The sequence below is a fragment of the Barbus barbus genome (genome assembly GCF_936440315.1).
Source record: "Barbus barbus genome assembly, chromosome: 39".
Taxonomy (NCBI): domain Eukaryota; kingdom Metazoa; phylum Chordata; class Actinopteri; order Cypriniformes; family Cyprinidae; genus Barbus; species Barbus barbus.
In genome coordinates this window covers 20,594,510-20,882,867 of record NC_136717.1, presented here as the reverse complement: position 1 = coordinate 20,882,867, position 288,358 = coordinate 20,594,510, and the positions used below count along the sequence as shown (strand labels likewise).

At 36.7% G+C, this 288,358-nt stretch overlaps 11 protein-coding genes and 2 pseudogenes across 33 annotated transcripts in view; 5 read left to right on the top strand and 8 right to left on the bottom strand.

The window, feature by feature from the left end:
• Positions 1-10,552, bottom strand: part of LOC306858829 (protein-methionine sulfoxide oxidase mical3b-like) — a 28,820-nt gene extending 18,268 nt beyond the window's left edge. Inside the window, exons 1-13 of the mRNA XM_079399583.1 lie at positions 10,347-10,552; positions 7,253-7,586; positions 6,955-7,162; positions 5,241-5,354; positions 5,059-5,160; positions 3,998-4,153; positions 3,707-3,807; positions 3,367-3,624; positions 2,618-2,733; positions 2,382-2,508; positions 2,226-2,310; positions 2,008-2,155; positions 1-148 (exon numbers count right to left, since the gene is read on the bottom strand). The exon at positions 1-148 is cut by the window's left edge and continues 49 nt beyond it. Of these exons, the coding sequence (XP_079255709.1) occupies positions 1-148; positions 2,008-2,155; positions 2,226-2,310; positions 2,382-2,508; positions 2,618-2,733; positions 3,367-3,624; positions 3,707-3,807; positions 3,998-4,153; positions 5,059-5,160; positions 5,241-5,354; positions 6,955-7,162; positions 7,253-7,513 (1,824 nt within the window). The 5' untranslated portion in view covers positions 7,514-7,586; positions 10,347-10,552. The remainder of the gene's footprint in view (positions 149-2,007; positions 2,156-2,225; positions 2,311-2,381; positions 2,509-2,617; positions 2,734-3,366; positions 3,625-3,706; positions 3,808-3,997; positions 4,154-5,058; positions 5,161-5,240; positions 5,355-6,954; positions 7,163-7,252; positions 7,587-10,346) is intronic.
• A 1,500-nt stretch (positions 10,553-12,052) lies between these two features.
• Positions 12,053-18,010, bottom strand: LOC306858393 (putative transporter SVOPL). Of its 2 annotated transcripts, none has more exons than XM_079398914.1 (16): positions 17,683-18,010; positions 16,771-16,873; positions 16,558-16,658; positions 16,370-16,468; positions 16,029-16,100; positions 15,819-15,943; positions 15,080-15,143; positions 14,874-14,999; positions 14,663-14,791; positions 14,071-14,144; positions 13,720-13,916; positions 13,508-13,619; positions 12,659-12,740; positions 12,475-12,564; positions 12,241-12,354; positions 12,053-12,152 (listed from the first exon to the last, which is right to left on the bottom strand). In XM_079398914.1, exons 3-16 carry the CDS (start codon positions 16,570-16,572, stop codon positions 12,141-12,143), a joined length of 1,311 nt encoding a protein of 436 aa, XP_079255040.1. In that variant the 5' UTR covers positions 16,573-16,658; positions 16,771-16,873; positions 17,683-18,010; the 3' UTR covers positions 12,053-12,140. The 2 variants fall into 2 exon arrangements, with proteins under 2 accessions (XP_079255040.1, XP_079255039.1); XM_079398913.1 differs by having other exon boundaries at positions 16,771-16,942; positions 17,683-17,997.
• A 4,618-nt stretch (positions 18,011-22,628) lies between these two features.
• On the bottom strand, positions 22,629-50,327 carry LOC306858781 (UPF0606 protein KIAA1549-like). Its single transcript, XM_079399503.1, has 21 exons — positions 50,116-50,327; positions 41,074-42,411; positions 40,250-40,338; positions 39,993-40,167; positions 39,684-39,814; positions 39,353-39,539; positions 39,200-39,259; positions 38,011-38,165; positions 37,753-37,930; positions 29,767-29,951; positions 29,403-29,608; positions 27,446-27,573; positions 27,197-27,211; positions 26,886-27,112; positions 25,583-25,812; positions 25,351-25,492; positions 24,928-25,281; positions 24,793-24,845; positions 24,434-24,561; positions 24,209-24,363; positions 22,629-23,358 (listed from the first exon to the last, which is right to left on the bottom strand). The coding sequence occupies exons 1-21, from the start codon at positions 50,237-50,239 to the stop codon at positions 23,128-23,130; spliced, it is 4,491 nt and encodes a 1,496-aa protein (XP_079255629.1). The 5' UTR covers positions 50,240-50,327; the 3' UTR covers positions 22,629-23,127.
• Positions 50,235-56,439, bottom strand: LOC306858782 (protein mono-ADP-ribosyltransferase PARP12-like; annotated as a pseudogene). Its single transcript has 6 exons — positions 56,112-56,439; positions 55,254-55,382; positions 53,527-53,781; positions 53,355-53,447; positions 53,128-53,254; positions 50,235-50,342 (listed from the first exon to the last, which is right to left on the bottom strand). The product of its transcript is annotated as a protein mono-ADP-ribosyltransferase PARP12-like (transcript).
• A 200-nt stretch (positions 56,440-56,639) lies between these two features.
• On the bottom strand, positions 56,640-64,095 carry LOC306859034 (putative tetratricopeptide repeat protein 41; annotated as a pseudogene). The gene is made up of 16 exons: positions 63,438-64,095; positions 63,220-63,317; positions 62,561-62,741; positions 62,252-62,469; positions 61,233-61,396; positions 61,064-61,151; positions 60,605-60,844; positions 60,078-60,238; positions 59,879-59,978; positions 59,410-59,529; positions 59,094-59,274; positions 58,828-58,978; positions 58,542-58,691; positions 58,326-58,447; positions 57,255-57,381; positions 56,640-57,173 (listed from the first exon to the last, which is right to left on the bottom strand). The product of its transcript is annotated as a putative tetratricopeptide repeat protein 41 (transcript).
• A 728-nt stretch (positions 64,096-64,823) lies between these two features.
• Positions 64,824-71,672, top strand: LOC306858566 (endoplasmin-like). The gene is made up of 18 exons (XM_079399153.1): positions 64,824-65,126; positions 66,007-66,109; positions 66,445-66,586; positions 66,671-66,787; positions 67,061-67,392; positions 67,484-67,595; positions 67,690-67,809; positions 67,900-68,016; positions 68,112-68,249; positions 68,338-68,415; positions 68,998-69,063; positions 69,201-69,470; positions 69,559-69,804; positions 69,913-70,049; positions 70,705-70,783; positions 70,875-71,030; positions 71,111-71,206; positions 71,380-71,672. Exons 1-18 carry the CDS (start codon positions 65,078-65,080, stop codon positions 71,404-71,406), a joined length of 2,385 nt encoding a protein of 794 aa, XP_079255279.1. The 5' UTR covers positions 64,824-65,077; the 3' UTR covers positions 71,407-71,672.
• Positions 71,673-71,681: 9 nt separating this feature from the next.
• On the bottom strand, positions 71,682-78,083 carry LOC306858567 (glycosyltransferase 8 domain-containing protein 2-like). Its single transcript, XM_079399154.1, has 10 exons — positions 77,852-78,083; positions 76,615-76,639; positions 75,071-75,160; positions 74,797-74,989; positions 73,767-73,884; positions 73,531-73,618; positions 73,220-73,332; positions 72,959-73,125; positions 72,765-72,877; positions 71,682-71,988 (listed from the first exon to the last, which is right to left on the bottom strand). The coding sequence occupies exons 1-10, from the start codon at positions 77,903-77,905 to the stop codon at positions 71,822-71,824; spliced, it is 1,128 nt and encodes a 375-aa protein (XP_079255280.1). The 5' UTR covers positions 77,906-78,083; the 3' UTR covers positions 71,682-71,821.
• A 257-nt stretch (positions 78,084-78,340) lies between these two features.
• LOC306858529 (F-box DNA helicase 1-like) lies at positions 78,341-87,395 on the bottom strand. Of its 3 annotated transcripts, none has more exons than XM_079399097.1 (21): positions 87,208-87,395; positions 86,908-87,069; positions 86,327-86,817; positions 86,055-86,185; positions 85,039-85,171; positions 84,686-84,876; positions 84,439-84,513; positions 83,887-83,969; positions 83,641-83,809; positions 83,293-83,512; positions 83,054-83,141; positions 82,809-82,895; positions 82,480-82,616; positions 82,249-82,345; positions 81,845-82,008; positions 81,610-81,685; positions 81,197-81,394; positions 80,960-81,085; positions 80,320-80,426; positions 80,085-80,219; positions 78,341-79,274 (listed from the first exon to the last, which is right to left on the bottom strand). In XM_079399097.1, exons 3-21 carry the CDS (start codon positions 86,633-86,635, stop codon positions 79,107-79,109), a joined length of 2,694 nt encoding a protein of 897 aa, XP_079255223.1. In that variant the 5' UTR covers positions 86,636-86,817; positions 86,908-87,069; positions 87,208-87,395; the 3' UTR covers positions 78,341-79,106. The 3 variants fall into 3 exon arrangements, with proteins under 3 accessions (XP_079255223.1, XP_079255221.1, XP_079255222.1); XM_079399095.1 differs by having other exon boundaries at positions 87,275-87,395; XM_079399096.1 differs by having other exon boundaries at positions 86,327-86,811; positions 87,275-87,388.
• Positions 87,396-94,621: 7,226 nt separating this feature from the next.
• LOC306858364 (protein ADM2-like) lies at positions 94,622-105,363 on the bottom strand. The gene is made up of 3 exons (XM_079398871.1): positions 105,242-105,363; positions 104,657-104,877; positions 94,622-97,996 (listed from the first exon to the last, which is right to left on the bottom strand). Exons 2-3 carry the CDS (start codon positions 104,734-104,736, stop codon positions 97,588-97,590), a joined length of 489 nt encoding a protein of 162 aa, XP_079254997.1. The 5' UTR covers positions 104,737-104,877; positions 105,242-105,363; the 3' UTR covers positions 94,622-97,587.
• Positions 105,364-112,532: 7,169 nt separating this feature from the next.
• LOC306858756 (myotubularin-related protein 5-like) lies at positions 112,533-165,257 on the top strand. Of its 11 annotated transcripts, none has more exons than XM_079399456.1 (44): positions 112,542-112,752; positions 129,915-130,000; positions 130,134-130,271; positions 130,473-130,598; positions 131,581-131,691; positions 132,942-132,995; positions 135,287-135,316; positions 137,509-137,614; positions 137,797-137,929; positions 138,920-139,028; positions 139,961-140,074; positions 143,386-143,463; positions 143,652-143,765; positions 143,855-143,983; positions 144,102-144,200; positions 145,278-145,482; positions 146,810-146,922; positions 147,061-147,210; positions 147,388-147,456; positions 147,808-147,969; positions 148,327-148,589; positions 148,727-148,899; positions 149,025-149,098; positions 151,389-151,581; positions 151,852-151,979; positions 153,910-154,085; positions 154,831-154,967; positions 155,069-155,276; positions 155,365-155,561; positions 156,252-156,389; positions 156,533-156,628; positions 156,851-156,925; positions 157,289-157,461; positions 157,669-157,851; positions 157,963-158,064; positions 158,151-158,336; positions 160,538-160,664; positions 160,894-161,024; positions 161,153-161,392; positions 161,479-161,586; positions 161,669-161,874; positions 162,804-162,891; positions 163,030-163,161; positions 163,241-165,257. In XM_079399456.1, exons 1-44 carry the CDS (start codon positions 112,698-112,700, stop codon positions 163,337-163,339), a joined length of 5,814 nt encoding a protein of 1,937 aa, XP_079255582.1. In that variant the 5' UTR covers positions 112,542-112,697; the 3' UTR covers positions 163,340-165,257. The 11 variants fall into 11 exon arrangements, with proteins under 11 accessions (XP_079255589.1, XP_079255588.1, XP_079255582.1 ...); XM_079399453.1 differs by having other exon boundaries at positions 155,365-155,588; XM_079399454.1 differs by lacking the exon at positions 132,942-132,995.
• An 816-nt stretch (positions 165,258-166,073) lies between these two features.
• LOC306858755 (uncharacterized protein) lies at positions 166,074-170,545 on the top strand. Of its 2 annotated transcripts, none has more exons than XM_079399451.1 (9): positions 166,074-166,458; positions 167,193-167,698; positions 167,886-168,057; positions 168,219-168,312; positions 168,688-168,770; positions 168,955-169,115; positions 169,241-169,292; positions 169,463-169,553; positions 169,678-170,545. In XM_079399451.1, exons 1-9 carry the CDS (start codon positions 166,420-166,422, stop codon positions 169,998-170,000), a joined length of 1,521 nt encoding a protein of 506 aa, XP_079255577.1. In that variant the 5' UTR covers positions 166,074-166,419; the 3' UTR covers positions 170,001-170,545. The 2 variants fall into 2 exon arrangements, with proteins under 2 accessions (XP_079255577.1, XP_079255578.1); XM_079399452.1 differs by having other exon boundaries at positions 166,379-166,520.
• Positions 170,546-171,747: 1,202 nt separating this feature from the next.
• Positions 171,748-207,068, top strand: LOC306858658 (uncharacterized protein). 3 transcript variants are annotated; one of them, XM_079399282.1, is made up of 10 exons: positions 171,748-171,878; positions 172,122-172,349; positions 188,547-188,879; positions 189,099-189,173; positions 191,620-191,931; positions 195,224-195,341; positions 196,520-196,793; positions 197,763-197,897; positions 201,272-201,386; positions 203,186-207,068. In XM_079399282.1, exons 2-9 carry the CDS (start codon positions 172,295-172,297, stop codon positions 201,374-201,376), a joined length of 1,407 nt encoding a protein of 468 aa, XP_079255408.1. In that variant the 5' UTR covers positions 171,748-171,878; positions 172,122-172,294; the 3' UTR covers positions 201,377-201,386; positions 203,186-207,068. The 3 variants fall into 3 exon arrangements, with proteins under 3 accessions (XP_079255408.1, XP_079255410.1, XP_079255409.1); XM_079399283.1 differs by having other exon boundaries at positions 171,819-172,032; XM_079399284.1 differs by lacking the exon at positions 201,272-201,386 and having other exon boundaries at positions 171,760-171,878; positions 203,186-204,484.
• Positions 207,069-209,203: 2,135 nt separating this feature from the next.
• On the top strand, positions 209,204-262,686 carry LOC306858413 (filamin-C-like). 5 transcript variants are annotated; one of them, XM_079398948.1, is made up of 49 exons: positions 209,204-210,020; positions 229,596-229,844; positions 232,560-232,657; positions 235,552-235,702; positions 235,816-235,934; positions 236,308-236,385; positions 236,559-236,721; positions 236,807-237,007; positions 237,555-237,677; positions 239,204-239,341; positions 239,426-239,552; positions 239,737-239,873; positions 240,176-240,369; positions 240,460-240,573; positions 240,654-240,797; positions 241,064-241,187; positions 241,296-241,456; positions 241,535-241,625; positions 241,713-241,882; positions 242,006-242,123; positions 242,212-242,474; positions 243,618-244,215; positions 244,298-244,471; positions 245,326-245,488; positions 245,858-246,018; positions 246,256-246,423; positions 247,481-247,604; positions 247,725-247,881; positions 248,943-249,132; positions 249,271-249,294; positions 249,483-249,730; positions 250,573-250,665; positions 251,059-251,158; positions 251,292-251,432; positions 251,552-251,680; positions 251,772-251,945; positions 253,182-253,343; positions 253,875-254,078; positions 254,487-254,639; positions 254,729-254,851; positions 255,410-255,655; positions 257,184-257,453; positions 258,188-258,325; positions 258,450-258,565; positions 258,880-259,012; positions 260,129-260,305; positions 260,391-260,609; positions 261,423-261,629; positions 261,719-262,679. In XM_079398948.1, the coding sequence occupies exons 1-49, from the start codon at positions 209,642-209,644 to the stop codon at positions 261,904-261,906; spliced, it is 8,322 nt and encodes a 2,773-aa protein (XP_079255074.1). In that variant the 5' UTR covers positions 209,204-209,641; the 3' UTR covers positions 261,907-262,679. The 5 variants fall into 5 exon arrangements, with proteins under 5 accessions (XP_079255074.1, XP_079255077.1, XP_079255075.1 ...); XM_079398951.1 differs by lacking the exon at positions 255,410-255,655 and having other exon boundaries at positions 261,719-262,686; XM_079398949.1 differs by lacking the exon at positions 237,555-237,677.
• The last annotated feature ends 25,672 nt before the right edge of the window (positions 262,687-288,358 follow it).

The following is a 288,358-nucleotide window of genomic DNA, read 5'->3' as shown; positions in this document are numbered from 1 at the left end:
CATGACCATGCAGAGAGAGTCACTCTCTTCCAGTGCACTCATCTCCTTGCCGGTCATTATAGGACAAATACCAAATTCCAGCTCCGCCATGTCCAAACCCAGCTGACCATTGAACTCTGCCTCACTCTCCTCCAGAGAAGCAAAATCACTGCAAGAAACAAAGACACTAGTGTCAGAGTCACACATTCAGAAAACCTCCATGCAATAATACAATCAGCCCACACTTATAGTTACTAAATTTCCTTTTGAAGGAATAAAAGCACTTAAAAACTTAAAAAGTTTTTTCAGGTTTAATCTTAAGCCCATCAATATAATAGTGCCTATAGAGGACTGGGAGTGCCATATTAATATATAAATATTTAATTGAAAGTGTTAATGAATATAAATAATTTAATACAACTTAAAATAATTTAAACATAAGTACAAAAATAAATACTTTATAAAATGTTAATAAACAATCATCAAAGTTTATTTATTGGCACATTTCACAATATAGATTTTATTTACTGGTATATTTATTTATTAACTAAATAGTGTCCATAAATAACTATATGTGTCATATATAAATGAATAAATCATTAAATGTTATTTTTATTACCACATTTTATTATTTATTTATATTTATTATAATATATATATATATATATATATATATATATATATATATATATATATATATATATATATATATATATATATATATATATATATATATATATATATATATATATATATATTATTTATCTATATATTATAATTTATTTATTGATGCTTTTAAAAAAATATTTATTAATATGACACTCCCAAAACCTCTAGTCTAATGGAAAATGTTATTTACACATTACTTTATTTTATTTTTAATTTACACATTTCATAATTTTATTTCATTATATTTTAGTGCTGTCAAACGATTAATCACGATTAATCCCATACAAAATAAAAGTGTGTAAATAAAATAATTGTTTGAATAATATATGTGTGTTCTGTGTATATTTATTATGTATATATAAATATGCATACCTACAGTATATATTTTGAAAATATTTACATGTCTATATTTATATTCATATAATTTATATTATAAATAAATATATTTAATATATAAACATACCATATTTTTTTAAAATATATACATGGATGTGTGTGTATTTATTTAAATAGGTAGCTGAATTTGTCCACACACTGCAAAATGTATTAAAAACAGACCAGAGCGCAGACGTTTCAGCCCATGCTTTCTTCAGTGCTCATGAGTAAATAATTGGATTTTTTGCTAGACCTTTTTTGGTCAGTTTTTTTTTTTTTTTTTTGCAGTGTGCGGACAAATTCAGCTACCCATTGGACTAAAAACTTTCTTCTTTTTGTTCTACGCACCTGAGAACCTTTATTTTGTTTGTTCTGAGCGCACACAATTCCTGCTTTATACATGTGTATTTATTTATACATAATAAATATACACAGTAAACACGCATATATTATGCAAAAAAAAACTTTTATTTTGGATGCGATTAATCGCGATTAATCATATGACAGCAATATTATATTTATATGCTGTCAATAAAGAAAGAAATAAACGTCAATGAATAAATAAATAAATAATAAAATATGTATTTACATTATGACATAATTAAATATATTAAATATTTTATTTATAATAATTTAATAATATTTAATATGCATTTATATGTATATTTATTTACACACACATTTTATGATATATTTAGCTACCGATGCTTGTAATGAAATATTTATTATTATGCCTCTCCAGAATCCTCCATAAATATTTTTTTTAGCAGATATACATATTTAAAACTGTCCCTTCTGGGAAGTAGACCAAAAATATTGGTGCCACAGTCAACGTCATAAATTTCAGTCCAATAAAATGGTAGCAATAGTAAGTAGCAACTCACAGCTTTGCCAACCTGTGATATAAACTAGGTTACCAGCCTAGATCGCTAACCACTATGCCACAGCCCTCATTCATACCCAAAGTAAAGAGTGTGGACTCACATGAGGTCAGGTCTGAATCTGTGAATGAGAGCGCACAATGCCAAGCCGCTCCTCCAGGAAGATGTGAAGTCTGTCACACATACGTTCATGTAACCATGTGTCTGCTCCTGACACCAGCTCAGAAGCTTACTGTAACGAGCCATTGACTCTACACACACAGACAGCATGTGAGATTGTGTGTGAATGTATAAGTGGTTTATATATGAAGTAACACAAACCTTGCCGTGTGAGTCTTGGGTGTGGAGAGCTGACTGCATCAAGGCTTAAAACCGGACCCTCACCTGTGTCTATGAGATGACACACCTGTACACACATGTTCAATATCATGATTATCATCAGTGATTATGGCTCGATTAGAACTGCAAGTTTCTAACCTGAGCAGCGCTGATGAGTTGCATGTTGATGTTGGGATAGCGGCTAGCAGGATCCACGCTGTACTGGGTGTAGTTTTTACTGATGTTTTCTGGTGTTGTCTGAGGAAGCAACCGATACACACTCTCTCTGAGCAGTGAAGAAACAGAGGGGGATATTAGAACAGAATCCTACTTTATTAAAATTGATTGTTCATAAATCTGCTTTGACTTCATTGGGATCCCATTTTAGCTCTGACCTCTCAGCCAGAACCTCTGAAGGGGTGTTGCCCTGACACCAACTGCGAACCATCCAGGCTGTGTCCATGGCTGCCAGGAAGCCCCGAGCAATTCCTGTTCCCATTGGCCAGAATGGCTATAAAAAAAGAGCTATGTAACTACACTAAGATGCTTAAAATCAGGAAAATCAAAACAAACAACTCATGAAAATATCACAGATGTTTTCAGAATGTTCTAAATAGAACATATCGCATCATATTGTTAAACAGTGTCAAAGACTATGGAATATTGATATTCTGAAGATAAAAATTAAATGTAATAAAATAAAAATCCAAATAACATTTTTAAATATAAATTATGCATTTAATATTAATTTATTTATTTAATATTCATTAACTTAAATAAATATATATATAAATATATATTACAGATATTTATTAAATATATACATGTATGTGTGTAGTATGTGTGTATATTTATATATACATATAAATATACACAGTATACACACATATATTATGTAAACACAAACTTTTATTTTGGATGCAATTAATCGATTTGACGGCACTAATAAACACACACACACACACACACACAGGTTACCAAAATATTGTGCATTCCTACCAAAGGCAAGCCTTAATATCTTAACCAATATTTCTATTCGGGTTCATTTATCTTTTTTTAAGGTAATTTGGATTTTTACTAGGAAATAAGGCAAAGAAATGTATTTATAGTATTTTTTTTTTTTAATTGTTCATTGTTCTCTCACCTCTAGTAAACTATCCCCCACCAGAGCGACCAGCAGAGGGTGTCCCCTGCGCTGACGCACCAGCGCTGCATTCTCAGAGGCATACATGCAGGTAAAGTCAAACATGGCCACATCTGGCTGCCCATAGTGGTTGATGGCAAAGTCCAGCATTGGGAGCTGATGATTGGTGGAGAAATCAGCTGCTTCACGAGCATACGTGAGCAGTGCATTCTGGTCCACGTTATCCCTGGACAGCAGCATCTCAGTGTCAGCATAATCCTGCAAAACAAACACAAAAGAACAGTCACTCACAAATCATTGTGTACTATATGCAGATGAATGCACATGACATCAAACTCACGCGCAGAATGACTCCTTTGTCCAGAAGACTTTGCTTTTTGGCGGTCATTACAAAGTAGTGAGTGTCGTCTTTGTAATATACTATATTCTCCAGATCAATTCCTGCACAGAAAAGATGATGACTGACCATCATTATTGTTTTCATCATCTTAAAAATGATAAACTTGTTCATATTTGAAGAAGCTTGACTGCTGTATGTAAACATTTATGTTAGTTGCTTAAAATACATTTGAGTGCAATACGTGATGTTCTGGCATCTAGTGTGGTAAGATATAATGAGATAACTCAGTACCGGTGGCCTGCCGGAGATCCTGGAAAAACTTCTGGTTAAAGATGAAGGCGACACCACTGATCTCCTCCACTTTAGCTTCGGCAGTGGTGTGGCGATTGATGAAGTTCGCTGTGATGGCAATGGCCAGTTTCCCCCGAAACTCCTTCCTGCGAAACCCTAACAGACCCAGGCGAATAAAACCATCATACGGAGGCTTTGAAACCCAGAAAATAAATTAGTGACGTCCAAAACAGGGTAAAATTAGAATAGGGGAACTGTCTGTTATAGATGACTGCAAAACTGGGAGCATGTGATAGGCTTCTTGCCACCGTTAGTCATTCAACCATTTGATGTTCCTCAGTTCATGATGAAGCAAGATGACTTTTTTTTTTACTTCAGTATTTCAGTAACTGTTTGTGTCAGCACAGTCATGATAAAAAGAGACATTAAATATAAAATAGCTTTTTACTCTAGTAGTACACTATATATTCCCTAATATAATTTCTGGATGCTGATATCTGGCTGATTATTCCCAAAATCCATATATTAGTGGATGCTGCACACTGGTGGTGGTTGAGGAGAGACCCCCCCACATGATTGTAAAGCGCTTTGGGTGTACAGCAATACACAATAAAGCGCTATATAAAATGCATCATTCATTCATTCATATTATCTCATTCAACAGTGTAGCTATGTTTTCAAGTTTGAACTTTTCTCTAGTCTTTTGTGCTAAATCTTTTACACTACTTTACACATCTTAAGTCTAAAGCAGTAGGATTTTTTTAGCTTGTGCCATTAATTAACCAAAATATGAGTGGCGTCATTTCCTCAATGGAAAACAAATTGTGCACAACACGTTTTTGGGTTTTGGCGAATGTGTGAGAGAAAAAAAAGGAAGGGCATTGTAAATTAGCAGGAAACTGGGGAACTAAAGTTACGAAATGGTGTGAAACCAGGAAGACACTGTTATCATGACCAATAAGGGTTCATATTAATCACCGACTGAATCATCTGTTTGTTGCATTTCTGATTGGATAATCTGTGATCACAACTGGCCTGAGACCATGTATTTTTGCAGATACCTGGTAAAGTGTTTCTTCTACCGTCTGCCCCAATAACCACATCAAACTCCAGCTGACTGACTGGATGAGAGTTGGGATGGACCTTTGCTCGCCAACCAACACCTGAACAGGACAAATGTGAAAATTGACAATTAATTTTGCAGTTAAAATTAGGGTGAAATAGTATTTGATTACATTCATACGTTTCTCCTGGTCCTCTGGAGGTTCCACTAGATGCTTGAACTCCACGTTCACATGAACCTCAACACCCAATAACAAGGCCACCTTCAAAAGCATCAGCTGCAGCTGACGAATACCTGCACATACATAGATGTTGATATAATCAAATTAACATGAAAATGGGATTTAAATGTCTTAATAAACATTAAATGCCATTCAAATCTATTTTACTCTCATAATGTAACATTTATGGGTAAAATATGATAAATAATGAGAAAAAGACTAGAAATCAACACAATCAGAGCCAACAAATGACAATGTCACTAATGTTTTCAGAAAGCACTACCAAAGAATTGTGTTGTTAAACTTTGTCTAAAATATATATATAATTTTTTTTGAAAAGACAATGATTAACAACACAATTCTTTGGTAGTGCTTACCCTTAACATCCTTAAAATATGATTAAACTAATAAAGCAAAACTGCATAGTAAGGTATTAACTAGCTTTCAAAGTATATTTTATATTTACAAACTTTTAATCATAAAACTCACTAAAATTATGAAATACATGAGTAAAAGTAATAATTAAAAGATGGAAAGTGCCAGGTCTTTAGCCTAAATGAAAAATAAATGATTTTAAATACTACAAAAATGTATGATAATGTACAGTATGAAAAATAGATATTCACTATAAAATTAGGGCGGTGCAATTAATCGAATTCCATTCATTCATCGATTCATTCATTCATTCATTCATCATGCGCATCTCTTCAGTAAAGCCAGTTTCGTGATTAGTAGTAAATCGCGGTATTTACTACACAGAGCAGTAGTTCACTGACAAGCTAGGCAATATCGCATTCATAATCGCATTATTAACGAGATATTGCCTAGCTTGTCAGCGATTATGAATGCGATATTGCCTAGCTTGTTAGTGAACTACGGCTCTGTGTAGTGAATGCTGCTCCATCTGAAAGCAGGAGATGGCGATTTACTACTAATCACTAAACCGGCTTTACTGACTAGATGCGCATGATAATTGAATTTGATTGATTGCACAGCCCTAATAAGAATTGATTCAGACTAAATTAACTTAATGCATAAAATTTTATCTATACATTATATAAATCAACTTTTTAATCTACATTTTGTATATTAAATGGTAAATGTTAATGTAAAAAAAAGAAAAGAGGAAATGCAAATTTCATATTGATGATACTGACAATACTGATAAAAAAAACTATAACAAGGCCACCTTTAAAAGCAAAAAAAAAAAAGGATAGAATAGGATAGATCAAAAAAAGGATGAATAATGAGAAAAAGTACACTGTAAAAAAAAAAAAAAGTTGAGCCAACTTAAAAGTTTAAGGCAACCAGCTTCAGCAGATTTGTGAGTTTTCTCAACTTATTTTTTAGGAAATTTCTCAACTTTTTGTTGTATAAACTTAAAACAAGAAAAATCTGCTGAAGCTGGTTGCCTTAAACTTTTAAGTTTGCCCAACTTTTTTTTTAACAGTGTAGGTTGGGACTTTTATTGATTCACTGGGAATTGATTGGATTGTGAAAAGTAGGAATTGACCAATAGCCTGCATGGCCTTAATGATGTCACCTGGAAAAGAAGTTGTTTTAGAGATGAAGCAGTTTTTTTCCTTTGGAATAATTTGCACCGATAAATTGCGTACAATAAAACCACAAATGCGCATTCAACTCAGTTTTGATCTCAAGCTCACATTTACTCACTAATATGGTCTATGGCTCCAGCACAGAACTTCCCATAGAACTTTTTGGCCCCCAAACCACGGAGGTCCTGGATTGTGAAGGGCCAAAGGTGAAGAACATTGTTCCGTGAGAAAGCATCTCGCTTTTCCACCAGAACCACCCTAGCGCCCAGAAATCGCAGCTCTATAGCCGTCCGCAATCCACACGGACCAGCACCTATGATCAGACACTGAACAAACAATAAAAACCTGCGTGTGAAACAGCTGTCAGTGCACTAGTAAAGACAACTCTCTCTTGCACTGCGGGGGACTCTTTGTACCGTGGTGCTGGTGCAAGCATGGCCTCTCATGTACTCTCGCTGGCTGGCTCTTTTATCCAGTTTGGCCCATAGTGCTTTGGCCTTCCAGTCGTGCAGTCTGCTCCTCAGGGTGTGGTAGAACTGCGGCTGACCGCTGGGATGCAGCTTAAGCTTCTTACACAGCTCCTGGAAGGCCCTGAGGGTCTCCCTGCATGTGGCGGCCTGCACGAAGGCATCGAACAGGGTGTGCGCCTGACACGTCTCAGACTGTCCGTCCCACATATTTGCTCCTCACACGACCCAGTGACCCGCACAGGAGTCAGCTCACCTCCAGAAGGCACCAGACACAGGACATCTGAGGAAGAGAAATTATTTCCTGTGATTGCAGGGTGATTTTGGACATATGGGGAAGCGATTAACACGGAATAGGGAACAGAGAATGGAGATAGATCGGCTGTGAGGCAGATGCGTCAGCAAAAAAGTTCTGCCACATTCTTATTTCTCGCTATCCAGCTGCACATCATTAGCTCCTCAACTCAATGACACTCTATGTGTCACTGCTTATACATATTTTTACATTTTATTGACACAATATATTTATATTGAAATTAAATGAATTGAATTGCCTTGGACTTTCCTACAAATTATTATATAAGTGCAATAAATAATTGGTGATATTTATTATAATAAATGATCAGTAATAAATATGTATTATTCTATATTATATATATATACATACACTATTATATTTACCATTAGTGAATATAATATAAATATAATATAAGCTTCAAGCTTTGGATTCCAAAAAATCCAAAGCTTGGTAAATTGATAATGCAAAATCTTTGTTTTCAAATGTTTTAGGAAATTTTGAGTAAATAAACAACTAAATAAATAACGATAATAATAAATGTCATCACCTATGATTATATTGTTTTATCTAAAATATATATATGTATATCTGTGTGGTATCGAGCATATCTATCTATCTATCTATCTATCTATCTATCTATCTATCTATCTATCTATCTATCTATATAGATAGATTTATCCAGATAGATGGGACAGATAAACAAACAGGTAATCAAAGTGTGTTTGGAGTGGTCTGTGGCTCCTGCACTGACTCCAATGATCATTCTGATTGGCTGTTGCGTAAAAGGGGTGGGGTTTACAGTGCTCCATAGAGTCAGCAATAAACACCAGACAGTAAACCACTTCATTACGCACATTACAAAAGATTACAGCAACTGCATTGACACAATTCACTCAGCACTATTACCCAGCCGTGCAGTTCAGCCTGGATGAAAGCACTCGCATGAGAATGACTCATTATATGAGCTTGCAGATGATGCCTGATTTGATATCTCATGATTATATGCAATGATAAGCCGTCTATTTAAATTTGATTTTGGTATCAAAATCCTTTTAATGGCTGATTTCTTCACCTTCTTGCACTAACTTGTCTTTAAAATTGAATATGATACAGCAAGTGTGCTTAGATTGTTCAAATGCATTAAAGCAGTAGTGTCTAAAGTTTAGGACCTTTAGGGGTCAGCCTGGTAATAACTCATGGGAAAGCAACCCACTGGGAGAAAGAGGGGGATTATGAGTGAGACAAGGTGACTATCAAACTAATCTTTCTCTTAACTTGATGAAATGAGAAGTCTGTCATCAAAATTGAATGGTGACCAGGGGCTGTCAAGTTCCAAGAATAACAAAAAAACACCATAAAAGGATCATAAATGTATTTTATTCTAAGTTTACAAATGCCACATAATAGCTATTTTCGCTTGGAACAGAGCAACATGTACGTTTGTTATTCATAATGTTCATGAAATAATCTTCCTCACACCTCATTTGTACCACATTTCAATATGCACACAAATATAATTGTACAAATTTGAGTTTTGAGATTTTAGAAGAAAATAACTTCAATTAAATTTCAGTCTTCCTCACACAAAGTTATTTTTGACTTTGGATGACAAGACATTTGGACTACTTTTATAGCACTATTTTTTAGGGGTGGGAATCTGTCGGAACCTCATGATCTGATTCATATCGATTCTTGGGGTCATGATTCTATTAAAAATCGCGGATCAATTTTTAATCACAATTTACGATTTTCATAAAAAATTTTGTGCACACTGGACAGCAAACGCACCAGTATTTTGATACAAAAATGCACCAGTCTATAGTATGGGTAGTCCTGACTCAAGAAATCAGTGTCCTATTAACTATTAACTTCCTAATAAACCAAAGCTATTTTACACTTCCCAATAGGGATGCGCCCCAAATACGAATAACATGTTCGGAAAGGAAACGGCATGTATACGGAACCCCTAATGGTAGCCTAATAAATATTAATACATTTTATGTACTGTAATGTAATGATTCATATGTGAATCGAACAGCATGAACATTCTGCTAAACTTCTCCTTTTGTGCTCTATGGAAGAAAGAAAGTGAAACAGGTTTTAGGGTAAGTAAATGATAAAAGTATTGTAATTTCTGCATGATCTGCTCCTTTAAGCAAAGAAAATGCTCAAGTAGTTCATGGAAACTGTGTGTAAGAAGAAGAACAAGTTACTCTCAAAACGAAAACTCCCCTGGTTTCATTGGAGGTCATTGACACATGATCCTCATGTAAATGGAGGGCAAAACCCTAAAGCATCACCATAAAAATAAATGACATGTATCAATATCCTTTTTCCCCTCTCTCTTCTCTCAAATGTCTCTCAAGTGATTGACTGCTGTGCAGTTTGAGAGCAGAAGATTACAGAACGCAAGGCAAGTGCTGCAGAAAGAGGATCGATCACAGTTTTTCGTCTAGTTAGCCATTCAGACATTGATTAAACTGTGAAACTACTGTATATGGGCATTTGCACATATTAATGAAACTATACAGTCATTCATTGAGTATATAGTCAAAGTGTTACCATGTAAGCATGCACCAAGAATGACCATCCACCAGCTGCAGTCATATGCTTTTTCACCTCTTTCCACATCCTATCGAGCATCTGAATATAGGTTCCTTAAGATCCTGTCACAAAGCATCAACACTGCTGCACCAGACTGACACATACACATACACAAATACATTCAATGCAAGCGAGATTTACCGTGCTGCTGCTCTGCGGTGTGTACATGCTGCAGACATGCTTTCCTTCCTCGTCTCTCACTCTGTTTTTCTCTGGCAAGTTCCCAAGTGGATCTAGAGCTGCTGGTGCCACATTAACTCTGGTATCATATACACAGCTGCAGTGCAGGAATTAGCTCCACCGCTTCACACACACACTCTGTACTCTTTCTCTCTCCATTTCTCTGTAGCCAAGGTCAGAGGAAGGAGCTACCAGGCACATGCTGACTCCTCCTCTACACACACGCTTTCAAACAGGCAACAAACACAAACATTGTGTTTGAGGACACACACATGCATCCCTATGTCACATACACCCTGTAGATGATTCCCATATTGCAGACAGAGCATGTTAATCGTGCAAATTCATTATTCAGTATTGCGGAGGATCTGCTGGTGGTTGCTGTTGGGAGTCTTATAGAAAGCAGCCCTAAATCTAATCTGATTTGCCCCGGGACGGAGACTTCTTAAAGAGATTACACAGCACAGGTGAGGGAGGGTAAGAGAAGAGAGGTGGAGGAAACAGATCAGGAGACATTACCTTAAACTGTCACACTTTTGACTGTCTTTATCTCTGCTGAACACAAAAAGAGCGTAATGTCTCCCTAAAGTGGCTGTTATTGTATTTTAGATTAAAGAGAAATTCATAATTTCAGTCATTCAGATTCAGAAATTCAGAAACTCATTCATCTGTTTAAGGGATAATTGAGGGCCATCCCTGAAGAAACGACAGGGAATGGTTTCCCGTCACACTGGGCTCCAAGAAAAGAGGGCCCTTCGATTTAAATTACACGGCGTTCATGCCGTAAACTGAGAAAATTGTGCACGAAAATAGTCGTTTACGAAACGAAACATGACGAGAATTACATTAATTAATAGGCCAATGCCTATTACGAAACGACAAAGGAAAACAGCATACGATATTAAAATACACAGGACTGCCCCGCCTGAGCTGAATCACTCTGCTAGCAGCTTAGTTAACTTACCCAAATGAAACCTAACCAGAAATATACACTGCATAAACATAATTTTACAACTTGTATGGCCAAATATATGGCACGAATGCACTTTAACGTACGTGCTTGCTCAGAATGCGTAATGTTAATATGCTCTTTCCGTAAACAATACACAAAGAATGAATAACTGAAGCAGGAATACTACACAGCATACTACGATGTTATTGCAGGAGTTTAGCTTTTTACATGGACAGTTTTGGTTTTGTTATATGCTGATAGGCTATGCTTCTAGCATATAAAATGTTTGAATATTTGGTTTAATCTAAAAACTAATAAAATATATTTTTTTATTAAATATAAATGATATTTTTGTCAAAAGACAAAATTATGACCTTTCTGCTAGTGTAGGCCAACTCCAAAATGTTATCAAAACTAAATTTAAGCAGATACCCTACACTTATGGTAAAATGGACTTAAGATATTGATGAATTTTGTCCAATAAAATGCTCAGTAACATAGTAACATACAAACAATTTCTTTCTCTTCTTAATTCTACCTGCCAAACTTCTTCTTCTTCACTTCACTTCTTCAAATGTCAAGTAGTAAGTTGTGTTTTTTTATGTGGCCCAATCCGACTTCCTGTTAAAATCCGAAATAGGCCTATGTCAACACAGGAAATAGGGTTTTAACAGATTTTGCATAATTATTCATGAAGAACACATCAGGCAACATTAAAGTTCATAGAAAATTGTTCCAGCTTTAATATGAGATCATGTTTTGTTACAAAAGTGCAATTGTTCTTCATTTCCATCAGGTGTATTTCAGGCATCTTGCTGAAATAGAGGTACAAAATAAAGTTGTTAAACTCTCAATTTGACCTCAGTTGAAATCTGTTTTCAGAGAAAATATGAAGATGCTTACTAGTAATGCACGTCCTCTGGTCTCAATGGGCAAAAACAGCACTCCCACCGCACAAATCACACACGCTATAGCGAACGGTGACAGGGCCAGAATCACAGACCTAGACATTAACACCTATGGCACACGCAAACACGGTGTTATCTTTGTGTAAATCAAATGTGTTAAACACACATTTGAACACGGATCTTTATGTACACACACACAAACATATGCAAAGTAAAACACACAGAGCACCTGTGCAATAAAAGGTGCGATCATTCCTCCAACTCGACTGAAGGATGTGCAAAAGCCCATTCCAATTGAGCGCACGGCCGTGGGATAAACCTGTACACAAACACCAATCATGACAATTTTAATTGTGTGGTGAACTCTTCCATTAAGAGTAAGTGGAGTGTTCATACTGTATGCCGGGTCTCACCTCTGCTGTGTAAATGTAGACCACATTAAAATTCATGGAAACCACAGAGCGGAGAAGGAAGAGGAGTATAGTGAAACCAAACCTGCCGAGGGAGAGAAACATTTTTTAGTTTTCTTCTTCAGTTGCACTTCTAAAACGTGGTCACAGGAGGGCCACAAAATGTTTGAACACCCCTATTGTGAGTAAATGACTGTGCATACTAGCATACTACTTTTATTATATCTTCAGTATAGTTTATGTACACTATAATATAATATGCATACAATATGTAAAACAATTTTTATTTTTTAAAGACACGTCATCTAGATGAACGCAACTCTTGAACACAATGAATGGTAAAACTAACAGTATCTATGCACATTATGGCACTATAATTACTACAGCAATAATAAAAGCAATATGTACTTACAAGCTGGTACAAAATATAATTCAACATCAAGTGCACACAGAATTACATAAATATGCAATAAAATAAATATTGTGGTGTAAAGTGGAACTAGTGAAGTACAGTGTCATTTTAGTATCATTAATATATCATTATAACTTTTAATAATATTTTGAACTAATTTATTTTTAAATATTTATATTTATATTTTCATTTTACTTGAAATGTTAGTCATTTTGTTGTGTTTTGTCATTTTTATTAGTTTTTGTTCTTTATATATCTGTATAGCTTTTATTAATTTTATTTCAGTTTTGGTTATTTTAATATTTTTGAAAAATTGATGCCTTGGCAACTCATTGGAAAAAGTCTAAATATTAAATATTATTAAATAAATGTATATATTAAATATGAAATTAAATATGCATTTGAAATAATTTTACAGAACAAGTCAACAATATACTCACATTGTTGTGCAAATATTAACAAGCATGAAGAAAAAGGCAGACAGCACCTGAAGTATGGCCAAACTGGGCTTCCGCCCAAATACATTTAACAAGCAAATATTGAGGGGTATGACTGCAGAGGAAACACATGGAAAAAACATATGTCAACTTTTAACGTTCGACTAAGCTGAGTGTGTGAAACCAGGTTGAGTGAGAGGTCAAAGGTCACTCACGTGCCACCTCGCCCAAACAGCTGATGAGGAGAGTCTGGTAGTCAGCCATGTTGAATGGGATACAGTAACACAGCGCCTCCTCCTGATTGTGCTTGATCTGGTGCTCTGGATCAGCGTCCGTCATACACAGAAGATTCTTCTCCAGTAACTCAGAACTGCTCAGAACCGAGCCATAATAGGAGAAGGAGGCCACAAACCTGTGGATGAACAATGCAATGCGTCACACATCTGGCACAGCAGCCAAGCAAGTGTATTTGCTGATTTCTCTCACACACACACACACACACACACACACACACACACACACACACACCAAACAAACAAACCAAAGGGAAGCGAGTTAGACATTACCATGAGTACCACAGCAAAAGTGATGTTCTTCTAAAAGCCGGGCTGATCAGAGTAACGGCATTTCCTCTTTCTGCCTGAATACAAACAGTCATGTTAGTTGCACTCAAGTGTGTTTACACTCTTAAAAATGCAAAGATGATCATGAGATGAGAGAGAGGAGTTCCTTTTTTTACTCCCAGATACTTCATAACCATTAAAAAATACATATCTACTGTCTCAAACTATTTATATATTTTGAAATCAGGCTTCATTATTACACATTACATAAAGAAGCACATATGTGTGTAAGTTTTGTGTCTGGCTATATATTTTTAATAATGTACAATATATCAGTATCATGTTGCTAATTGGCTGATATACATGTTTAATTTGTAATTTATTTACCATTTTTATATTGGTCATTTACAAGTTATCATAATTTGAAAATAATTAATTATTGGTTTATAGTTTGTGTCCTAAATTTTTACTATCAGAGCATCCTTATAATATAATCTATATATTACTGAATGATTTATTTATATTTGCTTGCTTAACTGAAACTGTTAGAGTCATAAAAGACACAGATAAAGAAAAAGGAACTTATCATACTCACCACTTCAGGTTCCCGTAGTTCTCCTTCTGGTAAAGTGGCACCATTCATCTTAGCGATCCAATTAAGTGTAGACATGGCTCCTTGTATGTTCCCTGCTGAGACCTGGAACCGTGCAGACTCGGGAATGAACTAAAAAAGAAAAAGATTGAGCAAGCGAGTCAAAAACAAACATCTACTTCTATTTCCCTCAGCATGTTTAGACAAAACTCACCATGAAGAGTCCAATGAGAATAATGCTGGGGATGATAGAAAAACGGATCATCCAGCGCCAACCCATTGTGGGCACCACCGTCATACCGAGAATAATAATAAGCATAGATCCCAGCATCCAGAAGATCTGTCAACCAATCACAGGTAAGGTCAGTATTGAAACTTTCCCAGTTGAAGGTCAAACATAACTTCTCATTTTGCACTCACTGAGGCAAGAGGCAGCAGATACGCTCTGTATTTGGCCGGGATGAATTCAGTCTTTAAAACAAACCTTTAGAGAGAAATTAGCAGAGGATTTGGAGAATAATTCAATGCAGTTGCAATGCAATGCTGATTTTATGCATAGTATCAAGGTTCCCGCAACTGACATTCCCAGTTGATTACTGGATCAAGGTTTAAAAAAATATTCTGATTCAGACAGATTCACTAATGAATCATTCAAATCTATTTGGGAACCAGTTTGTGAACCAATTTATTAAAAAGAAAAGAACACTCTTAAAAATAAAGGTACAAAGCCATAGAAGAACCATTTTTGGTTCCACAAAGAACCCTTCAGTCAAAGATTATTTAAAGAACCATCTCTTTCTTACATTTTTATAATCTGAAGAACCTTTTTTCACCACAAAGAACCTTTTGTGAAACAGAAAGGTTCTTCAGATGTTAAAGGTTCTTTATGGAACATTTAGACAAAAAAGGTTCTTCTATGGCATCGTGGAGCACCTTTATTTTTAAGAGTGAAAAATTTGCTCACACATAAATATTTCTATGCCTTACAAGTCTAACAAAAAGCCAAAACTGTATATACATGTATAAATGTATATGACTTGAAAGATTTTATTAAAGAGCTTCCATAACTGTTCAGGCTTGATTTTTTTTTAATCAAATTCCCTAAGATTTTTAGGTTTGTACATATGGAAATTATGTGAAAATATTTGCGTAATCTCACCCTTGAGATGTGGCTGCGACACCGCAGCCCACCATACAGCGCAGGAAGATGAACCAGCCATACGATGGAGAGAATGAAGTGAGCAGAGAAAAATATGATGCCCATATAAAGCCTCCAAACACCACCTGTGCACACAAACACATTTATTTCATCTAATTTACCCAAAAACCACACTCTAACACTTATGTGTAAAACGAAACATCGCCTAACCTTCCAACGTCCATATTTGTCAGCAACATAACCACAGAGGACCCCAAAAACCATGAAACCGAAGAACACCATCTAAAATCATACACATACACAAACAAAATAAGGCTGTAAATTATTATTTCTACATTTTATAGAAAAAAAGTGTAGCCTATAGAAAAAATGTATGCATGCATTTTACATAAATAAGTTTTACGACATGAAATAAACCTTACGTCACCTTCAAAAAGATACAAAAATATCAACCAAACTGGTCGGACGGTCACATGTACTACAACATTCCATTCCTGTCAAAGTTTAGAGCGAAAACAAAATAAAGGACTCTGATTGGACGAGTTCCTCACCGTGGAGACGAGGGCCACCTGCCAATCCTCTAGATGCCATTCACAGCGGATCTCAGGAGAAACCACAGCCAACAACATGATCTCCATTGCCTCCACTATCTACACACACAGCATATCAGCAATGAAATGTGTAAACAGTAAAAACATAGTATGCTGGTTTACGAATTACAGAGATGCAGTTTTCTTACATTGGCACTACCCATGATGACAAAAAGCAATATATGGAAGCATCCAAAGCCGATGCTCTCCACAGCCTCCTCCACGGTGTAGCATTTTGGTTCTGTTTGGGCTACAGAAGTCAAAAATCGCTTGAAATGATTGGATGCAACTTGACTGCTCACAAGTAGAGTACTATAAACACAAGTGCTGTGTGTTAGTTGTTTTGTTTGTATGTTCTTCACCTTTGGCCTCAGCAGCTTCGGCAGGTGTGTTATTACTGCTACTGGTGTTGATCTCCTCCTCCAGCTCCACTTCCTGAAGCTGAATGGCATCGACCAGCTGGGTCTTCATGGAAGACGAACGTTTTAATGCCATCCTGTTTGAAAAGTCTACTAATTTCCTGAATAGTAGGCACTGAAAAGTGTACATAACACTTTTATTTTAACAAAAAAGGTAAACCTAAAAGTAATAAATCAATATTTACATAAAAGTATAATGTTTTAATATAGGTGTTGGACATGGTGTCATGAATTTACCATGTTTTTCTGGTTATTTTTTGGACATGCACCATATTTCTGGACACATATAAAGGTAAAAACTATGTTTTGGACACAGTACCATGGTATTCGCCTATTTTTGGACATACACCAACATGTTTCTGGACATATACTATGATAATACTATATTTTTGTACATGAATAATGTAATATTTTCTTATAAAATCAAATCAAATAAACTATGGTTTTAACATAGGTTAGCTGTTAAAGATAGTACCATGATAATATGACATTAATTGGATATTTAACATTGACATGGTCTATTTTTGGACATACACCGTGGTTATACCACATATACCATGACAATACCATTTTTGGACAAGAACAATGGTTACGCCTTAATTTCTTGGACAAATACCATGGTAATCATTATAAAATTTGTTGACATTGCTAAGCAAATACCATGGTATATAGCTAAAATAAGCTAATCATTCAGAAGCATTATGACTACTTGATACCTTCACTGTAGGCCTACTGTATTTGTGATAATTATTTATGTTACAATGATATTTCTGAGGGACAGAAGTACATCACAAAGCATTTCATTAATTTATTATGAAATTTAAGTATGTGACAATAATAAAAATACATTCTTACTATAACATCGGATGATGAAATGAGGCCATCAAGCACGATTCTCGGTCATGTCGACGCTTTTCCCATCGCATCTCATCCAACTGGACACTTTTTAGCTATACTGTATCTCCCCTACAGGCACCTGTTCGAGAATTCCCGTATGTTCTGCCAAAACCTTTCAGTGATTTATGCAAATCAGTCTCGCAAAGCGCTTTCAAAACTATAAATCCAATAGGTATCTATTGCGAATGTACTATAATCCAACTTCTGTCTCTGTATAAATGTTAAAACTCCCTTTGAAAAGATGCATCATCAACCTCTCCCAAAGTAACACCCGAACACACCTGCCGACAGGTAAACAACGTCACGCACTTCAGCGTCTTAGCATTTAAAGGGCCATGTCCCTTTTTTTCTGAGAGAACACACCCAAGATCGGGTTTCTTCGCTGTATATAAAAGAAACCGAGGGCTATTTAGTAAAAGTGGACAAACAGGTAGTTTTGCTTTTCTCCTTCCTCTACTGACCTATATTTTGGCTGTGGACACTGTTTATAATATACATGAATTCACATCAAAAGGAAACAATGTAATTCTGCGGACCTGTTAGGCAGGAGACATGAGTGACTTGACAGGTTTTTAACGAACAAGGAGTGGCGAAAATATCCTGATTGGCAACATTTTATTCATTCGCTAAGTAGCGATGTCCGATTCGTGAATGAATAATTATTTTGAGTCGAATCTTTTAAATGAACACGTTCAACCTGAACGAGTCGAACTGAATCGGTCCGAGTCAGCAAATCACTACGTAAAATGTCCCAAACTTTACGTAGCTACTTAATGAATAGCCTAGGTATGTTAATATGAAAAAATTTAGCCTATATGACTACAAGAACAGTAAATAAATCTCTGCTTTGTTTTGTTTACTTGTTAGAAATTGGCCTATTTTATTTAATACAATTGTATTTTTTAGAAGCCTTATCATCAACCATATCTGAAAATTGATCTGTTGAGTAAAAGATAGATAGATAAAACCAATAGTTTAAAATAAATTTGTATTAGGCCTTTTAATCTCTTCTTTTTAAATTCATTCTGCATTGCAGATCGTATTAATGACCTCTACCCACTGACACAAAAGAGATATCATTGACAGCACATTGTTTATTATTTAATTTACACAACAATATAGAGACATTAAACATCAAATACGGGGATGCAGTTTGCAGAGACCAAGAGAGAAAGAAATAAGACAGAAGGAGAGAAATATACATATTCCTCAATGATAGGATCACAAAGATGGGGTAAGCATCGTCAACAAAAAGATTAGAATGTCGTTAGATTTCAGGTAGTTTACATGAAATGAAAAATGAACTTTCTGTAAGATTTCGTTACATTCCTATTACATCCTCTATGGCACCGACATAGAGACAAGGGGAGGTATACTATTGCGCATACACACACACACACACACACACACACCTTGCATTCAGTTAATCTCAGAACTTGTACATTGTAATTGCTATAAATGTGATTAAGCTCAGTTCAGTGCTGTAAGGTTTTGATGGCTTCAGACAGTCTCACACACACACACACACACACACGCACATCCCCACATACATGTTGAGTAGCACCATGTTAATCAAATTACTGAATATAACACTTATTTCTCAACCTAGTCTTTTTAGAACATATTTAGAACATCAAAAAGAAAGATAGAAAATAAATAAAAAATTCCCAGTTGGTCTGTGCACAGTGGGAAAGGGAGTCTACCAATGATGTTTGCCTCTTACTGGTCAACTGTGGACTACATACTAAATATTTAAATATGGTTTAAATCATATTAGTTATACATATTAGATACTGAAATCATATATCAGTTTACATATTAATACTCTTTTTGATATATTTTAGTCATAAATATTGATTTTCAAATACTTTCAAAAATATTATTCAGGTTTATAAATGACAAAATACTGAAAATTTCTTCTTTTTTTGATGATCAGGATGGTTTATCTGTGCTTTGGCCATTGGTTTTTAGTCTCATGAACCATTACATAGTAGTCTTTCAAAGTAGGCTAAATTCTATCAAGCTTGTTTGTATTTTTCAATATTTTTAGACTATTAGCATGCCCATCAAGACATTAGCACACAAAATAAACAAGGAAGAAATAAAACATAATCCATCACTTCACATGCGTCCCGATTTAAGGCCGATTGAGGAGTCTACATGATCGATAGAAAAAACAGAAAGAACGAAGGAAGGAAAATTATAGGTGCAAGAAAAGGGAAATATTAAGAAGAGAAAGAAAAAAAAAGAAACGAGGTTTTCCACAACACTTTCTTCCATGACTTTTCAAGTCATTTCTGATTATTGGATATGATTTTTAAAATCATTTTATTTCACTCACAAAGAGCTAATGAAATATTTTTTAGGACTCTAGAAAACATTATATTAATTACATCAGTTTTGATCTTTTAATGAGCTTGAAACAATTTTTCAATGATATTTCCAAATGTGGGAACCCAGTACGGAAAAAAAACAGGGAGAAATAAGAAAAAAGTCTAACCTAAAAAATAAAGAGATGAAAAAATAGGACAGAGCATTAAAACAGAATATTGATCAAGGCCTTTAACCTCAACACATTTCCTTATAGGAATCATTACAATACCTCTGTGCAAATCCACATGACCAAATACATGAAAATAAATGCCTACTGAATTACGAAGCTAAATGAACTATATGCCTCAACAGTGATTTGGTCTTTTTTTTAAAGTCCCATAGCAACACTTTTCCCACATCTTTAATACGTAATACTTTCATAACAATAAAAAATAAATACAATCTAATATGCTTAACATATAATCTAACATATAATCAGATTGTGCTCAATGAGTTGATACATCAATATGCAATATATATATTTGTATATGAACTCATATCTTTCTTTATATATTTATATAGTTACTGTATAGTTGTCTCTCTTTTCCACAATAAACTCTTTAACTGATTGACTTCCATCATCATAATGATATGAATGTGCAAAGATGAGAAAATGTGCAAAATTAATATCTGCAAACTGAGAAAAACTACCTCAGCCATACTTTAAAAAGAACTGATTGGACAGCCAACATTCAAAACCCACTTGCAAAAAGAGCTTAAAAGAATAAACAGGCATCATGAATGCTTGCTTTGATACCTTTCCTCAGATGCAGACGGGTTGGACAAAATAATATGATGTTATCGGCATGGGAACCATGCTGGTCAGCAGCTGAGGCCGCCTGTCCATCATCTCCACATGTGGGCTGACTCAAAAACTCACTTCACTGTTTACGATGCCAACAAAAACTCTTCTTCCCTCCCCTGCAGAGTCTGAAGTACCCAGAGCTCAAACATAAGGCAAGACCTGAAACCATGACAGATATTACCTCTGTTCCAAAACATAGTGAGCTACAGCACTGTCTACAAAGACAGTGTCATGGAACCTAATAAGTGGCTCATTTTGAACTCACTATATAGGCAGCAACACAAACTGACTCGATTTTGCTGTTGATTTCAATTGTTTTACATTTGCATGTTGCTAAGCTAATGGTGTGATACTCTAATTAGTATAGACATACTCAGAGATGTTGGGTACAAATTTAAGATTTTATGTTATTGAATGAATTATTACTTTTTAATCGCCGTTTCTCTCGCTCCGTCTAGAGTTTGACATTAGCATTTTGCTAGGCTAACGGTGTGACATTCTAATAAGTAAAATATACAGTACTCACAAATGTTGGGTACAATAACGCATTTGAAGTTTTTATGAACGTAATCGAATTAAATATAGCTTTTCAAATATAGTAAACATTTTTCTTGTCCCATCCAAATTTTGACATTACCATGTTTATAAGCTAATGAGATGCGATTCCAATAAGTATAAACTAGTACTGTGAAATGATTAATCGCGATTAATCGCATCCAAACTAAAAGGTTTTGTTTACATAGTATATGTGTGTGTAATGTGTATATTTATTGTATTTATAAATACACACCCATGCATGTATATATTTAAGAAAAATATGTTACATTTATATATAAATATATTTATATATAATATAAATTATATGAATAATATATACACATGTAAATATTTTCAAAATATATATTGTATGTGTGTGTATATATACATCATAAATATGCACAGTACACACAGATATATTATGTAAATAAAAACTTTTAGTTTGGATGCGATTAATCACGATTAATCATTTCACAGTACTAGTATAAACCTAAATAAATCTCACATGATGGGCAAAATAACGTATTTTTGAGATTTTATGAACATTATCAAATTAAATATAAATTTATAATCAACATTTTTCTTGCCCTGTGCAGGGTTTGACATTAGCATGTTGCTAAGCTAACAACCTGATACTCGAATAAGTATAAAAATAGATAGAACTCACAATTGTTTGGTAAAATAATATATTTAAAGATTTTATGAACATTATTGAATTAAATATTACTTTATAATCAACATTTTTCTTGTCCTGTCCACGGTTTGGCATTAGCATTGCTAAGCTAATGGTGTGATATGCAAAACAAACCTAAAAACTCGCAAATAATATATTTTTATATTTTACAGGGTTTGACATGTTAGCATGTTGCTAACGATGTGATACTCTAATAAGTATAAAAATACATAAAGCTCACCAATGTTGGGCAAAATAATATATAGATAATATATAGTTTTATGAATGTTATAAAATGATAAATAACTTCTTGGTTATAACTTATTAAAGTAGCCTATCTTGTAAGCGAACGTAATTAAGTTGACTAACCTTTGGAACAGGTTTCACATCGAGTAGCTCACTAGGTTTTGGAACAGAGCTCGTTTCCACCTGATAAGCCGTCTTGGATAAATGAGAGAACAGGAAAAGGAAAGGAAGCCACTTCAGAGTTTTTGGGCAGGGCTGAATTGTAGTATCGTGGCGGAGCCCAGCAATGATGTTTAGCACCAGAGGAAGTCCAGAGACATGAAGATGACCCATTTGGAGGAAGCACTTTGAAAGACATGTAACTGAAGGGGAGGGATTTTCACATTAGCAACAGTCAGTACGAAGTCTTGAAGGTACACAGCTCTCAGCATGCAAATTGAGAGACTGAATATGGGGAAACTTTGTCTATTTTTCTAAACAGTCTGGACATTAGTTTTTTTTCTTTGTGAATTATAGGAGAGAGTATTTAAGTTTATTTTCTGCATGTCAGCAGTAGAATTTAAATTGTGCATGTCTTGGCAATACCAGTATGGAAGATTGCGTGTAATTCTTCATATGTAACAGACCAGCCGTACTTGAATTTGAAGATTTTGGTTCGGATTTTGTGTAAAGCAGCTTCTCAACCATGGAGCTGTGTTGGGATTTGTAAGTTTGTTTATGTAGTACATCGGGAAGTTAACCAACGCTGGGGTATTTGGGATGGTCTTTCTCAACTCTGGTAGCTGACAACAGCAGCCTGTTTCTGAGAAAGTCTCTGGAGTTCTTCCCTGATAGCCTTGATGAGAGAGGCAGAGGACTGGGGGGGTGGAGAACGCTCCTCAGGGGCGATGTACCCTGCGCTCGAGGCTTCCAGGTGAACCAGGGGGGTTGTGGGATCCTGCAGGGATGTCCTGGGCATCTGGAATACTGGTGATGAAGAGTATTCTGGGAATGTCAGCATCTGTGAGAAATAAAGAGGGAGAGAGGAATTATGAATAAATACCAACAACTCAGGAAAAAAAACAAAAAACAAAGATTATGACTGAGCAAACATAAATTCTATATATATATATATATATATATATATATATATATATATATATATATATATATATATATATATATATATATATATATAAGATATAAATTTTACATATTATATTAAAATTAAATAAAAATAATTAATAAATAAAATAAATAACAAAATAAAATGTACACTAAATTTACATTTACATTTTAAATAAAATATTAAACAGTTAAATTAAATAAATTTCAATTCATTCATTTTAAATATATTCTGTTAGAATCAGAGAGGGAGATAAAAAAAGAATGAATAAAATTTCAACAATTCAGGAAAAAAATAAACATGCTTAAACCCAAACTAATATTTAATTAAACTAAATATACATTAAATATATATAGATTTAAAATATACATTTGAATTGTTCTTAATTATTAACAAATAATATACTATAAAAAATACATTTAACTTAATATAAATTAAGTAGTTTTAAATTACTTACATTAATATAAATAATTATTTAAAATGAGACAAAATTTAAATATTTTTTAATTAACTTAAATTAAAAATTAAATCAAATTAAAAAAATTTAAGGATGTAATTTCTATCATTACTTGTCCATTATCGCCATTATACTTTATATGGCTGATTTTTTTTCATTACTTTTATTGAATGCAGCTAAACTGCAAAGCTTTAGTAATCCAATAGCACAGTTTTGGGATTTTATAACATCCCATATTTTATGATATACTATTATATATACTATTATGAATGTGCATGTTTGATTTACAGCTTCTCGGTTGGATCCTGGTCTGGAAATCTCCTCATCTGAGCGGTACTGGGCCCAGCTTGATCCTGAAGGTCCAGATACACTACGGCCAACTCCAGGATACAGTCCAATTCGACTTGACAAGCCCACTTGTGTCAGCTGATGCAACTGTGCACCTACACACACAACACATAGGAATTATCATAGCAATGAAACTAAACGTTCAAATGCCAATAAGACCGTTACCTGTGCTGCCCCCTACTGGTCGTGGCCGAGAAGACGATGGCATCTCTTCTCCATATTGCCCCCTGCTGGAGTATCCAGGATCTGACTGCATCTCTGCTGACACCACATAACCAGAGCCATGTGCCTGCCTGTCAAGTTATACAAACAATCTGCTGAGTAAATATTATATCTGTACCTGATGAATATTTAAGAGTAGACAAAGTGGGATGAGGCAGCATATTTGCTTTTCTGTACTCAAACTTGTTATTTGTTTGCATAACAGGAACATTGTGCTTCATGTTCGTTTACATGCATTTTTCAACTTCGTCCTGACTTTTCTCACTAGTTTATTCCATAAAACCTCCCAGAATCCATCTCACCTCTGCAGTAAACCTTGAACCGATGTGGGAGACATTCCTAACTCTGCATACCTCTATAAAGCAGAGAGAAAATAAATAAAAATTTCACATTACTTGGATTCAAATTCCATCATTCAAATGTCTACAGTCACTCACCGCAGAAAAAGGACTGTGCACAGGGGCTGCTGGGTAAGAAGAGGAGCCCCATTGGCGTGAAGGATGTGAAGAAGGGCTGGAGGGTTGACCGGGGCTGATTCCTCCCTCGCCAGTGACCGCCGCAACACCAGTGAATGTTAGAGGAGCAGGGCTTCCTTGAGAAGAAGGTGAGACCAGAGCAAATGCATCATCCAATAAGGAATGCATCTGTTGTCGGGCTTCTTCTATGGTTGGCTGTGGAGGGACGTAGCTGGGCGGGGCAGGGGCGGGGCCTGACGGTGGCGAGCCAGGGTCTAAAAACACCTCATCAGTAGGAGAAGGGCTGCCCGCATCTGGGAGCTGATCTGCATCGGACTACAGGAAGAGGAGTAGTGAGTTTGTTTGTCTTAGTTGAGTGAAAGCATGTGCATGTGTGTGTCCTACCACATAGGCCACATTGTTGACCCCGGGGTACTTCCTGTACGTGGCATCTCCGTCAATAATCAGGCGATCCTTGTCTCTCAAACTTCCGCTTCCACTCAAATTCTGTCTTTGTCTGTGTCTGGGTGAGCGTCTTCCTTTGGAACTGCAATTCACAAACAAATTGCATTCACTTTCCCAGATAGCAAACTCTAGATGTGTTGCAGATGGTGCAAGTGAGATTTATTATCCTGACCTTTTGCGTGGCTCTCCGCTTGATGAAGGTGTGTGTTCTTCAGGATGCAGGATCTTATGTATCTGTTCCTGAGCTTGTTGATACACTCGCTGTTGTTCGGAGCTGTCGCTGAACGCTGCCATGATGTCCTCCATGGAGGGGAACTCGTAGTGGCCCTTTCTCTTGGCACGCAGGCGGATCTTATTGCGATGGTGTTCGATCTCGGATTTATGCCTCAAGGCCACTTGGATCTGTGTCAGAATGGATTATGAATGTTTTCTTATAAATGACATTTTTGCAGAATATTCTGTTTCTCTCTGAAACATGTTACTTTATGGAAGTTAACCCTCTGATACATGAATTATTAAATCACGAAGTACAAGGAAAAGGAAAGAAAATATGTGCTTAATGTTTAAAATAAATACAAGTATAACAGGACAGACATTTATTTAGATAAATAAGTCTATAAAATACACAAATAAGTAGAAAAAATATTATTTTATATAATAATATAATTTCATTTATAATTTATATTATTATGTAATAATCTAATTTCATTTCATATAAACATTAAGCTTTTCTCTTCAAAAAAAGAAAGACCAACAACTCAGAAAAAAACTTAAAATAACTTATCTTATAATTAACTTACAACTTATAATTAAATCATATATATATATATATATATATATATATATATATATATATAATTTAAAATATACATTGTAGTTATTAAAAATAGTCATTTAATAATAAAAAAAATAAGTGTAAGTAAATTACATTTATATACATTTTTGTAAAATTTAATAAAACAATTAAAATAAATTATCTGAATTAACTTTATTAAAGTTATTAAAGTAACTAAAGTTATAATTGTATGCTGGTAAACCGCAATGCTTTGGCAATTCAAAATAGTATATTTTAATCTTATAGGAAAAAATAGCTTGTTGTTTATTATAATATATAAATAAATGGATATAGAATATTTATTTTAGGTGTAAGTATGCATGTATATATGCTCATTCATTCATTCATTCATTTTTTAAAGCTATTTTTCTCCTATACTTCCCCAAAATAATGTATTTTGATAGAGCAACACTCTGTATTGCTACAGAAAATAGTAGCAAAGCAACAAAAACAAGAGGACAGTGATACAGAATTATGGGTAAGGATGTATCATCACAATCTGAAATGTTAAAAAAGCTTTTACACACCTTTCATAGTAGTGGACATCATGTTTCAAATGGTTAAACATCATGTCAATGCCACATCTGTGTGTCTAAGGTGTGAGCCTGTCATTTTTACAAGCGTGTTTGTGTTTGCTAACCTCACTGTTGACCTTTGCTCCGTCAGACATCCTGTCTGTCAGGTTGGGACTCAGGGCCTGGTTATGTGGATGTGAGGGAGGGCTTGGCATGGGCTGCATGGCGATGAGCTGTATCTTATTGGAGACTCTGCGCGTTCCATCTGATGAACCTCGAGAGAGGCGGTCCACATGCTCAAACATGGACGATGAGGATAACTGCTCATCCACACCACTTCCAGGTTGAGCACCTGAACATCAAGTCCAGATGTCAAAGGCCATGAATTTGTAACTAACAATATATGAATGCAGCATCAATGGGTAAAGACACTTACCAAGTTTGTTTTTTGCTGATGAACCAATGGAATAAGACGAGGAGAGAAAGAGATAAGTTTTTTAATAATAATAATTTATTACTATTTTAATAATAATAATAATAATAATTTTAATTTAGAATAATAATTATACTTTTTTTTCCACAATACAAATCACTATAAAGCAACTTTATATTATACTTTTAATTATTAATAGTTAATATATAGTATAAGATATACTACAATTAGTGTGTTTTTGTCGTATCATACAATGTTTGCTCTTGGGATGTTGGGGTCTGCTGTCACTTGGCGTCACAGCAGGTCTGGTGCTTTCCTCTGCTGATTCTCTACCGCTGGATGCTTCACTTCCTAATGAATCTCCATCAGATGGAGACAACCTAAAAAAAAAACGAAATTGTACTACATAGCAGTATTTTAAAAATGAAACAAAAATAAACATAAATGACAAAAAAAAAAAAAAACAACAACATGCAAATAAAAAAAAATTATATAAACCAGTGTTTTTATTGTTAACTAAAAATAAAGGCTGAAATAAATATGAAACTAACTGATATTAACTGAAATTAAGCTGAAGCCCTTATAATGGCTAAATCTGAATAAGAAACACAACTGAAATAAAAATAAACTAAATAGCAATAAATAGCAGAAATGAATAAAAATGACAATAAAATTAGCAAAAATTAAGCTACAGTTAAACTGAAAATATAAAAATAAACGCTACACAAACTATAATAGTATATACAGTGCCCTCCATAAGTATTGGAACAGTAAAGACAAAATTGCTCTGTTGCCTGTGGAGTCAAGACATTTGCAAATATGATTAAAAGATGAATATGAGACAAAACTACAGAATGTCACATTTTATTATTAGCCGTTTCAACACATACATGTTTTACCAAATAAAAAGAACAGCACTTCTAGAGTTCATCCCACTCATTGATGTGAGCATAAGTATTGGGACAGTTGAACATAAGGCAGATATAAAAGATTAAAAGCTATTATTTAGTTGCAGATCCCTTGAGCACAATCACAGCAGTGAGTCTGTGACCCATAGACATCACCAGACTCTTGGTCTCATCCTTTGAAATACTTTTCCCAGCCTTTAATGCAGCCAATTCCAATTGTTGCTTGTTTTGGGGAGTTTCTGCCTTTACTCTCCTCTCCAGCTGGTCAAATTCATGTTCAATCGGATTTAAATCTGGAGATTGACTTGGGCAATCTAAGACTTTCCATTTCTTTGCCCTTATAAATTCCTTGACTGAACTGGCAGGGTGTTTTGGGTCATTGTCCTGTTGTAATATGAAGCACTTCCCAATGAATCTGGTGGCATTTTCTTGAATATTGGTAGGCAAGATGGTTTTGTACCCTTCCAAATTCATTCTGTTACTGTCATCATACATTAAGTCATCAGTAAAGTTGAGAGGGCCTGTTCCAGAGGCAGCCATGCATGCCCATGCCATGACAACACCTCCACCATGCTTTACAGATGAGGCTGTATGCTTGAGATCATTTCCAGTTCCCTTTTTTCTCCACACTTTTGCTTTCCCATCACTTAGATAAAGGTTCATCTTTGTCTCATCGGTCCATAAACACAGTTCCAAAACTCTTCTTGCTCACCTTTGTGCTTTTTTCCAAACTCTAATCTTGCCTTTCTATTTTTGGTGCTGGTCAGAGGTTTGCATCTCGTTGTGTAGCATCTGTAATTCTGTATCAAAGTCTCCTGAGGACAGTAGATTGTCAGAGCATCACCCCAGCTTTCTGGAAGTTGTTGGTGATTTTACAGACACGTCTTTTAGGGTTCATTTTCACAGCTTTTATGATTTGTCTGTCATCAACTACTGTTGTTTTCTCAGCCGATCAGGTCGTTGTTGGTCGCTGGTCGCATGCCCTTTGTTTTTGCTAGCGCTCTAATTGACTTCCTCTTTTCTTTTAGCATCCAACTTGCTTGCTTTTCTCTCAAAGTCAGCTCCCTCACCTTCATCCTGGTTTGTGTGTGTCATCATCGAATGCAAGATTCAGAATACAGAAGTAATGGATATAAATGATACGACACATTCCCTGCTTTTAATATCTGAAGAATTAATGCAACAGGACACGGCTGATCACTTAGAAAGACCTGTGAGGCAACTGTTCCAATACTTATGCTCACATCAACAGAACCTGTTCACACACAATCCAAAGGACATGATCACAGACAGTTTCTTACCTGCCTCTTCTCCGTGCTGCACGTGATGCTTTTGTAGATGAGCTCTTTGATTTAGGAGTGTTCAATTCTCCGCCCTCTGAGGGCGTGGCCTCTTTAACAGGTGGCGGTAAAGGGGCGGGTTCTTGGATTACCATAATGTCGTCCTTACTATGCTGCCCCAGGTGTAGTTTAGCAAAATCAAAGCCTTTAACACTGGGAGGCTGCAACTAAAATGACAAACACATGAATGGACAGTAAGTATGATGCAACATGTTAAATTGACTGTTGCAGTACAGCCCATTTCATGAGCACTGTCACTTCACATGGAGTGTCTAAGAGTGGGCAACACTTACACTTATAAACACACACACTCAGTGACCCTGACCTTCTGTCTCTGCTGGATGGTGCTCATGGCGTCTGGCTGAAACTCCAGCTTTTCAGAGCGGCACAGTTTCCAGTAGAGGATGATAATGATGAGGATGACCACAAGAACTGGGACCACAACTCCTATGATCAGCCACACGTTACTGGGCTGAGTCTCAGAGGGCGGCAGGGGCAGCTTCTCCACCGCTGAAACAGAGTAGAGTGATATTTGGCACAAAAAAATCATAAAACAGTCTTAAAACACATTTTTTAAGGCCGTGACACATCAGTCAGTCAAAGTCATAGTTGTTGAATGTCTGTAAACCCAGTTTTTGGAGTGTGTTCTGCACCGTTGGCACTAGTCGGACACAGTCGGTGGCTTTTTGGTTAAGCATGTTGAATTGGCGTTGGGGAGAGATCAGAGAGATCTGATTAGCTTAGTGAACCAGTGCACGAGAAGAAAGGCTAAAGTTCTGAAGCAAGTAAATGACAAAGTCAAAAGGAAAGCTCTTCTACTTTTACATCTACATCTTACCTGAGCATTCCAATACGAGAATATTTTTATAAAGATGTCTGGAATGAAGATGCCAACATTGCTAACATTATCATTAAGTTCTGAAAACGTTATTTCTAAACGTCCAGAATGTCCAGTTCCCCTTCAATTCGGTCACTCAACATTGCTTTGGGAAATACATTTTCCTCGAATATTACTGAAGCCTTATTGAATCACGCCAGTGAAACTGGCCAATGGCGTTCAAGCGCGCGAAATATGAGGGGGCTCGTCACTATATAAAGCAGCGCTTGTACGTCATCCATTCAGAATTTTTTCCTTCAGCAAGAAGCCTATCAAAGAATCTACTACTCACCGTGATCTACACGCTGCAGCGGACACGCCTTCTTCCCCTGCTGTGTTCCGGTAAGTGAGCTTCGGACGAACAAAGATGACCTCTCGCGATTGCCTCTCCTGTGTAGAGCCAATCGAACCCTCTGATGGCCACGAATCGTGCGTCTTCTGCCTGGGTTGCGCCCACGCAGAGGCGGCGCTTGGGGGGTCGGACTGCCCCCACTGCGGAGATATGAGTCTCCGGACTCTCACAGGCTCCGTGTGGCCATCGTCCAAGGCGATGAACTCGCCCAACTAGCTCTGCCGCGCCCTTCCTCTGAGCCAAAGAGTAAAGTGCCGCGAGTTTCTGATGCGGATCTGTCCGGGTCGGGTGACAAGACCGCGCCGGCTCAGTGCCCACACGCTTCTCACCCCCCTGCTGCAGGTCCCCTTCCAGTGCGCTTCATGGCCGCTGATCTCCGCCCCTCCCCCAGCGCGCAAGATGTGGTGTCTTTCGGAGCCATGGAGGAGGATGAGGATGATGCCATCTCGGTGGCAGCGTCTGCGAGAGAGGAGTGGTCCAACAGCCCACTGGATTACACTGCGCCCAGCAGTGACGCTGGGGACCTCCATCACAGTGATGTTGAGCTCCTACGCGTCCTGACCAAGGCGGTTGATGAGCTCGGTCTGGAGTGGGCGCCTCCTACCGAGCCGGCCAGAAGCCGTCTGGACGAGTGGTTCCTCCAGTCGGACCGCGGCCGAAAGGACACCCCGCGGAGACCCGGCCCCTTTTTCCCGGAGGTGCACGACGAGATATCGAAGTTGTGGAACGCACCGCTCACCAGTCGGGTGCACAATCCAGGATCCTCCCTTCTGTCGTCAGTGGACGGCGCTGACCGAGCGGGGTATGTTAAACTTCCCCCCGTGGAGGAAGCCGTCGCTGCCCACCTCTGTCCGGCAGCCGCGGCAAACTGGAGGGTGAGAAACAACGCGTCTCCCCCCTCTAAGCGATCGGCCGCAATATGGGGAATCTTGTGGTGCTGGATCGTCACCTGTGGCTGACTTTGACCGAGTTGAAAGAGTCAGAGAAGACGGCTCTTCTGGACGCTCCCGTGAATCCCTCAGGTCTCTTTGGAGCGGCGGTAGAGACGTTCACGGAGCGCTTTGTTGAAGCGCAGAAGCAATCGAAGGCCATTAGCCACTTCTTACCAAAGCGCGCTGGCGCGATCCCTCCTGCGCGTTCCCGGTCATCCTCAGCGCAGCGCGCGGGAAGACCGTTCGCCCCTCCTACTGCGGTTCGGCGCGAGCATGAGCCGGCGGTGAGGCCGAGACAGCCTTGGCCGAAGCGCCGCCAGGGCTCGAATGGCCAGAGACCCCGCCCTGACAGAGACAGCAGGCCACCGGCTACGGAATTAAAGCCGCGTTCCTCAGTAACGTGCGGTGAAATCTTGTCATGGGTAGGCTGTGACCTATCAATGTGGCATATATGTTCATATATTCATTCAGTTAATGTAGCAACCCAAGTTCATATCAGGCATCATCACATCGCTGCCTGCATACAGCAAAGTCAGTCATATGTGAGGCTAATGCACAATCAAATCTAATAATCAAATTAATGGACACATCTATCTTATGATGACTTATACAACAAACAAATGTTTTGTGCGGGACACAGTAAGAGAGGGAAGCGGCGCGGTGTCAGCGAACCGACAAGCAGCCTAGTCACTCCTTCAAAATGCGCAAACGCGCACAGACAGCCACACACACGCTATTGGTCTGGTGACGGCGCACCAGGATTTGAATAGGCTACAGTCAGAAAACATTGTGTCAGCAGTACAGCTTTAAAGTACAAAAACAGCTTATTCGCTCCTACAAACTGCGCTAGGCGCACACACCGACACGCAATGAGCATCTGGCGACGGCGCACCAGGATTAAAAAAAGAGAACTAGAAAACAGCATTTTAACCCTTACGAAATGCACCATAATCGCACAGATAGACATACAGTACAAATGTGGCAGAGGTGATGGAAGAGAGAACATTTTGGTGTCAGCGCACAGCAGGCCTATAGCCCACCACCAGACAACACACACAAAGCCAATATACGGGTTTTAAAAAAAATAATAAATAAGTGCTTACTTTTATTTGTAGACGAAGTCCATACGTCTATTCCTCTGGACAAAGCTGTCAATTACTTTGTTGTAAAAGTCCTCTTTGCTGGGTGTATTACTCAATTTCATGAGTTGACAGCCAACGCTAGGCGCCGCTAGATGCTAGTATCGGGAAGCGCGGATTGAGTGAGAGCGAGTGGATCACGTGACATGAAGCAAGCTCGGTCTCTGCCTCAATGTTGATAATTCAAGACAGAATGAGAACTGATTGCGCATGCGCAAATCTACGTAAACTACGTTCTATGGACCAAAGAGGCACTGCTAACCTCTGCCTCAATGGCCATGGCCTTGAATTTCCTGCATGAAACAATGGTTTTTAGGAGCAAACAATGGCAAAATGAGTATATTATTGTGTATTCCTGAAAAACTTTGTTACAAAAAATAATATTTGGAATAAAATAAATGCAATTAATAATGTGGTTTGAGGTTAATTAATAAAGCTCTTGGAATTAATAAATGTAATGTCAACAACATTGGTGAGGCACTGCCTACCCTGACCGCACCTCCCTGGCGTTCCTGATGTTGTCTCTCGGAGGTGGAAAGCTACACTCAGCGCCGAAGACGAGCCACTGAGAAAGTCTGCTCGCTCGATTGTCATGTTTGTGTTTTGACTGTTCCACAGTGCAATAAAGTCAAAAAAAAAAAAAAAAATACAAAAATCACCTCCATATCAGGGCAATTTTCCTCCTCTCACTCCCCTCTCCCCCATCACTCACTCTCACACTCGTGTGGTATTAAACTCCCCGCCCCCCAACGGCGAGTTTTCCCTCACGGTGTGCAGTCCGCCTCGCCCGCTGTCACAGTTCACAGAAGCGTGGCAGGCACTGCCAGGGGTATCAGAGTGGGTTATGAAATCAATAAAGAACGGCTACACGCTTCAGTTGTTCCACAGACCGCCCCGTTTCAACGGTGTGTTAATGTCCACTGTACGGGAGCAGAATGTCTCAGTTCTGCGAGAGGAAATTCACAACCTTCTCGCAAAGCGCGCTGTAGAGGCAGTCCCCCTCACAGACCGCGAGAGCGGCTTCTACAGTCGTTATTTTCTGGTGCCAAAGAAAGACGGCGGGCTCCGCCCAATCTTGGACCTTGAGACCGCTGAATCGCGCGCTTTCAAAGCGCTCGTTCAAAATGATTACGCTGAGACAAATCCTCTCACATATCAGAACGGGAAATTGGTGTATCTCCGTGGATTTCAAGGATGCTTATTTTCACATTCAGGTAGCCCCCCGTCACAGGCGCTTCCTGAGATTTGCATTCGAAGGGATAGCGTACCAATTCACGGTCCTGCCCTTTGGCTTATGTCTGGCCCCTCGTACGTTTACGAAATGCATGAATGCTGCTCTCTCTCCTCTGAAGCAGAGCGGAATGCGCATCCTAAACTATCTCGACGACTGGCTAGTGTTAGCCCAGTCAGAGAGCGCGCTGCTCAGCGACAAACTCAGACTCCTCGCTCACGTTCAGAGCTTAGGACTGACTGTAAATATGCAAAAGAGCATGCTGGTACCGAGCCAGAACATCTCCTTTTTAGGAGTAGAGCTGAACTCAATCAAAATGCGAGCGCGTCTGTCGGAGGAGTGCTCACGAAAACTGATCAGTTCTCTCGCAGTCTTCAAACTAGGGCGTTCTCCCCCGCTGAAATGCTTTCAGAGGACGCTCGGCCAGATGGCTGCCGCCTCGACAGTGTGCAATCTAGGGCTCCTACATATACGTCCGCTTCAGCTCTGGCTAAAGAGCCGGGTGCCACAGAACGCATGGCGCACGGGCACCTTGAGCATCAAAGTGACGCGCGACTGTTTGCATACGCTGAACCCTTGGCGCGATATGACTCTATATCGCCGAGGTGTTCGTATTGGCCAAGTGATCAGGAGAAAGAATGTCACGACAGATGCATCGAGTACGGGTTGGGGAGCCGTATGCGATGGCAGACCATCCTTCGGGGCGTGGTCAGAAACGGAGAAGTCATGGCACATAAACTGTCTGGAGCTCCGTGCTGTGCACCTAGCGCTCGAGTGCTTTCTCCCAGACATTCTTCACAGTCACATTCTCATCAGGACGGACAGCACGACAGTGGTAGCGTTTATAAATCACCAAGGCGGTGTGAACTCACGACCACTGCTGCAACTGGCGAGAGACCTCCTTCTGTGGATCTCTTTGCATCAGCGGAGAACACTCACTGCCCGCTGTTTTATTCACTGACACACTCTCCTCTGGGAGTGGATGCACTAGCTCACAGCTGGCCGAAAGTACGCAAGTATGCCTTTCCTCCAGTGAAACTTCTGCCTCGCGTGCTTTGCAAAATCAGAGAGGAAAAGGAATCTGTTCTGCTAGTGGCACCGAAATGGCCCAATCAGCCGTGGTTCCCAGAACTGGTGGAGATGCTGGTAGCCCCCCCGTGGACTATCCCACTGAAGAGGGACCTTCTCTCTCAAGCACAAGGGACGATTTGGCACCCAAATCCGGAGTCATGGAGCCTTCTTGTCTGGCCGCTCGACGGAGCTTGCCAGTAACAGATGCGCTTCCTCAGCGCGTGCTGAACACTATATCTGAGGCTAGGGCTCCCTCCACAAGGCGTCTCTACGCACATAAATGGAGAGTTTTTTCAAGTTGGTGCGTATCGCGGGGCGAAGACCCAATCAGCTGCCCAATATCAATAATCCTTGTCTTCCTTCAAGAGCGATTTGATAGCGGTCGTATGCCATCCACATTGAAAGTGTATGTGGCCGCTATAACAGCCTTTCACGCGCACGTCGAAAATCGCCCGATCGGCAGAAATGACCTGATCATACGGTTTTTAAAAGGAGCAAGAAGGCTGAACCCTCCTCGACCTTCTACTCTACCCACTTGGGACTTGGCGCTAGTGCTTGACGCTCTCACGGGACCCCCGTTCGAGCCCATACAATCAGCGAGCTTGCGAGCGCTCTCTCTCAAGACAGCGCTCCTGCTCGCGCTGGCCTCTGTTAATTGTTAAGCGAGTTGGAGACCTACAAGCGCTTTCAATTGACGACTCGTGTATTGAATTCGGACCAGGTGATTGCAGACTCACCTTGAAGCCTAGAAAAGGTTATGTGCCTAAAGTGCTTTCGACTCCATTTAAAGCGCAGGTCATATCACTATCTGCTTTCCGCCCCGAAACACCAACCGGGACAGAGCCGCTTAATACACTGCTGTGCCCTGTACGAGCGGTGCGTACTTATATCGAGCGCTCTAGACCGTTCAGACTCTCGGAGCAGCTATTCGTATGTTTCGGTGGACGTACAAAAGGACTGCCTGTGTCCAAGCAAAGGCTGTCACACTGGATCGTCGACGCAATTGCTTTGGCTTACAGCTCTAAAGGTGTGGAATGTCCGATAGGGGTTCGTGCCCACTCAACCCGCGGCCTCGCATCATCCTGGGCCTGGTCAAATGGCATATCTATTCAGGACATTTGTACGGCGGCAGGCTGGTCGTCACCCAGCACTTTCGCGAGGTTTTATAACCTAGATGTGTCGTCGCTTGCCTCGCATGTGCTGTCAGTGCGAGCAGCGCACGCGCTTACTCAGCCATGATCTGAGATGTGTATCAATGGTTTCGACTAGGTCGTATACACCCTGTATAGACGCACCACCAATTCAATGCTGTCCCTATCAGTTTATCACAGTATTATGATATAGTTCACCACGTCTTTTAGGACTTGGTCACCATCATACCGGTACGGCTGTGCATTATAACATGATTTCATTGAAATTAAACAATTTCAACTAATCTATTTGTGAAAGCGCCGAAGCCGCCGCCATTTCACATTTCACCGGAGTTAACTCCGCCCCTGATGTGACGCGGCATCGTCTAGCTGCCGCGCCCCTGACTTTACATGGTTTCGACTAGGTCCTGTAGACCTGAGCTGTGTTTACTAAGAGCGCCAATATCATTGCCGTTCTCATTACGGCTCCAAATGTGAAACTTGACATACTTAGTCGAGCTTGGCTCCATCGCTGTGACACGGCGGGATTTTATACGTTCCCAAAGCAATGTTGAGTGACCGAATTGAAGGGGAACGCTCTCGGTTACTCACGTAACCTCGGTTCCCCGAAATGAGGGAACGAGACATTGCTCTTATTGCCGTGTCACCGAGCTCAGGATCTTACAATGCCTAGTTGCTTCAGTCAAAGATTCTGAATGGATGACGTACAAGCGCTGCTTTATATAGTGACGAGCCCCCTCATATTTCGCGCGCTTGAACGCCATTGGCCAGTTTCACTGGCGTGATTCAATAAGGCTTCAGTAATATTCGAGGAAAATGTATTTCCCAAAGCAATGTCTCGTTCCCTCATTTCGGGGAACCGAGGTTACGTGAGTAACCGAGAGCGATTTTTCTTGGTTATGTGTTAATGTTAAAAACAATAAAAACATTCAATTTCATCATTCTGCAAACATTATGTGAATGTTACGTTAAATGTTTTCTTAATGTTTTACTAATGTTCCAATTAAGTTCTTAATGATTTAAAAAAAAAAAATCTTGGTTTTGCGTTAATGTTAAGAAAACATTCAATTTGATCATTTTGCAAACATTAAGAAAATGTTAGTTATGAATGTTCTCTGAACATTGTGAAACAGTAGCTAATAGCTACATTTATTATTATTATTTTTTTTATATTAGCCGAATGTCAAATTCCATGATCGATATATAAATAACATTTTAGTGCAAACATTTAGAGAATTATTAAAGACTGAATAACTTTGAACGAACATTCCATTGATGTTACTGGAAATGTTTGTTGATTATTTTGCGAGAACCATGTCAGAACGCCAATGTTCTGAGAATGTTCCCTTTTAGCTGGGGTCATACAATGAATATAGACTTCCTTTCAAGCAGGCACAGAACGCACATTCTAAATGTCCATTGGCTGTAGTCTTTGTGGCATGTTCAAGCACAAATTGTTGGCAGATGAAGTTAGCACAAGGTGACAAAACAGTAGCTGCTAGTTCTTTGACTCCGATTTAGTTTGTCACAGCCATTAGTTGATACAACTTTGACTCACGTGTGGCTAGAATTCCATGTACTCTGTAGCCCAGTACGATGGCAGCTCTCTGCAGGTTCAGTCTGTTGAGCATGGCCGCAGTGGCCTGAGCTGGCAGCCTCTCTCCTGACCCCGCTTCCACAAAATACACCAGCTCCAGCGGGTAGTCTGGGCCATCCAGACGAGACGTTCGCACGATCTGAGGCACACCAGGGTCCGTGCTTATGTGATGTATGGAAAAGACAAACAAACTGTGTACACTAATGTGTTTTAATGTACCTGTACACTGTTGTTTCCGATACTAGTAGCTCTTCTCCATCGTCGACTGCTAACCCCGATCCCAAGTCCCTCTCCAACCAGCAGTGCTACTCGCCTCTCCATTTTGGCCTGGAAGGTCCTCTCGTTCACACGCTGGTCCAACACACCCAATAACACTAGAACAAATGCACAAATCCACCAAAAAGAAAGTAGCATCAGAAACATGCATGAAGTACTAAATTGTAATAATTATAAATTACAGACTAATATAAATCCACCTGCCATCTGTAAAATAAACATCTATAAGTGCCTGTACCATTAATAGATTCGTAGAAAGATTAGATCATAATATTGAATTTAATACAAGACGTGAATAAATCAAATACAAATTTATTTGAATTATACTAATTAATAATTTAAATTAAAATGAATTATAATCATATTTATCTCACATAAGAACTCACCTCAAAAATACTTAACTTTTTTCATATTTAAAACTTATGGTACGTATGGTACTAATTCTTTTAGCCAAGTGAGAGCTACTTTATAATTATTTGATTTTTATAATTATAGGTTAAATCTTTAAAAAACATCAAAATGCACCAAAAAGTGTTAATCTAGATATTTTATTATAAGTGAATATTCATAACATATTGTATTATGCATTTTTTACATTTTTCAACTATAGTTCAACAATATTCAATAACTATAGTTATTATGTCTGACCTCCACAGAATCACCAGCGACAGTGTTAGCATTATTTGTTGCAATGGCCAACAATACACTGTATGGGTCAAAATTATAAGATTTTTCTTTTATGCCAAAAATCATTAGGATATTAAGTAAAAATCATGTTCCTTGAAGATATTTTGTCATTTTTCAACCATAAATATATCAAAACTTAATTTCTGATTAGTAATATGCATTGCTAAGAACTTCATACTTTGGACATTTGGACAACTTTAAAGGCGATTTTCTCAGTATTTCGATTTTTTTGCACCCTCAGATTCCAGATATTCAAATAGTTCTATCTAAGGCCAAATATTGTCCTATCCTCTCAAACCGCACATCAATGGAAAGCTTATTTATTCAGGTTTCAGATTATGTACAAATCTCAATTTCAAAAAAATTGACCCTTATGACCATTTTGTGGTCCATGGTCACATATCTCAAAATCAGTTTATTTGGAATTTCTAACACAACCACATACCTGTTTTCACCCAGGATGTGCGTAACAGGTGGGACACATTAAGTTCAGGATAATGAAAAGCTGGAAGACAAGAATTGAGATAAAAAGAGTGATAAATGAATAAAGTTTACGAGAAATTGAGACAAAGAGCCTGTGTGTGTATTTGTGACTCACGTTCAGCGATCTGCAGGGTAGGAAAACCAAGGTAGAAGCTGAACTCTACTGCGCTGAGCTGCCTCATGTGGACACTCACATCTGATCCCGTTAGGAAGCCTTGAGAATCACGCACAGCAAAGGTGATGTCAACCGGTGCCTTCTGCTGCCGTTGACCCTTAGGAAGGCTACTAGTGATATTCACAATCTAGACAAGCAATCATACAGCATTATCAATACTATTTACTGTAACTGTCTGTAATTCACTGAATTATTGTTAACAAGCTTTTCATGGAAAAACAGTGACGTAAAGTGTGCAAAAATTGGACTTTATTTTAAATTATTTACGTACATGAACTGTGAAATTTCCATTTTCTTGTGAGCGTTTGCGTGCTTCCGCGTACGCCATGAGTAACCCCTTCTCTACACGCTCGCTGAAGCTACACAGACGCACATCCACATGACTCGGTACAAACTGCAGCACTGCAAGGCAGATTAACTACTGTCACAATCTTTCTTAAAATATAAATATAATATTTATTATATATGATGTTACATATTTAAATAAAACGTATATTATTTGTTTTATAATTATGGCTCAGATTTTAGAGTTTATTACACGGCAGCGTACAATTCACTGGTTATACTGTGTCTCTCTCACCTGTGTGGACCTGATGTTTGTAATCAGGCACTGCATATATAGTTGTGATGGACAGAATGGAAGAAGAGGAAGTGCTGTGCACTGATTGGCGGACAGCATTAATGACAGAGATAGCAGTGTACACCAGTGGACCGGAAACTGCCCGGAAGATGAAATTGGGCGGGGCTTTGAGAACCTGGATGGATAGAACAGATAGACATCAGTGATGCTACAAATAAATCGCTGATGTGTGACCTGTTGCGATCTGACACACTCACCTGGAGCTCCACTGAACGGTTGAACTCTCGTCGAAGGATCTCCCTCACATGAGCTTTGGCAAACGCAACCGATGACCCACTAGGCATGCCTGCAAGAGTCAGACAAGAAGTTTGTAAGAGATGATAATAAATGTATGTAATGTATGTAATTAGTTATATTTTTTCCTTTTTAAATATAAAAAGGAACTATACTCTCATTCCGGCATAATAATCAAGGAACTTTGCTGGCATACCATGGGTACAGCAGACGCAATGATACTATGCAGCACCTAAAAATAGTCCCCAGCTAGGTAACTAGTTATATACGCCAGAACGAGAGTATAGTTCCTAGCCATATCGGCCTAGAAAATCGCAACTTTTCATTTTCCGTCAGAACTTAGTACGTGATGTAACTACAGAAGAGTCAAGTTTTAAATAGGAAAAATATCGAAACTCTTTGGTCATTTTTGAGCGAGATGCTAACGGCCTAATCAGATTCAATGATTTATGCTAAGCTACGCTAAAAGTGCTACCGCCAGACCCAGAGATCGGCTGAATGGATTCGAAAACGGTAAAACTTAACTGTTTAACTCTTGGGGAGTTGGAAAATGAGCTATTTTCTAAAAAAAGTGGATGTGGTGCATGTTATTACTGGTTTAAAATTTTTTTACTATATGTAAAAATAAAGAAAATTAATATGCACAATAATAATAATATGATAAATTAACTAAATGTAAAAAAATAAATAATAATGTGCACAATAATAATAATAAATAATATGATAAAGTAAAAAATCTCTAATATCGGCTAATAACCAAAATGATACAGATAATTTGTCCACTTACCCACTCTGACTAGGTACATGTCCGGTTTGGTGATATTGCAGACGTATTGTCGGGGTGCGATGGACAGAGGAATTCTGGGGGTTGTAGGTGGTGGGCTTTTGGTGGAGAGGCTGGTGGTGCTCATGGTAGTTGTGGTTGTAGTTGTAGTTGTAGTTCTGGTGGTGGTTTTGATGGTGGTCATACGGGGTTTGGTAGCAGGGGGCTTCAGTGTGACGGCTTGTATTACTGGACCCTCTGAGGTACCGGGTGGAGGCAGGGAGGTTGGCACTGGTGGTCGGGTTTTGCCCACATGGGACGTGGGTATGTAAGGAACACCCTTATCTGGGCCTAGAGGAGGTCGTTGGGTCTCGGTGGTTGATGGAATGGGAGGCTTTGTAGGTTTTTGGGGTGGAGTTGGGGTTACTGATGGACTAGGTTGAGGAGTTGTCCGATCAATTTTGTCAGGGATTTTTCCCAAAGTTGCAGTGGGAGTGTGGGTGGGTCCCACAGTGTGCGTAGGGGTAATATGAGGGTGCGTCCTATTCCTCACAATACTAGCGTTCTCTTTGGCTTGCAACGTGTTGTAGTATTCCAAACTGTTCATATCAGGAAGCAGCATTTCAGTCGGCTCAATGGGAAAAAGCTCCGCCCAATCAAAATCCAAATCATCATCCATATCGCTCGCATGGGCGGAGTCAGGAGCAAATGGGAGGCGGGGATCGGTAGGATGGGCCGTCCTTAAGTTAGTCCCATATTTTACAGTCACGCTGGGCTGGAGGTCTCTGGACGACAGGGGCAGGACGGGGCGAGAGGGGAAAGCTGTGTTGTAGCTGACCGTGGCATCATCGTCCGTATCATACGGATCGTATCCATACGTAGGAAGGGCGGTGACGAGAGAAAACTCCTCCCCTTCCGATCCCATGAAAGTAAGAGTTTCAAGGTAGTCTCCGGATCCCCAGTCCACCTCCGCGGAATGGACGGGATACTGGTCCTCGGGTGGCACCAGGGTTGGGGGGGCTGGTGTTGGCGGTCTGTCGTCATGAAGAGGAGGCATCTGGCTGGGTGTTAGAAGGTCTGGGGGCCGTAACAGCAGGTGGATGCCCTGGGCCCCGTCGCCTAAGTTACCCGACCCTTCGGAACCAAGGGACGGGGTGGGATCCATGCTGGAGGCACTGTCATGGCGTCCAGGGAACGAGGGATGTTTGGCACCTGGAGGTGTATGAGCTGGACGCCTGGTTCTTTCAGATCGATAAGGAGATGATGATGATGATGATGACGATGAAGATAAGGCAGGAGGTGAACGTGTTCTTGTTGGAAGCTGATTGAGGCTCCTTCTGGACATGTTGGATGGGAGCTCCACTTAGGAATGGAAAAAAAGAAAAGCTTGAGTGTGCTGCAGGATGGCATGCAACCAAACCACAAGAAATTCAATATTTGCAAACAGCAGAAGGACAGATTGTAAATGCACCTCATCCAAATCTTTCATAACACACAGTACAGGAGAAAGTCCAGACTGTACCCAAGACACAGTCATTTTAACAACATCTCTATGGGTAACATAACTAGTTCTGTGGATGAGTATTAAACTTTTGATCTAAAACCGTTTATCTAAATCAATCCAAAATTGATCTAAATCAGTCAATCTCAATCTAAATTATATCAATAGGTTCCCTGAGCAAAAACATGATTTACAGCTCTATTTAGTATAATGCAAAAATATTTAAATATAAAAATATATATATATATATATATATATAAGAAAAAATATATATAATAAAATCTAAATATTTATTTTAATATGCTTAAACTATATTACTACTATATTAATAATAATTATTATTATAATAATATAAATATATGGATTAAAAAAACATATTTCATATTTAAGCAAATAATGTGATATTGGCCTCAAGAAGCTTACTTATTATATTATATAAATCCCAGACTTACTGTATAGGGTTAAATTAATATGAATTTTTAGATTGAAGGTTGATAACGTTGAATATATTATACAAATATACTATATGAACAAACTGAGTTATTCCTAACAAACAGTAACAACTGTTGTTATTGTAAACTAAAACTATTAAAAATCAGTTTTGATAACTGAATTAAAGCTGAAATGAATGCAATATAAATATTAGATGAAAAACTTCAACTGAAAAAAGATTATCTTGGCAAGCTTAAGTTAAAGTAAGTTAAAACTACAATAAAAAAATAATTAAAGATATATAAAAATACAAAAAAAAATATACAAAACACATCACTTAAATAAAAACTCAAATTAAAGAGAAAACTGAAAATATAAAAATAAAAAGCTAACTCAAAATATGAATAAATGTTGTAATAGTATATAGCAATACTATCTAACCCTGGTAACAATAAATATACAGTAACCACATATTTAGGATTGGAGGTGATGATTTAGGAATAAACAATTAAAAAAAAACATCATTTGAATATTAGCACACACACCTCCCTCTGGTGGTTAAAGTCTGTAGAGGTTGCAGATCTGATTCTTGAAAGTGCACAAAACAATAATTTCCATTTTCAGACACAAATGGCACTGTTTCTAAAAAATCATGATCCTATTATGGTTTTGCACGGACAGATATAACAGCTAAACTAAAACTCATATCATAAGTCTTACTATAACAGTAAATGTGACTGTTGACTCTTAAAATCACTGTTTTTTATTTCAATGAGCCATATGGTACTGAAGCTGTCTATGAGAGCTGCCCTTTTATTAATGTGACTGTGATTCATCAGCATTGTGGGCCACTGAGGGTAGAACAGAGGGTTTGTGGGTAATGAGGCTGATTGAACAGCACACTGTGGGGGAGCAGGGGAGTACAGCACAGCTGAGCGACATTAGTAGGCCAGTGTGTCATACTAGCTGAGGACACAGAGTGAAAGAGGAAGTCGACATCGCTGTACAGTAGCAAATATGTACTTTTACTTATAGACAGACATCCTCCATCACTATAGACTGAGGTTGAACAGCTTCAAACTTCATGATACCAGACAGCGCTAGACATAGACATGCCCTGTCATGTTTCCTCAGGCCAGATATCAAGTTGTTCATCTTGTTAAAAAACATTTTTCGAAAATAGCAATCCATCTGTTTAGTGAGTCACAATGACACTAACTGCTCGAATAAAATAAATATTTCTAGAGCTGTATGCCAGTCATTAGATATCAAATGTTGTTAGCTAATACAGTATGTTTCCTGTAAGAACACAATTGGGATGCTCGATGGCCCAATTTATTTCAATCTCAGACGTATTTATGACACATTTGTATGCTAATTGTTCATTCCAAAGATTGGTACCTAACATACATATGGAAATTGGCTGAAGTTTATAATCCCTGGACCAAAAAACAACAGGCTCCTTGTTACAATGCTATCTGCTTCATCAGGTATCTGGATAATAATTTATACCTGAACAATGACACTGACAAGACCCGAAAAGACACAGTAAAAATTAAAATCAGAAGAATTACTATTTTGACCAGAACTATTAGAAGTGTTGAGGAAAGTTACTTTTAAAAGTCATGCATTACAATATTGGGTTACTCAAATAAAAGTAACTAATTGAGTTATAGTTACATTTTATTGAAAGTAATGCATTACCTTTGTCACAAATCCTGTCCGTGGACTTCCATCCACTTGCCACCAGAGGTCGCCCTCCCATTATATTGACTCACATTACACAGACTGTTACATGTCACTCCGGACTACATTTCCCATGTTCCATTTCACTGATTATGTTTACACCTGCAGCCAATTGCACACACTATAAAAATCAGTCTAAAACAACCATTCAATGCCAAGTATTGTTTGCATTTGTGATTGGAGAAACAATAAACAACAAACACTACTCTACACTGCTCAAAACTCACGTTTGAATAGTCAGTAATAAGAAAACAAAGGCTGAAACAGCCTTTGTGCAAGCCAGCATTGTAGGCTACTCTTCCAGGTTCAGGAAATAGTCCTCTGTAAAATGCGCTGCACACACTCTAATATTTGGGTTGAACTGTTCTGGAACAGTGTTGTATACAACTTAACCACTGATTTCTAGTTGTGTCCTCTTTTGGAAGCCCAAACAAAGTACTTTGCTTTCACAACTAAACACAGCGTCTCCAGGACATGGCGCCGGCAGCAACAATATTACAGCGAGAATAACAGTTCTGCCTTCTTTCATTGCATATACATTTGGGCGGTGTTTTGCACATCTTCCCACACCATGAGGTAGACGTGGGGGCGTGTTTGAACGAGCCGTTTTAGGAGGGCATGGTCGAGTCTAAACTTTAATAAAGAATATCTCTTTGGTTTTGAGACTTTAGTCTTTGCAACTTCAGGGATCTTATCTATGCACAATCAGCTTGTAACACTCCAAAGAGAAAGGAAAACTTGAAATCGAATCATATGACCCCTTTAATACAAAATATGTATTCATAAGTACATGTTTATTGTCTGCAAATTCAGCTTTTTGAATGTGGTTCATCCAATCTAGAGATGGGTGATGATGATGAACTAATCGACTAGTTGTCCAACAACCCACTACTCTAACGACTAAAGCCGGTCGCACACTGGACGAGAAGTGCAGTGCCGTGTCGCGCCACAAATTTACATTGTTTTGAGTCGTTGCTAGGCACCACAGACAGACGCCGAATGGCACCGCCGGTGTGCGTACACTCATAGAAATTCGAATTGTTTGAATTTTAAAGACGTGGCACAACACGGCGCTGCGCTTCTTGTCATGTGTGCAAGCCTTAACAGTGAGGCTGACTAGTTTATGTAGATTTATCCTAAATATTTAAAGTGCCCCTATTATGCCTTTTCTAATATTACCTTTCATGCAGTGTGTCATGTAGCTGTATGTGAACATAAACTATCTGCAAAGTTGTGAAGCTGACAATGCACGATAACTAAAGTTATTGTCTATCAAAAAAAAGAGTCGGCTTGCAACCGCCTAAATGAGTCATCAGGAATTCGAATCTTATTCTGTTACGGCTGTACGTCACAAAGTAACACATTTGCATAATGTCCACCCACGTTCTACGACACAAACAACTTGCTATCTTATAATTAGAGAAATTAAGAGAAATGTCCAGCTCCAGTCGTGCTTGCGAATAAGTCTCTTGTCGATCAGCCACTTCAACCGTTTCATTATCAGACTCCGGCTCAAACTGGTAAGGTACAATCAATATCATCTTTTCTATGTATTGACAAGTCTCCAGGGCTGTCATTCCGTTCGTTTCCGGCACGCGCTGTACGTGATAGACCATTCACAAAGGACTGCACCATCAGACCAATCACAGCAGCGAGGGCTCACGGAGAGGAGGGGTTTAGAGAGACATTCTTCGAACTGCTTCGCACGATTCGTTTAGGAATCATTTAGAAATGAGGTAAAAATACATTTGTTTTAGGAAAACTAAAGTGTTTTTTGACATTGCATGCATGTAAACCTGTTTTAGGAGACTCATAAAACAATATTAGCAACCTTAAAAATGGCATAATAGGGGCACTTTAATATTTTTATATACGAGTGTAATTTTTTCTTTTTTGTTTAATGAAATGTTGTGTAATGACATGAAACTTCCCTGAAGCTAAAAAACTTGAACTTATTTTATTTCAGACAGTTTCTGGTTTACATTTATTTACTCATTTAATAATTTACGAAATTACTAAAACTAAAATAAATGGAAAAAAGGAAAACAAAAATGAATCCAAAATACTAATAAATCTGTGCAGAGCTGTGGCCCTCCAGGAACTGAGTTTGAGACCAGTTTCTTAATTTCACAATCATTTGTAAGCAAATATGCAAACATTTTGAACTTCACTACTGTAAAAATCTACACTTAGTTAAAAAAGAAAGAAAATATAAGAGTCACATTTAACATGATATTCTAACATGATATTTTGAACAAATCTGTCTATATTGACTTTCATCATATGGACAAAAAGACAAATATGTTCTTTCGTAGAAGAAAGAAAGTTTGGATAAACTGTTCCTTTTAAATCTGGTCATGTACATTATCCTATCTTTGAAGACTCTAATGTATGTGTGTTAAACCTCGAGACGAACCACTCTGGGGAACGACATACGAAATAACTTCAGTAATTAACTTCTGACTCAGTTAACTGTCAGAGCATCCCGACGGAGAATACAACTTCACACAGGGGGAAAGCGAAACCCTGTCACACACACACACTCACAAACACACACACTAGTCCTATGAATGGCTCAGTGGCGTGGTCAGGCGAGGTGTTTCCATGGTGATGCTGCGTGATGCGTGTGTGTTACAGGAGTATGTCACACGCCGACCGCTTCATCAGTATGCTACAGATGCAGCAGAGAGAGCACACAGGCATTTCTCACACCGACAGAATGAGCTCACGGGGCCACGTACACACGTACGCCGATTCCACTGACACAGATTCCCAGGCATAAAGGAGAAAACAGAGGAGAAACTGCATCTATGAATAGCAGCACATTATTACTTAGCTTAGCTTTGATGTTCCTAAATCCAATCATCAATTCCGACCATCAGATACCGCAGAGCCACAGAAAGAGAAAGATTGTGTGTGTGAGAGACTCCACTCCTCAACGCAAGATCAATGGCTTTAATGGGGGGCTTGTTGCACCATAGGACACATTTCCATCACAGCTGTGGGCTCGTCGGGGTGTGTGACTCCTAATGAACCCCATCCTTTCCGACTGAATGTGTGTGTGTGTGTGTGTGTATCTGATGAAGTGGGTGTGCGTTTGAAAGTTGCATCTTCCCTTTCAGAGAGCGTTGAGACACTCTCATCCATCTGTCTGGGATGCGCGCGTGTGTGTGTATGTGTGTATCTTACAGTGATGTGTAACCAGCGTAAACATGCTCATGGTAATCAGCCTGCTGTCTCCAGTTACTGAGAGACTATCTTAAAAATAAAGCTTCCAAAAGGGAGTTTTCTGTCTTAGAAGAACCATTTTGGATTCTTAAAAGAACCTTTCAGTGAACAGTTCTTAAAAGAAGCATTTTTCCTTTTAGTAAAGAAAATTTTAAAGCAGAGTTTCCAAAATGGGGGATTGTAAGTTGATAAAAAGCTAAATGTAACATTGGTTTTGCTTTGTTTCACAGAACTAATTGTTGCCTGGGTTGCGTACTTATGTGTGGGGTGGGTCTATCAAAATAGGGGCAAGACCCTTTTGGGGTAGGGGCATGTTTATTTTGGTGATTTCAAATATCAACATTGGCTACCAGAATTCACTTACCCCACTTTTAACGTGAGTCTAAAAATGGGGGGTTTAATGGCTTAGACACTGTCTCTAACAGGTCTGGTCATAATAAAAATTTAAATAAATATATTAAAATAAATTTAAATAAATAAATGGTGCTGTGTGATTATTAACTTATGGCAATATTCAAATCAAAGGCTGCAATTTAGTTTAATAACATTATAGTCCAATTAAATAATGCTATAATCCCATTGCATTATTATAATTATCAAGTATTCAGTTTTCATTTTACAGTACAATTGTAATTTACAACCGTAATATATTTCTGTCTTTATTTTTTTATAATTAGTTATCTATATATATATATATATATATGTATATATATATATATATGTATGTATGTATATGTATATGTATATGTGTATACCGTATATATATATATATATATATATATATATATTGCCGGTCAAAAGTTTGGGATCAGTAAGATTTTTGATGTTTTTTAAAGAAGTTTCTTCTGCTCATCAAGGCTGTATCTATTTTATCAAAAATACAGAAAATGTGTTGTGAAATATTATTGCAATTTAAAATAACAGTTTTCTATTCTAATATACTTTAAAATATAATTTATTTCTGTTATCAAAGCTGAATTTTCAGAAATCATTCTAATATGCTGATTTATAATCAATGTTGGAAACCATTGTGTTGCTTCATTTTCTTGGGGGGGGGGGGACCTGTGATATTGTTTTTAGGATTCTCTGATTATTTAAAAAGTTAAAAAGAACAGCATTTATTTAAAACAATACATTTTGTGCTACAATATACAATGCTGTTCAAAAGTTTGGAGTCAGTACATTTTTTCTTTTTCTTTTTTTAAAGAAATTAATATTTCTATTCAGGAGGGATGTGTTAAATTAATAAAAAGTCATAGTAAAGACTTATCTTGTTAGAAAAGATTTCTATTTTGAACAAATGCTGCTCTTTTTAACATATTCATTAAAGAATCAAAGAAAAAAGTATCACAGGTTCCAAAAAACAATATGAAGCAGCACAACAGTTTCAACACTGATAATAAATCAGCATATTAGAATAATTTCTGTAGGATCATGTGACACTGAAGACTAGAGTAATGATGCTGCAAAATCAGCGCTGCATCACATAAATAAATTCTATTTTAAAGTAAATTAAAATAGGAAACCAATATTACAAATTGCGATAAGATTTCACAATATTACAGTTTTTTCTGTATTTGTGATCGAATAAATACAGCCTTGATGAGCAGAAGAGACTCCCTTAAAAAACATCTTACTGATCCCAAACTTTTGAGTGGCAGTGGATATATCATTGTGGAAACGGTTGATTTAAAGAACCTTTTTTCTTTTTAAAGAACCTTTTATGCAATGGAATGGTTCTATGGATGTTAAAGGTCCTTCATAGGTGCCAAGCAAGAACGAAGCTGGCCATTTCTAATCTGTATAGTCAGCCTGTCACTTCAAGGTAATTTCATTTTAAGAATTCACTCTGTGGGTAGATATGTGCTTTCTTCAGTGCAGAATCTGTCTCACACACATCTCAATACAATTCACTGTGAATCCCATTCATTCTTCACCTCTAACTGCGAAACACGTCATTCACACAAAGAGAGAATCACTCAAACATTCGCCCACCGTTCCTCTGACGTTCAAATCATCCGTGATGAAAAAGACTCACATTTTATAATACTGACTCACATTAGGTCCATAGAAACGAAACGAAATGTGACGGAAAAGTGACAGAAAAGCAGAAGTACCAGCCTAAAGCCTAACTTTTAGTGCACTCTGTGATGAGATACCTGCAATGGTTGTGCCAGACATCGCCATGAAGCCCACCAACATCGCAGCGACGAGCAGAAGCGCGCAACATCCGAGCAGTCGCCGCGAGCTCCTCAGGACCATCCTTGAACTGGAGCTCTCCATTTTTGCAGGTTTCTTATTCAAGACAGGCCATCTGACCCTGATAAAATGTCCCCTGGATAGCCACAGGTCTTCCCGCTTGGTACCCTTCCTTTTCTATACGTAGCTGTGAGAAGAAGAAACACATAATCTGTTAGAGAGTAAAGCTGAATTTCACATTAGTTCAGAGCTTTATGAAGGATGAAATGAAAGCATCACCATCATCCTATATATATACTCTGTAGGTTTTTAGGTTCCATTATTGGCATATATCAGTCTGAAATATACCGTGTATATATTGTCTTGGGTAATAGGTATATACTGTTTATTTTATATGATTTTGAAGAATCAAGAGCAAATGGCTGAAGATGTTTCTCTAGACGTTAGAGTCAAACGTTTCAGAAAAGATCTCAGAAATGCCTCAAACGGTGTCCAGTTGGTCAAGATCCCAAAATCTGCAATCAAAGGTCTGTGATTTGAAAATGAACTTTTTTCACAATTATGCAAAAAAAATTTGTTTAAATTTGAATTGTAGCTTCTTTCTCTATCAAATTGCTATCTAAACTCAGATCAAAAATATCATTAAAAGCTACATTTTGTGAAATAAGACCGACTCGATCTATCTATCTATCTATCTCCTGAAAAAATGGTGGAAACTGCTAGTAAATTTGACCAAAACTAATAACAATTTTTACAGTCTGTCTGTCTAACTTTCTATTGATATATCTATTTATTCTTAAAAAATGGCAGTGAAACAATTTTTCATTCAAAAATTGCCTACATTTCACAAATAATTAATTAAACTGGAAAAATAATTTTACAGCCTATACAGTTCCTCTATCTATCTATCACATATGCATCATCCGTAGCATGTATATTTTCATGTATTTCAATGCCGTGAAACCTAACGCCATAAAGTCACTATCCACACTGAGAATGTAGGTTATAACGACAGATCATCGGTGCGCGCGGCCCATGCTCCTGTGAGGTTAATGTCGCGCGCATCTTGTCAGACAGGTACAGTTATAGATCTGAAGCAGATAAATAGCGGTACAGATGGAAAAGGGCGGGTGTAGGAACAGACTAAGCGCATGCATTGGGTCAAAGATCGAAAAACAGCATCTTCAGACGCGCATACCGGCAGGATCTCCCCAACCCCAGATCATATGACACATATTTATAGTATTTTTAAATGGGTATCGACATGCAAGGATACAGAAGGTGAATGGCAGCGTACATCGGAGTCATTTTCGTTACCTGTCATGTTGAGATGCACCTCGCGCGGATGCGGCTCACGCGCGCGCCCCCTTTACACACCCGATATCATGATGACAGAACGGCCATACATAGAGAATATCGATGCTATCAATGCAAGGGATCAAATCAGATGAAACATATCATATATTTACGCCGACAGCTCCTCGTATAGACGGTATCCAGTTCGTTGCTCGTGCGTGGTTCATTTCCCGGTATCCGGTGTAGATCTAATTGTAAAGAAGCGGTTCTTGCTGTTCCCATGCACGGCCCATTTCCCGAGATCCCATCCCCTGCGAACACGCTGGACAAATTGCACCGCTTAAATAAATACGTGAGCCGCTTCTAAAAGATACAGTTGGTAGCGCATGTCTTCGGCATAAAACACTCCACAGAGGAGAAATACGCTTCTTGATATCTGCTGCGCTCCGGAAAGACCCGCCCCTTGGCTTTATTCATAAGAAACGTACAGAATAAAGGAGGCACTGTCATTGGCTATCACACGCCTCTTACGCTCATCTTATGGTAACCTCCTAATAAGTTTTATGTAACTATTGCTGTTACTCAAACTGTTGTTTGAAAACGCATTTGACAAGGTTTATGTCATATTATGTACAGATTTATTTAATATAGTAATTATATTTTATGCATGATAAATTAACAATGGATTTATTATAGTAGTAACCATGTTTTTTGTATAACCACAGTTTAACTACAAATAGCATGGTAAAACTATGTGTTTTGGTTTTATTTGTAGTAAAACCATGGTTAATTGTCGTAAGGGATAATTATAACAGTTTTGCTATAGTATCAATTGGGTTATTCTTATTAGTAAAGTAATAATATAAAATAATTTTATATAGGGTACATACCTTTTTTGGTCCTCTTTAGGGAGATTTAAGCATTTGTCACTCACTAAAATGTTAGATGTTTTTACATCATTGTAGTGTTTGGTAGATAAGGAGGACTTTAGGGAAAATGCACAAAATTATATTGAATTATTATGATATATTAGGCACATCCCTCAACACTTACCATAGAAAATATTCTCTTTACCATACACCAGGATTAAAAGATTCCTGATTTATTCAAAGATTCATTAGAGGTCAAATGAACCTAAATGAAATCCTTGGTAACATATGACTGCGATGACTGTTTCAATGTGTGTTGAAGCCTATCAAATACTCCTTTACGGCTACTCCTGTCTTCGTGCACTTACCTCTACAACCAGGAATGATATATAAAAAATTTAAATAAATTATTTTAGCACGGCTATTGCAATGTACAATCAGTTAAATTTTATTTTCTGATATTTTTGTTATTCAATTTCAAGAGAAAGCCCTTCAAAAGCAATAAATAAATTATAAAATAATAAACATACAATCCCCATTAAGTTCCTCCCGTTAGAATAAAAACAAAATAGTAATAAAATAAAATAGCAAAAAAAAAGGACAGGGGGAAAAAAATAGTGCTGTCAAATGATTAATTGCATCCAAAATAAAAGTTTTTGTTTACATAATATAATATATAATATAATACATAATACATATATTATGTAAACAAACACTTTTATTTTGGATGCAATAATCACGATTATTTGTTTGACAGCACTAAAAAAAAAATGTTAAGCAAACACATGCATGTGCATTTCTACTGACCTGTGTTCATTCTTTGGGTCACAGTAAGCTCTCTCTATTTCCTCCATGTTTCTCAAATCCCTCCAGCCTTTCCCATCATTAACCTCCCATTTGTATGGAAGATTAAAGTGGACAAGAACGCACTGCTCTGAAGCAATAAAACAAAACCATTACAACTTAAATCTAATGTGAATGGCTTAAAGAAAACCAGATTAGCAGAGATAACTTGACACCAAATGGACACCAACCCTGAAACTTGCATTTCTGTTTTATGAAGTGGAGACAGATTTCATTCTTCTCCGTCTGAGCAGCCGGTTTGATGCCTTGATCAGATATCAGTTCTGAAATGTATATGAATATGTATGTATAATACGAATTACTGTATATTTAATATGTGTAAACTAATATAAGTGCCCTTACCATTGCTTATTATTTGTGAGTTAAGGCGATAAACGTTCTGGTAGATGTAGGGCAGGTCATGGATGATGTCCCCCCGAGACCACGTTCCTCCAGCATCCTGCGGCTGTGCTCGTCGATACTGTGCAGCCGTTTGCACTTGGGGCCGAACAGGCAGTCGTCTTGCACAAAGTGCTGACAAATGTGCACTTTAGTGCAGCGCTCCATAAAGGTACAGGCCCCGAAAAGCCCTGTGCCTTTATTATAGTGAGCACACACCTGTGTACATACAGCATGAGGTGAAGTCTCATTAAAAATTATGATTTTTTAAAATGTTTTTGAAAGAGGACTCTTATGCTCACCTAGTCTTTCAATTTATCTAAAATACTGCAAACATTAATACATTGTGAAATATTATTACAATATAAATAATATTTTCAGCATCATTACACCAGTCTTCAGTGTCGCATGATCCTTCAGAAATCATTCTAATATGGTGATTAGCCGCTCAAGAAACATTTTTTATTATTAGTGTTGATAATTCATATTCAACAATGTCCATTCAAAGAATCCTGAAAAAAAGTATCAGCTTCCATAAAAACAAAGCAGCAAAAACAGTTTTCAACATTGATAATAATAATATTAATAATTACACACCAATAATAATTTATAACCATTAAGCACCAAATCATCAAATTAGAATGATTTCTGAAGAATAAAGTGACACTTAAGACTGAAGCAATAATGCTGAAAATTCAGCTTTGCCATCACAGGAATAAATTACATTTTAAAATAAATTGAAACCGAAATATATTGAAACAGAAAATATTTGTTAAATCAAAACAATATTACTGTTTTTACTGTATTTTGGATTAAATAAATGCAGTCTTGGTGAGCACAAGGGACTTGTTTCAAAACATTAAAAAATCTTAATAATTCCAAATTTGATCGGTAGTGTATATGCAAATTACAATATTCAAAACCACACATGCATTTATTAATAATTAAAGTAAACAAATTAAATGCATTACAAATACAGTGAAACTTCCAGAATAAACCAGTGCATCACAGTGCAACATTCTACTTTACCTGTTTATAGGACATTCTCCTTTTTTTTTTTCTCCAAACCAAACTGGAGAAACACACTTAGGACACCTGAAGATCTTAGAACCATCTGCAACTCTTCACCCTTAACGTGGACCACAATTCTTCTCAATTCACCACTTGTTTTTTTTTCTTCCTCCCCTCAACATTAACATACTGACTGGAACGCTGAGGAAGTAGAACGTCACTTGGATAACTTACTGGTTGACTTTATCTTGCTGTCTTGCTTTTTTGTGACTTTTTTTTAAGATTACAGGGGTTTGACTGATGGTACTGATTAGATTGCACCTTATCCAGGATATAACGCAGAAAACAAGCTCCTTTTGCGTTCTGATGGACTAATTACATACTCAAATATTCAATTACTTCATTGTGTTTTTGAGGGTAACCAGTTGCTGATTCAAGCATGCCAGAACAAACGTCTGAGCTGGTTACATGAGCTCTGTTCTACTCTGAAAACTTCTCGTAACTGAGCGTGCAGCGAAAGACACGAAGGAGGGTGTTTCAAACGGCAGGAGAGGTACCTGGAATGCAGAAATATCCCAGTCATAGCATTATTTAGGCTTCGGGGAGGAATTCTCTCATGAGAATGGAGTCCAAAATACATTTAGGTGGCTATTTTAGCCTTCCTGTTTGCATTTCCTCACCTCTGGCAGTAGGGCAGGGTCGTTCTGGAGCAGAAGCAGGAAGAGATCATCCTCGTTCAGTTCATGAAGCATACATTCAGGGGATAGATATACTGTGACTGGATATCATGGGAGAATTTACACTCCTTCCTGACAAACACAAACACATAAGCATATAATGATTTTAGGGCTCTATATAATTTTCATTTGTGTAAGAGGTTGACTGATATTGCTTTTATATGACTGATACAGATTATTTTCATGTACAAATATGTAATAACCAAAATGCAGAAATGATTTTTAACTGTTTTATCATTGCTTTTTGAGACAATAATAACTAAATGATCATTATACTAAATATTACACTTAAAACATATGAATATTATACCACTGAATAGCATTGAGGGGTGTTATTATTCATATTAATGAAACGTAATTTATATGAATAGATACTATTATTAATATTAATGAATCTCTTCTACATAATAACATAGAAAATTGTAATTAAAATAAGTTAAAAATAAATAATATACTGGCGAATCTCTGTTTATTATCACAATCATTTCATAATTCACTGTACTATTATTCTAAAATGTGAAAAATAGCCATAAAAAATAAGTAGGTGTGTGAAAACTTTTAAAAAGTAGCGTAGGCTATGTTCAAAGCAGCAATATACACAAAATAAATGCAAAATATCAATGGGTCTTACAGAAATTACATGAGTTATGAATTAATTATTTTTCATGCCACTAAACTCATGAACTTACATGATGACAGCTAATAGCTGTTGTTATTTATAAGTATATCTATTTAGTCTTATATTATTTATTATAATGCGAATATTTTACACTAGATATCCAGATGTTCTACCAACCTTACCTTCCTTTTCCATATCTGCAGTTCCCGTAAACGTAATATTTGCACAAATGTAAATCCTGACACTCGTAACATTCATTCTTGGAATATTTCTTGCAGAGTCTCAGAGATGTTTTGGCGACGACGATGCAGTCAGGCTCTTCTCCATCCTCTGTTCTGGGTTTGCTCTGGACCACTGAGAAGCGGGTGCATTTCTTAAACGATATACCAGAAATCCTCTTCGGAGAAAGCGCTGGAGGACCTTGTGGTGCAGCTGAGATAGTTCCATAGAGCCTTTATTGCTGCATAATAAGCTGGTCGCATAATGTATGATCCGAGAGTAGCCCGACATGTCTGCGCAGATCTGAGACCACTGCTGGGCTGCTGTCTAGCTTTGTTAATAGTACAGTTTCTATTCTGTGTCTTATGTATGCATATTGTAATAATTCTGTAATAAACACATATTTATTTATGCAAACAAATTATAAATTGCTAAAACGGATATATGTTCACTCTAAATAAAAAATGTGTCTATTCTAATAGTTGTCATATTTATATAGTGCTTCCCAACCTATATGTTTCAAAAGCAGCTTTATAGACATTTTTATAGAAAGTCCAGTAAGCATCACAGAGGTAAAAACTACTAGAATAGAATAGAATACACATGGCTACTCTGACTATGTAACAAAGTGTCTTCTCATCTGGGTTCAATGGTTTCAGAGCTTCCTCCTGCATGATGCATCTGCCTGGGAAAGACCCCCGGTTGATCTGGTAAGGGACCGCCGCTGGTCAAACCAACCAGTGTTTCTTGTTTGCAGTAGAGTCTTAATATCACTCTGTGGCCCAAAAACGGAGACCTGGAAAGCCATCCATGGTCTTTCTAGGGTTTCATCCTGGTTGCAACACGATGCTGTTTGTGTAGAGAAGCTTCTAGGCAGTTTGGTAGAGGATGATTGTTGCAGCCGCCCACTGTGTGATTCCTTGAAAGCAATTGTAGACCTACATAGTGACAGTTTATTGTTTGAGGTGGACCCAATGACCTCTAGAACATGCTTCCCCTGTCCTGCAATATCAGAGTTTGAAACACTGCAGAAGAGATAAGATTAAAATTAATTTAGAGAGCATCTGTGTGATTACAATACAATATTGTAGTGAAACTGAGCTCACGGCTCCAGGTCTCGGGTCAGTGGGTGCTCAGGGCCCAGGAGGTGAATCCTTATGTCTGCAGCTCTCTGGAGCAGATCCAGCCCTTCTCTCCTGTCCACTCTACTGCAGCTACGCAACAACACTTTACCTGCCAGACAGCATAAAATACACAAAACATCTGTGACAGAACAGAGAATGACAAAATGACAACAGACACAGCAGTAGAATTTATATATCTCAATATTTGTTTGTCTACTATGGTATTTTAAACTTGCAGTGAATGACTTCAGTTGTTTCATTTAAAATAGGCCTAAGTCTCGTACGCTCACCAAAACTGCAATGATTTGATCAAAAATACAGTCATATTTTCAAATACTATTACAATTTAAAATAACTGTTTTCAATATGAATATTTATTAAAATGTAATTTATTTCTGTAATGGCAAACCTATTTTTTTTAGAAGCCATTACTCCAGTCTTCAGTGCTTCAGTAACTTTACAAGTGCATGTCAACTTATTCTGCTAACCCCTTACCAAACAGTCTAATAATACACTAATGAGAGTTAGTTAATATGTAGTTGCAAAGTTACTTATAATTAGTAGAATGTGTAAAGTGGACTATTGAAATAAAGTAAAACAAAATGATTTCTGAAGGATCATGTGACACTGAAGACTGGAGTAATAGCTACTGAAAATTCAGCTTTGCCATCACAGGAATGAATTACATTTTAAAATATATTCAAAAACTTTATATTTATAAATATTTTATAATATTACTATTTTACTGTATTGTTGCTCAAATAAGGCAGCCTTGTGAACATAAGAGAATTATTTCAAAAACTTAAAAAAAAAATCTGAATCATTCCTAACCTTGGGCTGGTAGTGTATAAATATATACACACAGCACTCTTCCTTTTGTCCAAAAAAAATCAAATACATTTTAGCTTAAAATCAGACTTTCTAAAGTTGTGAGTCATCTTGGAGCTGGTTGGTTTGGTTCAAAACTTTTCAAGAAAAATATGCCATTGAAACCAAGGCCACTTAAATAAATGACTCTGTTCAAGCAGTCACTAAGGCTAATTAGTCACTCACCAAGCTTCATAAGAATGACAGCAAGGTCCTACTGCATTGTGGGAAGTTGCAACATCTGAGCCTCAGTCTCTTTAGTGCATATAACATGCCGGTACAATTCAACCATCTTCCTCTGCATCCATCTAAAAGTGGAAATCAAGCCAGTGACCTTGAAATCACATTATGTGACTTTGAGGTTTGATGACAGATTGATGTAACTAAATGCGAGCATCTCACTCCATGTTGGTTTGATCTCTGGCCCAGAGGTCTGCAAGCTGCTCCTCCACTTCTGCTACCAGAGGATGATCATGGCCATACCAGCGCCTCCTGCTGGCCAAAGCAGCTTGGAAGCATTTCTCAGCAGTCTTGGGCTCACAAAGACTCAACCTTGACAAATTATGAAAATGCATTAAAATGCCTTCAAGTAATTTCTGTATATTTTACTGGCTAATAAAGCAGTTGTCACAGACTCATAGACTCCTAGAGTATACTGACACCTATTGATGTGGATGTAGCATCTTACTTGTGAATGGCCTTCAGTAGCATAGCTATGCCTTCAGCACAAGGATGGCTAGAGATGTATCTAGCAGAACTGATATCTTTGAAAATCCCTGGCACTTCATGCAGTCGTCTATCCTCCAGCAATGCCACACACAGACAACAAAGCAGCTGTCCTGTGAGAGCAGATTAGTGCCACATGCGTTCAAATTTACCCTTGCCAAGAAATAACTTGCATGTCTGTTTATAACAGTTATGTGAACGCAGGATGAAATATGAAAAACATCTTACCAACTATCAGTTTGACCTCTGAGCTGGCAAGGTGGGCTACTGCAAAAGACCGGGTTGTCTCAAGTCCCTTGTGGCAATACATCTCTGTGTCTTTTGGCAGATGCATTTGGGCTTAAAGCTCTGCCAGCATATGTTGCACTTTGAGCAGTAACCTCATACTGTCACTATCCAGCTCCACATCCTGTGGAGGAAACCATCAAAACAGATTATAAGAGAATGAAACCTTGCAAATTATCATTTTTTGAATGTATGCAATTTCTGTCAATGATTAGAGCTAATCTTATATCAAAATATTAGGGTACTTTATTATTTTTACCTTTTGGAAAATTTGATCTGCTTGCAGTAGCAGCTTCTCAGCTTGTCGTATCTCACCCAAACAGAGCAGAACTTTACAGCAGAACAATGACAGTCTCCACAAACTGCTGTGGGTCAACATCTAAGAAAGGTCAGGTGAATTTAGTTAACATACCAAGAAGTGATCATTGTGTCATAATTTCTGCATATGTCTGCAGTGTCTGCATATCAGAATTATTACTTCCATAGGATCTTTAGAAGGCAATATGAATACTTTACAGTTTATAAAACAGTCTAATACTCACACAATTTACATTACTATCGTCTATCACTTATAAAAAAAATACCATATATTTTTTAAAGTGTCTACATTACTGTATGTGTGTGTGTGTATGATTTATAAATGTTATTTGCTCATGATAATAAAAATACAACTTTTTACCATTAAAATGTTCCCAAGTCTGAGCCATCAGACTCTGGAATGAAGTCACAGGGTCAAGTCCTCTCTCCCTTAGTAGTGTCCAATAATGTATAAGATCAGTTGTCATCTGTGGGTATCGTTTCAGGCTGCTTGACAAAAACTCCATGGTACTATGAAAAATATGTTTGAATTATTTCATCATTGACTGAAAACTCAGTTGCTGAATTAGCAAAATAGTTGTATTCAAAGACAAACTAGAGTGAATGTACGCCGGATCACTGAGGAAATCATGCAACTCCTTAAATGAACCAGTTTGCTTGAGATGCCAAGGAATGTCTTCCATTTTTCTTGCCCAGCTACAAAGCTCTAAACTGGAATTCTGAAAAAAACTTAGCAAGGATCCGATGGTAGGAGATGTGACCCTCTGTACCTTAAAGTGAAAGAGACAAAAGCACAACAGTAAGAACACCCTGGAAATACCTGTTCTGTTTTAATGCTGGGAGACTATATTAATGCATGTCAAGAGTCGCAGTGTCAAAAGGCATTGCTACTGAAAAGTTTATTATTATTATTATTATTATATGCATATATTAAAAATATATATGTAATTCTAAATTTATTTTTAATAATTATTTTTTAAATAATTATGTTATTTATAAAATTTTAATTAAATTAAATTATTTATTTTTTTTTATTTAATTTAATCAAATGTTTGGCTACATGAAGCAACTATTTTGTGGCAAGGATTGAAATATAATAAAGGAGAATAAGACAAATAACATAAAACCATCCACACCGTGCAACAACAGGTTAATAGCCTGGCTGAGTGATTGATGCGTGATGGTCAGAAGACCATTGGTTTTCTCCTGAACCCAAGGCCAAAAAACAGAGCGCAGTCGGGCCCATTCCAAAACCTGGACTCTCAAATTACCACAGTAGCCTAGATCTTCCAGCAAAGTCAAAACCTGACGCTCAGTCAGCCCAGCACGAGACACATGAATAAGACAGAGCGTGTCCCACACCCAGCCTGAGAGATCTGTAGAGAAAATGCTTATTAGATTTAACTAATAAAGTCATGGCAAGCATGGTTTTATAAAACAAAATAAAAAGGACTTACCAGCCCTGAGTGATACGGTGCTTGTCTGAGACTCAGTGACTTTACAAGAAGAAGTAATGTCTTCTATTGGAGCAGTTCAACAGATCCATCTCTTCTGCTTTTTCCCTCAGCACTCCACATGTCCGTAGCTGGTCAGACTTTTGTAAGTGAGGTCAGTGAAGGTTGTTGTGATGATCATTTTACAATAGGGAGGCAGAGCATCTGGCAGCCATCGTAGTGCCTTTACCTGGAAAACAAAATACAGAAATAAGGTGTTTATTGTATTGAAATAAAAAAAGTTAAAGACAACAGAAGACTGAAAGATCACCTCTTGCTTTGAGAGTCCGAGTGTTTCTGTCAGAAGGTCAATTCCATCTACAAGAAGAACACAAGGCCCAAGATTGACTGCTGCAGTAAATGCCTGGACCGCCCGATGGAGGTGCATAAACTCAATCACGTCCTCCAAACTATCATCCCAATCTGGAAAATCACCTGCAGAAACAAATTAGATATAAAATACTAGAATATTTGGTCTTTATGGATTTATGGTATAAAATAATATATATTTTATGTTATTTAATACATTTAATAATAACAGTAATTGTTATTAAATTGTATCTCCATCTATCTATCTATCTATCTATCTATCTATCTATCTATCTATCTATCTATCTATCTGTGTGGGGGTAATATTTTATATTATTAAATATATTTAAAAATAATAATAATAATAATTGTTAAACATATTTGGTCTGTATTTATGATGCTTTAAAATATTATTTTAAAATATAGATCTTTAATATATTTATAATTGTTTATTATAAAAAAATGTTCATTCAGATTTGAATAAATTTACATTTAAATTATAATATTTACATGTTAAATAAAATGTATTATTTTAAAAGAATAATCATTACATTTATTATTTAACATTCATTTAAAAATATTTCAAAAATAATTGTTATTAGACATTTTTGGTCTTTATTTATGATGCTATAAAATATTTTTTTGAAATATATATACTTAATATTTTTATTTGTAAAAAAATATTATAAATGTTTTTTATTTTGTTTATATTTAATATTTTTATATCCATTATATTTCTTCTTGTCTGGTTGAGACAGTAGTAGTTCAGATTTCTTTGATTTTATTTTTCCTAAAATGTAAATTATAATATTTACATGAACAATACAATTTCTAATTTTAAGTGCATAATTTTTACATTTATGTCTTTATTTAGCATTTGCAATAATAGCTTGAAATGAAATTGTTCTGGTAATTATATAGACAATTATTCATTCTCCAAGAATCATACACATATTTCTGCTGAAAAATGAGGCAATTTACCATAATGTGCTCTCCGAAGTTGAGCAGTACACTGTCTAAGCAAAGACCTGACGTCAGTGCTGGATGTGCTGGTCCCACAGATGTGAGAGATGACTTGAACATCAGGATTCTGTCTGCAGAAGGACCGCAGCCACCATGCTACCAGAGTAGACTTCCCATAAACCCTTTCACCACATACCAGAAAGATAGATTTCTCTGAGTCGTTCCAGTCAAGATCACTGAAACCACACAGACATTTGACCCATAACATAATTTTAATATGTTAATCAAGCAAAGTTTGTCTTATTTATTTGGTTTTTATGTTTTTACCATGTGAAATGAGCTCCTGGATTCCTTAAGTGCATCTCAGATTTTGCATTATGGGTTAAAAGATCCATAAATTTGTTTAGTGCATTCAGTATCTCCGTGGTGGGTGCCGAAGGCACAAACCAGTCACACAATGCACGAGCATGCCTCTCATGGTAATGCAGATCGAATGAATCCTGCCATCCTACAACAAATCAAGTCAAAATCATAAATGTGTCTTACCTGAAACATACATAATATTGAAGTATCAGGTTGATAATTCATGACATTTCCCTGGGTTTTGAGAAAGAATTTGAAAGGGAAATAAAATAGGTTGAAAATTAAAATGGTTGAAAATTACAATTATTACTTATTCTCTGCGACTCTAAATATATACAAATATAATCATATATACATTTATAATTATGTTTTTTTTTCATATTTGGGGTCATTAATAAGTAATAATAGAAATGTTCTATTTTATTTTATATGTATTGTACATACATATTCTCTTAAATATAATCAATTGAATATGAATATATAAAGTACTAAAGAAAAAAGTAATACAAATAAAATAACATTAAAATCTAAAATTAATTTAGAATTTGATTAAACGTCCAAAATGTGGCCTTTTATAAGAAAAAACAAGATTTTTGAGAGCGGGTTCAGAAATGTAGTCTTACCTGAGATGGGATGTTTTGGATCCTCATGAAATGCACAAATGACTCCTTCCCAGTCCGCCTTTATCATCTCCTCAAGTTCATTAAGGTTTTTGAAGAATCTGTCAAACAGTGGAAAGAAAAAGGAGGATGCATTTAAAATAGCCAATACACAATACACAAGTGGGCTTTAGTATTTCAAATAAATCTGCATTTGTGTTTAAAGACTTGTATACTCAAACATGACAGGAAGACAATTTATGATCCTTCTTTTTAGATCTCTCAATCTCTGTCTCTCGCTTTGGCTTTGAGAGGACAGCATGTTCAAGAAATTGTGCATTTCATCACTGCTGCCGTCCTCTGTGTCCTGTGGGGTGCAGTCTTTAAAATAGAAGAAGCAGCTTCTGTTGTTGTCAGTGAAGGCTGCCTTGGTGATCTCCAGCTCTGTAAGGCTACATGTGCGATACTCATCCTCCATAACCCAGGGTAACCAGCCTCTGCAGCGACATACAAGTTCCTCGCCACCCCAGACAAAGAACATGGTCCGATATCAGACTGAGATCCACTTTCTGCTGGCAGACACGGTCCATAGATGTGTCCGAGAAGACAGATGAAAAAGGGCGAGCGATCAATGAGATCCAAACTGATTTTCAGCAGCTGGTCATAAAGATCAAGCCTATGATCATCTCTTCTTTCTTGTTTGCGTTGCTGCAAGTCCACAGGTGTGAAACAGGTTCCTTTTGCCTGGCAAAGAGTGTCTAGATGTGGAAACACTTTTGTTTTCAGGTAAATCAACTCTTCTTGAAGATCACCTGGAACATAACACAGATAAGGCCAGAAAGGAAACCCCAGGTCGGAAGTTTCTCCTATATTTTTTTCTTGGATATTTATTCCTTGCATTTTTAGCGCGTGACTAAATTTCTGAAATAGTTGCATTCAAGAAAAACTAAAATAAATGCAAAAAATATGAAAAGGTAGGCTAATTTTAATCAGGCCTATTCAAATTCTCCTGAAGCTTTAGTCAATATGAAGTATTGGGGAAGAAGTCGTGGCCTAATGGTTAGAGAGTCGGACTCGTAATCGAAAGGTTGCGAGTTCGAGCCCCCGGCCGGCAGGAATTGTAGGTGGGGGGAGGGAATGTCCAGCGCTCTCTCCACCCTCAATACCACGACTGAGGTGCCCTTGAGCAAGGCACGGAACCCCCAATTGCTCCCCGGGCGCTGCAGCATGGCTGCCCACTGCTCCGGGTGTGTGTTCACGGTGTGTGTGTGTGTGTGTGTGTGGATTTGTTCACTACTCACTGCTGTGTGTGTGCACTTGGATGGGTTAAACGCAGAGCACCAATTTCGAGTATGGGTCACCATACTTGACAATACGTCACGAAAAAAAAAAAAAAGTAAATCGGGACTTTCTTGTGGTCTTTCACCGTGTCAACAACTGGTTGTTAAGGAAACCGTAACTCTAAATTAAATCTGATTCTGAATCACCTAGTTCCGTTTCCCCTGAGCCGTTTAAAGCAGTCACACCGTTCTCAGATCAGCTGTCAGTCACAGCCTATGACGAAAACCCTTTAAAACGCTCGCTTGTTGAACTGGCATCCCGTCGAGCCAATCAACACGAGCCACGATTGGAACGTGTAGAATCGGACATGTAAGGCGGTGATTGGTAGACAGCAGCTGCGGATCGCGCTCTGATTGGTGCGGTGTTGTGCGTGGGGTGCTGTGATTGGCTCATACCGGCTGAGCACAGCCCTAGAGCGCAAGAGTTGATAAAGCCGTCTTCTCGCTCTATCTCCACGCACTGCAAGAGTTCGTCGAGGTGTGGAGTGCGCTGCTACTTCTGCTATTGCGTCTCATTAATAAACCGTTGTTCTTTCAAAACAATGAGGCGACTGTGGATTATCGGTCTCCTCTGTGCACTTTTGGCATTCGGTGAGTACGTTTTATCAAATAGCCTTGAAATGCAGCGCGTTATGCTATTGAGCTTGACAAAGCTTCTGAGTGTTTGCAGTAATGCTGCTATCTTTGTGTGCTTTCTCATTCTGCTGTGTAAGCTTGAGTATTATATTTAAATTTTTTAAAGAATGCTTCATGTGTAGACATACGTTAACGCTTCCTAAATGGATGAATGATTCAGAACAGGAAATAAAACATGGAGAGTGGATTTGATTCGCATGTGCTTCTGGAAGTTTCCTTAAGATTAAAATGGCCTTCATATAATTATATCCTTTATTTATATACAGTCATATCGCGCCTTAAAAGGATCAATTGCGTTGAAATCATAATATAATGCATTGTAATCGTACTAGTAATGCTTTTTATTGAAAATAATCATGAAAGAGTAATGCAAAATAAAATGATGCATAATAATTGCACATTAAGGCTAGAGAAGAATTTAACCAAGGGTCTTGGACCATGTTGGATTGTCACATGAAGGCCTTTAAATGTAGCTGAGGTGTTCTGGATCAAATAAAAAAGGTGCTTTTGCACACATCAAGAGCATTTGTACGTTTCAGATGTGGAGAGCCTCACCTGGGCAATTTTAATCATATTTGCCGTCACATGCAGTGCATTTTCATGTACAACAAACAAACAGCCTGGTGGGCACAATAGGGTCTTTGCTGAGCAAATATACTTAGGAATTAAGTTATAAAACACTTGTGATCCAAATAAAAGCTGTATTTTGGTGCTGTGTGTTAAGTTACTAAGTAACCCCATAGATACTGTCTGACTTTTAAGTGCTCTTTATCACGGTCCCATTCACATCATTTGTGGTGTTTCTTAATCTTTTTAACGTTTTGCATAATTGCAGCATCTGTGAAAGCTGATGATGAAGTTGACATTGACGGCACAGTAGAAGAGGACCTTGGAAAGAGCAGAGACGGATCCCGCACAGATGATGAGGTTGCTCAGAGGTCTGTATAGACTTGAACTTGCACAACTTCATTCATTTTAAAGCGATGTTCATTTGCCCTTCATTTAGACTCAGATCTCAAAGTGGGGTAAATAAAACCTTGAAACTAATCTTAGCTGCTTTTTTAATGCATTTGTTTATCTCCTAAGAGGTTACATTCACTTTTAGCTCCTCACAAAACCCACAAATGATACCCAGTGGGGTTTGGACATCTGGTTGATGCATTTGTGTCTTGTTCCACAATACCCAAGAGTAAATAGTAATAAGTCCCCAGAGGAATGAACATGTCACAAGCATCCTTTGCGCTCTTCCATGATAATATCTTTTCTCCAACAGGGAGGAAGAAGCCATTCAGCTAGATGGTTTGAACGCTTCACAAATAAAAGAAATTCGTGAAAAAGCAGAAAAGCATGCGTTCAAGGCAGAAGTGAACCGGATGATGAAACTGATCATCAATTCCTTGTATAAGAACAAGGAGGTGAGTAGGTCTTCATGCTGTTCGGGTTTTTGCAAATTGTACACCAGATCGACACTTGCTAATTCTTTACTTTTCATCCTAAAGATCTTCCTTCGAGAGCTGATCTCTAATGCTTCCGATGCCTTGGATAAGATCCGTCTGTTGTCCCTGACCAACGAAGATGCTCTTGCTGAAAATGAAGAGCTTACTATTAAAATCAAGGTGTGTTAAAAATGAGTCCTGAAACCCACCCTTACTGATAGACCCTGCTTACTGAAACTTTCCATAGGACACAGAAATATAACGTGGCTTTTACATTTGCATTGCAAAATAAATTCAAACATGCGTGAAGCAAATTGAGGAGCGTTTCCTTAATTTCCATATCTTAATTTTGATACTCAACACCTTGTTTAGCTATGCAAACACTTAAATTTTTAGTTATTAGTTTTGAGGTTGTGATATTTAGTCCTGTATTTTTTTGTCTGTCTTCACCAGTCCGACAAAGAAAAGAACATGCTTCATATTACTGACACTGGTATTGGCATGACCAAAGAAGAACTGGTGAAGAACCTCGGTACCATCGCCAAATCTGGAACCAGCGAGTTCCTCAGCAAGATGACTGAGATGCAAGATGAGGGTCAATCCACCTCTGAGCTGATTGGTCAGTTTGGTGTGGGCTTCTACTCTGCCTTCCTTGTGGCTGATAAGGTCATTGTCGCCTCCAAGCACAACAATGACACCCAGCACATCTGGGAATCCAATTCCAATGAGTTTTCCGTCATCAACGACCCTCGTGGAGACACTCTGGGCAGAGGCACCACCATTACGTAAGCAGTTGAACTTAAAAATTCACAAAAAAGTGTAGGTTGTGACGGTGTAACTAAAGTCGTTTTTTTTTTTTTTTTTTTTTAATATCAGGCTGGTGATGAAAGAGGAGGCTTCAGACTACCTTGAGCTGGAGACCATTAAGAACCTGGTGAAGAAGTACTCTCAGTTCATCAACTTCCCCATCTACGTATGGAGCAGCAAGGTCAGTGTGTCCACCAAAGACTCCAGACCTTCTAGTTAGAAGTTCACCAATAGCTGGAGGACATCATGAACTTATCGATTTGTGTCATTTTCAGACTGAGACCGTAGAGGAGCCCATTGAGGAGGAGGAGGGGGCAGAGAAGGAAGAGGCCGCTGAAGAAGAAGCTGAGGTTGAGGAAGAGGATGAGGACAAGGACAAACCAAAGACTAAGAAGGTATTTAGCTGTATATATGCAAATAAACATCAATAGAAACTATTTTATAGATGTTTCTCAATGATTTGAACGATTCCTCACTACTTTCAGGTGGAGAAGACCGTGTGGGACTGGGAGCTGATGAATGACATTAAACCAATCTGGCAGAGGCCTGCAAAGGAAGTGGAGGAGGACGAATACAAAGCCTTCTACAAGACCTTCTCCAGGGTGAGTCAACCTGTGCTTTACACTCAAAGAATCAACTCTTATGATCCTTTGTGGCTTCTTGAATCAGTTCAAGTGGAATCATTTTTAATTTTCAGGACTCTGATGAGCCCATGTCTCATATTCACTTCACCGCTGAAGGAGAGGTCACCTTCAAGTCCATCCTCTTTGTCCCTGCATCTGCACCCAGAGGCCTTTTCGATGAATATGGAACAAAGAAAAATGACTTCATCAAGGTAATTTTCATAATCATTAAGTGGGAAAAGAATGCATTCTCTTATGTTGTATTTGAGTTATTAATTGTACCCAATTTGGTTCTTTTAGCTATTTGTGCGTAGAGTCTTCATCACCGATGACTTCCACGACATGATGCCCAAGTACCTCAACTTCGTCAAAGGCGTTGTAAGTGCTTCTGTCTAAGTGTAGCCAGTAAGATATTTAGGATGCATTGACATTTCTGTGACTAAAAACATTAACAATCCTAATTCTGCACGCACAGCGTGTGGCATAATTCAGTTTCTTAGAAATGTAATGCATGTTTGCAGTGCATTTCCCTAAAAGTGATAGCCGTCCTGTGTATTGGGTCATTGGTAAAGAGCATTTCCATTTTTGAGCAGATTGCATGCATGCGCTAATGTAATACAGGGTACAGCTGTAATTTTATTTGCCAAAATGGGTGTTACATTTGTGTTTGCTGCTGAAGTGTTTGGAATAAACAAATTTTAAAGTCATTTAATACTTAAACCCAGGGAATAATTTTGAAACAAAGCACAAAATAGTTAAATATAAATAGAAAATATAGAAATAATTCAAAATAATAAATATTACAATTGTATACAAGTACTAAATTGTGAATATTTTTATGTATGCATGTTATTTAATGGCATATTAAATGGATAGTTTTTCAGTTTTGGCCAGTAATTTATTTCGCTGCATCACCTATAATGAATGTTTGTTGACTCAAAGTTTGTTCTCATTTTTCAGGTGGACTCTGATGATCTGCCTCTGAATGTGTCCAGAGAGACTCTGCAGCAACACAAACTGCTCAAGGTGAGCTCATCGTGTTACAGATCAAAGTAACATTGATTTGATGGTTTATGTACAATTATATGATGCAAATGCAACGTACTTGCTGTACAAGCAATTGAGCTACTTTCAAGATTCACATTGGTGCCTTCGTTCATCAGGTCATCCGCAAGAAGCTGGTGCGCAAGACCCTGGACATGATCAAGAAGATCGCCGAGGAGCAGTACAATGACAAGTTCTGGAAGGAGTTCGGCACCAACATTAAGCTGGGCGTGATTGAGGATCACTCCAACAGAACCCGCCTGGCCAAGCTGCTCCGCTTCCAGACCTCCCACCATGAAACCATACTGTCTAGTCTGGAGCAGTACGTGGAGAGGATGAAAGAGAAGCAAGACAAGATCTACTTCATGGCAGGAACCAGCAGGAAGGAGGTGTTTAAATGTTTTTACTCTGAACTGAACTGCTTGCTAAGAGACCCCATTTCTCTTTCCATATTAACATGTAATCTTTTTGGTTTAGGCTGAGTCTTCTCCATTCGTGGAGAGGCTGCTTAAGAAAGGACATGAGGTCATCTACCTGACTGAGCCAGTGGACGAGTACTGCATCCAGGCTCTGCCTGAGTTTGACGGCAAACGCTTCCAGAATGTGGCGAAGGAAGGCGTGAAATTCGATGAAAGCGACAAGGCCAAGGAGAAGAGGGAAGCTTTGGAGAAAGAGTTTGAACCCCTTACCACCTGGATGAAAGACAAGTCCCTGAAGGACAATGTATGATTATTTTCAGTGACTTTATTGTATTATATTGCATATTATAAACTGACTGTTTTAGAAGTGGCAGATAAATTGAAACAAGTTTGTCCCTGTGTCATGTTTCAGATCGAGAAGGCTGTTTTGTCTCAGAGGCTGACCAAGTCTCCCTGCGCTCTGGTTGCCAGTCAGTACGGATGGTCTGGCAACATGGAACGGATCATGAAAGCCCAGGCTTACCAGACAGGAAAAGACGTTTCCACAAGGTACGTCGTCTAAACAAATGTGTGTGCATTTGCAAATTCTAGTTGCAATCACCTTTTGCAACTGCATAGGAAAGACCTGACAACATCTAACAACACTTTGAGGGTTTGGTCACATTGGCGAATTTGTGAAATATTGCTAGCAAAAAAGGCCAATTGTCATTATACAGACTTGAACCCGTATCAAAATCTGCATGTGGAAATCTTTTGGTATTGCAGGAAATCCAAATGTGTGGATTCCCATTGAAATGATTGGATTTTCCTCGCAGACATTTACAAACTACAATAAATGTGGTCACACCAAATTCAAAATCGAACTTTAACACTTATTGATCTGAACTGAAGCAACACTGAACACTTGAGCCAAATAATGGCACTACTGTCTTTTTAAAGCTGCTTTACAGCAGAATCTGAATTGTCTCAGTAGTTGAGTTTCTATAATTGATTTGCTAGTTTCCTGTTCATCACTGTTCTGTTGCTTTGACACAATCTGCGTTGTATAAAGTGTTATAAATAGCTTGATTTGGCACCTTTAGAATTGTGGTGACAGTGCAGCCCACCACTTCCAGCTATGTGAAAAAGGGGAGAAAAAATGGCTAATATTCTGCAAACTATGGTCATAAAAACTAAGTTAAACTTTTTTTTTTTCTCATTCTAGTTATTACGCAAGTCAAAAGAAGACATTAGAAATCAACCACAAACATCCTCTCATCAAGGAGATGTTGAAGAGAGTTAAAGTAAGTCAAGCATAACTCTGATTAAGTTCATTTTAAAATGTCGTTGTTAAAAGAGTTCAGATTGTCTGATATATTGTGCTTCGTGTTGTAGGAAGATGCTGAGGATCAGACAGCTGCAGATTTAGCCGTGGTGCTCTTTGAAACTGCCACACTGCGATCTGGCTACCAACTCACAGACACCAAAGCATACGGAGACCGAATAGAGCGTATGCTGAGGCTCAGCATGAACCTAGATCTCGACGAACAGGTACACACAAAGTCGAGCACAGATAATAAGAAAGTTGTTCAAATGAAGTGTGGCTAAATATCTTTTTGCTGTGTCCACAGGTAGAGGAAGAGCCAGAAGAGGAACCAGAAGAACAGACAGAAGAAGCAGCAGATGAGGAGGAGGTCCAGGCAGATGAGGAGGCAGAAGAAGAATCGGTGAGTGTGGAAATGTTTACTTACCCTCATGTTGTTCCAAATCCATATTTAATTCATGAAATTCCGAATCTAAGAGGTCTGAAACAACATGATGGTGAGAGATGATGGGCGAACTGCTATTTTAACAGTTCATTATGCCTTAATGTATCTTAACACAAGGATTTCTGTTTCAGGATCGCACAGACAGAGACGAGTTGTAAAGTGTAAATCTGGGAGGGATGGGGTGTCGGACTGTGATGCAGAGTGAAGATTGCGATCTCAGCTGGTTCTTTTCTCTGTGTATGGGTTAGGGGGATAGGAGCTGTTTATTAAAGGCGACGCGTTTGTTTGAAATTTATTTTTTTTCTTTTTTTTACATTCCTCCATGATTGTAAATTTGTTAATATTTAACTGACCCAGTTGTGGAGTGCTGACTCCTGTCCACTGAACCATTAAATGTTTCCGGAAAAGGAAATTGTGTGTCTTACCATGCGTCTCTTTGTTTTACTCAATTTTACAAACTCTCTGCAAAAAAAAAACAGGATTCCAGTTTGGGTGTTTTTAATTTTTTATTTTAGTAGCCTCAGCATTTTTATTTGTATCAAGTCAAAGTGACAGTTTAATTTTGAATATTGGTTATGGTCGTATCAGGGTGAATTTTCCTGTGGGGTCTGGGATAAACCATTTCTCCCAGATGTCCAGATGGACGCAAGGGTAGTTCCAGGGCTTGAAATGGCCATTCCAGTGCAGTAAGTGTGCGTCTTTGAGAAAGGATCTGGGATAACGGGTATCAGGACTCCAGCCTTCATAGAACACCAGAAAGGAGCATTTAGTTTTTGTTGATTTGCTTTACTGCTAATTTCAAATTCACAAATCTTCATATTTACTTTTAATAGAGACACTGTGATGTTCACGAGGAGAGCTGACCTTTGACTCGTATAGTCTAAGGACTCATTCTTGTTAAAAACGAATCAAACATCTCAGGTTAGTTATGTAGAAGCTTATGAAAAATTAAATTGACATTTAGGGAATATGCTTTTGATACATGATACTCATATTTTATATTTATAATTTATTTCTGTGATGGCAATGCTAAATTTTCAGTGTCACATGATCCTTCAGAAATCATTCTAATATGCTCATTTGCTGCTCAGGAAACATTTCTTTTTATAAATGTAGAAAACAGTTGCGCTGCGTATTGTTTTTGTGAAAAGTTTTTCTTTTCAGGTTTCTATGAATCGGAAGTTTAGAAGAACAACATACTTAGACATACATACTTGTAATATCTTTACTGTCATTTTTATCAATTTAATGCTATTTTTGTTGAATAAAAATATCAATTCCCTTTTGAATGGTAGTGTATTTTATAATAAATACACCTAAATACTGGTATTCTATCTATATATATATATATAGGCAAAGTTTCAACTTGGTAGTTTTGAAGTACGGCTATTTTCAACATATGGCATAATACATATATTTTGAGACCAAGTACTTCCAATTGTAAAGACTGAAAAAAAAATCAAGTAATTATTTGGTGAGATTTGCCAGAAAAAAAAGGTAGAAAATAATGAATTACCCAGGTGTCTGACGTGCCACATTGGATCAATGGTTGTGTATTTATTATGAAAAACGATCAGCATTGGGGGGGTGGCCACACCGCCTGCCATGGCACTGCTGTACAGATTCTCCCTACATTGACATGGAAAAATAAATCCATTAAATCTGCACTAATTTGATCTCATAAAAACTCAATATTATCCAGTATATCACCTGACATTCACAGCCATCCATTTCTCCAGCTGTTTAGTTATTTTTTGCCTTTTCCATTCACCAATGTCTGCTACAAAAACACCTGGATTAAAGGAGCAGTCACTGGGGTTGATGCCCAACTCTCTGACTTCCTCTTTGCGGTAGTCCAGAAAGCCCATATAAGTTGTCTATGCGATGAAATGAAAATCAACCCATATAACAGTAACTAAAGAGATAAACTTAAACCATATTCAAAAAACTAAAACATCCATAAATACCCACCTGCATCCCCACACTGCGCACCATCTCATGTGTGGGGGGCAGATCACAGTCTGAGGCGAACGCAGCAGCGTGTCCTGCTTTCAGCTTTATGTTATACAGTTCCTGTATATCTCCTGTCAGTCAGATGTAACAAAAATCATTCATTATCACAGTGAATAGAGCAGTGAAGAGGTTTAATTTCATGCACTTGACATATGAGATCATGCTTGCATGATTAACTTGACGATGAAAGCTTTTGTATCAGTGCAACACGAGTACAAGTGTAAGGTTAGTATCAATTTCAGATGCTTACACGTAATAATGGATTTCACCTTGCACTATGACATCATCATCCAGGTAAACGATCCGCTCATGATTTTCAATGCCAAGAAGTGGCAAGTAGAACCTCACAAAGTTAAGCTGCAACACAAAAGAAACCAGGATTAAGAAACCATTAGTGTCTAAAAGCCTTCAACATTTAAAACAAAAGTCTAAGAAGGGGTGTTCACATATATTTGTTCACTTTTTAGAAATAATGTGGAGTTTAGAGTAACACAGCAGAACTCACAGGGTGCAGAAGCTCTGGTCTGGATGAATCCGGATTGACCTTCCCCTTCAATACCATCGGATTGAACTCCAGGATCTTGTATTTGATTTTTCTCAGCTCGGTCTTCTCTATGTATTCCCTGTATGAGTCCAGAAAATGGTTATTGAGGCATATGGATATTTATTGACTGAGCATGTTTCTCATTCATGTTTCAGACATGTAAATATTACGTACATATATCATGTACACATATGTACATTTTGTTCACTAAAGCTAAATTACTAAAAAAAAATTTTGTTAATTGAAATATAGCTGGAATAAAACAAATATAAATATTAGAAGAAAAACCTGAAATTTTGACAGTCTGAAAATTATGAAATGTTGCCTTGGCAATTAACTTAAGGTAGTTACTAACTGAAAATATAATTTATTTAATTACAAAAGTACACACATTTACTAAAAATTAAACAAATTAAATAAAAATAAAACCCAACAACACTAGGTTTCACAAGATGTGCATTATGTTAATTGGCACTAATAATATTTTATTGATATTTATTTTTATTTATATCTCATAAAAATAATTTTAAATGTAATTACATTTCATATTATTATATTACACTATATATATATAATATATGTAAAATGCTCACTACATTTTTATTGTTACTGTAGAACTGATCTATATAGTTTATTTAGTACTGTAACAAGAAAAAACGCAGTGAGCATTTTATATAACTGCAGTGGTTCTTGACAGCAAAAGGAAGTTAAATGCAAATAAATTTCAACTGCCCATAATAAATGCAAATAAATCTATTTATCTACTTTCAAAAGGGAAGAGAAAATGATTCCCATAGATTGTGTTATTGTTGTCAAAGGTTAAACGTCTAATTAAACACTCCAGACCAGTATTCTGACACATAACGGTTTATGGCAATACTACTTTCAGTGTTTGATTTGAAGAATATTTTTTAGTGACTTGTTGTACACAAAAACTACTTAATGTGTTGGGTGCAAACAAGTGCTAGTAGGTGTTACATTTGCGTTAGACCTTATCTTCTTGATGGCATCTCGCAGGGTAACTATGTAGAAGAAAATGCTTGCACGGCTGTTGCTGTAGATGCTGTTGATGGTTGCGATGGCAGCACCAATACGCTCCTCTGAAGCACAGATGACCACAGGGATGTCAGTGTCGGTCGCTTTCTCGTCCTCCACACCCGTTTTGGCCCCATCTTTCTTGAGTACTGCATAAACCACAATAAGATCAATATAATAAACTGAGTACATGCATAGCCTACTTGCATATCAGTACTCTGCATGTGTACCTGAATACTTGGGCAGTGTCTGTAGTCTGGTCTTTTTGTAAAGAAGAGCAAAAGCCACAAGGATGAGCAGAGTGAGGAGCCCACGGTTGACTGGCAGAGAGAGAGAGAGAGAGACTAATCACTACACTATACAAAATTCTACACTGTGTTGCATATAGCATATGAAATAAAAGGATGACCACTAGAGGTCACTGTATGCCTATGTATGAGGGATAAGATAAAAATACTATTTCAATCTCTCTACTTCAAAGTTTCAGGTTCAAATGAATGTGTTACTTGATGTTTCTTTGTAATTATTTGTGAAATTCACTAGCAATTTCTGGACGAAAATGGTTTTATCACCTTTTTTTTCCAGCTGCATTGTTATTGTTTACAAAAACTAAAGACAAAACTATTAAAAATCATTTTTGGTCATTTAAATAAAGCTGAAATTGAAACAAAAATTGTTAAAATTGAAAAAAAAAAAAAAAAAAAAAATTAGAAATGATTTTTCAAAGTTGAAAATAAAACAAAGTTTATTGGAGTACATTTTACACATGAACACTATGTCAGTCTTTCTACTTCAAAATGTCACGTTTAATTCAATGTGACACTTGCTGTTTCTTTGTAATTGAGTGTAAAATTAACGAGCGATTTTTTATTTTTTTTTCCTACCACAATTATTAAAACTAAAACTGAAATAAAAGTAAATTAAATCTATATGGAAATATTTTAAAAGAACAAAATGACAACAAAAACTTAAACTAAAATTAAAATAAACACTGAAAATATAACAATAAAAGCCAATCTAAAACATTAATAAATACTATTATAGTATTTATTCATATTTTAAATGAGCTTTTATTGTTAGGCTATATTTTCAGTGTTCATTTTAATTTTATAATAGTATATAAATAATCCTAATAGTATATCTATAATAGTATATAATACAATACTCAAATAATACAAAAAATCCAGACACAAAAATCTGAAATAACTTTCTTTGGTTGTGGTTAGTGCTACAATTGTCCAGGCTGAGGTCGGCTGAAGAAGATAAAGTAAACATTTTGTTGCTTTCCATTCCTTGACTAATGCAAAACATGCCTTTATACCTCTTGTCAAGGCCTTAATAAAATGAAAAAAAACCTTAAGTTAAGGCATAAGGCTTCAGTAAATGTGTTATGATAAGAAGAGTGGGATTTCTAGAGGCCCCGCTGCTATACATCACTTTTATGGGTTTAATCTGTCTGGTTACCTCATTTACTTTGGGACGACCAGTGGGACGGACCCCTCCTCCACCACAAACACACACACACAGGACACATTCCTGTTTTGCAGGACAGCAGAGCAAAACGAGGCTCTAAAACATCACTGTTTGCTCACCGACATCAGATATCCATGAGATTTCAGTTTGTATCAGGAGTCTGATTCAGAGTGACTCATACACTGGACATGATCACCGGCCTTGGGTGTTTTTCCATGTATTATGAAAGAGTGATGCAATAAACAAATGCATGGAGGGATTCATGGAAACACAGTCTGCAAAACATGGATTTGTTACTTACTTTTCCTCAACAAAGCCATCAGCATCTGTAAAAGGAGAGAAAGAATAAGATGGCTCACAGGGGTATTAAACTTAATATTTAGTTAGATTTTGCTTTGCTAAAGCTAGAAAATGAAAATAAGCACTTTAATATATTGTAGGACTTTAACTGTGAAACATCTAGATCAAAACAACTCACTTAAAAATGCTGAAATAAAATAATGTGATAAAATAACCTGAGGAAGTTTTAAAAACTGAACTTGTTGGTTTGGTGTTGATGAAGAGCACTTAGCCTATTTACTAATGAGCTTTTTAATGGTTAATTATTTTCAACCCAGTCTTTTGGTCACATCTAAGACACATTTCTAAAGGGATTTTGAGACTTTTGCACATGTGGGACTGTTTATCAGGAGTCTCCTGGCCTTTCCTTCCTGATGGCATGCTTCACTAAGCTCTCTTCTGTCCTCTCTTCATATCATATCTTCTTAGACCTCTCAGAAGGGAGTAAGCGTATTAGTTTTGCAGAAAGGAACCAGAAATCAAGTAAAACCAAACAGTGCCTTGCAGAAAGAGTTCAAATCTGGCATTATAGTTTGAAAACTAACTCTGATTCTTTTCATTTATTTAGGGTCTTAAAAACCTATTTAAAAAGCTCTCGCATATAACACACAATTTCTTGTCCTATTCCGGCGATAACAGAAGAAATACCAATTATTTTGGGTTTTAAAAGCAGAAGACTTAATGATAAATGATTGAAAATATATAAGAACATCAACTCAATTTTAGATGGGACTGTCTCCTTCAGACAGATCATGTTAACTTAGGCTACTACTATTAAAGGCAACATTTTATATTTTTATTAATCACGTTAACACACTATTACATCAGTAACATATGTATTTATCCTATATTTTGTGAGAGCTATACGTTCATATTAATGGACTAGGCCTTTTACAATAGAATATTACATTAGGCTACATTTATCCTTTATATAATGTCTTCCTTTCTTTTGTTAACAATAACATTATCCAAAATAACATTAACCTTGTAGAAACAAGAGATAGAGGAGTTTCTTAATTTCTTGAGATAAACTAAATAAGTAACAAAACTGATACACAACAATGATAACCGAATCACTGATAGTTATCATAAAAAAGAGGTGAGTTTGTATGTAAAACTTAGCGGTGCACAAATCGTAAAATAAGAGGAAAAAACGCTTGTCGCTGATTTACATTGGATTGTTTATATTGGCCACTTACCAGAGTTCCCAGTTTAATTCCCAGCACAGCAGTCAGTCGCGCGGTTACGTGCATTTAATCTGTACGGCGCGGTCGAGTGGGCGTGGCCAAACTGAAGAACGCACAGATGCTCAGTGCTGCGTTTCCCTCATTTATCCTCATGAGACCTAGCTATGCATTTTTTTTTGTCCAGATGTCTTTTTAAAATCTCTGAAATCCATACAAGCCACTGTGTCAAGCCCTACTGTGTTTTACATGGGACGTCCCGAACTTTTCTCATATACCAGAAGTGGGTGTGGCCAATAGGTTAATAAATTACATTATATATATACACACACACTATTCCTAGATATAATACGTGTGCATCTAATTAATACTTTATTCAATTTAACAAAAAAAAAAACTAATTGTCATAATTAGATGTTTTACACAACATTTTATAAATATAATGTACCATTAATGTATATTACAAAAGTTTGAAAAAAAAAAAAAAAAACAGTGAGCCTGCACCCGATCTGCACAAGATTTACTTAGTCTGTGCAAAATATACATAAATATATACATATGATTACAAATTCTCACACGTCACTTTTACAATGTCTGCAGAAACAAAAAATATTTTGAAAAATTACACCTTTTTTTCAAATGGTAAAAAATTAAAGGTTACATAAATTATGATCATGCTTGTTCAAAGTATTAAAAATCAAAAAAAACTTTGGAATTTACTATATACAGTGTAAAACTTAAGTTAGTCTAATTACACACTTTGTCTCTATGTAAATCTATATGTAGGAATGGTTATTCTTCCCACACGTCACTCATGTTACAACTGTGGACAAACACAATCTTATACATCAGTGTTCCTCAACTGTGTCGTTCACAACAGCTGTAATACTGTAGTTATCAAGGGCTTGAAAAGGACCTTCTAAAGCTGCCAGAAAAACCAGGAAAAAGACACACAGCTTATTCTCCACCGATAAACACTGACGTCAATGTTTAGTGTCTTCCAAATAGGGCAAGTCACAGTGTTGGAGAACCAATAAAATGAAGCAACAGGGGGAAAAAAACAGTTTGGCAACAAGGAGAAAATAAAAAAAATAAAAAAGTTTAGAACTACTAAAATAGTTATGGAACATACATAAAAATAAGTTTAACTAAAAATAAAACAAACAAACAAAAACAAAACATCCAATGCAGATTTGAGTAATCCACAATTGTGAACTTTGCGAAATCACTCAAAAAGACACAAAGGCAAAATGGCACTAAAATGTGGTGTTTAAAGTAAAGATAGCAGCATGGCGACATTGATGGGCAGATCTATTCTTTCATTGGTATAGGTCATGGATCTGACCCGTTCAGGTGGAGAGAGCAGGAAGGCTGCAGGTCCCACACGCTGCTCCACACAGGTCAAACACAGAACGCCGCCCTCGTCCACGCTCTCCATCTGAAACACACATGTAAATCAATACAGGAAGGTAGTTTTTGAACCCGCAAGAATCGTTCACCCCAAAAATCTAAGTTTGCTGACAATGTACTTCATCTCAGGCCATCAGAGATGTACAGAAGTTTGCTTTTTTATCAGAACAGATTTGGAGAAATTTAGCATAACATCACTTCCTCACAAATGAATCCTCTGCAGTGAATGGGTGCCGTCAGAATGAGAGTTCAAACAGCTGATAAAAACGTCACAAGTAATCCACATGACTCCAGTCAATCAATTAATGTCTTTCTGGATAAAATAGGAGTCCTCGATTTAAAATACTGCATTCTCCAAAGAAAAAGCCTGAATCAGGAGAGAAATGTGTGCAGTCTAAAGCAGTTCTAAACAAATATGTCGGTGGATTTCAAAGTGAGAGGACAACAGGAAAGGAAGCATTATTCTGGACTCGTATTTTAGCCAAAAGTGGCGGTTGTAAAGTTAAAATGACTTAATAATGGATTTGTTTCATACAAGCACGCAGCTTTTCACTTCAAAAGACACTAACTGATGGACTGGAGTCATTTGCAATAATTGTGGATTATTGGGACGTTTTCATCAGCTTTTTGGACTCTCATTCTAACGGCACCTATTCAATGAAGAGGATGCATTGGTAACTAAGTGATTTAATCCTAAATTTCTACATATCTGTTCTGATGAAGAAAACTATTCTATATCTTGGATGGTCTGAGCGGGAGTACATTTCAGCAAATTAAAATTTTTGGGTGAACTATCCCATTAAAAGACAAACAAATGAAGGTGGAAAAAGACACTAACGTATCTGATGGGGAGTTTGCTCATGCTGAGGACAGCATCTGCAGTGATGTGGTTCTCACAGCCTTTAATGGAGCAGACAAGAGATGGGTCCTTACTCAGCAGCGTGCTGGTCAGCCCTGACCTTAGGGAGTACTCCTGTGGAAGACGAAGAGGCAGGAATAATAAGAATGCTTCAAATGAATGATTTATGCATATTCTTTGGAATATAAAGACCAGAACCAATGCAATAACTCACCCCACTGAACGTGAGGATGTTGCTGATGGTCTTGGTGATGTAAAGTGCTCTTTTGGCTCGAGTGATCGCCACATATAACAGGTTCCACTCGTCATCTGGGACGTTTGCTGCAGCCAGAGAGAAAAGATTAGACATATGCATATCTGGATTTTCATATATTGATTCTAATTGGTCAGCTGCAACATCATGCAAATATTTCTGCAACTAAGAGACTTTCACTGGGCCTTTTTGAATATGATACTAATATGAACCATTTAAGTACTAATATGCATGCTTTAAGAATAAATAAGAAAAGTTTTTAAAAAAAGTACCTCCCCAGTGACTGCTTTTGTACCTTTTTTCCTGAGTGTGTACATGATTCTCTAGCAAACTACTCATATACATTAAGATCTCAGAATTCCTATCACAGATCATCACAAACATACACTCTTTATGGACACTTTGATCTACCAGATGTGTATCCAGATGTGTCACTTGGCTAAAGCCCAGACAGACTTTGAGGCTCAGATACATTATAATAATGGTAAGAGCTGGGATTTACTTCATTATGTACAATACATTTATTATTACATTTACACACACACTTTTATACAAAGTATAAAAAAACAACAACATACATTCCTAAAGAAATGCCACAAACCTGCATTGAAACCGCCAACTCTCTGCAGGTTGTGTCGAGCACATGGTACTTTCATGAAGTCATCAGTCACAACCACTGTGTCAAACTCCAGGCCTTTTGCTTTATGCACCGTACCAAGGATAAAATCTGTCACAATCAGAGACATAAAAGTATTCAGATTGTATATAGGGGTTGCAAGCCACTGAGTATTTCTCAGAAACGGTGCTTTAGTGCTTTTTAGTCTTTAGTCTCACTCACCTGCGCAAACTGGGCTTTTCTGGGCGCGATCATAGATCCGTTTAACCAGCTCTGGAATGCGTTTGTTGTATTTTTCCACCACGGCTAGCTTGGCCTCCAGCTCGCGGTCTTCCGAGGCCATGGCGTATCCCTTCAGACCTCTGAATCCACCCATTTTATCTTTGCAGAAACTTCGGATGAAATAATCCTTGATCCTCTCTAAAGTAGAGAAACAAATCCAAACAAAGCAAACTTTAGCAAAGCATAATTTAACAACCATCAGTTTCAAAGATCCAACAAGGTATTAATAATCTGAAATAGCTTTACAGACAGGAAACCTACAGCAAAGACTACAGAAACCATTTTGAGCAATTAGGATATTTTGTTAAATAGTGAGTCTAAGATTATAAAGCCTTCAAGAAGAAGTGACTCACCCTTCTTGCGTTTGTCCTCTGGTTGCATTAGGACCCAGAGATCCATAATTTTTTCCAGTCCAAAATTTTCAACACCCTGAAATCAGAGGTTGGCATTTTTTAAAAGAAACACTAATCATGTTTTGCACATCACGTAACTTTCTCTGACTGAAAAATGTTTCGAATATATCTTTAGGTTTAAAAGACACATTAAGATAATTCATTACCAGGTTGGACAAATGTTTAATGTACTCACTCCCACAATGTAGATCTTGCAGATGGGGTTGGCGTCTGTGAGTCGGACAGCCTCGCTGAAAACTGTGACATTACAGCGGCTCAGAATGGCCACGCTCCCTTCTGGCAGCCTCTGTCCCAGCTTCAGATGTTGCAGTGTTTGTGTGTCCTCCCCTCGAACATTCCCTGAAAAGAGACGCATAGCATTTTTATTATTGCCAGGTTCACACTTCAATTAAAAAAAAACTGAGAAGAAAACAAATAGTAACAACACAACAGCGTTACTTTTTCTTCAAGCAAAACTCAATATTCCATTTTTATTAAACAGTATTAAAACAATTTCATATTACTACTACCACTATTATTAATAATATTTGCAAAAATATAATAAATCATAATTGCCTAAATATAACTTCTTAAACTTACCATCCTGATGCCCACCAACCAATATCTGCTTCACTTTTTTACAGCAGTCCAATATTGCAGCACCAATGTATGCAATTTCAGATCCAAACCTAAAGCTCTGTGAAAAATATGAGTGGTCATATTAGAACGTATTTACCCACAAACACGTTTATTGTAGTGGTAGAATTATGTGTGGCCCACTTCCTCTACAAGTATTATCTGCATTTCATTTTCCTGTGTTTTTGTTTGTACCTGTGTGAGATAATAGATGTGTGTGTGAGGAACTGCATGCAAAGCATTGACTGCTCCTCTGAAAGTGTAAATCTGTTGATGAGGATCTCCAACCAGGATTTTCCCACAGTTCTGAGAGAGCATAATGCCCATTATGACTGGAAAAAATCAAAGACCACAAACAGAACACAAAATAAGTTCACATTACAGTCAACAACACATTACAGAATCTGAAATCACAAAATTCAGCTCTTTAATACAGCATAATAAAATCAAATAAAAACTAAATTTAATGCTACCTTAAATGACCTAAATCTGGATGAAATTACCAAACCAAGATTTATTTTAACCTGGCGTGCAGTCTTGAGCTTCGTCAATAAATATGGCATCGTATCGGTCCAGCAGTGGTTTACTCAGCTGCCAGAGTTTGAGATATCCTGTTAACAACAATCAAAGGGAAAACAACATAGATACAACATCTAAGAAAAATATGAAAGCAGATTTTGGGTTTATTGCTATTGTGACTGAGCATGAAAGGAAATTAGTTGCAGTTAATTCATTTAAATATCTGATAAATCCAAATTTTGGTGATTACCATCATGGGTCATGTTGTACACTCTCTCTTTTCTGGACTTCAGCTCTACCATTTGATCCCATAACTCCTGTGCGGCACCAGCAAATGCCTGGAGAGAAAGATATTTATTAATGCGCAAAAATCCAAACTAACTGATTGTAATGTTTGTTTAAAATTTAGTAACCCTTAAAACAACATTTCCAAAAGCATAAGCTGCATTCACCAATGTAAACTGATATACCCGCATGCCTTCACTTTACCATTTTTTGGTGATCGTCTGGGTATTCTGGCATTCCGTGTGTGTTCTTGTACTTATGTGGAACATGCTCCGGACCAACACACTGGTCTACAGATGCCCAGAAATTGTGGAGTGTTTGCGTCACCACTTTAGCATTGACGAATCCTCCGAGTCCTTTAGGCAAGACCCATGCCACATCAAACACCTGCAAATTATTGGACAGTTTCCTCATGTTTTTATACCTGCATAGCAGAAAAGAGACACAAATGATTCAGGTTACACCTTATTGAAAACATTATTCATTCTTTAAAATAAATTGTTTGGTAAATGTTTCTCTGTCAATAATCCCATAAATACCGTATAAACTGACCTCACTCCCACAGCTCTGAACGCCATTGAATGGATGGTACTGCATTCGACGTTGTAAGGAAATGAACGCTGAGCTTGCATCGCCACAGATTTGTTGAAGGCCAGGTAGAGGAAGCGCATATGTTGCCTTTGCTGAGCATACTTCACGAGTGTGGTCGTCTTTCCAGTGCCTGCAACAAATAAGAATGGCATTACATGCGACTCAAACACTTTCTGCTGTGAAATTATTTAAATGAATTATCCTCACCTGCAAAAGCCATAATTTTAACAACGTGGTTATTCTGGATGTCATGGTTGAGTATCTGCTGCTGCTCATGAGTGATAAGCTGTCTGAGAATGAAAATGATAATGATCATTACCATTATATCATATGCTATAAATTATTTCACAATTATATCATACATTTTTTGTAATAAATATATACACTTCTAATACTTTTGAAATGCACTTATGCTCACCAAGACTGCATTTATTTGAACAAAAATATAATAAAAACAGTGCGTGAAATATTAGTACTGTGAAATATTAGTACAATTCAAAATAACCATTTTCTATTTTAATAAGTAATATATTCCTTTGATAGAAAAGCTGAATTTTCAGCAGTTCAAAGGTCCAACAGACTTTTTTGGATTTTCATTCAAAATACAAATATTTTGTAACATTACAAATGCCTTTACTGTCACTTTTTATAATTTAACTGCTGAATTAAATTAATTTCTTAAAAACAAAAAATTGTACGGACTCAAAACTTTTGAACTGTAAATAATACACAAGTACTATATCCAAATTTGATTCCCACCTGTTGTCTTGCAAGCCCACAGGAGGAGGAGCGTTCTCCATTAAGTGCAGCACATAGAAGATATTGTAATGCCACCTATATGAGGGTATAAAAAGTGAAGAATCATTTAAATCAAATTGCAAAATACAGAAAACATCCTGTACTAAGTATTTGCATTTGTTTGGCTAGTCATGCGACCAAAAAAATCATGTTGTTGTGCAGATGTTGTGGCCATTTATAGAAAAATTACTTTAAACTTGTCCCTCACCTGTTGCTTATGTTAATATTGTTCTCTCTCATTGCCAGGAGCAAAGTCGCCATGGCCCACAGGTACTCAGAGATTCCTCCTGCTGTCAGCAGACACCCAGACTTCTGCAAGAGAGCTACCAGATCCAAGACATCTTTCACTCCGTCAGCCAAAATCAACATCAGGGCCATGGCAGACCAAGGGTTTGGACCCTGTAATACATGTCAATAATCGGTTAAATATCAAAACATTAAAATACAGTGGAAATGGACACACATTATAATGCAGATTTACAAGATATGCACACAGTTGCATCATAAACAAGGACACTAAATTAGTAGTTTCAGAAATTTTGAACTGTGAGATTTCATTACCTCATCATCCACCATGTCTGGGATTCTGTCTTTGATACAGGCTTCAGCCTGAGCGTAGAGCTGATGTCCTTTCACACACGCCAACACGTCCTTCACATTCACCCGTTTGCTGTGTTTGAACTGAGACATGTACCTGAAAAAACATGCACAAAATACGCACAATGACCACAAAACCAGTGGACCACAAAACCGGTCATAAGGGTAAATTTTTTGAAATTGGGATTTATATATCATCTGAAAGTTGAATAAATAAGCTTTCCATTGATGTATGATTTGTTAGGATAGGACAATATTTGGCAGAGATGCAACTATTTGAAAATCTGGAAACTGAAGCTGCAAAATAATCAATTTTGAGAAATTCGCCTTTAAAGTTGTCCAAATAAAAGTCCTTAGAAATGCATATTACTAATCAGAAATTATGTTTTGATATATTTACGGTAGGAAATTCACAAAATATCTTCTTGGAACATGATCTTTACTGAATATCCTAATTATTTTTGGCCTAAAAGAAAAATGTATTGTTGGCTATTAGTATAAATATACCCCAGTGTCTTATGACTGGTTTTGTGGTCCAGGGTCACATATAGATTTCATATTCTAAAGTTTGATTTTATTTTTGTATATACCTAATTATACATTTGAATCCAACCTTATTATATTATTTTAAAAATCTTTTAATTTTTTCATCATTTTATATCTCTATTCATCTATACCCATTATATTTTTCCTGTATAGCGTATATTGGCTCCATTAGTACTTTGCCAATATTTTAAACATTATCAGTCTTGCCAGTGATATGCTTTGTTGACTTTAAACTGACCAATCAGCTGATCATTAAGCTACAGTTGACCCCCGATGTACAATTGTCACCTAACAGGCTTGATCTCTATCAGCAGCTCTGATGTAGACTTCAAAATGAGCCATAGGTGTGAAAGTGGGGGTTGGGAAGCACTTTCTGTTGTGCTTCAAAGGCGCAAATAATAAGTCCTGTAGTTGCTTTACTGATGCATTCTTACCTCAACACATTGAGAAGACACAGGTCATCCTTTTTGTTAATTTGATTATCATCAAGGATAGACTTCACTTCCTTCAGCGCTTCATTTTGCCGCTTACGGTATCTGCAGTACAACTTCTTCCAAGGCAGAAACTAGGGAAGAAACCATGAGATGTCACAAAATAATGCCACCAACACATCTAAATAAACACTTTTTAAGTAGCACCTACACAAAGTTTCAATAAAATTGTATTATTAACTCACAGGAATGTTTGAAAGGCATCAACAACACACCTGGGGGTCCATGACGACGGTCCTCCAGTGATGGCACACCAGGCTGATGTTTCGATAGAGGTCATCTGCTGGGAGGTGTGCGAACACTTCCCTCAGGACCTCCTCAGGCAGATCCTGGACATGGCCCTTGGGCACCTCCTGGCCTCCCTGCACTCCTAGCAGCCCAAAGTGGGCATCAGGGAGGGCTTCCAACAGGTCATCCTCATCCTCTTCTTTTCTCACAGTAACTTCCAATGATTCTTCTTTTTTGACAGACGTGGTTCCTACCTCAAAGTCTTCATCGAACATGTCCTCAGTGATTCCTTCCATGTAATCCTCAATCTTTTCCTCTTCAACATTTTCTTCTTTTGGGATAAGATGCCCGAATGGTTCCTGTTCTTCCTCCTCGCATTTCACCGGAGTCTTGGTTCCTTTTTGGGGGCTGGTGCTGATGACTCCAGTGACGGAGAAGAAACTGGTGATGCCTTTCTGTTGTCCCGCACCACCTGAAGCTTAATAGCAAAATTAACATGTGTTAAAAAGCAAAGTGAGCACTGTTTTGTGCAGAAAGATGCAAAACGCACTGGCAAATAAAACAACACCTTGTCTGCTTCTTTTGATAGGGGTCCTGGGCTGAAGTCCTCGGTTTGGACCCGTGTTGCTGAGGTTAACATTAAAAGGCTGTGTGAGAGACTCGTTCCCTGTGTTGCTTTGCACCAGATCATCACATTCTGAGGGCCCCAAGTGCCTGCGTTTGGCCCTTCCTATATAAAAGACACATTAGACACAGAATAAGCAATTTGAACCCTAAAAACACAAATAAAACCCACAAAGTCCGAGTTAAACGCGAACTTTGACTGCACCACTGAGTGTCCATTTAAATACATATTATATCTACTCACAATCAACGTGACGTGCAACAAGGAAAAATTGCAAAACAAAGAATGTAACGTTAATTGTAAATATTACCTCTCATGGACGATTCCATGATTTACAAACGACGAGACGCTTCACCCCACCGATGTCACAGATTTAACTTCAGTCCACCCAAACAAACACAACAACCTCACAAGTGTTCCATTTCCGCTCTGCGTCACTACAAATTAAAAGTTCGGATCTTACTTCAAAGTAAAAGTCCCCACAGGATCCTCCATTCTGAGTGGACAGACGCAGCATTCGGTTTAAATATTTTTGGTGGTCTACATATTCTCCTAAATATGATGTTTCTTGTATCAGGTAATTGTCTCTTTATCTTGCTCCTCAGAATTGTTACAGAATGAACTAAAAATGACAACCAATAGGTGGCAGCAGAGAAACATTTGATGTGGGCAAGAATGAGCTGTGACATTCTATAAATAATGATAAAAAAAATTAAATTAAGGTTCACTAACCTTGTGTGTTTTTGTAAGTAAAGAGCTGGCTCGATGAGAGAGAGAGAGATCAGAGCTTTTATTTATTTTTTAATAAACTATTAAAACCCGTTTTTGTTCATTGAAATTAAGCAGATAAATAAAATATAGATATTATATGAAAATCCTTTTAAAAATGATTGTTATCTTGGCAGCTAAATACAATTAATAAATAAAAACCAAAATAAAAAATTAAGCTAAATAGATATTTCTTTAAAAAAGAGATACCTAATAAAATGACTAAAGTGAAAATCTAATTAAAGCTATTTTAAAACATATAATAGTGTTAATAGCCTAAGTGTCTGTGCACTTACAGTCTGTAAATATTCACTGGTGGTTCTGGCTCTTGAAGAATGGCACGTAATACTATCTGCGTCTCTGGGCTGCTCCAAACATCAATCAAAAGCACTCATTCGGCACTTGAACTTCATGCCGTCTTAAAGCCGTTCTAAAAATTGGACTCTAAGACTCTTATGTGTTCATGGAGATGCTTTAAGAGATGCTCTAATTCAGAGCTTTTAGAAGAAGTGTGATTCAAATTGCAAGCATGCAACTCTTTTCAAGAAAAGAGAGGCATGACGTATTAAGCTACTTCAAGTTAATACAAATACAGTCAACACAGGTTTGTACTGGGTTGTATTTTCAAAGTATTGTTTTAATAAGGCGGGTCTTCAGGAGGGATGCCGCTGTCCAGACATGTAGTGAAAGTTGGTTTCGTCATTTGAACACAAGGACAGTGAAGTGTTTGGCCTTGATGTGAGTGAAAGTGTGACTGTGAAAGATGCATTGTGGCACTCAGTCTTTTCTCTCTCTTGCCCATGCAGTTACAGTGAATGGTGACTGAAGCTTTTAAGATTGAAAAGCTCTTGCAATATAGAGTCTAAGCCATATAGTCTGCATTTATGGTACTGTTATGGTCCTCAAGAGCTTTTGTCCCCATTCGTTGTATTGTATGGAAAAAAGTGAATAAGAATGTCTTCTTTTGTGTTCCATGGAGGAAAGAAAGTCATTCAGCTTTGGAAAGACATGAGGGTGAGTAAATGATGACTTTATAGATGAACTAATCCGTTTAGTCTCCTGAAGCTATCATTAAAACAATGAGGGCAAAAGTCAAGACATCTAAATCTGAACTTATTTCTCATCAAATTTGTCCATGGTCAAATGATCTAAGTATCTGAGTTATAGAGATCTGAGTATTCACTCAGTATCTAAGTAAATTTTATAGCACCATTTAAGTGCACCAAGAGGTCTTAAGATGACTTAAAAGTTTTAAAATAAGACAAAACAACTAAAACACGAGGTATATCCATTCATCCTCTCAAGAACTTTTTTTCTTTGAAGAGCCACATATTTTTACTATTTAAAATAACTGTTTTCTATTCGAATATATTTTAAAATGTAATTTATTCCTGTGATTTCTTAGTTGAATTTTTAGCATCATTACTCCAGTCACATGATCCTTCAGAAATCATTCTAATATTCTGATTTGCTGCTCAAAAAAACATTTATTATTATTAGTATTATTATGTCGAAAACAACTGAGTAGAATTTTTTCAGGTTTCTTTGATGAATAGAAAGTTCAGAAGAACAGCATTTATCTGAAATAGAAATCTTTTGTAACATTATAAATGTCTATTTAAATGTTCATCCTTGCTAAATAAAAGTATTAATTTCTATAACCCCCCCCCCCCCCCCCCCCACAAAAAAAAAAAAAACAGAAAAAAATTTAATTAAATTAAAATATTTTCAAATAGAAAGCAGATATTTTAAATAGTAATATATTTAGTATTTTGTAAAATCTGCTGTATTTTGAATAAAATAAATACAGGCTTGGTGAGCAGAAGAGAATTGTTCAAAGAACATTAAAAATCTTTCTGTTCAAAAACTTTTTATATATATATAATCTTTATCCTAAAAGTTTCTAAATAATAATAATAAAAGAAGTCATGGCGGCCTTGAATATTTATATGGATACTGACTCTTGACTCATGTTTTTTTCTCTCTCTTTTTTTCAAAAATTTCGAATTTAATTGAATTTGTTACATTTTCATGATTTTTTTGTGAAAACAATTAAAAATCTTTTTTGTTAATTCAAATAAAGCTGAACTCAAATATGTATATTAAATGAAAAACGTATAAAAAAATTGATTTTTGTTTTTAGAAATAAATAGAAATGTTGTCTTTGCAACTAACTGAAATAAAATAAGTTTAAATTGAATTACTAAAGCTAAAACTGAATAGAAAAAAGTAAGATCTCTCTCTCTCTCTCTAATTTAAATAATATTAGAACACATTTTAAATTGACAAGAAATGTAAGTTCAAGGTTTAAAATGGTACTCAAATTTGTCACAATTTTTTTTATTAACCATAAAACAAGCCTGTCATTATTATTTCAGAGCATATGTAGAAGTGATTAAATCCAGGTGAAGTTTTGGCCTTTTTTGTTTAGTTATTATCAAACCATGCTAACTTATCCCAAGCCAACCAGATCTTTCCAGCCTCATTTTTGGTGGGGATTCAATCCAAAGAATAATATTAACAGCCGTCATGTGGCATTTGGTTCCCTTTTGTCGTTTTTTCCATATGCTGCTGATGACTGGGAATTCCTGCTCATGTGAAGCTGCACGTATGCAGAATGACTCCAACACTGGCTCTGCTCAAAATCCTGACGAGGGAATGTGTGTGTGTGTTTAGAGTCAGGCTCTGCTCAAACAGCGGAGCTCCTGCTTGCCCAGAGTCTGACATCATCTTAAAAATGAGTGCATCTTAGCATGCTCTCCTCATGACCCTCCAAATGTTAGTCCCTCTGCACACCTCTGTTCCTGTTAAACAATATACTTGCAATAACTTGCAAATCTGCTTCTGAGATGTTTTTCTTTTGAAATTACTCAACCTTTCAATCATTAGGTAATTCTTGACAAATTTACACAATATATTATAATTTTTTTGTCAAATAAGTTTTATTGAAAGACAAAGATTTTGAAGATGTATTTGCAGTCTTACTCAATATATTTTATATGATAAAAATAGTATGTGAAAAGTATTGCAGTGTAAAACAGCATAATTGTCACATAAACTCAACATAAATTGCATTAATTTATCACATTATAAAATGGTTCATTAGCATTTTTAATCACATTTTTTCATTAAAAAAATTATTTCTTTGCAGTATGATGAAATCCTGGACCACAAAACCAGTCAAAGGTGTCAATTTTTCAAAATTGAGAATTATATATCATCTGAAAGCTGAATAAATAAGCTTTCCATTGATCTATGATTTGATAGGACAATATTTGGCCGAGATACAACTATTTGAAAATCTGGAATCTGAGGGTGCAAAAAATCTAAATACTGAGAAAATTGCCTTTAAAGTTGTCCAAATTAAGTACTTAGCAATGCATATTACTAATCAAAAAGTTTTAATATATTTATGGTAGGAAATTTACAAAATATCTTTATAGAATATGATCTATACTTAATATCCTAATGATTTTTGGCATAAAAGAAAAATTGATAAGTTTGACCCATACAATGTATTTTTGGCTATTGCTACAAATATACCCCAGCGACTTAAGACTTTGTGCTCCAGGGTCACATATATCATCTTATGCATTGTGGGATAGGCCATCTTGTACAGTGCTTCACATTTTGACTAAAAAGTTACTACTTACTGTAGTTAAAAATGCAAACTCATATCCTTGTGGTATTTGTAGTCCTTATTTGGACACTAACATTTTTAAACAGCACAATGGTTTGAGAATGCACTGCAGAGCTCTGATTGTGATTTATGTTTTAGAACAGAACGTGAAAGTAATGTTAACCACATGCAGCCATTATTTCACTCATAAATTCGAAAAGCGCTATTCTTAACCTCCATTAGAATGTCTAGAGGAAAACCCATGGCTTGAACTTGTTCATTTTCTTAAGACTACAGCCTGAACATCTCTAGTTTTGCAGCAGCTGACATGAGTGTGACGTCCATTGTCTTTGCAAATACGTCAAGATATTAGTAAATTTACTCTTTACTGCTTAAAGGGCAGAGTTGAAACGAGATTTTGACATTTAAAACCGCAGCGAGTGTGTGTGTGTGTGTGACTGCTTGTTTGGGCAAGCTAATATTTTGCAATGAATGTATGCAAACTCGTAATTCCATTCTGTGCTCTCCCACACACTGTGCCTGAAGATGTTTGCCGTTTACCCTCCCATGTTCAGAGATAGATGTGTTTCTATTCACAGTGAAGCCTGGGAGATCCTTGCTGAGAAGAGCAGCAAGGATCAGAAAAGTCAGGGTGTTATAGTTATATGGGTTTTATTTCAGCAAAGTTATTACATTGCAAAATGTAAAAAAGGTCAGAATGACTGCCTTGGTAGTTCTAGTGTTAAGCGTTGGTTGCTGGTGTGCTTATTCTGATAATAAAACCAGCCTGAAACATCATGGAAATTCAGTCTGGTTGAGGCTGACGTTGTTAACAATGATGTTTTTTTTAAATATAAAGTTAAATGGCTATAATTACCCATTTTATCCTTAGAAATGACTAAAAACGGCATGTTACAAAATACAGCATGCTGCGTTTATGTTCTGATTACTTTAGTTAAATTAGACACGTCTATGTTTGACTCTGTTCTCTGACACTTAGCTGGTACCACCCTGATTTACTTAAATACATATTATAAAAAAACATTTGAACAATATTTGTTCATTTTTTAGCCAGGCCAGATGCGGTAAATTTCCTCAGCATATTTTTACCAAGTGGATCTGCTTCTGTATATTTTCCCTCCACACTGTAACAAGTGATAAGTTGACTTAACCTGTTGCCTTAAAATTATTAAGTAAATAATAATAAAAAAAAGTTAAATTAAAAAGTAAAATTAAATAAAATATTAGATGAAAATAACAACTGATAAAACTAAACTAAACAAAATAAAGCTGAAATAAAACTAGTGATATATATAAACATATATATGTATATATGTAAATGTGTGTATATATATATACATATATACATATATAAACAAACTAATCAAATTATAAAAGCACATAACAACATAAACTAAGTCAAAAAAGAAAATATAAAAATAAAAGCTAATTTAAAATATTAATAAATATATAGTATAATAATAAAACAACACCTAATGCCCCCGATTTATTACATTATAGCACAATAAAAATTGCCTTTTTCTTACTTTATTAAAATAGAACAAAATATTTTATAGACAATGTAAGACAATGTAATACTTATACTGGGAATATGCATTATGTTTCTCATAAGAGCGTTTTGAACACTCTTTACTATCTGTCTGGATCTATAGTGAGTCATTTAAAGGTTAAAGGAGGTCAGCTTTCTCTGTAACCTTGAACTTCAGTTTACTTTGAAGTGCCTCAGGAATTCACCGTTTAATTATATTGGACATCTTTTATAAGAACCTGTGACATGGAACAGAAATAGAATGTAAGTCACGTGTTAAAAATGATGCAATCCCAGCTTGAAATGACCATTGACATGTCCACTCTTCATGTACTGAGTCCATAGATATGAGAGGTGTCAGATGACATAAGAATTATGCAGTTTGCAGACTTGTATGTTGGCCCAATTGCATTTGAAGGACATGGTCATACAATGACATTGAATTTTAAAAAGTGTTAATGCGCTAAATAAAATAATGAAATGTTATTAAGATAGTACCTAAGATAATACCTAATACCTTTTACTGGTTTGGTTTGGACCCATAATCGAGTAATTACAGACTTTGGAAATGTTTATTCCTCTTATTACCTGTAATTATACGTCCTTCAGATTCATTTCGTCATTGTAAGTAATACTGCTTTTCATGAAGGCTGAAGTCACCCCATCACACGGTCAGCTGATTGGTTTACCCATCTCACAGTGACCTGCTTTTTTTCCACAGCTGTTAGTTGCGTAGCCCATGTGATAGTTTCCTGGTCATTTATTAATGGCTCTTTTGGAAGCCACCTTTTCCTGTCTAAGTGGAATTTTTTTGTCACAGAGTTGGTGACTTGCAAGCCCAGTGCCAGTAAGTGTAGAAAGGGTCCATTTTTTATTGCATTTTATTGGCTTTCTAACTTCAGTCTAATGTTTAACTTGTGTCGAATGCCAAGGGGCATCATTGGTTCATTAACACAGATTTGTGCACTGGGAGACGTTGTGTGATAAAGTTTGTGAATCTTTGTGTTGTAGTGTGTGAAAGGAATATGTTCAAGTGTTTTCAGTGCTCTTTAGATTCATAAAGATAGCGGATAAGCCTGACTTATTTGCTAATAGTATTCAGTGGTTGCAAGTTACATAACTGCAGTACAAGACTTGAGGACCTGAGTTGTATTTTAAGCAAATTTACGAAAAATGATTTAATATCTGCTAATATTTCTGTAGAATAAAAAAAAAAAAATTAGGATGAATAGAAAAAAATATTTTAATGACAAATTAAATTAATTCCTTATCAAATAATTAAATATAATAAATATTATGGTTCTTTAATTAAATGTGCACTTTTGTTTATATTTTGCTTATTGATACAACCAGATTTTATACCCACACTATTGGTTAGGATGCAGAATAATGGAAAAAAAGATGTTTTGAGTTGCCAAATATCCTGTTTAAAGGCTTAGTGCTGCCAAACGATTAATTGCGATTAATCGCATCCAAAATAAAAGTCTTAGTTTACATAATATGTGTGTGTACTGTGTATTTTATTTTGCATATATAAATACACACACATGCATGTGTATATATTTAAGAAAAATATGTTATATATTAAATATAATTACATGTGATATAAATTAAATGAATATAAATATATACATGCAAATATTTTTTAAATATATGCTGTATGTGTGTGTATTTATATATACATAATAAATAGGCCTATACACAACAGACACACATACATTGTGTGAACAAAAACTTTTATTTTGGATCGCGATTAATTGTTTGACAGCACAACTATTTGTCATTTATGATGCAAGTATTCTGCAGCTAAAATGTTTTGCGTATTATAGGTCCAATGACCAAGATAAAAATATATTTTTCTAGACCTCTGGTATGACTGGTATTTATGTTCACATTTAAAAGAGAACAACACATCAGAGTTCATCTCACTACTACGTAGTGCTTTATTTCACAGAGAAAAAAGAACATTGTTTGGGCGTGACAAATTAGTGTTATCATCTTCCCTAAATATACTCTTTTTTTTCGTACCCAGAGGACAACTCTGAGGTGTGAGAAAACACTGTATGTGATAAATAACGTCTTTGGTGACATAGATATACAAATGCAAACATAAATACTTTAACTTAAATATCAGACCTAATAATAGGATTCACAAAAGATCGAGTACATGATACTGAGTACGTCCTCATTCAGTGTGCTGACGCCCTTTAAAATACATTCATACAGATCCTACTCAAAATCAGTACACAAAACTCACAAATCTGAAGTTCAAGTGACAAAAATAAAAACATGCTCTTGCTTTAAAGTGCTTGGCATGGTAACAACACAACTGACCATTAATATCATTTAAGGTCAAAACATGTAAGGTTATGCTCATGGCCAGGAGGACGTTCATACACACACACACGCACACACACACACGCGCGCGTGCGTCTTTAGGACACAGATTCATAACTTTCTGTGTGTTCCTTCATCACAAACACGTCCACAGCAGCGTGAAAGCTAACGTTTGTGTTTTAAAGGGGGACAAAGGTCATGAAAATACGCAATACACAGGGGCAGCACACAAAAACACATACAAAGAACGATCAGGGCCAGATACTGACGCACTTGTTACGTTCCAACCCATGTCACCAAGACGTTCACAACAACTCATTCAAAAATAAATAAATAGATAGTTAAATAGTCAAAAAAAGGAATGTGATCAATATATAAGTCAACATGAGGCAGGTTAAGAGGCTCTCTCTGTGCAAAAAGTACAGATTAACCAGGCTCTCAGCAGTTTAAAAGCCTTTTAATTATGATTAGTCACGAGACATCAATCAGATCGATTACAGCAGAGAGAATGGTGTCGGATATATAGAGAGCCGTTGAGCAGATTAGCGCCAAAGCACCAGCGATTACTACTTCCTATGATCATTAGAATCAGCCATGACAAGGAAAAAGACTTTTACACTTACAAACACCAATTCCAGCCCGTTTAAAGATAAATGAACAGTATAATGTGAATGCACAGAAAGGTGTCAAGTAAATTCAGGTTTTTTGGTTGGTTCTCTGCCTTTCTGGAGCCGTTTAAAAGCAAGTTGTCCTATTACATACATCACATAGTGGCCTGTATACCTAGCTGGAATTGAGTTTTTGATGTTTAAGTAGGACTTTTGGGATTACTTCTGCTATTTTAATCCTCAGACATGTACTTTGATGTCTCACAGCATTCCCTGACATCCACAGACCCCCAAAAGGCATGGAACGTTTCTGGAATTTTTAAATCGGCTGGTTTTTACACCTACTTTTCCAGCGTCTGTCAAGTATTTTTGGTGTGTGTATCCACCCACGTATTTAGACATGATTATTATAACAAAAGGGAATTCTTAAAATACATGACATGGCTGGAAGAGTGCTTTTGGAAGGCCATTTTCCCGAAAGACTTTGGAACGCTTGCTCCTCAAATTTTGGTAGAACTAGAATCTTTAATTAGAGTTACAAGAATGAGTTTGAGAATTACTTAAGCGATGCCAGTCAGCGTGTGTTGAGAACATTTTTGAGGGCATTTATGATATTAAGAATTGGGTAATTTACTAAAAATACTGCTTGTGTCCCTACAATGCAAGTTAATGGGGTCCAAAACTAACTGCAGATCCCTTTGACTTGCATTGAATGGACATTTTTTTTAAATATCATCTTTTGTGTTCCGCAGAATTAAAAAGTCATACAAGTTTGGAACTTGGAGTAAATCATGACAAAATTATTTTATTTTTTTTCAGAATAATGAAACGTCTTTTTAAGAGTGTTTTGGCATCAAAATGGTTTTCAAATAGCCCTTAAGCTAGTTTTAGCCTCTATTATGGAGCTGTAACCTTGGTTATGGGTATTTATGGGTGAGTTATGATCATTTAAAAATGCTCTGAAAAGTCTTGCTTCTGTTTATAAAACTACAGCAAAATCCAGCAGGAGTTGGAAATGAGAACTTGCGGATTATAACTCATTCTTGTGACTTTATGAACCACGTGAAGTGTAATTTTCCAGACTGCAAAGTGCACGGAGAAGCAACAATGTGTTAATCCGGATTCAATGGGGATTGCTACTGTATTGTTATGTGGGTTCAACCAAGGGACCATTGTGTTTATAAATTCAGACAATTCGCCATTGTCTAAAACCCAACATTTAAACCCAAAATTGCAGTAGCTATTCAAGTGAGAAGGTATCAGATGGTGGTCTTGCACCTTAATAGCTTGCTTTCTTCTTAATAGTCTTTTGGAAACACAAGGTGAGAGGGTTCAGAGTTTTTTGAAACACATGAGCCTCACAGTGACAGAAATTCAATCCCACACCTTGTTGAAATCCACATTAAAGGCTCAGCCGGTTTGATCAGTGATGTAGAACTTAACAGCCTTAGATGAGTCGGGACATAATACAGAATAATCACTTATCTGAAGACTTAACGACAATATGAAGATAAAGAATCTGTTTGAGTACCAAAAAATGAGAGGCCGGAGTCAAAGAGTTTGAGAGGCACCAAATTCAAAATTCGCCATCAAGTAACAAGAGGTCCTTTCTGTCCAAAAAGGCACAGAGGAGGAAAGAGTACTACTGAAATATCCTATTGCAATAAAATAGACAAACACCAGGACAGATATGTGTAACGCTGTTTTCTTGGTCTTAGTTTTAGCCGGACGTCTCTCTAGACTCATCCGTAGCTGTGTGGACTGTGTGGGTTAATGGGTGAGTCTTCGCGTCCGCTTTGCCCGACCAGTTGGTAAAGGCGATGGCTGAGGTTTTGTACCTGGCAGGTACCGAGGATGCATCCGACGCGCATCAGCTTGGCGTGATGATGGTTGTGGTGGCCTTTTGAGTGCACGTTGCGACGACCTCTGTGTCTAGGGTTCTCTCCTGTTTCGGTGGACTCTCCTGTCATTGGCTGACTGATGTGGAATTGGTTTCTTGTTGGGTCTGAAGGAGGTGATTTGGAGAGAATGGCCCTCCATAGAATGGTGCGGTCGATGGAGATGCCATGGTCAGTGTTTGGGCGCTCAGTAACATCTGGAGAGATGGTGTTTTCCTCTCTTAGCTGATGGAGTCTTGTCATGAAGTCCAACCTGCAATGAGACAGAGATGGTACTTAAAAATATTGCACTTGCTCAAGTTTGAACAGGAAGTTAAATGTTGTATTATTGTACTCTTGAATAGTTGATTCTGATTAGTCAATCTGAATCATATTTTATCCATCCTGTAGTCAAATATTTTCATATTGTTTTCACTTATTGATTTTAATATTTATGAATGTAAGTTATTTTATAAATAATTGTATAATTAATATAATTTATTTGACTTATCAGTATGTCAATTCCTATTAGGGGCTAAAATTCTAGTTTTAAACAATATATAAATTTTATACATAATTTTATAAATAATGTCATTTATTTACTTTATTGTACATTAATTGACTTTATTATTTATTGTTTATTAATCATTAATAAATCGCAACTTACACTTTTTATTTATTGTGTTATGGAAGAATATCAGTTGTAAAAGTTTAAAGTATAAAACTATAAATATAATGGCACATTTCATGGTGAATTGGGTTTATGCAACTATTTATTGCACAGAATTGGCTTGATCCAACATGTAGTATAATTTACTGCAGATACTAAATGTGCAATTTGGTCAACCGTGCAAACATTTACTGCAACCACTGACTGCTCACTGTTCAAAAAGGGTATGACACAGTGTACGGCAAACACACTTGATTTACTCTGGTTTTGCTGTAATGGCCGAGGCCACCTGCTCTCTGTTTGATTATCACACACTGGACACTGAGATCCTTGCTTTTTGGACAGATCTTGCTCTTAGAATTAGCAAGCAAGCAGCAGCTCATGGCAGGTGCATGCTAAGACAGTGGCAATTTTGAGACTCGTGATGCATAACGTTCCCTGGATTTTTGCACTTTTATTACATGCATTTTTGTACTTTTATTTCCAAATGATCTTAAAAATCTGGGATAAGCATAACTATAAAAGAGCAAACTCTAAAGCTGAAATTTGAGAAATGACAGACCACACCATCTAATCTCACGGTGTCATGCTGAGTAGCGTTAACATCGCCAGTCATGTCTTTGAAATTTTTTGCATGCACACTCTTGAAAGCTTAAAAAACTCACCTTTCCAGAAATATCATAGTCTTGCCATTTTTGTCTAAATTTTGAATATTAGACCTTTTATTATTTATTTATATTATTTGTATGCACTTTTTTTTATTCTTAATATAATATTGTTATATTGTTATATTATTTACCTAGATTTTTTGTAGGAATTCTCTTCTCTTATTTTGTTAATATCTTCTTTCCTCAGAAATTTTACTTTCTCAGTGCACAAACTACATGCAGCCAGCTAGTTTCTTCCATTGCATTGTGGTCAACCACCTTTTTAAAATATAATGATTATCTGCCCAAAGTGACCTGGATGAATAGTAATTTTCTCTCTGTTTCAATGTACGCCATGCCACTGGTCTAATATGTTATGCAGTATTTCAATTTTTGCGTATTCAGCAGCAAGTCTCCACACCTCTGAAAACTCCATCTCAGCAGCTTCACATGATCAAAGCTAAGCTAGTCTCCCTTTGAGCTTGATCCAACTGACATTTATTAGATGCTTAAGCAGAGATAAGCTTCATCCCTTTATCCTTTCACCTCTTCTGAAACCCCATTATCACACCTCAATATTTCTCAAATCCTTTAAAATATCGGTGACCCTAGTGACCCTGTCTCGTGGCTCATCCTAAATGTGCTCACATTTCTATACTTGAAAAGATTTAGAACCTTGAAGAACTTAAAAAATCCATGGAACTTTCCATTGCACAAAAGGTTCTTTATAGTAGCAAAAGGTTCTTCAGATTATTCAAATTTTAGAACTGTTCCGTTAAAAGTTCTTTGAGGAAACCAAAATGGTTCTTCTATATGGAATCGCTGCTTTGTGATTTCTAGGGTTTTCTAGATCTAGAGATTTTGCTATACAGTAAACAGTGACCATTGTTTCTAGAAATGTCCTGTTTATCCATTCCATTGTGATCCATTTGTTAGCTGGTGAATAAACTTGAGCAGGGCTGCCACTTTACATATAGTTGAACAGACGTGCTAATTAAAAATCTCACCTGGCGACATTTACCTAACAGACCACAATGAAATGGGATCTGATTCTGGGGTATTTGTAGTCTGAGTCTAGTGTTCAGTCAGGAAAATTAGCACCTGGACCTCGAAATTCAACCCATCTTGGTATAAAGGTTGTAATCATGTTTTGCAGAAACTCTATTTGCAATACGCTGAATAGTCGAGGCACTCCCAGAAACCATGTCGAATCTCCATCAAATGAGCAAATATCAACCTGCAAATATCAACCTCCAAATCACCTTTGGAGGTGGACTTTGCATCGGAGTGATTTAATCTTTTGTAATGCAACATGTTCATTGCTGCCACTGGCTGCACACCTCTTGTCAGGCTGGATGCTGGCAGACTGCCACCAAAACCCTGTGATGCCTTGTGGGAACAATTTCTTTGTGGGAAAACAAGGAGATTTGATATTTGATTGCGGTTTATTCTGTGATCCTACACTGAGAGAGGCAGGTCAGATCAATCCAGTATTAGTGTTTGTTCTTGCCATAAGCCCGTGATTTTTGCACCTCTCTGAAACTGGTCATGGCTGTTTGTGAATTGGTCATTAGCGGGTTATATTTAGCCGCACAGAGAAAAAGTAATTAATGTACCTGTGCTCTTAAAGGGGTAGCGTGACCATAAGTCAAACCAAGTGACCTTCTCCAGTTACTACAAGATATATCCTGGAACATATGGCACATAATGCAAATTTTATGCTCTGGAAAAGTAAAAATGAATGCTTAGTATTGGAATAGCTGCAGTGGTGGTTGCACCCAAATATATATTATATAATTAAAAATAATAATAATTGATATATGGTTTATCTATTAATCCAATTAAAATCATGCTTATTTAATGTTATTTAAAATTATTTAAAAAATTTGTAATAAGTTGAAGTGCCATAGTAATAATATGTTACATATACTACTCTGATAATCTACATTCAGTAAATGGGTGGTGAGGGTGGAGATAGATACTGTAGAAATAAAATTGTGAACGGCTGCCTGTTGAGACAGCTAGTTATTTAAGTAATTAAATTGACCAATGTTAGTTCATGAAACCAAGGAAAATGACCCTTATCCCCTAAACCACCTTAAACATGTTCCATATAAAACGTGAAATACTTGACTGGAGAAACAGCACTTTAAGGGTTAAACTGTGAATAGCAATAGTGAAACTCAAAAAAGTGAAAGTAATTTGAGCCTGTCAATGGTTAGCATATAGCGGTAACTAGGCGCATTTTGAGTCCTTCATCCTATTGTGTATGTTTTTTATGATTTCAGCTCAGAGTGGAAACATGCCGCTTGAGGATGAGGAGAAAGGAATTCTGGTCTTAGTTACTAATCCACAATGGAATTCTGCTTGACGGATGAGTTTTCCCTCTCGCCGCTAGCAATAATGTCCAAGCAGCGTGTTGTAAAATGCTAATGTTTATGTTGTAAACGGAGGACCGAATAACTCAAGTCCAAACATGACCGGCCCGGATTCCCATTGAGTGTGAACCAGCGCAGCTTAGAAAAAGTGAACTTTGGGACTTGTTTCCTCCAATATGACAACCAAACTTAACTGAGAGTAGAAGAACATTGATTAATCTGTTGCTCTATAGTAGACAGTAACCTCAACTTCCTTTAAATCCTCTTTATTAATGATTATAGAGGATAAAAAGTCAGTAAATTATACCAAGAGCCTCATATATCCTCTCTAACACAGCGCTGAACCAAACAACAACCATTTCGGTCATGGAATGCATACGATACCGCAAATAAGCATCCAGTTTCCAGCTGTAGTTTTAAATGTACATTTGACTTGTCGCTTGGCTTCTCTCTGCATATTCTATCACATACTAAACCTCAAGATATTATGTAAGGCTATGTTTTGCATAGTTATTCTCAGAGACCTGTTTCCTTCAAAAAAATGTGTTTAAACCACCAGAATGGGCCATGTTCAATTCAGGGACTGTATGTCACAGCATGTCAAACAAAAAAAAATCCCTGGCTGGTATCGCAAAGGTTGCTGTATGTTCTGTGGATACTTATCGAACACTAAGTGAGTACATGTTAAGAACGCAAAGTCCTCCAAGAAGAATTAGGACACTACTGAGAGATATCAAAAGGTCAAAAACAAAAAAAGTAGACTAGAAAGGGACTATTTTATGATGCTTTTATAAGGCTTTTTGGAGATTTGATCCACTTTGTATGCAGAAGAGAAGCATCTCATGACATGTAAATGATGACAGAAGTTTAATTTTTTGGGCAGCTGTCTCTTTAAAGTCACCTGACATTATTACAGTAATCAGAAACTGCCTAACACAACATTATTATCAGTTGTTTATTGTCACTGTGTAACTGTAAATCAGACGTCTTTGACTCAATATCAGTCTAATGTCCTAACTAAATATCGCAAAGCCCAGCAGAAAAGCATGCGGCTTGCATGTGCCACAATTATACTGTTAATACTGTAGGTCAAGGGCATATACAGTCCATGCTTGACATTTTGGTTTGACACATGAGGCATTATGGGGTGGGGAAAAGTGCCAGAAGATTTTAAAGAGCTGCTATGAAGGCAAGATTAAGTTGTGAGAAAAATCTTTCTGGAATACAATTTTCTAGTGCAGCTTTTCAAAGCTTGAATGATCAGTTTTTGTTTTTCTGTTCCTCAGGTTAATATTGATGAAGAGAAATGCACAGCTCAGCAAAACACAAGTGAGCACAGCAGGTGTCAGCCAGAAGAGGGCACACACAGACACTCGTACTTAACAATTAATTCCTTTTCAGTGCCATCATCAGTCGTCAGCCATGCAGCAATAATGACTTGACAAAGAATACCATTGCTTTAATATATTTAAATTGCAGTTTTCAAGAATAACTACTAAACACATGCTATTTCAGAGATTTGCTGCCAATCGATGTGCATTTGGAAAAAAGTGGCTGAATTACTTAATAACACACTCCTACTGTTAATATATCATTTTGTCAGATTTGTTGGAGAATTATACTTTTGAAAATACCTTTTAACCTTGACCCAGAAGTGATGCAAGCACTTATCAAAAAAAAACAAAAACACATTGTACATTAATTTGTGTCTATTCAGAAGGCAAGGCGGTCATAATAAAGTATTCTGTTAATCACATGATATGCACCAATGTTTTTTTGGGAAGTGTCTAATTACTTGTTTTGTGAGGTTAGGAGCTAAAAATTGCATGATGCAATGATGATCACTACTTACCTTATGGGTACAAGTTAGTTTGTTTTTTTCAACTCATGCCGTTTTCAATAAAGTTTCAGTAAAATTACTGAAAGTGTGTTTTATAATCAGAGGGAAACTACCACAGTAAAACAAGTTCCTCAATAAGACCCATTAGAAACTTTGAAGCTTTTCTTATTATCAGAACATTTTTGGGGAAAAGGAATTGAAAATCAAATCCAATAATAAAGTCCTTTCATTTAATGTAATAGTAGGCTACTTTGAAATCATAATGTGTCTCAGTCAGTTCCTCATTCAGAATAAGGCTTTGGGCTTCCCTACTGATCATTAATTTCACTTTTTTATTAGCATAATTTAATAATATAATGGTAGGCCCTTTAAAAATTAGGCTATATTTATGTATATGTTTTCATAACACAATTTTTCAGAGGCGCAGACTGGTCTGGTCATGTGATTTTATTCAATGTGCAATCAATTAGGTACAAATATAATGCAATCTTTGTGTATGAATGTATATGAACGACTTATTTGATAAGCATTTTTATAATAGACCGTATGTTTATATATTCTAAATATTATCATAAAATGCCACTGAAAAAGCTTGCTTTTCTAAAAAAAAAAAAAAAAGCCTGTCAATGATGGGATGCGTGCGTTTATACAGTCACGTCTACCATCCTAACAGACCTTGTTCACTTCCTATCTCTCTCAAGACATAACAACCTTTCCTTGTGTAATAATCTCCTTTTAGAATACATCCGTAGTGCCAGCCTACTTCGAAATGTTGCTGAAAACTGCAGTTATGCTTGTCTTTCAACAGGTGTGTTTAACTTTTAGAAGCAGCAAAGATTCTATTTGCGCGTTTGACTCTTTTCAGCGAATCGGTTCTTTTGATCCGTTTTAAAGATTCTACAATATTTCAGTAAAGCCGGTTTGTTGCGGTTTATGAATAAAGGTGTTTATTTTTAATTTCATGTGCTCTTATTCGGTTCATAAAAACATTTTACATTTATAATACCAGGCTAATATAAAAAAAGAAGTTTTTTTTCCATTTTAATAATATGCTATTTATACATACAAACTCAGTTTGTCCGGTAATTTGTACCATTTCTGGAAAGTAACGTAGCATTTTCATACGATTTCAAAGTCAATGATTTAATGACTCGAGAACAGCTCAGTCCGATTCGTGACTAAATCTCTCAGACCGGTTTAATAAACTGGTTCAAAGATTCGACTCAAAAGAACGGTTCCTTTAATAGTCCAGCGCAGCCGTTCATTCATCCTTCAGCGCTTCTTAAAATTACTTCACAACAGAAGTCTGCATATATAGCCTACCTACATAGGCTGCTATACTAAACAAAAGTTAAAAGACCGACCATCTCATTTTAGGTATTTAAAAAGCAGTTCCTACCTGTTTCGCACCGGTAGAGCCAGCAGTTGTGAGGAGAGCAGGCTGATGCAATACACAAACACCGGGAAAAGGGCTCTCATCGTGGGCGAATTATGTTCTCACGCCCCCTTGGTCAGGAGGGGGCTTCAAATGCACCTGGACAATATTGAATTTCCAGCAACTGAAGCTTCCAAGTCAGACCAAAAGTCCAACTTCAGAGTACTGTGGTGTTTCAGCTGTTCCTGAAATGAAGGGCAGGGAAATATTAATTGATGCCTACTACATTTCTTTTCCCCACGCGCAAATTAAAACATATTAGACTACTGCAAGCATTTGCTGTGCATCAGATATCTAGTAATGCTAACTGCATTTAATAGTTATAAGATTTAATATTACACACAAAAGGGTTAAAGTCGTGCACTATGTAGGCTGTATTAGTGCATCAGCTCTAATTAGTTACCAACTAATTACAGCCTACTCCTTTTTCTTAGTTCCATTTTAAAACTCAATCTGAGTATATTTTAAGTGCATCATATATATATATATATATATATATATATATATATATATATATATATATATAGCCTATATATAAACGTTACTGACCTTTATCTCAAGTGAAGATCTAATGCCACGCGCAAAACTGTCTGGAGAATTTTCCCAAGGGTGCGCACGCGCTCGCCAAGATCAAGCTCTTGTGAAGTCTGAGGTTCAGCTGACATTGAGGCGTTTAAATATGGACTGGGCGGGACTACAGAGCGATTTTTCAAAGGTGTGTCGAATCCCTTGTTCACTCCGGATCATGAGTCACATATACGTGCAAACCTGATTGGTATCAAACAGTTATTGCCCTATTCCTTTTACGCGTAACTGCTTGATATTGCATTTTTAGGGCTGCTTGTAAAATGCAGGCTATTAAATGATGGTTTGAATATAACAGGGATTCTTATGATTATGTCTTTAGGAGATAAGCAATAGTTTTGCATTGTTAGACATTGTGATCAATAACAAAAGGCACGTTTTAATAGCATCATTTACAAGCATTTGTCACCTCGTTTTACCAACACACTAACATTCTCACGAAACCCCTTCTCTTGTGTTTATCTCTCAGCATTGGTGTGAGTGTGCAGAGGGGATAAGGATGCTAAGACAGCTTGACTTCCACAGAAATTCAGGAGGGGAGGACGCACCCAGTGCCGTATCTACCATTGAGGACACCGAGGTCATGTCCTCGGTATTTTTTCCCGAAATTTCAAATTAGTCAATCCAGCAGTGATGATCAATGCCAAACACAGAACCCGGTCCGTGTCCGAATCCATATATGTCGTCTGTATTTTCTGCCAATTAAATTCACATTCTCCGTCTAATCTCTCAGGTGAAATCTCCGCCTCTATCTGTCTTTGCAGGCAGCGGCACTTGACGTCACGTTACCTAGGCTACAGATTAAGAGAGGCGGGAAAGCCGTATGTTTTTTCACGTAAGATAGTACATCGATCGTAGTGTGGTCTTGAGCGAAATGCAGACATGAAGAGGAACTTGCATCAAACTAAATTAAGTTTTAAAAAGCCAACAACAGAAGGGCAGGGAAAGAGTAGGAGAGAAGGTGAGCCTGTGTGTGTCAGTGGCAGACTGTTCAGCACTGTCAAGCGCTAAGTTTCATTTGTCATTAGAATCCACTGATCTATAATAGAGAACTGGATAGCTCATGACGTCATAAAAGTGAAGCCACCGCACCGGTGTGTGTGTGTGTGTGTGTGTGTGTGGGGGGGGGGGGGGGGGGGGGGGGGGGGGTTAGAAAAAATGACCTCGGTATTTGAAAAATCCTGGCTATGGCCCTGGACGCACCCTCGCACGTCTCTAATCAATGTGCATTTTAGTGATAATTGATTGGATAGGCATTCTCTTCCAATTGTTGCAGAAAACAAGAACTTTTGCACTTTTGTTGCAAAACAGGTGGTGATATTATCTTCAAAGTCATATTATATTATTCAATAAGTCCTATTATATTATTCAATAAGTCCTATTATATAAAGAAGAGTGCACTTGTGTGGAGTTTGAATAGTGTTATTGTGTTATTTAATATGCATATTTTCACTGGAAACCCAAGAATAGTGAAACTTTAAATCGGCATGTCATTAACAATTTAATATTAATTTTTTTATCTCTCATTCACAGTCATGGTGCAGTTTTAATGCTAGTTGAGCATGTGACAAACAAACATTGAACTTGAAATATTTGTGGTGTCTCCTTTTTTCCTTGAAAAATCAAGGAAATGTCACAAGCTCAGTTCAGTTTTAGCCTCTAAATGATTATTTTTTTTTTTGCCCATGTTTAAACCACAATCGTGCCATCAATAACAAATATACAAAAGATCAAGGGGATTTCCTTTATATCAAAATGCTGGGTAAAATCTAAGATTAACTTCTATTCTTCACAATCTCTTTCTATTTTCTTTAGAAATGTCTCACAGCTCCGCAGTTGGACAATATATATCACTTATTCAGGTCAGTGTTAGACATTCATTTTCAGTCTTTGTTTTAAATTAGCAAATGTGTGTTACATGAATTGGTATGTTATTGGAAAATTCATCAAGTGAAGTGTATAATGAACCAAGGTGACTGATTAATGAAGTAATTCTTAGACCTCTGCAGGATGTACGTGTCTAGGAATTAACCAAGTTGGCAAGTGTTTTTCCATTTACATAATCATGAAAAATCATGTGACAACAGAACTGTGAACTGGAGCCAAATTTCAGACGAAAGAAATTGGTTTCCCCCTCTGATCTCTCATTCACTGAATACCAATCAGTTTACATGAGTAACTACACGCCACAGCCAATGAATCCAGTACAAACCGAAACACAAGCCGTCTGTTAAGATGTGGTGGTTTTCCGAAAACGTGATAATTTAAATGTTTTAAATCGGAATTAGTTAAAAAGCTTCCCACATAAATAATGAGTTTTAATAAATATGAGTATAGGAGGCCATATGATTGGATAAACCAATTTAATTAGGAATAATAGAGAATGGCTTGACGCAATGCCCAAACAATAGGCTTATTCTATGAAAAGAATGACATGTGTACAAAAGAAGAATAAGGTCACACATGAGCTTGGGCCTCCCAAATACAAAATCAACACACTACAACATAGCCTACTGTAAATAGGTATAAAAATTATGTCATTTAAGTGCATTAGTCTAATAATGATAGATAGATAGATAGATAGATAGATAGATAGATAGATAGATAGATAGATAGATAGATAGATAGATAGATAGATAGATAGATAGATAGATAGATAGATAGATAGATAGATAGATAGATAGATAGATAGTGCTGTATTAGTAAGCTGTTGTCTCTTGTTTGCTGCCCCCTAGTGAACATTACTATTACTACACTGAATAAAGATCAACGTAATCAGTTTTTTTGGGGGTCAAAAGAGAATTTTACAGCTGATTTGATCTCCTAGGGAAAAATTCTCATCACGTGCAAAGCGCACATAAACAACATCTTAAACATTTCAAACACAAAAACAAACCTCTCCAATGATGGCCCTTGCGCTGAAATATCAGTGACGTCTTTAACCCCCAGTAGGATGAAATGATAAATCCCTGTGTTAAATCCATATGAAAACATGCTTGTTCCCACTGAGTTTGTTTCCCTCACATGTTTACGATGGCCCATCATCAAGTTTGAGAACACAACTGGTTTGTTATGGCTCACAGTCAAGTTTATTTGCATCGCTGTGATGGACAGTTACGGTCATGTTTGTTTTACTGCGCTTCTGTTTCTGTTCTGTTACTATTACCCATGAGTCAGTGCGTCTGTGTGTCTGTATGCCTATATTTACTCTTAACTATGGATCTGTGTGTGGGAATGGCAGTCTGTTTGAGCCGTGGTATTAGGGTGTGACTGCAGGGGAACAATGGATGTATATTTCAAAAAATACTTTCTATGAATGAAGACAAAGACACAGGTCATGCTGGTTCATTTAACAGACACCGACCTTCGAAGATGTTTCATCTTGTCATTTCATCATCCTCACATGACTCATTGTTATATTCCCATCCTGCCATTGAACAGGATTAATCTGGCCAACACTGGTTAGCCATTATTTTTATTAGACTTTTATTTTCATTTAGTCCATTGGCAGCATAAGCCACATTTTTTATTATTTACAACTTTATTATTATGAGAATGATTGTTTTGGATAAAATATTGGCAATCTTCAATATAGTAACAGTCATAAAAATGTCAATATCAGCATGAAATAAAATAAGTATCAAATTTATTTTATACTTAAAATTATTATAAATCAATTTAACTATTTGATTTTTCTTATGATTTATTTACATTTTTTAGAAAGATGCATACAGAGGAAAAGAAAATGGACAAAAGAAAAAAAGAAAAAGCAACAGAACAATATTTTTATGCAAATTATTTAGGTATTGTCTGTTTCTTTCTGTGTTCAAATTTGGTCAAATGTCACTTCCTTTCCGTCTCACATGGATTGTTTAGGATGTTTCCTGTAAACAACATGTTTCATGTTTTATGTTTGGTGTTAAAACACAAATGTAAGGAACTCAAAAAGTTGAATTTACTGTACACACTATAATCTGTGTGAGAACAAAAAAAATGATAATAGCAACCAAATGTTTATTATATAATTTTTTTTTTTACAGAACAACAAATTATATACCCATGTATATTTATACTGTTCACTGAAATACTCTTATAATAAAATAATGTCAACTCAAATTAATAGTTAATAGTTGCAGTGCATAATACAGTGCAGTCCGCTGGTCTTTAGTACAAAATAAACATTTCAGTAATTCCCTATTGGGAATTATTATTAGTAATAATTATAAAAATACAGAATTATTATCTATAATATAATATTTTGATATGTGAAATGTATATTCATATTAATTTATATATTTAAATTGTTCAAAACCTATTTTAAAAAATACATTAATAATTTTAATGAAGTCTTTTAATAATTTTATTAATTATAAACATTTTATAATGTCAACTTAAATCAATATTTCTTGTCCATTTATTTATATGATGCAGTCACCTCGTCGTTAAGACAAAATAAGGTGATTAAATGAATATTATTTTAACACGTGCCTTTCTTAGAATGCATAATATTCTAATATAATGGGTATTTATGTAATTGCATATATTTTATATGAATTGTATATATTTTTGTTAAATATATATTCACATTAATTAATATATATATATATTATAAAAACTAATTATATACTTTGAAACACTGAAAAACACGACTTAATTTTTCACAAATGAAAAGCCTGAGCCTCCAAAACACCCCATTTAAAAAAAAAAAAAAAAAAAAAATCAAGATTAGCAGAGTTTTCCTCACAGGTCAGATACTGTGATATAGGATGCTCTGAGATGACGTATGATTTATGAGCCAAGAGACCTCTTCCTGTCTATTGGTTTGTTGACAGGATGTCACATGATTTGCAAATCCGGCGAACAGCTCCGCTTTATATTCTCTCAACAGGCTACATGTCATGCGATGGAGGCCCAGACACCTTTACACACACAGACAGAGCACTACCGTTAGAAACATGTGTCACACATTTGCCCTTCCTGTCACATGGCTCCGAACAAAGCAGCCCACGGCTCTTCCTGTCATCTTCTCACTTGTCACTTTTCTGTTTCATAAGGTTATTACTCTGCTTCTGTTATGAGAAAAGACACCTTTTTGTATTCACACAGAAATCTTCTGCAATATTGAGTTCAATTTCAAGCTTCTCGGGCTGGATAAATAATAACCTCAGATATCCCACAATGCACCTTTCTTGCAGACACACAGGTGCAGTGGTTGCCCTTATGGCTTGATGGTGTAATCGGCTCTCTTTTGGGAACTGGATATGGAGGTGCCCAGCTGCACGGAAGACTTCACAAATGTTGCTTTTCTCAAGGCATTGTGGGAAACTTGATCTCTGTGTCCACTCAGGGACTCCACTCCTCTGTCTTTCTTCCTTTCTCAGTCTTTCTACTTTTTCTTTTTTAATTAATTTGCTCATTTTGATTAAAATTTTGAAGGACTGAAGTGTCATGTGATCCACTTGACTCAAAGAAATTACAGGACTCGTTTGACTGGAAATCCTGACCTCAACAGATATTTGCTTATTTTGGACAAATAGTTTGTTATTCCTGTGAACGATCAGCTAAATTGAGAGTCGATGGCAGGCTGACAGTATAACACGGCTGTGAATGTTTTTAATTCTGGTGTGATAAGTACTCTGGGTCAAAGGACTTTACACAGGAAGTGTTGGAATTCATTTGGAGGCGTGTCGATGCTGACAGGCAAGGACGCAGGCCTCAGATTGTGGGATAGGGGGGTTATCCGGTAGGCCTTTTCAGCTTTTTCCTCTGTGATGAGACTCGTAACTGTAACATTTATGCAACAAGTGACTGTCCACACATGAACTCTTTATAGCAAAATCCATGTACTCATGGAATCAGTGCAATTTTTTTTTACTTAAGCAATGACAGCTGAGCTAATCGCCCATGTTTGAGGGGTGGAGATAAAAGGCAGGGGGCTGAGAGGTCAAGAACTACACATGGTTTGTACAGCGAAGAAAATTGTGCAGGATTTATTTATTTATAAATTTTTTTTTTGACAGTAATGAGGATCGAGATGACCTTCCATTTAGATAAAAACTTCTAAAAGCAGTGCTTGAGTGAAGTCCATAAAACCTTGCATTTGGTTTTATGCAAAAATAAAATAAAATAAACAAAATTCTTATTTTTTCCCCCCTGCTTAGTCTTGGGTGTTTTGGCAAACAAAAAAAGTGCTTTAGATCAATTCGAATACATCCAAGCATTTGTGTATTTTTTTTTTTTTTTTGCATGCCTCCCAATAATTTGCATGCAACAGAACAAGACAAATAATAATAACAAAAGTTTTTTATTCAAATTATTTATGCATCGCCTCTATATTCATGCAAATTTCTCAATGAATTTAGTCAAATATCAGGTTATATATTAGCACAAATGACCAGCTGACTGTATTGTATAAATAAATCATATATATATAATTTATATTTAGACCCATACATCATTTTACTTATTAATCTCTCTATTTATTACAGCTGTCTATATAGAACTGTTAATGTCACCGTTTCATGGCAATATGTTTCCTGTTTGCACAATTAATTTTTTTGAAAATATTGGAATACCCCTTTCACCATTATTGTAAGGCCATTAATACTTATAACTGATAAAAACTACTTATTTTCTGCAAAAGTATGTGACCCTGGACCACAAACCCAGTCATAATTAACATAGCAATAGCCAACAATACATTGTATGAGTCAAAATGATCAATTTTTATTTTATACCAAAAATAATTAGGATATTAAGTAAAGATCCTGTTCCTTGAAGATATTTTGTACATTTCCAACCGTAAATAGGCCTATATCAAAACTTAATTTTTGATTAGTAATATGCATTTCTAAGAACTACATTTGGACAACTTTATAGGCGATTTTCTCAATATTTAAATGTTTTAGCACCCTCAGATTCCAGATTTTCAAACAGTTGTATCTCAGCCAAATATCATACATCACCATACATCAATGGAAAGCTTATTTATTCAGTTTTCAGATGATGTGTAAATCTCAATTTTAAAAAATCGACCATAATTGTGACTGGTTTTGTGGTCAAGGGTCACATATTGTCTTGTTTAACATAATATGTATTTTAATACAGTCCATTAAAAAAGCTGTGGTAAGGTAACAAAATAATAAATTTTTATTGCAGGTTTTTTTTTTTACATGTTTAATTTTTTATAGTGTATGACCACGCAACATTCTGAGCGCGCGCCCCTCCCTGCAGCCGCGGATCTCAGTGCGCATGCGCAGAGCGCTGTCAGGGCACGGCACACTCACAGCGACAGTATGGCGGCGGGCTGCTGCTGGAGGGATGCTGCTGTCGCCGCTGCCTTCACAATGTGATCGGAATATTGTCTACCTGCGGAAAGACTACAGTCACCCCCGAGGCCTGTTGCCGTGATCTCGATAAGATGGCCAGGCTCGCCGATTACTTCGTGGTAGTCGGCTACGATCTCGATAAGAGAGGTAAGCGATTCTTCCCCCTCCTCCTCTCCCCCTCCTCCTCCTGATCTGTTAGATTGGAGTGTATTAGTCGCGGTTTATTCACGGTAAACACCGCAGAAGGCGGAGGGAGCCTCGACACAGCTGATTCAGTCTCTGGGTTGGCCAGCTACTATCAGCCGCGGATGTCCCAGGCCTCTGGATCTCAGTCCCGAACTCTAAAGCCGAACCCGAACGAAGTTTCACGAACCGCCTGCATATGCCCTTTTACACTTTTGCTTTAAGGCTGATAAGAAGTTTGCCAGCGGGTACTATTTTGTTGTTTTGTCAGGGTGTGACTGTTCTAATAGGGATTTATCAGTGTAACCTTTAATTCTCATGTAACAGCCTTTTATACTGTCCCATAATAGTATCTAAAGTTGAATAGAAAAGTAAAAGCTGATCTCTAAAACGTGTCAACAAACATCAATAACATGCAGCATGGCGCAGACGCTTTTGGTTGTGTCTAAACCTTACAAGTTGCCTACTTAGACAGGACCTGTGATGCACAAAATGCTGTCTTGGTAGGCAACACACTAGGTTTTGAGAAACCGCTTTTGTGGTTGTTTATTAGGCGTAGCAGTGCTTCAACCTGCAGTTTGCTGCGTTATTGAAGAGAAAGTTTCCCATGAAGTGGAAATTCGGTCAGGGTTTTGTCGTTCTGAACTTGAATGAACTTAATTGTTTAGCAAAAGACAAAAAGAGACAATGTCGTGGTTGGACTATGCAGTGGGAATGAATAATGATTGAAAATGTCAAGCTAAACTTACAATAAAAGCATCACAAAATAGTCCTACGTGGCGTGTGGGCTATATTGCAAGTTTTGGTGAAAAAAAGATCCAAGTATAAGCTATTTTACCTCATTTGATGCAACATCTTCTGTCACAATCCATCATCATTGTTTAAAGAGCTACTAGATCGTTTTGCACAATTTCCCCTTTTATAGTCCACAGAAGAAAGAACTTTAAATGATTTTGAAACAACATTTTGTTGTAAATAATAACAGAATTTTTATTTTTTCTCAAAATATCTTTTGGGTTTTACAGAAATTTAAATAAAGACATACAGGCTTGGAATGACATGAGGATGAATTTAAAACTATTTTTTTTGAAGTACAACATAGTAAATTGTGAGGAAAAAAGAGGGGTGTACTATCACTTTAAAGTATATATATATATTTTTTTTATTTGAGTGAATTTAGTGAGCTTAGAGTATCTGTACAATCCTGCTCTTAGTGTGTTTTGTTATCAGGAGGGTTGAGTGTTTTGGTGAGTGGCCTAGATTCGTGCCATATAATGGTCCCGGTGAGCATGCATAATTTACCAACCCTCATCTGAAAGAAAGCAAGTTGCTGGAAACTCGCATTAAACATTTGAAACCTTTATTTAGAGAGCTGCCTCCATGCATGTCTTATTCCTTATTTATAAGGCACATAAAAAAACATGGTGAGTCCCTTTTTACAGTATTGGGGACTCATGAGATGGATATGCATGTTAAATTACATGTTTTGTGCAGTGGTCTGCTTCAAGAGTTTGGTGTGCAGAAAGGTCTTTGCTTTTTGCTGCCCGTGAGTCGCAGCATTCGTATGTGGCCGTAAGTGTAGTCTGGCAGGATGTTGAAAGGCTGCACGCTCTGCAGAATGTCTTCCTTTCCTGTTTCTAGCCTGCTGCTGCATTTCAGCATCTGGTAAGCAGACCTTCAAGTACAGTAAAGGTGTGTGAGAGGGGGAAAAAAGCTCTCCTGAAGACTATTGAATTCAAGAATAACATTAAAATACAACAGCAACCATTCATGTTGTAGCATGCAATGCAACATAGCGATCTAAATCAATCTGAATAGACTTCTTTGAGCTGTTTCATGGGCAGGCCTGTGACTTCATAATCTTGTGATGTTGTGGAAGTGGTTGACATCACATTCATAAATCGTCAGATCTCTGAAGACTTGGCAAATGTTGCTACACATTGCTCCCTCGACACTTGACATCTGTGCTACATCTCAAAAGTTATTTTATGTAAACCAGTGTCTAGCAGTTAGCGGACATGCTCTGACGTTGAGCCTTGGTGCTTATAAGGGAAATTTGAGTTTGAATCTGGCTTGCAGCATCTTATGCTATTTCTTATTTTCCTCACAATTTCTTGTCTGTTATTTGTTGCACCCACATAAAAAGTGGCAAAATGTAAGCTTAAATATAGCTGATATATCGCCTTCGATAATGAACGCAATATTGCGTAGCTTGTCAGTGCATTACGGCTCCGTGTATTAAATGCCGCTCCATTTGAAAACAGCTGATGGAGATTTAGCGCTAATCAAGGAACCGGCTTTTCTGACGAGATGTGCATGCATATTACATGCAATATATCGCCCAACCCTACTTTATACTGTGTGTAAAGACTATAAGTCTTGCTTTCATCCACGTTAAATTTAATACGGCATCGAAAAAAAGGCGACGAGGACCTACTTCAGCCGACGGTGCGGAACTTAGTCGGCCGACGAATAAAAACTGCCCGACGGCCGACTGTCGGCTTGGTGTGTACCGAGTGATAACCTCACTCATTGGTTTTGTTTACCAATGCAGAACATGTCCAACTGACCAGGGGCCATGCCCCCATCTCAGGCCCTTTGTCTTAGTCTCCATCATTGATATAGCCCACAGTGTAAGGTTTCTTCCTTCCCTAAATCGCCATTCTTGAACCCGAATGGCTGCATCACTGGAGGGCAGTAAGCTGTCAGGGTGGAGTCGCCCAGCGTCTGTTGTGAAACTGCGCAATGCCACTTGTCTGCTCGATTTTCAAGCCCTTCGAGGAGAACGGCGTTGAATAGGATTCTCTGGCCGAGGGGCTTTCTGTTTAAAAACAGGAAATGGGAGTTGAGGCTCTAGGGAGAAGACATGATTGAGTGAGAATCCAGATTGTCCTCCGCATTGCAGAGTGAGAAAATGTAGGTCCAGAATTTGGGGTGGGTCCCGCTACAAGTGGACATCCATGGAAATGTCTTTTGGGGTTCGCTGTATAGCTTGCCCCCCCCCGGTTTCTCTCCCTCTCGTGCGTCTCTTTCTCCCGCTCTCTCTTGACGCTTTTTCTTGGGAGGAGCCCGGTTGAAAACAGAGAGGCCCTAAACAAAAGAGGAGAGCGTTTGTTCTGTTGCACACTCTTTGTGAGAGTTGTCTGTGCCAGTCTGTTTTCTTGGTTAACCCCTGTGTGCAGTTGAGAATATATGTTGAAATGTTTGTTTGCAGTTTGTCTGATTGTCTGCACGGGAACTAAATGATGTTCAGTAATCCATTTATTTTAATTTTAATTTTTTTAGTGAATCTGAATTATACATTGCAACCAGTGTCGACTCTAGTGAGAGATATATATATATATATATATATATATATATATATATTTTTTTTTTTTTTTTTTAACTAACACATGCAGCTTACATCTAACTCTGAGACTTACTGTTTTTTTTAAAGAGGTTTCTTATGCTCTTCAAGGCTGCATTTATTTGATCAAAAATACAGAAAAAAACAGCAATATTTTGAAATATTATTGCAATAAAAATATATTTTCTATTTTAATATACTTTAAAAGATAATTTATTCCTGTGATGAATACTGAATTTTCAGCAGCAATTACTCCAGTCTTCAGTGTCACATGATCTTTCAGAGATCATGATTTTTATTATTGATGTTGTGCTGCTTAATATTTTTTTTGGAACGTGTGTTACTTTCTTCACGATTCTTTGAATAAATGTTAAAAAGAACAACATTTATTTAACATAGAAATCTATTGTAACTATACACTATTGTTCAAAAGTTTGGGTTCAGTACATTTTTTTATTTATTTTTTTGAAAGAATTTAGTACTTTCGTTCAGGAAGGTTGTGTTTTTAAAATTGAGATTTATACATCATCTGAATAAATACGCTTTCCATTGATGTATGTTTTGTTAGGAAAGGACAATATTTGGCCGAGATACAACTATTTGAAAATCTGGAATCTGAGCGTGCAAAAAAATCGCCTTTAAAGTTGTCTAAATGAAGTTCCTTGCAACACACAAATTAAGTTTTAATATATTTAAGGTAGGAAATTTACACCATATCTTCATGGAACATGATCTTTTCTTAATATCCTAATGATTTTTGGCATAAAAGAACATTTTGACCCATACAATGTATTATTTGCTATTGCTACAAATATACCTGTGCTACTTAAGACTGGTTTTGTGGTTCAGGGTCACATATTGTTATAAAAGATTTCTATTTTGTATAAAATCTGCTCTTTTTAACTTTTTATTCACCAAAGAATCCTGAAAAAGTATCACAGGCTCCAAGAAAATATTAAGCAGCACAACATTGTTAATTTATCAGCTTATTAGAATGATTTCTGATGGATTGATTTCTTCAGAGTACCAAAAGAATCATTAATGGAAACTGAATCATTAAGAGGAATCAAATCATGACCAGAATCGTTACATTCTTGGATTTCCATCCAAAATCATTAGTCACAAAAGCACCAATAGTGCAGGAGTAGTAACATTTTTATATAAAAAAAAGGGGTGACTTGCCTACAGCGGCCCGCCTTTAACAGATCAGCTCTCTGTCTGCCTTAGATAAATGCACTGACTCAGCCGGACGTCTAGAAATATTCACCAGTCGAGTACAGATTCTTATTCATTAGGAAGAATAAGACTGAAGGGGGCCATGGCGTGATACGCCGGCCGCTCTATGTTACCATGACTCCCCATTTCTGGTCATCGGGCTGGACTATAAACGGCTCTGTGCCGAGGAAAGGGTGGCTGGGGCCGTGGATACAGAAGCCCGGTCCCCATGCCTGCAGCGTATGGCCGCAAAGCTCTGACGGCCAGCTGGTGGATGAATACTTCTCATTCATGTGGCAGCCAAGGGGCTAGAGGGCAATGGAGATTGCCCTCATTCTGGGAGACACGGGGGCTCAGTACACACACACACACACATACAATTTCCGTCTTCTGTCTTAGATAGAGTTTGCATGCACTTGATTATATGCATATGCACAGTCACACATTTTATAGACAAAACAAGTATATACATCTGAAACTCCTTGCCGTTAAGTTTCAATATGATTGTGGTGAACTCACGTGACGCTGTCGAGCTGTTGTCCCAGGGCCGGTGTGAGAGAGTTTCGGGTCAGTTGATGAAAGTGTCATGTGCTTCATTGGGCTAGTACTGCATTGTTAATCTTCTACATGTGCTTGCAAACCCAAATATTTGGTTTGGTGTGATTTATACTGAATGTAGTTGCAAATTAAAGCTGACACCAAAGTTATGTATGTTATGTGGCTTATGTAGATTTATCGGTTTGACTTATGATCACCTTGGAAGTATGATTACAAATTGGTTGAAAGTGTGTTTTTAATTAATGTGCATCTTGTGGATTGGTTTCCCAGCAGAATGTGTTTGCATTTTATTTATAGTTACATTTATGCATCTATATTCAGGGCTCTAGACTCATTCTTCCCACTGGTCACGACTAACTTTCTCAATTGGTTGCACGAGTACATAATATGATTGGTCGCAATTGTTGCTACAACATTTGATTAATCAATGCATGCCGATGAACTTATTATAGTTTATAGTTATATGGTAACGAAAGTGTTCAACATTCAACCCAGTCTTTTTCATCGGTATTATTTGTGATTTAAATTTAAAGAAGCGGTCTTTTTTTTTTGGTCCAATTTCTTTGCCTGGAAACAAAGATGCCCTGATTCCGTCATGGAAGAAGTAAGACAGTTGTGGGGACATTTCCAGACCCCTAAACATGACGTGGCACAAAAGGAAAAGTGATTGGTTGGTTTACCTGTCAAATGGCCTCTTGGACGGGCCTCGGCCTTTTGCAATCAGTCTGAAGGTCTGGCTACGTGAGACTATATAGTATTTAGTAATAATGAATATCCAAGATGAAACGGAAAAGAAAAAAAAAACTTGAAACATAGTAGTTCAGTAAATATTTTCTTATTTCCTGTTACTGCAAATTTGAAAACTGTATTTTTGGTTTCTGATTTCCACAAAAATATTAAACAACTGTTTTCAACAATTTCTTGAACACTAAATCAACATATTAGAATGACTTCTGAAGGATCACACTGAAGCACGGATGCTGAAATTTCAACTTTATTTGAAAGTTATTTTAAAATATAATAATATCTACAACATTACAATTGTAACTATTTCTGATCAAATAAATGCAAACTTGGTGACCTTTTTTACAAATTCATTCAAAACTTTTACAGACCCCCCCCCCAACTTTTGAATGGTAAACTACAATACATATGTATTTATATTAAAAGTATAAATACATTGCTAAAAATTCTATGTATTATTTGTCGTGGCAGGGCAAGTGAAACTGAACTACGAACCCGACGTTAGGAAAATCCCTTACTTTTCAGCTCTGCCTTTTACTTCTCTCACATGCGCGCACACAAAATACTTAGCTCTGGTTATGAAATGTGGTAAGCAGTGACTGGTTAATAGCTGTTTGGGTGCTTCATATCCAGAGGTCTTGTGGGTCAATGAACAGTCTCTTGTGGAGGGACGCAGAGGTCAGGGCAGGAAGGGGGAGCGAGCTCTCCATGGCCGCAAAGCTTTCATGGTCTTCCCTGATATTTTGGAATGCAGCCCTCTCCCCCTCCCAAACCCCTCGGATGGAGACTGAAGATCTTGTTCTCCACATGCCTATGGGCTTTGCAGGAAGTAATTCTTCTAAATCCTCTATTTTTTCCATTGCTGACCCACCGGATTATATCTGGGGGTCTTTGGCATTGTGGCTGTTGGGATTCAGACACAAATTATAGTCTGGTGTCCCACTCTTTCTGTCTTAATCTCGGTTTCAGCTGCAGCCCACCATGACCTGATTGGTAGAAAGTGCAGTGAAGCCGATTGGTCCACAGGTGGGAAAAAAAAAAAACATTTGCAGAAAAACTGATCTGATTGGATGGCTTGGTGAACATTATTGCTCTCATGTGGTTAGTAGCATTTTCAGGGTCTCTTTAAGGGGGTTTCCCTTCGACAGGTTATTTTGGTAATTTACAGGCTTTTTTATTTATACACACACACACACACACATTTTATTTGTTTGGTTATTTAATAATAAAAAATACAATTAATATTAGTAGTAATAATAATAATTATAATAACATGATTTAATAATAATAATAATAATAATAAAATTAATAGTATTATTACTAATTATTTTTATATGATTAAATATATAAACATACAAATTAATAATAATAAAAAAATTATTTTAGTTTTGTTTAATTTAATATTTTTTCATTTCCTGTATGTTTTTATTGTATTTTTTTATATTTTTTAATTTGTATTTTAATTGATTACTTGCATCAGTGAAGGTTATGTCATTTTTGCAATTCTTTAGAATTTTTTTGGCCTGTCAAAGTCAGTTACTCTAAAGCTGTCATTTGTCTTTGCGAGTGTTAATCTTGTACTCAGATTTTGAGTCAGTTGCTGTTATTTTGTCATCTAACATAGACGTGATGAATCATTTATACAGCAGGAGAAGCAGTAAAAGTGTTGGGTTAAAAGCATGAGAAGCTTTAAGCCTCACATATAGAGGCAATCACAAAATAACCTTGCGAATCCAATGTCAAGCAAAATATAAAAAGGTTCGGTAGACTTGTGTTTTATCAATATCATCTGTGACCTGCTGTCAAATACCATAGAAAATAATTTGTTTAGTTTGTGAAAACATATTAGGCACTTACAGTGGAATCTATGGGCCAAGACATTTCAAGCTATGTGGTCAGAACTGTGGAAAAAAAGTAAAAAAATAAAAGTTTAAATTTGCATATGTAGTCTCAAGTTATCTATAATGTTTTGTGGCTGTACTGTGTGTATTATGCTATACCTTGACCTATAGACTTCTAAGTGCACTTTTTCTGATTGACTGGCAAGTTAAAGTGATTTCCTGTGCTAATGGACAGCATGCCACAGATGCTTTCTCACAGAACGTTTGCTGTGGGAGGATAGTGAGCTAATGATTTTTTTGTGTGATTGTCAGACAGACGTCAAACATCTACGCCACACTGTTGATGTTTTATGTCCTAGTTCGTCTTCTGTGTGTATTTTCCCTGAATTCCCAGTGCTCATAATCAGTTTACTCGATCTAAACACCAGTCACAGCCTCACGTCTGTTGGCTGCCTCTCTCCTGGCCGTGGTGGAGGGGAACTGACTAACCCTGATGTTAATTTCACTACTACTTTAAATTTGATTTCCAAACCTTGTCGGAAGGCTAGGAATTTCTGCTGAGGTGGAATGCCTAACCAATGATGCCAACATTATGTAAGCAAAAGGAATCCAAGTGCGCTCTTTTAGTTTGCTTTTCGCATTTCATGCAGGATATCTGTCACAGGCTGAGCTTTAGTTCTTTGCAATGTTTAATTATTGATATAACTAGGTGTACAAGGAACCTAAAGCGTACCTGCTTATCTCTTAGTAGATGTTCGCTAGAGGTTAGTTAAATATATTAAGTGTGTGAGAGAGAAGGGTTGTCTGTGTTTATTTAGTGTCATGAAGAGATTAGTTGAGAAAACGTGTGTGTATCCTTGTTAGGGCTTGGCTAAACACTTGTGCAATATTTGTTACCATTTTGACTATTTAAAATATATTTTTTTCTATTTATATTTAGTTTATTTAATTATCTGTTCTTTTGACCAATCAGCCATTGTTGCAAAATGAATTTAGAACATTTAATGCAATGCAATAAAATAAAAGTGAAAACCTTGATAAAATGATTGCAGATTTATTTTCACTCACTATTTTTCACTAGTAAACACAAAGGTAATGCTTAATAATAATAATAATGGCATTATTATTATTATTATTATTTTGACCAATCATCCATTGTCGCAAATTAAATTTAGAAAATCTAATGCAGTACAACACAGTATAACAACAGTAAAAACCTTGTTAAAAACAAAGATTTCTTTTCCCATATTATTTTCACTAATAAACATAAGAAAGAATATTTAATAAAATAATATAATATAGTAGTAAAACATCTGTCTATCCTTGTATGAACTTAGCATTTTGACAATATTTAAAATATATTTTAATTTTAAATATTTCAGTTAATTTATCCATCATTTTGACCATTGTTGCGAATAAAAGTTTGAATATTTATGCAGTTAAATAATATAAAACACTTTAAAACTTTTCATGAATAAACACAAGAATATTTAAAATAATATTATTGTTAATAATAATAATACATTTAATTTATATTAAATTTATACCTAAACCCAAATCGACAATATTTACCTACATTTACAAAAACAGCTTAATGCATAAAAAATGGCACACTTATGTTGACAAGTAACTCAAAGAAAAGGATGTTATAAACTGATTCAGACTTAACACTGTGCTGATTGTCTGTCACATGACCGTGAGGGTGTCAGGGTGGAAGCTAGTCTACTGATGTGGCCTTTAGAAAACTTAATGGCCAAATAAAAAGCTCATTAAAATCTTTGCAATGTTTCTCACCCAGGCCTAATCCTTGTTAACGCATATGTTAATGGCTCTATGTCAGTGTGTGTGAGAGTGTTTATCTGTAATCTAAATAAAACTCGATTTATGTCTCCTGCTGTGACATTAGTTTGTCTTAGAAGCATATAAGCTCTTTAAGAGTTTTTGGAAAGACCGGTACTTGTGCACTGAAAACCAAAGTGTCCGACTTAAAATATCAAAACCACAGGTCTTTGCATAGAACGTAGACATGAGAGCAGCACAGTTTCACACATCGCTGACGTCATTGTGGCTCAGAAAACAAATAGAAAATGTTAGGGTTTGTAAAACTCATTTTTATTTCATTTAGAACAACACCAAAAGCCACATTGTATTTCAAGAAGTAATAAGGTGTTGTTTTGTTGTTAAAAACTAGCGCTCTCTCTAAAAAAAGTGAATAAATTGTCTTGAGCCTCGAGTATTTCCTCTATTGAAAAAGCAGTCAGGGCTGAATGTGGTTGTGGGACGGGTGGTTGCTGGCATGCAGGAAGGATGTGAGTTTGTTGAAGAGCTTTTCTACACAGAAAGAAAAGAAAACGGCACTCTCTGTATCCCTGAGCAACAGCAGATTTTGGCAATTCTTTCAGTGAAAGTCCACCCAGAATGACCAACGCCAAGAGTTTGGGTCTGAATTAGTTCAAGGTGCATTGAGCCATTTGCTCACTAGCTGTTAATCTTACATTAGAATTAGAATACAAAAATATTATAAATCTGGCTATCAACAAGCTGAAAATTTGAATGTGTATGTGTGATAACTAGAATTAAAATGATGTACTATTTTGTCGAAATCAAACACTAAAATTAAAGTATAATTTATTTAATTTTTTTTAAATAAATTTTACCTTTCCAATCATCTGATGTTCACCTAAACTAAATATAAAATCCACAAGCATGCTCAATAAAATATCCAATATCGGCCAATAACCGTACCGATATTTTATGTGTATTTATGTGTACATTCATGTTTTAGAGATGTTTTAAAGAGACTTGTTCTGATATTCACACTATTATTATCTGATTTGCTGTTCGTAAGTTTTGAGTCAGTAACTTTTTTTTTTTTTTTTTTTGAAAGAAATCAAAGGGATAGTTCACCCAAAAATGACAATTCTGTGATTAATTACTCACCCTCATGTCGTTCCAAACCTGTAAGACCTTCATTCATCTTCGGAACAAATTAAGATATTTTGGATGAAATCTGAGAGCTTTCTGATCCCAAAAACGTTGTAAGAACATTGTAAGATAGTTCTGGTGACATCAGTGGTCATTTTATGAAGTTATGAGAATACTTTTTGTGTGCAAAGAAAACAAAAATAATGACTTTTCAACAATTTCTTTGATTCCGTGTCAGTCTTTGACGCATGTTCACGAAAGTACCACGACGTATGCATGATGCAGGAAATAAAGTTGAATAAAGTCATTTATTTTTGTCTCATAGCTTCATAAAATTATGGTTGAACCAGTGATGTCACATGGACTATTTTAACAATGTCCTTACTAACTTTCTGGGCTGTAAAACGTTTAGTTGCTTTGCTGTCTATGCAGGGTCAGAAAGCTCTCGGATTTCATCAAAAATATCTTAATTTGTGTTCCGAAGATGAACGAAGGTCTTACGGGTTTGGAGCGACATAAGGGTGAGTAATTGATGACAGAATTTTCATTTTTGGGTGTACTATCCATTTAATATTTTTATTCAGCAAATAAGCAATGATTTGATCATTAATTTGATTAATTTGATAAGAAATTTCTTAGTATAATAATATAGCTTTGCATCTCAGGAATAAATTACATTTGAAAATCTTTTAGAGCTGTTTTGATACGACCTTGTAACAGTATGTATTTAGACACAACACATACTTGAGACTCTTAATTTGTTTTTATTAATCAGTATTTTGAATTATATGTTCAGTTTCCTTTTATAATTTACATGTACCTTTCTCCATTTTTGAACAGACTCATGAATAATTTTTGGGTCACGACCCAACAGTTGAGAACCACTGCTATAGATGGTGGTTGACAACTTCCTGTATCTGCCCACCTAGCCTGTGCTGTACTCCCTGACACACTTAAGTGTGGCCTCTTAGGTCCTGGCAGCCATAGCTACAAACTGTTTTGACAACGTGGGGCGCGGGCCATAGGAGCAGGCTGCGGTTTTCTGGTTTTGACACGCCGCCAAGCATTTCTCTAGAATCTACAATGAGCTCCTGAAGAGAGACAGGTTTTAAGACTAGACTGTAGTGAATTTGTGAAAAATTGGCAGGTTACGCCAACACATTCTTTGCACGATTGAGAACTTGTATAATGCGACCCAGTCTTTTCTCTTCGCAAGCCAACATACTTGTTTTTTGCCACCCCACCCACATGCGCTAACACAGTCATCCATGTCTGTCTCTTACACAAGTGTGATAGTGAATTCCTGCTGTGCACATGCGCAGTTGCATCATAATGCGTTTTCTGCATATTAACGAAGTCGGTATTACTCATGGCCTGACCACGCACTAGTTTAGTCATCATCTCTGTGAGTGATACATGAATGCCACATTGTTGGCATGCATTAGTTTCCTCATTGATTTTTTTTGATAGAATCTTGTGATTGCTGTAGTTGGTCACCTGCCTTCGGTTTCACTTCACCTGCTTCAGGCCGACTAGCAGGGCAGTGTGACTGTCTCGTGGCCTCTCTCTCAGATCCTGTGTGAAGGAGAGGGTGAAATTTCCCTATTAATAACCAGATGCACTAGTGAGTCACAGTAGAGCCGGGTAAAAGCGGAAGTGCCTTGAAATGAGATCGGTCAGGTTGTAGGGAGGCTGTGTCAAACCTACTCCAAAAAAAGATGACACCTTTATGCCGTTTAATAGAACTTATGGGTAATGACTGACAATTAAGCTGCGGTTGAGTCTGTGGGTTGTATTAAATGAATGCTAGTCCAAAAATAAAAATCCTGTCATTATTTGTCATATCAAATTCGTATGATTTTCATTCCTCCCCAGACCACAGAATATGGCTTTTCACACAGCAATTAATTCTGGGTTATCATCGTATACACACACATGTGATCAATAATGGAAATGATTAAAAATTGACATCCCTAATATATATATTTTATATAATATATATATTACACACACACACACATAAATTTTTTAAATGGATATAAATATTTAATTTTTAATTACATTTTAATTTCTATTTTATTCTTTTTGTTAGTTAGTTTAGTTTTCCAGTTTCAGTTTATTTTTGTTTTAGTCATCAAAATGTAATTTAGTTTCAGCGTTCTTCCGTTTTTATTTCCGTTATTTCCGTTTAGTTGGTTTTCTGTTTTTCTTAATGACAGCATTGATTCAAATATGGCAAGGCACGTCAGGTGTGACGGTAATTATGGCATTTGACAAATAACGTGTCTCGTAATCGATGTCGACTTGCAAAATTTGAATTGTGTACATATTCAAAATTAAATTCTTCAATAATTCAGAGTCGACTCTTTCTTTTGAGAGACAATAACTTTATACACGGTACACTTTCAGATTTAAAACTTAACTGCAGGATATTTTCATTCACTTAAAGCTAAAAATCCATAATGAGGCACTTTAAACAGCGCCAAAACGGCATTTATTGTTTAATTACTGCAATACAGTGGACAGAATTTGAAATCAGAGACTTTGTTTCATATTAAAAGTACCAAAGCACAATGCTTATTGCGATTTATTGGATGGGAAGTGCCCTTCAACGTTCTGTCCATTAACTGAAAACAGGCTAGACTAATCGTTTCTTGGGATTTAAGAATCAGTATCGTTCCGTAAAAATGAGAATTAGATTAATATTGAGATATTACCCAGCCCTAATGATTATCCAAGCACATTCCCCATGTCCATGTACCATATGACCCCATTCAAGAGCCAAAATCTCAGGTGCAAGGTTTTTTTGGTAGTCTGGCCCAATAAACAAGGTGGATTGGTTGATCATTGAGAAACCTTCACGGCTTATGTGGCCTCCATAAAATCCTACTGACCCCATTTTTCTTCGTCGGATTTCAGAAGGTTCTCAGACTCACATTGACTCCAACTGGCTGTGGGTTTGTCCTCAACTTGCTTATTTTGATTCCAAGCTTTTTGTTTTGTCCCTAGAGCCCAAAATTGAGGTCAGAATTCTCCTCTGATTTGTCCAAAGCCTTGCACGCAGCATTCCTACTTGTGCATTTTGGGTTTAAATGTGCTAAATGTGTCTGTATGTGTTGATCTTCGGTTTAGGCCTTTCACAACGTTCCCCTCGGGGACCTCACATAAGTTCTTGCTTCGTTTGCCGACTCAGCTGTTATCTGGGAGCACCAGAGTTCTGGAATCGGAATGGCACGAAATGCTGGAATCGGCATGAGTGAATTAGTGTTTGGAGAACAGTGCCTGTTTGTGCTTGGATGTCTCTTTTTCTCCTTCACTCATCTAGTCGCTTTCACTATCCTTCTAAGATAGTGAAAAAGTAGGAGGGGTGGGAATGAAAGTGAGTTTTAGATTTCCCAACACGTTGGAGGCCTCAAAAATCAGTTTGGTTTTGGCATGCTGATTCTGGCTCAGATTCGTTTCTTGGCCGCTTGTCTTGATTTTTTTTTTTTGCAAGAGAAAATGAAACTAATCCTGACTCTACACTCTTACACTGCGGCGATAACATGTCAGTTCTACTAAATGGGGGTCGACTGTAGAGTGACCGCCTGGGGGCCCTGGCAGTGGGCCAGAACTGTATATGAATATCACCTGAAGTTGGTGCATTTCCTCTCCACCGGCCGGCTTAATCTTCCAGGCCAGTGCTATACAAAGATCATTTTCACAACAGGCTAATTTTGGCAGCGTACAGTGTTGTGAATAGGCTCTATTGTGGTGCCTGTATTTTGGACACGCTCCAGATTGCCTTCAGGTATTATTTTGCCTGTTATCCGGTAGAATTGCATCTGGGGTCTTTTCTTTTTTAAACTGTACCAAAAAGGGGTTTTACCACCCAGTTGGTCTAGATTGCGAGGAAATAAGTGAAAGTTCTGGGAAAACCTGAATTTGTCAGGTAAGTTTTATTTTATTTTATTTTATATTTTTTTATTTCTTAATTATTTTATTTAACTAGTATTGTTTTATAAAGTATTTTATCAGTATTTATTTATTATTTATTATAAAGTTAATTGAAATTAATACAACGTAATGGAAATTCAAATAAACATTTCTGTATTGAGCGTACTTTAGTATTTCTTTACTTAGAAATGGCCTTTTTATGTCTGTAAAATATTTCATTGAAAAATGCAAGGAATTCATTGGTCAGAATGTGTAGGAATTCTTTGAATAATGTTACTAAAATTACTACTACTCACTGAATTCATCTGCACCAGTGTTTGAGTTTGTTGATATTTGTTGTCTAACTTTCAGTGGCTAGAAGCTTGGCTGCTTTGTTTAGGGAGAGGTTAAAGTCTTATTCAAACTCTAGACTTGTTTGATGACACTCAGGCTGCACGTACCAACCTTTACTTGAATTCCCACAGTGCATCATTGTGTATGGCTCACCTGGATCGCTCGAGTAAACATGACACTCTTCATGAGCCCAAGCTGATGCAAGGAGGAAGGTGTTGGCATTCACACCCCCGTTTAATTGAACCCCATTCAGCCATGTGCACCACATCACTCACTCACGTATAGTGAGTCTCACCTTTTTATCCGTGCAAACTTGCACACACGTGAATCCAATCTCTGAAAATGTCCCTGGTTGGGTGTATGTGAGCTTTAAAATTCAGCTATTTTATTTAATTTTTTTATTTAATTTTATTTATTTGTGTGCTCCAGTTGCTGAAGCAACCTAGAGAGTGATGCATTCAGTTCTTATAAAATGAAATACAACGCAATAAAATATTAGTTTCATAAGTGTTATTACAATATTATTATTATTATAAAACTGTTAATAATAATAATAATAATAATAATGTTTTATGTAATTTTATTCGTTTTTTTATTTAAGTATTTTATAATTATATTTTCTGCACTTTCATGAAAAAGTAATGGAAATACAATTTTAATAGGATTTTTAAAAGTAACAAACACTTTAAATTTGGTTTAAAGAATGGGAAATTCAATGCTTACTTCAAGTTTTTGAGAATATTGTTCTAGGCTCAAATAATGTGTGCATTCTTAACCTTTAACCTTTGTCCTTTACTCAAAAGGAGGGCTTTTCTTGGATAAGGCTTCAGTTTGACACTTAAAGTCTTGTCCTGCTGGTCATCGTGCCGTCAGCACAGGGATTGAGTCACTAACTCATTTATTCTGGGTGAAGAGGGACAGCTGTCTGAATGAACTCAAATCCCATGATTCCTCTGTGCAATAAGAGCATGCTGTAACTGACACAAACCATCCCTGTGTTAAATTTCACAACGCTTGCTGTTCAACAGACCTTCTGTAGCTCTGTAGTGTGTGTGTGTGTGTGTGTATGTGGCTGTGCTCAAATCTGATAAGATGTTCAAAGAGGCAGATGAATTCCTGATTGATGTAGTTTTGGAGTGCTGTCAGTGCTGTACATTGGATCATCCAGCCCTGCAAAATGATTTAATTTGTGTGTGCTTTCTGATTTTGTGCCGAGTCTTGGGAGACGTCCCAGTCATTGTTTGTTTTATGGTGGGTCGTGTATGGTTTAGTTTAGCTGATGAAAGCCCAGGCAGGTGCTGTTACTCCTCTCCTCTTCTGTTGTGACATTTTGAACTCTGTTACACTGCCTGCTTCATACTTCGAAACGCTGAAATGTTTTGATTCGTTTTTGTTATTTTGTCATATTTGTAGATTTTTTTTTTTCAGTTCTTGTCTGTTAATTAATAATTTATTTTTATTTTTCTTATTTATTTTACGTGTCAAGTTTTATTTTCAGCCTGCTTCACACTGATATGTTATTGTTTGTTTGCTTCATTATATTTGTAGATTTATTTTATTTTATATAATTATGTCCTTTTACAATTCTTACTTCATACAGCTTCATACAGTTTTATTTTCAGTTTTATTTGTTTTTCATTTGTTTTTATTTTTAGTTTTTTTTTTTGCTTTATCATATTTGTATATTTATTTTATGTGCTTTGTCTTATTTTTTATTTTTTTCAGTGTTTCATACAGCTTCATACAGTTTTACTTAGTTTTTTTTCAGTTTTGTTTGTTTCATTTTTGTTTGTTAGTTTCTTTTTAGTTTTGTTTTTAATTATAGTATTTGTATATTTATGTTATCATATTTTATGCTTTTTGTTTTATTTTTTGATACAAGAATTTTTTTCCTCCAGAATAATGTGCAGAAATGAATCATGCACAAGAGACATTAAGGAATTAAATATGATTTCATGTTAGTTTGCAATGACTAATTAACAATGACTAAAATACAAACATAAACAAAGTTTGCTCTACTTGTTTATAAGTCAGGAAGTACTCATTATCAACGTGTTATGCCTTTTTATTATGTTTTTTCCAGAGGGAAAAAATGGGTTTATGGGGTTATCATGTTGTGCACTAAACTAAAGGCATTTTCTGTCATGTCAAATTTGCAAAGCTTTACATGAGCTGCTTTCAGTCCTTATGCATCCATTTATCCTTTCTATCTCTTTGTTTTTGTGTAGGAGGTAGTGAGGGTCAAGGCCGGATTCTCCAGCGTTTTCCAGAGAAGGACTGGGAAGATAACCCCTTTCCTCAGGGCCTTGAGCTGGTAAGCCCATCACAAACAAATACAGAGGATATCCTAGAATTCATAGATTTATCCAACAAAATTAAATAACTCTGGCAGTGTTTTTATAGGATCTGATGAAGCCATCTTTTTAATTTTGTGGCGTCTCTTTCAGTTCTGTCAGCCCAGTGGATGGCAGCTGGTTCCGGAGAGAAAGCCTCCATCTTTCTTTGTGTCGGTTCTCACAGACATCAACTCCGAGCGGCATTACTGTGCATGCTTCACCTTCTGGGAGTCCGTGGAGAACCCGCAGGTTTGTGCCGAGCACGTGCAGAAATTATATAACAGGATGCAACGGTGCTGATGGGTGGGGTGATTTACTGCTGTTAAAATGGATTATGGTGGTTGAGATATTGCTTCTTTTGTAGATTGGCCATATAATGTTTAAGTGATTTGAAGTCTAGTGATTCTAGGTGCAGCTTGAAGGTGTTTTATTCATTTTTTGTATGTTCAGCTGCAGAAAGGAGAGCCCAGTGAGGCCGATGAAGATGACAGTCCAGATGTGCTCCAGCCCGCTCAACTATACGCTCCTAAAAGCCTGGTCCTCGTGTCCCGTTTGGACCACACAGAGGTTTTTAGGGTAAGAAAGACACGCACAAAGTTGCACGTGACAGAATCTAAAACACTAAGTCAGGGCTCAACAGTAAGGTTTTTAATATTTTAGTTTATATTATATTATTTTATTTATTTATTTTTATTCTGCTGTTTTTTTTCTGACCTTCACAATATTGTAACATATTTAATGTGTCAGAAAAAAATCTTTATTTTTTTAGATATCTAAATAAAAATATATTTTATTTTATTTAGTTATTATTATTATTAGTAGTAGTAGTATTGTCTTCTTGTTCGTTACAAAAAATAATAAAACAATTATATTATCTTCCTGACTTTGATCACAAAAAGCAACGTATTTTGTTTATGCAAAAAACTGTGCTATATAAGAAATAATACAAGTTTTCAAAGTGTTGCATTAAATAATAAATAAACATAATAAAATACAAATATACTAAATCTTAATGAACTAAAAAAAAAAAATAATAATAATAATTACTATTAAAAAAAATAAGAAAAGCAATAGCTGGATATTGTGCATTTATATTGTAACATAGCAGCTAATTTAAACATACTTTTGTAGTTTCCCAGTGGTGAAACTATAAGTTTTATTTATTTATTTATTTATTTATTTAATTTTTTTCCCAACACCCACCCATTCAACTGAGTAATTCATATAATTTTGTCAAAATCTCACCTGTTTTAGCCAGTTACCTTGGTGACATTAAAATCCACAGATTTTGTGATGTTAAACCGAAAACAAATTTTGCACGAGTTTGCATAAATGCAATTCACTATTTTGTGTTACACAAATTCCAGTCATGTTGAGCCAGGAAATGCAGGTTCAAATCCAGCATGTGGTTTGTCCTGATACCATTTCCCTCTTATAATCATTTCCCGTCCTGTGTCAATCTATAAAAAGTAAAAAATAAATAAAAATCGCAATAAAGCTATGATGTTATTAGATTTCCCTTTATTTAAACTCAATCTTGCGTCTCTTTACTCTGCAGAACTGCTTGAGTCTCATCTACACCGTTCATGTGGATGGACTCACCGTTCCTATGGAAACGGTGATCGGAAACCTTCTCACTTGCATCATTCCTATAGCTGGAGGCTCTCAGGTGAGAATTTTGCCATGTTTTAATAATAAAAAAAAGTCTGTATATATTGTTTTTTTTGACTTCTTTTCAACACAGACCTTCATTATCTATGGATAAATGAGTGTTTATCTCTGAAGATATCAGAGATTAAAGACACGTTTATAAATGGTGTTTTAATCCTGTGCATCATGGGTAGTGTGCAAGATCTGCTCTATTATGGAAGACACGGATGCTTCATCTCTCTCAGAATGATGGACACTTGATGACCCTGAATACTATGTACCATGTACTAAACTTAACATATATAAAGATAATCCTAGTGTATAATATTTCACCAATTAATTTCATTAATGAGCTATGGAATTATTAAAGTCGCCATCGTCTTCTTTTTTTCTCTAAAACACAAAAAGATGATTTGAAGAATATCCAGGCTACTCATTTTCCTTATAATGAAGATGAATGGGGCTTTGAGATGTTCATTGGGATAATATTGTAGTTTTTATTAATATTTTTTATCAATCTTAAAGTAATTTAGTAACACTGTTGTATGCTTTTGTCATTTGTGTAAATTTTTTTTTGTGTAGTATTTAATTTTTTTTTATAAATATACTGTTATTATTCATTATTACTTCAATTTTAATTATGAAGTTAAACAAAATGAAAATCAGAACTGTTGCTTTAGTAACTTACTGGTTATTTTTTTTAACTTCTAAACACAATTTCTTGTCTCAATTATACGATGCGTGCTGCAGTTTGTTTAATTTCAAGAAAAATTTAAAAAAATTGTTGTAACAAATGGTTTAATTAACTATAATAACCCTGGTGTTAAGTTCCAAAATAACACAAAAAAACACTATAAAAGTATCATAAAAGTGGTGTATATGAGACATGCACTATATTCTGAGTTCTATGAAGTTATATGATCACTTTATGCAAGGATAGAGCTAAATTTAGTAAGTGTTAATAAGTATTTATAAATTTAAGTTACTCTGAAAATCATTTGTTTTTGGAGCTTGACAGTAAAATCTCCATTCACTTTCATTATATAAAAGGAGTGGCCAGTTTCTCTTTTTGTTTTCCATGAAATCAAGTCATGTGTGTGAATAAAATGAAATAAAAGTTTCATTTTTGAGTGAACCATTGCTTTAAGGATGATTGGTTTCTGTATAACATGCTCACGTTCTTACATTCTCAAGCTGACGTGCGGTTTTTGTGTCACAACCAAATGATTCCCTCCCCTGAAGTGTAAACCTGACTCCCTTGTGTTCCAGATAAATGACCCCCCTCTTTGTAGTATAACTGACTGGCTTCTGGGTTGTTTCCAGGTAACATTTACCTTCGAGCAGCTTCAACCAATCAACCCATATGTGATTCTGCCTGACAATCAATCAGTCAATCAATCAATCAATCAATCAATCTACGCTTTGCATTTCTCAGTCATTTGAAATCACTGCTGCTCATGAGAATCAACATTGTGCCTTATTCCTTCCTGGTTCTTTGGCTGCAATCAGTTGCACCTGAAATGCATCAATCATTATTTATTTTATTTTTTTTGGTGGCAGTTTCTTTCATCTGCTTATTGATTATTTTATGGGACAGTGCACAGATAAACACTTAATCGCCTGCACACACACACGTGCTTACACACAGAGGCTTATGGGGCCGGTGTTTGTGTCCTGGGCCTGGTTGGCGTGGACTGAACATATGGGCTGGGACGGTGGCAGATGGCGTTTAAGCACACTGCAGCGCGTATGAATGACAGCCTTAGAAACACGCAAAACAACATACTACAGCTTCAGTGCCGCGTCTTGATTGTTTTGCTTATCTTGTGTGCATTGGAAAGGGAGTTTTTTGTGTTTAACATATCAGGTTAAAACTTTTTGAAAATTAGGTTGATTGTGACCTTTCGGATTACGATGGATTGTTCTGAATCAGTTTCTGATTTAATTAACCATGTCTTAGGCTGTAATGAAAAGCAGATAAGTGCAGATGTTAATTTCTTAAATGGCCAGTAGTTGAGCATATTACAGAGCAGAAGACTTTTTTGGTCTTTAAAAATAAATGGAGCTATATAGAACTATATATGTGTTTCTTTATATTTCAAGGTCGTTAAAGTCATTTTCTCTTAACTGAAAGATTATTCACATATAAAAAAAAAATTAATATTAAATTTGGATTACAAAATATGTAATGTTTCTGATAGTAATAAATAGCAATACATAAGTTTTTTTCAAATATTATAAAAAATCTTCCTATTTTATAGGAAGTATTTTTGCTGTATTTTAGTTATTGACCTAAAGATTTATCTCACAATCTACTTGCAATAATTTAGGCCATATTATGGTTAGGCAGAAAAACATCCCCTTTTTAGCCATATAATAATATCAAACGGGGGGGGGGGGGGGTGACTTTTTTTATTTATAATATTTATATTTCATTTTTATTAGTCCTGATCACCATCTGGATATTAAAAAACGTCATGTTTCTAATAATCATGAATATTAATATATAATTTTTTTTTTAATTCGAAATATTCCTATTTTATATTTTTTCTTTTATTTGTACATTTTAAAGATAAAAAAAAAATATATATATATATATATATATATATATATATATATATATATATATATATATAAACATTTTGAATATATATAAAAAATTTATTTATATGTATAAAAATAATTGAATATATATAAAAAATGTTTTTGCTGTAATTTAGTTATTGATTTTAAAGATTTAATAATTTAGGCCATATTATGGATTAGTAGAAAAGCATGACCTTTTTAGCCGTATGGTAATTTTTATCAGCCCTAATCACAGTTCATTACTCACAATTAAAAATGGTTTTAAAATACTTATGTAATTATTTATTATATTAATGTTATTAGTATTTTGCTTAGCAGGTCTTAAATATAAATTTGAAGTTTTTAACTTTTAAATGTACATTTCTTTCTTTCTTTGCCTTAAATATGCAGATTCCCTGACAGTGCCAAACACAATCTGTAAAATATCAAACATGCCTGGATTTAATAAAAGTCTCAGCCAGTTAAATAAAAGCATTGTGATAGAAACAAGGCGTTTATTGGCACACATCTGTATGTTGGGAAGCCAGTGGAATGGGGGAGTCAGGTGTGACTTGGTCAGAAGTCTGCGTGTGCATAAGGGGAATTTATTTTCTGCAGCAGTGCTGAGAATCAATAGAGCTTTCATTATTTTGGACTTCCTGAAGGACATGTTTTACTGCCCCTGACCCTTGACTGCAATGCCAAGTAAAACGTCTGTTTTATTTTCCCAGTTGCAAGATAATCCATATCAATACGGCCATACCAGAAGTCATCAATGTACTATGTAATCTGTTATGCAAGTCAGAGTTTCCCAGGCCTTAATTTCTGTTTCAGGAAGGGTTTTACCTGTTAATACGCCAGCCGTATTTTCATAATTCTCTGACCCTTGCCCTCACAGCTATGTTTTATCATCACAACCTTGTGTTTTGCATCTTGCCATGTATTTACTTGTTTGCTTTTTGCTATTTCTCTTTTATTTTATATTTTAATGTCTGTAAATTTTGGTGTCTAATGGTTTGTGTTTTGTGTTGCTGTGTGTGCTAATCTAGCCTGGCCAGGACGATAGAGAGGAGAGCTCGGTACGCACTGTTTGATTTTGTTCAGCTCTTTCTCTCACTGTCAATCCTGCTATCCCTTTTGCTTTGCTCCACACACCGGCTCAACATCAGGGAATCAATTAGATCACAGAAATTGATCAAAATTAATCCAGTATGTGACTAATTTGTTGTTTAATCACCGATTGGGTCAAAACTTAGTATGAAAATGTTTTCTAGCCTCACTCCTCTCCTGCTGCTGTGGTTGTTGAAGGAATGCACTAGTAGTTTCCTGCAGTAACTTAAGATACAGGGCCTGTAAACATTGTACTAGCATGCACAGTTATTAGTAAAGCATCAGGGCTGTGTTTCCCAGAAGCATTGTAAGCTTAAGTTGATTGTAAATACTATCAATGCCAATGGATCTTAAGCTTCTACAGTTCATTTAGACTTACAATGCTTTTGGGAAATGCAGCCTAGGATGGTCAACTAATGAGGCTGATTAATGGATTTGGTGTCCCCTTTAGATTTAGTTTTGTTTTGTTTTAACAGCTGTACATTAAGGTAAACGAGTCCTTTGATTGAACTAAGTAAATACTTAAAATACAATTTTATTAATATTTATTTTTAGTTTTAAAAATGTTAAGATACAAGTATAATGTAAAATAGGAAAAATACTTTGTAATGATTTAATTGTATTTATTATTTGTACATTTTATACATTTTAAAGATAAATGTAAATATTATAATATATAAAATACATTATTTATGAAATAAATATTACTTAATATATAAAAAATATTATTTTATTGTGTTTTAGTTAAAGTTGATCCAATTTATTTTTTATTTTTAAATGTTTTGCTTTAAACATATTAATGTTTAACAGTTAAAAATCTAATGTGTGTGTGTGTGTGTGTGTGTGTGTGTGTGTATGTATGTATGTATGTATATATGTATGTATATATATATATATATATATATATATATATATATATATATATATATATATATATATATATATATATATATATATATGCACACACACATTTACCATATTTTATAGATTTTAACTTTTATTTTAAACATTTAAATGTTTAAAAAAATATATATAAAATTCAGAAAATGTAAATATTTATATAATTATATTATATATATATATTACAAAAAATAATTAGTTTAGTTAGCAGTTTAGTTTAATTTGTTTTTCAATTCTGTTCTTTGTTCTGACACGCCATAAAGAGGGATAAAAATGTACATTTCAATATTCACTTAAAATTGCCGTAGTTGGAAGGGAATTTCAAGTGCACAATGATTGTAGTAATCTTAATCATCTTGAATGCATGATTGCAAATGACGCTTCTGTGCTGTTGCATACGTTATCGCTTTGAATTGGGCCTGTCATGAGGTTTCATTACAGCAAGCGTTTTATGAGATTGTGTAACATGCACGCGCTCGAATACAAGACTGTTAAACGCTTGTGTGCTGTCTGTGGCTGTTTGAAGTGATGAGATCACAGCCAGCTGTCATTTTACAGCCACCTCTTGACTTCCTGTCTGGACTTTTACTCTAAAAGGACTGGTTTCTTGAAACTTACTGACCTCACCTCCACCTGAATGAACTGTCCTAAAATGGGCATAAACAACAGAGTGGATGATTTTGAACAAATTATAACATGAATGATTTTTCTTTGCTGATTGCTTACCATCTTAAAATTGCTAGCTAATGTTTGAAGATGTTTGTCATGGTATTTGCACTAATTATAAAATTTTAGTATGACTGTACCTTATATTTATAATGTAAAACATTGTATGATTCACCTTATACTCCTGGAAGTGAATATTTTGTGATTCTGAGATTCTTAACGGCAAATGTTAATCCTCAACCTGATTATTTTAAACTTTTTCATCTGTAACTATCACAAAAAAAAGCACTGAATGTAAAGGTGACTTGTTTATAATAGGAAATGGATGTGAAAATGGCAAAAAAAAACTCTGTTGGTTTCTCTTGGGTGCTTTTTATAAATGGCGAATGGCTTCGATTTCCTTTTTTTTTTCTATTAAATAACCTCCGGTCTTTAGCTCACCCCACGACCAGCCTGCCGCACACACATTAATCTTTCCCATAATACTGTGGTGGTGGTGTTAAAACTCATTTTCATTTCTCTTATCATCTCCCAATCTCTTCTCCACCTCTTTATCTGTATCTTTCTTTTCTCGCTCTTCTTTTCATCTCTGTAGAGGACCATAACGCTCGGCGCGGGCGACAGGCAGGTTGTCCAGACGCCCATAAACGACTCTCTGCCTGTGAGCGGCTGCAGTGTGGCCCAGCTTTTCAGACAGCTTGGTAAGCCAATCAGCAGCATGCTTAGGTGCTAAATAGCAAATCAGCTTCATTAAAACAGCAACAGTTGGTGTCAAGTGTCAGATGTGGTCGGTGTAATCTCCACCTTGTGTTGTTAAATAAATAACAGGAAGTGGGGCTGATATTTTTAGGCTCAGCTGACCTCTCTCTCTGTCTCTTTGCAGGAATCGTGAATGTTCTCTGTCTGTTATGCGCTGCTCTGACGGAGCACAAGATCCTGTTCCTCTCCAGCAGTTACCAGCGTCTGACGGACGCCTGCAGAGCTCTGCTGGCCATCATGTTCCCACTCAAGTACAGGTGAAGAGGGATCATATGTTGGCGCCAAATTTGTTTGCTTCATACTGATTACTAGTTTTGAAAAAGATTTGAATAAACTGAATTTAAATAAAGGTGAAATGAACATTTCTGGTTGATTTTAGAATAATTAATCATTGACAACTTAAAAAAAATAATAACAGCAACCTAATATTGTTTGAGAGTTAATATTTTGTTGTTGTTTCTTATAAAAATAACAATCAGAATTATTGCTATCATTAACAATAACAACATCAATAAGAGATTATTATCATTTTGTTATTGTTTTCATTATTAGTATTAACATTATAATTATTAGCAGTGTCATGTATTATTGTAAAATTTGTTTATTATTATTATTATTACTACGAATGATAACAATAATAATTATTATTCATGAGATTGATTATTTTGTTATTTTATTGTTTCTAATACTACTACTGCTAATAACTAATTTAATAATATTTCATTTTTAATTTGTCATTTTTACTATAATAATGATGATAATAATAATAATAACAATAAAATACTAAGAACAATGTAATATTGTTATTATGAAAATAATTGTTTATTACTATTATTAATAACAACAATGAAAAATGATTATTATCGTCATTTTATTGTTATTTTTCATGGTTATTAATATTATTAACTTATGTTTTATTATTTTTTGTTGTTTTTGCTGCTACTACTAATAACAATTATAATATATTAATATTTATTATTATAAAAATAATAGTTATTTTATTTGCCACCGTTACTGGAATAACAACAACAACAATAACAATGTTGTTGTTGTGTATTGTTGTCTACTTAAAAAAAACAAAAAACAAAACCTCGACAAAACTTACTACATCCCATTTATTATTTCTTGTTAAAAAACATGTTTTTGGAGAGATCATCCAGTTCTGTTTTTCAATTTATTGTTCCCAATTTTCCTCATTTTAATCACCATCTCAACCGCCTCCATGTCTTTATTTCCCCTCCCTCCAGTTTTACATATATTCCCATCTTACCGGGAAAGCTGCTGGAGGTGCTCAGCACTCCGACACCCTTCATCATAGGAGTCAACTCGCACTTCCGCTCGGAGACCCAGGAGCTGGTGAGATGTCTCTTTTTTTTATATATCATGCCGTGAGCTGGAGAACATGATGCAAAACACTTCGGGACATTTAGACTTTTTAGATAAGGTTTGATCAGATATCTGGCATATGGTGCAAGATGAAACAAGTGTAACAAAATACAGCATTCCATGCAATGCGTAACAAGGGATCAGATGCAAGAACACATGTGCCCTCATACACCTACCTGATCTTGGTGCATGTCAACTTGTTTTTGTCCCTTTTAAAAGTGTATAAGTCTATTAATTTAGCTTTTCTGCCTAATTATATGTTTGTCTGCACTTTATTGCCTGGATTTAGCATCAGACCTCCAACCTGTTTTTTTATTTTTATCATAGATTTGTATCAAAGGTCATGTGATAGGGTTGCATTTGACCAGATTTTCTTTCAGTTTCTGCCTTATAGTAATACTCTTTTCAATGGGAAATTCCTGACCCATTTTTTTGATGTTTATCTTGTTGAACAAATATCACCCGCTGTTTTTTTCTCCTGCCGAATGCTGTAATAATACTCTAATGTACTCTAAAAATTGCACCTACTAGACTGTATTATCTTGGTTTTCTTAGTTTAAAAGGAAAAGTTGAATATCCTTGAACATTTACATGCAATGACTTGAGTTCAGATGATGTGATACTTGATACCAGGGAATGATACTTGACCTGAGGTCACTTTGTTTGGGCCTGAATGCTACTTTAGTCAGAATTTTAAACAATAGACAGTTCTCTAACCATTTTTTGTCAGAAAAGGCTGAATCGGCTCTGATGTGCATCAGAGTTAACCAGTTTGGTCTTGTCTAAGTCGCTCAGTTTTCTGCTTTTGAAATATGAGTTGATGTTATGCATATTTCTGCATCTGCCCATATAGAACAATAAGGGTCCATATTTACATCTATGTTCTTGTGTTTTTTTCACAGCTCGATGTAATCATTGCAGACCTGGACGGAGGGACGGTCACCATTCCCGAGTGTGTCCACATATCCCTGCTGCCCGAGCCACTTCTTCATCACACACAGACCGCCATCTCAATGGTAATCAACCCGTTTTACCCGTTTGGTGGATGTTTGCCAGTCGCGGGTTGAGTAATCACTTGCAGAATTAAAAATGTCATAGTTGACATTAAGTTAATTTGACAAACCGCAGCACAGGCAGAGGAAGTATTGTAGGTTTAATGGATGGATTGGGGCTATAAAAACTCATGAAATATTTATCATAATGAGGTTTTGTGCCAGCGGTAGTTAAATGATTCTCGGCACACATTACTCAACCACACATACTTCCTTGTTTAAGTTAAACCCGCTGTACTGTGAGTAAGATTATAGTGCTGATAGTGATTTTAAAGACAGCTTTATAGTGGTTTTAAGTAGTTGCAATCATAGGGCAATATTCTATAAAAAAAACAGAAGTTCTTGTTGAGAATCCATAAAACATTTGACTACTAATTTCTCAATCTCAATATTTAAAGGCATTTTATCCTTGGCATCTAAATTAAATTTACACATTGTCCTAATTTGGCATAACATGATAAAGTTTTTGCATAGAGATGCAAACTGGTTATCTACTGATGGCAGTGAATATTTTATTTATTTTATTTATTTTTAAAATGTTTTTTTTTATTTTTTTTTTTATAAATATCCTGATACCAAAATTTCCCCCCCTCAAATTCTCTAAAAAAAAATATCAGTACAACAACAACAAAAAACTTATATGATGATATTTTGTGCATCCCTAATTAGTACTAGATGTTTGTTTATTGTTTATTAAATCATACATTTTTATTTATTTAGTAATTTACTGATTCTGCTAAATTAAAAAAACTACTTATTATTAGACTAATAACTGATATAGTCTAGCTATATTGTGCTTCCTTAATTTGTTCAAGACTGATTATTTGCCATTAACAGCCATTATGTTTTATTCATTTGTTATTAAATTATGTATTTGTTTATTTATTTATTTATTAAAATCTTTTAATTTCAACTGATAATTGGTGTAGTACTAATTTGTGTATGCCAAATTGGTACCATTTTCTTTTTTTATTCAATATATGAGCTGATATACAGTTAAATTGTTCCAATTTTCTCTTCACACTTTTTATTCAGGCTCAGACAAATAAACATTTCCAAGCTGCATTATCACATTTAATTCCAGTTTACTGTTAACAATTAGAAAACGTCCTTTTAAATTTTACAGTATGATGTATGAGTCACATTCATGCCTAGATCTTTTCTGAAAGGATGTTGTTTTTCTTTTCAGGAAAATTACAGCGAATAGGGTTTTCTGTTCTGTGCTCATACCTAAAAGTGCCCGGTTGTCTGTTTGTTTAGATTAGATCTAAATTGGCACAGAAAAGTCCATGTGTGTGGCATTCACATTTTGCCCCCCTGGAAACAAGCCCAGAGTCCCACAGTCACTACTGTCTCTCTGAAATGAACGTCTGTGGCGCCACGGCAGACTGACCATCCCGGCAGAAGTGGCAGAGGCTGAGGTTGCGTATGCATGTTTGAGCGAGCAGGGCTCACATAACCACATCCCCTCAGGGAGAGAGATGATAATCAAGGCTGGGAAAAAAAGAGGGCCATGACTCAGTAATAAACCCATTTCATCTGTTTAATTGCCTGGAAAATGCAGGGTTTCTCCGTTTTCTCTTTCCTGATCTTAAGTGCTCTTTATCATAAGGTTAAAGATGCTTCCGATAGTTGTGTAGGCAACTGCTGTCTTTAGTTTATGTCCTGTGCCTAATCCTCTACCTTTTCAATTAGCTAAGTGAGTTTTGTTATTAGCTCCAGCTCCGGACAGCAGCTTTCTGTAATTACAGAAGTGCCCGTGTGCACAGATGAGCCAGATTCGGATACAGTCGCGTTATAAAACATATGTATCTTTTACAAGTATTTTTCTGTCGTCACTGAAAGTGATTTACTGCACAAAGGAACAAGCGCAGTCGGTCAGAACGTGTTTGATGTTTAAATACAGTTCTGTGGAGTAGGATTTTGTGCCAGTTAGATTTGACTTTGGGATACAAGTGTAGCGAAACCAAACCACCGGCAAAATAAAAATGGTTTTGTGGCTTGACAAACTCAGAATAACGAGGAAGTTATGAGATTTATTGTCTTGTCACAGACACAATGAACATTGTGTTTTAAACTGTTGCGGCTCACGTGAAACTGATTTATGACTTGAGGCTTTAAATGGTGGTATTGTTAGTTGGGCTGTAAAAATGTGTGATGCACCAATGAAAATTCTGTACATTCATTACAGAATTAAATAATGGACTATAAAAATGATTTTAAATGGTAATAATAATATAAAAATGAATTGCGGTCATATTGTATTCACAGTATGAAATCTACCACATCTAGACAGTGTTGTTGTTCTTAAAGGAAGTAAAACTATAACTTATGATAAAATGTTTGTTTTTGTTAATTTAAATAAAGCTGTAATGTAATAAAATATAAATATTACATAACAAAATAGACATGTTTTCTTGCTAAAGTTGCTAAAACTGAAATAAAAAATAATATAACAATTAGTGCTGTCAAACGATTAATCCAAATAAACCAAAATAAAAGTTTTTTTCCATAATATATGTTTGTATACTGTGTATATTTATTATTTATTATGTATATATAAATGCATGTATATTTTCAAGAAAAATATCATGTTTACAGTATATATTACATTTATATATAATATAAAATATAAAAATGAGTATCTAAATGTAAATATTTTCTAAATATATACTGTATGTGTGTGTATTTATATATACACATAATAAATATACACAGTACACATACATATATGTAATGTAAACAAAAACTTTTATTTTGGATGCGATTAATTGTTTGACAGCAATAATAAAAATACAAAAATTAAAAAGCAATAAAAATATTTTAACAATTAATAAACATGTCAAAGCACATAACAAAATTGCTAAAAAAATTAAAGTTAAAATGAAAACATTAAATAGATAACTTAAAATATTAATAAACTCTATACTACTACTTATACTTATAATACTACTTCATAAATAATACTAAAATAGCACTGTATCCTGATCACTAATCTACTTAAAACTCAAATATAACATTTAGCTTTGTACCTTCAGCGTGTTTTTGAACAAAATAATCATATCGGAAGCAAATCATGACCAAAGTTCATTTCATGTGTTGAATCATCTAGCAAAGAATTATTATTTGTATTGTTTACTTGGGTTATTTTCTTAGAAAAGAAAATTTGTCGGCGTCAGTGTTACTTCTTATCAGTGACTAGATGTATATAGCGGGCAATCAAGTTGTGCACTGTACTGTAATCCTGATGTATGTGTATGCTTTGTGTCATAAAGGTTCTCGATCCAGAGCTGGAAGTGGCTGATCATGCTTTTCCTCCATCTTCCATTCAATCATCCACACTTAAAATTCAGGTAAAATTCTTTGTAAATCGCTTTTTAATATATATATGCTTTTCTTCCTTTCTTGAGTAAACGTCAGCATCTGACAGCACATCTAGAAATGCAAAAGTTTTTTTAATTGACGCTGAAACTGTTCAGGTGGACGTGACATTACAGGAAGTGATTGTTTTACAAGAGTGTCATTTTTATGTGTGCTGCAGGATAAGGAGATCCGCGGTGTCTTCCTGTGGCTGTTCGCACAGCTCTTTCAGGGCTATCGATGGTGTCTGCATATAATTCGCATCCACCCTGAACCCGTTATACGCTTCCATAAGGTACTAAAGAGCTCTAAAATTTAATTTCACACACAACCGCTAAAGCAAAGTCATAGACAGGCCTTTAAAGCTTGTTGTTTTCTCTCCAGGCTGCATTTTTGGGGCAGAGAACACTATCTGAGGATGACTTCCTGATGAAGGTGCTGGACGGCATGGCCTTCGCTGGGCTCGTGTCTGAGCGGGGTCCTCCGTACCGAGCCACAGACCTGTTTGACGATGTAAGTCATAGGTGTTGGATGGATATAGCTGACAGCCTATAGGAAATTGAGAAGGATGACTTCTTTTTGAGTTTATCAAGCTTTCTGATCTTTTCTCTCTTATTTCCTTTCATCGTAGCTCATAGCAAATCAGGTGGAGCGCATTCGACAGGAGACAGGAGATCCTCACAAAGTGATGAAGCATGTTAAGGAGCTGGCTGAGCATCTTTTCAAAAATGTATGTTTAATTCATGTGTCTTATCAGTTGTGTCACATGATTAGTTGACACAACCTTTCCACATCAAAATTGGGTATTTAAAATACAAGTGAAGATCCTGGAACTTCTACTGTTATTTTTTCCCCCAAACTTTTATTTTTAACTAAAATAAAGAGTATTTGAGTTTATCAAATACTCAGTTATAAACCGATCTTAATTTTTTGTTCTGTTGTCTAACTCTCACTTAAAGGGATAGTTCACCCAAAAATGAAAATCTATCATCTTTTACTCATGTTGTTCCAAATCTGTATGGCTTGCTTTCTTCTGTGGAATAAAAAAAGATTTTTGGTAACTAAACAGCTTCTGTTCCCATTGACTTCTATGTTATTGACAAAAAATACAGTAGAAGTCCGTTGGAACTGAAACCAACCATTTAGCATTCTTAAAAATATCTACTTGAATCGACTTTTGTCATACGGGTATGGTATGACATGAGGAAGAGTAAATAATCACCTAGTTTTTGTTTTTGTGTGGGCTGTTGCTTTAATGTTAATCTTTGAAAACATTAAGGTCACATTTTATTTTAAGGTCCAATTCTTGCTATTAACAAATCATTAACTACGACTTTTGCCTCAATAAACTCCTAATTTGCTGCTTATAAATAGTAAGCTAGTTGTTAAGGTCAGGTATTGGGTAGGATTAGGGATGTAAAATATGGTCATGCAGAGTTTGTGCTTTGTAAGTATTAACAAACAGCTCATATGTTAATAATTGGTCCCTATACTAAAGTGGTACCAGCATTAATTTAGCAGTTTAATGTAATTTTTTTTAGCAAATCTCAAAATAAAAATACATTTTCCATAGGTAGATCACAATGTTGTGATGTCTAAATGAATTAGCAAATTTAAAATTAAACTTTAAACTTCTATTGAGTGCTATTCTTTTTAAAATGTAAATGCATTTATTAAATTATATTATAGCATTGTAATAAAAAGAAAATATATGATAATATTTGTTCATCCCGATTTTCCATAATTTTGTTTGTAATTTTGTGTCTAAACACAAATTGTCTCTCCATTTTTTTTTTTTTTTTCAAAGGAAAACCCATACCCAGCAGTAACCATGCATGGAGTTCAGAGAACAGCTGAAAGCGCACAACACCGGCTCCCACAGACCTCTTTCCCACAGCTGGACGAGGTCACCGTGCAGCTCTTTATAGACCACGCAGCGGCAAAGCTCAAATCTGCCCCACCTGTGGTTAAGGCCGAACTGAAGGGCCTGGTCCCGACAGGACCTCCACTGGGTGAGATTGTAATTCTGATGTACAGGGCCCTATGATTTCCGTGATGTGAAAAAAAATATGGATGGAATCGCGGAATCCAGTCATAAAAATGGAATTTACTGTAAAACGTGGAATGTCATGGAATGTGCCAAATTTTAGATGGATAAATTAAAAGTAGTATGACCAAGTATGGTCACCCATACCCAGATTTTGTGCTCTGCATTTAACCCATCCAAGTACACACGCGCACCGTGAACACACACCCAGAGCAGTGGGCAGCCATATTGCTGCGGGGTTCGGTGCCTTGCTCAAGGGTCTCACCTGTCGTGGTATTGAGGGTGGAAGAGGGCACTGGTTATTCATTCTCCCCACCGACAATCCCTGCCGGACCGGAGACTCGAACCCTCGACCTTCGGGTTACAAGTTCGACACTCTATCCATTAGGCCACAACTGCCCCTAATGAATGGCGCAGACGCACGGTTTCGTTTACTACACACATAGCGAAGCGCGCATGACGCTCTTAGCGTTTTTAGCCTCTGCCGCCTCAATATATAAAAACATGAACATGATCTCTAGAACTGCTCTGGGAGTCACTTAATGAGGATTTTACCCTTTCTTTTGAGAAAAAACCATCGTCATGTCATATAAACAGAGAAACTTAAGTTAAGGTCTTCACAACAAGCCATCATAATAAAGGTTTGGTTTAACTTGAAGAAACTGTGACAGAAATATATTACTTAATGTAATGACAGTACTACTACTACTATTACAATTATTAAACCGTTATTTTGAAAATTATTTACCAGAATTGATTTCCCAGAAAAATTTAAACACACTCAGGATTTGTGGAGAAAAGAATAAATACGTTTTTTATTAAATCAATTATTTAGAGATGCTTTTGATTATAAAAAATTAATGAAACCATTAAAATGGAATCCAGAAATGTAATGGAAAACACAAAATTTGTTAAAAATGAAACTGAATTTGAGAAGAAAAAAAACATTTCATAGAGCCTTAAATGTAATTTTTATTAAACTTATAAATTGCTGTTAAATTGTGTAATTTTCATGATTTGAATTAATTAGACATGCTTTTTGATTAATACAATTCTAGACAGAGTCAAGAAAAGTAAAATGGAGGGGAAAAAAACAGAATCCAGAAAAATTATATTTTTGGAAAAAATGTAATTTGGGAAAAATTAAAACTTTTTTTCCTATGGCCCAAGATGTAGCCTCCTGTGCTCAAATATAACATTCATATAAACTTGTCATACTCTAACTGATGTGTACACAACTTTCTGCTGATCTTCATAATCTTCATGTTTTTATCTCTCTGGCTTGTTTCTAGGTGACATAGTGGACAGGAATGGGAATGTTCTGGCCAACAGCGCCAGGAGGTTAGAGGTAGTCAGGAACTGCATCACATACATTTTCGACAACAAGATGCTGGAAGCCAAGAAGGTACTCACCTCTTATTTATGCTTTTCTGTTAAACATAACCCAGATTCATGGGGGCTGTTTCTGCTAAAGCATTTATGATCTCAAATGAGTGTATTTTTGTGTGTATGGGAGTGTTTTAACTTGTTTGTGTGTCTGCAGTTAATGCCGGCAGTGTTACGGGCTCTGAAAGGGCGGGCGGCACGCGTCTGTCTGACCCAGGAGCTCAACCTGCACGTGCTGCAGAACAGGGCCGTTCTAGATGACCAACAGTTTGACTACATCGTCCGCATGTTGAACTGCACCCTGCAGGTAAAACACAGGACTGTCTTCTTTCAAGCAATCAGAGTGTTTATGAGAATGTTGTGCTGCAATAAGGAAGTGGAAAATATGATGTTTTGGTTTAGTTTATGATTGCTGTTGATTTATGTTATCATCAGATACCTCCATTTTTTTTATGCTATAAAAATATGCAATTTTTATTTTCAGGATTGCTCACATATGGATGAACATGGTATTGCTGCTGCCCTGCTGCCATTGGTCACCGCCTTCTGTCGGGTGAGTGAAGATGTGAATGAGTATTTGTGGGTGTACTATATTTTTTTCTAGAAGCACAATGTGTGTGTGTGTATGTATATATGTATATGTATATGTATATGTAATTATTTTGCAGTATTGGGGTTGGTGCTTCGCTTTAATCTAAGTGGAGTTTAAATAAGTTCAATTCAAATAAATATTTCATGTATGGCTTATTTTGTGGTAATGAATGGCTATGTGGACGTATTTTGCTGATTTGAGAAGTTCAATAATGATTATTGATTGCATATCTCTTGTAATAAAGTACTGGATAAAGGGTGGATTTTCTCTGAGTTCAGCGTGTGAAATTTCCAGCATCTGTTTTTGTTACAGAAACTGGGTGGAGGCATCACCCAATTCGCCTACAGCTGCGTTCAAGAGCACATGGTGTGGACGAACATGCAGTTCTGGGAGGCCATGTTTTACAGCGATGTTCAGAAACACATCCGGGCCCTATACCTGGAGAACGGCGAGGAGGGAGACACATCCGGCCCTGTAAATTATTTAATTTTATTTCGCTTTATTTTATTTTAAGCGTATTAGAAAGATTTCTGAAGTATCATGTGACTCTGAAGACTGGAGTAATGATGCTGAAAATTCAGCTTTGATCACAGGAATAAATTACATTCTAAAGTATATTAAAATAGAAAAGTTATTTTAAGTGAAGTAATATTTTACTATATGACCATTTTTGCTGTATTATTTCAAAAACATCTTACCAGCACCAAACTTTTGAACTTAAGTTTATGTTCTTTGTTTTAAAAAACAAAAAACGGATGTATAAAAGATTTTTTTTTTTTTTTTTTTTACTGCTACACTTTGCATTTGACCTTTGACCTCTGCCTCTTTCAGGATGGGGATGGCGTTGGGGGTCAGAAGCAGCTGATTGCACTGGAGTTGGCATCTGAGCAGAGTCGCTTGTGGCCCATGCTAAGCAAAGAGCAGCAGCAGGAGCGCGTTCAGAAGGAAGAGAGTACGGTTTTCAGTCAGGCCATCCACTATGCCAACCGCATGAGCTACCTGCTGCTGCCACTCGACACCAGCAAGAACCGCCTGCTCCGTAACACCGGCCTGGGAGATGTGGAGAGCGTCAGCAACAGCTACGTCACCAACAGGTGTGTGCTGCTGTGTGTGGGCACAAAAACACATGGTTTGATAAAAGGCAATGCAATGCAATGCTATAAAAAGTTAAATTAAATAAAATAAAGTAAAAGAAATAATTGACCACTAATTTAGATTTTTGTTCGTTCAGTATTGCGGGCAGCATGGCAGAAAGCTACGACACAGAGAGCGGCTTTGAGGATGCTGAGAGCTCGGATGTTGCGAACTCTGTCGTTCGGTTCATCAACCGCTTTGTTGATAAAGTGTGCAATGAGAGCGGCGTGACCAACGAACACCTAAAGTCCCTTCACACAATGATACCCGGTAAAATTCTAGAGATTTAACCTGACATAGAAGCCATCAGAGTGTGTATGCATAGTGCAGAATTTGTCTAATTCGAAGTATTCTAATGTTTTAAATGTTAGTATGCTATGTCGTTTGTCTTTTAGACATCGTTCAGATGCACATCGAGACTTTGGATGCGGTTCACAGGGAGAGCAAACGACTACCGCCCATCCAAAAGGTAACCAACTCATTGTTTTATGCTCTGATGGGCAGGAAATGCAGTGTAGAAAACCAGGCAGATCCACTCACATCCCACTTCAGCCCCTCCACCCATGAGTCAGAGTGCATCGGCAGGTACGTTTGCGTGACCGCACTGCCTCACTGACCGTGGCCTGAGTGATGCATGCTGGTCTTATTGGCCTGCTGTTTTGAGCACACTTTAGTCTGACATTCTGCTGTGCTTTCCTTTAACACAAAGGTTTGATTTTATCAAGGATCTTGGTATATTATCATAACGCCCTAGCAAAGCCTTCATGGTTTATTTCATGTTTTGACATGAGTTTATCGTAGACATTTCCATTGTATTGCACAATCCGCTTGTTCCTATATATAATCTCAGGACAGTCTTAAAGGGATAGTTCACCCTAAAATTAAAATGATCTTCATTTACTTCACACTTATGTCATTCCAAACATTGAATTAAATTGAATTTTGTTTATTTTATTTTATTTTTGCGTTTACTCTCCCTCATGTCGTTTTAGATATGTTTGGCTCTCTTTTAATTCATTATTTAAAAAAAAAAAAAAAATTTATTCACCTTAATTAAATAAAAAATCATCTTCACCCTAAAATTATTAGTTCACCCTAAAATGAAAGTTATATTTATTTATTCGTGCTCATTTCCTTTCAAACATTTTATAATTTTTTTTATAAATTATCTTCATTTACGCTTCCTTGTGTCATTCCAGATATATTTGACTTCATTTCTTTTAAGTAATTATTTTAGTATTTAAAAAATATATATATTCACCTAAAATTAAATGAAAATTATCTTCACCCTAAAATGAAAGTTATATTTATTTATTCGTGCTCATGTCCTTCCAAACATATTTTATTTTATTTTATTTTATCATGGTATATAAATTATTTTGATTTACACACCCTCATGTCATTCCACATCTGGTTGACTTCATTTTATTTAATTATTTGCTTCTTTATTTATATTTTATTTATTTACTGTCATTGTATAGAAAAGAACACCTGCTAAATAAACTACTACTATTGTTTTCCATGGAAGAAAGGAAGTCAAATGGGTTTGGTACAACATGAGCAAATTTACTCATCTTGAACTACTCATTTAAGCATAATGGCAGAACAGTGCAGTGAAGTGTGATAAAGACCTTGCCGTGTTTTTGACTCTATTTTCACTCTACTGAGTTCTAAAGAAAAGTACTCTGTGCTGGAGAAGCAGTCATGCATCTTTCATCACTCAATGCCTAGCAACCAGTGCTGTCACGGGACGCCAGCATTGAACACTTTCCCAAGAAATCAAACAAGAGAGTGTGAATGGAGCCCACCTGCTGTACAGCGATCACTTCCCATCACAAGAACACATTTCTCTGGAAGACAGTAGATGCTCGTGAGCACTGAATGTGATGAAACGTGCTCTTGCATAAGCGTCTAGAGTGTTTGGGTATAGATGGAGAAATTGGCTTCGCTTCATGGTTTTTTTTGACTCGTAATGCATTTGTTTATTTGGGGAAAAAAGCTCAGTGGCATAAACATAGGCTATTTTTCCCAGATGAAAATGTTGCTTCTGGCATTTCTGGACATATGAAATTAAATTTCGAAGAACTGTGAGAGAGAATACACTTCTCCAAGTATCCCAGTCAACATGAAATTTAAGGTATTTCATTTTTTACAAAATTGTAATTAGATTAAAAAATGGTAATTTACATTTTAAAAAAATTAATTCAGGCAATTTATTAAAGTTAATTTAATAAAAAAAAAAATTGGACATTTGATTAAAGTAATTTAAGTTAAAGTAATTTGGCAGTTTTTATTAATACATTTTGCAATAATAGAAAATAATAATAATAATTTGATAACGAAGCATTGCGTTTGTGATCTCTTATGTAACATTCACATTTCATGATCTAATCAGTTCCCAGTGGATAAAATCAGCCACACTTGATTGAATATTCTGTTTTACTCTGAAATAAATCACATTACAAATTCAGTTTCATGTTGGCCTAAAGCTTTCTGAATTTGGTTCATTACACTAAAAGTGTGTTTACATGCTCAAGAAATGTCAAATTGACAGAGGAAATACACCTTTGCTGTGTGTTTTTGTGATGTGATTGATCAATTTCCTCCAGTTCTTGATCTCTTGAAGCATTCTGCATGTTTGCAATGAAGTGTGGTATGAATTTCATATTTGAGCAACGCATTCATTATATATACTGACTTTGCTTTCCCTGTCTCTCTGTTTCCTCTTTATTTTTCTCTTTCTGTCTCTCTGACTCCAGCCCAAGCTTTTGAGACCAACGCTGCTCCCCGGTGAGGAGTTTGTGATGGACGGCATGCGGGTGCACCTTATAGCAGACGGCCGAGAGGAAGCCACGGGCGCCATGGGTGGTCCGCCCCTGCTGCCCGCCGAGGGAGCCATCTTCCTTTCTAACTACCGCCTCATATTCAAGGGAACGCCTACCGACCCTCTCGGTATGCTCCTATTGGTCAAAAGTCATGCTTCTCACTGGGCTTGATTTGTGTAGTTGGTTAAAAGCAGATCACTTTGGTGGAGTCTCTGCAGTCGTGCCGTTTGGGATGCTGGTGGTCATGAATTATAGAAATTTCCTGCTTGTCTGAAGCAGTTTTCTCTCTAACTTGTGCTCACGCTGTGAAATTGAAAATGAAAATCAATGTGCCTGTTACACAAAAAGCCTTTTTGTAGGTGCATTAAATTTTGCCGTACGTGTTTTTATTGTGCAGTTGGAGAGCAAGTGGTCACCCGCTCCTTCCCCATCGCCTCCCTCACGAAAGAGAAGCGAATCACTGTTAATCTTCCCATGGATCAGTTAGTCCAGGAGGGTCTCCAGCTGCGTTCCTGCACCTTTCAGGTATTGGGTATCACTTGACCTTTCTCTGTTTCCTGTTTCTCCATAACTCACAATTAGGGATGGGTATCGTTAAGGTTTTAACGGTATTACTACTCTTACCGATACTGCTTATCGATCCGGTACTTTAACGGTATTCTTATCGGTACTTTTTGTTTTACTTTGTTTCTTTGTTCATATTCTTACAGTATCTTATCTTATGTATATAAAACACTAAAAATGCCTGCTCTTCATCAATTTGTAAATGCACCAGTGTGCAGGTATTTTTAGTGTTTTATATACATAAGATAAGATACAGTAACAACATGAACAAAGAAACAAAGTAAAACAAACTGACAAATACAATAAAACAAACACACAAACGAAATCAAATAAACAGTGCTTTCATTTTTCCATGAAGGTCTACTAATATTAATGTTCAGGTAAGTAATAGTTACAAAAGTAATCAAATGTAAATGAGCACTGCATAGTTTTCACTGTATGTACTGATAGATTTATGTTTATTAAAGCTATACCATTGTTCAGATTAAGAGCTGTGGGTGATTTTCTCTTTGCATTTTGTTCTTTGATTAACATTGATGGCTCAAGCTCCAGTCTGACACTTTAAGACAATATACTGACACGCATCGGATTTTCTCCCAACTGGTTTCGACCACTTAAAACATAAAAGTGAAGACTCTCATAACCGGCCATTTTGACACATTGTGTGTGTATTTTTTGGCATATTTTTGTGTGTTATTTCGACGCGCCCGAAGCTCAGTGTACTTTGCTTGTCCGTTTTGGAGCACGCTGCCGCGCAGGCACACGCGCGCACACACATTTCAGCCTGGGGAACAGCATGAACAGCTGAACACCTCTGGTGTGACTTTAAATGCATACCTTGAGCCAAAAACTCACAAAAAATGGGTACAGTCATTTTAGACACGTCCAAAACTGTTGCAACAGAGATGGAAATACAATTTTTAAATACATGAATTATGCTTCTATCTTTGTTGCCACAGTTTTATTAGTGCCTTTTTCTGTTCTAAGGAAGGGGGTGTCCTTATAGTGTCTGTACAAGTCATTGGTGTTTGGTGATGAGGTCTGCATTTAAAGTCACACCAGAGGTGTTCAGCTGGGATCAGGACTTGGCTTTCTGCAGACCAGCCAAGTTCTTCCACACTGACTGAATCAATCATGTCTTTTTGAACCGTGCCTTATACACAGAGGCACTGTCATGTTAGAATAGAAAAGGGTCCTGTCCAAACTGTTGCTATAAAATTAGAAGCACACAATTCCGTAGAATATCATTATTTGCTTAAACATTAAGATTTGTACTCATAGAAATGACTAAAGTAGTCAAACATGTTCATTAGAAGGGGGTGACCCAATACTAATATATATGTATATATGTGTGTGTATATATAGATGTATATGTGTGTGTGTATATATGTGAAGCTTGTTTTTAAAATGGATTTTTGGATTGGAATTGGATTGTTTGGATGTCAACATTTCGAGACAAAAAAAGACCAAAACAAAAAACCTGTATCTGACTTGTGTGATGGGTTTTGGTGGAAAATAATTGCTTGTGAATATTTTACTTGGCTATATTTGTGATATAGTAACATGAGAATTGATCAAAACCCCTTCCTGTTCAGTTAATACAGACTAGTATTATATTATATATTAATTAAATCTTTTTTATTTTTTTTATTTTTTTTTATATTTATTTATTTCTTGTTTTTAAGGTGGATATTGAGTATTGTTTAGAAGCCCCCCAAAAAAAACATTTAGAGAGTGACCAAAAAAAAAAAAACCTGTATCTGACTTGATGGGTTTTGGTTAAAAAAATGAATGCAAATATTTTATTTTGAATATTTGTTGTTTAGAAGCATTGAAAATGTATGAAGCCTTTACTCTTTACCAATTATTAAAAAAAATTCTCTCTTGGTAGCTGATGAAGATCGGCTTTGATGAGGAGGTGGCGTCAGATCTCGCGGAGGTGTTCAGGAAGCACATGCATAAGCTCAGATACCCACAGCACGTCCAGGGCACGTTTGCCTTCACCGTGGGTCAGTCTGCAAAGCTGGCGGTGGAGCACAAGACCAAGGGCAAGAACCAGTCTCTAAGGTAAGAACTCAATGGATGCTGACCTTCCTCTTTAAATGTGTTTGTCAAGAGATTGTGTAACACGGCTCCCAGTAGACCATTTCAGTTTTTCCACCCTTTTTCTGTCTCACACACACATGCAGTTTCTTTCCCGATCCAGCCTCTTCCTGTTTGGGTCATGTGTCTCAGTAGCACTGGTTAAAAACCAAGAGAGAGGGGAAAGAAATAGCGTGTGGTGGCGCTGACAAGCAGTAAATTATTCAGCAGTGGAAATTGCAAAGGCTCCTACGTTAAGATCCTGCATTAGCAGCAAATGGGTGTCATGGCAAACTCAGATGCGGTTCTGTTTTACGCCGCTCTTGAGGGCAGGACCAATCCTCTTCAATCGCTTTTGAGAGCAGCTTTTAACGTTTTTGAAAAATACACCATGACAACAGCTCAGACACTCGCTCATTTAAATGGCGAGTCTTCCCTCTAGACTTGGAAAGTGCTTGATACTTGCACACAAACATGATTCATGTGAATTTTCATATTATAAAACATTTTATATTTGGTTCATTATTTTTATATTTAGCCTGAATATTAAGTAATAAGATATCTTGAGCTCATTATTCATACATATTTAAAATTAAGTACATGTGTATGAACAGTAAAAAGTGTGTGTGTGTGTGTGTAAATGTATATTATCTCGCGAAATATGCATATAAGTCTTAAAACATAACATAAATCTGATTTTTCAAGTGATTAAAATATTTGATTCTTCTAGAACGCTGTCTAAAAACCTTGTTAAAACCGCAAAGAGGACCATTGGGCGTCAGAATGTAACCCGGAAGAAGTATTCTCCACCAACCTGGGAAAACCGCAGCAGTTTACAGTCAGAGATGGATGAGGATGAGATCTCTGGTAAGAAAAGCACAAAAACACACATTTCCAACTGATAGACTGATGTTTGCAATGGCTGATATGTAATTATGTAATATAATGCAACTTCTCTGACTGAGCAGTGTCTGAAGAGCCGGACCAGAGTTCGCTCACGCTCTCCTCCACCATCCGCTCGTCAGACCGGCAGACCATGAGTAACGTGGTCGAGCGGGCCTGCTGTCGGGACTACCAACGGCTGGGACTGGGAACGCTCAGCAACAGCCTGACCCGCTCCAAAAACGAGCCCTTCCGGATCTCCACCGTCAACCGGATGTACACGGTCTGCCGAAGGTGAGTTCCAGAACTCGCAGAAACAAAAATTCAGTCACTGCTAAACCATACCGTTAACATAGCAAGTGGCTGTCTGTTTGTGTTTCAGTTATCCAGGGTTACTGATCGTGCCTCAGAGCATCCCCGATTCCACCATCCAGCGCATCTGCCGCTGCTACCGGCAGAACCGCTTCCCTGTGGTGTGCTGGAGGAACTCGCGGACCAAAGCTGTGCTGCTGCGCTCGGCCGGCCTGCATGCTAAAGGCGTTGTGGGCTTCTTCAAATCACCCAATGCGCCCACTGCAGGTCAGAGCCAGAGGGAATTAAAAAAAAGTGATTGAAGCAGCTATTCTCTTTATAATTATATATAGTTATGTATTTAAAATTATTATATACATTTCCAATATCTTTTTATATTTTTCAATAAATATTTAAATGTAGAAATAAGTGTTATTTTAATGTGTGTGTGTGTATATATACACAATTATAGTACTTATTAATACTATGAATTGAACAAATTTTATTTTTATTATAATATATGAACTTTTATAATAGATTTTATTGTAATTATAAATGATTTATAATATTTTTCAGTTTTTATTTTAATTTTAGTTTACATTTTAGTAATTGTGTTAATATGCTTTTGTCATTAAAAAAATATATTAAGCTTTATTTTTATTTTGCTTTGCTTTTTTTTTAATTTTAGTAGTTCAACTTAAAGTTGTTCACCTAATATTTTATTTTATATTTTAGGATTCTTTTAATTAGCAAGAACTATTTTTATAATTTTAGTTAACTATAACAAAACTGGTAAATATATCTATTTATTATATCCAGCCATGCTTTTTGCAGACACTTTTATACGTTTTATTAGTTGATTAAGCCCAGTTCTCTAACCACTAGGCCACATAAAGCAGATCAGAACAGAACAGAAGAGATCAACCAGAGCATATTTATGGTATAAAACAAAAAGTAAATGTGTGTGTTTGGTTTCAGGCCCGTCACAGGCTGACTCCACCAGCCTGGAGCAAGAGAAGTATCTGCAGGCCATCATCAGCTCCATGCCCTCATACAGCGAGGCCAGCGGGAGGAACACGCTTAGTGGCTTCACCTCCTCACACATGAGCAACTCAGGTTAGGGTTAACCTTTAACCCTGACCTTACTTAACCCTAACCATACTAATCCTCCCAGACAATGTCAATTAGGTATACCTTAACAATTCACTTGTGATATTCACCCCCTAATGTGTTGTGTGTGTGTCATTTTTGGGCCTCAGACTCATCGGACAAGCTGAGGCAGCCTAAAATAGGAGCTTTAATGAAACAAGTCATGGGGACTAAAGAGGACGTGCCAGGAACCTTCAGTCGAGGAGGTGAGAGTATGTTTTTAAGATCCTCACAAGTTAACCCGCCATCCATTCCTCTGTTCCCAACCATTTATTAAGTTCTTTATTCAACTATAATTTTTGACATCCAATCCCATATGGCAGAGGAAATCATTGTGTGAATTTTAATTTTTTTGGCATTGGCTTATTATTGGCTGCCCAATTTTGTTTGCTGATAGTAATGGGCATTTTTATGTCATCTGACCTTAGCGCTGGGTCAGAGGGCGAGGGTCATCTCCCTCTCTCAGCCTAGAGTTTCTGTCAAGGCCCGCAACTCGCCTAGAGGTACAGTAGGCCCGCCCCTGCTCTCAAATCTAACCAATCAAATCTCTCGACAACGACGCCAGCGAGTTTGAGCACTAAGTGTCGATGTAATGTTGTCATCCTCTTTACCTGTACTAATTAATCATTGACCACCATGTCTTTTTGATTTATTTGTATTGTGTGTGAGGATGTGATACGCATCTCATTGCATGTGATCCACCAAATTGTCATTGTCTTATTTGTCTGGTGTTTGTAGAAATCACAAATTCTCTATGCCAGTCCCCAAATAAACATGCAAATTCACACACAAATCATTCCACAAAGCAGAATTAATTGCTCGTTCTACATCAGTGAATGATTCTCATTGTTCTTTGTGTTTCCCAGGAAAATGGGGCAGTATTCGTGGTAGTGGGCGGCTCAGCACGTATAACCCTGATGTGGGGAACAGACTGGCTGGGAAAGAGTCCCCCCAGCCTAATGGAGGCCCATCCGAGACCTATTTCCTTCGCCAACAGAGAGCGTACCTCTACATCATTGGAGACAAGTCCCAGCTCAAGGTTATTAGCTTAAATACTTAAACTTTCGTACGAATATGGCAACTTGTGACAACTTGAATTGCAATATTAGTTGATTTTCAAGACCTGTTACCAGAACTATCACGTGATTGATTTCTATCATTTTAAGGTCTAATGAGATAATGGTGACGATTATCATTTTATTTAAATCAATCAAAGCTAAGCCCTTAGTCTTCTTGTTGTGGTCAGGGTGGAAAGCAGGACTCCTTCCAGCAGTGGGAGGTGGTGCCTATCGAGGTCTTTGATGTACGGCAGGTGAAGAACAGTTTCAAGAAGCTGATGAAAGCCTGTGTGCCTTCCGCACCCAACACTGAACCAAACACAAACATGACCTTTCACCGCTGCCTGGAGGAATCGGAGTGGATGAATCTGGTACTTTACCCCTTTTCCCCTTTTATTTGGGTTAATTTAACACTTAAAAATACAGTGTATTGGTCAGTTGGTTCTACAATTTTTGATGTTCTTGATGTTTGTGTCCCATAGCTTCACAAGGTTCTACAGGTGTCCGTTCTTGTTGTGGAACTCCTGGACACCGGTTCCTCCGTCATGATTAGTTTGGAAGACGGCTGGGATGTCACAACACAGGTAGGATAAACACCTAAACATGCATGAGCTGTGTCTGCCATCAATTTTGTTTGTCCATGTCTGCATTAATGCTGTGTTGGATGTAGGTGGTGACCCTTGTGCAACTTCTGTCGGATCCGTACTACCGAACGATTGATGGTTTCAGGCTGCTTGTGGAGAAAGAGTGGTTGTCGTTCGGTCATCGATTCAGCCACCGCGGAGCCCAGACACTTGCCAGCCAGAGCAGTGGATTCACGCCTGTCTTCCTACAGTTCCTCGACTGTGTGCACCAGGTATGTGTACTGGTGGCTGTCCGATATAGGTTTTCCAGTGGGTGGCACCAATAATCAGAGAGCAGAGTTGCTGATAATGTTCTCAACCTGCCCCATATTTGCTGGTTGGGAAATCACTGTAACTTTCAGTAAATGTACATGCACATGCATTTGTGATGTATCTACGTATTTTAAGTTTTTTTTTTTTTTTATAACTCTTTCATGTTTCACCATTTTCTTTATGCACTCAAATGCATGATGGATGATCTATTTCTGGAAAATTCTTATCTTGTTCATCGTAAAACTTAGATCTGCTGTTTTGTTGGGTGTTGATAAGGAGCGATCACCACTTTCTCGGAAGGTCTTGTCCAAAGAAAAGAATAAACCTTATATGATTGGTGATCGTATGAGCAGGTACAGAAAGGCAGCTTGTGAATTAGGGCTGCACGATATATCACAATGTGCACATCCGTGATAGTCTCATCGCAGGATGTGCGTTTTTTGGTATACTGATCGTTATATTTTTATTGATTATTTGTGCGACAGCTGTTGCGTTGCTCCTCCCCACGCCGCTCTGTCTACTCTGGACGCGACAAAGCGACTGTTGCAAATCCTTTGAACTTTGTGTCAGTGTAGACGACATCACTGATTATAATGGGTCCTATAGTATTTTGCCGTGCCACTCGTGTCCAGTGTAGACACATTGAGCCACGTAGATGCAGGTGAACACTGAATTCCGTTCACTTCCATGTCCATTTGTGCCTGAAATGACACATACGTGCACGTCTCTGCAAGTATCCTTGTAAACACAGTTGCTTAGGTGAAGGTAAACAATTGATAAAGAAAATTGATAGTATAGGTTCACAGCAGTTGAATGTTAATCAAACAACAAAACACATAGAGAAAAATCACTTTTGTAGCTTTAACAGATTTTTTTTAGACATAATTTATATAGTGAAGACTATGCAGTGTTATTTTACGTTTTAATAATTCAACCAATATACCTGAATACTGTTAGACTTACCGGAAAAGCACTGTTTATTTATTTTATATCTTTGTTCTGTTATATTTATCTATGTTTGTAATTTATTTTACTATGCTGATTTACTCACCTACAAAATCACCCCAATCATTGATTTTTTTTCCCCCAAATAGAGCTTTTCAAGTCATCTGGTGTTTTTTTTTTTTTTCCCCATATCGCAATATATATAGCAGAAATACAAAATATCGCAAATAGTTTTTTTCCAATATTGTGTAGCCCTGTTGTGAATACATACACATATTTGTCCCAACTTCCTGCTTTTTCACTCTAAACGGACCACATCTTCAAAGATGAGATACCTTGCTATAACTCAGCTGGATTGCGCAAGCCTTATCTAGCTAATTTACCCTGAAGATAAGGACAGACTTTCTTTCTGCACAGTTTAAAGAATGAGATTGCTTAATAGTGGCATTTCGGAACAGTGAATCTGGATTTGACCAGAAATCAAAGATAATTGTTATCTCTTACACAATGAACTCAATTATGCTTCTAGAAATCCAGGAGAGCGTGTTTCTTATACGATGTCTTTCTCACTGATAAGGCAATTTGGAAGAAGAAAACTTGCCCTCTCTGTTCCTTTGAATTGGCATTTTTCCTAAACACTAGGGCTCCGCTTTACTATATAGGTGTCCCACAAGGTTCAGTCTCAGGCCCAGTTCTTTGTTTTTCATATAGTGTATTGAAGTATTCCGTTTTCTGCAGGCATTTTTCTAATTTTGTTTCAAAGTGCTTAGTTTATAATTGTAATTTTTATTTTTGTTATGCAACAACATGACTGGTAATTAATAACCTACCCCCCTTCGTTTTCTAGTAGAAGGCAATATGGAAAAAGATAACTTGCCCACTATTAAAATTGCTTTTATTTCACCACTTTGACTCTACTGTTTTTAAAAAACCTTCATAAAAACTGTTCTGATTTATCAAAATTCATAGAAATGATTTTCAGATTAACTGCTTAGTTGTCCCACAAGGTTCAGTCTTGGGCCCGTTTTTTGTCTCATATACTCTTTTATTAGCTCTGTCTTGTGGTGTTGGACCTATAAATCTAGTTATTAAAATCCCAATTTGTTTTCAGTAATCTCATTGGTTTTCGTCTAAATCTATGTTTAATGCTAGCAGATTTAATTAATTGTTCTAAGATCTGATAGATGATTCTTCCCTCTGCTCATTTTCCCAACAGATCCATCTGCAGTTCCCCATGGAGTTTGAGTTCAGTCAGTACTATCTGAAGTTCCTAGCCTACCACTACGTCTCCAACCGCTTCCGCACCTTCTTGCTGGACTCAGACTATGAGCGCATAGAGCTTGGTGAGTCTAAATTGCCTACCAAAAAATTAACCAACAACTGCATAACCTCAACTGTCAACATGACTCTCATAATGAGATTGTGATCGAATCTTCTTTGTTGTTATTGTACTCTCATTGTGTAATAATGTCAAAAGTCAAGCGATATATTACGGGAAGTTTCATGGTGCTTATTTATAGTATTCAATCACTGAACCCTGTTTGGCCCTATCCCAATGTATTGTCTGTGCAGGTGTCTTGTATGAGGAAAAAGGAGAGAGGAAGAACCCTCAGGTGTGCAAGTCTGTCTGGGATTACATTGACCGGCTCAACAAGAAGACTCCCATATTCTACAACTACATGTTTTCACCTGAGGAGGAGGAGGTAACTGTAATTTTGTTCTGACGTTCTTAGTTTAGTTTGAGAACATAGTTCGAAACAAAATGTGACTAAATGACTCTAGTGACCTCTGTTGGTTAGTGTGTGTAACTTTTCTTTCTTTTGTCTTGCAGGTCTTGAAGCCCTACAGTTTTATCTCCAACTTGAAGGTTTGGGACTTTTACACAGAGGAAACGCTTTCTGAGGGTCCGTCCTTTGACTGGGAATTAGTGCGTGGTCGGCCAGAGAAGCCACAGGAGGAAGCCAGTGATAGACAGGAGACGTCGGCCCCCAAGTCCCAGCGGAGGATCGTCTGGCCATGCTATGACAGCCTCAGTAAAATACTACCTGATGCCATCACCAAACTCTTGCAGGTGAGAAATAAAGCAGAAGTCGTAATTAAAATTAAATTGTCTTCATACATGAATGCTGATGACCTTCTTAATATATATTTATTCAGGATGTGCAGAACTTGGAAACTGACCTGGGACAACCTACGGAAAAATGGAAAGACACATGGGACAAGATTAAGACGGCCCAACGTGTTGAGTCCAGACTAGAGAGCAGGGTAAGAGACAAATTAACATCTTACCTTTATCTACAAATTACTAAAGGGATGGTGTAGTAATATTTAGTTCCTCTTTCTCCAGCACTCCTTCTCCAGCTCTCTGCTCATGTCATCTAATCTGAGTCACCAGCGGCGCTCTCAGGGTGTGTATCTGCAGGAGAGTGGGGTCGGCTCCTCCATCAACCTGGCACTGGACTGTGAGGTCAGCGCCACATCCACACCTGCAGCTGGTCGACCCAGTACCAGCACACTCTACAGCCAGTTCCAGAGCACTGAGAGCGAGAACAGGTCTGTGAACACAAAACAAATAGTTTTTTGGGCAATGACATTTTCAACTTTAGTTATGTTATTTTTTTTTTCTTTCTTTAAATTAAATTTCAGGTTAAAAGGTTAACATTTTATGAATGTATAATGGAAAGTGTAAAGTATATTATAAGCTATAAGTATATAGCTTTCCCCCCCAATTTTTAAAGGGGTCATATGATGCGATTTCAAGTTTTCCTTTCTCTTTGGAGTGTTGCAAGCTCTTTGTGCATAGATAAGATCCCTGAAGTTGCAAAGACTAAAGTATCAAAACCAAAGAGATATTCTTTATGAACATTAAGACTCGACCATGCCCTCCTAAAATGGCTCATTTAAACACGCCCACATGTCTACGTCACTATGTGGGAAGATTTGCAAAACACCGGCCAAACGTATACGCAATGAAAGAAGGCGAACCTATGATTCTCGCTGTAGTATTGTTGCAGCCGCCGGCGCTGTGTTTCCTTGTGAAAGCGAAAGTACTTTGTTTGGGCTTCCAAAAGAGGACACAACTAGAAATCAGTGGTTAAGTTGTATTTACAACACTGTTCCAGAACAGTTCAATGCAAATGTTAGAGTGTGTGCAGCGCATTTTGTGGAGGACTATTTTAAAATTATTTAGGATTATTTTTAAAATAGAAATATTTTAAAAAGCACACAACAAAATGACTAAAATTAAGTAAAATGAAAATTGAGTGCATAAATAATACTAAAATATTTTTTTAGTTTTACAAATGCGCACATTTTCTAAATATATTTTAGCATATATACAGTAATTATCATTTTTATATGAACTCAAAAACTATCTATCTTTAAAGAATTGCAGAATGCTCTTTACTATAGCTTTGATTGCTTGACGGTTAGAACATCTTTTGAATTAAAATGTAATAATTTTTCTTTCTTTTTGGATGTAGGAGCTTTGAGGGTATTTTATACAAAAGAGGCGCATTGCTGAAACCTTGGAAACCGCGCTGGTTTGTACTGGATAAGACAAAACACCAGGTACTTGCTGCACTGAAAACTTTGCTTTTGGAACTGTAATTGATTCGGTATACAAAGCTTGCATGTTATATGTTAAAATTAATTATTTTGCAATGTTTTTTCCTTGCAATATGTTTATTCCTTTTCTCTTTTTCCTAGTTGCGATACTATGAAACAAGGCAAGATAAAGAGTGTAAGGGAGTGATTGATCTAGCCGAAGTGGAATCTGTCACTCCAGGGACACCCACCATGGGAGCACCTAAAAACATAGACGACAAAGCCTTCTTTGATGTAAGACCTCTATAATCCCATCAGCGCATGTTGCATTATTTGTCCATGATTCATGATTAATGTTTTTCCCCTCTTTCAGCTCAAGACGACCAAAAGAGTGTACAACTTCTGTGCCCAGGACACCACGAATGCACAGTTATGGATGGACAGTATTCAGAGTTGCCTATCTGATGCGTAGGGGAAGGAGCTTTGCAGAGGACAGAACTGTGACACTTTGTGGGGGGCGGAGCCAGTGACAGACAGTGCTCATAGCCAATGGGCAGCGCTTCCCCGTCGTTTACAGAGGGAAGTTGGAACGAGCTTCCGAATTGGTGGTATTGAACTTTACGATGTCGCACCTCACCACATTTCAGCGTTTTTGTTTTAAAAAAACATGTCGAAAAACGAAGAAATCCCTTAAAGACTGATATCTGTGGACTCACCCATGCTCGGCTTGTTTTAAACAGACCCATACGCCCTGGATGTTGTCCTACGCTTGTTCGAAAAGGCATGACCTGCGAGTCTTCATTCCATATTGCTCAAATACTGCCAATGGCACTTTTCAGCTATGCAGGGCCCCAAAAAATGCCCAATAACTAGCCACAGCTCGCAAAAGAGTGACCTTTAACCCCTTCTGATCTCCTTACTGTCACTATGCCACTGCTTGCAGTCGTCCACAAAGTCTGGACTCGCACATCACAAATACTGCCTTCTCATTGGATGGTCAGGTTCTCTCGCTCCCTTCTGATTGGTTGGCTTCGTCTGTGCAAGGGTTCATGAAGGATTTTGTGTTTTCTTTTACATTATTTACATCAGAATAATATAAAAACGTTCATTCTAGGCACATTTGACCAAGTCCAAACAGTTATCAAGATGTCATCTGGAGATTCAGATTCGACAGTTGACAAACTAAATTCTTGGGTTCTTCCTATGAAAATTAAAACCACTATTGCTATTGAGAGTTTAAGGGATGTTGAAGGAAAAGGAGGGATGTGTTTTGTCATAATTTATGCACAGAAATACAATTCTTTGATTTTTAGAAGACGAAAAACGCAGACTAAAAGGGGGAAAACGGTGTGTGGATGGGTTTTATAACCTCTTCGTTTCATCAAGTGTCTGTTTACACCAATCAGAGGCCAGAGACTGGAGCTGCTCGCCATGACACCTGGATTCGGCATCATTTCCTGTAACACAAATATGCAAACTGTAAATATGCATTCAATTGGGAATGTATTATTGGATCTGAATGAGATATCATACCTGCCATATCTTATTTAGTGAGCTTTTTTTCACTGAAAAACTGAATCAGCCTTTCCCAAAATCAAATTCTGCGTGTCATGCGCTTCTGTTCTCCAGCCTCTGTGCCCTGGATCTGTCAGAATCGGTGTTTTAGTTAGTCTGTTACCTGTTCTGTTGAATCCTGTACATAGAGGAGTTTGTTTATATTATTCCTTTAGAGAAAGAGTCTATTTTGCTGGACTTGGTGAGGATGCATAAAAGCATCACCTGTTTATCACAGGACTGCACTGTTGCAGGGTTTTTTTGTTTTTTTTAATTCCAAATACAAGAACTAACACACATACACAAACACATGGTGTAAAATAGGGTAATACTTCAGAATTGTTGACAACGAAATTCGAATTGTAGATTTTTGTTCCAATAACTCCCTTGTATATAATACTCAAATATGTATGTTAATGGTAGTAATTTATTTAACTTTGTCTCCTGAATATGACAGTCCTCAGAGCACCACTTAACTTTTAAATTAGAAATCCAATGTGCCATTGTTTATCTCTGTGTTAACGTGACTAATGATATATATTTTTTTGGAAACCTTCAGATGTGACTCGTAAATAAACCCTAAATTTCTTTTTCTTTTTTTTTTTCTCTTTAAAATGATACTTGCTCAGTACAAGTTCGCGTAATTTGAGTCCTAGGATGTCGCAGGTTTCATAACATTTGAGCAAAATTATATCAAAAACTGCATAACATTTTTAATTATTTATTTTTCATACTTTTTTTAATTCGATTTATTTAATCTGATCCAGGTTGTGTTGTCATCATGCCATATATTTTTTAGGATTAAACCACTGTGGGGTTCATGGCCTCCTGACGTTTCTGGGTGTGCTGCTTTTTTGTCTGTTTGCTAGTGTCACGGCAAAGTTTTATATTAATTTAAAAATTAGAACACATAAATATCTTAATCCTTCATTAAAACATCAGAATGTGGGAATACGACTCTGTGTCAGTCAAACTGGGTGGGGGGGGGTGAATAATTTAACTTTTTAGTGAAATTATATGCATAAATCACGATCTATGATTCAATAGTATTCCAAAGAAATAATAATGTATCATTTACTCAATCTCATCTTGTTCTAAACCTGTATGATTTTACATTACAGTAAAATACTACATTAAATAGACGTTATAGGCCAAAATGATGGCCTCTTTCATCACTTTCATTGTAAAACGCTGTGGTTAAATCTTTTTTTGTGTTCCAATGAAACTGTAACATGTATTTGTGTAACATGAGGATGTGCAAATAAGTTTAACTGTAAAACTTCAAAAACATTTTTGTGTGAACCATCTGCATTTTCTAAACGTACATGTGCAAGGATTTATGTAGAGACCAATAGCTCCATCTGCTGGTCATTTATTAACATGACATGTTTTGCAAGCTCAACTCAGATCTGATATTCACACTTAACATGAATATTAATAGTGACGTGGATCAAGCATTTCATTCTCAATAATTTTATCTTTAACTGACAGAGAATGATACTCGCTGTACAGTTTTTCCAACCTCTCCTTAACGAATAAATATAAAAATCTGAAGCGATTGCTGTGAAAAGGCCACACTGTGATTGGTTGACCCGCTAAGCCAATCACAGGTGGATTCTCAGGCTTACCAGGCCTTCGATAGCTCAGTTGGTAGAGCGGAGGACTGTAGAGGTTCAACACTGACATCCTTAGGTCGCTGGTTCGAATCCGGCTCGAAGGAGTTGATTTTTTTCTGTTGTATTACAACACTAAATAATTTAATTGCGAGTTTATACTGATGCTTCAGTTCTTCATATGAATACAAAACATTCCAGTATTTTAAATATAGTCGATAAACACATATTTACTTTATTTTTAAGCTTTTTATTATTATTTTGAGAGTCACGATTGGGACTTTTATTTTGGAAGGGACTTTACAGTTCCTGTTGTTTTGACGCCAATGACGTAAATCATATTTGAAGCGCTTTCTTCACGCTGTTCTCACATGGAAACATAAACATGGAGAATTCAAGCACAAAGAACGTAATTGATGACCAGGTAAAGAATGTTGTATAACCTTACCTATGTTTTGATCGTTCATATTAGTTTTGACAGACTTGGTACGTACTGAATTCCTACTAACTGTTAGAAAATTGTACACTTGAATTATAAATTAGCATGTTTTTGAACCCTGAATAGTACAGTTACAATTATGAGCTGGTGGTGGATAATATAGCTCACACTGAAAGAATGAAATATCAAATGCAAGTCACAGCTACTTTAATCTTGCATTCTGATTACTTAAAGGGGCCCTCGGTATTTTTCCAAATTAAAATAAGTATCACTCATAAAGCACGCTTATGAGACATATCATTAAAATGATGTACACTTACGTTAGACGAAGAACTGACATAAGTCATCTATCAAGAAAAAGACTGTTTTATTTTACATGTAACTTAGCGGGTCGCCCCAGTGTGTTGATATCACGTGACCATATCATGTAGTTTACCGCGTTATAACAAAGACAACGATAATAATATATTTGCGTAATTATTTTTTAAATAGCAGGTCAGTGCTCAAGCCATTTTTTAAAGCATAAACGTATATAACAACAGAAGGCATGGTCAAAAACGCGGCAGACATTTGAATCAATTTAAATGTCAGAAATATAGATTTGACACGTGCAACCCACAATCTACGTTTGTTCTTCTCATGTACTTTTGCATTATTATCTTAGATCACAATACCATTTGTATTGTGTTTTAACTGTTACAATCTTGTTGCTTTTACAGAATCAAGATCAAGAATCTGAAAAAGAGAAAATGGAATTGGATATTAATAATACACAGTTTCAGACTAAAACCACATGTGATCAGAAATTTGGTTCTCAACTTGGACCAACAGATGAGCCATGCACCAGTGGTCTGTCTGAACAACTTGGAGATCAGTGCAGCAGAGGTCAGCTTGGGCCAATAGAAGGCCCGTGTTCAGCTGATCAGTCTGTACACACAAGAGATCAGAGCTCCAGTGGTCAACTTGAACCACCATTGGAAACTTTTACCAGTGATCAGTCTGGACCGACAGCAGATCAGAACTCCAGTGGTCAACTTGGGCCAACAGGAGAACCTTTAACCAGCAATCAGTCTGGACTGGCAGGAGATCAGATCTCCAGCATTCAGACTGGACCTGAAGAGATCCAGAGTGGAATTGTGGTTAGCCCACACTCTGGGACTGGATCGTTGGGTCTGCTGAGCATGCAGTACAGAGGAAACAGCTCAGATGACAACTGTTCAGACAGGTAAAATAATAGGACATTAAAATCTGTGCTTTGATATCTTCAGCTAAGAACCTCTTTCTGCCCTTGCAGCATCATATAAAGCTCATTGATGATCATTTTATCATATTTATATATATATCACATAAAAAAGCTAATCTGAATGTTTATTGATTATTTAATGATTAATTCTTATTTTTATATGATTCAGTGACTCAGACTCTTCATCCTCCACATCCTCCTCTTCCTCATCCTCAACGTCTTCCTCCTCAGAGCCTTTAAATTTAGTCATGAACAATGTGGAAGATGACGATGAAGGTGTTGCCATGGGCAATGAGAAAAAGCCTGTACCATTGAAAACCCAGGATGAGCTGCTTATCGAGGTGAGGGGGAGAGGCTAAGTGGCAATCTATAAACCAAATTGATGTTTCTATTAGCAAAATTTCTCAGTTTCCTGAGCTGTCCACTTGTAATCGAATTAACTAAGAGCAATCTTAATATCAGACATAAGAGAATGATTTTTAAGTTATCTTCTCTTGTGTAGGACCTTCCTGCAGTGGAGAACCTCCACATCAGCCTTCCAGAAGATACAGAGATGGAGCCCATTGGGACAATATCAAGCGTTGTGGAGCAATTAGGTATACAGGCATCTACCAACCTCAAAGCATACATTTCCTACCGTTCAAGATTTTGAGGTTAATGTATTTTAAAGATGCATTTATTTGATTAAAAATACAATACAAATTAATAATGTGAAATATTATTAATGTGCTATGTTAATATATTTTAAAATGTAATTTATTCCTGTGATGCAAAGTTGAATTCTCAGCATCGTTACTCCAGTCTTCATTGTCACGTGATCCTTTTTTTATTATAAAAAATATATATTTATCAGCTACAATTTAGCATTAAACTTTTTTTCCTATATTTTTACATCTTCACTGAGAGGCACCATGCAGGTTTTGTCTTGGCTGAATTTAGAGGACATTTCATGCTAAATTGATTTATTTTAGTGATTGTGGAGTCGTACAAGAACACACCACCACTGAATGAAGACAGTGTGTTATTCACCAAAAACAGAACCTCTATCGGCAAGGTCAGTAACCATTATACTTCTGAGGCCAATTTTATTTCCCAAACTTTTGTAACAATCCATCAAATGATCTGCTGTCTTATAAGGTGGTGATATATAGTACACTATAACATCTTGTCAAAGACTTCTCATATTGTGCAGTAATCAATAGTTTTGTGGGACTAAAATATAGTTTGTTTCTCCTTAGATCTTTGAAGTGTTTGGTCCAGTTTGTCAGCCCTACTATGTTTTGAGGTTCAACTCCCATGACGATATCGACCAGAAAGATCTTAAAATTCAAGATACAGTTTACTTCGCCCCCAAAATTAAAGATTTCTCACACTACATCTTTACACAGCTACTCCAAGAGTGAGTACCTCACCATTTGAGAAAACTTGGGTGTGCCTCCGTTTTACTGAAATTCTGTATCTTTAATGCTGTTCTGCTGGGGTATTTTTCCAAAAAACATTTACAAATTGTTCCTCTCAAACAAGGACCAAGGGCTCAGATGCATCATGGAAAAATGACCAAGAACCACCCCTCGAGGTAAATGTTAATCTATTTTATAACAATTATTTAGGAAATCAGGTCAACAAAGACTTCAACTCTATGGAATAGAGTGATATTCTGCCCTAATAGTGTTTAATCAGTATTATCTGTTAATGAGTGATGGTTTAACCTCTCCACTGATTGGTTTTTATTCTGTGTGCATGTAGGCACTTGATTTTAGTGATGATGAGAAAGAGAGGCTGGCCAAACAGAAGCTTAAAGAGCATAAGAGACGGCCACAAAACGATTCTGACTCAGGTGAGTCAAATTTATCTATTTGTTACCAATGCGAGTTGAATTCAAACCTGGATGAGCACCACGAATAATGTTTATATGCGAATAATGGTTAACTGCTCTGTTAATCGCTGTTTTCACTTTCCAGAGGATGAATTGGACGCCCATAAAGGTCCGCCCCCTCATAAAGCCAGTCATCGGAAGCCCCGACAGAACCGCCATGTTCCCCGTGGGCAGTACCACAATCGTGGCGGCGCTTTTCATAGCAACTCTCATGCTCGCCCCCCCTTCCCACCTGACTACATGTTCCCCCCTCCAGATCCACACATGTTTCCTTTCCAGGGCCCAATGCCACCCTTTCCCAGACCGCCACTCTTTCACATGGGAATGGCCCAATGGCCCCCAGGGCCCAATCAGGGCTTTATGTTCCAGCCCCCACCTCCACCCCCTCCACCACCACATAATCAGTAAAGTGGTGACTGAATCCTCTTTAAACCTGCGCCCTAAAAGGGATCACAATCTTTCCATACTAATACAACTGTATTCTGGTGTATAGTATGAGTCAAGCATAACTGTATATTATTAGAGTGCAATTTTTCATTTTGTATTAAAAATTATTCATTTTCATTTTCATTGTGTCTCTTTCACTGTTCTCTGTTTTTGAAGCTGCTGTATTCCATTTATTACAAGCATACACTTACAAAAATTAGATAACTGTTCCTGATTTTCATAGCACATTTTTTATTGTTTCTCCATTAAATATTATATGAATTAATACTGATTTGATGCAGCTGACATTTGAGTTGGAGTTTTAAGGCCTACTTTTGTTTTCATGTTAATCTATTTCAGGTGATTTATTACAGCAAAAGTTTTCCAGCCAAGAACAGTTTGTTATTACTGACAGTATTTAATTACCAATTTTTTAAAGGCATTTTGTGAATGAAATGAGTAATTCCTATGCTCTACCTTTGGGTTAATAAAGCAACATGAAGTTGATTCTGGGCTTCGTTAACTCCAGAAAAGCGTTTATTTATTGCACAAGGTGATATTTAGTCCAGTGCTTCTCAACCTTTTTGACTCCAAGGCCCATCTTTTTTCAAGACAATATTCAAAGGCCCTCCTATCTAAGATATTAAAAATAAATAAACTCAGAAATAGCATTTCGGTTTAATGTTGTACGTCTTTCTTTACTTAAGCCTAAGACTTATTTTGGCCCCTCTTGAAGTTTGACGAGGCCCCCTGTTTGAAAACCACTGATTTAGTCCAATCTGTTCTACAATCAAAAATCATGCCCCTGGTCTATTATGTTCAAAATAGCATTGTTTTCATGCCCTATCCCATGATCCCATATCCCTTTTCCTACTGATATTATGAATGTCCCGGGATGCACTTGTCTTTCTGTTGTTTAGAAACTGTAATTCTGACCTCAGGAACCCAAGCGTTGTGACTCAAGGTCGCAGTGTGTTTCCAGCAGATTGGCAGTGCCCAGGGCAAATCTGGGAACTGGCAGTTTCATTCGCTTCCGTGCAATATGGGGGACCTGGATGGAAAGCATGGGCTGCGATTGCTATCTCAACCATGTTTGAAGCTCTGAAACAGTGTTATTACACAGTGACGTGCCTCATTTTATAATGGGGTGCATTTAAAATCCTAAATCTACCTTAAAGAATTTTATGAGATGTTATGCAGAACAACAGCCTGTGTGGATATTAAATATACTGTGTAAATATATGAGAAGCAGCATTCTAATTATTTAAAATGTAAAAAAAAAAAAAAAAATACTTTGCAAGTAACAGTTGACCAGAAATTATTTTTATTATTATTTATTTTTTAATGATTTTTTCCCAGAGCTGCATAAAATAATAATCCTTGATAATATTTAATAAAACTAATTAAGTAATAATTAGCGAAAATAATTAATAACAATAAAATGCGTAATAAAATAAAATAATAATGAGTCAAATCGAATGAAATATAAATATCTTACAACAAAATGTCTTATACCAAATTTACTTCTGGCTTTTAATGTGTTACTTTGCAGTCATCATGGACCCAAAATGTATAACAGTGCAAAAAAGCATCAAGATGTTCTCAAAAGCCAGTTGAATTGAATCTGTGAGACAATGGACCACACAAAAGCAATCGAGCAGTTAACAGATAAGAGAAGAGCAAACTGAGCTAAAAGATAAAGGGGGAGCAAGAGAGCCTGAGTGAGTGAGAGAGAGAGCGAGAGAGAGAGAGAGAGCGAGGGGGAAGGAAGGAGAGAGAGGAGGACACGCAGTAAACGACACACATGTAACGGGAACGCAAGCTGTCAGTTTCCTGAGCTGCACACAGATCTCATTAAAGGTAAGCAGAGCAATGCTTTCTGTGTGTTGCTGAAATACCATTGATGCTGTGCAGGGTTTCAGTCTTTGTTTTGTTCGGAGGAGACAATAAGAAACAGAGCAGAGGAGAGAGGGAGAGAACTGCACAGTTGTTCAGGAAGAGCAATAAATCATCTGTAAGCAGTTTAGATGATGATTTCTGCAGTTGTTTAGAGGGATATTGAACTGATCTGTGTGTATTTGTGTGTGTGTGTGTGTGTTTCAGGATGCATCGACCGTCGCAGCACAGTGTGTGTGGAGCCTGACATTCCTCGCAGGGCTGTGTGTGATCGTCCCTCCTGTTTTCTGAATATTATCACTGCGCCTGCTTCATTGGCGAGCGTGTGTTTGGACATCTAACCCCCCTCCAACCCCCCACCCCCCATCGCCACGACAACCATGGACTGCGGATTGCGTCTGCCGCCCGTCATTGAGGAGGTCTTGGATCCTGCAGGTGTGTGTGTGTGATGCATCTACAGGTGTTCATTTGTGCAATGGTGCATGGAAATAATTATGGTTTTCTCTCCCCCTTCCTGCATCTGCATTGTTATCTGGTCTGTCATGAGGCAGAAGGTTGTTTGGAAGGATGAGACGGTCTTGCTGTCTTTGTCTGATGTTAAATAAAGACAGAGAGCTGTATCAGTGTCAGTCAAAGGAAAGGTTATGCGTGTATCTTGATGAAGACAGATATGTGTACGTAAACAACAAACCCCAAAACCTTAGCAACTGATATTATGATGTGATGGTGGTTTTCTGTTTACAAGTTGTCTAGTGCGACTGCTAGTAAAATGTGTTAGATAATAAGATTTATTTTCAGATAATATGTTTTGAGTTCAATTTATTTTTCTTAAGTCATTGGCAATTTTGTTTGTTTTTGAAATATAATTTTTTATTTTTTATGCTTACTTCACTATTATTAAATAATAATAATAATATTAATTTGCCAATGGGGTAAAAAAATAAACACAGAGAAACAGAATTCTTAGCATGTTTTAATGATCTTTTTTGTCAATTTTTTAGGTGTTTTATTTATTTTTGTTTTACTGGAAAAACATGGATTAGGATTGTTTTTAAAAAACATAAATTATAGCAACAACAATAAATAATAATAATAATATATAATAATAATTTGTAATGCCTTAATGCCTTCATTATTATTTTTTATTGTTGTTATTATTAATCTATGTGGATTATTATTATTATTAATACTACTACTAATAATCTATCCATGTGGATTATTCTTATTCTTATTAACTTAAAAATGGAATTGCAAAAAATAAAATAATAATAATAATAATTTGTAATCTATCTATGAGTATTATTATTATTTTTATTATTCATCTATCCATATGTATCATTCTTATTTTTATTAACTTAAGAATTGCAATAATAATAAGAAGAATAAGAATGTGATAAGTAGTATATGTAATCTTTATGAGAATATGTAATCTATCTATGCATATTATTATTCTTATTCTTATTAATTTAAAAGATGGAATTGCAAAAAAATAAAAACAAAACAAAAATAATATTTTTAAATACTTTGGGGGAATAAACTTTCAGATAAATTAGTTGCCTCTCTGTTACATGGGCATATTAAGAGATAGGGAAAGGGGGAAAAAAACAGTTATTTACCAATTACCCACCATCATAGCTCTCAGTTAACATTTGTACCTAAACATATTCAAACTTTCCAAACTTTGACACCATTGATTCTCATGCTTCTCATAACTAATCTAGTCAACCAACCAAGTTTGATGTACTGTGGTCTGCTTGTAAATGAAGCCTGTTTTGTTTTCACATTCTGTATATTTACAAGTAAATGGAGTAGCTTTGAAAGGCTTTGAAGATGTGCAGCAGGGTATGATGGGAAACCAAATACTGACTTTCAGATATGTTGCATGCTCACTGGGGTGTTGTTATGAAACTATTATATTTTGAGTGTTTGGGCGCATACATTTATAGGCACACTGTAATGCTGCAGATTTCTCCTTAGAAGGGCTTTTATGTCTTAAAGAGCTGTTGTCTGAGGACTAGAGGGATTGTTTTAAATTGTGCGCCTGATCAAAAGCAGTGCCGTATGTCATCTTCAAAGCTTCTGTCCCACCTTCTCTATCTCCGTTTGCTCCTTTCCCAGAGAACCTTGCCTCCTGTGACAAGATGCACAAGGGTTGTTTTACTTGATCTTATATGGTATTACCGCAGTAAATTGGGACATATGCTTCTGTAGGTGGACCTGAGATGGAGAGATAGATTGAAGGAGGTTTAAAAGCTCCTGCGGTGTTTGGGGAGTAAGAGAGGATCATTTTAACACATCACTTCCATGTCACACTCCTTATATGCAGTACTTCCATGACAATTCCTTCTAAATGCCCTGCTGATTTAGCCAGCAGTGCTGGTGCTGCCTACCTCTCTTCCATCCACCAGACGCCCACATGTTCCACATTATTCGAGTGCCACTTGCATTCCCTGTCCGCCCCCGGATGATGAAAACACACGTTCTTTCTCTCACCACCCACATTCTTGGTACCATAGCATTTACAAAGTTTAGGTCCAGTCAAACCCCAAAACTTTTTGTTACCACAGTTCATTTACATATAGAGGCCCTTTCTCATTTCATGCCTGTTTGAGTCTTTGTTTATGTGAGCTGTCTTAGGAATTTCTATGCAGTCTGTTTTTTTTCCTTTTCACTCTGATAGAGAAGTCAGTTTTCAAATCGTCTCTCAGTTTGTGAAATCTGCACTTACAGTAGAAGTCAATGGTGCATTGCAACAGGAAAATGTTAAAATGCAATACACACCATTGTGAAAGTATAACAAGACGTACATTATACTTATATAAGTATGCTTATTAACCTTGTCTGTGCAAAGTTTATTTCAATTTTCAACTCTTGTCATGACCATAGAGTTATTTAAAGGAATAGATTTTGCTGAAATTTTTCTCACCTTCAGCCCATCCAAGATGTATATGAGGCTGTTTCTTCATCAGAACAGATTTGGAGAAGTTACATCACTTACTCACCAAAGGATCCTCTGCACTGAATGGGTGCCGTCAGAATGAGAGTCCACGCAGCTGATAAAAACATCACAATAATCCACACGACTCCAGTCCATCAGTTAATGCCTTGTGAAACGAAAATCTGCATGTTTGTAAGAAACAAATCCATCATTACTTCAAACTGTTGGCTAAAGTCTTCTGCTTTCTCCAGTAAAAAAAGACATCTTGTCAGAATCAGGAGAGAAATATGGACAGATTAAGCACTGCCTAAAAAATATTTCTCAGCTGTTTGGACTCTCATTCTGACGGCCCCATTCACTGCAGAGGATCCACTGATGAGCAAGTCATGTAATGCTAAATTTCTGATGAAGAAACATCCTGCATGGCTTGAGAACAAGTCCATTTTCAGCAAATTAATTTTTTTAGCTGAACTAATCCTTTAACCTGTTACTTTCACATAAAATGCAGAAAAATAACAGAAATGGACTGTTTACATAATCATCTACATAGAATAGTCATTTGAAATGAGATTTTGGACAACTTTGCAGCACAAAAGCATTTTAAAAATGCCTCACGTCAAAGACTTTTCCTCAGGTGCGCTTTTACTATACACTTTTTGTTTGTTTCTACAATCTGAAGGATCTACTGAAGTTATTTTCCTTTATAAGTGGCAGCATGCCTCAAATACTTATTTTGAACCCAGAACATTCCTTCGTTCTTGTTTATATGTTGTGGAGGTGACGTCTGAACTCAGAATGACACAAACAAGGCATACTGCAGTTTTCCTTCCTCCAAATCTTCCTCTCCTCCTTCCTGTGGGTTTCCTCCCTCCGTCGCTCGCTGACCCCATCTCGGATGTGAGGAGTGGCTCTTTAGAACGTTCCAGAAGAGCTGACAGCAGGAATCTCAAGGGCAGTTCAAGTGAGATCACGCTCGGTTAGCAAGAAAAGTTACATGCAGAGAGAGATAGTGTGTATGCACCGCGCGGGTGAGGGCCCACACACACACAGAAAAAACTTTCTCATGAGCGAGAGCTCAAGGAGTCCACCGAGAGCTCCAACTCTGAGAGTTTGAGAGATCCAACTCACTTTTCTTTCCTCCTATTTTTCTGCTTTGTGCATGTGAGTTTTGTGTTTTTTCTCTCAAAACAACATGACCCATTTTACTTCTCTAATTCATCATTGTTCTAAAGGAAAAAAGGCAGCTCTTCATAATCTTTCATCAAAAAGTTTCTCCACATCTGAAATTACTTTTCTGATGATGTAACCCAGATTGCATAGATGGGGGAAAATATTATTACCCCACTAGATTTTGACAAAAACTCACTGGCATTATGCAGGGGTGTTGTGGGAAGTTGTTATGTGGTTGTTAAGGTGATCTGAGTGATTTATAATGTTGCTGTGTGGCTACTAGGCTGTTTTAAGTGGCTTCTGATTGTTCAGTGTCAAAGATACAACTCAAGCATCACTTTTGCATTTATGTGCTTAAAGGTGCAGTATGTAACATTGACAGCTAGGGGTTGAAATGGTACTGCAGTCTAAATTCAAAATATTGGAGAGAATTGTTTCTCCTGTCCCTCCTCCTCAGACTTGACGCTCACACGGGTTGCCAGATTGAAGACACTTAACAAGAAGGAGCACAATTAAGAATGGAAGGTGATGAGTCTTAGGCCCCAATCAGACAGAACGTGTTTTTTGCAGTGAGCGGTGCCTTCAATTCTTTTTTATTGGCAGTGAGTGTTTTGCGTGCTGTTTAAGCGCCCCGGGCTCCTTGCGTTTTAGCTGCCTGCTGCGCCTCGTGTTTTAGTAGAAGCCTCTGAGTGCCTGAAGTAAAAAAAAACAAAACAACAACAACTCTGAGCAGAAAAGCACCTGACCTCATTCACGTCTTTTCCATTGTCCAATCGAATGAATGGAGAGGCGGGCCATCTGTTGTGGTGACAAAAGTTTACTGTTGCTTGGAAAGTCCGCAGACTGCAATGATAGAGGAGAAACTTGTGGTGTCTGTAGCGAGTTACCCGGAGCTGTATTTTGTAAGGTTTCTGTTAATATGACAGTTTACTTAATAGCAAAACCAAATATTTTAGCGCGCTCGTGCTAATCCTTGATTAGACTGATAGGACAGCTGATTTGGTGGTTGCCTAGCAACATTAAACAAACTGCATCGCACTGCTCTTTTCTAAATTCAACCAAAAAAAGGCAGTGCAATGTGCCTCGTGTTTTCAAACATGACAAACGTGTTCTGTCTGATTGGGGCCTTACTCTGTAAGGATTTTTTGGTTGGGTAGAATCTGCAATCTTTGATCCAGTTTGTTTACTGGCTTGAAATGGCTGCAATAAGCTGTATTTTTCACCAACTGGCAACCTGAGGTGTCAAAATACTATTGGTTACTGGTAGTGGGTGGAATCACACAGACCAAATCAAAAACAGACATTCCGACATGGAACACACATCTCAAAGTAAAATAACTGGTTATTTGCAAACATATCATGGCATTTTTATGCTTTAGTACAGTCAAAAAAGCACATACAGCACCTTTAATTGCATAACAATTAAAAAGGTATTTTTAATTGTTCACCCTTGTTCTTAATGTATATCGTTTATAATGTTCTTTGAAAGATTGGTTTGACTTTTTTTTTTTACATTATACAACTCCGATGACGAGGTTGTGTATGTAGCCTGTTCAGTGCAAAAAGATACCAGTAGGAAATATTGGGGCTTGGGCAGGGGGCTGTAACCATGGCAACAAGGCAAGAGTGTGTGAACTCCTGCAAACTTAAACGTCATGCAGCTCCTCCTTTTGCATCTATGAGAATGAGAAACCAACAGTCTTGTTTTCCAGTGGCGTTTTCTCCTCTCCGTCTCTCCTTTTTCTTGCTTCCTACTTCTTCCCCTCTTCCCTTTCGCTCTTTCTCTTTCTCTTTCTCCTTCTCTCATTCTACCTTTCCTCCTTCCAAGCCAGGATAGAGTCAACGTGAATAATTCATGCCTCTCCTCACTGCACCAGAAATGTGACACACACACTTACACACACACACACACACACACACACACACACACACACACATACATTTAAAGCACTCTAATGCTTCTGGGACCTGGTGATATCTCACTTAAACACAACTCTCAATGTTTTATGCCACATTTATGCAGTGTCGTGTTCAAATCTTTTATTCCAGCTTCATGGTGTTATGACACTGGTTTATTCTCTTGTTCTTAAGAAAAAGCGTTTGATTTTAATGTTTCTCTCTTGTGTTTGTAGAGAAATGAATCCGAAGGACAGAGTCAGTATGACTTCTTTATACGCGAGGCTTGTCTTACAGTTGTCTGCATGTGTGTGTAATGGTCAGTGATGTGTGTCTAAGGGTTTTGGACTGGACGGCTCTACCACATAGCGGGTGAAAAGCTCAGATATCGTACTAACAGGACCAACAGAGATAAAGGATATATGTGGTTTGTTCTAAATCTTTTATGGGCTTTTTTTCAGGACTAGGGAGCCTCTGGCTATTAAAATGAAACATTTAGGAACACACATCCAAATAAAATACAGAATCGTTTGTTAAATATGGTTGTTCATAGGTTTTTTATTTATTTGAGTTCACAGTTTCTTACTAGAGCACTGAACAGGTTTTTTCATGTTTCTATCGATTTAATTGCAGTAAAACTATTTTGTGAATATGTATTTTTAATACGCATTGACATAAGTACAAACCTATACATGACAGTAACCATTTTGAATCATTTCAAATGACTCACAGTGTTGTTATTGTTAGCTAAAACTATTCAAAATCATTTTCAGTAATGGAAATAAAAATGAAATAAAATAAAAAGTAAATATTAAATGAAAAACTTGCATAAAAAGGATGGCAAAAATTGATTTTGAAATACTAAAAATACTAAAGCTCAAATAAAAATGAATTAAAGCTACATAAAAATACAAAAGAAAAAAGCACAGAAAAAATTGCGGTCTCTTAACTAGTTGCTTATTAGCATGCATATTACTAGAATATTAGCGATTTATTAGTAGTAATTAAGCACATATTAATGCCTTATTCTACATCCCTAATCCTACCCAATACCTAATCTTAACAACTACCTTACTAACTATTAATAAGCAGCAAATTAGGAATTTATTGAGGGAAAATTTACGTTCGCGCATGAAGCGTTGGTATTGATTCCTAAACATTTAGGGGACGTTACCGATTTTTGATGATATGTGATATTTCCTTCAAAAATGAAATTTAACCACAGTGTCCTCGGCTCAGATGAGGGGAGATTATGGCGACTCCTATGTTCATTAGTGCATCTCAAAACACAACACTTGTAAAGCCTCTTTGGTGCTGACATTGTATATATCTCCAGTAATGGCGGATCGTAGCTTCTCACTCAGGGCTTTGTTTATGCTAAAAGTGCAGAGAGCGTCACAGATGGGCGGGACTTTTTCCCCTCGGTGACGTGAACAGAGAGAGAATCTGAAACCGCTCGTTTGGAGAGACTGTTTATGATTTATTGATTTTATTAAAAAAATCAAGTGGGTGGATTTTTAACATTATAGGCTGGTTGTTTTCACACACTGCGTCCACACAACTGTGTTCAAACACCTTATAAAAGAGATTTTTGCATAATAGGTCCCCTTTAAAGTATAATACATATTAATAAATAATATAAATTAATAATATATAATAGTATTCTGAATGATTTACAGACAGTAAATCTTTTTCTCACATTTACTGAGTGAATTTGATTCAAACCACTAAGACTATTTTGTGAATCTTTTTGAAGGATTCATTTAAAAGAACTGATTTATCAGTGTCATTTTTCCATGAATCAAAAGTTACAAGCCACATTGTCATAACCCCTCATTTGTGCATGCTGTAAACACTGGATCGTGCTCTTTAACCAAGATCATATCGGATAAAATTGAGTTTGGACAGGCATAAAGCTGTCCACGCTAGATTTTAAATAACTATCAACCATTATAATCACAGATGGAGCACACTACTTACTCGTTACGCTTATATCAAAGTCTGATGTGATGCTTTCTGCTGCTGTGGTGATGTCTAGGTTGTCATCACTTAATGAGAGCTAATTAACAGTTGCACAATAGAGGAGAAGAGAGCAGGCATGGATAATTGGGGTGTGTTGATAATGCATAATCCTCCCCCACCTGTTAGGCCACATTAATATTCCTGTTCTTACGAGCAGATGTGTTAGTGTGCGTTTACGTATAGGGCTATTAGGGCTAAACAAGCATTGTTTAATGCATGTTTTTGGATGGATCGCAATGTAAAAAATGTTACTCAACACCCTCCTCTGCTCTGTGCTTGCAATATTAAACCAAAATTTACCCCATTTTCGTGCTTAATAAATGTCCTTATCGTGCGTAATTCATAAGTGCACATTATCGTAATGGAAAAAATCCTTTTATGATATTTAATCAAAATTTTCTACGTTGCAGAAATGATTCATTTTCCTGTCACTACAAGGTTATATGAAAGATTATGTTGATTATTCCAGTTAGTGCTGTTTCTTACAAGAATGTTTTACAGAAATGGGGAACTTTGTCAATTATTTAAGAACTTTCATGCCTTTCCAATCTCATATTACTTCATTTTCAATGTGAAACAGAAAAGGAGGTGTTTCAAAGCATGTCATGTAGATATGGGGAGCTCCAAAATTGACAAAAATGTCACCATAAAAGTATTACATGTGACTTTACTGTATTTTCCCCCTCTACACTTAAACTCAAATTTTATTTCACCTTTTTGCGTAGATTCAAAATGGCACTTCATGCCAGGTTTGATGTCATCGATGCTAAATTGCTGGTGGTTATCATGTTTAAATATGCAGAAGTGTTTATTATCAGGTATTTTTCTCATGTTTGCCCTTTTTCTCACTCAAAGCTACCTTTATGGCTTAGAAGGGTTTTGTTGACTACATTTATGGTGCTATTTTTATATTTTATGGTTCAGTCAAGTACATTTTTTATAGCGCTTTTCACAATGCACATTGTGTCAAAGCCATTTTACAGAAAATCATGATGTTTGTTTTTATACTATCTTCATGCATTGCAGTTGCATTTAACAAATTAGAGTTGGGAAATAATATTGTTTACATTTTTCGACTATATGAACAATCAAGCAGTTGAAATTTGCTGTATAGTAAAGGCCTATCACTGTACATGCATATACTGTACGTATGTATTCAGATAAAGTTGGATATATGGAGAAAAAAAACATGTCACCTTTTACATTTATTGAAAGGAATAGTGCAGCATGAACATTCTGCAAAACGTATTATTTTGTGTTCCACAGAAGAAAGTAAGTCATAGAGGTTTGGAACAACATAAATGTAAGAAAATCATGAAAGAAATTTCATTTTTGGGGGAAACCTAAAAAAGCTTTAAAAGCATTTAGAGCCACAGTACCTATTATTAGGATTTTTTTTTGTGTACATTGTGTAAGGTCCCTGTTGGTGACTGTTTCAGACCCCTTTCCCATGCATCTGTTTTTCACCAGAGCTGTCAGTTTATTAACTGGCAGGCACCATTTAGCCAGCGCAGTCTGGGTCCTCTTCACAAAGACTTTGCAGTCTATACTTATCCTGTGGTTTACTGCAGGCTTATACAACACAAAACACTGACCACATCACTTCCCTCAAACTTTGAGCAGCTGTTTAACATTGACAAGTGTGACTTTTGACCCATTACTGAAGATGCATTTCGATGCACTTTAACCTCTGCACAACACTGCAGCTTTAGTGCTTGTTTCTGGCAGGAGTTTACTATGGAAAAACAGCTCGCTGCATTGCAGTCATGCTTTAATAATGAGGAGGAATGCAACTTTAGTAGAAATGCCTTAAGTGTGTGTGCAAGAGTCTGGTTTTGTAGGTTAGTCTTTGTGTTTTGTGAATGTACGTGTGCTGAAGGTGTTTGCTCCTTGATTTCCCAGGAGGCTATTGTGACTGTGTCCATCATCTGTCTTCTTCCCAGCGCTGTGCTCAGTTTATTAATGATGTTTAGATTCTGATTTTCAGTGCAGCTCATATGGTGGCGACAGGCTGCATTAAATTAAGTGGATATTATTTTGGGATTTGATGAATAGCTTGAGACTTTGAGGCTGAAAGGCGTGTTAAAGGATGTATGTGTGTGTTAAGGTTAAGGTTAAGGTCAGTGTAATGTTACCCTCGGCTAGCATTGGGAGTGAGAACAGTACTATAAACAGGAAACTGATGTCACAGTCTGGATTTTAGCCAGACACGGGCTAATCATTGACAGAAAGTGCATATGCTCGTAAATATAATAGGGCTCTTTTAGGCCAAGAACTAGAAGGGAGTGTTGCATTTTAAATGAAATTCCTATAATAACATGCATATGATACTATAATGTTGTATTTACATATTACTTGTATGATGTTTACATTAAAAATGCATTTAAATAATAATTGCTGATGTGTAGAGTCATTAACTTTTATGATAAATTTGAAATGTATTGAATATTTTAATTGCATTTAATATTTTAATTATTTATAAATTGTTTTTTTTATTTTTTATTTTTTGCCCAGCAGTACTGCAATGGACCCCATAGGGGTCACAGACCCCCTGTTGAAGAACCCTGAAATAGTTTTTCCTTATGTATTTAAAACAAAACTCCCTCATTGAGATCATGTTACTCTGATTGACTGCTGACAGTATTGACATTATGACTGACAGGTCAGGACACAGGCGATAACAAAACTAGAAAGGGTGCTACACATCTGAATATATCAGTGTTTGATTGATGTTGTTTTTGTTATGTTGAGAAATTACAGTGGATTTCCGCCAGCGCCGCTGGCCGATCCCAAAGCCACGCTTGTGACCAGAATGATATTCATTTTCTGAGCTCATGGGAACTCTGAGAACCAGACAAGGTCTATATTTGTCTGTGTTTGTGATGGGACTCTTTGCACGTCAACATTTAATGTTACTCGTGATATTAGGATTAAATATGAGCCTCTGGACATGGTTTGAAATTGTTTCATTTGATTATTATCTCCAAAGTGCTCATTTGCAAATTAATTGTGTCAGTTGTTTTGTAAATGAATGTTCTGATTTCAGAGTTGGGTTTATAGTCCACATAATACATTTCTCATTCATTTTTATGCAGCTGCAGATTCCATCATGGAATCAGGCAAAATTGCACAAATTAAGGAACAGACTCTCGCATTGTGCTGAACTATGTCTGTTGAACAAAGATGCCTATTCTTGGGCTGTTTTTATGAGGAATCGTCCTACATGAGAAAATCACAAGAATCTCAGTTCAGCAGGAAGTGAGGCCTCTGTCATGTCAGCCATTGCACATGTCATGAATCTGGTCTATGAACTTCCGTTAACTCACCACCAGAGGTCACTCGCTCACCACATGGACTCTTGCACCACACTAACTGTTGCACGCCACCTCAGACTACAATTCCCATCATCCATTGCACTGACGACACACACAGCTGATTGCACTCATCATGCACCCTACATAAACCATGGACTTCCTCTTCCTCTCTGCCGAGTATTGTATTGCGTTTATCACTCCCCTAGTGTTAGCTGCCTTACCGAGCCATTCTGTGTTTTTCTGTTTAGTTCCGGTATTGTTCTGCATTTATAACTCTCCTAGTTTTAGCTGCGAACCCTCTTTGTTGTCTTAGTCTTGCCTTGCCTTGTGTGTTTTCTAGTGTTTAGATTCTTGCCCGTGTTTCCTGGATTAACCCCTTGCCTTGCCATTTGGACTCTGTTTGCACCTCTCTTGGACCACTGCTCGTATACCTGGATTATCTCTCTGCCTTGCCCTGTTGGATATTGTTCGCCGATCGTCGACTCTCGCTAGCCCTAGGATTGCTCTGTGTCTTGCTCGTAACATACCTGTTTGCCGTTGTTTGACCCTGCCTGTTTATTGACTGTTTATAAATAAAAGCTTGCACTTGGATCCGCACGTCTTACGTCTTGTTCGCCCCGTTACAGCACATATGGTGCATGATGTTATTACAAGAGAGAAAAAAAATCAGTTCACACGTGTTTTGTGTTGTGCTTTAGTATTTAGAGTTGCATATTTCCAACATCAATGAGGTGAGATTGTCCTTCAAAATGTACTTACTAGGGTTGCAAAAAGTTTTCAGTAAATTTCTTAAACTTTCCGGGATTTTTTGTAATCTTCCTGGGATTTTTGGAAAGTTTACGGAAAGTTTACCCGGAAATTTTCCACCCCTTTGCAACCCTAGTATTTACCCTCAAGCCATCCAAGATGTAGATGAGTTTATTTCTCCATCAGAACAGATTTGGAGAAATTTAACATTACATCACTTGCTCACCAGTGGATCCTCTGCAGTGAATGGGTGCCGTCAGAAGCAATGGTTTAAAGTTAAAATGCATTTATGATTTGTTTCTTGCAAACTCAACTTTTCACTTCAAAAAACATTTATTGATTAACTAGAATTGTGTGGATTGGGATGTTTTTATCAGCTGTTTGGACTCTCATTTTGGCGGCACCCATTCTCTGCAGAGGACCCATTGGTGAGCAAGTGATGTTATGCTAAATTTCTCCAAATCTGTTTAGATGAAGAAAACTGCATCTACATCTTGGATGGCCTGAGAGTGAGTAAATTTTAAGCAAATTTTCATTTTTGAGTGAACTATTCCTTTAAATATTTTAAAACATTATATATAAAAGTGTGCAGAACTATAAGTTTTGTATCAAAGATCATAGACTGACAGCACTACTTTGTACTAATTCAGAAAACCTCAGAGGCTGCTGTTGTGTAACTGCTTTGCCTTATTCGTCCTGAGGGATGCTGCATGATTGCGATGTGCGTTGCGTATCCAGTGAATGATCCAGATGTCTGTCTGCATGTAAAAATAATTCTCTGCCCAACAGAATAATTCATAGCTCAGATACGCTGGATAAAGCTGATTGGGTGCTATCAAAGCTGCCTATAATCCTTTAAAGCTCAAGACCCTGCCTGTGCTGCTGCTTCTGCCTGTATATGTGTGTTTCCCCACTGGTTCATTACTGTTTAATCGATGTTTGAAAGACTTTAATCTGCAAAGCATGATCAATAATACAGCACAGGGCTCATTACAGGGGAATATATATCTTTCAGGAAGAGAGAGGGAAGTGAGAGAAAACAAACAAGGGGAAAAGAGAAAGTTTCGTTACGTTTATATAGCGCTTTTCTGGGTACTCAAGAGGGAGTGAATGGGAGAATGAATGATGTAGGAATGGAGGGGGAGGAGTCGCTGGCAAGACGATTCATTTTCCGCACCGACAGATTCCATTAATCCCACGCAGGCATCTGATCTAAGAGGATCAGAGAGGTGAATCGTCTAGTCAGGTCTGGCATGGCCGACTGTCTCTGTGTCCTGTGTGTGGACCTCACGTCGTTCTCAAGCATTATCCAATTTAAATTTGCCTTGTGATATTATAGACATATATCACTGATTCAGCTAATACTTTAAGATGCCGCTGTAATTATGTATCTATTCATATATATATATATATATATATATATATATATATATACACACACACATAAAATAATTTATTAATAATAATAGTAGTAAAATAGTAGTAGTAATAATTTATATTTATATAATTATACTCTCACACTCAATCCTTCTATCATTAAAGGGATTGTTTACTCAAAAATGAAAATTACCATCCTAGGTGTATATGACTTTCTTCGGAGTTATATTAAAAAATGTCCTGGCTCTTCCAAGCTCTTTATAATGGGAGTGAATGGGTGTTGAAGTCCAATAAAGTGCATCCATCCACCATTAAAAGTGCTCCACATGGCTCCATACTTGTGTACGACCGTTAGTGGAGATTGTTGTTTATAACGTTTTTAATATGAATTTTTTTTTTTTTACACAAATGCTTTGATTAGCTTCAGAAGTCCTTTATTAACCCCCCGGAGCTGTATGGAGCTCCTTTTTATGATGGAAGGATGCATTTTAGTGGACTTCAAAAAAATCAACAGCCATTCAATTTCATTATCAAGCTTGGAAGACACAGGAATTTTTTTTTAAACATAACTCCGATTGTATTCGCCTGAAAGAAGAAAGTCATATACACCTAGAATAGTTTGAGGGTGATTAAATCATGGAGTAATTTTCATTTTTGGATGAACTATTCCTTTAAAGAGATCTAGAGAGTGAGATTGTAGGAGAGATTAAGTGTGTAATTGGCTGACCAACTGAATGGCCTGATTCTCTGAGTTCAGAGGTCAGAGGGCAAGTGAGAGAAACTACAGTGGGCAGCACCTGTTAATGCTAGAGTTATGGATCAGACTGGAGGGAAGATGAGGAGGGAGAGGGTGTTAAGAATATGGTGGTAAATTTTAAGAAGAAAGAAACTGTTGGAAAGAGGAATGGACCCGGGGAAAGAACAGGTGGATCATTTGGAAAACAAGAATGAAAAAGAGGTGATGTGAATAGTGCAAGGCTGGAAATAGAATAGAAGAGAAGGAGTGTGTTGAAATGGGCTATTTTTAACCATTTGGCTCCTTACTTTGGTGGGTGATTAGCACAGACCGGAGAGGAGAACGACAGCAGGAGGAGATCAGCTGCTCACTTTACATGTTCTTTCATTCAGTTTGTTTGCCTCTTTTCATTCAGCATATGTAAAAATGGCAAATGAGATCTATTTAATGTCTTGTATCTTATTTTAATTTTTAAAAAATATTTTATGTTATAATTTAAATATATATGCTTGTTTAAAATTATTATTTTTATTATTAATGTTACAATAATTAATAATTTAACTACTTTTATGTTTCTTTATTTATAGAGAAAGAGAGACAATATATTTAGACAACACACACACATATATATACATACAGTTTTATATGTCTATAGCCACTCTTGCCACTAGAGGACTCTATGGGTTTCTTACTGGCTGTGATTTCTTGTCTGGACTGTGTGTGTGTGTGTGTGTGTGTGTGTTGTGTTTGTGAACAGACAACAGGTGAATGTAGAGGGGCGATTCATGGCCTAAATCCTTAAAATAGCACACATTCCTGTAGCGCTGGGGCACTGGTGGCCCTGGGTGGGTGTTTTGATTGCTTGATGGGGTCTGGACGTCTGTTGGTGGCAGAGAGAGATGAGAGCCAGGGGCCAGCAGGTGATGAAGAGGTTCCTCAGATGAAGGTGTTGGACTGGATGGATTTATTAGTTTCTCACTAGAGACAACAGGTGGAGTTTGGGGGTGGGGGTGTGGGACATGCATAACAGCACATCTCCTTTCCAAACAGAGAATGTGGGAATGACAGCAAGACAACTTTTAAATGTCATTTTGCGGCATGAGATAATATTTATTAGAGCAGATAGGATCCAGCTCAAGGAGTATTGTTGGTTCAGTACAAGTTAAGCTCAATTCACAGTATTTCTGGCAAAAAAAAAAAAAAATATATATATATATATAAATATATAAATATATATACAGTGGTGTGAAAAAGTGTTGGCCCCCTTCCTGATTTTTTATTTTTTTGCATGTTTGTCACACTTTAATGTTTCAGATCACCAAACAAATGTAAATATTAATCAAATGAAGGGGGTTTTTTTTACGAAGGGAAAACTAAATCCAAACCCACATGGCCCTGTGTGAAAAAGTGCTTGCATGAATTCAGCTGTCTACCAAAAAATCCTGAAGGACAATGTCCGGCCATCTGTTCGTGACCTCAAGCTGAAGCGAACTTGGGTTGTGCAGCAGGACAATGATCCAAAACACACCAGCAAATCCACCTCTGAATGGCTGAAGAAAAACAAAATGAAGACTTTGGAGTGGCCTAGTCAAAGTCCTGACCTGAATCCTATTGAGATGCTGTGGCATGACCTTAAAAAGGCGGTTCATGCTCGAAAACCCTCCAATGTGGCTGAATTACAACAATTCTGCCAAGATGAGTGGACCAAAATTCCTCCACAGCGCTGTAACAGACTCATTGCAAGTTATCGCAAACGCTTGATTGCAGTTGTTGCTGCTAAGGGTGGCCCAACCAGTTATTAGGTTTAGGGGGCAAGCACTTTTTCACACAGGGCCATGTGGGTTTGGATTTTGTTTTCCCTTCATAATAAAAAAAAAACTGCATGTTGTGTTTACTTGTGTTATCTTTGATTAATATTTAAATTTGTTTGATAATCTGAAACATTAAAGTGTGACAAACATGCAAAAAAAAAAAAACAGGAAGGGGGCCAACACTTTTTCACACCACTGTATATATATATATATATAAAAATATATATCGTAGTGTGTATGTAGTAGTAAAGTCTCTGACACAGTTTTAGTTGTATCTTATTTTACAACATGACAATTTAACTCTATAATAGACCATAAAACCCTTAACGGCTATTAATAATTAAGATCCAAATGGCTTTACAACTCAAATATACAAGTTTTAAGAAAATAATTATTGTACGTGCTTTTATAAAATTAGAAGATTCTATTATCTTCTGTTATTTTTATTTTTGTGTTATTTTTATTTGCATTTATCTGTGAAATATTAACATGAGTTAACATAATTTTAATGAGTGCGAAGAAACAAATTTAATGCATATCTGGCAGCTGAAAAATGTAGAATCAAGTATTACGCATAACTGACTGATTAATTTATCTTTGATCTCTTTTTTTCTGTCTCAGATGATGTGTGTGACTTGAAAGCAGAGCGGCCTGGTATAGGCAGTCAAATGACAGCCAAAGAGCGAGGCTCACTGGAGGACAAAGAGGAGAGAGACCAGGAGGAGGTGGAGGCTGGAAACGGAGAGAAGGGGCAGGAGGATGAGCGGGAGAAGAAGGAGGTGAAGAAGGAGACGGCGGAGGAGGAGAAGAAGGGGGACAGAGAGGAGCAAAGGGGAGTGGATGATGAAGATGAGCTGGAGGTGCTGAGGTCACAGGTGGTGCAGCTGCTCCTGGAGCTGGAGGAGACCAGAGAGGTGTCGCAACGACATGAGGAGAGCTACAACGAGCTTCAGGGTGCGTATGCTAATGGGGTCTGTTTTTAGGGTGTGACATCATCGCCGAGGAGTTCCCTCTGAGCATGCTCAGCTGTCACTGACCACCTGTTCCTCCAGTCATGCCCTCTCACAAACATTCCTGGCTTGTTAATATAGTTGGATGCCAGTGATAAGTTACTAATTACTCATTTCTAATGTCCCTGCAGCCACTGTTTAATGTCATTGCTTTGCTTTGTAGGTCTTTTGGAGGAAGAGCGGCTGGCAAGCGCCCACCAGGCCGAGAGCTTTACGAGACAGATCCAGAGACTTCAAGGTGATCAGAAACATAGTTAGAAACAGAAGCAGATGTGAATGCATCACAACTCTATGCAGTCAATGATAAAATATATCAAATTAACTTTAGACTTTAAATATGGCAGATATAAATGGTTTTGTATTTTTTATAAATGGTTTTGAATAAACATTCTTCATATATCAAGCTGTTTTATGATTTCAACACAGACCACAGATGATTTGAAGAGGCTATTTGCATATTCATATCTTTGTGCAGTATTAAAAATAGAAAACATTTGCTATGGTTGGAAATATTATACTACCCATAGTGTTACTCAATATACTATTATATTATATACTACCCAGATAACATTTGCCACAATGTGCAATAGACATTATAGTACAATGCACTGGGTTCTTTCTCCCACAATGCAATGTGCTTGATTTCACCTTCCTTTTCTGGAAACATTTTGGTCTAAAATCATTTTACAGAATGTTGGATTACTTAAAAAAACTTTAATTACGTTAATTAAAAATATATTTATTTAATTTTATTTTATTTTGGTACTTCTGTTTAAAATGTTAATATTTCATACGGCTTACTGTTCCACATACTACTTTCAGTATGCATTATATATTATGCATAACGCAGTGAGCTCACATTGTATTTTTAAACATCGCCGATGTACTTTTGTTCCAATGCAGCTTCATTATCTTTATGACTGTATTAAAATTGATAATATCAACTAATTGCATTACTCTCTGCACGTCATGTTCAAACACTCCTGCAAGGTCTTCTTGTATTCAAACTCAATGTTATCTGTGAATGTATTGTGATGGAGATTATCTCAATCAGTCCGGTAACTACCACAGTCTTTCAGCCCTGAACATCTCGTTTCCATTAGTTTGGTCGAGTGCTACTTGGGTGCAAGAGGGAGTAGAGAGAGGGCCTGTGTGAGAAATGGGAAAAGCAGAGTTGATGGAATTGTTGTTCACTTCCCTAGTGACTCACTTTCACTCTCTCAGCGGCTGTGCTGTAATTAAATTAAATGAACTGTAAGGAACCAAAGTCAACCAGCGTTTGCAGAAGTGCACGGGCTGTGCCGAGGTACCATCATGAGTAATGGAAGCACAGATCTGAATAACACAACAAACCACTGCCAGAATCAGATTCACACGCTGAAGAAATGGCTCTTCGGTTTAATCACAGCCTGTGCCGAAGGTTTTTTTTACATCCGTTTTCCTGTCTTGCAAGAAGGAGACTGATTATAGTTTTCCAGAAGCCCCTGCAGACTAAAATTCACACTTTGTGTGGTTAGTTTGAGAGGTTTTGACATTTTTTTTGCTACTTGACAGCTGGACGTGCTGAGTGAATGCTGTAATAAGACGTGAACCGAAGGCCTGTATTTTTCACTTCAAATGTCCTTGGTTTTCAGTGAAGTGACTGATTATAGACCTCAAATGGTCTTGATGTCCTCAAACTGCACTTATATAAATGCTACATGAAAATCTTATTAGTTAGTTGTCAGCTCATAAGGTTTTAGAATTGTACGCACCTACTTGCATACATATTCTGAAATAGCACACTTCTCTTGCCATTTCTGCAGTATATACTGTGTATGCTATGCATAGTATCCACTTTTTCTGTGTACACTAAATATCCAGATGATCCGCATATGTGAGGTATTTGAATTAGCTTTTATTTTATATTGTCAGTTTTAATTTTAATTTTAGTAATTTGATATGTTGCTTTGTCATTATTAATTTTTTAAAATATATTTTCAATTTTATTTAATTTGTATTTCAGTTTTTCAAACTTATTGAAATTAATAGTCAGCTGTCAAGACAACATTTCTATTTTTTATTTGAATTCAAGTTTATATTTTTTCATCCTATTTTTATTTTTTATTTTATTTCAACTTTGTTTCATGTACCAAAAACATTTTTATATAGTTTTAGTTTTAGTTAACAGAGACATTTTTACACAAACGTCAATTAGAAATATATATATATATATATATATATATTTTTTTTTATTTTTTTTTTCTTTCTTTTTTTTTTTAATTGCTATTTAATTATATTTATTTCCAAAATAAAAACTGGACATCACAAACTGAAATAAATGTGTATCATCCCACTGTTTAAAATGTCAATTTTTGAAGCTATTTAGAAAAACTAGGCAGTATAAAACATCATTAGATGAAAACAGAAGTTGTTTTTTTAGATATTCATTCATACACAAAGAATTAAGCCTGTGCTGCCCAAATCAATTTATCAATTATCCTTTATTATTTTGTCTTATTTTAAATTTGAATACCATGGTATTACCTAAGAGTACCATATGAATGCCATGCTATATGAATATGGTTTTATTTTATGCTTTGGTACAAATCAGAGTACCATTGTATTACCATATTATGCCATCACTGTACTGCAGTACTTTTTATTACTTGATTTTTAGTTGAACATGTTGTTCTGACCCACAGCTCAGCTGCGTTCGGTGCAGGAGGAGCTGGACAGTCTTGAGGACGAGAAGGCCAGCGAGCTGTGGGAAGCGCAGGAGGAGCTGCGTGTGGCGCAGGAGGAGGTGCAGGAGCTGCAGCAAGCGGCTGAGGAGGCCGCAGCCGAGCGGGAGAATGACATCGCCCTGCTGCAGGAGGAACTGTGCCGTCTGCGCGCTGAACTGGAGCGTCTGCGCGGTACCACGCAGGAGTACGAGCTGGAGCTCACCACACTGCGGGCCGAAATCAGCATGAAGAACCAGCCCAGGGAAGAGCAGGAGAAAGCAGGAGGAGAAGGTCTGATTCCCACTACACTGCAGGCTCCCAATAGAGACATCCCAGAAAAAAAAGACTAGTTTATATCAGCTTGAAGTGTAGGTTATGCCGGCTAGTGCTGGTCTGGCTGGTGGATCAGCAGAGCCATGCTGTTTGCTAGACATTAGTGAAGCTTTGTTGTCCAGCTTGATCTTTCTAATGAGAATGTCAAGGATGTCCTCCTGTTAGTAAGGGACACCAGCATAATGTGCTCCAAAACACAATGCATGTGACTATTTAACCCTGTTCACTCATGAAACTCAACACATGCTTAAAAACTTGGTCATATGGGAGTAAATGACCTCTAATGAGCGTTGAGATGGTGCAACGAGGAAATAATACACCGCACACTCACACCTCTCCAAAACAACTCTCTGCTGTTGGCAGGACAGGCCCATTTTCCATGTGGGTGTGTGTGTGTGAGATCTGTTGGCTGTGTGTGATTTGGCACAATCTTGTCCCATATGTTTGTTTGGATATGCTCAAATGCAGAAGCTAAGAAGAGTGAAATAGTGTGAATTCAAATGTCTGTTTCAGGCTTCTATATTCAAGAATCACATAAACAAGTCATTAATTAACAGAGAGACAGATGTTACACGTATGTGTGTGTATGTGTGTGTGTGTGTGTGTGTGTTTGTGTGTTGTTTTTGCCTATTGTGGGCTACAATTGTCTTAAATTATAGGAAAACCTGAAATCACAAATTTGACAACATTCACCATTAAGGAAAAAGTGCTTAATCAGAGTTATTATTGTTAACTAAAATGAAAACTATTAAAACTGGTTTGCAATAAGGCTGAAATAAAGTATATAAATCTGAAATGAATGTATAAATATTAGAGGAAAAACCTCAACTTAAATAAAGATTAGATAATTAGATTATCTAATCTTTATTATTAGATAGATAAATAAATAAAATTAGATAGATAAATAAAAATTAGAAATGTTGCTGAAAATAAGAAGCTAAATAATAGTTAAATAGTAAGTAAAATAAGTTAGTTAAAATACTAAAATAAAAAATAAATAAAAATAAATCAGAGCTAAATAAAAATATTTATGCAACAGAAACAAAAAAAAAGATAAAAACACAAAACTTAAATTAAATAGAATACTGAAAATATAAAAATGAAAGCTAATTACAAATATTAAATCTATAATATACAAATACATATAAAATACTTAAAAACATACTAAATAATGCCTTAATGAAAATGCTAATATCATTACAACATATTATAAAAAAAAAAGTTATTATACTTATACCATGATCGCAAATCAAATGTATGCATTTTGTTGGGTCTGCTTAGCTATAATTTTACAAAGTTGCATGCTCAGTGGAGTCAGTTTTTCCAGACCTCGTTTGTGTTTCTGTACGTTAGCCAGCTGAGATTTCTCCAGCAATACTTTTCTTTATATCACATAACCTCATTCCAACTGTACTGACAGATGCTGATAGCAAATAAACCCTGTAGAGCGATACAGATGTTTTATCAACTTTTCTTCCCCATTGCCTGATACGACACAGTACTCTGATATTACCCAGAACGTGAGTGTATTACAGGTTCTTTCAGTGTCTGAGTGTCTGTTTGACATTCTGACAGAGTGCAGGACCTCCACAGAGCCCCATTTGTCTGGTGTTGATGTCTTTCTCTGCCTCTAAGGGCACTGGGGCTGCTTTCTGCTCCCTTGATGCTGGTAGAACTTTACTATATTAAGATCTGCAATAAAAACAACATACCAGCGATTACTGCTGGTGGGGTCGTGTGGTCAGATGCGCTGATCGCAAAGCAGAGTTGAACACAAACACATCAGAGCCTCTGATTGATGCATGCATGTTACCTCTGATCTGGGGTCAGATGCGACTGATGGTTGTTTACACCACGTACACATTCAGACCTGACAGAGACAGAGTGCAGAGTTGTTTGCAAGTGAGATTCCTTCGAGATTAGAGCCTATGTTATCGGGGGTTGAACGTTGCACCATGGGGGACGTGCAAGGCAAACATGACTCCTGATTGACAGGTCAGACTGCTGCAGCGGGAGGAGAGCAGAATGGGTTGTTTCCATGGAGACTAGTTGCAGGGTTTGGTGTGTATTTTCAGCTCCCTGGTCATATGTTCAATATTTTCTTACCATAGATGTGTAGCCTTTGTATTGTTTTTTTTTTTGGAAGTCTGAAACAAATCTGTTTTGATGCAATTTGGCCTTTAGGACAAGTGGGTATGTTTCAAGTGGAATACTACTATAATATTCATACTAGGATGTTTTATGTTGTATGTAGCATACTGGGTCACAGTTTGATCGTACTGCTAAAAATGTAGACATATTTACACAAAATGTTATTAAAAATACATAATTGGGTGATGTATTAAGTAGATATGCAGTGTAGTCACAACAATGTCTGTTTGAAGCGGTTGTTTTTGAATGATTTTCAGAAAAAAAAAACGTTTCAACAATTTTCAGTTAAAAAAAAAATTAAAAATTACATATTCAGGAGGGATGCATTAAATTGATCAAATATGACAGAAAAGACATTTATAATGTGCAGAAGACTTCTATTTCAAACAAATGCCGTTCTTTTTAACTTTCTATTCATCAGTCTTGTGGAAAAAAGTACTTTTTCACATAAATATTAAGCAGCAAAACTGTTTTCATCACTGATGCAAATTATAAATGTTTCTTGAGCACCAAATCAGCATATTAGAAGGATTTCTGAAGATTCGTGTGACACTGCAGACTGGAGTAATGCATGCTAACATTTCAGCTTTGCGTCACAGAAATAAATTACATTTTAAAATATATTAAAATAAAAATTGTATTTCAAAGTGTAAAAATATTTCACAGTATTTCTATTTTTATTGCATTTTTTATCAAATAAATGCAGTCTTAGTGAGCATAAGAGATTCATCAAACATTAAAAAACACCTGACTTTTGATTGATAGTGGACTTTATTATTATTCAAGTGCAATTTATTAAATATTGTAGGCAGAAGATACTGTGCAGTATGCTGTACTTAGTATGCTAGTATTTCTTCAGAACATAGCATGCAATTCAGAATAGCATACTATCATACTACTTTTTTATAGTATATTTTGTGAATATAATTTCTTGCACAAAAATGCATAATGTACACAGTACACAAAAAGTAGTATGGTAGTATTCCATTTGGAATGTTCACCAATTTAAAATAGCAGACATGTTAAAAGTAGTATGCTAAAATGCTATCCCCCCACTTCTGCTTTGGCTGACATCTGTTCTTGTGTTGTGATCGGACAGGTGACATGGACCAGCTGATGGAGGAGTGTCGCTCCTTGAAGGACGAGTGTCAGACTCTAAAGAATGACAACAAACAGCTCTCTGAGAAACTGGAGATGCTGGAGCAGCAGCGATCCAGGTGATTGGCCACATGGCCTGTCAATCACACACAAACAAGACAACTCAGCCACTGAGCACTGCAAACTCAGTCTCTGTTAATAAGGCCGGCGTGACCGCTGAGGCATTCAGCCATAATCTGTCTCAATGGACACTCTCGCTAAAACTATTTAGCAGCTATGAAAGTGTTTCACAGCAACATGAAACATTAATGACTGTGCATTTCATCTTATCCAAATATTTTGGTAGATGAGCCACAGCTGCCTTGCAACTATTTTAAGACATCATGTTTTTTTTTTACTTTATGAATCTAATTCAATCTCGATTTAAAATGAATGCTTCTGTAATATACCATTATGTTTTTTTAAACAAGTGCTAAATGTTTCAGCTCAAAAGAAGAACTGTTCTCGGAAGTGAGAACAAATGATTAAAAACAGTTTAAAATTTTTAAAATGTGCTCAAGTTGATAAATATGTCATTTTTCATATGCACAGCTTGATATTATAATGCATCTCTCAATAAATTGTCTGATTTGAGTTGTAAATCTCCCCAAACACACACATTTCTGATGGCAAAACAGGACTGAAAAACAATCACTAGCATTATTCTCTTATCTAATTAATGGGGTTTGTTATGTGCATTTATTTTTTATTTGAAAATATAAATTTTTAAAACTAAAGTTTTTTATTCTATGTAGTTTATTTTTCTATGGCATTTATGTGTTTACTGTAAAGGCTTTTTAAGCACTGTGAGAAACTAAGAGAGTGAATGAGTGAGAGAAACCAAAGAGATTGTGAATAAATGATTATGAGAATGAATCAGTGATGAGTACTGTCTCACACACACACACACACACACACACTATCAAAGTCACAATATGAAGCTAATCTACAAAGAGTTCACAAGTTCAAGTACATTAGTAATACACTAAAAATGCACCACAACACTTTTATTTGTATGAAGGAAAACAGGTAATATTTTGAAACAATTTAACGAAGGTTGAGTATAAATTATAGTTAAAACATACTAGGTAACTGTACAAGAATTTCTGTGGTTGCATTGAGCAATGTATGTAACTTGAAATATGCTACAAGATTGTACTCAAATGAATGTTCACAACAACACCAACAAAAAAGCACCACAACATGTACATCTATCTATAATAAATGTACTGTACATTTCCTGCTTCTATCCTGACAGCTCAGCTGAGTCATTCCTGGCACTGAAAGTAGAGCAGAATGATGGAGAAAATGACACAGAAAAAGATGTAGAGAAGGAGGTGACGGCCGAGGCTTTTGTCAGCACTTTGGAAGTAGGAGGTGGGAAATGGGTGGACGCTTATACCCAAAAGAACATCTCGTTTGAGGGCAAACCTGTCACCCCTACGGGCATGGGTGGAGGGTTTTCAGAGGTGTTCTCCCTCAAAGACCAGCTGAAACAGGCTGAGGAGAAAGCATCACAGGTCCAGAGAGAGGTACATTATGTCCGAAATGTACACTAGTGATAGAATTAGTTGCCCATTTGGCCAAATAAGAGGTGTTTGAACTTTAGAGTGCATTGCCAATTTGAAAAGTTCATTTTTGGTACAAAATAGACACCTGAAAATTTTTAAATTCCTATAAATTCCAATCAACTTCAATCGATTACTTGGTTCAAATGGATTAAATCAAGAATTGTGGTTCATGTTAAATTGACTTTCTCATAGATCAGCATTATATAAGAGATTTGTCCAGCAACAGACATAATGTGTAAATTTGTGTATATTTAATTAAATGTATGACGTGTTTATTTAAATGCATTTAAATTTAATGTTATATATTATATTTAAAAATAATTCAAAATCTGTATATATACATTGTGCGAAAATTAAAAAAAATTAAATTAAAGAAAGCTTTATTTATATATATATATATATATATATATTATATATATATATATATATATATATATATATATATATATATATATAATTTATTTATATATACACTGTGTGTGTGATGATAATGTATGATAATTAAAACATTTTTTTTTTTTTTTACATTTATTTAATAACACAAATACTAATGAAAAATATTCTCCATTTCTCCACTCTCGGTATGGGGTAAATTGGGTAAAAAAACGAGTCACAACAGGTGTTAAACAAAACCATCTGTCACAGTATTGACATAAAATGTGAGCCAAATACTTGATGCTAGCAGAATATCTAGTTATTTTGCCATCAGTTGTTCAACAACTTGACCTTGAGGGAAATATCGCTGAAAAACCCTGACATGTGTGACAACAAAGAAAATCTAATTCCTCTATTGAATAATGGAATGATTAAACAAAGAGTTTTAGTCAGCTAGTTTCTGCCACACAAGCTAAAACTCTCTCTGTGACTCAGTGAATCTAATCACTTGTCCTCTATCATTTGTTATGTCTCTGTATCTCTCCTTTCTTTTAGTGTGAGGGACTAAAAGGAGAGCTTGTGGAACTGCAGGGGCTGTATGAGAGCAGCCAGAGGGAGAGGGCGGACCTAGAGGCGGAGCTTCAGCGCTGTAGGGCGGAGCTTGATCGGCTGGCTGGGAGGAAGGCTCAGGTGAGGGGTCGTAAAGGGGGACAGATATCAGTCATGATGCACTGCTCTCTTCCAAATCCCCAAGAGCCATCACTCTAGAACTTTAGACAGTGAACGTGTGAACTTCCTTGGGGTGAAAATGCGACCTCCAATAAATCATTGTACTGTACACATGCTGAAAACAAACAGACATTACTCACACAGCAAGTAGTGCGAAATATTATCAACAGAATGACACCATGACTCCATCGACCTCCATGTTTGTCAGCGTTTGAAAATGCTCTGTACATGATTAACGCTTTGCATGTGGGGTCAACCACCGCAGAAGCGACCATCTGTCCAACAGCAGTACCTGTCTTTCAAAGCGCATCCTGTCTAACTAAACCACTCCGCCATTTTCGGTCGCGTGTGTATGTTTCACTTTGGGTTGCTTTTTGCCCTGTCACACACATTGATTCTGGGCTGTGTGTGTGTTTTCACATCTTGTGTTTGTCAAACCTTTAGCAGCTTATGTGTCTAGCTAGTTTTCTTGATCCACTGTAGCATATCCAGCTTTTGTGTGTGTACAATGTGCACTGACATAGAGGTCTTTCTAACCCCTGTACTGTCTTACAACAAGCTCTTAGAATGAGTTTTTCCAAGCCTCAGAAATAATAATTTTTTTCCTATCAAAGAGTCTGTCCAGTCTGAGTACCGTGTCCCATGTCAATCATCCATCCTTCATAGTTGCACTTTAATTGTGTGGTTAACCCCTCACTCACACTGTTCTGCCGCCTACAATTCCCATGATTCCTTAAAGGAATGCTCTGGGTTAAATACAAACGGAGCTTTATCGACAGAATCTGTAATATGCTAGAGAATATCACAGAAAACACTAGGGGACAACAGTCAGGTTCCAGAAGTAATAAAAAAAAAATGTTTAGTTAAAAGTCACTTTGTTTAAATATATATACACTCACCTAAAGGATTATTAGGAACACCATACTAATACTGTGTTTGACCCCCTTTCGCCTTCAGATCTGCCTTAATTCTACGTGGCATTGATTCAACAAGGTGCTGAAAGCATTCTTTAGAAATGTTGGCCCATATTGATAGGATAGCATCTTGGCATCATGGTATTGAGGGTGGAGAGAGCGCTGGACATTCCCTCCCCCCATTCCCTCCTACAATTCCTGCCGGCCAGGGGCTCGAACTCGCAACCTTTCGATTACGAGTCCGACTCTCTAACCATTAGGCCACGACTTCCCCGTCGAGAGAGAGCGCTGGACATTCCCTCCCCCCACCTACAATTCCTGCCGGCCGGGGGCTCGAACTCGCAACCTTTCGATTACGAGTCCGATTCTCTAACCATTAGGCCACGACTTTTTCCCAAAGGGGAAGGGGGAAAGGGACGTTCTCTGCATTTAACCCATCCAGGTACACCTGGAGCAGCGGGCAGCCATCAATGCGGCGCCCGGGGAGCAGTTGAGGGGTTCGGTGCCTTGCTCAAGGGTCTCACCTCAGTCGTGGTTGCCGGACCTGAGACTCGAACCCACGACCTTCGGGTTACAAGTCCAACCCTCTATCCATTAGGCCACGACTGCCAACAAGGCATGATGGATCCATGTTCTCATTCTGTTTACGCCAAATTCTGACTCTACCATCTGAATGTCTCAACAGAAATCGAGACTCATCAGACCAGGCAACATTTTTCCAGTCTTCAACCGTCCAATTTTGGTGAGCTCGTGCAAATTGTAGCCTCTTTTTCCTATTTGTAGTGGAGATGAGTGGTACCCGGTGGGGTCTTCTGCTGTTGTAGCCCATCCGCCTCAAGGTTGTGCGTGTTGTGGCTTCACAAATGCTTTGCTGCATACCTCGGTTGTAACGAGTGGTTATTTCAGTCAAAGTTGCTCTTCTATCAGCTTGAATCAGCCGGCCCGTTCTCCTCTGACCTCTAGCATCAACAAGGCATTTTCGCCCACAGGACTGCCGCATACTGGATGTTTTTCCCTTTTCACACCATTCTTTGTAAACCCTAGAAATGGTTGTTTGTGAAAATCCCAGTAACTGAGCAGATTGTGAAATACTCAGACCGGCCCGTCTGGCACCAACAACCATGCCACGCTCAAAATTGCTTAAATCACCTTTCTTTCCCATTCTGACATTCAGTTTGTAGTTCAGGAGATTGTCTTGACCAGGACCACACCCCTAAATGCATTGAAGCAACTGCCATGTGATTGGTTGATTAGATAATTGCATTAATAAGAAATTGAACAGGTGTTCCTAATAATCCTTTAGGTGAGTGTACGTTTCATTAACTGCAACGTTATCATTTAAAATATTTTACTACCTATAAAAGAAAAACAAAGATATAACAGTGTTATATATTCAAATGATTTCATGATCATTCATGATGATTTATGGGAAGGGTAGTTCATTACTTCTAAATGATTTCAAGTACATATTCCTGCACATTTGTTTTTGTTTTCCAATTTTCATATACCATGGTTGTGCTCTTTTTTTGACTTGTCCTTCACTTTGTAAAAACACTTAGATAGTTGATAAACGGGCTTAAAGTGCAAGCATATGAGGGAAAGACACAGTGCTCTCTCTCAACATGTTTGGTTTGTTTGTTTATACAAACTGAAGGATGAATCCGAATTATTTTCTGTGGTATTCAACAACATGTCCCAGATACTGTCGACAGATTTACATTGGTACATTGGTTTAATACAGTAGGCTGGCTGTGCAGTGTGGGCAAGGATCTTTAAATGCCAAGATGGTGACCTTGGCTCTGTGTTTATCAGCCGGAGGGTCAAAACGAGCAAAAGGTTTCCATTTTGTGTTTAACCATCTTTGCTGTGTATCTAATCTCGGTGTATTTTCCTGTCTCCCTGCTCCCCCGTGGTCTTTCATCGCTTCGTTCTGTTGCTTTCTAACCACCGAACACCTACATAAACATACCATAAACACCCATACGCTCTCAACGCACACTGAACTATATCAAATTCCAAACAAATTTGATGATTCCTGATAAACTGCTGGCATATCTATCTATCTATCTATCTATCTATCTATCTATCTATCTATCTATCTATCTATCTATCTATCTATCTATCTATCTATCTATCTATCTATCTATCTATCTATCTATCTATTGTTCTATCTATCGTTCTATCGTTCTATCTGGTTGTGTTCTCTCCCTTTCATCCTCACACTCTTCATTCTTTCTCTCTATAACTTTTTTAAAATTATTTTCCATGTTTTATTTACCTGTATTTCCACATGTGCACAAACCTCCCATGTGTAATCATGACCTTATTTTGATTGTCTGTCATTTTTTTTCTTTTGTTTCTCTCACCACCTCTTCCTCCTCTTCCTCTCTCCATCCCTGCACCCCCTGTGTTTTTCCTCAGAGCTCCACTCCTTCGTCTGAGTGCCCTATTCTCTCCATACCCTTCATAGGAATGGTTGTAATAATGGGCCTGATATGGTGCTGCTGGAAGGAGCTCTTGTCCTAAAGGGGGAAAGGTATGGCTTTGCCTTTTTTTTTCTCTAAGAGTCCAGAGACAAGCCTTTTTGTCCCTCCTGTATTGTGAAACTCATCTTTATCCTGGTCAAAATGCCACTTTTTATAAGCCATAATGAATGGTCACAACTGTCATGCTAAACAAGCCTGTTTGCCCATTGGACACAGTGCCTGATTCCTTATGAGGGCCTTTTATGGATGTGCACATTGTTTCACAAACATAGTTTTCCAGTTAACTACTCTGAAAAAACATATTGTTGCATTTATTCATGTCTTTTCAGTGGTTTAACACCTCCCTAAACAACAGAAACCCTCATTCAGGATAAAATGTTAAAAATTGGTCAACTCTTTGAGTAAACGTAATCCTGTATAACGAAAAATGATAAAAAAACATCCCGTTCCCAAAGGGGGTTGACTTGTTTTTAGAACATTGCCAAATTAGATTGTGCTTTTGTAGTTTGGACAGCAGAATTTGTGCATCATAGACATTTCTTATGTTCTTCAGTCAGGAAGTTTGGCACCATCAAAAATCAAGTCATATTCAGACATCCTCTGAGATATCCGAACGTTGTTATCCCAGCCAAATGTATGACACAACTCTGATTTCAACAGTTCTGCTGCCCAGCTGGGCCGAACGAAGCCACACGCACACACACTTACACAGTTCTTTGATTCTGCTGGACAGTCATGTGGTTTCCACTGCCAATCTCACAACACCAGATGGAGAGAGAGTAATAGAGAATGTAAAAGAGAACGTGTGTGACAGTGATTGGAGTATTTACTGGGTCATTGCTCTTGGCTTTATATCTCTCCACATTTCTGGATGGGTATATTTAGCTCTCAAGTCCAGCACTATTACAGATGATGACTGGAAATAAACAACAAATCCTCAGAAGGTTCATTAAAACCACATCAGCTCTATAGCCTCATTCACTGTCTTCTAGCCAAAAATTTGGAAAGTCTGGTTTGTGTTTCAGTTTCATTGAAACATCAAAGCCTCTTTTTTTAGAAAAAGAAAAAAAAAACATGGATTTTAAAGTTAATGAAAGCTGGAAGAGAACGTCTTTAATTGTAATTTAAATTTAAACGAGTAAATTACAAAATCAGCAATACACAAAATATTATCAGCCTAAAATTGAAAAATTCTATATGTATATAATACTAAATATTTCATTAAAATATCATTAATAATTTTATGTATTTAATTTTGGATTTTCTATCTATCTATCTATCTATCTATCTATCTATCTATCTATCTATCTATCTATCTATCTATCTAATTCAAAATTATTCATTAAAAAAGCTCAATACAGAGATACAATCAAAATTATATATCATTAAAATATCAAAATTAAAAAATATGACTAGTATCAGTAATATTATCAATTATAAATGAGAATAATACTAAGACTTCTCTTGACCTTATATACAGTATGTCTCAGAGGTAAAAATCTGAATTATAAATCAATAACATTTCAAAATATGAAAAGTTAAATATGTATGGCTAGTATAATTGATCAATATAGGGCTAATATAATTAATATTAATGTAAGCAGTTTTGGATTTATATATAGTCTATATATATAAAGTTTGATGTTTTATATATATATATATATATATATATATCATTAAAATATCAAAAAGTAAATGTATATGCCAATAACTGTTAAACAGCTAATAAGTTCTATTCTATAATTATAATATTAACAAAGAATACATAAGAGTAAAAATATAAAATTGTAAATATTGCTTCTCTTGACCTTTGCCCTCTGATGTCTTCTCTTCCTCTCATTGACCTCAGGAGAGTGAGGGAGACTGGAACCTGGTGATGGTTGTTGCGGTGGCAGCAGCAGCAGTTCTTCTCATCCCCTGTTTCACCAGAGCTCTGGCCTGAGCGCTGGACAGGAAGTGACCTCATCATCCCCCTCTGCCCATGGTACACCCTGACCACACTTAACCACCAATGGCAACTGAAAACCATCACTCGCCTGGGACATACGGGAACACAATAACACATGACTTCCAAACATGGGACTTTTTGGTGTGTGCTGTGATGCTGGTTGTTTGCCATTTCAACTGCTTTGCTCTGCTTTTGTAGACAATCATATCCATTTCGACCAGCAGTGCTACAAACACTGATGCCATGCTGTGGGTATTTAAACGGTCAGAATGGAGAACGACTCCGAGAGCTTCTGATTGGTCTGACTCCCCGCTTTCCATTTCATTAGTTGTTTATTTTCTTTCCCAAAACTATTTGCCTTATCACTTTGCGATAGAACATTTGCACATTTTACCTCTATAAACAGATTCCCGATCTCTTGGGGACTGAAGAGGACACCATTCTTCATCAACAATGCTTTGGATGCAGCATATTGCTTTGTGCTTCATTGCTTTTCGATTAGGTAGGAGCATGCAGTACTTATTTAATCTTCCTGGATCTTCCCATTTTGAATGCTTACTACCGAATTCTCAATACTCAAGAATAGTTTGTATTTAGGTTCAATAACAGAGAACTTCTTTCACTTTCAACCATAGCATGTTCTCTTTGGTTTCTAACTCAAAAACTCTGTAGTTAACTGTACAGTACTTCTCTATATGCTAGCAAAGGAGAATACTCACGTGATGCATACTATTTGTCATTTTTACATTAATTTTGGTGAGATGGAAGATTCCAGGTAGGTTAAGGTTATTCCAGCAGGTAACCGTGTTTATTTTAAACTTACAGATATTTTTGTATCTGAATTGTTTATTCCAAGACATGAAATTTGTAGATTGATTTTGTGTGTGTAGATTGATAAATGATGCTAAAGAGTGATAGATATTTTTATACAAGGGTTGAATAATGTATAAGCTAAAAGAACACTAAAAGAACTGTAATGAACAAGCACAGATCTACTGTAATTCCACAATGCATTGATGATTATTTGCTGTTTTTTTTTTGCATGTTTGCAATGACAAAACAGATGACTCTATACAATCTCTTCTCTGCAAGGAAGTTGACAGAGTTGGAGCATTTTTACAGAAAGAACAAAATGTCATGAACTGGTGGTTCTCAACTGGTGCCGGGACCCAAAAATAAATTGCAGATCATTTATTTCAGAAAAAAAAAATCCTAAAATAAAGCTAAAATATTGTAGCAAAAATGAAAAGGCTTATAAAAATGCACAATAAGACCTTAAATGCTTTTTATATCTTTTGTAGTCAGTAAATCTTCCCAAATCATATCATGCATATCATTGGACCTATGCAGTTCACGCTAATATTAATGTTTGACATTTTTTTAATACCAAAAAATATTTTAGTGTATTTGGTTGCCATTTGATGTCAGTGTAAAAACCAGTTGAGAACTACTGTCATAAACCCTTACGGAAAACCATAACAAAGATGTTTCTTGCAATGCAATTCAAACCTGTAGCATAAATAAATAGCATGAATTGATTATCTAGCTAATAATAATGCTAGAACCTACTGCCTTTCAACAAAAAAGTTATAATGATAAGAAACTTGTTTTAAATTATGTACTTGTCTTAAATGTCTTTCACTAAAGACATTTAGAAATATATACTTATGTGTAGCTTTTAACATCAGAGATCACAATTTTGAGGTCTTTGTGTGGATTGGGACTATTACAGACGTACCTTCCTGTATGAAGATTAATAATAGTGTCACTGAACTCATATCCATCATGTAATAATTCTAGTAAATGAATGTGTTAAGCCTATTGTGAACAGAATCTATGACTTTATTCTTACAGTATCTATTGCTATATAATCGTTTCTGGTATACACACAAGTTGTCTTCACCTGATGTCTTTTGGTTGTAATTTTCAACAAAGTAGACTTCTTATCAAAGTGACTAAATCATAGTAGACTTATGTGCTTGTAGACAGCTGACTAGCGCTGTGGCAGTGATCTTTGTAGTGTGGTTTTAAGACCTGGCATTAGTTGTTGCTGAGTGTTTGGGAATATCCGCAGTATCCCAAGGTCGTTCTAGTGCCGTTTTCTGCTATGCCGTTGATAGACTCAGAACTCAGTGGTAGCACAACAGAATGTTCAATGTTTCAATGGTCAGCTGACTTTCTATGAGACAGTGCATGCTACACAGTGATTTGTCTTTGAAATAAACATGCTATTTGTCCTGCACTGCATTGGAAGGTTTGTTACTTTGATGAAAACTTTCACATCGGAAGGAGCGAATTTATTTTACTCTTCCACTCAGCACTTGTAAATGATGTAATATGTACAGATTGTGTATTTGCATGTCTGTGGAAGTAGATTCTGCATGCTGAGTGATAGAAACCAGTGGTAGATTTTAGCTCCCGTGACAATTTTTGTACGACTAGAGTTTGCATGATTTGTCCAAATCCAAATTGACCAAGTTTTTTAACTTTTTGCATTTGTTTTGTGTTGAAGATGAAGACCAATGTAATTTGTGTTCTCTTAATTTATTTGATCTGTTCACTCCGTTGCTTTGGCTGTGGGTGACACCATTATGATTTGATAATGTCCAGAATATTTGCAAATATGCAATCAGAGTAAATGTAAATTTTTGGAAAGCCCAGGCTTTCTCCTTGTTATGAACTATTACATAAAAGGATTCACTTCATCGATAAATTTTCAATGTCATGTTGTCTTTAATTTAAAGGAATAGTTTATTCACCACCAAGGCTCAAGCCATCCAAAATGTAGAGTTTGTTTCTTCAGATTTGGAGAAATCTAACATTACATCACTTGCTGGGGAAGACGTGGCCTAATGGTTAGAGAGTCGGACTCGTAATCCAAAGGTTGCGGGTTCGAGTCTTGGGCCGGCAGGAATTGTAGGTGGGGGAAGTGAATGTCCAGCGCTCTCTCCACCCTCAATACCACGACTGAGGTGCCCTTGAGCAAGGCACCGAACCCCCAACTGCTCCCCGGGCGCCGCAGCATAAATGGCTGCCCACTGCTCCGGGTGTGTGTTCACGGTGTGTGTGTGTTCACTGCTGTGTGTGTGCACGTTGGATGGGTTAAATGCAGAGCACAAATTCCGAGTATGGGTCACCATACTTGGCAGTATGTCACTTCACTTCACTTGCTCACCAATCAGTAATATGAGTCCAAACGGCTGATAAAAACATGAGCGTAATCCAAAAGTGCGACTGTAGTCGATCAATTATGGTCTTGTGAAGTGTGTTCATCAGCTGTTTGGACTCCATCCATTCACTGCAGAGGATCCAATGGTGAGCAAGTAACGTAGTGCAAAATTTCTCCAAATCTTTTCCAATGAAAAAACAAACTCATCCACATCATTTTTAGGTGAACTATTCCTTTAAGTCCATTCTGTAAGTTTCCCCTCCAGTCCAGTTTTCTCTTCTGTTTATCTTGTAATTAAAGTCTTGGTTTTTGAGAGAATTGCAAATTGTACAGACTAACAAATTGATTAGAAATGCATCTGTAAATGGCGCTTTACTGGATGCCGGAGGTATGGAGATGTCGGTATGTGGCGTTGTGGCGATGCTGCTGTGTGTCTGTATGTGGTTGTGTAATTGTAACTGTTCTGTACAGTGTCTTTGATATGTTTACATGTCGTCTTGCCTTAACAGGCATTTATTTAAAAAAATAATAATAATGAAATTTGAAGTATTTTGGTAACTATGTATATTTTGTAAATGAACAGCAACTAATAAAGTAGTTTATCCAGAGCATCATGATTCAATATGTGTGCTCGTTTATTTCTGTCGGATCAGTGAACTGCTTTTAGCTTGTTTTTGCTTCAGGCGGTTGTTGAATCATAAGGTGAGTTGATATCCATGGCTTTCACTAAATGATGAACAGATGTCCCACTTCATTTATCTAATCTTTCTTCTGACATTCACATTTGTTTTATTTGTCAGTTCACATCGAAGCATGCTGAGGTTCTGAGTCATGCCTGTGACTTCATTGTAAGTATATGAACCTCTTTTATTTCTGGGTTTTGCATGTCAGAGGTTTCTTTTCTTTGGAATTTATGTTTTTTGTGTATGACACATAAAACAGGGTGTCTGTGGGGGTCTTACTTTTCCAGTAATACTGAACCATATGCCTGTATAAGGTTTAGTCACAGTTCACCACAGTGTATTACAAGAACTCATTCTGTCTTACTGTTACACATTTACTGTATATACATGTCTGTACAGACGCGTAATATCTCACAGTGTGTTATTGTATTGAGTTCATTCGTATGACTATTCTATAGCATAACTTTGTGTTAGATTAGTAATATTTAATAGCAATATAGTAATAGTAATATTTTCAAAAAAAAAGTTTAAACCACACACAGAGAGAGTGTATAACATGTCAAATTATATACAAGCTTCCAGGTTGTGACATTTGACAGCACTGTGACCTGAGGTCAGAAACTGATTTGTAGGGTTGAAATAATGACATTATTGTTTACGTGATATGGCCATATCTCTGTAACAATAAGGTTTTGAGTCTAAAGTCTTATGGCACAAACACTAAACTAGACCCAGTCTGCCTTATGTATTATAATCAAATAATACATAGCCTCAAGGTAGAATATGCATAATCATTAATCATATTTTAGTGGCAAATTAATCAAAGCTGAATTAAAATCCTCGTCATGCATGAAATGTAAAATAGTTCTACATGGTGCTTGCTTTTTAACATTCTGACCTCTGTTGTCATTGAAGGTTGTTCTTACACTTTTGTAACTCCATGCAGCATCTAACTGCATAATAATACATATTTAATGTGTTTCATCTACTGTACATTTGAACTGATTTATAAGCCAACAGAATACATTTTGAAACCCTGCACACACTCAAAAAAAAAAAGGCAGGGTTGTTGTAACCCATGTTTAGGCCGTTGGGTTTAAAAACTGAATTGAAAACTTTAACCCAGTGGTTGGGTTTGTCCATGTTTGACCCAAACAAGGGTTAAACAACTCAGCATTTTTTTTAAAGTGCAGGTTAGATAACTATGACTGTAAAAATGTTAGATATTTTATTGTAAAATTACCGTAAAACCACGGTATTGTGCATGTTAGCTTGATATACTGAAAAAAATTGGACAACTTTGTAGCAAAAGAAATAATTTTCACTCAGAAATTGCTAGTTAATAATTACAAAGAAACAGAAAATAACACATTGAAGTAGAATAGCTTGAAAAAAAATACTCTGAAAATCAATGTTTTAAACATAATACACACCCCTCACAAACTAACACTTATTTGAATTTTATGTAAAAAGTGTTCTTGTGCTCTGTTTTTGTTGTAACTGGCTACTGGAGATTTATTTATTTACATTCACATTTTTATGCTTTTGACATTTGCTTTTATCTAAAGTGCATTTAAGAACTGTAACACAGGTAACAAAATGACTCACATGCAGCTAAATTTAACAAAAATGTTTTACAGAGTATGACTTCATTGACTGGAATAGAGGGTTTGTCAACTGCAGCCATAATATTGTTTATTAATAAACTGTCAAACTATTTATAATTTATTAATAAACAGCCTTAGTATGCTTTGATATGTATTTAGCATACTGTGTTAAAATGTCTCACTGACATAATTATGCAGTCATATGCTTTTTCCAGCCCCAATTGTTTAAAAAATAGCCCAAGTTTTACAACTAGCGCAACTCCAGCCCCCACGTGCCCAATTTGGGGTTCCTAAAAATAAAAATGACAGTCACAACTGTCGCGGCGCTCGGGGTCTGTCCAATCCCCTTCCCCGCTGCGCGCTTCACCCAATCGGGCGCCGGTATCACTATCTCGGTCAGATTAGAGAATCACCATCGCGCAGTTGTATATGGTCATGATGACAGCAGCATACCAGGAGATCCAGCAGACTGACGTGTGAGCCCTGCCGGAGGGGTCTCAGATTTTAAAGCGCCTCATGCTTCATTGAACCATTCAAATATATGAAGCCGCGTCTCTTTTCCCGTCTTTCCTTTCATTTCGAACGCGAATAAAGCAGGAACGAACTTTTTTCTGACGGCGTTCTGAAAAGTGGCGGCGGGAAGAATTTAAAATTTCACGCAGAACTTTCGCTTTGCAACCGTTCGTTCTTTAAAAGTAGTTCAAAGCTGGTTTGGGTCCGAAGAAATACTTATATCCCTGCCCTCTTCGCACGCTCTTCCAACTCTTAAACTTTCTTTTGTTTTCTTTCCTTCTTTTTTTCCTTCAGAAGAGCGCGCGCCTGTCCACCTCCCCTTCGCGTTGTAAAAACTCGCTGATTATCGTATAAAGGGGGGCACGAGAACATCAGGAAAAAAAACATGATGAGCAATAATACATACTACGACCAGCAGCTGCCGCCGCAGTATTACCAGGGCACCGACAACGGGGAGGACGGAGACGAGGAGATGCCGGCCACGGAGAAGGACCTGGCGGAGGATGCGCCCTGGAAGAAGATCCAGCAGAACACCTTCACCAGGTGGTGCAACGAGCATCTGAAATGCCTCAACAAGAAGATCAACGACCTGCAGAAGGATCTGAGCGACGGGCTCAAGCTCATCGGGCTCCTGGAAGTTCTCAGCCAGAAGAAAATGTACAGAAAGTACCACGCCAGACCCAATTTCAGGCAGATGAAGCTGGAGAACGTGTCCGTCGCGCTAGAGTTTCTAGAAAGGGAACACATCAAACTGGTTTCTATAGGTAAGTGCTGTTTTATTGCATAAATGTGCGCTCAACTCGGTGGCTAACCGTAACTATCTTAAAGATATTTAGAACAAACAAAAATAGTGTTGTGATGTGTAAATAATAGTGATCTTATAATAGTTTAATTAAGTGATTGTGATGATAACAGAACGCGTATTGTTGCTATGGTTACCTCATCATTCCAAGTTCGCGAGCGTTTACTGTGTCTTGTAATCTAACTTTTGTGGCTAGCGAAACATTCTTTGAAAAGCTTGAAACGTATTCTTACATGTATAAAGAACACATACTTTTCAAGGCCACCTCGACTGTTTGTTTTAACGTTCTGTGGGGGGCTCAAGCCTTAATTAGAGGGTCAGACCACGCAAACTACTCATAATAGCTATCATAATAGGTCTGTTTTCCATTTTAACTTCAAATATTGATTCTCATTTGTTGTAATTCCATTAGTTAAAATTTCGGAAGCTCTAAAGTATTATTTTAGATTGCTCACTCATTTTTCTTCTTTGAATGGACAGCTGAAGCTCATACTATCCATGAAAAATGTGAATGATTTTTGTCTTTTGTGCATAAAATTTGCTCATTAAATCACTTTATAATAATATTAGGCCTATGACAGACTATAGTGAATGTTCATTCAAATAAGAATCAAAGTTTCATGATGTTTGTTTGAATGCACATTAAATATATATACATTATCTGTTGACATGGTAGACATGCTGGAAATCATCTGATGCAGATAATCTCAAAGTGACCGAATATTGGCTGATATATTGCTTAAATTATAGATATAATTGTCATTAATTAGATTTTTATTGTTGTTTGACATCAGCTGCTCCTGTTGATATGATCATATTCGATATTATATGATGCAAAAAGAGATCCTAGGACGGTAGTTGTACATTTTGGGGTGCATTTTGTACCCCTAGGCTTTGGGACACGGTCCCAAACTCAGTTCTGGATCAATGTTGTTATGGGTTTGTGGATCCACCTAATTTGGAAAATGCATGCAGGCATGAAATAACCATTGATTAGAGTGGATCCTCATATGTCAGAATTTTGGGAAGTTGTTTTATATTGCATTTATCTATTATATTTCTCCGTATTTAAAGATATTATAGTACTTTTAGTGGACTGACAGTCTGATACTAAACTAATGCCTCAACATCAGCAAAAGGCTGTAAATGTGGCTGATCTGAGATAGCTTCATTATGTTTTATTATAATGCACCAAATACCATCAGACATATAAGTGAAAAAGTACAATGGCTGTTTCGGGGTCATCTTGGTTTCTTTAAAATGACTCTGGAATCTGTTTTAGGGTCAGTGCTGTTTTTTTCAGTGGCAAAGGCCTTATATTGTTCTGATAGCTCAGTGGTGGGTGTCAGGAATTAGCAGCATGGCATTCTTTCAAAACAGTTAGACAACAGAAAAAGGGCAACGTTCATTCCTATTACTGTTGTGGGGCTGGTATGTTTATAATAAAGACTGGATTTAGCCAATGATAGACACTGAATGATTATTTGATTGGACTTTGACTGCAGATGAGGGCCTACTGGGTTTGGGGGAAGGAGCCAACCGTCTCACGCTGGCACATGACAGCAGTGCTTTCAGCCCGGCTGTCGTGGGCAACGAGACGGATCCTTCCAGAAGGGCACCTGCCTCTCAGAACTCCCCTTACGCAAGAGTGTAGGGTGACAGAGGTGCAGGAAAAACTCTCCCACCATCATCCAAGAAACCCTGTGTGTGTGTGTGAACTGTGTCACATGGGGGTTGGCCTGCTGCCGCTACAGGAGATACCACTCACCTCATTTATTTTATCACTACGCACTCAGTCACTCATGCAGAAGTACCTGAAAGTGTGAGAATATATAGATTTACGTTTACATGCATACATGAAAATAATACGGAGCACATAAAGGGACATGTTGATGGTATAAGAGAATGAAATGGGGGGGATTTGATTTCCATACTTTTTTGTTTGCTTGCAACTACTGCGTAGAATACTACTCCCTCTAGAAATTTAGCATTTACAAAACGTAAAGTTTTTTAGGAAAAGCAGTATAGTTTTGCAAGAGAACAAACATTTTGCGCAAGAAAGCTTCTTTTTTGTAATTTTTTTTTTTTTTTTGATTGTATTTATTTTTATTTAGATTATATTTGTATTTATTTTTATTAGTAGTAGTACTTTCCTGATGGAACGTTTATGATGGAAATAATATGAGATGGAAAAACTATATTTCTGTACTTTTGCAAGCGAATTTTCAGGGGAGCACAATAGTTTGTGAGAGAATGCAAAAGTTTTGCGAGTGAATGCAAAAGCGTTGAAATATGTCCCTTTAGGGGCACTGTAATATCTAACTTTACCAGGATCAGGATTTTTTTCATTTGTAAAATACAAAATATAGTGTGCATAATATGCATAAAATAATGCTGATAGTTTCTTTATATAAAGAATTGAACAAGCAGTTTGTGGAAAAATAGGAGCAGAAAACCCTTGAGTTTTGGGTGTAAGTGATGATGGTCCTGGGACAGGGATCTTCAGCGTTTAACCCCTGAGTGAGTGATTGATAGATAGACAGCTGCGCTCTGGGGTCCATCTAGTAACAGGTGCTTTAAATAGTCCTACAGACCCAGAGACCCGGGACAGAGGGGGTTGCTGGAGGTCTTTTGGATAGTAAGAGAAAAAGAGTGAGTCATGGGATAGAGATGATGAGCACATGATTCACAAAATTTATTGGATGAGTGTCCCCCTTTTCTTGAGGATGTTTTTTTTCTACTTCAACAGTTTGGATTTTTACTAGCTCTGCTAAAAATTTGATTAATGCCTAATTTTAGCCACATCTATTTTTTTTAAAGGCTGTCAGTCAATTACAATAATATTTTTGCTACATAATATTTGCTGTAAAATGAATAATATATTATTTATTTGCGGGTCAATAAATTAAAGATAATTTAGTTTATTATTTTATCTTTAGAATTGTTTTATTTATATTATATATTACTTAAAATATAACAAAAATGTAATCTTCAACCTTGACATTTGTAAATAAACACACTTTGTGATTTAATATTTTTAGTGTTTTTATTATTTTATATTTATTTAGTTTGTTATTATTTCATTTGTTTGACTTATTTTATATTTTTATTAAATGTAATTTTTATTATTGTATAATTATTGTTAGTCATTCAGAATTGCAATTTCAGCAAAATGTTGTTTTCAACCTTGACATTTGAAAATAAACAGACTTGTGAGAGATTGAACAGCAATAACAGTGTTAAATTTACCATGAAACTAAAAGTTTATATTTGCAAGACTTAAAATCACATGCACATGATCAGCGGATCTAAGATTTAGTGACAATTTAGCACTTGGGCTGTCTCTCTGTTTCTCTCTGAAGTGAATGTCCTTGTTGCCAAAGTGAAAGGAAGTCCCTATTGACGTGTTGTATCCCAGAGGATAAATTTGGTTAGATTGAAATTGAAGTCATAGCATGTTTTCCTGGCTTATCAGCACAGTGCCTTATCTCTGCAAAGTCATGCTCTGTTTCTCTGCATGTAACACTTTCCTGGCCCATTAACCAGAGCGTTTCCTCTGCTGCTCTACACTGAGAAGTAGCAGTGGTTTTATCGATTCGCCCCTCTAGTTTACCTCTGTTTCTGGTGAACGTTGCGTGTTATATATTTTGGTCGACTCCCAGAGTTTATCTCCGGACTCAGCTCTATGTAATCTTTGGCCACAAAAAGAAGGATTTCCATCCAGAGTATCCAAAAGTCAGGCTTTCTTTTTCAGAACAACAACAAGCAGTCTTTTTTGCACGGTCTCCCTCTTTCTCTCTCGTGTCCTCCTGCTTTCCGGGTATAACAGCGTCTTTAATTGTTACCATGTGTCAAGGGCTAGTCAGTCTGCTGGAATGTTCAAGCACACACTCACTCCCTCCAGAGATTTGACATGCACCGCTGTGGTGCTTTCCTCAATTTGTCCTACTCGGTTTATTAATATCTCTTGTAATGAAAGCCTAAAATGTGGTGCTGCTTTTTTGCAAACTGTTGCATATAGAGGCTGCAGCTGGCCCAGGTGCATCCTGGGTAGGCGGATATCAGGTGTTTGTGAGGAACGGTTGTGCGACAGCTCTTAGTTCATTTGTTTGAATGTGGGAAACTCAACATGTGGAGTTAAACAAGGCCTGTATTTATTTCTAATTGGTTGTATTTGGATTATTAATCACTCTAAATTACAAAAAACGACACTTTGAGGTCATATGCAAACTATTGCGAATTATTTTGAAGGTTTATAGCTTTGGATGCTGCAATGATTGGATTCGGTTCATGATAGCAAAAAGCCTCACGGTATCAGAAGGGTTTATTCAGGATATCTTTTGACACCCACTGTGGAATCTTCTGTTACTGTATAAATCCAACCTCATCCTCAAACTCCTGGACCATGTGGGAGACCAGAAAATGATGGAAAGCAGACAAGGGAAAAAAGGGCGAGTCGCTTTTGATTATGAATGGGGTGCTGGAAGGCAGACTGGGGCTTCATCTGTGCTGTAAGTGATATTTAAACCTCTCCAATGTTTTCAGCTGCTTTTGATGCTGTTTGGATAGAGTTACACATTGTAGAACGTGCTCTTTTGTTTTAATGCACATCTGAGATTCAGAATCGACTGGTTGCTCAACTTAAAGAGGTAGTTTGACCAAGAATAAAAATTCTGTCATGCTTTAATCATTCATCATATGTTGTTCGATAAAGCTGTATAACTTTCTTTCATCAAACACCAAAAAAGTTTATATAAATAAATATAGAGGTGAGTAAATAATGACAGAATTTAATTTGAACTTTTCTTCTGTGGAACACATGGCTGAGTAAATGATTACAAACTTTTTATATTTGTAGTCGAACTATCCCTTTAATTTGTTATTTAACAACTTAGATGTTCGAACTTTCAAAAATAAATGAATAATTTTATTCAGCAAGGTTGCATTAAATTTAAATTTAAAAGTTACCATAATACATTTATAATTGTACAAAACATTTCTACTTTACATAAAAGCTGTTTAAAATTTCTGTTCATCAAATAATTCTGGAAAAAATGTTCCATGGTTTCCACAAAATTATTAAGTAGCATAACTGTTTTCATCATTGATAATGTTTCTTGAGCAGCAAATCAGCATGTTAGAATGATTTCTGAAGGATCATATGACACTAAAATACTGATGTAATGATGCTGAAAATTCAGCTTTGCATCACAGGAATAAATCAAATTCTAAAATATATTTAAATAAAAATAGTTATTTTAAATTGTGATAATATTTCACAATATTACTGTTTTTACTGTATTTTAATTCAATTTAGTTTTATATAATTTTATTTTAGATTTTATTTTGAAAAATGTCAAAACCCCAAACTTCTGAATACTAGTGTACTGTAAATATGATCTGTTTATATAAATACATATAATACATGTATTTATATACAATTATATATATATATATAATTTTAGTTTTTTTTAAATGATTTGAATTACAGATAGAACAACTGATGTGCAATATAATGTTACATGTGACTAGAATAAAAATTAAGGATACCAAATTAACTGGGATAAAATTTATGGAAACAATCACATTTTTTCCTGTGATCATATACAGGAATGACAGACTTCCTGTCATTGGAATGTCACTCTATCTCTGCAGTAACGGAGCGGCTGTCGGGGTTAATGGTAGGGTCAGAGGTCAAGATCATGACTGGTTTGCTGATTTGACAGCCATGAAAATCTCTAACAGGTGTTTAACAACAGCTATGACTCCTGTGCCCTCTGAAATCGCTCTCTTTTTTTTAAAGAGTCACTGCAACATATTATAAGTCACTCTGTCAGCTCTTCATGTGTTTTTTTGCAGTCTAAAGCCTTTGGCAGACATAAAGCAGTTCTTCTGTATTGGGTTATCAGTAAGGCTGGGAATGAGACGGCCCAAGTGCACTCTGGGGTGCTTGCATGGTGTCAGCAGTGTCAGGCACAGAGGGCTGTCAGCGGCGTGATGATGTCATCAGCTGCCTGACCCCCGAGTTGCCAGATTGACTCAGACAAGAACATCCCTCATCGCCCACATGGTCAATCGTCTACGCCTCGCTCATTTTCTCTGACCCACACACAGAAATAAACTGACTAAACCCTGAGGATTAAACCGAGCTTTATAAATGGACAAATGACTAATATCATGATGTAAAGGTATTTGCCTAGAATTAATAGTTTAAGTAATGGCAATAGCAATAGCGATGTTAGCATTTGCAAATGCCACTGATATTTTCCATCCATTTGATTGTGGTTTAGTGGAAGAGGGCTTCACCGGTTGAACTTCCCAGCAGGAAACCCAGATGTGAACTTTCTCCCTCATATTTCTGGAAAGGACTTTACCTTCTCTTTTCTTATGAGTGGTAGACTTTTAGTGGATTCCACGAAGAGAAACAGGCATCATTCAGAGCGCTTAACAAGGCAGTAAAAAGCCCTTCTGAATGACATTCAACAACTTCATCCCAAGTCTGGACTGCGTCGTGATGTGTTTTTGTTGGACGTCAGCATAGAAATGGCTGAGACGTGCACAGCTAATGGCCCATAGGCATGTTACAGAGAGCTAGTTCTTGAAGGAACATAAAGGATTGTGTCTATGTCTCAAGTGTCTGTCTGTGTTTATAGAAATGTGACCTTAAGTGCGGACAGGCTTGTCTCTAAGTTTCTTTTTCTCAGCACTGCAGAAAATTAGACGTTCTTAAAACTGTAATCAGTATTTTTATATTTATTTTTACATTATTTTCTATAAAAATTATATTTAAAGCACAACGTTCCTGATTTTAAACCGAATTTGCAATATTTTTTATGATATTAACCAGCTTTATTTTATTAAATTGTTGGTTGTATGTGTAAATTATCAGTGTGAACTCTTTCTTCATGTTACCCAGATATTTATGTTTATTTGTTAGCAAAAGTCAGCCGGATGACACAAAAATGAATTTTGTGTCATCCTACAGATTTTTCACATTGAGTTAACATTGTTCATTTTCAAATACTATCAACATTGTAGAAATACCAAGCTGGTTGAAAATCTGCAAAGTTGTCTTCAAATTATTATTAATTTGTTTTTAAATATTATTTTCTACAATTTTATATTTAATTATAATCAGTATTATTTATATATTTATTTCTATAATTTTATTTAATTATAATCATTTTTATTCATATAATTTTATATTTACATTTTTGTATTTGAAGTAAGTCCTCATGTAAACACTCATCCTTTAATCATCCAAATGACACAGTGTACGTGTGCATGTGTGCTTGTTTACAGCATTTGTACTGTCTTTTAGTCATACTTTTCTCAGTAACTGCTTCGGATGTCCTTTCCTGAGCCCTGAGGTGCCGGAGTCTGTCCTAATTCAGGCGCAGTGGAGGGAGACTGGGACAAAGGCTCCTATGTGCCTGTTCTGGATGGAACTTCAACTCTGAAGCTTTGTTGAAGGATCGAGGGGAGGGGGGGTGAATGCATGCTGCAAACAGACAGTTAGAATATGTGTGTGTGTGTGTGTGTGTGTGTGTGTGTGCATGCATTAGGCCCATGGGGGGGAGGGCAGATCTCTGAGCACATCAGTTGTTGGTTTAGGATGCCTGTTAGCAGCTGTGACGGCAGCTGACAGGGTTCACTCAGGAGAGGAGATTGCCTGATTGCTCTGCTTACTATAAACAAAACCACGTCTTTCTCAAAAAGTCACATTTCCCTTCACTAAATGAGTCCGTCCATTGCTTTTCTTGTTTCATGCATGTTTTATGCATGTTATCACTTAAAAGTTGAGGAAAAAAAGCAAAAAAAAATGTATTTCGTGGAAGTTACCATTGTTTCTTTTTCACTGTGTGAAATAGCTCCTCTGGAGTTTGGGTTTGGAGAGGGAAATGCCTCTTGGTTTGGGCCTCCTTAGCAATGACAGACTTATTACAGTGTTTTATTACTGGTTTACATTGGAGACAGGCTTTTTTCTGCTCATTTGACTTGAAGAAGAGGAATAACCAAGAGTTAAACACACAAGGCTGGGAATTTTTTGAATGCCTCTTATGAAACATTGTATGAAAATTAACCCCACATTGTTTTCTTTATATACACTTAAGGTTGGAATAAACTACACAACTTTTAAAACCGATAAGCAAAAATTCTACAGAATGGATTTAAAGGGATAGTTCATCCCAAAATGAAAATTTTGTCATTAATTACTCACCCTCATGTCGTTCCAAACCCGTAAGACCTTTGTTCTGAACAATACATTTGTTATTTTTGTTTTCTTTGCACACAAAAAGTAGGCTATTCTCATAGCTTCAAAACATTACTGTTGAACCACTGACATCACATGGACTATTTTAATGATGTCCTTACTACCTTTCTGGGCCATAAAATGTTTAATTGCATTGCTGACTATTCAAGGTCAGAAAGCTCTCGGATTTCATCAGAAATATCTTAATTTGTGTTCCGAAGATGAATGAAGGTCTTAAGGGTTTGGAACGACATGAGGGTGAGTATGACAGAATTTTCATTTTTGGGTGAGCTGTCCCTTTAAATGAAAGTTCTGTGACGCATATGTCAAATTCTAGTGAAATCTACAGAGCTTTTGGTGGAATTGTTCATAAAAGTGAACTTTAGCTGAGGGGATACAGGTTATGGATATATTTTGCATTTACAAGGTAGAGGTGAATGATCTCAAAGTGTCTGTGTGACTGATTCCAGGCTGTTTTTTGATCAAGTTTTTACCCCAAAGAGCTGTTTTAAACTCCCACCGGTGCCATTTTGTTTAATTACACCCTCACAATTTATCCAGCTGTTCTCATGTCTGTGGGATATGTGAGGTCAGCTGTGTAAGTTTTGTTCCTATTGTCCATGGTCTTCAACAGGTTAGACAGGACCATGTGGCAAAACAACAGAATGTTGGTCACCGATGTCCTTTTTTGGACTTTCGAAGACCTGCCGCAACACACGTGCCATATCTCAAGATGGTGTGTTTGTGTGTGTGTGTTTGTGGAAGATCTTTATTTTCTCTTATTTTCCTTAGGCAGAAGTTCTCCTGGATCACTTTTTGATCTGCTTCATGAAGAGCTGTGTATTTAGTAAAGCATTCTGGTCAACACGTAGGTGCCATGCCTATTTTCACAGTATGATGTATGAGTGTGTAAAAATGTGTTTATGTGGAAAGGACGTTGATAAATGAACTGCTCTGTCACTGTCCAGACTCGCTGTTTCTGTTGGGTTTCAGCGTTTATTTCTTTTTGACCTCGTGTGTTCTGGTGGGAGAAGTCAGTTGCTGCCTTGCAAACGCTTCCAACGGCTGCCGTCTTGCATCATTTGGCAACTTGGGCCACCACACATTTCTTTCTGTACTCTGAAATACATTATTAGAGATATAAGACTGATACAATGAAAGTATCACGTTTGAGGTCAGAATCCATTAGTCTGTTGTATGGTTTGACATGTTCCTGTAAGCAGTAACAGCTTGTTCTTGTTTCAGGAATAAATGTAATGCAATGACACTGATGCTCATGTCTAAGTGGCACTTATTGGCTTGTTAAGTAAAAGACGTTTCCTGTCGTCACTGGCAGCAGTTGGATTTCTGATGTAATGTGTGACCATAAAAGACAGCAAGTTCTGAAGTAAATTGTGCAAATACATCAATGTTAGACATGTGGGCATTTCGGCACGGAGTCCCCAAGGGTGCTGTGAAGTGATGTGAAGTACAGACAGTCTGCTTACTAAGTGTGGTGTGTTGTGTGTAGGGACTAGGGAGGTTATAGGCTGCTGTTATATTATATTTTACTGTTCAAAACAGTAAGCTTTTCTTTTAAACCTCATTAGTGTCACCTGTGGGCCGCTTGGTGCTCTTTTCTTTGTTGTCTTTATCACATATTTTAGTAATCATCATAAATTATATATCATTTGAAAGCTCAAAATTCATCCTGTGATTTTGAAATCGGACATTGCGTTACCATGGAAATGGGACTTCAAAATCTTTTGGCAGTCCCCTTAATCAGAAGGTTGCGTTTGGGAAGTCGTGGCCTAATGGAGTCGGACTCGTAATCCAAAGGTTCTCGGGCCGGCAGGGATTGTAGGTGGGAGGAGTGAATGTCCAGCGCTCTCTCCACCTTCAATCCCACGACTGAGGTGCCCTTGAGCAAGGCACCGAACCCCCAACTGCTCCCCGGGCGCCGCAGCATAAATGGCTCAGCACACATTGCTCTGGGTGTGTGTTCACGGTGTGTGTGTGTTCACTGCTGTGTGTGCACTTTGGATGGGTAAATGCAGAGTTCTGAGTTAACAAACTAATATTGACAGAGAAATTTAGACATTTGTGACAGAAAAAATTTTGTATGGCACCTGCCATTTGTGGTATAACACCCTAAATAAAATATCACAAGGACTTCAATTTTTTTTACATCAACTTACATCAATTTAGACATAAGACTTTAATTTTATAGCAATTTTAGATTCAAAAATATTTTGTAAAACATTTATTTTCTTTAAAAAAAATAAAAAATTAAATAAAAATTGTCACAGTGCATTTTCTTTACACTTTTTGATACTTTCATATTTTGAAATGATTCCACTTTCAACATATAAAAATGATTTATGAAGGATCATGTGACACTGAAGCAGGGGTGGACTGGGGCCAAAAAGTGGCCCTGGACTTTTTGGCACAGAGCGGCCCACCAAACCGGTCCGCAACACACCATACCACACCATAAATGAGTGGCATATTCTTGACATTATAATTTGTCTTTTCTGGAGTATATGACAAATAGTAAATAATTTTAAAGATTTTTTACGAGGGACAGCTTAATATCACTAAAGTTAAATATCAATATTATCAGGCCATATGACACGATGCTCCGGTATCGTCTAGAAGACTTGAATAGTGTTTTTATGGGTCCTTTCTTTTGGTCATCATATACAGTATTTGTCCTTTTGCAGGAGCTTGACATCTATCATTTTAAGGAATAGAGCTCCAATTGTGGAAAAGAGTATACAATACAGTAAACAGTACAGTGAAATATATAATGTTACAATTTAAAATAGGTGTCTTCTATGTGAATATATAGTAAAATATTATTGATTGCTGTGATTAAAGCTGAATTTTCAGCATAATTTCTCCAGTCTTCAGTGTCACATGATCCTTCAGAAATCATTCTAATATGCTGATTTACTGCTCAAAAAACATGTCTGATTATTATGAATGTTGAAAATTGGTGTGCTGCTTCATATTTTTGTGGAAAATTTGATGCCATTCAGTCTTGGGTAAGATTAAAAAAATATAAATTAATATTTTTCTTCAAAAATGTTGAATTAATCAAAGATTATAGAATACAAAAAGGGACTTTGATTAAATTGATTTAAGTGACAGTAAAGATATTTACAAACTTTTAACCACCAGTGTGTATATAAAATAGGCTAATGCATGTGAATTAATAAGCAAATTATATTTTTATTAGGCCTATAATATAAATCACTTTCCTATGCACAGCACTCAAAAGCAAAAGTCTTCAGATTTCCATTGTTCTAGAGTAAGATTGAGAACGATTTTTTAGATTTTGAAATCACGGAAGAAAGCAGATTTACACTAACTAACTCTTATCTCATGTCTGCTGAAAGCTGCATTATGTAGCCTACATTACGATATAATAACGTCATTAAAATCTGAGAAATTTGAAAAGGCCAGTAGTAGTTTGCATTCCTGAAAATTGATCTTTGTATCAATTGTCTGTCGATAATTGTCTGTCGTTTAACTAAACGGTTGGCAAATATTGCTGAATTGTCTCTCGTCATGTTTAGCTGCTTGCATCTTACCTCAGCTCGCTTTCAAGTCGCCCGCAGCGTCTGTGAACAGTAAACCCCGCCTTCTGCACTTTGATTGGCTGTTTCAAACATTTTGACACTGACCAGCGCTTTTGAGCCGCTGCACTGAGCTGGAGCACGCTATATTAATTAGAAATTTTGAATGAAGTGGGCCACGTGAGCCATTCGTCTGGGCCGATGGAAGGATATATGTACATTTACTAATAATCCATGTTTTATATATATTACGCAAAGAGCCGGCCCACATTGTACAACGGCCCACCGGGAAAACTCCCGGTGCTCCAGATGGCCAGTCCGCCCCGGCACTGAAGACTGGAGTAATGATGTGAAAAAATTCAGCTTTACAATTGCTGGAATAAATTACATTTTAAAAATATTAAAATAGAAAACAGTTATTTTAAATTTTAATAATACATGAATTATTATATTATATAGTAGATCAGATTATTGTTGAATGTCATTCTAAAAAAGACAGTATCCATATTAACTCTGTCTTAAGCATTAATTTAAAATGTCACTAATTAAAAGAAACATTTTCTTTTAATTAGTGACATTTATGTGGAAAGTAAGAAATTCCAGTACATTCACATAAAATATAGTAGGCCATCCTAAAACCTTGAATCCCTTAGTGATGCTTTGAAACGGCTGATTAGTGTCTCAATATGCTTTTTCCGAGAACATGTATGACAGTTTTTTCTTCCTAGCGTGAGCAGTTTATGTGCCATACATGTACTAAAAGTCAAAGTCTTGGTCCTTTGCACTTAGGCTTGTCATTCAAATGAACGGTTAGCTGCTTGATGTGTGTGTGTGTGTTTTCTGCAGTATCTCTAACACTCTTCCATTGTTCTTTGAAGATCCTGTGGAAAATGTGATCCTGTGTTGATGGCATGTGTCCATGATGTCTTCACCCCCCCCCCCCCCCCCCCCTTCTCTTTTCCTCCTATCTTTGCTTCTTGGAGAGACACAGTAATGGAATTATATTTTCCGGCCTGTCCAGAGAACCATGAACTTGACCTCTTTGACAATGGACAAACGCTAGCATAATGTAATCTGAATATTTGGAGTGTCCACAGTTTCAGGATGTGACTTCAGGCTGCTCTGTGTTTTGTGTGCGACTCTTGGAGAAAGTCAGATATCAGGAACGTTATTTTTTCACAGCTACTGGGGGAATCCCTGCTCTCTCTTCAAACAGACCTCTGCATATAAACACGGCAGCTGACTAGAATACACGTTTGGAGCCAAGCCTTTTGTGTCAAGACACCATTTAATGTATGTTTGCGCAACTGTCAGCTTTAGCTCAAAAGGGTGGTTTTTAAACAAGATGTACTTTTTGTTGACAACAAGAGGTTCCAGTTGATATGAATTCACTTATTTAGTTTTTAAAGGAGTAGTTCATCCAAAAAGTTCACCTTCAGGTCATCCAAGATGTAGACGAGTTTGTTTCTTCATGGGAACGGATTTGGAGAACATTAAATCATTTGCTCACCAATGGATCCTCTAAGATTATTAGAGTATGTTTTACAAGAAAATGCTATTTCAGTCTTTGCTTAAAAATCCCACATTTAATTGAATGCGTTTGCTTGCTATTTCTTTGTAATTATTTGTGAAATTTACTAGCAATTTCTATGGAAGCCCATTCCTGCCATTGAATAAAGATTAAAAAAAGGTTATTGCGACTTTTTATCTCAAAATTCAGACTTTTTTTTCTCACAATTGCGATTTTAGATTTTTCACAGAATTGCATGATATATAAATTCACAATTCTGATTTTTTTTCTCTCCGAATTGTGAGCAATTGTGAGCCAAGTCAGAAATGTGAGATATAAACTCGCAATTCTGAGAAATTTTCCCCCTCAGAATTGGACAGAAAAATAAGAAAAAAAGACAAAATTGTGAGTTTATATCCCGTAATTCTGGCTTTATAACTTGCAACTGCAAAAAAAAGTCAGAAATGTGAGATAAAGTTGCAATTACCTTTCTATTTTCTTTATTCAGTGGCGGAAACCATACATTTCTGAGTGAAAATTTCTTCAAATTAAATCCTACACCACATGTTTTTCAGTGTACTTTTAGATGGAATTTTTTTAGATGGACTTTTACATGTAAAATTGCAAAACCCTAAAACAGAGAATGAATCTCTTGAGATTATTTGTGACATTGTTTTGGAGATAAAACACCCATATTCAACAAAAATGTGTATGGGAAGAAACCAGACACAACCTAAGACAGAATATTGACTGTGACCAACAGTAAATATTTCATAATGAGGAAGAATGAAACATGACTTAAAAGTGTGTGTGTGGGGGGGGGCTCCTATGAGTATTGTTTAGAACTCAGACTCAACTCTGATATTCATATCATGTGCTTTGTTGCATTATCTGTCCTTTCAAGTCCTCCAGGACTTTGACTTTGTTACTGTGTGTATGTGTGTGTTGAAACAGTGTTTTATTTTATTGTACTGTACAGCCATGCTGCATTGTGCTTTATGGCTTTAAGCCAGGGAATAATAGGAAAATGATGACTGTATTTTTTGACTTTGAACCTTTAATTACCGTTTGCTCTGTACATACATCTTTTTTTCCTTTTATTTATACAGCTCGCGTTCATTTGTCTTTCGACTGATTAGTTTGTCTTTTACAGTTGTGAAACAAAAGAGCCTCATTTATAATACATTCCCTCTTGAAGCGATGTGTGTGTGTGTGTGTTTGTGGGTGTAGGTTGCATATTTCCTGAGGCAGAATGTCTCTTCCACACAGAGGCCATTGTCTCTGTCTCTTCTGTCCTAGTGACTATGGCAAACTTTCTATCTTCTCCAGGGAGACTGTGATGTTTGTTTGGTCACCCCAAGCAACAGCCGACAATCACCTGATGCATCTAAGCTGTAGAAATTTCTGATGGCGTCACTGGCCGATGTTCAAATAATTCAAAGGGCAACACAGAATGACCTTATTAGATATTCTTATTAGAAATTGTATAAACTGTAAACAAATGATATAAACGAATTGGATAACAAAGATGGTACGACTGAATCAGGGAAACACAATCAGTGCAAAACAAACTGCAGTTTTTGGTTGTTTTCAGAATTTCAGAATTTGCCAAGAAAATTCAAATTCTCCTGACACTAGCAGAACTTATAGTGTTTATAGAGAGGATCTGCTTTCCTTTAATATTTTGCCATTTGCACGCAATGAAAGAATAAGTCTTTAAAACCATCAGGGGCAAATTCACTAAACAATCACTCAACTTTATCCAATTTAACCAGTAATCACAGCATTAACTGTGCCGGTGTGTTGCTGTATTTTCATTTTAAGTGCAAACTAAATAAGTGAACAATATTTGAAAATATTTAAATAAGAGGCAGCCTTATTTTAGTATCAAATATATGTTATTATAATATTTATTAATATTATGAATTAGCTTTTGTTTTTATATTTTCACTTGTAATTTTCATTTTTGTTGTGCTTGTCATTTTTATTAAATTGTTTTTTTTTTTTTAAAGCATTAATTCATATTCTTAGCCATAATTAATTTCAGTTTTATTTCAGAATTTAAAAAAGTCGTCATTTTAAGTGCAAACTTACATGTTTTTATGTAAATTAGGCTTACTATAGAATTTGCCTTATTCACAAAAGTTCTCAGTGTGCCAGGCACAATTTGCACAAGTTGTCTGCTGCAAATGGCATATCTTTGCACTCAAAATAAACCTGCAAGATGGGAAATGGGAAAAATGCATTCAGCACAAATTTCTCATTGAGATTGCAGCATTTCATAATTCCCTTACTGAATTGGTTGCTAAAACAACACAAACACTGCATGCAAATAGCCCTATCAGCCAGCGCAGTCCATTCTTAGTGAATTCCCTCCTTTGAAGAACGTCCAAACAATGACAATATGCTGTTCATAAGTGAAATGAAGCAATAGCTTTTAGTTGAAAAGAGCAGCAATCACCAACAGCTGGATTCAAGATGAATGCATCTGTCCTCACTGCAGTAACACCATTACATGTGTTTTCTCCTATAGCTTTTGCCAACAGTGGCTTATAAAATGCTTCCAGCATCTGTTTCATTATTTTTATCTTGTCTTGTTGGTGTGGTTCAGTGGAGGGAGGATGTGAAGGATCCAGACTGGCTTTAATCAGGGTTAGGAAAGTGTCTCATTACTCACATAACCCAGAGATATGCTGTGTTCACACAACAGATTGAGCTTTTGAAGCACTACTGCTGTTCCTCATACTTATTATGAGATGTGCTAAAGCAACCATAATTTATTTCATTATTTTGTAAGAAAATAATGTTATTATTTAGTTATGTAATGTAGTTACTTTTGTATTATTTATATACTATTATAGTATTTATTCATATTTTGAATTAGCTTTTGAGCAGTGTTCATTTTCATTTTAGTTTGTTTTGGTAATGTTTGTTATGTGCTTTTATTTATTTATTTATTTGTAAAGCCTTAGTTCATATTCTTAGGTATAATTCATTTAATTTTTATTTCAGTTTGAAGTTTTAGTAATTTGGTACTTCAACCTAAACTTATTTTATTGCAGTTAGTTGCAAAGTTTTTAATTTTTTCATCTAAAATTTTTATTTGATTTGATTTTAATAGTTTTAGTTTAGTTAACAATAACAACACTGACTGCCTCGTTTTAATTTAGTTATTATTAAAGTGATCTAATTTTATCTATTAAAAAGTGATCTAAACATTTGTATACATTTTTCCCTTCATAGCCATATACAGTATTGTGATTACTAATTCACAAAGTGTAGAGAGACATGGAATGGGCCAACAACCTGTCAGCTCATTTTGGAGTGAGACAAATGAGAAAACACTTCTGCTTGTTCTCTAAATTACCCATAAGATATCCTCTCCTTTCTCACTGTCCTAAATGGTCTTTTCCCAGGCTCTGATCCCATGTTTGTTTTCCTACCCATTATGTGGTGGTGCTGTACCCTAGCGGGCTGGAATTCCTGGCCCATGTCATCAGACATTCCTCAAAAAGGCTTCATTTGCAGCCACGGCGCTTTATGTTGTCGGAAGGAAACACTTAGGTCTGATGTCTTCCATTAAGTGTGTTTGAATCCAGCTGTTTCGATGGTGCTGTGCGTCGGGCAATGTGCTTTATCTTCAGAAGTTTGTGTTTTGGTGGGGTGCACGTTGCTGGGTTTTCTTAGGGTGGTTTGAAATAATTAAAGACATTCAGTGCATTGAGAATAAAAACCACTGCTCTCTCTTAGGTGCAAGTCTGAAAATTCTTTGTCTTATAAGGAGCTTTTAGGAAAAGTAGAGCAAATAGCTGTTTGATTTAGTTGCTTGCTCAGTGTATGTGTGCACCTACTCTGTCATATTTGATATTTATACTGAGACTTTTTATTTTGTATGTATATTGTATATTGTCAGATGAGGATCTAGATCCCCTGAGGCAAACAATAGCAGCCGACACACACCTGTTTATTGATATTTGATAGTGGTGATGTGAGTGTTGAACAGCTGAGATGTGTCTTTGTGTGATCATTTTCAGATACATACAGTCACTCATCCCTCTCTAGACTTCTTTTTCTTCCTCTATTTTCAGCCTTTTTGGCATGGTAAATAATTCTACATTACAAAGAAATTTGTAATTTTTTATTCATTTTTATTTTTTTGGTGGGATGGTTGTTCATGAGTCTCTTGTTTGTCCTGGACAGTTAAAGAGCCCACTGTTCTTAAGAAAAATCATCCAGTTCCCACAAATTATTTGGTTTTCCAGCATCTTTTGCATATTTAAACCCTTTCTAGTAGAGAGTGTATGATTCTGAGATCCATTTTTTCACAGTGATGACAACTGAGGGACTCAAACGCAACTATTACAAAAAACATTCACTGATGTGCAAGAAGGAAACAGTGCATTAAAAGGCAGGGGTGAAAACTTTTGAACAGATTGGAGATGTTTTTCTTATTTGGTTTAAATATCATGTTTCATTCATTTAGTACTGCCCTTCAGAATATATATGTATGCAAAATATTATGCAGTAATAAGGCATAGTAATACTGTACTTTTCCTTTTTCTTTGACTCTCTTTATCGTACTCTCATTCTCTCTTTCTGTACTTTCTTAACGGCACATATCAAGAACACTGCCAAATATTTTCTTCTTGTCTGTTTCTGTTGGGCTTGGCATTGATGCAGAGTGCACATAAATGTCTGGATGCATTCCTCTCTAAGCATCTAGGGAGCCTAGGAATCCAAAAACATTAAACCCTGTTCTTGAGAGGGGGCCACAGTGAGCGTAACACGCAGTCCTCGCCAAACCTATGAGAAAATCTCAAAAGTAATATATCAAAGAGCAGTGAAGAATTTGATCTGGAACTAGTTTGATTACAGCAAGGCAAGAATGAGAGAGAAAAACAGACACTGGCAGTATTATTTGATTGTAGATATTGGATTACCGCCAACCGTTGCGCACATTGCAGCGTTTAGTGCAGACAGCTCCGCTGGGGGTTGAAGCAAAGTGTAGTCAGATTCAGCCAGCGTCCCGATTAAGTTTCATCTGTGGGTGCGTTTTATTGAAACTGACCTCATTCCACAGATCCAGGGTTATATGACATCAGCCTTTGGCATTCGGTTAGTGGCTTAGTAGTGTCCATCTTAATTCATATTCCACACTGTAGTCCAGAGTCTTTTGACTAGCAGAGCAGTTTAAGGAAAGGTTTGGTTAAAGATAAAGAGTAAAAAAATGCATGGGGCACTTTCTGTGAATAACTGGGTATAAAATAGGGCTTGAAACATTTATTTTTTTGCACCATCACATTTGGACCATAATATTTTTTTTCTTAATACCTCAATTTATGTTATTTTTGTCATTAATTATTATTTGTAATTAAAAATATATTTAATTAATATAATTAAATGATTAGTTTATTTTATAATTTTTTATTTAGTTATTTTAAAAGTATCTTTTAATTTTTTTTACATGCTATTTTAATTTTATTTTAGTTGCATAACATTTATAAGTTATCTCTCAGAAGAACACGGGATCTGTGTCTTTACTACATTGTAATTGATAGTAATGGGACACAAATATGTACCCTATGTGAACGTATACTTTGAGTGAATTCAAGTATACTACATGGATCATAGTCTATGTGTGTGTGTATTAGTAAGCCATAAGATCTGTGTTGAGTGAGTTTGTCCTTGCTGTTTATTTGAGCACATCTAAACCTGTGAAAGCTATCAACACAGCAGGCAAGCAGAACAAACAGTGTGCTGTGAATCTCTCTGAATAAACAAAAAATGGCACGATCGTGGCTCAAAAACAACACTCAATGCTAGAGAGAACATCTGAAAAATAAACACAGATGTTGTCATTATTTCAGACAAGGTAGAGTACGGACAGGATGTTAGCTCATATTTGGCCTGAAAACTTTTTTTTTTCTAGTGTGTGTTGACATGACCGATCCCCCTTCAGTTCATCCTGAGCTTCTGCTCTTCACCCTAAACTAATATATGTTCACAGTAGCACCACAGGAGTAATAAAAACCAACCTCAGAGTGTTTAATGGTTTCCTATGCCAAGCATTGAAACTCTCAGATCTAAAATAGTCTCAAAAACAATATGGTTTTCTGCTCGTTGTATTTTTATGATTCCCAGTATCTCAACAAAAGGTGTTTCAGCGCTCATGTGTGGAATAATACATTTAAATCTTTCTCTTTCTCATTACAGATAGTAAAGCTATAGTGGACGGCAACCTAAAACTGATCCTGGGGCTGATATGGACCCTTATCCTGCACTACTCCATTTCCATGCCCATGTGGGAGGATGAGGACGATGAAGACGCCAGGAAGCTGACACCCAAACAGCGCCTTCTGGGCTGGATCCAGAACAAGGTCCCCCAGCTGCCCATCAACAACTTCCACAGGGACTGGAGAGATGGCAAAGCCCTCGGTGCCCTGGTGGATAATTGCGCACCTGGTGAGCAGAAATCTGTGGTTTATGACCACTTGGCGACAAATGTGTCATGGTACATTAATCACATGTGGTCTTACATGGAAAACTATCTTCATTAAGTAAATTGAGGGACCAGTAATTCTCATCAGGGAGATGTATAGAGTCATGCAGAATCTGCTTTGCCTTAGGAGATGGGAAGCTGGTTTGATATTTACAGCATATGATCTCACTGTGGAAAGACTAGAGCCAAGAGAACAAGAGAACAATTAGTGACCTCAAGACAAGTGATCACTGCTTTCCAAAACACTTCTGGATAGGTTTGGACTTACACTAGTGGAAAATCCAGAACCCCCGTGCAGTTCAGAAAGGGTTTAATGGACAGGTCAAGTCCATTTGAAAGCGTGCATGTCAATCCCTGTCAACTCTGTAAAAAAAGCTGCCATTCTGGCATTGTGAATGTTCTCAGGACTTATGACTTGGCCATATATCCGTTGGGAAATAAGTAGGAGAAGTTACAATAGAACATGCTCTTGGATCAACAACCTTCTTACAACATTCCAATCAAATAATCAGACGTTTAGAGTTAGTGCTGAACTTGAGCAACATTATTTTAAGGATGCTTAATGGTTAGCAGTAAGGTTTCAGATAGGAACAAGATGGAGTTGATCCAGGAATATGTCCTACTTGGGAGCAATATATATTTTCTTCCATATTGTGATGTGGTGAAACTCATACTTGGATAAATCGTTCACAATAAGACAAATAGCGTGCATTTAGAAAATAGAATTAGTGCTAAATGCCTCGATTTGTCTTTCGTTTAAACATTTATGAATAATATTAGCTTATGTTGAAATCTTTCCATCTTCCAAGTCATTTAGAGGTGTGTTTAAAAGAGTTCAGCATGTCTGACAAACACAAACAGCAGTTTCATTGTCCTTTTGTCGACTTTAGTAAAGAGAACAGGTGTAGATGTGGCGGTGGGTGGAAGGCAGCTGTACACTGTCATTTTTGGGTTCACTTCACACCCAAACACATTGGGCCACAACTAGATGCACTGCTTTAACATTCAATATTATTTCAAAGTGCAGGACTGGGATTTGACTGGTGTCAAAAACAGCTTGTAATGTTGAGATATTTAAAAATGATTCATTAGTAGAAGTGGTTTAGGTACTGACTGAAAGGGCTGCTAACTAGAAGTTAGTTGGGTCGAGTCCAGCAAAGGGTGATACATGAAAAACAATAGGATAAAACAATAGCAGTGCTAGATCAGCTGGCTTTACTGCTGTATGTTTCCTCCAATGCTGAGAAATTGAAGGGCACTGCAATAAAACACAACCACTGTCTTCAAATTAAAAATGTAGGGTTGACATTGTGACCCTGAGGAACATTGTGAGAGGTGAAAGATGCAATTTCTTTGCATGTTTCAGGTGTGTGAGTTTGTTGGCTCTGCTAATGAGCCCCTGGTCTCTGCTGTAACTGAATGGAAAGTGTCAGAAGCTAAGACAGCAAACATGCTTAAGTGAAAACACATGCTGCTTTATGCATTTCCTGCCAACATGCACTTCATTATATTTTTCCCCGTGTGCATGTGTGGAAAAGCATCTCTTAGCAGGAGTAAAGCCAGAAAAGTATTTATTCCAGTATTTCAGTGCCTATGTGTTTATTATACTATATTAAAACCCCTTATATTTCTCTTTATTAGGATTATATTTGAATACATTTTTAGAAAAACGTTTTTAAAATCTTCCATTGACTTGCACAGAAAGAATAATCCTTCTAAATCTAAACATCAGCTATATTTTTATTGTAATATTTGCATAAGTTGTGATCAATTTGTAATAGATTTCATATTGTATGATACATTTTTCTTATTTGATTTTCGTTTTATGACTTATTAATGGAAAGTGAACTGTGCTTGAGAAGTCTCAAACTTTTTAAACTATGATTTTCCTCAAAAAAATAACTGCGTACAGACTGTGCCACATTCACACTTTGTTTACCTCCCCTGTCGTTTCCTCCATCTAATTTGTTTTCCGCTATTAATGGTGGTTATGTTACTCTCCTACCACCATCTTGGATCTGCCGGGAACTGTAAATACCAGTCTTGGCAAGTTTACATGCATTAAAAACGTGTAATTAAAGGTTTATCAGTGTTAGCAGTAGAATGGGGCCTGTTACAGATACTTACTGTCCAATCCAAGTATGGGGCCGCTGTGCTGGAGAATCTTGGAAAACAATCCTAGATCTGATATTAACGTTTTGGCAGACGTTGAGGAGTCTTGTGGTTTCAAGGCTTTCTGGTTCCATTTGAACTAAACACCTCTTGCTCTTTGAGTTAATCCAGCATATAATAACAGTTTTACTCCAGACGGCACTGGTGTGTGTTTGCTTCAGGGAAGCGTTCGGTGCTACGAGCCTGACCGCGCTTATAAAACGTTGGAAAAAAGGGTGAAGTGACGGGAAACTGCTCATTTGAGAGCATTTAAGGTCAAGTTAAACTATAGAACATGGATTAATAGGTCCTCGCTGTGGAACAGTGGGTCTGCAGCCCAAGATAAAGCTCAGTTCTGGCTCATCTGTATTCATCTACGTGTATAAAGCAATATGCAAGATCATTTTAAAGTAAGAGTGCATTTTAGACCTATACAGTTGCAATTCTGATTTAGAAAATGTTTCTCACGGTTTTATCAAGAGTTGACTAACTGTTTGCATCAAACTCTGTCTGTATCTTCATCTAAGGCCTGTGTCCGGACTGGGAGACATGGGACCCGAGTCAGCCAGTGGAGAATGCAAGAGAAGCCATGCAACAAGCCGACGACTGGCTCGGTGTGCCTCAGGTAAGAAGCAGTCACTTATGTTTATTAGGACTCATGCCATGTAACCTGATTTGAGTCTGTTTTCCTCTTTAGCAGAGCTAAGCTGGCTGTTTTGTAGGCCAGTGTTGACTTTAAGAAGTAGCTTTTAGCTACTGAAATTATATTATGACCTCATTATTCTGAATGATCCTTGTGTGAGTGTATGTGAGTGAGAGAGTGTAAAGGAATCTGGGGCGTTGTTCACACAGACTGTACAAATTAGTTTTTTTTGGCATGTAGTACACCAAACTGGTTCGATTTTGTAGTCTGAACAGCAAAAAAAATGTTACTGCCACTTTTCTGGGTGGTTTGAACTCTAATTAAAATCATGTTTTAATTAATCTTTCAATGTAGACTCAAAGCTCACTATTTTATCAGTTTTAACTTGTGTTTGGTTTATTTGTGTTTTTTTATTTATTGTATCACTCATTTCTAAACTGTATGCTTGCTATCTAAATGCTGTAAATGTAAGGAATGTATTTCATTAATTCAAATATTTTTTGTTCATAAGTCAAATGTAAGTTGCAAGTAACATCATAATACACGGTAGTGTCTATACATGAGAAATTTATAATTTTATTCAGCAAAGATGCCTTAAATTGATCAAAAGCAACAGTAAATACTTTAATAATGTTAAAAAAGAAATTTAACATAAATGCCGTTATTTTTATTCATCAAAGAATCATATATATATATATATTAGGGATGCACGATATGAAAAATTTTAACCGATACCGATAACCAATAATTAAGTCCATCTCATGGCCGATACCGATACGTTCATATTTTTATATTATAATTTTCATATAATCTGCAGTTTGTGCAGCCAGGAGAATACAAAATCTAAGATTCACTGATTAAACTGATATTTTAGTAGCTGTGGCCTAACTATAGCAAACATCAGTCCTGACTCTTCAAATGTTTTTTATTTTTTGTGTAAGGCACCACAATACTTTGTAACAGAAATGGTTTAACAGAATTATGACAGAACTATAGTTTATCTGCAATTAACAACTCATTAACAACAAATTTATATTCAAATATTTCATGCATAAAGAAATGCATCTATTCAAAGTTTTTAGTGCACTAGGATGAGGAAGTTATATAGTCTTTAAGCAGTGTTGGGAGTAAGGCGTTACAAAAGTAATGCATTACTGTAACGTATTACGTTTTGCTGTAACGCAGTAGTGTAAGGCATTACTAATCAATTTTCAGTAATATTTTACTCGGTACATGTTCAGTAACGCTTGCATTACAACACACTTTTAGCCCCCAATTATTATTATTATTATTTAAAATTTAATTTAAAGTTGGGATCCTACTTTTTATGTCCCTAGAGCCGGGCTTCGGGCCAATTTTAACGTCATAGTTTTAATTTATTTATCGGAGCAATAAAAATTACGTCATTTTCTCTCATATCGGTCGATAATTTATCAGTCCGATAAATATCGTGCATCCCTAATATATATATATGTATATGTATATATATATATATATATATTATTTATACCAAATATATTTACACCAAATATATTATACTGTACACTGCCCTCCAAAAGTTTGGAAACACCCTAGAAAAGTGGGGTTTTGGACAATATTGGCATGAATCCTTTTTAATTTGTGATAATTTTGCACTGATAAGGGACAACACAAACTACGAAAACATATTTTATTACATAAACAGTTTATACATAGAAAAAACTTAAATTTTCGATTCATCAAAATATCCACCATTAGCAGCTATTACAGCTCTGCATAATCTGGGCATCCGAGCTGTCAGTTTATTCAAACATTGACATGATACTGTATATTACTCCAAGCCTCCTGAAGGATTGCCCAAAGATGATTCACACTGGTTGGACACTTCTTACGGACATCACTGTCCAGTTCCTCCCATAGTAGCTCAATTGGGTTGAGGTCGGGTGATTGGGGAGGCCATTCCATGACAGACATGATGCCAGCTGACTGTTTCCTCTCCATACAGGATTGAAACAACAGATGGAGTAGAAAATGGAACAAACAAATCTGTTTTAATCATTTATCAAATGACAGTATAGACAGTCAGTTCTAAAGATCAGATTTGAAAGCCTACTGGACCTGCCATGCAGAAATCTTTTCAACTTATCTTTAAAATAATACACTAGAACACAAATTTGTGTTTGAGTAATTGAAACAAATAGAGAGTCTACATCTATTAAGAGAATACAAAAGGTCATCAAATGCTTTGGTGTAGGCTATCACTGTAGCAGGAGAGGTTAAATTATGGGTTTTAATAACAAGGTGCACATTTCTTTTCCTGTCCCTGTTGGTCTCTTGTTCAATCTCCACCTCTGTCTTTCTGCTGTGTTAAATACCATTTAGAGCTATTTGCAGTTAGCTCTTAACCTTCCAGCCTAGTGTTAAATATAGCAGGACACTTAACCAGTAGGACATGAAAGACGGGACTGAGGGGAGAGGAGAGACAGAAAATATTTTCCACAGCTTTAAAAACATTAAGTGTACTTCATCAATTTTGTGCCTTAGACCATGACAGAATAGAGCTGTGTTTATATCTGACGATTGATTCTGGCAGTGATGGTACTCAAAGAAAAGGTCAAATAAAGTCAGTGAGATGTGCTTCTTCATCCCAGTCCTGTTCTTGTGGGCTACAGCAATGCACATTTTAGGTCTTTTGCTATCTGATGCAGCCATTACAGGTCAATGTTCCCTCAACCACTAAAATAATGAGTTGCATCAGGTGTTTTTGATGAAGAAGACACTGGTTGCCCAAGGGGCTGGATTGAGAAATATTGCTTGAATGGTTGAATGGCATCCAGAGATCAACCACTATGTAGCATATGACTTCTGACCTCTAATTTAGCACTTTGTCCATCCAGGTGATTGCTCCAGAGGAGATTGTGGATCCTAATGTGGATGAGCACTCAGTGATGACCTACCTGTCTCAGTTCCCCAAAGCCAAACTCAAGCCTGGTGCCCCACTGCGATCTAAAACCTTGCACCCCAAGAGAGCCAAGGCCTATGGTCCAGGTGAGACTGACAGATGATGATGTTGACACTTCTGAATGACAGATAGTGATTCTGAGATATAACATTTAGCCACCTTCTCTCAACTTAAACCTCTGCATCTTTGCTCTCTGTAGGTATTGAGCCCAGAGGTAACATTGTGTTGAGGCCAGCTGAGTTTGTGGTGGAGACCGTGGAGGCCGGGCTTGGAGAGGTGTTGGTGTACATCGAGGATCCAGAGGGCCACACAGAAGAGGTCATCTTCTAATTCAAACTTTTTTTCATTGCAAAGCAATCCAGCATCTCTCCACCAGGACTTTTTGTAAACTATGCAGGTTCCTGGTGTTGTTGGCAAGATTTTCATGTTCTTTTATTCAACCTGTAAAATAAATACATAAATAAATAAAATTGATAATAATAAAAATGATTAATGATTTTATTTTCATAATTTGATTTAATATATATGGTATGATTTAATAGTAACACATTTCATTTGTTTGTTATTGAATGAGCAAAAGATTCTTTAGCCTTATTAATGGGGCTGCAGGGCAGACACAAGATTAAAAAAAAAAAAAAAAACTTTTAACAACTTACTGGTGAATGTCTTACTAATATGCCCTTTTTCACAGGCCAGGGTAATTCCCAATAATGACAGGAACAGGAGCTACTCTGTGGTCTATGTCCCAAAAGTGGAGGGTCTGCATAAGGTACCAATGCACAGTGGCTTTTGTTGTCATTTTGCTGTCAAAATGTCAAGATTTAGTCTTTTTAGGTCTTGATGGCAGACAGCAGCTTTGTAAGGTTTAACAAAAATGGAGCTTTAAGTGTGACAGATGAAATCGAGTGATTGTATCTGAGGGATATTTCTTTCTTCCTTCAGGTGAAGGTGTTGTTTGCTGGACAGGACATTGACAGAAGCCCTTTCCTGGTAAATGTGTCTAAAGCACTGGGAGACCCAAACAAGGTGCAGGCCCGTGGGCCAGGATTGGAACCGGTGGGCAATGTGGCCAATAAACCCACCTATTTTGACATCTACACAGCAGGTAATGCCAGAGAAATGATGCTGCTTGCAGTTTGTTCTGAGACTAGAGACTAGTTATAGATCCTCGCGTATTTGTGACTCCTCAGGTGCAGGAGCAGGCGATGTCGGTGTGATCATTGTGGACTCTCAGGGCCGCAGAGACACAGTGGAGATCATTCTGGAAAACAAGGGTGACAGTGTTTTCCGCTGCACATACGGCCCCATTTTGGAGGGCCCTCACACTATATATGTGACATTCGCTGGCCAGCAGATACCCAGAAGCCCTTTCACTGTCCACATCTCAGAAGGTGAGACCCATGTCTTCACTTTGTGATCTTAATTCCTTGAAAAAATAAGTTAGAAGTCCTGCAGAGTCTTCTTTGCTATCACATTATTATTTAACACCAAAGCTGTTAATGCACCAAGAAAACAACAAGTGCTTTTTTTGTCCAAGCCTTCGACTTGTTGTTTTTTGCTGCATTAAAAGCATGCCACATTCTTTCTAAAATGTCTTGAAATGCCCCTGCTGAAAAGACTAGCTTAGACTAAAGATAAATCTGGTTGGCTTGCTGTTGAAGACCACAAGTTTCAGTATGCTGGTCTTTTCACTTGTGGCATTTTGCACCTAAAGAGCTTATTTTCCCCTTGTAATGAGTTCAAAGTTGATTGATTGACAGCATGCTGATACTGGACAAGTCCCAGAGAGACCTGCTTTCTATGGCTTTGACTGAGACCAGGTTGTTTGGTTTTGAGCTCCGTTTGCTCACTGCTCCAGGGGTCCACCACCCTCCCGATGATGACGAAATGCTTTATTGTGTTTCCTCTCTCCTCTTTCGACTGTGTGTGTTGTTCTAGCTCCTCCGAGCGGCCGGCAGATCGGCTCCCCGGTTCACATAATCCCTCAGTCTATACGCACACCGCCCTCAGAAAAGGCCAAGAAAATGCCTCCCCCAACACCACCCAAACCCAGGCGACCAAGTTAGTATGGGCCACCCAGGGGGCGTGGCCGATGCCTGCTCGAGCTTGGTCCCCTCCCTCCTGTCTCCTCTACTCCCCTCACCCTGGATGTGTTCTCTCTCGGGCATGCCACCTCTGGCTCGTTGGCATGCGCTGGCGCTTTGCCCTCTGGGGCAGCTAAAATCAACAGGAAGCTTAGATAGATACAGGAAGTGATGGGATGAAAGTGTGTGTGAGTAAAAGTGAGAGTGTGAGTGAAAGTAAGAAGAAGGTTAGACAAGTGTTGCGAATGCTGCTGCTGGTCTTGTTTTAACCGATGCAGAAAAAGAGCCACCATTCAGTGGTGGGACTGGACGATCACTTAACAGACGCTCAGCACACCAGGAGCACTTTTGATTGGATTCTGCTAATATTTATAATTCAGTAATAATAATTCAGAAGTTAACAAATTTAACCCAATGCTATAATTAATTAATTATTTTAAAAAATGAAATAAATTAACAATAGTAACAAATTGGTTTAAATTAGGGCTGAAGATGTTAATCAAGATATTTTATTTTATTTTATTTATGTGTTTAATGTGTTAATATTACAGCCTTTGTTTTAACTATTCACTTTAACCAGAACTGACATTGGATCTATTTCACACCTACAATTTTTGAAGCCTTAAAAATTAAGATGCCAGAACCTTATTTGGCATCAGAGAGCCAATGTCTGAGTGACCGTCTGGGTGTGTAATACAGTCATCTTCATCTCGGAGGATATCATCCTCATCCCATCATTGTCATCATGATCGTCGTCATCATCTCGGCAGTTGCTCAATTTGGCCGTGTCGCTCTATAAATACTAACTCAGAGAATGAGAATGCTTTAATTATCTGTTTTAACATGATTTTTCTAACCGAAGTATACTATTAAGTAACTTTAACTCTTTAATTATTCAATTAACACTACTTTTCCTAATTTTTTTCACCTAACATCATTTTGTAGACTTTTGCCTGCCTTTTTATCCAGCACTGGAAGAAACAGATACTGGATGAAGAAATAGTTTGATCAGTTCTGAGAAAGCACTCAGGACTGAGCCAGACTGATTTAATAGGCATTTTATTGCTCTAAAAGAGCTCATTAGTGAACTTAGTGTTAAACACCAAACCTTAACAGTAAGCCACATATTTAAAATAAGTTTGGTTATATCCTTCACAGCTGGTTCTTCTATCGAACTACAAATATTGTGTTTATTTTAAGCCTTTTTATAAGCTCTTGAAAACACTGATCAAGTATGCCTGTAGTTTACAGTATAGTGGTCTCGCTACATTCCTAATGGGGTCTTTATGAGATTGCTAATTGCTTTGTCATGGGCTTTTAAAGGAAACATTCTTTCTTTGTTTTTCTTGTTCTTCATTGCTTGTACCTTTGGCTGGGTCCATATGAATAACTAACATTGACAACTTCATCTCCATTCATGTGTGTACGTTTCATTAAACATGTTTTCGCCTTTGTACTTATTACCTTGTGAGACCAAGAATAACCACTCTTTCCTCTTTTTAGCGAGTAACCCCAATGCCTGTCGGGCCATCGGGCGTGGCCTGCAGCCCAAGGGTGTGCGTGTGAAGGAGGTGGCTGACTTTAAGGTGTACACGAAGGGAGCAGGCAGTGGAGAACTGCGTGTTCAAGTCAAAGGGCCAAGTATGTGTGCCAATGTTTTGACTGCAACAACGATTCTGGATTTTTTTCTGTTTTAATCAACTTTGCATAATTTTGTGTTTGTAGGAGGTGGGGATGAGCCTGTGAAAGTGGAAGAGCTGGGAGACGGTGTGTATGAATGTGATTACTACCCTATTTTCACTGGAAAATACATTATCACCATTACTTGGGGTGGCCACGCCATTCCCCGCAGGTAAGGGCGTTTCTATACCTCCACCTGAGTGGTATAGACCCATTTCTGTTTCCAAAAATATTCAGATCTTTTGACCATATTAAAAGGATTGTACAGGATATGAAAATTTTCCTTCAGAAAGATAATCAATGCCGATTATCATGAACATCCGTCTCACTTGTGATCAAAATGTGTATATGTGTAGCCCATTTGAGGTGGTCATAAGTGATGATGCAGGCCCTCAGAAGGTGAGGGCTTGGGGTCCAGGCTTGGAGACAGGCATGGTTGGCAAATCAGCTGACTTTGTGGTCGAGGCCATTGGCACTGAGGTTGGAACTCTGGGTAAGAATCTTCTTTAACATTATTGAGCCACTGTACCCAGGGATCTGGTGTTTATGCAGATCTTCTCAACTCTGGCCCTCAAGGTCCACTTTTCTGCAGAGTTTAGCTCTAACTCTAATCAAACACACCTGAACAAGCTAACCAAGGCCTTCAGGCTTACTAGAAAGTACAGGCAGGTGAATTTGATCAAGGTTGGAGCTAAGTTCTGGAGAAAAGTGGACCTCGAGGGCTAGAGCTTTCAACCCCTGGTTTATGGTGTGATAACATGCCTGGGTAATGGTTGAAACTCTTTCCATGCACAGGTTTCTCCATTGAAGGCCCCTCGCAGGCAAAGATAGAGTGTGATGATAAGGGAGATGGATCTTGTGATGTTTTGTACTGGCCCACTGAGCCTGGTGATTATGCGGTCCATGTCATCTGTGATGATGAAGATATCAAAGACAGCCCCTTTATGGCCCACATCCTCCCTGCAGCCAATGACGTCTTTCCTGAGAAGGTCTGCCCTGACAATTGGCAATAATGATTGCACATTCATTGGGAATAATAAATGACAGCCGTAACTAATCGAACTCACGTTTTTATGCAGGTTAAGTGCTTCGGCCCTGGGCTTGAACCAAATGGGTGCATTGTAAACAAACCTGCTGAATTTACAATTGACGCCCGTGGAGCCGGAAGAGGACATCTACAGATTTATGCTCAGGTACATTTTCATTCAAGTCCCAGATGCCTCATGCCTCACTTCACTGGTACAAAAACATTTTTGTCCATCTTTTATTCAAGGACTCAGAAGGCTTCCCCATCGACATCCAGATCACAGATAATGGTGACAGCACATATTTCTGTGTCTACATACCCACCAAGCCCATCAAACATACCATCATCATCACCTGGGGAGAGGTCAATGTTCCCAACAGTCCATTCAGGGTGAGAGCTCAGTCAACAAGCAGACTTCAGCCAGCTGATGACATTTTTATGTTGCTCTTTGTCAAGAACTTTTATAAACTGGATCTACAACAAGTCCAGCCTTTCAGTGAAAGTCCATGACTACATTTTTCCAGTGTTAGATTTCAAACTTTCCCATTTACATGATCATAGATTCCATATTGGATCATAACTTTACAAGAAGCACTGTCCTCTAAAAGCTTTAGATTTGTAGTTTTACAGTACTCTGGCCTTTCTGCATTTCTCAGGTGACCATTGGAGAAGGCAGTCACCCAGAGAACGTGAAGGTTCATGGACCAGGAGTGGAGAAAACTGGCTTGAAGGCCAACGAACCCACATACTTTACTGTGGATTGCAGTGAGGCCGGACAAGGTCAGAGCCAACATAATTGCTACCTTAATACTTATATTATGGTCAAATTTGACCATATCTGATCATAATTACTTTTTATTTTTCTCACATCTGTTCTGTTCTCCTTAGGAGATGTCAGCATTGGGATAAAGTGTGCTCCTGGCGTGGTGGGACCTGCTGAAGCAGATATAGATTTTGACATCATTAAAAATGACAACGACACATTCACAGTGAAGTATACGCCCCCTGGAGCAGGACGCTACACCATCATGGTGCTATTTGCTGATCAAGTGAGTCTCAGTCAATAATATCAAATTTTTCATTATGCAGTTTGAGATGTATAACGGAATTTTGTAATGAATTAACAGGAAATTCCAATCAGCCCCTTCCGTATCAAAGTTGATCCATCCCATGATGCCAATAAAGTGAAAGCAGAGGGTCCCGGACTCAACAAGACAGGTCAGTTTGATTGTCAGTGACTGAAATTAGAAAAATAGTAAACAAAGATAGCTTATCTCATCTTCATGTAATGTGTCTTTGTCACAGGTGTGGAAGTGGGCAAGCCGACCCACTTCACGATCTACACTAAAGGAGCAGGCAAGGCCACACCTGAGGTTCAATTCACCACAGCAGGGAAAGGAGAAGCCGTCAGTGACTTTGAGATCATCGATAACCACGACTATTCTTTTACTGTGCGTTACACTGCGTTACAGCAGGTGAGGCACTCCAACACTTGGTTGCTGTTCAAATAAATGGACACCAAGTGGTCATATTATATATTATAATAATACGATATTATAAATTCTATCTTGCTCTATCCTGTTTGTTTTGTGATCCAGGGTAACATGAACATATCTGTGTGCCATGGTGGTGACCCCATCCCCAAAAGCCCTTTTATTATCACTGTTGCTCCTCCTTTGGATCTCAACAAGGTCAAAGTTCAAGGACTCAACAACAGTAAGTCCACAGCAGTTTATGTGTGAAATGAAATTCTAGCTATGTTAATTGTATTTATTGTACATATTTTGTGTGCGTATCTGTTTAGAAGTCGATGTAGGGAAAGATGAGGAGTTTACCATTAATACACGTGGTGCAGGAGGTCAAGGAAAGGTGGAGGTCAAGATTACATCACCTTCTCGACGGCCAATCCCGTGCAAAGTTGAATCTGGAGAATCCAATGAGGTGCACACTGTTAAGTACATTCCCCCGGAAGAGGGGCCCTACAAAGTGGACATCAGCTATGATGGAAACCCCGTGTCTGGAAGTCCTTTCACGGTGGAGGGAGTCATGCCTCCAGATCCCTCAAAGGTAGGAGTCACAAATAGGAGAATGCGATTCATTTGTTTACCCATCATTGTCTTATTCAACTGAATTTTCATGATTTATGCAAATCCTTTTGATTGGAAAACATTTGTTTCCCAAATAATCTTATTAGAGATACAGACTTGACATTTCAAGAAATTCATGGACTCTTTCTCAAGCTTACGGCTACAAAAGTAATAAGAGCTGGCTGGGATGATAAAAATCTCCATATGAAGAGAAACATGGAATGCATTTTAGTAGTAACCAGAGAAATCGGATTGAACCATGCAATCCTTACCTCACAAATCAGAAAGGCCTTCACAGAGTTTATGAGCCACTAACTGGAGTCAGAATGGTCAAACTAAACTACAATCAGATTTTGTAAAACAATATTTCTTGATCCTCAGTGCAAGGAAATTTTCTGTTTGTAGAGATTTACTCCAGGAATGCTTTTTCCATTCAAGCCATTTAATTTAATTTAATTTTTGTTTATTGCCTGTTACCTACAGGGCTGGATTGTTCCAGTGAGGGTTTTTCTTCTCCTTGAGCAAGATGTTCTAGTTTGTATATCAGTGAAGAAGCCTAAAACACAAAAGGCCATTTAGCCATTGTGGGAAATTATTACAGGACAGTTGTGTTTAATTAATCTGTCAGGGAAACGTCAGCTCAAGTGTAGTGTGCCAAACAAGGTACTTCATCCACATGTGGAACGGCTGCCCCATTCTCTCTCACTGGGCCGAGGTCTCACTGAGAATCATTAGATGGTTGGTCTGTACAGTACAGAAACAGATACAGATCTCTGACCATAAATGGATACAGATGATGAAGGCTGTCCGGCTTTGAAAAATGTTGGACTGTCCTCTAGTCCTCTTAAAACATGTTGGACTGAAATTGAAAATTTCAGTGCACACCCAGAGTGGCCATTTCACCTTAGATGTGCATTCATTTTTAATAGTTCAGAGTTCTGGAATCTATTATTCTGCTTACCACTTACCACATGTACCACATGTATAATTCAATTATATTAAAGTATTTTCTGGTTCTTTTTCAGGTTGAATTACTTTTTTGATTATTTCGGATTAGAATTCTGCTTTAATTTGTTATTGAAACACAATCTTGACAACAGTTTTGTCTTACATTTACTTCAAGGTACGAGCCTACGGTCCTGGCCTGAAGGGAGGTATTGTGGGTAAACCTGCTCCATTTGCCATCGACACCAAAGGTGCAGGTACAGGGGGTCTCGGGCTGACTGTGGAGGGTCCGTGTGAAGCCAAGATTGAGTGCCAGGACAATGGAGACGGATCTTGCTCGGTGTCCTATCTGCCCACTGAGCCTGGAGAGTATTCCATCAATATTCTGTTTGCTGATGCTCACATCCCTGGTTCCCCCTTCAAAGCCATGGTGCAGTCTGTCTTTGACCCCAGCAAGGTCACAGCTAGCGGACCAGGGCTGGAGAGAGGAAAGGTCAACGAAGCGGCATCGTTCACGGTGGACTGCTCTAAAGCAGGCGAGGCGGAGTTGACCATCGAGATTATTTCAGATTCAGGAGCGCAGGCTGAGGTTCATGTCCAGAATAACAGCGATGGAACATATTCTATCACCTACATCCCTCCCTTCCATGGAATGTACACCATCACGATTAAATATGGAGGACATGCAGTGCCAAAGTTCCCTGCAAGGGTGCAGGTAGATCCTGCTCTCGATACAAGTGGAATCAAGGTCTACGGTCCAGGAGTGGAACCCAGAGGTAAAAAGGCCCATCTAAATGCACTTATGTTTAGTTCCATTGCATTTAGCAGTGCGTTTCAAAACTTGGTGTATTTTGACAGGGGTGCTCCGAGAGGTCACTACACACTTTGTCGTTGACACTCGGGTTCACAGCAAGATGGGTGGAAACCACATCAAAGTTCGTCTTGTTAACCCATCTGGTGCCAACACTGATGCGTACATCACCGACAAAGGAGATGGCACTTATAGAGTGGAGTATACAGCATATGAGGATGGTAAGATATCCAGTGCATAGGGGAAAAAAATATTTTGTTTTTTGTTGAATTTTTCGTTTGAATGAATCATCCACAAACTTCATTTTTTGAAGCATCATTTTATCTAATTAATTTATTATCTTTTGCATATTCTTGACTATTTTGGTGTCAATTTCTTTAGAAGTTACTGCTTTGTAGCACATTTATTGTCCATGAGACAGAAAGAATAAATTATTAATAGTACTAGAAAGTGTAAAAAGTGAAATCCTCAATCCATGGGCTTGTAGGCAGTAAAACCAGACTAGGCCATAATTCTCTCTTTCTCTCTGTTAGAAAAATGTTATCCATGCACATTGGGTTGATGTACAATAACTGAAGATTATATAGTTTGGGTAACGTCTTGTCATTTTCTTCATGCTATTAATTTAACAGGCCATGTTGGCATTTCTTCTGAACTGAACCTACCTTTCCTCCCTGAGACACATGGGACACAAACATATACTCAGAGCCGTCTTTTATTCAGAGCACAGCTGCTGTATTGATTGTTCTATGTGGAGGTCAGTGTTGCGAGATGGAAATTCATTCATTGTTCATTGTGTTTTGAGCAGAGACTGCTGATGTCTATTTTCCCATGATGCCTTGATAATATTCCATCACAACTATCGATTGAGAGAGAGAGAGAGAAAAAAAAAACAGTCCCTCTCAGTATAGCCACGAAGTCTCTTCCAATCAAAGAAGGCAGTTCTCAGACAGGATAAAATGCACTGAGACACCATTAAAGTCAGCCAATCAGATAAGAGCTTTCCAGAATGAGAAGTACTTTCCAGTATCATATTTATAGATGAAGGAGTGCTGTTATTTTTGTCTTTGTGCAGGTGTGCATCTGATAGAGGTGCTGTATGATGACGTACCTGTCCCCAAGAGCCCCTTTAAGGTGGCAGTAACCGAAGGTTGTGATCCCAGCCGTGTGCGTGCCTATGGTCCTGGTCTGGAAGAGGGTCTGGTCAACAAACCCAATCGCTTCACTGTGGAGACCAGGTACATATTTCTACGAAAACCTGCTGTTGAATATGAACATGTTCTGGAATGGGCTCATTTGGAAACATCAAGTCAAACACAAGAAGTCTGAAGTACTATCTATGAGCCATTGTTTTATGTAATCACAGATGCTTTTTAAATAGTTTGCATGAAAAAAAACCTCACCAACCATTCACTGAGAGTGACAACAATTGAGTAGTGAACCCTATATGAATAGTTCTGGTGTAAAACAAATCTGGTTTACTTGTTAAATTTTGGTGTTTACATGCTTTGGACTGGATGTGAACAGGGCTGGATTAGTGCATAACTATTTTTAGATTTTACTGTAACTTATGTTTTCTCCCATGTCTGTATTTTCCTCTCTTTCAGGGGTGCTGGCACGGGTGGTCTTGGATTGGCCATCGAGGGTCCATCAGAAGCTAAGATGTCTTGTAAAGATAACAAAGATGGCAGCTGTAGCGTGGAGTATATTCCTTTCACTCCTGGAGAATATGACGTCAACATTACTTTCGGAGGTCTGCCTATCCCAGGTATGATGTAATTTCCTTCTGTCTAACTCATTCCGTGGTTTGTTTCTCAGTGAACTCAACATGCTAATTATGCATTGACATTGCATTTCAGCAGTTTGAGTATATGAGAGTGTTAAGACGTTTGGAAGCAAATAATCATGTCAGTTTGATTTAATGCTTGAATATTTCATACCTCAGGGTCTGTTTTAGCAATTTATGAAGGAAAACGGTAACTGTGCCATTTCTGTGGGTTTTTAGGTAGCCCATTCAGGGTGCCTGTGAGGGAGTTGGTGGATCCAAGTAAGGTGAAGTGTTCTGGTCCTGGTTTGGGCAGTGGAGTAAGAGCCCACGTCCCTCAAACTTTCACCGTGGACTGCAGCAAAGCTGGACTCGCCCAACTAGAGGTGCTTCTGTATGGACCCACAGGTAAAAATAGATTGCACAGAGAGTTTGGACAAAGTCCTTGATGTGTATAAATGCAATTTAGCTTTTAGAAATGTAAATAATAGAATACCAGGAAGACTGACTTAAAATGTATGTATGTTTTTAGCTAACATGAGGAAGTGGTTTATATGCAAATTGATACTTAATATCTATAAATCGTAAGTAATTTAGTGGTGTTCCCCCCTTAGGATTTAATGTTGCCATTTTCAAAGCATTCTATCAGTTTTAAACTACACATTTTTAATGCAACTTTGCTGGTTTTGGGATTTAATAAATAATACATTTGATCAATGAGGGGCATGTATTACGTCCAATAAATTTTTAGCATTTTCAAAAAGTATGATTATTTTTAAAGTATGATTATTTTTATGATTTTTATTCAGAAGGGATGGATTAAATTGATCATAAGTGACAGTAAAACATGTAATGAAGTAATGAAAGACAAATTCAAATGCTGTTCTTTTGAAATTTCTATAAAAAAAAAGAATCCTGAAAAAAATCTATCAAGGTTTCCACAAAAATATTAAGCAGCACAACTGCTATTCAGCATAGATATAAAATAAATATCTCTTGATTACCAAATCAGCATCTTAAAATGATTTCTGCGGAATCAAAGGGCGAGGACATTTTAAAACATGTTAAAATAGAAAACAGTTACTTAAATTGTAATATTTCACAATATTACATTATTTTTGATCAAATAAATAAAGCCTTGGTGAGCATAAGAGACTTCATTTAAAAACAGTAAAACATTTCACTGAACCCAAATTTTTTAACAGTAGTGTACATCAAAAATGCGAATTATATTTAGGTTATAAATGACTGTAAATCAAAGGACACAAGGACCATAGCTTTAGTTCCACATTTATGCAAAAGGTTGTGATGACCTTGAAAATGACAAACTGGTGCTGGAGAAAGTCCTGGATTTGCATTCAGTAATGTCCACATGAAGCCTGCAGACACATTCATCAACAGTATTTTACAGTTGTCTAGACTAGATGACAGGCATGCAGAGAGATCAACAGTGTTGTTATTCTAGGTATGACAGAGCCGGTGAATATCACAGACAATGGTGATGGCACACACACAGTGATCTACACTCCTGCTAAAGATGGACCTTACACTGTGTGCGTCAAATATGCAGACCAAGAAGTGCCACGCAGGTGAGCGGGCTGCTTAAAGTATTAATAAAGTCGTAATATTAATGAAGCGAATAGACTATGAACAAAATCTTCAAAGTTGATTTTAGAAATGAGGATGTGACTCTGTTTCCCCCTTTTCAGTCCATTTAAGATCAAGGTGTTGCCTGCTCACGATGCCAGTAAAGTCCGTGCCAGCGGTCCCGGACTGAACGCTTCCGGCGTTCCCGCCAGCTTGCCGGTGGAGTTCACCATCGACGCCCGTGATGCAGGCGAGGGTCTTCTCACTGTACAGATACTGGTGAGTGACATCAGGCCTCTTTTTTGACATGTTTTAAGACAGAGGTTTCCCTTGATGATCACATGTGCTTTAATGGCCACTGTCCCCCCCTCCGCTTCCCTCTGCCCTGACCTCTGACCCCTTCCCTGCTGTCGCTGTAGGGTCCGGATGGGTGCAGGCAGGAGGCCTCTGTGTTTGTGGAGGACTGGGGTAGGAGGGTGTGGGAGAACCACATTGTAAAGGGCACCATCCCCTTCCATATTCTTAGGAAAGGATGTGTAAGGCGGCCTCTCCTTTCGGCCTCCTCTTGTTGTTACAACTCACCATGTCTGGCATCCCTCCCATTAGCCTTGGGCCCCTAAGTGCTCATGGACTGTCCCCTTGCTACTGTACTCCCTACCCCAGTTCCCCTGCTCCTTTGGCTGCTTTTCTCCTTAATTGTTTCCTAGTTTTGCCTTAGTTATCTATCTGTCTGTCTGTCTGACTGTCTGTCTGTCTGTCTGTCTGTCTGTCTATCTTTTTACGTCACTTTTTGTGTCCTCTTGTTTCATTTACACCATATTCCTTTGACACTGAAGTGGCAGAAGTGACTTGGGAATTGTAGTTTCTTGAGGGTGATCCTTGTTTTTTTCTTATAATCATACTACTTTCCATTCTGAAAAGGAAGGGAGAAAACTTCACTCAAACCAAAACCAAACTGCACACATGCAAAAGCATCCAGAAACATTTTTGTCTTGTACAAAAGTGCTGTTTTTGAAAGTAAGAGTGAACGTTTCTCCCAAGCAGCCATACTTGATCTTTTTGTACCTGTCAAGGGGACTTGTTGCCCTCTAGTGGTCCTGTGGACTGACCTGTCATTAGATTTAGGCTAGAACCCTACATGTGGTTTTCCACTACATGACTAACAGTCAGAGATGCCTGCTACTGTATGCAATATGTATGAGGAATAGTGCCTTGTTGAATATTGGCTACATTTACTTCAGTTAAGTTCAGTTAGAACTAATTCAAATAAGATATAAGATTTAGACACACATACACATGCATTCCCATGAACACAGTTTAACAATTCATTCATTTTGCAGGACCCAGAAGGAAAACCAAAGAAAGCCAACATTCGAGATAACAGAGATGGAACATACACCGTGTCCTATGTCCCAGATATGACAGGACGCTACACTATTACAATCAAATATGGTGGAGATGAGATCCCATACTCACCCTACCGCATACATGCGCTGCCCATTGGAGATGCCAGCAAATGCCTTGTGACAGGTCAGTTGTGTGTATACGTCTATGTGACATATTACTTAATTAAAATGTTATTTTAGCAGTCTAGTTTATTTTTGAAACAGCATCTTATGCACACCATTATGATCATGATTTCTAACGGCTCTTTTTGTTGATTTGTAGTGTCGATTGGGGGACACGGATTGGGTGAGTTTTTTGAAAACATCATCAGTTATCTATATTGAACTTTGCAAGTCTTTTTATGTAGGATCAGTTTAGGCCAGGTCATTGAGATGAATGTTAAAAAGTGGCCCGATGTACATGAATTCACACTATAACTCTCTGAATGGTGTAGTAAAATTTTAACTTTATTGTGATTGCTGTGTCATGGACAGGCTCTGGGCTCGGACCCACCATTCAAATCGGCGAGGAGACCGTTATCACTGTGGATGCAAAGGCTGCTGGGAAGGGGAAGGTCACCTGCAAAGTGTCAACTCCAGATGGGGCGGAGCTAGACGTGGATGTGGTGGAGAATGCAGACGGGACATTTGATATTTACTATACTGCTCCAGAACCTGGGAAATACGTCATAACCATTCGCTTTGGAGGAGAGCACATTCCCAACAGCCCCTTCCATGTGGTGGTGAGCATCTTCTGTTGCTATGCATTATGAGTAGTGATTTTTGCATATCATTAGCATAAATATTTTGTATAAATTTGTGAATGTACACTACCAATCAAAAGTTTGGGGTTGCTAAGTTTTTTAATTGTTTTTGAAGGAAGCCTCTTATGCTCACAAAGTCTGCATTTGAATAAAAAATACAGTAAAAACAGTAATATTGTGAAATATGATTACAATTTAAAATATTATTACAATTTAAAAATAACTGTTTTCTATTTTGAATATATTTTGAAATATAATTTATTCCTGTGATGCAAAGCAGAATTTTCAGTGTCACATGATTCTTCAGAAATCATTCTAATATGTTGATTTGGTTCTCAAGAAATATTATCAATGATGAAAACAGTTGTGCTGCCTAATGTTTTCTGTAGAAAACAAGATTTTTTCCCCCAGGACTCCTCACATTCAAAATAAGAGCATTTATTTTAAATTAAACATTTTTGTAACAATGTAAAAGTCTTCACTGTAACTTTTGATCAATTTGATGCATCCTTGCTAGTGCAAAATATCAATTTCTTAAAAAAAAAAAAAGACTGGCCCCAGACTTTTGAACAGTAGTGTATATGGTATATTTGTATTTTTTTAATGCAAATGATCATGAACAATTTCAAAATATGGCTACCAGTGCATGGTGTGTTTTTACAAAATAATCATTCTCCCAAATAAAAACTTTTTTGTACCTCATTCATTGAGATTATGTTTAATTTAGCAATTCAATTCCAGTTCAGTGGGTCGAATTGAATTAGCTGCATGTAAATGTGTGTCGTGTGACACCCTAAACATGTGACCACCTCCTTCTCTAGGCATCTGATACCATCCCTATAATCGAGGAACCATGTGATAAACTACAGTTACAGCAGCCCTACGCCCCCTACCAGGGCTACACCCCTCACTGGGTACTTACCACCCCTAGTCATCAGATAACATCCTAAACGCTCTCTGCTCCTCAGCCTTCATCATTGCACCTTTTCATTTCATCCATCTTTGGTTAATTTCCCATGAGCTTTACTTCTGACGTCTTTTTAACAAGTTATTAAACAGCTAGTTGGCTGATCATGCAGTCATAGAGTTAATGAATAGCTTGCTGATCTCCTATTGTAGAAGAGTTGTTTTGCACAAGGTTTTTTGTAGCTGCTGCTTTTATGAATTTATTTCATCTGCTGCAGCCCAACCAGCCTGCGCCCTTGTCTGTTTTTCGCTTTCCAGCCATTAACCCTTTGCATGCACTTTGATCTTCTCACTGTACTTAGTTAGCAGTGCAGTGATGCTAAAATCACTTTCTCTTTAAGGCCACGGAGGAACCAGTCACTGCAGTGGATGCCATGGAGCCAATGCTTCGCCCGTTCAATCTGGTCATTCCATTTACTGTGCAAAAGGGGGAGATTACAGGTATTAACACCTATTAAAAATATAAAAAAATAAATAATTATCAGAGGTGCAAGGAAGCATGCATATTTTCATGCCCGTGGAATTCAGTATTTGCAAAGATGGCACTTTTTTTTCTTTTTTTTTTTTTTTTTAGGTGAGGTACGTATGCCCTCTGGTAAAACTGCCCGTCCCCACGTCACTGATAACAAGGACGGGACTGTGACGGTCAAATATGCTCCCACCGAGAAGGGCCTGCACGAGATGGACATCAAGTATGATGGGAATCACATACCAGGTATCAAAACAATCAGATGTTTGCTGCTCTAAAATCTCCAAATATAGTAATTATGCTATAATTGGTCTGTTAAATCATTTCTGTGTTCAAGTCACACTCTTTTAATATATCCCTTACAGGAAGTCCACTGCAGTTCTATGTGGATGCCATTAACAGCGGGCATGTGAATGCGTACGGCCCTGGTCTGAGTCACGGCATGGTCAACAAACCCGCCACCTTCACAATCGTCACTAAGGATGCTGGAGAAGGTAATACACACTCAGCCTGGCAGCCTCACAGTCACATTGCATTAGTCTCACATTGCCAGACATCCCACATTGCTCTATCATTTTCTCTCAGGTGGTCTGTCTTTGGCAGTGGAAGGCCCTTCTAAAGCAGAGATCAGCTGTAAGGATAATAAAGATGGCACCTGCACTGTGTCCTACATGCCAACGGCCCCAGGAGACTATAATATAATCGTCAAGTTTGATGACAAGCACATCGCTGGAAGCCCCTTTACAGCCAAGATCACAGGTTGGGGGTTTTATGTGCCCAAATATGGGTATGAGTGAGAGAGAGAGAGAGAGAGAGGATGAACAAGAGAGGGCAAAGTTATGTCTCTCCATAATGTCTGTGAAGCACTAAATTAGCTACCGTGTTTGTTTATGTGTGTGCGCATGACTTCACACCTGGAGAATTTAACCACATGTGAAGTGCTTCTAAATGTAGGAGCCACTTCATGAGAGTTTTTAGAAACAGGAAGCAGCTGTTTCCCCCCTCCTTCAGTCTCAGTCTCACTTTGCCCCTCACAACACTGCTCTCCACAACGGAACTGGGGTTGCACCCGCACAGTAAATGTTTATTTTTAATAACTGGATTATATTTTATTTATTTTATTTTTATTAACTGGATCATATGTGTATATATATATATATATATATATATATATATATATATATATATATATATATATATGTATGTGTGTAAAAAACACTTCTGATATATATATATATATATATATATATATATATATATATATATATATATATATGTACACTACCGTTCAAAAGTTTGGGATCAGTAAGATTTTTAATGTTTGGAGTCTCTTCTGCTCATCAAGGCTGTATTTAATTGATCAAAAATACAGAAAAAACTGTAATATTGTGAAATATTATTGCAATTTATAATATTGGTTTCCTAGTTTAATATACTTTCAAATATTATTTATTCCTGTGATGCAGTGCTGAATTTTCATCAGCCATTACTCCAATCTTCAGTGTCACATGATCCTTCAGAAATCATTCTAATATGTTGATTTATTATCAGTGTTGAAACTGTTGTGCTGGTTATAATTTTTTTTGGAACCTGTGATACTTTTTTCTTTGATTCTTTGATGAATAAAAAGTTAAAAGGAACAGCATTTATTAATTTTTTTTTTTACAATATAAGTCTTTACTATGACTTTTTATCAATTTAGCAATCCTTGCTGAATAAAAGCAATGTGACCGTGAGGCTGCCAGGCTTGGTGTGTGTGTATATTACCTTCTCCAGCATCAATTGTGAAGGTGGCGGGTTTGTTGACCATGCCGTGACTCATACCAGGGCCGTATGCATTCACATGCCCGCTGTTAATGGCATCCACATAGAACTGCAGTGGATTTCTGTAGAATCATGTCATACTGAAGACTGGAGTAATGACGCTGAAAATTCAGCTTAACATAACATAACACTGTTATTTTTTAATTATTTTCTGTCTCATTCTTGATGAAGGTGATGACTCCATGAGGACGTCTCAGCTGAACGTTGGCACCGCCACAGACGTGTCACTGAAGATCACAGAGACAGACCTGAGCTCCCTGACTGCGACCATCAGAGCCCCATCTGGCAACGAGGAGCCCTGCCTGCTGAAAAGACTGCCAAACCGCCACATCGGTAAGTCACACGTCAAGCCTGCCAGCACCTACATGCGTCACGACTGAGCTGATAAAGCAGAATATAAATAAGCCAGATCATATGATTTGTGAATAGATTCAGTTACTAAGGGATTTTAAAGACACAAAATTTTGAATTTCCAACATGAAGTTCAGGTAGGACTTATTGAAGTTGGTGTACACCCCTGCAAACAAGATGAGTCACCAATATTTACATACATTTTTAGATTGTGAGACTGCAAATGTAATTATAACACTTTTAGAAACTAGATAAACCTATGAGGATTTTCATAACAAGGTGTCAGCAATCAAACTGAAACTTTCTGATGAGGTGAGCCTGTAGTGTTTGCCTCAAAAAACCTGATTTGAGACTAAGAGCTCCTTCCTGTGATTTCAAAGAGAATCAACTATCAGTTCAAAAGAAGGCTTTTGATATAAAGCCAAACCCTGAGGCCTATATTTTTTGTTGGATATGACGGTGCTACCATGAAATACTCTATAAACCTGAACAAAGAACTCCCATTGCCTTCAGGAATATCATTTACTCCTAAAGAAGTGGGTGAGCATGTGGTCAGCGTGAAGAAGAATGGCAAACACGTGACCAACAGCCCATTCAAGATCATGGTGGGCCAGTCTGAGATCGGCGATGCCAGTAAGGTGAAGGTGTTTGGGAAAGGACTGATTGAAGGACACACCTTTGAAGTGGCTGAGTTCATCGTGGACACCAGAAGTGCAGGTAAATGGTATTCTAGGATATTTGTGGCTTCCATAATGCACTTAAGGTACAGACATACTACACTATGATGGAAAATAAACTTAAACATGAGCAAAATATGCATGGAGAACTTTTTCGTCCTTGTGCAAAACTCTCAGTCACACAGTGCCACACTATGGAAATGAATGGAATTCGTCAATGAAATGTCACATAGCAACATTAACCTTAATCCTGAAGTACACTTTTGACGCAAACGTTTAGCATTATCTGACTGCATGTGTAAAATTTATGTCATGCGCACTGAATGCATAAACTAGCATGTTTACAAACTGGGATTTATGAAGGTTGGATTCAATAAACAGTTGTGCTTCTTTTGCAAATTGTATTCAATCATAAAACCCATTGGTTCTGGTTCTCAATATGTTATAGGTTATGGAGGTCTCGGTCTGTCCATTGAGGGGCCCAGCAAAGTTGACATTAACTGTTCGGATGTCGAAGACGGAACCTGCAAAGTGACCTACTGCCCAACCGAACCCGGAACTTACATAATCAACATCAAATTTGCCGACCAACATGTGCCAGGTACAGCATAACCCTCAAACTGAAGTCTCGTTAACATGCTTTCCTTCTGAGGTGGGCGACTCTTTTATACACTTCATGTTGTTCCACAGGAAGTCCGTTTACAGTGAAGGTTCTGGGCGAGGGAAGAATGAAGGAGAGCATCACCAGAAAGAGGCAGGCGCCCTCTATCGCCTCGGTGGGCAGCACTTGCGACCTCAGCCTCAAGATTCCAGGTGAGGAGAGAATGAGCGAGGAGTCAAGCCTTTAGAAAATCGCATACTGTCTAGTAGAAACTGCATTTGGTTTGAAACTTACTTAACAGATGTATTAGATGTATTACATTCACCATGTTGTCACTGTCAAATGACCTACCAGCATCAGTTGTGTCACTTCACTGACATTCACAACTACTCTCCCATGGCCTCATGGGATAGTTTTTATGTGCACTTCAGAATCTCGCCAGAAGTAGGGTACTTTTCGCCTATTGTTGACATACTACTCATCTCATACTATTTTTTGCCCTACTACTACTGTAGGCATATTCAGACATAGAGCTTGTCTCTTTTTCCACCTGTTTCCCACTGTCACACGTGTCACTTCCTGTCTCCTCAATCATATTGGTTCTGTATTAAACTGTATAGAATTTAAGTTGTTTTGATTTAAAAAAAAGAATACGGAATTTGTTTCCATTCTGCTCAGAAGCATGCATTTCCTGTTTCTCCTTTTTCATTGCTTTCTTCTTCCTTCTTCTCTTTCCTTCTTCCTCTGTCTTTCGGGTTCCATGTCTGTAGGGAACTGGTTTCAGATGGTGTCGGCCCAAGAGCGGCTCACCCGTACCTTCACCCGCAGCAGCCACACCTACACGCGAACCGAACGCACCGAGATCAGCAAGACCCGTGTTGGTGAGACCAAACGGGAAGTGCGGGTGGAAGAGAGCACCCAGGTGGGGGGCGACCCCTTTAGGGACGTTTTCGGTGGATTCCTGGGTAGGGAGAGCCGGGGACCCTTCAGCAGCACCCAGGGCCGACAATCAGAGGGTGTGTGTGTGTGTGTGTATGTGTTTGTATACGTTGATCACTGGTTAAAGGGTTAGTTCACCCAAAAATGAAATTAGCCCATGTTTTACTTCCCCTCAAGGCATCCTGGGTGTATATGACTTTCTTCTTTCAGAAAACTCCAATCGGAGTTATATTAAAAATTGTCCTTGCTCTTCCAAGCTGGCAGTTTATAATAGCACTGGATGGGTGTTTTTTTTTTTTAAAGTTCAAAAGTAGTCAAATAAAGTGCGCGCATCCATAATAAAATGTGCCTCACATGGCTCTGAGGGGGGGGGGGGGGGGGTGAATAAAGGCCTCCTGTAGCAAATCGATGCATTTTTGTAAGTAAAATATCTATATTTAAAACATTATAAACACTTTTTTCTCACTTCCGATTCGGCGGATGAAGTGGGAAGTATGCGCAGCGCACACGCTTGTGAGATATGCTAGTCTCGCGAGTTTGTTTAAAGGAGCAAAGGAAGCAAAATTTCTTTACTTTAGCAAAGGAAAGCCAGTCTCTTCTTGGATTATATTGAACTCCGACGACAGTTTTCTTTACTAATCATGACCGGTGTTTTGTTTTGAAACAGCTTCCATGTGCAACAGTTAGCGGAAGTGAGAGAAAAGTGTTATAATAGTTTAAATATGGATATTTTTCTTACAAAAATGCATCGATTCGCTGCAGGAGGCCTTTATTCACCCCCCAGAGCCGTGTGAGGCACATTTTTACTGTGGATGGATGCACTTTATTTGACTACTTTTACACACAGAAAAATAAGGGTTTAAAATTGTACCTTTTGGGGTACAACAGCTTGTCCCTGGAGCAGTATCCTTAAAAGGACATCTTTGTACCTTTTTTACCCCTAATAGGTACATATTAGTACCTTAAGGGTACATATTACTACTCTAAGGTACTAATTTGTACCTATTAGGGGTAAAAAAGGTACAAAGATGTCCTTTTAAGGGTATTGCTGTTAAATACCCTTATGAAAAAACACCCGTCCAGTGCCATTATAATGCTTAGAAGAGTCAGGAGAATTTTTAATATAACTCCGATTGGATTTGTCTGAAAGAAGAAAGTCATATACACCTAGGATGCCTTGAGGGTGAGTAAAACATGGGCTAATTTTCTTTTATGGGTGAATTAACCCTTTAAAGAAATAATTTAGGTCCTTTTTTGCTATTATCTCACATAAAATTTTGTTTTGAAATGACTTATTGATACCAGAATTGAAATTTTTCGAGTGAACTATCCCTTTAAGTTTTGTAGTCTCTTTTTGGTGTTGTGTGTGACGATGTCATGGTATGCGTGTGTTTATGGGGTTTTAGGCGGGAATGAGCGCACACTTTCCACTGCAGACATTTATGACAGAAGAGCTGAGCTGGAAAATCTGAGCAGCCTTCAACTCTGCAGGCAGCCCAGCCAAAACATCCTCTTTTATAGAAGAAATGCCTGAAATTTTATGTGAAATGTCTCATTCGTGTGCCCTTCTCTTTTCCCTTCCCTCTTTCTCATCCTCTCTCTCAGGTGAATCAGGTACGCAGGAAATGACCGCACAGGTGACGAGTCCCAGCGGCAACACAGAGGACGCTGAGATCATAGAGGGAGAGAACAGCACCTATAGTGTGCGTTTTGTGCCTCAGGAGATGGGCCCCCACACTGTCAATGTCAAATACAGGGGACAGCATGTCCCCGGAAGCCCCTTCCAGTTCACTGTGGGGCCCCTGGGGGAGGGAGGGGCCCATAAGGTTCGGGCTGGTGGTACTGGATTGGACAGAGGTGTGGCTGGAGTTCCAGGTAAGAGACAAGAAACTGTGTTGTTGTTAACTCACACAAAAACTATTAAAAATATATTTTGTTGAAATAATTGAAATAAAATAAAATAGAAATGTAGATGGAAAAAGTGTATTTAAAATTTAAAAAAAAACTTGGCAATAGTGTTGTTTTAGAATTGAAATACTATTATAGTTTATAATATTTTTTATTATTTTTAATTTTTTAAATTTTCTGTTTTCATTTTTCTTTTTGTTGTGTGTTTTAGTAATTTTTTTTTTTTTCATTTATATTAGTTTTTATAAATTTTTATTTCAGTTTTAGGTATTTCAATATTAAATGTTAAACTAAATGCAAATGAGAAATTTTGCCTTGGTACCTAGCTGAAAAATAAGTTTATATTTTATTTATATTTCAGTTTATTTTATTTAAAGTAATGATTTTTCCCCCATGGATTTAATTTTAGTTATCTATTATAACCATGCCTGACAGCTAACTGTAATAAAATTAAGATGAAGTACTGAAATTAAATGACTAGAAACTACAACTGAAAAAATGAATAAATAAATAAAGCTAAAAGTGCTTTAAAAAACCTAAACTAAATGAAAATGAAAATATAAAACTAATTTAATTTACTAATAAATACTGTAATAGTATACAAAAAAATAGTAAAATAAGACTGACAGGAAGTCAGGTACTCTTTATTTTTTTCTGGGATACTGTGAACATTAAAATATTATTTTTGTGTGATTTTTTAGCTGAGTTCAGTATCTGGACCCGTGAGGCCGGTGCTGGCGGTTTGTCCATAGCTGTTGAGGGGCCCAGCAAAGCAGAAATTTCCTTTGAGGACAGGAAGGATGGTTCCTGTGGGGTGGCCTATGTAGTGCAGGAACCTGGTGAGAGCTAATGCAAATTTTTAAGCCTAGTGTTTGCATTAGTAGTGACATTTTCTATTTAAATTTTATGAATAATTTCCAATTACACTCGTCTTTTTTCTCTTAATTATTTATTTGATTTCAGGTGACTATGAGGTGTCAATTAAATTCAACGACGAGCATATCCCAGACAGCCCTTTCATTGTTCCTATTGCATCAGTGTCGGATGATGCCCGCCTCCTTACCGTCACCAGCCTGCAGGTGAGTGATTCCAGATCAAACACACTCACGCAGTCGTTCTTCTCTGTAGCAGCGGGACGGAGGTGATTCAGGGACTCTCCAGAGCAGATGGCAGCTCCTTTATCAACACACTCTCTGTGAGAGCACTTGATGGAGAGCACAGGACAGCTTATCACGAGACGAGACAAGTGTACTTGCAGTTCCCTTCACGAAGAGTGAAGAAGGAGTTTCTTAAGAAAGACAAATGTGCATGACGAAGTAGCAGAGCATTTTTATGTTGAATATGCTTAGTGAGAATTTTATGATTAGATGATATTCAGAAATTGTCTGTGCAGGAGATGGGTCTGAAGGTGAATCAAGAGGCCTCGTTTGCAGTGCAGCTGAACGGAGCGAGAGGGGCGATTGATGCTAAGGTTCACACACCATCTGGAGCAGTGGAGGAGTGTTACATCACTGAGCTAGACAATGGTGAGGATATGGCCACATACTCGTGAATATAAAAAGTTATAAATGGTATGATTTATATGTATTATTATTAATATTCCTATATAGTTTTATTAAACATTTTTATTATACTATTTTGTTTACGTTAAACAATTTTTATATTATTATTTATATAGTGTAGTATTTTTCAAATATAATAAAAAAAATCATGTGTGTGTGTATTTTTGTATTATACCATTTTTATTCTATTATTTCATAATTTTGTATATTTTTATTTATGTTTTCTCTAAATATATTTATATCTATACAAAATTCATTTTTATGTTTTATCAATTATTCATTATGCAATATATTACTTTAAACTATATTATAATATTTAATTATTTTGTTTATTATTATTTATACATGTTATATATTTATTTTAGGTTATATATTATTATCATTTATATTGTCCAAATATATATATATATATATATATATATATATATATATATATATATATATATATATATATATATATATATATATATATGCATATACATTCATTATATAATATTAATCAGTATTATTATTATTAATGATGTTTTATATATTATTTATTGTTTAATATATTGTTTTACTGTATTACATATTTTTATGATATTATTTTGTGTATTATTATTTATTACATACTATTTATATGTGTGTGTATATATGTATGTATTTTAAAATTGTATATATTATTATGTAATATGCTTTTAAATTATTCATATTATTTTGTGCATTATTTATATATTATTTTGTATGTCATATATTATTTGTTTTTATTATTATTTATATTATCGAAATATATATGCATTTATATTATGACATATAACCTACTTTATTATATTATTTTTTTTGTGTGTGTGTGTGTGTGTGTGTGTATATATATATATATATATATATATATATATATATATATATATATATATATCAAATTATTTTTTTTCCCCTTCAGTTTTTATATTATTTTGATTAAACTATTTTTTATTATATTATTTTAGGTTATGTATTATATTTTGTCTAAGATCCCAAATCTACCATATGATCACTGTAAAATTTAAAGACACAGTACAACTGATATTAGTTAGATCAACACTGCCTGCCTGTTTTGTGCAGATAAACACGCCATACGGTTTATTCCACGGGAGAACGGCGTCCACTCCATCGATGTCCGTTTTAACGGGAGTCACATCCCAGGCAGTCCCTTCAAGATCCGTGTAGGAGAACCCGGCCAGGCAGGAGATCCAGGAATGGTGACGGCTTTTGGGCCCGGACTGGAGGGGGGAACTACAGGTACAGTACAACACCAACGAGCAGCCAATCACGAGTGTTAAGACACAAACACAGAAACTCACTGGCTTCATCTCATCCGTCACAGGTGTGCCGTCAGATTTCATTGTAAACACGTGTAACGCTGGCTCAGGAGCTCTGTCGGTCACCATCGACGGCCCATCGAAGGTGAAGATGGATTGTCAGGAGTGTCCAGAAGGATACAAGGTCACCTACACACCCATGGCTCCCGGCAGCTACCTCATCTCCATTAAATATGGAGGACCGCAGCATATCGTGGGCAGCCCCTTCAAAGCCAAAGTCTCCGGTGAGACATCACACACTACAGAACATTACACTAGGCTTTTTTTGCTCTTTACATATGCTTGGACAGACACAGAAGACGGTTTACATTCAGTTAGCCAAAGGGTATTTTTTTATCTGTATTCCACCCCAAAAACAAAACATAAAATCACAATATTATTAATATCAAAATATAATATAAAATAAAAAACAAATTTGATAATAAAATGCTTATAAACATGAAAAACTACATTGTTGTTCCTTAAATATTAGATATAAAAAAGGCCATCTACAGCATCTTGAAATCTACACCTGAAGTGGTGTAAAAAAAACATTCAGCATGTAAATGTTTGAAACCCCATTTATATTATATTATATTATATTATATATTCCACCCTAAAAACAAAAATATTATTTATATAAAAATATAATACAAAATCGAAAATATTAAAATGGTTATCGACATGAAAATATTAAATAATAAACGTTGCTAAACAAAAAATATCAAATCTAAATATTATTAGTATAAAAATATAATTCAAAATATGAAAAAACTGCTTTGTTGTTCTTTATTAAAAAGCCGGAGAAATACATAAATGTGTAAATAACTATTATTAAAAACTGAAAAGGTTTCTTGCACTCATGTTGAAATGGGGAAATCTGGTTTTGAGATTATATTTATCAGGCAGAATTATCACAAATTTATGACAACTATGAAAGTGTGTGATTTGAGATTGAGACTAATGATTAGAGGGGAAAAAATGACAGAGAAAATCTTTCCACCTCAACTCATCTTTCATAAAGAAGCAGATTAATAAGAGGAAATCCACTCTTCTAGGGGCACGTCTGTCCGGAGGACACTCTCTACACGAAACGTCATCGGTTCTGGTGGAAACGGTGATGAAATCGTCCTCAGTGGCCGGATCTTTCTCTACTCTGCCAAAGTTCTCGTCCGACGCCAGTAAGGTGATCTCTAGGGGGGCCGGACTCTCCAAAGCCTTCATTGGCCAGAAGAACACCTTCACAGTGGACTGCAGTAAAGCAGGTACAGCTTTCTTAGCAAGACATGTTTGTGCATATTACCCATAATGCTCCCATACAGATGACTAAATGGCTTTTATTTTGTTTTGTCAGGGACAAACATGTTAATGGTAGGAGTGCACGGGCCAAAGACTCCCTGTGAAGAAGTGTACGTCAAACACATGGGCAACAGAATGTACAATGTCACATACACAGTGAAGGAGAAAGGCGACTACATCCTGATAGTCAAATGGGGAGAAGAAATGGTGCCCGGAAGCCCTTTCCACGTCACCGTGCCTTAAAGACTGTCTTTAGACCCTCTCCTCTATGCAAAGACTCTGCTGATCCTGTCCTGGCAAAGAGACGGGACTCACCGACAATGCCTTTTCATCACATATTAATCAAGAAAACGTCTTCTATATCTGCATAAGCTTTATCCAAAGTCCATTATGTGCTCATTTCACACTCGGTTATGTACCGTTATTTTTTTGTATTCTGTTGTTTTAGATGTTGCGAGACTAGATGAAATGCTAATTTGAAGACGCTTCGTGCTGAATCACATCCATCTTGTTACCAGTGAAGTTACTGTCCGGACCATTTACAGACATAATTTAAAAGCTGAATTATTTAATCTTTTTTTTTTTTTTTTTTTATCTAATGCTAAAACTGGTCTTATTTTTATGATGGAATAATGCAATTTAGTCGGGACTAGGTTTGAAGCCAGTCCTAATCAAGGGTTTAGTTTGAGCGGAGAAAGCCTGATATTTAAGTCCTAGTGGACCAGGTTCAGACTCACACTGGGTCTAAACCGGTCCCGGGTGGCCCAGCACCCCCTGCAGACTGGGTTGTGTGATTGGTTAGATTTTTTTTGTACCAAGCGGTGTAGCAAAAACCGTTCAGCATGTGAATGTTTGAAATCCCACAGTTTTTACAGTGACTATGTTAAAGAGCAACATTTTATAGTGATTTTTTATGTATGAATTTAAAATAGAAATGTATGGAGAAACACTAATTGTTTGATATTTTAATCTACTGTTTGGTAAAACTGTGCTGGCATATTAAAGTTTTAATTGCTAACGTGCCGTGTATTGATGTCCATATATTATGTGTGTGTGTGCGTGTGTGTGTATTCTTTTAGCCATCCAAAACGACAAATGTAAAAGCATGAGAATATTTATGCGTGTTTTGCTTGTGTGCCATATGTTTGTTGCAGTTGCAGCCACTAGAGGGGGCTCTCATACTAGTGAATGCCAGGTGTATGTAATGAGGTATCAGTTACAAGCTCAATGGAGGCTGGCCAGGAGAAAAGGTCCTTTAGGTCAGTGTTTGAATTATACTATTGATTGTGATTTAAAATCGCAGTATTTCCCCAATTTATCCCAGATAAATCAATGAAAGTCATTTAAAATAAGCACAAGTATTTTTAGTTATCAAGTGCATCACGTATCTTGAGAGAGAAAGAGATGCGTTTCCTTTCTGGCTTCATCACTAACACAATAACTAGGGTGAAGCATATTAAACATGTCAGGAAGAAATTTCCTTCAAATAGGTAAATAAAACTGGAATGTTTTCCAACTGAGATTAGATTGTTCAGTACACTCAGGGAATGTAGATTCTGAGGCCTGAAGTGTGCGTTAAATATGAAATGCTCAAATTATCAAGCTTGTTTCCTTCCAGTTTAATGAGCAGAATGAAAACGCATAACGTCGTGTTTTCCTGATTCTGATCTAGCCACGTAATATGTGTAATATTCTCAGTTATATGAATCCAATCAGTTCAGACAAGCGTGCTGTTTTGCTACAGACATCAATATTCTGTTTTTGTTAGAAGAATGCGGTTTGTATCAGACATTCTGCTCATCTATCATCATGTCTGAGTCCTAATAAATATGAAAAAGCTGGAATATTTCAGTCACTTCAGTTCTATAGAGTTCCACTTTGCTCAGTTTGGCCTTTCATAGTGATCGATGACCATTTTGCTGGTGCAGGAATCAGATGCAATGAGGAAGAGGAGGATGAAGAGGCTCGCAGAACCATCATCTGCTTCTTTGGACACATTGGTTGAGTAAGATCTATTGCTGCTCTTTAACCATGGCACTTTCTAGAAAACTTGATTCTGATTGGCCAATCCTGGTATCCTGTGGCCAGGTGTTTCCTAATATCCTAATAAATCAATAAATAAATAAAAATTAGTGCTATAAAATTATTAATCGCATCCAAAATAAGTTTTTGTTTACATATGTGTGTGTACTGTGTATATTTATTGTTTATATATAAATACACACATGCATGTATATATTTCAGAATTTTTTTTATGATTGCATATTAAATATATTCAATATTATAATTTTATCAATAAATCAATACATATTCAAAATATATACTGTGTATTTATATATACATAGTACACACATATATTATGCAAACAAAAACTTTGATTTTAGATGCGATTAGATTATTTGACATCACTAATAAAAATCTAAATCTAAAAGAGGTTTCACAGATACCGTTATATAGTTGGGATGTTCACTTTGCCATTCTCGCCATAATGATTATCAAAACGTTGTAATTATCGGCCCTTTACTGTTATATCAGTGCAATTCAGCTGATCAGTTCAATGATTTTTCTTAAATCACGTGGCAATTTGATACACACTCCAAATCATTGATTCGAAACAAATTATTCGCAGTGTTTCGAAAGCACCCATCATGTATTCAATATTCCATGTATTAATTGTCAAGTATCCATATAATAATCAGGATAATGCACAGTTGGTTATTATCACAAAATAAACACCTTGTACACTTCACTATACTCATAGAGTTACAACGATTCTTAAAACGTAACAGTTTTAGTTATCATGATAGGTATCGTCCTTGGTGTGGAAGGCCCTTTACTCTCTATAGTTATAATCTCAGTATGACTATTCTCTGTAGAGGCAAGAGTTCAAATAGGCTGAATTAAATAGGTTATCTATGAATGCATGTATGATATTCAAAGTGCATTATGGGAGTTAAAGACTGACTCCTTAAGTGAATGGCCCCTGTAGGCACACAGGTCATTCTGATCCCTTCACATGGGTTTTCTAAAACTCACCTTATGCTCTCGCCCACCACACTATCCATATATCCCAAGAACTCTCTTTCTGCAAATAAAGATAGAAAGATGCCTAGTGGCAGCACCCTGTCACCTCATCAGTATGTGAACATCCTCCTGAAAGGTGCTTGATCTCTACTTTCATTTTGTCCCTAGGCTGGGCCTCCAGGAGTGGGCTAGATAGAGCCCATCTTAATGAGATATGGGGGATGACAGGAACCTAATGGATTCCTGGTCATTTGTAATGAGGATGTAAATGGCAATAAAGGCTCTGGGGCTCAGAATTAAAGCTGCATATTTCTAAAACCGAGTCGCAGTAGAGTCGTTCAAACAGATTTCTCGTTATAGAGAAAAAAAGGACAGGAAAGGGGGAAAAGCCATGTTAAGGCAAGGAGAGAGAGAGAGAATTTAAACACCTGGTTGTGTGTGTGTGGGACAATCGCTTAGCAACATAAATGACCTTGCACCTGTGGATGGAGGTGTATGGAGGTATAGCGGGGCCCACCGTCCTTCCTTTGACAGTGTTTGATTAAGTGGGCTTAATCTCCTGTGGATTGTGACGCAAACTGAGGAGAGTCAACAAGAACGAACGCCATTCCTATTCTGGGTTTTGAAGGTTGACAGAGTCATTTTAAATTTGAAAAGAGAAAAATGGCAAATGTAGTATTTCTTTTATAAAACAGCTCAATAAGCAATAAGTTTAGTAAAGATGTTGCTCACATTAGCTAAATTTAAGCTAAAAATGTGTGTATTTGTCTATTATCAATAGCGTATGTATGAAGTAAAGGTCACACAAAAGTCAATTTCAAATCAACCAGCTGCCTGATGGTCTATATAGCAAATTTGCATGATCAACTGAACCCGATGCAAGATCTGTGTGGAAAAATTGTTCATCCTCACTCGAAATTACTGATTGTGGTGATTCCTATTCAAATTACTGCATGGTGCCTGTGAAAATGAAAAGAATCAGTCACTTATCAGGTTGAATGAATAATTCAATGACTCACTCATAAAGACTGTGGCTGCATCCGAAGTCGCATACTTTCCTACTTTACAGTAGGTGAAAAACAATATATGCATGGAGTATTAAGTCAGAATTCAGTACTCCTAAAACACAAGCAAAGTCAATGGATGACATGCTATTTCTGAAATGCATATGAATAAAATTCATGCTACACACATTCAAACTATACAGAACATATTTTTTTTAACAGTCGACAAGTAATTTCTTATTCAGAAGTGCATACTTTTTGCATTTCGGATGCAGCCAGTCTCTTGTTTTGTTTCAGAATGAATCATTTTTGAGCAAAAGTTTGAGTGAATGATTCACTGACTCACTCATACAGATATTTACTGGTTGCCTACTCAGTCATTAAAAAACCTCTCTAGTAATACGGTTGGCAAAAATTGTCAAAAATATCAAAAACTGCAATCACATTCGAGGATCTGGGCTAATTTTGTGTTTAATTTGTTGGCTGCAGCCTTCGAAATGAGACACAGCTTCTGTTTTATTAAGATGCTTTGTTTAAAAGCGTCTCAGTTGGCGTTTCAGTTTATGAACATTCTGGATGTTGCTTGAATGCTCTACCATAACATTTAAACAGGACATTTAAAGGTTTAGTTTTTTTATGTTGTTTTTTTAACCATCTGCGTCTGGAAAAGTGTAAGTTTGAGTGGTTAGAAAAGATATAGCTCTTTTAGAAACCCCGCTGACCCTGAGTATTTGTCAAGCCAACATAATTACACACAGTGTTCGTAATAGCAGAAAGCACCATGATAGATTTCAGGAACCATTAACAGTACGATTCTTTCAGCCCTCGTGTGCCGTAAGACAGCGCTGCTAATGGTAATGGTAGGTGTCGAGGTGGATGCTGGAGTGTTTCCTCACTATTCCTCAGGCGTCATGGCAATGCTTTTTAATAGAGGGGGTTGGTTGTCTTATCAGAAAATGCAATCTGTTGAGTTTACTGGGGGAGAGGACATTGTGGGCAGGATGGGAAATTTCCATCACCTGCTTTCTCTTACAGCTAAGCACACGTCTACATTTGAAAGCGAGCACACTACCAAGGATAAACACCCTTCGGCAACACTGATTAATTCATATGTGTCATGCAGCCAGGGTTCATTCTATGTATGAAAATACGTACATGTGATGTTCACGGTTTGTGCTGTTGAACCTTCAGCATGCTAAAACCTCGGCTGGAGTCACATCCAGCCTAATCCATGCTAATGGAAAAATACAGTCTTCCTCATGAATAGGAGTTTCAATTGATACTCTGGGAGCAATGCAATTCTGTAGCAACAGCAGCAGGAGGAGGGGTAAATTATTCAGGTGCTGTGATAAAGCATGCCAATGTATTAAGCTCTGTGTGTGTAAAATGTGTTTCTGGGCACCCAGATAGCGGACCTTATATATGTACACACAATGCACGCATATGTATTTATGGAATATCTCGTTTTACTAGATGAGTGTGTGTGTGTGATAATGCAGAAAGTGGAGCAAGTGTAAAACCTGAGTCATCTGCCCCCTTGGTGGCAGCAGACACTATGTGAACAGATGGGTTAATTGAATGTGAAAATCATATGAATGCTGTTACACCAATAATATTTATCAGATTGATCTTATTGAGACCGAAAACAGAAGAGTCTGAAGTGTTATAGCTAAAACCTAAATGTAGAATTGACTAGAATGTCATTAATAGTATGAAGGTAGTCATCATGATCATTAGGTCAGATGGAAGTACTATAATACTTTTGATAAATACTGTGGTACTGTATAATTACATATTCATATAATATACTCTTATAAAAAAAAAAAAAAAGGTTAAAAAGGTGGGTTTTTGCTAGGATGCCATAGAAGAAGCATTTTTTGGCTGCTCAGTGAACAATTGAGTGAACAATTCTTAATTTTTCATTGTTTTTTAAATATTTAGTGCAGTGGAAAGTTTCAATAGATGTTGAGGCCCATTCACACCAAGAACTATCACAATAACTATATTAGAATCCATACCAACACATGATAACATTCTGATTATTAGTAGCTCACGGTGCAGTTATGTTACTTGCTGCTTTATGTGTTTATGCTCTATAAAGCAGGATGGATTATGATTGGCTGTCAATGTTTTTATCGTTCATTAGCTGTTGGAAAAATTGTTCTGAAAGTGATTCCAACTATATTATTTCTCTGTGCGGTTACAATTATAGTTTAGGTGTGGACTCTGCTATTCTATTAAATTAAGGCTTAATCATCATTGTTATAGTTATCGTCATAAGTCTCAAATTGTTCCAAACCTGTATGAGAAGAGATTTTGACAAATGTGAGAACCAAACAGTTGCTGGTCCCCACTGAATTTCATAGTATGGGAAACAAAAAAACTATGGAAGTCAATGGGGACCAGAAACTGCTTTGTCACCAAACATCTTCTTTTGTGTTCAGCAGAAGAAAGATATTCATACAGGTTTGGAACAACTTGAAGGGGAATAAATAATGATGACAGAATTGTAATTTTTGGGCGAACTATCACTTTAAAGCTTCTTCATGGAACCATAGATTCCAACAAAGTACTGCCATCCTCCGTCTCCAACAAGATCACATGTCACCTTAGATTAGTTGCGTCACCTTGGATTCAGTGCGTCACATGAAAGGTTTGGGGATAAAAAGGTTTTAAAATTAGCCATAAATATCCCTGATGGCACGTTTTCATGATGCGGGTTTGCGATTGGTGATTAACGCTTAGTTTTTGCCCTCCCTTGGACCATCTGGGCAGCTGCTAAATAGACCACTGCAGCCAGCACACTAACCATCTCTCTGCTCTCATTTTGCCCTCTCTGATCATCTTGACTTGATTTCAAGATCTGTTTTTTTTCTAGACTCAGTGAGCTATGAGATTGCAGAGCCTTCATCAAAACCATAAACGGCTTCTGATGGCATTCACGCTCTTGTGGTTGTTGCTTTATTATGTGTATTATTAGGCTGAACGGATGATTTGCAATTAATACTATTCAGAGTAGGAAGGAAAGGGAAGGGGGGAGGTGGAGGAGAAGACCAAGGGATAAAAATACTTCTCCTATTTATAAGAGCCGGAATTCTAATCCAGGAGGAATGACGCATTGGTCCAACCCATTAACAGGCCAGAGAATCCAAGCATCACTTCATTTTCTTATTTCTCATCTTCTATTCTTCTTATTGTTCTGTTATAAGATCAATGACACTTGCTTTGAAGCATTCACAACTTGGAGTTGAAATCCATGATTAGATTTCACACTTTTCTGCAGAAAGAAATCTCAAATTAAACAAAAACATGAAATGTCTGTTCTTAATAAACTTTCTCTTTTCTACTCGGCATCAAAAATCTTTTTCTGTGTTGTCTCTCCAATTAACTGTCTTTCTCTTCCTCCTCCGCTGTACTATTCGGTCTCTTTTATCTGCTAACCCAGTTGTTCTGGACAAAAGTAGAAACCTTGAAGTGGGCCAGTAGTGCAGGCAGGACTACTGTGTGTGTGTATTTTTTCATTTTGTGCCATACAGTACATCTCAATGGTGTCCCATTCATCTATTCATACTTGGAATCGTGTGTCTTAATGCATGCAACACAAAATGTCAGGGACATTCATATTTGTGTTTGTGCATGCATGCAATGAAATGGCTTGACAAATGCAGTTTTATTTTCTCTGTTGATGGAGAAACATGAAGTAGAGGTGGGAGGTAATGAAGGGCTTGTACCTTTTATAATGAACCAAAAGCTTTTGGTTTATAGCTCATCAATGAACCATGATTTTCTTCACAATTGTCTAAGACCATGTCATGTTGATTTCTTTTCATTAAGTTACAAAATATAAATTAAAAACTGCATTCTCCATACTTATTCACGTCTGATATGCTGCAAACCTCCTCATTCATGTTTCTGTCTGCACATTGCAAACATTTCCCACCTCTTGCTGGCGGAGCTATAAATATTCTTTTGTCTTTATTCTGCACATTTGACACCTGTCCTTACCTGTCTGTTACATTCATTTGATGACAAACATCTTACAGCTTTACAACAATCACCCATCAGAAAAACAATGTCTTTCTTACCAAAAAAAAACAAAAAAGGATTTTTTTGCGATGATCTCTTCACAAAATCATAAAATACAACAAGAAAGAGCAACATGTGCATGTCCCGGCCATATAGCTTATTAACTTGTTATAAGTGCTAAAGAATGACAGATTACATATCTTTTCCTATTTTTGTGGATTCTCTTTATATGATCTCACAAATGTAGTATGAAAAGTAGCATAGCACCTAGTGATTTCTATTTTATGTAGGTCTACCTAAAAATACCTGTGAGCTCTTGAAAAATATATGCAAGGCACAATCTTTTTGTTACCGTATATTTATTATCTTCATGTTTCATCTTTTATAATGGTTTTGTCTGTTTCTAATGAATATAAACATGTTTCTGTCCATATATGGAAATGGCTGCTTGAGTCATATCCGCATATGACATTATCTCTGGTTCTTTATTTAATCTCAGCGCATTCTGGCATTCATAATTCATTGGAAAATTAACATGTAAATACCTTTAAATAAATGTAAACTAAACATCAGTCCATCAGTATTTCTCCAAATGTGAACACTATGCACTAACAGTCCAAATGGATGTTGTTTGTTTATTACTGGATTTGTTTGTGGCTTATTTCATGATAAAGAGTCCTGTTCCATAAAACAAGCTTATTTCAGTTAGTCTGACTTACTTTGAACCAAAACAACTGACAACAAGTCAGACTAATTGAAATAAGCCTGGCTTATTTGGCTCCAGGTATGATTTCCCCTATATTTTGCAGAGATCATTACACAATTGAAGAATCTACCTTTGCTGTAAGATTTCTGTAGTAAAATAGTGGTCTTATATAGTGCTTGAAGACTTTTGTAATTATTTTTCACTAATTTTTTGACGAGAAGCAGGACATTGAACAAATGTAAACGATAAGTAATTCTGTTTGTGGCCATTTTTGTGAACGCTAATGCAAGAAATAATTAGTAAAAATGTAGTTACAATAACCGGGTCATAAAATATGCTTTTATTATTGTAACAAACAGATTTTCAAGCTTTTTGATATGAAAAATGCCATCCGTGAACATTTGAGTGACAACGTAAATTGATTCAGTGTTTTGAATCGACTCGTTGAAAGGACAGTTTAAACTGGTTCGCGGAAATGAATCCTATTGACGCCATTTCTTGTTTTAATCCCAAATGGCCATAATGCTGTGCTATTTACAAACTGCATTAGTCTGGCCAAAGCACACTGAATTCATCACAATATTTACAGTAATGCTAAATTTGATCACACCCGCAAATTCATTGCTAAGGTTCTGTGCATATTCGATATATTTCGCAGCCCTACCGTAAGATGAGCCTTCAGTATTTTTTGTCCCCGAGAGGCTTCTCAGCCGCAGCACAGCACCTCAAAGTGTTTGTCCTTTATGCATAAACTACCCAACATGCATTATTCAAATGACTGGAGCGCCAGCCACAGCCTTATAACCATATACAAACACCTAGCCTACTGGACTGGGAAATAAAACCCCTTTCTCTTCTCATAGAACTGAAAGAGGAACTTTACTTTGACACAGACTCATAGTTTGTTTGACAAATGTGTTTGTATTGTATTTTAAAATTAATTGTCTGTTAAATGCAAGGGATTGCAAGTTGGACTCCATGAAAAAGATAAGAAATTGTGAAACAAATATAAAAGTAAATGAATAAAAATATTAAGCTAAAGAAATTTGATTAAAATTAAACATTAGATTAAAATAACAAAAATATAAATAATAAAACGATACAAATTTAACAGTATTGTAGTGAATAGAAAAAAAAACAATATACTAAAAGCTAATTAACTGATAATATTTAAAATATAAATAATAAAAAAATCATAAAAATCTAACAGTACTACAAAGTAAAATATTAAAAAGTAATATAACACAAAATATTAACTCTTAAAATATTTAAAATAATAAAATGAATATAAACACATAAAATCGAACTATTACACTGAATAGAAAAATACAAATGTAACATAAAATAAAAATAGTTGATTCAAATAAAACATTTGAATTAATAAATATGTAAATAATAAAAACTGAAATAAAAATCTAACAATACAGTTAATGGAAAAACGTAAACATGTAATGTAAATTAAGTAAAATAAAATATTTAAAAATATTTATAAAACTTTTTAAAATAATCTAACAGTACTACAGTGAATAGAAAATATATTAATGTAACAACAGATGCTAAAACTGAGTTAAAATAAACATTTAAATTAATAAATATAAAACAAGTTGAAGTAAAATTAACAGTACTATAGTTAGATAGATAGATAAAGTAAAAAAAAAAAAATGACCGATATAAATAATATAACAGCACTTCAGTGAGTAGAAAAAGTAATACTAATGCAGTAGAAGCTCAAAATTAGTTAACTGATTCAAATAAAACATTTAAAATAATATAAATAATAAAAATGAAATTAACAAATTGAAAAAAAAAGGAACTATCATCTGTGGCATCTCAAAGTTTGAAAACCACTGGTTTAGTGCATTTAGAAAAAAGACTGTTTCTTGAAAATCTTTTTTTTTACTGCTTTTTGTAGGTTCTAATCTCATGCATGCTGGCATCAGATGCAAGGTCAGAGTAAAGTAAGGTAATGCAAGGTCTGTTGGTCCGTCTGAATCACCAGTCACTTCTTTTTGAGTAGAATAGCATGTTTAATTAACATCTGTGCTAAGTAGTGAATGTGCAGTAATTGTTAATTACTCCAGCGTCTTGCTCAGGTTGTGTCTCGGCTGAGTAAATTGCTGTAATTCTTCAGTCATTTCTCTATTTAATCAGGTGAGCATCTCGCCACCTCCCGGTCCCAAACTGCAGCATGCTCCCCCTCCAGCGGCCCGTAATTGGCCTAATGAAGAATCCAATCTCAACTGGCATCACATTAGAAACATGTCATTCTCACTCACCCTCTCTCTCGGTGTCTCATCTCGTCGCTCTGATGGTCTGTTTATCGGCTCGATGTCGTGATGCTATTTTCAGTAGGGATGAGAGAGGGGTTACAGGTTAAGAGTAGCCTGTAAAGTTCATTACTGATGGCCTGGAAAAAGAATAACTCCTTATGGCTAATTACAGCCACTTGGAGGACAGAGTGAGTGAATGAGAGCATTTGATTCTCTGGCATCTGCACTGTTGAAACCAGGCTTCAGGTGGCTCTATATACTGCATAATACATAGAGGCTTCAGTGCACCCCACCTGCTAGTGTCAGAGGGGGCTGAGATGTAGATTTGGTTCTGTGTAAATAAATAATGTAGTAGAGCTGTTTTGAACTTTATCATCATGACAGTCCGACGTGTATCTGATAATCGTTTGCATTATTGATGCATTTTCCAGTGATTTCTTTGTGATTTCTCTATGTTAGTTCAGTGCCATTGTAGTGAAAATATGGCTAATGGCCAATGTAAATTATGTATAAATTACTGCTGCATTTACATTATTAATGGTTGCATTCACATTTTCCTAAGTGTGATAAAAAGCATAATCTAGTTAAAAAAACGTCTACAGACTGATTTTCAAAATAATCTTAATTAAAAGTATATAAATGATAATATTCTTAAAATAAAACTATATCAAAACCTTATGAAGATTCTTACAAGTGTTAAAGCAAGTTTATAAAACAACAATAATTAAGATCATATTTAGATTTTAGATTATTTAATTATTAAATTAAAATATAAACATCTATAATAAGCACACATTTAACTATTATTATTTTATATATAAATTAGTTCTGTTTTTTCCTGATTCTGTTGAATATTGTAAATATTTATGGCAAGTATCTTAAATTAGATTTAATTACCATTTCAATTTATATATATATATATATATATATATATATATATATATATATATATATATATATATATATATATATATATAAATTAAAATATATAAATGTCTGCATGTCATTATAATCCATAAATTAAATACATAGTTTTTTGTCTATTTTAATATTCATTATTATTTTAAGTATAATCCACATCTAATATTTAAGATTTCTTAATATTAATAAATTAATTATATAATTAATATTAATGTAATTAATATGAATAAAAACAAAAAAGTAAAAAGAATTATAAAATGATTGTAAATACTTTGTGTCTATTTTAATAATCATTATTATTTTAACTATAATCCACATCTGATATTTAAGATATTTTTTATTATTAATTATATGATTAATATTATTATAATTAATATTAATAAAAAAAACACTAAAATAATCATAAAAAGATAGTACATGTACATGATACATGTATAAAATTTCTTTTTGGAATAAATGCTGTTCTTTGTTCATTAAAGTATCATAAAAACATAACGCCACAGCCACAAAAATATTAAGAACTGACTTTTCAACATTGATAAATGTTTTTTTAAGCTCTAAATCAGCATATTAGAATGATTTCTGAAGGATCATATGACACTGAAGACCGGAATAATGGTGCTGATAACTCAGCTTTGCCATCACATGAATAAATTTCACGAAATGTCATTGCCCAGATGAAATACCCCTGAGATGAAAGTAGATGATTATTTAGCCATGGGGGTTTAGCTGACCAGAAAAAAACCCTGCCAATCTCAGCGGTCACTGCTCTCTCCAGCCTGTTCTATGTGTGTTACCTTGCTTCTCTCCTGTTCTTTGTCTATCTTGTCCTTGTTCACATCTACCCTATTTCTACAGATGGCATCTGATTGCATCTCATCCACTCCTCTCTCTGATGGCGAGCCGTAATCACACTCCTCAAAATGGGCACCGTAGTTATGCTGCCATGCTGTTCTCAAGTGGACATGCTACAGACACAGAGCCTGTCACTGGAAAAACACTCACCATTCCCCGCTAACCTCACCGCCAACAAGCTCCAGAGCCAGCCGCTGCCCATAATGCCAGCTGGTTGCCTGGTACATCACTGATGATCTCACCACTGTTGGCTCGAGGGGCTTTGGTCAGGTGTGGACTCATGGGATTGACAGGCCTGCGGGAACAATTTGGAATTTTAACCCCTATTGTCCTCCAGTCTGTAGCTGATGAGGCATGTTGCAGGTGTGCATGTGCGAATGTGTGTTTGGATGAGGCGTAATTATCTGCATGATGGACGTTTGCCCCATTACCTGATTATAAGTGCTTTGGACCCGCCGCCCCATGGTGCCAAATGTGTCCCAAAATTTAGGGGCTTGCACACACACTTATGAAAATTAGGGCTGTCAAATTTAAAGCCTGCAATTAATTGTCACAGTATTCACTTAGATATTAGAATGGTCCTGCTAGCTTCAACCAAATGTGAAAAATGATTGATGGGAAGAGCTTTTAATTGATTCTTTTTTGACTGTTTACAGAGTTTTGGACCGTCCCAGAGACAGGCACAATTTCCTACGACAAATTATTCAGTGATATCTGTCAGGTAGTAAGGGGTGTTTTATGTGTATTCTAAAAAATAAAAATATTCATATAGCTTCCAGCATATTTAATTATCATTGAAGCTCAAGTTGGAAATATCACCCATAAGCAAGTCTTAATAAGAAAACAAACATGAGGATGATATATTTTTAAATAAATTGGTGCATTTAGTGCATTTTTTTAAAGGCTGATTTATATTTTGTTTATATATTTTGAGATTAAAACAATTTAAGAATTATTAAATAAGACAAAAGCAGCTTTATATAACCCTATATCTATCTATCTATCTATCTATCTATCTATCTATCTATCTATCTATCTATCTATCTATCTATCTATCTATCTATCTATCTATCTATCTATATTAGTATTATTATACAATTGTATTATGTATTGTGTATATATATATACACACACACACACACACACACACAATACATGTACAATATATTGTGTACACAATGTACACAATGCAATTGTATAATAATATTAATATATATATATAAATATATATATATATATATACACACAATACATAATTATACTAATATATATATGTAAATATGTATGTGTAATTTGTGTTTTTTAAAAGCTAATATTTATAAATGTTTTTGTTTTTTATTCTTATTTTTATTCTCAATTATTAAATAGGAAAAATCTAAATATAAGCGCCTATTATTATTATTATTATTATTATAGACATGCTTTTTATGCTTGTAAGAAGTGTTCAAAAAATTTGAAAACGTTTATTTTTAATTATTGCATATTTTAAACATTGCATTCAAAACAATGAATTTATTCTAGAATATTTTTAAAAAGCTAATTTACATATTTTTTCATAATTATGGACATGAGCCATTTATGTCCAGAATAAAAAAATATTATTATTATTATTAATTTATTATTATTGTTTTTGTTGTTGTTGTTGTTATTACTACTACTACTACAACAACTATTAGGAATACAATTAATATTATTTCTATTTTTATTATTATTTGCCCAAGCTTTTTACACTTGTAAAAAATAAGTTTACAGAGCATGGTAATTTAATTCCTGCATATTTGTAGCAACCTTTGTGCTGTCAGTACACATTTGGTACACATTTTTCTTTTCTAAATATTCATCAACATTAGGAGTAGGTCATTGCAGTTGCTCAATTATTTTTCTGACTTTTTTCCCGCCATACACACACAATCACGCTCTCTGTCCCAGCAGCCTCTCTACCGGATGGTTATGAGGAGTAATGGCGTGAGTGTTGCTGTGTAATTAGACGGAGGTCTGCTCGTCCTTTCCCGGGTGACACTGACTCATGGAGGGCCGCACTGGGCCGTTAATGGATGGCTGATTGTTTGTGTGCGCGTCCTTGGGTGGTGAACGGCCTCTCCTCCTCCTGCTGCTGAGGATGACGAGTTTACAATTCAATGGGCATATAATGTCTGTACATGCATGAGTGCATGCGTTTGGTGCAGCAGGTGTCTGAAGGTCACTTTTAAGCGTGCTAGTATGGTTGGACACGCAGTTACGCCCCTCTTTCACAGTATTGGCATCTACAGGCCCTGACGGAGGCTTTTGGCACTTGATGGTCCATCTGTCAGGCTGTCTGATGCTCTTTCTGTCTCTTTCTCTTTCCGTCAACGGTCAGACTCTTCAGTCGCGGGACTTGCACTTCCCCTGACAAGCTCTTTTATCGGGGTTGAATGTAGAGTGCACTTCTCCCTGCTCCCTCTGAGCCAACCTCTCCACCTCAATCATTCACCAAAACGAGAGGGACAACAGAGCAGGGGGGAAGAGAGGAGGAGGAGGAGAAGACACAGTTTCACGTCCTAGGTGGAGGTAGTTAATCTTACTCAATTACACATGCTTCCTGTTTCTCCACCCGCTAAAGTGGAGTTTAACCAACCCTCAGCAGTCCAAGGGGTCAAGATTTTGCAGGTTAGCACAGTCCAGTTAGCTCTACATGTCAGATGTCGTAACTAATTTCAAAGTACGTTATTGCCCAATCAAAAGTAGTGGCAAAAAGGAAAGAACACAATATATTTATGATTAAGGTGCCAGAAAATGGAGGTGATGATTATTGTAGCTGTTTTTCTTTGTTGTTTATTTATATTGCAAGCCATATAAAAAGCCATCACAAATAGAATGGACATTCAGAATTGAGAAGCAAACAGAACGAGTGAGGAAGAATTAAAAATCTAGATTTAAAAAAAATAAAAATGTGGCAACTTTTTTTTTAATAGTGTTTTTTTTTTCATTTATTTTCATTTTTTTCATTTTATGTCTTAAAATGTTATTGTGCATTTGAAATGAATTTGCATAGCTGCAATTAATGTGGCTTATGTCTGACATTATTATGTTAAAAAAATCAACATTTGCAAAAACGTGTTTGTGTGATAGATGGATGAATGGATAGACAGATAGATAGATATGGATGTATTATAGATAGTTAAAAAAAATCTAAATAGAAAAAAGTTAAAAATTAATTTTGGTTATTGTAGTTGTTTTTGTAGCTGACAATGATCAGAAGTTTTTTTTTTTATTAATAATTTAGAATTTTCATTGCATTTCATAAATGTTTCTATGTATTTATATTAGATTATTCTTATTGTTATTATTTATTGTTGCAGGTAAAACAAAATGCTTTTTGGGGTTTTTATTTATGTTTTTATATATTTTCTTCTTTTTCTTGCATCTTTTAAATTATATTTAGATATCTAAAATTGTTATATATTATGAATAAAAAACCCTCTACTACAACAACAACTACAGCAGCAGTCACTCCTACTACTACTATTATTATTATTATTTATTATGATGCAGAACATATTTTAATGATTTTGTATTCATAATTTTTGTTGCATTTTTTTTTTTTATGTTTTTATATTCTAAATAAAGATGAGGAGCAATATAGTCGAAGAGCAGATAAAATATGACAGCAACAAATAATAATCTTTTTTTTTTTTTTGCAAGGAAAACATAATTTTGCAACATCACAAAATTCATTATTACAGTAGATGTTTTGCCATTGGTAAAAAGGGAAACCTGTAAGCATTCTGAGGAAGGCAAACCTTCAAAAGAGCAGAAATAAAATGCGGGGAAATTGAATTGTTTGGCCTTTGCAGCTATCTGAGAATGCGCTTCATCTTCAGTATTGAACATGCCACTTCTATAGGCAGTTCCGGTTGCCATGGTTACATGCCAGGCCCAGACAACAGTCGTCAGGGATGGAATGCAGATACGGAATCTTGACGCATCCAAAGCCTTTTAAGTGTAGAATTGTGCCTCTAATGCTGCATCTGTTGCTGCTGTAATTGGTCAAAACTCCCGAAGGGTCAGTCGAAAGGATGTTTCTGAAATGTTCCTTTAAGAGCCAGATAATGAAGAGGAAGGGAGTTGAGAATCCAGTGCTTTCGCCTACATAACTTGTAAACACTTTAAGGGCAAATGCTTTGTTTCGTGCCATTGAGTCTGTTAATGACCCGTCATCCGCGTGTGACTCCGTGGGCTGTTTTTCATTTGTAAATGGTTTTCCACTCATCTGTGTCATTCACTCCCTCCCCGAACCGTCATCCGCCCCATCTCATCCAAGCGCTGCATCGACCGCTGCCCTGAGACGATCTGTTTAAGGGAGTCCTCCAAATTGTTGTACAAATTGGATACTGCGATCAGCCCGGGGGAGGAAGCTTTCTTCACTGGAGTTCGATGTTATTCATAACAAATGGGAAGTGGGAATGAGATGCAGTTTTTTGTTATTAGGGTTGAGAAAATAATACCTTTTTTTGCTCTAGGATGTATTTTAGAAGCAATACTAACGGGTAAGACTGTAGAAGTTTTATGACCTAAACTGAACCCTGCCCTCCCACATCACAAGCTGATTTTGATTATCGATGGAGGAAAAGAAAGTGGAGATATTCAAGCATAATTTATATTGCAAGCCATGTAAAAAACCATCACATATAGAATGCACATTCAGAGTTGAGAAGCAAACAGAAAACATTATTTATATACATTTGTTTTTTGCATTTTACATGGCTTATATTCAGGATTTTAAAAGAATCTTCAGAATAAAAAAAGTCTATTTGTGTTTCGGCTCACGTTTACTTTGGATCTTACTTTGGATAAGTGCTTTCTGAATCACTTTTCCATAAAATGTGTATAGTGAGATATAGGTATCCTAAATCAGCACCAAGGCTAAAGCTTTCTTAAGCTGAAGATAAACTATTACCCTTGCAACAAAAAGCATATAAAATGTGAAAAAGGGCCTGTCGCTCTCAGCCTCTCCACTTTTGGAGTTCAGAGGTCGGTGTCAAAATGCCTCCATCCAATCAACACCCAGTGTTGGGCCCGAGCCAACGCCTGGCATTTTAACACAGCTGATATGACTGGTGCAGCGAGGCCTGCAATTTCTCCTAATCAGGATTTACATATTTCCATTTTCATGAGACTGAGATTTTCCACTGCCTTGGGTGAGGGCTGATCTTTGATCCTCTACACTGGTTTGTGAACTGAAGCGGCAGATGTTGGAGGTTTGGCCACGGTGCTGTAGTGTTCGCTAACAATTGTTTCAGTACATTTGAATTGGAGGAATAGAAATCTGACGACTTAACAATTAGGCCAGTGCAAAACCATGGCGATGCCTTTAAATATTTTTTTGTGTGTGAAATATCTCGTCTTATGTATCTAATTTGAAATCCCTGTCTCATTGGCCCCAGGTTAAGCCCTTAATTACATAAGCCATTTAACATGGTTTAGTTCAATCAGAAAGTGTTGATTAAAATCTCAGTGGTATAATCAGTTTTGGCTGGGATGATTTCATGCATATGAGCGTTTTGTGTAAAGGGACTGCATGAGGTAGAAGTGAAGCATTCAGATGTGAGCGAATGCGACCGCGCTGTCCTGCTCAAGGTCACCATCCCATTGTTTCAAGTTCATACAAGCGGTAACCATGACGACAGTCATATTGAGTCTTTCTGGGCTTCTTTAACCTGTTAACCTTTAAAATAACCTACCTAAATTAAAACGGTAACAGTTCCTGACAAAGTGTGCTACACAAACAAATTAGGTATCTTTGGAAAGAAGACACTCTAGGCTTTACTATCCATCACCCAGAGTTGATAATGCTCAAAAAGATAAAAAGTTGTAGACACTGACGTGCCTTGAAAAATGTTTTTCCACACTGAATGTTTTTTATTTCATATACAAATACATGAAATAAGTCCTGGAGCAATCCAGAAAAGTAATGGGTTGAAAGCCACGTGTCTCATGAGTTTATATTTCAAATTTGAAGAGGATACCATGAAAAATGACATTCCTGCAATATTTTTTCTGAAAATATTTATAGTCCCCCCAGCCCCTCTGTTTGAGGAAAAATAACCAGAATTGCAGTATTGCAGAATTATACAAACTACTTTAGTCATTACACATATTCATGACATGGTCATACAGTCAGTAATCACATACAGTCAGTAATGGGCCATATAATCAATAACACCTGATCAATGAATCACAATGATAGCCGTCATAGAGTCGGTAATAAACACGCTGATGTGCGTCCATACAGATGATAATCATGCAGATACGGCCACATTCCCCACACACACATATAAAAAATGTAGAAGAAAAAAAAAAATATTTTATGGAAAAGGCAGATCGCTAAGTTACGCGGGGCGCTCAGATGACAGCTGCGTCACAGCCTCACTCAAGCAGAGAGCGCCAAATTCAAATAATCTATATTCTGCTTTTCTGACACTTTTTTTTTTCCATGGACGGTCTCATTCTGTTTGTAAAACTGTATGCTACAACACCTTGTTGTTTTTTTACCACCAAGACGCAATTTATTCCATAACGGACGCGAACAATAACTCTCCCGAAGAAATGAAATGTAAACAAAGGGATATTCATCCTTATTACAACGTTATTGTTTCGCTGGACTAAAAGTGCTCGCTGGGATATTGTTCTGTGGACCCATAGCTCTCTAACTAAACTGGGATTTCAGCAGTGGACGCGTTTGTGGCTCGTTATTACAACGAATCTGGTACGTACTGCTTTTTTATTCTGCATGTTTTGATGTGTACTGCTTACACAGATGTAGCAAATACATTCCTTATAAGCTTTCCATCGGAAAACAGCGATCTGTCGTCGATGCTTGAGGCTTAGACCTTCAGAATGATATATAGTTGGTCAAGATTAATGATATTCTTTCACGTTAAATTCATTCATAAACATTAAACTAGTGGGGAAAAAACGCTTCAGTGCGCCGTCGCTCTGGCAAACCTTGACCCAGTCTGTGTGTTTCGACTCCATTCTGAGCGCTAATCGTGACCTCTTGGATTCAATGACACGTTATATATTTTATGAATCGTTTTTAAGTGATAGTTCATGCCTAATGAGAAAGTTTTCTCAGTGGTTTGAAGAAACACACACACACACACACACACACACACACACACACACACACACACACACAATATGCACTGTATAAACATATACTTAATATATATTCAATTATAATATATATATATATATATATATATATATACTTTATACTTAATAGTGTGTGTGTTTATATATACACACACGTATACAATTGGATTTAAATCAATAAAAAAGACATGTTTTATCATGTTTTGCTGTTCAGTTGAAGTTGATTTGTTCAACTCATAATTTTCAAATCAAGCACGGTTAATAAATGACGTCTACATGAATGACAGTTAGTAATTGTGTTCTTTCGCATGCGTGTTGCATGTTTGTCTTTGAGAGCATTGTTCTCCTTTTGGATATTTAGTGATGGTAATAGTGGGCACAGCTGTGGGGATGCTGTCAGTGGGAGCCATGTTTTCTATTGTCTACTTGGCATCACTCAACCAAAAAAAGCAACAAGTGGGAGTTATAGATAGCAGGGCCTTGGATGGCACCCTCTACCCATAATTACCCTGTTCTGTTAACAGAATCCTGACGAGGGAAAAACAGCCTGCTCTCTTCCTCTAAATTACACAGTATTTAGATCATCCCCGTTCCAGTGAGAAATACAGCGATAACACCGAACAGCAGAAGATTTTGCTTCATTTGTGAGAGACTTGGTGAGTGACTCCGGAAAGATTTCTTAAAATGCATTAAACATTTCCTAGTGTAACTGATGCTGCTTTGATTGCTTGATCCGAACATTATAGTTTCTCTCAGATATATAATGCAATCAGTCTGTCTAGTCTAGTTCACAAGAAAATTACTATTGTAAATGATTCTCTCTTTGTAGTTTAAATCAGTCTGACATATAATTGAAATTATGCATTAACATGGCACTGATATTGTCAGAATGGCTACTGATTCAACAGCTATTTTGCATGTCTATATTGAAATAATGATTCATTAACATGGCACTGAATCTGTCAGAGCAGCTACTGATTCAACACATTTTACTGATTCAGCAGATTTTATTTGCAGTCTAATTTCTACATTAAAATTATGATACATTAACATGAATCAGCAGCTGCTCTGACAGATTCAGTTCCAAAACATTTTACTGATTCAACAGCTTTTATTTGACTAATTTCTACATTTAACTAATGATGATACATTAACATGGAACTGAATCTGTCAATGTGGCCAGTGATTCAACATATTTTACTGATTCAACAGCTTTTATTTGACTCATTTCTACATTTAACTAATGATACATTAACATGGAACTGAATCTGTCAAAACAGCTACTGATTCAACACATTTTACCGATTCAACAGCTTTTTGCAGTCAGATGTTTCTATGGAAATGATGCATTAACAGAACTGAATCTCTCAGAGCCACTACTGATTCGGTATTCTACTGATTCAGCATCTGTTATCTGTAGCATAATTTCTACATTAGTAGATTCACTTCTATATTATTACATTATTTTGGAGCAGCTACTGATTCAACACCTTTTTTTTAGCAGCCTAATATCTACAAGAAATAAAGTTTCAGTAAGTGAATAATGTACGGAATAATTTTTTGGTAATGCAATGACATTAATAAGTAGGTATTACTATTGTAATAAAATAATGGAAATAAGAATAGTTTGTGGTGGGCCTAAAAATAAATGATCTCTCTCTATTTGCATGAAAATGCCCTGAAATATACATAATAACTTTGGCCAAGGTGCAAAGGTGCAAATTATACATCAGCATCAGAGAATGGTTTTTCTTCCAATTTTCTTCCAAAAGTTCACGAAGCATATGATACACCACTGTTTCAAATGGCACCTGTAAACCGAGGTTACAAAAAGCACCCTAATATGAAATGAAGCCTACATCCAGGTGTAGTCTTTTGGCTTGAGGTCTGTTGGACAGTAACATAATGGTTCTGTGTGCAGCTGTGTGCCTTTAGGGGCCCGAAGCCAGTATGGCATGCTCCATTATATCTTTCCAAACTCCATTTACCTTCAACCAACTACAGCTGCTGTCAAACCCCAGCAAGGATGTCACCAACGCTATAGTGTACACATACAGCTACACACACTGATGCGCTTCCAGCTATGCTTTGATCATTTTGAATAAGTCTTGTCGTTAGATGCAAGTATTTGCATAGCAGAAAAACAGAAAAGCGAGAAAGTGATACAGGTGATATGTCAACCTGCTCTTTTACTCAAAACGAAATCGAGGCGGCAGAAAAGAGAGGCACATTTTTAGAACACGTCCTCTTTGTCTGTTTAATCGGCCCTCCTCACAGTCCCAAATGTCACTCATTATCTGCAAGGTCGTATTTGAACATGTCATCTCAAGACGGGAGAGAGATGAAAGGCCGATAGGTGGAGGAAAAAAAGCATGCTACATGAGAGAGAGGGGTTAGAAGTGAAGGTTAGGAAGAGAACGGGTCAAAGCCCGTGCTGTCATGCCATCAGGGCGGATGACACCGTATGAGACAGCATCTCGACTGATATGGCAGCGCAGTCTCACAAGTGTTGCAAAGTGTTGCGCTTAGGTCATTTTAACCTTGTTTGACAGGATTTTGTGAAGTCTTGGTAATCTTTGGACTTTGTTTCAAAAGATTTCATGAAGGCTCTTATCTTCGGTTGTATTTTATGCCTTTGTCCTTTCATGTGATATTCAGGTATTATATTAAAGTAAATGTGTCTGTCTGGTATTGAAGTGTTTGTAATGGAGGAAGATAACATCAGGGTTATTAAAATTAATTATCTGAACTGAAATAATAATAAAAAAAACTATTTTATTTCAGGTAGTTGCCAAGGCAATACTTCTTATTTTTATAGTTTGTTGAATGACTAAAATAACTCAAACTTAATAAAAAACTTTATAGGCAAAATAATAATAATGATAACATACAGAATTACTAAAACCTTTAAAATTAAAATAATACAGAAAATATATTAAAAGCATTCAAAATATTAGCAAAAATGAATAAAATAACTAAAACATAAAATTATTATACATTTATTATTTGACAGTAAACATGAATTGAAACTAAATTTATAGTTATTTAATTTCTTAATGAAATAAATATAAAAACTTAATTCATATACTAAAACTTAATGAAAACTTTATAGACTTTGATGATATAACATACAAAATTGCTAAAATGTTAATATATATATATATATATATATATATATATATATATATATATATATAAAGATTAAAATAAAACTTAAACTATAGATAAAACAGACAATATTAAAAATAATTCATAATTCAAAATATTAACATTTTTTTTCAATTTTCACATTTAAGAACCAGTTTACACAATATAAATTTCTTAAAAGATCGCTGTTAAAAGATTGTCTTGAACTATTTATATATTTTCTTTATGTAATTAATACTGAACATATTCTATTTAATTAAAATGACTTAAAGTATACCTTAAAAAAATAATATTCCAAATGTCAAAATGATCACAATATGATCAGAAATTTGTTAACCCTATATACTTGCAGGGTTATACAATAGATGTGCTATATTAAACCTGGTTGAGACCGCAATCACACAGATTTATCACAACTGTGTTTGTATAAAAATATCATATTTTTTGCTCTAGCCACACGCATATTGTGTGCACCATACCATCCTCAGCATTACTGAAACTGCTGAAGATTTTCATGAAATCCTTCCAAATAACAGTGATGGTCAAAGAGGGATTTACAGGCTCAAAAAGTCAGTAGACCTGATTGTCATTTGAATAGATATTTATGCTGAGCTGATGATTATGTAGGATGCTAAAAATATCAGTTGATTAAATATAAGTATTATGTATTCTGTGTCTGATTGTTTCTGTGCCAAACCGATGTGACTTCACTAAACCAGCACCAACATTTCTAGGAATTTGGTCATCTGTGAAACTGATGAAGTTTTCTAAAACAAACTCCAGAAAATCCCAGCAGCACACACCCCAATTTGGTGAACTTTTCACCTCATTTAAAGAGGGAATAATGGAATATGATGTTGCAATGGGTGGTAGGAACCTACGGTCAGAGCTCTCTCACTGAGGGTTACATGTAATTCTGTTGGCCACTGGCCACAGTGTGTGAGTGTGTTTAGATTGAACCTTGGCTGATGTAAGATGGATTAAGGCTCCGATGGGAATTCCAGCTGGCTCTCATTTCTCCTGTCTCTCCAAACCCCTCATCTTATCTAACAGCCCGAATGTTATTAGAGAGAAAACGAGAGATTGTGTGTGTGAGAGAGAGTGAGTGAGATTTATGGAAAAAGAGATCAAGAGAGAGAGATAAAGGAAGAGGAATGACAATATGGTGAAATTAATATGTGTATTATGTCAGAGACAGTGCGCCCAAAAATATAAAATTATGCCATTTACTACTGTTCTTCCAAACCGAGATGGCTGCATTTCATCCATTTGAAGAATGCTTTCTTTCTTTCTTTCTTTCTTTCTTTCTTTCTTTCTTTCTTTCTTTCTTTCTTTCTTTCTTTCTTTCTTTCTTTCTTTCTTTGTCACTCACAGATATGCCATAGCTGAAGTTTTTCAGTGAATAACAATGAATTTTTTTGTCATGTTTTGAGAAGACTTTGAATACAGTGTGTGAATCACATAGACCCAATTTTTAATGCTTTTGTGTCTGTTTTGAAGCTTGAAGGCTCCAGCTCCCATTTATTGCAACTGTTTGACAAAGAGCGACCGTAATCATTCACAGAGAGTAAAGGTCTGATTTAAAACCAACTCGAGGGTGAGCGAATAATGCCAGAATTGTATTTTTAGGCCAAACTATCCCTTTAAACCTCACTGGGCTTGGTCTTTGGAGAAATACAGTGTGTATGATAGAGTATAGGGTAGAGGGTGTTAGAAATGACAGGGAATGGCAGACCTCTCCCTACCTCAGTCTTGATTGGGTCCGTTATGGGTCTTTATGGGACCCAGGGTTCACTGTGAGGTCATTTTAGACATCTGATGGATTTGTGGCAGTTGCAACTTGTTTTAAAAACCATTTGTCTGGAAAGCCCAATGCTAAAAGTGCATTAATAAGAGCGACACCGGTGCTTGAGTGATGTTTGCACACGCTCCTCTCCAGTCATTTACAAGAGCGATATGACAGAGATGGAGATATATATCACGACGGCGCTTATGTTATTTACTGAGCTCCTGTCTGAAGTACGTTTACCTAATGAGACGCATTTTGAGGCTTTTCTCACATATGCCAGATGAGCCGCTGGATGACGCATCCTCGACTCAGTTATGACAGTCACATCATGTTTTTCAGAGTTCAGAGAGTGGCTTATGTAATTTCGCACTGCAAAATGTGTACCATTTGTTTTCCTCAAAGATTAAAGCCTTGGATGATGTTGCCAGGAATTAAGGTGTGGAAATGTCCGCTCGGCTGGCTACCAGAAATAAAATATGGTTGCAATTCAATAATAATTTTCTCAAGCACAGCCGTCATCCATATGCAAATGTATTCAGATGCTACGTCTATAAACACTCCTCTGAAAAATGTGTTTTTGGATCTCTTTTTTCACCCTGCATCTATAAAAGGTTAATTATTCCCAGTCAACAGATCTGACTTCTAACTATGCAATTAATCTTTCTAGCTCATGAGGGGACACCAAGATAGTGCTTATGCAGAAACACACTGTCGCCGTTGCGAGACTGTGTGTGTTTGTGTGTGTGTCTGAGACGTCAGTTCTGCACACCTAATCGCTAGCTTCTTGACACGTTTGTATTTAACGGAGACAAACATACACCATCTTCAACATCTCAGCATATAACGTTTGTGTTCCTTATTGCACTTTACAGAGCATTCAATCGGCTTCCATTCAATTTATATTCAGCTTTGCTGAGTTCGCTTATCACTAGTACTGTGGTTTATTTATTTACAGTAATTTATTGTCATTTATTATTATTATTATTATTATTGCTGGGAGAATTTCACTTTTTAAAAGTACATTTATTAGCTGTAAGATTTAGCCACTTACATTTTTATTTATTTATTGATGATGATGTTGTTGTTGTTATCCGGGAGATTTTGTCAGTTGATTTGCTTGTTTGTTTTATTTAATTATTTTTTGGCTGTAAGATTTTTAGTCTATTATTAACAATAATAATAATTATTATTACTACCGCTATTACTACTACTACTACTACTACTATAATGAGCTGGTAGAATTATTTATTACTTATTTTATTTTTAATTTACAGTTTTATTTTATTTGTTGTTGTTGTTGGTTGTGCTTGTTTGTCTGGGAGATTTTCTGTCCATAAGTTTCGCTTGTTTGTTCAGTCATTTTGTAATACTAGTAGTAATGAGATTTTTTAGTTTTTTTGTGATGGATGGATTAAATGCTTTGATTCTGACAGATAAAATTGTTTTTTTTCTAAAAATTTCACCATCAAAGACTGCAAATACCAGCTAGATGTGAAGAAAAGTGCCGCTGTGAACACGAACTTCTCTTATCCATTGCTTAGGAACATGTCTGTTTTTTTTTTCAGTGATCCCTGATTCTCAGAGATACATCGTGGTGAACTGGTCAAGTGGACTTTTACCTTGCATGGCCCTGTACAAAGCCATATGACCGTCTGCCTGCACTCTGAGCTGAGGTAGCATGAGGATAGACAGAGGCATGAGGTATTATCTGTTGCCACAGGCATTGTTTAGGGGCAAACATGCTTTAATATGTTTGCATGGCAGTAGGGGAAGACACTACCCTCCACGGGTCTGTCAGTGGTCCAGAGGACACCGC

Bases quoted from the DNA above. Each gene is read 5' to 3' on its own strand.
- LOC306858529 (XM_079399095.1), bottom strand. The intron at 84,877-85,038 runs GTAATGAAATCT...CATGTATTACAG, and splicing joins CAGACATGGTGGATGATGAG to GGTCCAAACCCTTGGTCTGC. The intron at 80,427-80,959 runs GTTTGTGGCATT...CTCTGGCTGCAG, and splicing joins AGTTGGCGGTTTCAATGCAG to CAAACGTCCCAGATGACGAG.
- LOC306858781 (XM_079399503.1), bottom strand. From the start codon at position 50,239: ATGGAGAGCTCCAGTTCAAGGATGGTCCTGAGGAGCTCGCGGCGACTG. The intron at 40,339-41,073 runs GTAAGTGGACAA...TGACTCTTGCAG, and splicing joins CATGTACCTAGTCAGAGTGG to GCATGCCTAGTGGGTCATCG. The intron at 40,168-40,249 runs GTGAGTGTGTCA...CTATCCATCCAG, and splicing joins ACCGTTCAGTGGAGCTCCAG to GTTCTCAAAGCCCCGCCCAA.
- LOC306858658 (XM_079399282.1), top strand. From the start codon at position 172,295: ATGGACTGCGGATTGCGTCTGCCGCCCGTCATTGAGGAGGTCTTGGAT. The intron at 196,794-197,762 runs GTACATTATGTC...CCTTTCTTTTAG, and splicing joins CATCACAGGTCCAGAGAGAG to TGTGAGGGACTAAAAGGAGA. The intron at 197,898-201,271 runs GTGAGGGGTCGT...GTTTTTCCTCAG, and splicing joins TGGCTGGGAGGAAGGCTCAG to AGCTCCACTCCTTCGTCTGA.
- LOC306858393 (XM_079398913.1), bottom strand. From the start codon at position 16,903: ATGGCATTAAAACGTTCGTCTTCCATGAAGACCCAGCTGGTCGATGCC. The intron at 15,944-16,028 runs GTTAGGCGATGT...TTGTGTGCACAG, and splicing joins ACAAATATGGACGTTGGAAG to GTGGTGTTTGGAGGCTTTAT. The intron at 15,000-15,079 runs GTGAGTGCAAAA...ATTGGTTGACAG, and splicing joins ATCTGCTGCCTCTTGCCTCA to ATCTTCTGGATGCTGGGATC.
- LOC306858567 (XM_079399154.1), bottom strand. From the start codon at position 77,905: ATGCACGTAACCGCGCGACTGACTGCTGTGCTGGGAATTAAACTGGGA. The intron at 75,161-76,614 runs GTAAGTAACAAA...TCTCTCTGCCAG, and splicing joins GATGGCTTTGTTGAGGAAAA to TCAACCGTGGGCTCCTCACT. The intron at 73,333-73,530 runs GTGAAATCCATT...TCTGACTGACAG, and splicing joins TGATGATGTCATAGTGCAAG to GAGATATACAGGAACTGTAT.
- LOC306858364 (XM_079398871.1), bottom strand. From the start codon at position 104,736: ATGAGAGCCCTTTTCCCGGTGTTTGTGTATTGCATCAGCCTGCTCTCC. The intron at 97,997-104,656 runs GTAGGAACTGCT...GTCTCATTGCAG, and splicing joins GCTCTACCGGTGCGAAACAG to GTTGGACTTCATGACAAGAC.
- LOC306858566 (XM_079399153.1), top strand. From the start codon at position 65,078: ATGAGGCGACTGTGGATTATCGGTCTCCTCTGTGCACTTTTGGCATTC. The intron at 66,110-66,444 runs GTCTGTATAGAC...TTTCTCCAACAG, and splicing joins GATGATGAGGTTGCTCAGAG to GGAGGAAGAAGCCATTCAGC. The intron at 71,207-71,379 runs GTGAGTGTGGAA...TTTCTGTTTCAG, and splicing joins AGGAGGCAGAAGAAGAATCG to GATCGCACAGACAGAGACGA.
- LOC306858413 (XM_079398948.1), top strand. From the start codon at position 209,642: ATGATGAGCAATAATACATACTACGACCAGCAGCTGCCGCCGCAGTAT. The intron at 241,626-241,712 runs GTCAGTTTGATT...TCTTTGTCACAG, and splicing joins TCCCGGACTCAACAAGACAG to GTGTGGAAGTGGGCAAGCCG. The intron at 249,295-249,482 runs GTGAGTTTTTTG...TGTCATGGACAG, and splicing joins GATTGGGGGACACGGATTGG to GCTCTGGGCTCGGACCCACC.
- LOC306858755 (XM_079399451.1), top strand. From the start codon at position 166,420: ATGGAGAATTCAAGCACAAAGAACGTAATTGATGACCAG. The intron at 167,699-167,885 runs GTAAAATAATAG...TATATGATTCAG, and splicing joins GATGACAACTGTTCAGACAG to TGACTCAGACTCTTCATCCT. The intron at 169,293-169,462 runs GTAAATGTTAAT...GTGTGCATGTAG, and splicing joins ACCAAGAACCACCCCTCGAG to GCACTTGATTTTAGTGATGA.
- LOC306858756 (XM_079399453.1), top strand. From the start codon at position 112,698: ATGGCCAGGCTCGCCGATTACTTCGTGGTAGTCGGCTACGATCTCGAT. The intron at 144,201-145,277 runs GTATGTTTAATT...TTTTTTTCAAAG, and splicing joins CTGAGCATCTTTTCAAAAAT to GAAAACCCATACCCAGCAGT. The intron at 147,970-148,326 runs GTAAATTATTTA...TGCCTCTTTCAG, and splicing joins AGGGAGACACATCCGGCCCT to GATGGGGATGGCGTTGGGGG.